At 32.6% G+C, this 288,358-nt stretch overlaps 1 protein-coding gene and 2 pseudogenes across 3 annotated transcripts; 2 read left to right on the top strand and 1 right to left on the bottom strand.

Annotated features, from left to right (window-relative positions):
* The first annotated feature begins 61,050 nt into the window (after positions 1 to 61,050).
* Positions 61,051 to 61,167, top strand: LOC145291657 (5S ribosomal RNA; annotated as a pseudogene).
* Positions 61,168 to 64,268: 3,101 nt separating this feature from the next.
* On the top strand, positions 64,269 to 235,855 carry LOC145291493 (integrin beta-PS-like). 2 transcript variants are annotated; one of them, XM_080137395.1, is made up of 23 exons: positions 64,269 to 64,744; positions 142,612 to 142,688; positions 175,337 to 175,425; positions 180,489 to 180,587; positions 184,939 to 185,020; positions 186,411 to 186,542; positions 189,279 to 189,375; positions 192,039 to 192,123; positions 195,198 to 195,284; positions 196,594 to 196,674; positions 199,183 to 199,260; positions 201,387 to 201,572; positions 204,470 to 204,546; positions 206,331 to 206,382; positions 207,950 to 208,096; positions 210,896 to 211,035; positions 212,028 to 212,185; positions 213,616 to 213,728; positions 222,938 to 223,030; positions 224,940 to 225,066; positions 226,357 to 226,470; positions 228,522 to 228,688; positions 234,197 to 235,855. In XM_080137395.1, the coding sequence occupies exons 2-23, from the start codon at positions 142,613 to 142,615 to the stop codon at positions 234,266 to 234,268; spliced, it is 2,352 nt and encodes a 783-aa protein (XP_079993521.1). In that variant the 5' UTR covers positions 64,269 to 64,744; position 142,612; the 3' UTR covers positions 234,269 to 235,855. The 2 variants fall into 2 exon arrangements, with proteins under 2 accessions (XP_079993521.1, XP_079993522.1); XM_080137396.1 differs by having other exon boundaries at positions 64,377 to 64,748.
* Positions 235,856 to 266,106: 30,251 nt separating this feature from the next.
* On the bottom strand, positions 266,107 to 283,779 carry LOC145291492 (histone-lysine N-methyltransferase SETMAR pseudogene; annotated as a pseudogene). The gene is made up of 2 exons (XR_013869426.1): positions 283,597 to 283,779; positions 266,107 to 266,960 (listed from the first exon to the last, which is right to left on the bottom strand). The product of XR_013869426.1 is annotated as a histone-lysine N-methyltransferase SETMAR pseudogene (transcript).
* Positions 283,780 to 288,358: the final 4,579 nt, after the last annotated feature.

Genomic DNA, 288,358 nt, shown 5'->3' with positions numbered 1-288,358 from the left:
ATTCAAAGCTGGTGACGTTACCACTGTACCCATGTGACACGGATATGAACTGATTAAAAATAAAAAAAATAAACTATGATGAATTTACAAAATGTATAACGATTTTTTTCAGTTTTTACCCATTTTTGACCCCTTAAAAACTATTTTACCCGGCTAAAGACCCATGAAACAACGGTCCGTAAAAAATCCGATCATTTGAGGTTACTAGCGCTGCTCTGCGACTTTTAGTTTTTGTTTTTAATTTTGGAAAAGATAAAATTGAAAATATAGAGACAGACAGGCATACAAATAGCCGTTTATATATTAGAACTTTTAAACATTTTAAGGTTTCTTCATATTCAGCAGAAACAAGCGGACTTTAAACGAACGCAAAAAAGATATATTTTGTTGCTTTTGAATTTTGCTTCTATTATTTTCAGCTCTTTTTTTTCAAGTAAAACTGCCCATCTAATTTCTATTCTGTTAGAGGAACATGATAAATGTGCGTTTTGTTCCTCTGTATATTTCTTGTGCGATTAACTTAAACCATTTTTTTTTTCATGATTGTTACTGACGGAACTTTTAAACTTTGGAAACAAAATCAACTACTTTTATTTCCTTTTAAATAATCTGAACTTTAATTCGTTTCTGGATTCTTTGATTATTTGTTCAATTTTACTATTACTTTAAAACATTTTGCCTTTGCCCCCCCCCTCCCATTTTTTTTATATTTGTCACTCAATGAAATAAGTTTTGGTAACGACCTCGAAATTCCGTTAGATAACATGTGCGTAACTGCGTGACAGACCAACGTAAATGTTGATTCAAGCTTAAGCCTGACAGACTAACGAAAACGTTGTTTTAAATTTAAACATTATCGATCTGAGAAAATACAATTTCAATCTTAATCATGACAGACTAACAAAAATGCTACTTTACACTTAAGTGTTTACACCTTAGCTAAAATGTAATTTGAAACATATGCTTGACAGACCAACGAAAATGCACGTCTCAACTTAAACATGATAGACCAATCAAAGTTTTAGCTTAAACTTAAGCTTGACAGATCAACACAAATGTTATTATATAGAGTTTTATACACATTTTTATTTTAAATAATTTCTATTACACAAATAAGTCTTCGAATATGTGGCTTGGTTTTTTTAATATAATAAAATGTTTTTATTATTAATAATTTAATAATTTCTATTTTAAATCATTTAATAATTTCTATTTTAAATCATTTCTTTTACAGAAATAAAGATTTCACAAAGAGTGTTTGATACTTTTTCGAACATATGGAATAATTTTGTTTCATTTCAATTTTTAATGTATTATTGTAGGAAATAATCTTTCTAACAATTGTAATATATTATATTCTTGATACATGCAAAATGAATGGCCGATGCTCCAAATGTATAAATATTTTTACTCCTCCCTTTACTTAAAAATTCAACAAATATCAGAAAATTAATCAAATTTAATGACATTTTCAGTATTTATCCAATAATGATCACGGAATATAATTAATCCACTATTTTTATTTGAATCTTGGTGGAAATGTATTATTTTGTTTAAACAAAAAAAAACACATTTACTAAAGTGATGGTTTGCACCAGTAAAAAAAAAACGAATGAATTTATTTTTGCTTTTTTACGAAAATAAATCATCGTAAATTGTAACAATAAAAAATAAACTTTTTCAGGAACATTACGAAAAAAGCCCCTAAGATCTGTATTAACGAAATCGATATAACAGGAAGAAAACTTAGTTTCCTGAACTAACGATATTATCATTGAATTAAACATTGTTTATTTCATATTTTCAAACAAACAAAATATATATATATAAGTGCAAAAAATATTTTCTTTTCTTTTTTTTTAGATTAAATTTTTAGCGTAATTTTTATGTATAAGATTTTAATATTTTCCTTGCATTAATAAATCTTCAGCATAACATAATTTTTATATAATCTTGAAAAATAAAAAGAAACTCAAAAATTTATAAAACTTCAAAAAAATTTTAAATCTGGAGTTAATCCAACCAGTTTCAAGTGCATATCCATATATTAATACGATAACGTGTGTGTTATTTTGTGTCACGCTTATGTCTTTTTTTCTTCTGGGTGACTGTCGTTTAATTATTGTGACCGTCTATTTCTTGTAATAAATAATTTTACCAAGAATTTTTCATAAGTTTTGATTTCGATTTCGATTATAACTAATGGCACTCCAACAATCTTTTCTTTTTTCTTTTTTTAATAATTTTATCAAGAATTCTTCATAAGCCTTGGTTTTGTTTCTATTATAGCTGATGACACTCAAGTTATAAATAACTTTACCAATAATTTTCAAAAGTTTTGGTTTCGCTTTCGATTATAGCTGAAGGAATAGATGTACATAAGAATACAAGTATAATAAGTATGTTTTAACTTAAATAGGGATGGTATAATAAAAGTGTGGGGTCTGCGTTCGCGCCTGGCCTCCATAGAATGGAAATAGGAACAAACTTTAATAAAGACTTTTCATATCTATCTGCGTAAGTATACTTTGATAATTATGTTTCAGTTTGAAGAAATATGGTATAATAAAACCTCCAAAGAATGGAAATATGTCACAAAGTTTAACAAGTTTTTTAATATAGATCCACAGAATATTGTGATAAGTGTTTCTGTGTGAACAGGTATGGTATAATAAATTATGGAGTTTATCTATTTTATTTTTACTTTCATCATATTTTGCTTTGGTTTTGATACCCCCAAATTCGAAGCTATCTCTTTACACCCCTTCCTTTTCATAACCTATCATACTTTCATAAATCAGAGTCCATTTTCTGTAGGCTGTTTTTGAACTCAGTCAACGACGGGTACTTTTGCTAGTATATATATATATATATATATATATATATATATATATATATATATATATATATACTCAAGTCATATGAATATGTTGTTTTATTTTGGAAATCACAACTTTACAATATTTAAGAATCGATAGAAAATTGACTCTATAATAATATATACAAAATTTGCATGAATTAAAATATCATATATAAGCGTATTTTACGACCGGGCTACGCCAGGCAACCCTGCTTGCTTAGATAAATACTTTTGCACTGAATTGTTTTTTAAATTAAATAAATAATTTTTTTTTTTTTACATGGACTTATCAAGGCCCAGAGGCCACTCGTGGATAAGGGTTAAGATACAAGAGCTATAATAATATCAGGGCGTATCTATTTACGCTGAACATCCACAAAAATGCCAACATCAATATATTACATATGAAAGAGTCCGCTGTGGAATTTCCACAAATCCCGTTAGTTTATGATTATTATTTTAGACGGAGTAATTTTGATAAGGACTGACAGTGTACTTTTAAAACAGATTTGTAACGCAGATATTTTTTTTAACTCAACGAATAAATAGATAAATAAAAATTTAATACAATGCAAATAAAGTTATAAATACACGTAAAAATGATATAATTACAAATTAAATTAAGACAGAATATTAACACTGACTCTACATTATTACGTTTAAAGAATAATAATGAATTTTAAAACAAAATAAAAATAATAATAATAATTCCAGTTTCATTTCAATTACTACGAAACTGCTTCGGTTTACAAGAGTCCGCTTATGCACGTTTGAATTAAATTAACCGAATTTTTTTTTTTTCGATTATCAATTTTCGATAGTTATCGGGCGCATTCTGATACAAAACCTACGTAAAAACACTCTCAGATACATGAAGTACTTTCGTGTTAAATTTTTTATGTCGGCCCAGCCGTTTCCGAGTCCATAGGGAACGAACTCTCACACACACACACACACACACACACACAAACATACACACACATACACACACACACACACACACACACACAAAGTTCCGTCTATTTTAAAAGCCGTTCATGGGGAGGTTGGGTGTCTATTCTGAAAGCTGTTCAGGAGGTTGGTAGGGCAACGCTAGGTGTATCAGAATTTTGAGGGACTTTTTGACATCCCTAACACAAAACTGCGAATAAAATATTTTTAAAGAACTCGTAATTTCTCTTCTTAAAGTGGGTTGCTTATTTTCTTTATTGGAATATATTTCCCAAATAAGCTATTAAAGTTGTTTAAAAAATAATAGAAATATTATTTTTTATTTTAAAAAAATCAGTGTTTAGAAAGTGCCGGCGCGCCTTCATGCAGCCATTTTTTTACGTAATGAAATCAATTGAATTTTACGAGTTAAATATTTTTCAATTTTTAAACTTTAAAAATCTATCAAAATTTTTCTATTGATTCAATTTTTACGGTATTTTCAGGGGCAATGTGAAATTTTATGCTCTCTCCAATAAACCAAATATAATATTTTAGACAAACGTTTTTTTTTAATTCACCCCCTCCCTTTTTTAAATGTTTATTAAAATTTAAATAAGTAATTTACGTATCAAAGTTTTATATATCACAAATTGAAGATAAAAGATGAATAAATAAAATATTCTAATTTAAAACAAAAAAAGATGTGTTTTTAGAAATTTACCTGTAAAGTCCAAAGTGTAAAACCTTCTTTTTTTTTTTTTTTAAACACGTTGATTTTTTTTTAAGTGGAAGCTTATGTTAAGTAAATATTGTCAAGTAAATATTGGACGCTGATGACAATTTTTCTATTTCATTCAATGGCTTCTTTTTTTAGATATTAAAAAATTCACTCGATAAAGAAGAATTAAATGTATTAAATAAAAAAATTTATGTATTTCTTTGAGAAAAGAAAATTCATCGACTGTTCTTTCTTTTAGGGCAAAAACTTATAAGTAAAATTTGACTATTTTCAACTATGGGGACAAATATTTCTTCACGCATAAGGCTAAACGGCTAACGCGAGCGTGTGGTTTTTACTTCCTTCTGTCGATCCATATTTCAAAACAAGAACAAACATCACTTCCGGTATTTCGCTGACAACGTAAAAATGCTTACGTAATGGCGGCTTTTTCAAATAGTCGTTTAAAAAATTATTTTATTCAAAAATAAATGGAATTTAAAATATAAATATGGATAAATTCTTAACAATGAAGAATGGAAGTACACATGAATAGTATTTTTAAAAGAGTTTTTGGAATTTATATATATTTTTTATAAACGATGTAAGTAAAATTTTGTTGATTTTCTACAAATCTTTTTTAAAGAAAACCGATTTAAAAAACAAATATTGCATAATTTGCTCTTAAACCTGTTATTTTTTTTAATTTTGGTCTTTGATCCTTTAATTGAAAAAAATAGGATTTTAATTACATTTTTCACGTAGTTATAAGCTTGAAAAGATAGGAGATCGTATTATTCATTCTTTTTTTTTTTTTTTTGCGCATTTTTAATGTCGATTTCTGACACACCAAGGGCAACGCCGGTTAACCGGTTCTGCTAGTTTGCTATAATTGGGAAAATAATTGAAGCATGTTAATTATTTTACGGTGTGTTTAACCCAATTTAATCGAACGCTAACTTGTTCAAGCTCCATTAACTTTATCATTTGCTAGTTACTGTGATGAATTCAGATTATTTTCCTGGCGTTGCTCGGGATTCTTTTATTTCGATCTTTGTTACGCTTTTGTAATGTCTTGTACGTTTTTTATTGTTTTTTGTTTCGTTTTGTTTTTTGTTGTTTTTTATTGTTTTTTTTTGTTTGTTTTTGCCATTTTTCCAGAATTACAAAAAAAATAAATAAATAAAAAGAAAGTCTAAACAAGTTCTTGTTGAACCATCCTCTTAAATAATCAAATTCTACCTCATTCTCACCACTACCGATCATTAGAGCGTTGTCTCACCGACGAGCGGACACTCAGTAACTCTTTTTCTTGAGTGGCTTTCAGGCCTTGATAAGTGGTGTCTCTTATGTCAAGTTAAAAAAAAACTACTGTGACGAACGAACAAAGAATTGTTATCATAGATAACTTCAAAACTTTTCAATCCAATTTATTCTTTCAAGAAACCTGAAATGTGACCGACTGAACGAGGGGCAAATAAAAACAAACCATTGCGAAGACGCCGGTTAGGGCTTTAAAGAAAATAATTGGGAAAAGAAAAAAGTAGCCAGTTGGTAGGAAATCATATAAATCTCTTAATTTTAGAATATTACCGACGGCACGTTCCAAAATTAATTTGAAACTGAGGAAAGAAACTTTCAGATATATTCCAGTGAGATACAAATACGGTATAATAATAATAATAATAATAATAATAATAATAATAATAATAATAATAATAATAATTACATATGTCTTAGTATCGAGACAGAAATAATTAAATAATTTTTTATACAAGTGTCTGCCTTGTCCTAGCACACACGCGCGCACACACATATATATCTGTATATCTATGAAAGTGAGAATGTGTGTAAGTGTGAGGACACTTCTCAACCTATATACTCGACGAATTTTTAATCTACAGACTTCAAATTTGGTATATAGGATATTCAGACATGTGGAAAACCTTTTAATAGGTTATCATCCGGAAAAAGGCTGCTAAAGGGTCGAAATTAGTAAATTGGTACGTGGGGGCCGTCGGACTTTTATCTGTTTGCCAACTGTTTCACGACTGCGCATGCGCGGTCGAGAAACATGACAGCTTCTTTATGTTAAGAATATGATTTTTAAAAACACTTTGTAAATGTCGTGTCAAGCTGGTGTAATGGTTATCGTACTTGACTTAATATCTTTAGGTTTTGGCTTCGATCTCAGCTCGAGTATTTTTTTTTTATTTACAATAAGTGAACTGTTTGGAAAACCGTAATACTCGCACGCAAATGCCTCAATTTCTGTATTAATTAAAATATAATATTTATGCGACTTTTACGACCGGGCAACGCCTGAAGAGTCCTGGAGTGGATGAAACCAGTGTAGCTTAATCGCCATTTTTGCAAATATCAAGATAACAAAAAATAAAATAACATCATACGGTGTATTTGTTTATGTGTTAAAATTGTTTCACAGCCATTCGAACAAACTTCAACATTATATCATTTAAATATATTCCAAACATAGCTACTCTTCAGACACCAACATACATTTGTCATGTATTTATATGAGCATATTCATGATTCCTATTTCAAGGGATCTAGCAATTGACTCACCTCGTTTCTTTTCCTTTAATTTTTTAGTTTACCTTCGAATTGACTAAGTATAAAATTTAAATTAAATTGGCAAATAGTAGGTAAAGCTAGAAAATATAAACCTAGTAAATCAAAAAGATGCTATCTATGCTTACTTGCATACCACATAGAGAATTCTAAAAAAAAAAAATTTTTAAACAAAAAACTTGATGTTATACAAAGCTGTTTTCATAGAAATAAATCCCTATTATCACACCTAACACCTGATTAAAATAATATGTATAAAAATAATTAAGGAATATGTTGTGAGTGACATGTAAGGGTAACAAGATAATTTTAAATTTAATACAGGGATTTTAGAATAGTGTAATAAATAAATTAATAGGTCGTTAACTTAACATATAGAAACTAAACTAACTATAATCTAAATAAGGAGAATAGAATTTATTTTAAATTTAATAATTGTTATTGTTAATAAACTAAATCCGAATATAAGTACGAGGTAAACTAAGTGAGAAATTAAACATAGATTACTATGAAGAGACTATGAACGAGAAATATAAGTTTAAAATCAAGCATAGGAGTTTAATAAAGACAAAACTCAAAATATTAGGTTAAGTATATAAAGGAATTTCGATAAAATAATGAGTCGATAAAGTAGGCAAAAATCGAATTGTATCGCTTAAACCGTCTCGATAATATTGAATGATAGAGAAATGGTAAGGAATTGAAAGACAAAGATAACATGTTAATATTAAGAGTGGACTAGAAAAGACAGGTTAAGCAGTTAAATTAATTGCATAATCAGTATGAGGTAAAGATAAATATTAATCAAAATAATTTAAATAAACCTTTTAATTATAGTTTATCTTTAAAAAAAAAAAAAGTAGCATGTAAAATGAAAAGAATCAACAAATATATCGTAATATGCAAATAATAATTTATACGAAACTAAGGCAATTTGAGAAATGAATATATCATGGACATATAAATAGAGACTAAATTTAGAAAATTTAGATTATGATATGGAGACTAAATTAGTAAATTAAATACATTAGAGAAGAAAAAATAATTATAAAAATTAAATATAAATTAAAATATTAAATGGATATAAAAATAGTAAATTGTAGAAATATCATCTAAAAATAAGAAATACGAAAGTGGGATACTTACTTAATTCGATAAAAAAGAAAGAAAGAAGGAAAGAGAAACGAGGTGAGTCAACTGGTTCATTCCTTTAAACTGGGAATTATGAATATGTTCATATATATGACAAATGTATTTTGGTGTCTGAAACGTAGCTGTTGTTGGAATATATTTGAACGACATATTTTTATTTGTCCGAATGGCTACCAGACAATTGTAACACATAAAAAAATACACCGTATGAAGTCATTATTTTATATTTTGTTGTCTTGGTTTTTGAAAAAATATTATATGTATGTTCGATTATGAAAACTGATAACCATGAAGCTTACTTAACTGAGCCAATTAATATTGACTTATTGACTTTGATTGTATTGGTATATGAACTTTTGGTTAAAAAATATTAATAATATATATATATATATATATATATATATATATATATATATATATATATATATATATATATACGGTACAATCACGTTAACACACTGGTTCTCGCCAGATCACCAAAGTTAAGCAACAATGATCCTGGCCAGTACCAGATGGATGACCATTGAGAAGACTAGGCGCTGTATGTACCATGCCGAGACATAGAAATCTCTGGTATCTGGGGGCACGTTTAATTCACTCGGAGAGATGCACCCCCAATCTTCATTCGTCTAGGAGGAGGTAAAACTCTGATGTAAAACTTGAGGTCTACTGTCTGCTCTGTCTTGTGGCAACCATTACACCGACGAAGATTGGCAGTAGTACCAAAAAGTGTGAATGGTTTTGCACAAAACCTTCACCACTATGAACAAATCATCTGTGTGGATTTTGGAATAATTTAGATGTTGTGGAGGAACTCACACTCCGAAATCAACAGGAGGGTCGATCATATGGACTTTAGAGAACTTTGAAATGAAGCTAATTAATATAGTAAAGAACTGGTACTAATTAATATGATATTAAAAAAAAAAAAGAACAATACATGATCACGACTCTTAGCAACTATTTTTAAATAAAATTTTAAAAAATGAAAGAAAAATATAATAAGAAAAATCTGCATACTTACTGTATGCCTTATGAAATCTATAATAATTTATTTAATGTTAAAAGAAATACATAAAAACTACAGAATGATAGAGATCTTCAGGATATATATTTGGCTTCTTGGGAAATATGCTCCAATACTAGTATAATGAAAAACATAGAAATTTACACCCTCAAATCTCCAAGATTTATATTTAAAGCCCATATAATTGACTTTAATAAAAATCCATTAATTAGATTAATATATTAATGCGTGTCAGATATAATTATAATAAGTGAAAGAATATTAGATGGAACAATATCTGCACTTAAATCTAAAACGCAACATGAATTATGGAGTTCATCAGACGAATTTATTTAGGAAAGTTTGAGAATCTAATGATTACTAACAACAGCAAATTTATCATGTTTGATTTAGGTTCATATTACCCGTCATAATCTCCTTCTTTGTTGTATAAAGTACTTAATATGAAACTGGTATACAGGGGTTGGACAAAATAATGGAAACACTTTGTTAATTCTACATCACTTAATAAATGTATTAAACCTATAAAAATTGAAATATTACCAAAATGTTGGTTTTATGTTTTCAGCAAGATGCAAGTCTTTCTGGACACAGGAATGTCTACAGGGTTCTTGAGAGGAGAAAAATGTGCAAGGCCTTTTCTTCCCCCCCCCCTTTCCCAACACTGGTGATATCTAAATAATTCATGTGAACTTTATTATAAGAATCTGGTGCTTATCTAAAATTATACTTGATAAAAAAATAAAAATACAAAAAAATAAATTTTAATTATGTACTCGTCACGGAACGAAGATGTCATATTCTAAAAATTCCATAAATTGATCAAGTTATTTTTTTTTTTTTTTCATGAAGAAAATCAAATGTAACGATTTTTAGCGATTAAAAAGTTGGAATTATTTTGAATACAAACGAAATCTGAATTGAATAGAATTGTCGCCATTGACTTTTGGGAAAATTTAAAACAATATGTCCTATGCCAACTTCCTCATTATTTCCTAATATAGTTTGATTTTCTTAATTAAAAAAAAAACACTACTTGATCAATTTACATGATTTTTTAATATGACATCTTCGTTCCATGACGAGTACATATATCATAAAGATTTTTCTATATTTTTTTGTTTTTTGATCAAACATAATTCTAAATAAGAACAATATTCGTTATTACTCAAAGCATATAATATAATGCAACAGAATTATCTAAATATGACCAGTGTTGAAAAGGGAGCAATAAAGATCTTGAACCTGCATATTTTTCCTCTCAATGGCCCTCTAGATATTCCTGCAACCACACTAGCAAGATTCGTATCGTGCTGAAAACATAAAACCAACATTTTGGTAATTTTTCAATTTTTATAGATTTAATACACCTATTAATTGATGAAAAATTCACAAGATACTTCCATTATTTTGTCCAATACTTGTAACTAAGAAATTTATATCATTAAACTATCTAGAAGGACATTAATTGCATATAAGGATAAGATATGAAGTTAATTTTGATACCACTGTGGGCGCTCCAGACGCAGTTATGGACTGATTTGATAGGACTTTATATATTGCAGGACTTGCAGAAGACATTTTTGAATTGGCAGATGATGCCTTGTTTTTGTAAATTCCAATCTTAAGAACTTTGATGAGGAAAAAGTGAATTCTTCAAACAAACAGATCTTAAAATATATAAAGATATAAATCATAAAATAGTCAATATATTGTATATTACACTAAATTGTGTTAAAAATACATACAAATTCTATTATAAACTGAACCATGCCAGCAGCCTTCACTCTAGGTGGATTGAACCAGCTTCCTCCAAAGGAGAAATTTTCAAGGGAATATTAAATTCACAAGCGATCTCCAATTGCATGTATATCCCGGTCAGGAGATATGACAATGTTAGGTTGTTGCAGTTCTTGCAAGGAGGTGTCGGCGTCCTCCTGCATACTGTGTCTGGTATTCCCAAGTAGTCTCCCATCTGGTAGTGAACAGGCTCAACGTTGCTTAACTAAGCTCTATCATAAACTGAACCATGTTTTATATTTTCTAGATAATAATTATAACCACCCATCTCCAATTAAAAATCCATAATTTCAATAAAATTACTATACAGCATAAGCAACGTTGAACGTGGTCAGTACTAATTTTTTTTTTACAAAGGAATCACCACTTATCAAGGCCCAGAGGCTACTCGAGGATAAGGGTTAAAGAGTGTACAATGGTCAAAAGGACAATATAGTAATCATTAGAAATGTAAATTTGGTAAATTGGATTCCTTAAGGGGAACGGCTCATCAAGAACTTGTTTACATTGGACTTGAAGACGGCCATATTGTAGTCAGCTGGAAAGCAGGTAAATGGAAAAGAGCTCCAGATGTTGTATGTGCTCTCCACTTATCTTGGCATTGTTTTCAGTCGTCCTGGACTTCTCCTTGCCACTGAACCCAGTGCCGATTCAGGGGAGGTGTGGTTAGAGATTGCACAACCCTTGCCTCACAATTACACGCACAGCTGCTCAGGGGGGTAGCCTTTATCTTTCAAGACTGAACGGAAGTATCGAATAGAATAACTAAATTATTTCAGATTGAATAATTGTTTAATGAAAATAAGCTGTGTTAGAATGAAGCTCTATATTAGTTTTGACAAATAAAATTATGAACTAAGTTTGGTTACTGGTGTTAATAAGTATGGCTTGGCATCATACACCACGTGCCAGAATTATATGAAAATCGATTTTTGGTCCCCCGACAAAGGGAGGGTGAACCTGTAAATTCACCTTTGTCCGTTCGTCTGTTCATCTATTCATCTGTCCACACTTTTTTCAATAACTACGCCTTGGAATTTGGTGAAATTTTACGCAAACATTAAACATGATATGAGTAAAAAAGTAACAGAACGGATTTTCCGGGGAAACTCCGGTTGTTTCCCTAGGGGTGCCTTTCAGGTTAAAATGGCTAAAATTGACACTTTTGTGCTTATTAAAAAAAATGATGACTTGTATTTTTATAAAACTCTCTGAAAAGTTGTAACTAACTGATTTCTATATAATTTTGTTTGTCTATACTTTGCGATAACTCTTGGGTGTGCCCCAGGGGCTCTTTTAGGGCTAATAAAACACTCCATATTTGGGACTATTTTACCATATTTGTCCAAAATTTTCTGTGTATATCTATTTAGCAGTTTTGCATGATGCGGAACTCAAATTTAAATATATTAAGGCCTTGGAGACTTTGGGGCTAAATGGGAGGAGGTGGGTGATGGACTTAGTCATTTTTTTTTTTTTGCACGCTGCAGAATTCACATTTACATATGTTAAGGCCTAAAACTGCACTGCTTGTTCATTTCCACCAGGATTTGACATACCCTGAGGACTTTTGGGGCTAAATGGGGAGGAGGCGGCTGAAATTTCTCATTTTTTTTATGCCTTGTTCACTGTTCACCCACGGGGGACCATACATGCTTCACTTGTTTTTTGTTTTAACTTTGATAGTTGTCAATAAAAATCAGTGAAACTTGGCTTGTTAAATGACAACGCTAACACATGCGCAGATCTAAAATTTTAAGCTAATCTGCACAATAGTAAACGGCAGCCATTTTGATGACTTATGACCTGTTTTAGCATGCCAATTTTATATGTAAATCATTGCTAAAGTGTTTAATATGGTGAAATGGTGACAGAAAATTAAAACATTGATTATTTTAGAAATATGTAATTTAAGAAGAACAATAACACAGAGCAAACATCTTTAATATAGTACTATCAATACTGTATAAAATTTCCATTTTTATTAATAAAAGAAAAAACATTTGGTCCATTGAAGATGTCAAACTTTCGATTTCATCTGATGAAATTTCTTTGACAGCGGTCAGAACAACATTCCAGGAGGTATATTGCCTTCCTCCTGTCATGGGAGGACATTTTCCCATTAAAGAACTAAGATATCTTTTTCAATTTCTTATGATAATATTAAAAATATATAATTATTAAAAACATTATATCAAAATTAGACTATAAAAATGTTTAAGAGTTTCTGGTGAGTTCTAAATATAGAATATAAAAATGGTCTTTATCGAGAGCTTCTGGAATCTTCTAAGTTTAGAAGGTTTTTAGAACTTTCCTTTCACCAAAACTATAAAAGAACGCTGATAGCTTCATCTCTTCATTTAGTCAGTTTGAGTTGTTACGCTGCTTCAGGTTGTAAGATGCTGACTAGATTAACTCTGGCCAATATTTCCTGGATCCAAATCCAGTCGAAAGGAATCTCATAGAAAGAAGCAATTATAAGCATCCTCAAAGAAAAAACTGGACATTTAGTAATTATAAAGATTTTCTGACCTTCTCTCTGACCAAAGAAATATTATTAATTCTCAATAACTAAACGTAATCTAGACTGAATTAAGAACTTGCTTATCTTCTTTTTTTTTTTTACATGGAGGACACCACTTATCAAGTCCCGGAAGCCACTCGGGGATAAAGGTTATTGCTTGTACAGTAATCAATGGGATAGTATCGTTGTAATCGTTAGTATTGGAGATTTGATAAGGGGGCGGTTCATCAGGAATTTGTTTATGTTGGACTTGAAGACATCCAGGTTGTAGTCAGGTGGGAAACAGGCAAACGGAAGAGAGTTCCACAGGCATGAACTTCTAAGAAAGAAGCTTTGTTTACGTTTTGATTTTGGCACAGATAAAGAGTGGGGAAAATTATTGACAGTGGTTTCAGCTAGACTGGTGTTTATCATGAAAGATTGGCGAGGGAGGATGAGAGATTCGAGTTCAGACGAGCACTTGCCATGGAAATAATGATAAAACAAGGACAGGCTCGCAACATCTCTTCTGTGGGAAAAAGGTTACAAGGAAGAGAAAAGGGCATCCCCCACTAAGCCACGAAGTCTATTTTGTACTCTGTCAAGGCACGATAAGCTGTTTTTAGCAGCTCTTGCCAGATGTGGCAGCAGTACTCCATCCTTTGACGTACTTGGCTTTTATATAGATAGAGAATTGCATCAGTAGTGAGATATCTTCTGGAGCGGTAGAAGGATCCCACCATCTTTCCAGCGACCTTGGCAACAGACTTGATGTATGTGTTCCATTTCAGATCAGGAGTAAAAGTCAAGCCTAGAAGCTTGTCAAAACATGGAGCCTTTCCTAGACGAGAGCCATCCATTTAAATTGATGTCAGATGGGATTAGAGCGTTGATGATGTAAAGATACGAGCTTGATTTTAGATGCATTAAAAGTAACCAGCCACCTCTTCCCCCACTGTACCACACGCTCAAGATAAGAGGAGAGAGAATTAGAGAGAACTTTGTCATTTATGGCCTTTGATGTGTTGCCATATATGGTCGTGTCATCAGCATAGATGTCAACGAATGATTTAAGTATGTGCTTTGGGAGATCATTGATGTAGATCAGAAAAAGAGTTGGGCTCAGGATGGACCCTGAGGGACTCCAGCATTAATACTGTGGGCCTCTGATTTCTGCCAATCAACCACTACTCTTATGAGCCTATCAGAGAGAAATGATTTAATAATTGAGAAAACATTTCCAGTTATACTGTAGCTGGAAATCTTGTGAAGTAGGCCCTTATGCCATACTTTATCGAAGGCCTTTGATATGTCAAGAACAATTGCCCTAGAGAGGAAGCCTTTGTTGAGAGATTCACAAATCTTATGAGATGTAATAGTTAGCACATCTGCTGTAGATCTAGCAGAGCGGAAACCATATTGTGTGTCACTAAGAAGGTTATTTCTGCTGAGGTGGTTGACTACTTCTTTATTTAATATGGATTCCAACAACTTACTCATGACACACAGGAGACTTATTGGTCTGTACTGAGAGGGAGATGACTTATCACCTGAATTCTTAAATACAGGGCATACTGATGAGGGTTTCCAGAATGTTGGGAAGCAATTCCCCTTAAGGCAACGCTTAAACAGTTTTGTATGGGGGCAAGTTCTGGTTGAAGCTTTTTCAACACTATAATTGGAATGCCGTCAGGGTCAGTTGCTTTACTGGAATCAAGGTTCTTGATTAGCTTGGCGACCTCATGCACAGATATTTGTATGTTTCATATTGTATGTTGCAATATCTTTGCTCACAGCGTGTTGTCTGTTATAGGAGGAAATACGGGGAGTTGATGGCTTTTGTCACATAGGGTAGAATTAGCTGCAAAGTTCTTGACAAATAGTTTGGCCTTGTCTGATGCTGACGAGATGACCTCAGGTCCATTGATGATTGTTGGGATAAAACACTCGTTTCTGTTCAGGGTTCTGTTTGCTATTTTCCAAAACTGGTGGGAACCAAGCCGCTGCTCAGCTACTTTGGATTTAATGGATTGAGCATATAGCTCTCTTGTATTTTTATTACTCTTTTACTTTGGTTGCTTCATTCATCACTTTTTCATTTCAAATTCAAATGTTTTAAGGCGGTGTTGTTTTTAGCTTTATCTTTGTAAAATGCAGGCTTTTCTCATACTCTGATGAGAAGTATTCGCCTTCGAAATACCATGGTCTAGAGATTTTTTTCTTTTTCCCTCTTACTTTCATTCTTATTGACCTGATAATGCAATAAAGTTCCTATGTAACTTTAATTTTTATCTTTTTATATAGAGATAGTGAAAATCTATAGGAAGTCCACTGTTTAAAAAGTACTGTTCAAATTTAAAGTTTTTTAAGACTGGACGAGTGCAATTAAATTACCATATAAACAGCACTTTTTAAACAGTATACTTCCTATTAGTGTTGTGCCGATGAATCGGAATCGGAATCGGGAATCGGTTAAATCGGTAATTTTCGGGGAATCGGAATCGGCATCGGAATCGGAAAAATTTGTGTATAATTTCCGATTCCAAAATCGATTCTTTGAATATTTTTCAAAAGTTAATTTTCAATTGCTTGTACCGATTATAAATATTTATTTCTTTTAAACTATTAGTAAAAATAAACTCTATAGATCTACGTACTCGTTATAGAATGACGTTCTCATAACAAAATCACGTAATTTCATTAAATAGTTTTTGTTTTACGCTCCCTTGACTAATTATCGCAGTTTTTTTAGGAAGATTCCGAATTTCCCAAATCGTTTTTACGGCATAAAATAAAAACTATTTGATGAAATTACGTGATTTTTTTATGAGAACTTCATTCCATAACGAGTACGTAGAATATATATTTTTTTTTATTTTTCGTTTTTTAACATAGTGTAAACTGCACAAGCACCCTTTTTTAATACGTGAAGACAGTTTAGAGCTTCATCCTAGATCTAAAAATAATTTGGTTTTTAGTGGGTTTACAAATATCGTCCAAAAGTAGAATTTCAATGAGGGGGGACTTTTAAATGTAAATATAATTTCTTTTTGAATCTGAAAAATTTCTAAATGTTTTCTCTGTATCTATTTTATCCAGACTTTGATAAATTCATTGTGAGATATTCATGTATATTTTTAACTTTTCCGAAACCCGAGAAAAATGCGACGGTGTCAGACAATGTGGCTCCAGGAAAATAAAATAAAACTCTATTCGTTTGAAATCTTTTCATATTAAACTCCTTGAGAAATTTGGCAAGTGGGTGTGAAAAAGTATGGTTGTCGAAACCAACGGCATCGAAGGTGTTAATTACCCCATAATACTTTCAACTCAACTTTTGAGTGAGATTGGCGGGCTTCAGCGAGGCCTCCGTGATATATATATATATATATATATATATATATATATATATATATATATATATATATATATATATATATATATATAATAGATGGTCAGTTTCACAAATAAATATAACGTAACATGAGCTGTAGTGTGTTACCAATTTAAAATTATGTGCGCTTATTGGGGATAGGGTGTCTACATTTTAAGCGATTACACATGGTTTTACAACGTTGCAAACCAAACTTAATTTAGTGGGAAACACTTTAGTTAATATCCATAAAGAATTAGGATGGCCAGAAATGATGATCATTTTACGTTAAATTTATATTCGAAACTGATCTTACACTCTAAATTCTAAATGATCGCTTTTCTTTCCGCCAATTAAAAAAATGTTCTAACACGTAATCTATAAAAGTAATATTTCATTTTGGAATAGGGATTTAGCTGCGAGAGAAAGCACAGAAAGCTCACGCAATCTCACGTTAAAAATGTTTTTCATAATAGTAATATTATTATTTAGAAATTCGTTCGTAACAATGAGATGTGGCTTTGCTAAGTGGCGTTGTTAAATATATTGTTCTTACATCGTTTTCTTATTTTGCCTACCAATCTTCGAATATTTTCCACTATTCATGTAAGTAGCATGTTATACAGTAAATACGAACTGGTACAATATAGCTTTGTTTTAAAATCAAAATAAATGTTTTGTTGTGTTACAATTTTTAATCAATTACAAGGCAAACATTTGAGATAAAATATACGCGGACATTAACCAGGGGTTTATGTAATAATTTTAAAATTTACGAAAAAAACAAACAAAAAAAATCTCTTATTAAATATGTATGAATTTTACAAGAATCGGACTCGGGAATCGGATCGGAATCGGAAATTTTGAACGGAATCGGAATCGGAATCGGAATCGGGAAAAATTTTGGCATCGTCCCATCACTACTTCCTATATATTTTCACACAAGCGCACTACCAGCGCATACACTGTATTGGACTTTAAAACCTCGAAATCCATCTGGGATGTGCCAAGTATTAACACCAGAATGTCATGAAAGAATTTGATTTTAATGAACAATTATGGTTTTTTTTTTTTTAAATCTTGCATTATCTGGTCTTAAAAAGACCTTTAAATTCAAATTATATGTTTATGGGTTCATAATTTTATTAAACAATGGTTGATTGTCGAGTTATTTTTTCTAGTTTCAATGCCATTATTAATTGTTGAGTTATTTTTTATAGTTTCAACATATATTATCAAAGAATAAAAAGTGTGATAACAAACGGAAACTAAAATATGCTTCAAAAATGTTTTTCTCCTTTACTCAGTTCAATGTTTAAATAAAAAAAAAAAACACACAAAGGGGTGAGTTGAAAAAGGCGAGGAGTAGAGAGGTTAAAAAACTCTACCACAAAAACTGGCTAGGATTCTCTACTCACACAGATGCAGTGGGCAGCAGAACACATAGCTTCTCTATATCTCACTCCCTATCACAAATGGTTACGTTTCCAACCCGTTTTCCTGACCAGTAAGAACAACACGCTTCATTCTAGATCTATTTCTGACCGATGATTGTATAACAAATACTGACAGCCCACTCGGGAACGCTGATCATGCAGTGATAATGGTTGAAATCGCCCTAAACTCTAGACCCAAAACTGAAGAGCCAGTGCTCAAAACAACAAGATATTATAAAAAGGCTGACTGGGAAGCCATCAGAGATCTTAACAGAGATGCCCCATGGAGAAATATTTTTTCTCTTCCTGCTGAACAGTGCGCAAATGAGACCACTGAATGGTTCAAAACGGCAACTGAAGCACATGTTCCCATGCAGAAATTTTATAGCAAGCCCCACTCTCCCCAATGGTTTACTTCTACTTGCGCAATTGCCATTGCTCAAAGGCAGCATGCATACTGCAGATTTAACCGACATAAGTCCAGTTCAAACAAACAGAAGTATATAGAAGCTAGAAGTAACATTAAGAAAGAAATAGCGACAGCTAAGAGAGAATTTACTGAAACCGCTAAAAAACGCATCGAAGCACAAAAATTAGGAACTCAAGACTTCTGGAAAATCTACAACAGTGTAGTAAATAATGGACAATCAACAATTCCCCCACTAACCAACAATATCGAGGTCGTTTGCCTAGCAACCGAGAAGGCTAACATGCTTGCCAGTCGGTTTGCCTCAAATTCCACACTGGACCCTTCCAACCACCCCTACCTGACTTTCCTCTGCGGACAGATGCCACACTAGACGATCTAAAAATCCCCCCTGCTCAGATGCATGCTATCATAAAAAACCTTGACACTTCAAAAGCATGTGGATCTGATCTCATCCCGGCTGTGCTATTAAAAAAAGTGCTCAGCTAAAGTAGCTCCAATTCTCTCCAAACTCTACAACAAATGCCTTAATGAATCTTGCTTTCAAGGCTGTTAGAAAACTGCTTCTGTGGTACCAGTATTCAAGAATTCTGGCGAAAGAACTGACCCATCAAATTATCGCCCCATTAATCTCCTCCCACTTTTCGACAAAATATTTGAGACCATAATTAACTATGCTCTAGTCCATCACCTTACAGATGCTAAACTTCTGACTGACAAACAATATGGATTTAGGCAAGCCTGTTCCACAACAGATATCCTCACTGTAATCTTTGAACGTATATACCATTCACTGGACAAAGTGGGGGAGGGCAGAGCGGTAGCTCTAGATATATCTAAGGCTTTTGACAGGGTATGGCATGAGGGTCTCCTCAGGAAAATTAGATCATACGGTATCACTGCTAGAATACTTAACATAATTAAATCCTTCTTAGAGAAGAGAAAAATACAGGTTTTCCTCGGCGGTCGTACATCTAAACAATATGATATAAATGCCTCAAGGGGCTGTCCTTGGACCTCTATTGTTCCTAATATTCATAAATGACTTCCCTGACAAAATTGCCTCTGAGATGGGTATATATGCTGATAACACCACACTCTATAACAGGCACTACAGGAAAACAAATGAACACATATCTAAAGAAATGGCAAAAACACTAGAGGATGACCTCCAATCTGTAGTGGAATGGGGACATTCAATGCTGCCAAGACTAAACTGGGCTCCTTAAATAATTACAAGAAATCTTCTTTGCCACCAATAGCAATGGCTAGTGACTCTTTATCTGAGATTATATCTTTCAAACTCCTTGGCCTAACGTTCACAGGAAACATGAGTTGGAACAATTACATTGAAAGCATTGCCAGGGCCGCTGCGAAGAAGGTAGGCTCTCTCTACCGTGCTAGAAAGCTACTAACACCCAAAAGTATCCTGTACCTCTATATGGCCACCATTCGCCCATGTATGGAGTATTGCTGTCACATTTGGGCTGGTGCATCGGCTACTAGTCTCTCACTCCTAGACAAGGTTCAAAAGAGAGTCACCAATCTGATAGGCTCTGAACTGGCATCTACGAAATGTTGCATCCCTCTGCCTGTTCTACAAGTATTTTAATCGTGAATGCTCTGACGAACTGCAGACACTTGTGCCCCCACGACGTAAACACCCTCAACAAACCCGACAGGCAGCTAAATCCCACCCCCACACAGTAGAGATCCCTAGATCTAAAAGATCTTTCTACTCCAGTAGTTTCTTCCCCAGAACCGCTAGACTCTGGAATTCCATTCCAGGTCCCTGCTTCCCCAACTGTACTGACATGCAGAAGTTCAAGTGTAACGTGAACCGACATCTTGCTGCCCAAATCCCTACATAGTACCCCAATAGTTTTTGCCCGTTATAGTAGCCCCCTACACCAAAGTCGCAATTTGTCTTGTTTGGGGTGAAAATGTAATAAAAAATTAAAAAAATTTTTTAAAACTCTCAGACGTTTTTTGGCCAACACTTTTCAAAATAATCGTCGGCAACAAGGGACAATATCATTTAAAAACGTTCTCAAAAAATCATAGATTACTAGCGTGAGTAGACAAAGGTAAAAATTAAAATAATATGGAAAAGAAGAACAGCCATAAGTTCCAAATTATGGCTGTGTTCTTTTTGCTTACACAGAAACGGCTAACTTAAATTAATAGAAATCGCCTTGAGAATTTTTAAATAGGTTTTCATACGTGCTCTTTGTAAGATAGAGAAAGTTTCATCTGTGTACCTTCCAGTGGCCGACTTATGAGCTTGTACATGCTCGGATGTTAGCCATTTTTTGTGTCTACATATCGAAAGGGTAACATGTTGGGAAATTCTAACATGCAAACACAGTATGGTATGCCCAATGTAGTCAACCTCGCACTGACCTTTAAAGCAATAAACTACCATCTTGCATTGATACTATCCTTCCAAAAGGAAGAGAAAGGGCTATTTGTCTCAAACAGCATTCGAACCTTAGTTGCAAAATTACAATGTGAAACAGCTGTAGAAATTTTGTGTGGAAACTCTTGGCTTTTAACGCCAATCCAAATGAGCTTCATATATACCGGACATTTTTTGAGGACCCAATAGTTATCCTTTACACACATATTGAGAGTATGTCTACGAGGTAAGGGCTCATATGGACACCGAGCATCCAATAGTCCTTGATGTAGCATACGTCATCCACAACGTAGCCCCGCAATGGCCTAGGGAGAAAAAATGTTTTTCTAGCCATCCTAGTCATGGCGAGAATGGTGGCGTGGGTTTCACATCCGTTATACACTTGTTACTAGAACTCCGCGCACAATCCCGCTGGCTGATTATTCATCATCAGATACTGTAGTTGAGTTCTTCTCCATGGGTGCTTTGATGAATGGCTGATATATCGCTTCTCTCCATGCAGTCTGACCTTGGTCGTAATATCAGGGCTGTAAATAACCGTACTATCAAATCCAAGCAATTCAATGATAACTCAGAGATCAATTTCTTATAAACGAAAATAAGTATTCATATCATATTTCCAGATACAACGGTGAAAGGAAAGTTAAACTATTTGGGTTTTTAACGATTTCAAGATGCAGGATTTTTTTCAACGTGGATTCCTTCAGAAGATTTCTCAGTCAGAGGAGGAAGAGCTTTTCCACAGCTCTTTTAGGGAGTCTCCATGGCTGGATGGGAGCCCAAAGCTATAGTTCACTCTTCCACGGCTAGGAAGCAAGTTTCTATTATCTGCCAAACAAAGGATTTTTATGGAAAAAACCGCCTTCCATCTCTCTGAGATTAGCATTTCCTCATCTATCGTTTGGAGATTACTCCTCCTTTTTCTATCCTCTTTCTATTAATCCATATCTCTTTTTAACTCTTTTTCCTTTTTCTTTCCTTTGAAATCCTTCTCTCTCTCTCTCTCTCTCTCTCTCTCTCTCTCTCTCTCTCTCTCTCTCTCTCTCTTTAATTTTCTTCCCCCCCACTTTCTCCTAAGGTCTTTTCACCTTTCATGTTAATTCTTATTACTTGCAAGGTGGTCTCTTGCTTATATAAAACATGTGGTCTACTGCCGACATCTCCATGCACATTCAGCCACACCCTAGAACGCCAAATGTCCACTTTACTGCATTGAGAAATTAATTTTTTTTCTTACGATTTCTCAATAAAAAGGTATCTTATCCTCCCTCTGGGCATATGGGACATCTTTGACCAAGTGTCAATAACCCCAACTACACTTAACTCTCATGGTTACCAACAAGACAATCTGATGTTGTTTTAGTGCATGAAAATCGTGTTATATCTGTCCCTTCATTTTTCTTGTCATTTACGAGTTAATAACATCTAGGTATCCTACATCAAAAACCGTGACCCAAAAATAGTAAGTCTACAAAGAAAAAAATCAATGTAGGTGTGTCGCATGCTCTTTGAGTGCTCATTTTAAAGTGTAGTTGAAGCGTTCTGATATCACGTTTGAGCTAGGTGATATTGGGGAGTTGTGACATGATTAATTTGGAAAAGTCTCACAGAACTTTTAGAAGTTCGTGGATATAAATTGAGTCCCATTATCATTTACTAAGCAGTCAACAACTCCAAACCAGGAAAATAATTCATGGATGAAAATTAATAACAATCCCTGTAATGGGTCTCTTACATCTTAGCACTTCTGATGATTTGATGTACCTGTCCACCACAATTACGTAATACCAATCCTCCAGTGGCTCCATGAAATCTATATGAATACTAGACCAAAGTTGGTCTGTTTTGAGCCATGGCTTAAAAGTGATTGTGCGTGCATAATCTGTCAGTGTCACGACCCTGTTATCAGGCCATGTCAAGTGTCGGACGGGATAGTTTATAGACTCAATCAGTTCACATTAAAAAACATAATACAACCTTCATTCAAATCCAAGTCACAAATAGGTCACAACCAGAAAGAAAATCCGAACAGTTATCTTTCTGTTCAACCAAGGATGTCAGACACCCACCTATCATATAAAAATTGCCTTCCGCACTGTGTGTGTCATTTGTCAAAAAGAATAGTTGATTAATTCCCATGCTGTAGCCTTCGTTTCAGGTTAATCAATCCCTTCTCGACTGTCCGAGGTTGATGTGCCGCTGTAGAGAGTTTATTAGAGTATTTCCGTTGCAAGAATAAATATAAAAAGACCCGACGCTTCGTGTCTATATTATCAAACATGTATTTTATCATATTTAATAATTTATATGGGTTGTTCAGCTCAAAACTACACACACAAAAAACAATTGAGAAAAGAAATAATGGAAAAAATGTATGTCCATGCAAGATCAAATTGTTCTTCGTTCATTCTTCCTCTCTTACTCACTGTTACGCATTATTATCCGTAGTTCTGCCTTTGGCTTTTTCTTTCTCCTCTTTTTCTTGTTAATTGTAGTCGCTCGCTTGACGTCTATTAATGACGGAGAGAAAAGTTTTTCAAACGGCAATGCGGTGGATGGGTCGGGGGAAGTCTCAAAGAGCCTTCTCAAAAAGTTAAAACCTTTAAAACCGGGAGCAACCAAACTCTATTCAAAATCGCTTTGCACTTCTTTAAATACTGGGGGCGATGAATGGGGTGGGGGTGAGATCTCTGACCAATCATCTGCAGCTATGTTGTCTCACTGCTGAATCTTGTTGGTCGATCTTGACCACCTTGTATATCGATCGGTTTCATGCTACTATTCTCACGATATGGCCGATTGTGGGGAGGTCACAAAAAAGTCACAGCATATGTCAATCTGGGTTGTCAAACTGGCCCAAACCCAGCTGCACCAGATATGTCACTTGTTCAAGGACAAACATTTATGTTGAATCATCTGGTGTTTTAACAGAATATTAAAGGACCATCTTTCTTTGAAGAAATAAATAAAAATCATGGATCTGACTTGCTATAAGCCAACCTGTGACGTTGCTGTCAAAGTACAACCCTTGCATGTATCAACTATGCTTTGATAGCTTTATCCATCATCGGTCAGTATATGTAACTACACATAAGGCTCTTCATTCTGTTTATACCTGGATGAGCCATATGAAAATATTTCATTATTCTATTCTTAAGCTTTTGGGATGACGACCCTCTCGCTGTATAGTAGGACATTATCACATCTAGAAAAACTGTCCTATATTGGCTATTTGTCAGTTTCTGTTTTGTAGCACTAATAAATTCGTCTTTTTGTGTTTCACATTTAATTTCATGTAGTGTGTGTTGTGTTAAGAAAACAACTATAACCTATGGTTAAGCTCAAATGAGCCAACCCCCTCCCACACACACGGAATAGAAACAATAAACAAATGTCAGATGTCTTGCCAAAACATCAATATTAAATAAACACGCAATTTCTCTCTTCTGTGCTAGAAAGCTACTAACGCATGAAAGTATCCTGTACCTCTATAAGGCTACCATTCATCCATGTATGGAGTATTGTTGTCATATTTGGGCTGGTGCATCTGCTACTAGTCTCTCACTCCTAGACAAGGTTAAAAAGAGACTCGCCAACCTGAACTGTCATCTAAGCTTCAGCCTCTGTCCCATCGACGAAATGTAGCATCCCTCTGCCTGTTCTACAAGTATTTTAACGGTGAATGCTCCGACGAACTGCAAGCACTTGTACCCCCTCGATGTAAATACCTTCGACAAACCCGACAAGCAGCAAAATCCCACCCCTTCACAGTTGAGATCCCTAGATGTAAGAAAGCCTTTTACTACAATAGTTTCTTCCCCAGAACTGCTAGACTTTGTAATTCCCCTCCGGGTTCCTGCTTCCCCAACTGTACTGACATGCAGAAGTTCAAGTGTAACATGAACCGACATCTTGCTGCCCATCTCCCTACATAGTAGCTCATGTCCTTGATAGTAGCCCGCTACATCAAAGTGGTAATGTGCCTTGTTTGGGGTGAAAATATAATTTTTAAAAAAATACATCATATTATAAAAACCATATTGACAAATAATAATAGCAAAACCATTCATCATCTTGCAACAACATATCCATAAATCACACTAGAATTTATATTACAGTGTGATCGAATGATTGTATTACATGGTTTTAATTTTACCATCTGTACATAAGGAAGCAATAAATGAATCATCCAGAAGTTCACTCTATCTCGAAATGGAACTTAGTTCGTCTGCATGTCCGATCTGTTTGAAAAAGAGGTATTCTAACTTGATATTGTAATTCAGCAGACAAAAAAGTGTGTCCCACCTCAGCAATCTGTTTGCTGTGTAGACTAGTAACCTTTTCTTCGGCTCAAAGATGATTAACGTCCGTGTAAATATCAGTGAGACTCTGTAACTGTGAATATAATAGTGCAACAGTTAAGGTGTGTGCATAGTAGTCCACGATGGAGTCACCAGTATGATGATAGGTATGTGTGATAACAAAGACATGGCCAATCTTCATCAATGCCAGCATCATATCAGCAACGTGAACATGGATTAAAATCGTTCTCACCCCACCATTAACAAAAATAATAAAAGTGTCAGATTCAACATATTGGTGAAAACGAATTTTAACATTTATAATAAAGTTTTACTTAACAATAAGATAAATCATTTTGTTTTGTTGTTGTGTTTTGATATGCGTGTGTGCAGTGTCGACATGTTAGAGAAAGATCAAGTCATTAAAAGATTTACGAGATATTCGTAGTGCATTTGGAAATAATCTTTTGGAAATAATCTGTTGGAAATAATCTTTTGGAAATAATCTTTTGGAAATAATCTGTTGGAAATAATCTTTTGGAAATAATCTGTTGGAAAGAATCTTTTGGAAATAATCTTTTGGAAATAATCTGTTGGAAATAATCTTTTGGAAATAATCTTTTGGAAATAATCTGTTGGAAAGAATCTTTTGGAAATAATCTTTTGGAAATAATCTTTTGGAAATAATCTTTTGGAAATAATCTGTTGGAAAGAATCTTTTGGAAATAATCTTTTGGAAATAATCTTTTGGAAATAATCTTTTGGAAATAATCTGTTGGAAAGAATCTTTTGGAAATAATCTTTTGGAAATAATCTTTTGGAAAGAATCTTTTGGAAATAATCTTTTGGAAATAATCTTTTGGAAATAATCTTTTGGAAATAATCTTTTGGAAATAATCTGTTGGAAATAATCTGTTGGAAATAATCTTTTGGAAATAATCTTTTGGAAATACTCTTTTGGAAATAATCTGTTGGAAATAATCTTTTGGAAATAATCTTTTGGAAATAATCTTTTGGAAATAATCTGTTGGAAATAATCTTTTGGAAATAATCTTTTGGAAATAATCTTTTGGAAATAATCTGTTGGAAATAATCTTTTGGAAATAATCTTTTGGAAATAATCTTTTGGAAATAATCTCTTGGAAATAATCTCTTGGAAATAATCTCTTGGAAATAATCTCTTGGAAATAATCTCTTGGAAATAATCTGTTGGAAATAAGTTCTTGGAAACAGTTTCTCAAAAGCATGTGGACCAGATCTCATCCCGGCTGTGCTATTAAAAAAATGCTCTGCCGAGGTTGCTCCAGTTCTGTCCAAACTTTACAATAAATGCCTTAACGAATCTTGTTTTCCCGACTGCTGGAAAACCGCCTCTGTGGTGCCAGTCTTCAAGAATTCTGGTGAAAGAACTGACCCACTAAATTATCGCCCCATTAGCCTCCTCCCGCTTTTCGCCAAAATATTTGAGTCCTTAGTTAATCAAGTCCTAGTCCAGCACCTAACAGCTGCTAAACTCCTGACTGACAAACAATATGGATTCAGGCAAGCCCGTTCAGCAGCAGATATCTTAACTGTAGTTTCTGAACGTATATACCGTTCATTGGATAAAACAGGGGAGGGTAGAGCGGTGGCCCTTGATATATCTAAGGCTTTTGACAGGGTATGGCACGATGGTCTTCTAAGGAAAATTAGATCATATGGAATCACTGGAAGAATTCATAATGTAATTAAATCCTTCTTAAGTAATAGAAAAATCAAAGTTGTCCTCGACGGACATACATCCAAACAATATGACATAAATGCGGGAGTGCCTCAGGGGTCTATCCTTGGACCTCTATTGTTCCTGATATTCATAAACGACCTCCCTGATAATATTGTTTCAGAGATGGGTATATTTGCCGATGACACCACTCTCTATAACAGATATGAGGGGAAAACAAATGAACACATATCCAAGAAAATGGCAGAAACACTAGAGGACGACCTCCAATCCGTAGTGGAAAAAAATGGTTGGTCTCATTCAATGCTGCTAAGACTAAGCTTGTTTCCTTCAATAACTACAAGAAACCTTCTCTACCACCAATAGCAATGGCCAAGAACACATTGCCTGAAAGTACTTCTTTTAAACTCCTCGGCCTAACGTTTACAGGGAATATGAACTGGAATAGATACATTGAGAGCATTGCCAAGGCTGCTGCAAGGAAGGTTGGCTCCCTCTACCGTGCTAGAAAACTACTTACGCCTGCCAGTATCCTATACCTCTATAAGGCAACCATTCGCCCATGTATGGAGTACTGTTGTCACATCTGGGCTGGTGCATCTGCTGCTTGTCTCTCGCTCCTGGACAGGGTTCAAAAAAGAGTCGCCAACCTGATAGGTCCTGAACTGTCATCTAGGCTTCAACCTCTGTCCCATCGACGAGATGTTGCATCCCTCTGCCTGTTCTACAAATACTTTAATGGTGAATGCTCTGACGAACTGCAAACACTTGTACCTCCCCGACGTAACTACCCCCGACAAACCCGACAAGCTACTAAGTCTCATCCCTTTACAGTGGAGATCCCTAGGTGCAAGAAAGCCTTTTACTCCAATAGTTTCTTCCCCAGAACTGCGGGTCTTTGGAACTCCCTTCCGGGATTCTGCTTTCCCAACTGCAATGATATGCAGAAGTTCAAGTGTAATGTTAACAAACATCTTTCTACTCTTCTCCCTTCATAATGACCCCGCTAATTAATTCCCTAATAGTAGCCCCCTGCTTCAAAGTGGCACTGTGCCTTGTTTTGGGGTGAAAATTGAATAAAAAAAAATAAAAAAATAAATAAAAATAAATGCTAGATTTTCAGAATCTGTAAAGTCATGAGAGCTTTATATGTATTTCTTACATAGAGTCAGATTAAACTTGAGCAAAAGAACTGTAGCAACAGATGAAAAGAGAAAACCTTCTGCGACTGAGGAAATCATGTTTTTTAAGAGAAAATGGTTTTTTTCTTTTTTTTTTAACAAAAGGAAATAAAATTTGTTATATCAGTTAGTTCCAGTAGTGTGGTAATTTTGCTCCATAAATGTGATCGAGTCAATTGTCCAAGTGGCTATTCTGCTCGGCTCGAAAAACGAGTAATGTTGAGCTGCAAAAACATCTTGTTCCTTTTATGTTTGCACCATGTTGCGTAGCCTGGGACGAAAGCCTCAGGGCGGTTTGCTGCCAGCCAGCAGAGAATAAAGAGGCCAAGTGGAAAAGACGTGCAAAGTCATGCTGGTGGCTTAACGTTGACGAGACAGCGTCAGACGGCGAGTTGCTTACTTGTGGTACTGCATTATGAACTGGTTTGGATTTTGTGCACAGTGCCTTTTATATGTTTCTTGGTAGCTCCCAGCAAAGGCCGTCAAACAGATTCTAAAAAAGCGTTTTCTTTGAGCGTTGATTGGATAGAAAGTGGACACCTGTCACTTGGTATTGTGTTGTCCTACGTCCACGCGCAGAGGCATAGTTTTACTTTTTACTTCGACAGAATTTGCGTGGGTGGATACGAAAAATGTACGCGTAACTGAAATGTTCTTTATCCATCCATTTTAATGTCTCTGCCATATCGCTACAATAGCAAGAGCTTCTTTTTCTATTTGTCAGTAGTGATTTTTTTCTGCTGGGAGCAGCAATCTTGACGCGTGTACAATCGATTTTTTACTTCTGTTCGGCATTTTATATAAGATATAGGACCCTATTCCATACGAGCTCTCATCACTAGCGACTATCATATCTAGTTTTGAGGCATAGATCTGACATTAGGGTTGCTTATTTTATCGAATGCTATCTAGCATTCAGGTATCCATTTCCACACTCTGTCCTTTTTTAGTCGCCCTGTTCAACACCAGTTTTTATTGGTCCAACACTTACCTGTGCATTAATATTTATTAAAAGCAAATAAAGTGTGAAAGATCAACCGACAAACAAAAAACATGTCATAAAGACAAAAACAAAGCAACAAAGTTTCAGTTCATTCATCATTCATTTTTGCATTATTTTGATGTCAGTAAGAATTATCTCCCTTAGATCATAAAAATATGCATAGTATGAGTTATTTCCCTTAGAATATTGGAAAATGTGTGCAATTTTAAGTTTAGTTTGCAAATCCATAATAAAATGCCACACTATACTCGTGTGTATACGCATGTCACCTGTATTGATTTAACAATAAATCGGCGCTGTTTTACACAAGGTCACTGTGCAGAGGGAGACAACTCCATTTTACTAAGAGATGCTAGAAAGGACTTGTCCTGCCTTGATAGAGTTCAAAATAGACTTCGTAGCCTCGTAGGAGATGTCCTTTTCTCCTCCTTGCAACCTCTATCTCACAGAAGAGATGTTGCGAGTTTGTCTCTGATGTATCGTTATTTTCATGGAAAGTGTTCAACTGAGCTTCAATCTATGGTCCCCCCTCGCCAAATTTTCACAAGAAACACTCGTCTAGCTGTAAGCACTATCAATAATTTCCCCCACTCTTTATCTGTGCCTAAACCTAAACGTAGATTCCATGAACAAAGCTTCTTTCTTAGAACTGCACGCCTTTGAAATTGCTTTCCGTCTGACTACAATATAGTTGTGTTCAAGTCTAACGTAAATAACTTCTTGATGAGCCGTTCCATATAAGTTATCAAATTTACCGAATTTTCATTACTAATGATTACTATATTGTCCAATTTCTACTGTACACTCTTTAACCCTTATCCTTGAGTGGCCTCTTGGCTTGATAATGTGGTGATGCCTGTGTAAAAAAAAAATATATATATATAAAAGACTTTAAAACAGTTTAAATCGCAAGCATATTTGTTTTGTTTTTTGTTGCAGACCAGAGTATAAATACCCTAACTCGCTACAAAAGAAAATAATGAAACGAATGGAATTGAAGGAAACAAAAACTCAATTGATGGATAAGATAAACGTGTCATTTATTTACTGTTGAAAGAATGAATGTGTTAGGTGTAACACGTGTTCATGTCCGCGCGGGTATGACCATCGTTTGTTGCGGGATTGGTAGTATAGAAAGAAAAAGGAAATGTGTGTTCATCTCACGTTCGGGTCGCTATCGTTTGTTCGCGCGTGGGAAAAGGAGTGAGTAATGTAGTGGAAATGAGAATGATAGTCCAGCGTGTAGACAAAGACAAAGGATAGAGGGTTGACATCAGTAGTCAGAAGTCAGCTACGCGAAGGTGTTCTCAGGGACAAGTTGTATATATAGAGAGAGAAAGAGTGAGAATGTCAATCCAGTTCATGGAGAGAGAAGTGTATAAAGTGTACGTACTGTTTGTTAGCTTGTGCCCCATACATAGTCGCAGGGGACGTGATGCGCACGAGCGTGCGCCTCCCGAAAGGGAGGCGGCTGATTAGCCAAACCTCTCAGCTCGAGAGCTGGTCCGGAAAAGGCTGGAAACAGCTTGTCTCTTGCTTTTATAGGGGTTTCCGGTGTTCTTTTGCGCATGTGTGGATTTCCTTAGAACTGCACGCCTGTGGAATTGTTTTCCGTTTTCCTGCTTTCCGGCTGACTACAATATGGTTGTGTTCAAGTCTAAAGTAAATAAGTTCTTGATGAGCCGTTCCATATAAGTTATCAAATTTACCAAATTTTCATTACTAATGATTACTATATTGACCAATTTCTACTGTACACTCTTTAACCCTTATCCTTGAGTGGCCTCTGGGCCTTGATAATGTGGTGATGCCAATGTAAAAAAAAAAAAAAAAAAGAAAAAAAAAAGATTCGTTCATTTTTTTTTTCATCTCATAATTTAGGACGCTACTAATAACGATATTTTTATTAAATCAAAACATTAAAAAAAAATTAATAAAACAAAATGTAGTCTTTACGCGACTATTAAGAGAATCGTTTTTGTTTTCATGTCACAATTTTTTTGTTTTTTGGGTTTGTTTTTTTTTTCGATTACATTACAAAAATGAAAATGCAACGATAATTGTAGAGGAATTATTTTTTTCATCTCATAATTTAGGATGAGAAAAACCAACGATATTTTTATTAAGTCAAAACATTAAAAAAAAAAAAAAAAAAAAAAAAAAAGAAAACTGCGGCGTTTTCTTTTTTGTTTTTTTGTTTTTTTTTTTTTGTTTTTATGTAACAAGGTTGATAACATTAATAATACCAAACGTAGTTTTTATGCGACTGTTAAGAGAATCGTTTCTGTTGCGCGGGCCTTTTCTAGTCTCACACAACAACACACGTTCACATTTCAAGCTATATTACTTGTCATATACATACGCGCACACAAACATACGCACCCACGTCCACACATGTACATATATTCACGTTCGCGTATATACAGTCACATTCACGTGTATACACACACACGCTAACGTACGCACATATGGACAACGTCACTTCCCTTCAAAAGAAATCCACACATGCGCAAAAGACCACCGGAAACAAGTATAAAAACAAGAGCAATAAGCAGCATCTTCCTTTTCCATCTCGCCTTCCGAGGTGAGTGGTCGGCACACCAGCCACTGCAGTTTCGGCACGTGCATACCTCACGCCACTTGCTACTATGTGGGACAAAAAGCTAACAGACCGTACGTACACTTTATACACTTTCTCTCTCCATGAACTGGATTGACATTCTCACTCTTTCTCTCTCTATCTACTACTTGTGCCAGAGAACATCACCGCGTAGCTGACGGCTAACATGGCGCACAGTCTAACTGATGTCAACCCACTATCTTCGTCTTTGTCTACACGCTGGACTATCATTCTCATTTCTACTATATTACTCACTTCTCTTCCCACGCGCGAACAAACGATAGTGACCCGAACGTGAGATGAACACACATTTCCTTTTTCCTTCTATACTACCAATCCCGCAACAAACGATGGTTACACCCGCGCGGACATGAACACGTGTTATATCTAAAACATTCATTCTTTCAACAGTAGATAAACGACACGTTTATCTATTCCAGCAATTGAGTTTTTGTTTCCTTCATTCCATTCGTTTCATTATTTTCTTTTGTAACGGGATTAGGATTTATATATACTCTAGTGCTCTACACTGTTTTCATATCACAATTTACGACGCTAAAACCAATGATATGTTTACCAGATGAAAACATTTGAAAAAGAAAGTCATGCCAACTGTTTCTATTTTTTTTTTTTTTTTTTTTTTTACAACTACATTTTTATTAAAAAGTAAATATTGTGGTGAGGTTCTATAAAAAAAAAATAGTCTTTAAGCTTTAACCCATAGAATGAAAACATTACAAAAGAAATGGAATTTTTACAAAACTAGTCCAATATTCCCAAGAATATTAATTTGTATCAGGGAGCAATATCGTGTTTAAATTATTCATGTAAAAAAAATGTTTCATATAAAATAAATCGCAATTTTGTTTAATAAAAATTACAATTCCTCTACAACTTTCGTTGCATTTTAATTTTTTGTAATATTAAAAACTAGATATTAGTGTTATTAATATTATAAGCTTTGTTACAGTAAAAAAAAAAAGTCGCCACAGCTTTAAAAAAAAAAAAACAGTTTCATCTTTGTTTTCTTAGAGTTTTTTTGTTAAAATCACAATTTCATCTTCCAAATTGTTGCATTTCCTTTATTTTCGCAAAAAAAATTTTACCATAACATTTATTTGTTAATTTAAAAAAGTAATATACCCCCCCAAAAAAAAAATGTAGTCGTAAAAATTCCATTTCTTTTGTAATGTTTCCATTCTTTAGGTTTTAAGCTTAAAGACTATTTTTTTTATAGAACCTCACACAATATTTACTTTTTAATAAAAATATAGTTAAAAAAAATTTTTTTTTAATAGAAACAGTTGCTGCAACTTTCTTTTTCAAATGTTTTCATCTGATGAAAATATCATTGGTTTTAGCGTCGTAAATTGTGATTTTTTTTTTTTTTAAATCCAACAAAGTTGATAACATTAATAATACAAAACATAGTTTTTATGCGACTATTAAGAGAATCGTTTCTGTTTTCATATCACAATTTACGACGCTAAAACCAACGATATTTTCATTAGATGAAAACATTTGAAAAAGAAAGTTGCGGCAACTTTTCTACTCTTTTTTCAACTACATTTTTATTAAAAAGTAAATATTATGGTGAGGTTCTATAAAAAAATTAGTCTGGTAGCTTAAAACCCAAAGAATGAAAGAATGAAAAGAAATGGAATTTTTACGACTACGTTTTTTTTTTGGGGGGGGGGTTACTACTTTTAAATTAACAAATAAATGTTATGGTAAGATTTTTTGCAAAAATGAAAGAAAATGCAACAATAGTTGAAGAGGAAATTGTGATTTTAACAAACAAACGCTTTAATAAAACAAGGATGAAACTGCTTTGTTTTTTTTTGTTTTTGTTTTTTTTTTTAAGCTGTGGCGGTTTTTTGTTTGTTTTTTTACTGTAACAAAGCTAATAACACCAACATCTAGTTTTTAGCATTACAAAAATCTTACCGTAACATTTATTTGTTAATTTTAAAAAGTAGTAAAAAGAAACAGTATTTTAGCAATCTCCCCTATGGACATTTTTTTTTTTTCATTGTAATGTTTTTCTTGTATAGATAGCTTTTTTTCAAATATTTGGAGTCAACATTTTGTTAAGTTGTTATTAAAATTGCTAAAGTTTGTATCAATTTTCCGTGTTCCTTAACTATTGGACGCCTGTAATTTAATTCAGTTTATTTATATGTAAAAAACTAATATGTATTCAAAATCAAAAATCAAAAAATTATTTTTTATTTAACTACTATTATAAAACATTGCAAAATTCACCAAAAAATTGTTTTTTCCATTTTTATATATAAAGTTAGAAGTCATTAAAAAAATGATCAACCATTCCTTAACTTTTGTACCCTACTATATACATATAGATAGATAGATAGATAGATAGATAGATAGATAGATACAGATGGATAGATATATATAGACAGATAGATAGATACAGATAGATAGATAGATATAGATATATAGATAGATAGATATAGATATATATATAGATATAGAGAGAGAGATATATATAGAGATATAGATATATATATATAGATATAGATATATATATAACTACTTAATATATATATATATATATATACATATATATATATATATAACTACTTAATTTACTCACATAAAATTAATATACAAAAGTATAGATTTATGCGTAAACTTTAAGTATTTAAAAGTGCTCAATACGTAGGTAGAGCTAGTTAGTAAGTTATAAAATGTATATGACGATTAAGCTACACTGAATATTCCGCGTTTCATTCACTCTAGGATTCTTCAGGCTTATGCGCAAATTCTGTGGTTGTTTGTCGTTTTTATATGTGCATCTTCTATTGAAATTTTAGTTAGCCAATCAGCTTTCTAGTATCCACCGATAAATGCATTCTCATTGGCTGATAGAAAGGGTGCGGTGGATACTAGAAAGCTGATTGGCTAACTAAAATTTCGATAGAAGATGCGCATATAAAAACGACAAACAACCACAGAATTCGCACATGCCTGAAGAATCCGAGAGTGGATGAAACGCGGAATATCCAGTGTAGCTTAATCGCCATATACATTTTATAACGATATATATATATACAAATAGCCACTTGTTTCAATCAAACAACAGATATCATCAGGCAGCGACTTGACTATTCAAATGTTCAATGAATAATGGATTTTTATTTTAGGTAGGAACTCTTTAAAAGTTGGAGTTAAAAAACTTAAAACACAGAACTTTAATTATAAGATATAAAGAGGGAGGGGGCAATTTAAATAAAGTTAAAAGATTATAATGGAGAGAGAGAGTGATTAAGAAGAGAAAAAAAGAGAAATAGAGAAAGAAAATAGAGAGAAAAAAATATAGAGAGAAAAAAATAGAGAGAAAAAAAAAATAAATAAAAAATACATATAATATGGAGAAGAAAAAGAAAAAAAGAAAAAAGATATAAATGGTTATTATAAAGAGAATAAGGACTAGAAGTGAAAAGAAAGAATGTTGAGATATAGTTAAAAAGAGAAAGACAGAAAGTAAGAATTAATAGGAGGGGAATCTTAAAGAAGTTGCCAGTATATAGAAAAAGAAAGAGAAAAAAATCTGCGTGTCAACCAATTTATGAACAATTATACAATTCAGTAATGAGACAAGATTATTACAAATACAATCTAAACGTTAGAAATAAACATGTCAAAAAAAGACAGCGAATGTATCCAACTGACATATTTATCATCTAACATACGTCCACGAGTAATATCAACGCAGTTCAAACATACGTCTACAATTAATTAAGCCTTTTATACTAAATGATGTAAGTTTAAAGTTTTCGCGTTTTTATTAAATGAATATATGAGTAAAAGAGAAAAATAATAATGAAAGAACAATATTAAAATGATTAATAATAATAATAATAATAATAATAATAATAATAATAATAATAAAAATAATAGTAAAAATAATAATAATAATAATAATAATATTAATAATAATAATAATAATAATAATAATAATAATAATAATAATAATAATAATAAAAACAGAATAAAATTAATATTTATTATCTTTTTAATATAACATATTTAGCCATAAGAGGGGATTAAATAAATTAAATAGAACTAATAAATTATAAATAATAATCTACTAATATTTATGTATATAAAAAGAATACAATACATATATATACATACACATACACACACATACAACAAAGTATTATCAGCTCTTTTTATTGAGCACTATCTAACAACCTCGTTGAATTCATTAGTCCATTACTTTTGAATAAAAAAACCCAAGTGTGTGTATATATATATATATATATATATATATATATATGACAGGGTATGGCACGATGATCTTATCAGGAAAATCAGATCATATGGTATTACTAGACGAATACATATAATTATATCCTTCTTAAATAAAAGAAGAATTCAGGTTGTCCTCGATGAACGTATATCAAAAACATGATATAAATGTGGGTATACCTCAGGGGTCGATCCTTGGACCTTTATTATTCCTGATATTCATAAATGACCTTTTTGACTTTTTTTTTTGACTGTTTTGACAGCTTCTGGGTTTGACCTTTACTCCTGATCTGAAATGGAACATGTACATCAAGTCTGTTGCCAAGGTCACTGGAAAGATGGTGGGATCCTTCTACCGCTCCAGAAGATATCTCACTACTGATGCAATTCTCTATCTATATAAAAGCCAAGTACGTCCAAAGATGGAATACTGTTGCCATATCTGGGCAGGAGCTGCTAAAAACAGCCTATCCTGCCTTGACAGAGTACAAAATAGACTTCGTGGCTTAGTGAAGGATGCCCTTTTCTCTACCCTGCAACCTCTCTCCCACAGAAGAGACGTTGCGAGCCTATCTTTGTTTTATCGTTATTTCCATGGCAGGTGCTCGTCTGAACTCCAATATTTGATCCCCCCTCGCCAATCTTTCACGAAAAACACCCGTCTAGCTGAATCCACTGTGAAAAATTTCCCCCACTCTATATCTGTGCCTAAATCAAAACGCGGATTCCATGAACAAAGCTTCTTTCTTAGAACTGCACGCCTGTGGAACTCTGTTCCGTCTGTCTGCTTCCCACCGGACTACAACTTGGATGTGTTCAAGTCCAATGTTAACAAATTCCTAATGAACCGTCCCCTTAAGTAAACACTTCATCAAATTTCCACACTAATGTAATGTACTTGCAATAACCCTTATCCCTGAGTGGCTTCCGGGCCTTGATAAGTGGTGATCACTGTTTAAAAAAAAAAAAAAAAAATGACCTCCCTGATAAAATTGTCTCTGAGATGGGTATATTTGCTGATTACACCACACTCTATGGCAGGCACAAGGGGAAAACGAATGAACACATATCTAAGGCAATAGCGGAAACTCTAGAGGAAGAGCTTCAGTCTGTAGTGGAATGGGGTCAAAAATGGATGATAACATTCAATGCTACCAAGACTAAGCTTCTTTCCTTCTCAACCACAATTAGCTATGTGTGTGTGTGAGAGAGAGAGAGAGAGAGAGAGATTATCTTCATTCGATTTCATATACATAATAAAAAAATTAATTGATGAATGTTTTATTGCTTTGTTTTTTGTTATGATAAGGTGCAGCAAACTAAGTATTATGGTATCTGTTCGATGCACAGTTAGGAATTAATAATTAATTACTCTATAAGTATGGTATAAAGCACTTATCATAAGTCGACGGCTATAACTTTTGTCCGCTTTTTAACAGGCTAAAAAGTATATTGTTTGTATAAATTTCAAAATTTATTAATAAACATTTGCAAGTAATTTTAACGTCTTTAAACTGCCAATTACGAAATCTAATGCAATAAAAGACTTAAGAATAATTTAAATCATAAAAAAACTAAAGTAAATATGTACAAAAATAATTGCTATTGCATTTGGTTACAGTTATAGTAAGAAATTCATTTTGAAAATTAAAGGGATCTGAAATAGGATTTACAGGTTAAATGATTTTAATTTCTTTGTTTTTTTCTTAACCAACCAGTTTACTATGAGATGTAATTTTTATTGCCTTTGGTAACAGTACTATTATACGATTTTTTGTTATGTTTCATTTATAAAAAAGTTAGATGTTATTATGTGTTGATAGTTAAGTAGTTTCTTTTTATTAACACGGTTTTAACGACTGGGCAAGCTGATCTGAGTTATCTATATATATATATATATATATATATATATACACGAGTAATTTCAACGTTAATTACAGAATATATGAATGTTGCCACATCTGGGCAGGAGCTGCTAGAAAGGACTTGTCCTGCCATGATAGAGTTCAAAATAGACTTCGTAGCGACGTAGGAGATGTCCTTTTCTCTTCCCTGCAACCTCTACCTCACAGAAGAGATGTTGCGAGTTTGTCTCTGATGTATCGTTATTTTCATGGAAAGTGTTCAACTGAGCTTCAGTCTATGCCAAACTTTCACAAGAAACGCTCATCTAGCTGAAAACACTATCAATAATTCCCCCCACTCTTTATCTGTGCCTAAACCTAAACGTAGATTCCATGAACAAAGCTTCTTTCTTAGAACTGCACGCCTTTGAAATTGCTTTCCGGCTGACTACAATATAGTTGTGTTCAAGTCTAACGTAAATAACTTCTTGATGAGCCGTTCCATATAAGTTATCAAATTTACCGAATTTTCATTACTAATGATTACTATATTGTCCAATTTCTACTGTACACTCTTTAACCCTTATCCTTGAGTGGCCTCTTGGCCTTGATAATGTGGTGATGCCTTTGTAAAAAAAAAAATATATATAGGGGAAGTCGGGGTAAGTTGAGCATAGGGGTAAGTTGAGCCACCCCCTTTTAACCACAATTGACTAAGCCAATCCAAGTTTGTATGCAATCTATAAACAACTGATCACGTGACTTTAACCTCCACCATTTTGTTTTGCTGAACCAATATCGGAGGTTGATGCAGTAAAAGAAAATCAGATTTCGTGCCAAAAAAGTAAAATAAAGCGTTACAGAGGTGAGTGCATGTTTCTTGTGTGTCGTAATAGTTTGATTAGATATAATATGTGGTAGTTGTTTGTTCAATTACTTGCCTTCATACCTGTAAAAGATTTTTACATTCACCACACATGAGATGCATGCATTTGAACAGACAATTCAATGAGGTCAGACTGGGGTAAGTTGAGCCAATGCTAATGGGGTAAGTAGTGCCACTGGCTCAACTTGCCCCATATGTCTTTTTACACGTTTTCAAGAAATAGGAATTTGCATGCTGTACAGGCGCTTTGTTATTCTAATAATAATAATTATTTTTATTATTACTATTATCATTATTATTTTTAACATTATTATTATCATTATTGTAGAATCAAGAATGCACTTACCTCCCCTCTCCACCATTATGGACTAGCCTACAATTAGTCAGGCATGGTGGGTTATTCCATTTGGAGGCGCCTGATTGGCTAAACATGCCAGGAGAGGCAAAATGTGGCTGCAGAAAGCCTTGAGGCAAATTCTACTGTGGAAGATGCAGGACCATCAGGTGAGGTTCCTGGAGCAGTCTTGCCCGTGCACAGTGATGATGTCCGACCACAAAAACAGCAAGAAGATGATCTTATGCAACCATCCACATCTGGGTCTTGTGTTTCATCTAGCTCACATGATGTCATGCATCGTCCATACATTTCACCATCTGTAATTCAGCCATTTCCAAAAGCAGCACCAAGAAAGGCAAGAAGAGGTGGTCACAAAAAGGGCGGCTCAAAGATTTTGACTGACAGCCCTGAACGATAGAAGCTGATAGCCCTTTCTGAAAATAGAAAGAGGAGCCTATTAACAAAAACTAAGCAGTGTTTGTTCAATGCTGGTGGGAAAAAGTCATGTCCCCCGAGATATAAAACCCCATGTTCAAGTGACACTGATGATTCAGATTTTGAATTTGATGATGTGTCATCAGATAGTGATGGTGATATTGATCTGGATAGCCCAATAATCGAAGGTGACCTTGTGGTTGTCAAATGTGCTGGCAAATCACGAACTGTGAACTATATTGTCCAGGTTGACACTCTCAATGGGGAGGACTTTGAGTTTGAAGGTGTTTTCCTTCAAAAAGTTGCTGGGAAGGTAGGAACGGACAAGCCTGTGTTTGTTCCAAACCCAAAGGACGAAGCGGGGTTCAATGCAGAAGATGTTGTTTACAAGCTGCCACATCCAAATAGTGTTGGCAGTTCTGTCCGTTGTTCTAGCCAGCTCGTTTTCAGCTGTGACTTGTCACAGTGGCAACTTCATTAACTTACTTTCAGATATATGTTTCAAATTTTGTGCTGGTTCATTCGCTGTAATTAACATTTCTACTTCATTATTATAATTTGTTTTATAACCACAGCAACAATTTTGTGCTTGTTCTTTCTTTATTTGCAACACATTTTTGCGTGGCACAACTTACCCCTGTGTGGCACAACTTACCCCAGAGGTTGGATCAACTTGCCCCATGGTCGGGGCAAGTTGAGCCATTTGATATGCATTTTTGTAAAGCACATGGTCGGTTTATGTCTACTAGCAAAAAACTGCAACTTGTTTCAAAATGTTCCCAAATAAAAGACTTTTATAATAATACACTCATCTTTGCAAAATAATTAGTCGTTTGGGTTCTGAAGAGCCAAAATGGAAAATTGGCTCAACTTACCCCGACTTCCCCTATATATATAAAAGACTTTAAAACAGTTTAAATCGCAAGCATATTTGTTTTGTTTTTTGTTGCGGACCAGAGCATAAATACCCTAACACTCTACAAAAGAAAATAATGAAACGAATGGAATTGAAGGAAACAAAAACTCAATTGATGGATAAGATAAACGTGTCGTTTATTTACTGTTGAAAGAATGAATGTGTTAGGTGTAACACGTGTTCATGTCCGTGTGGGTATGACCATCGTTTGTCGCGGGATTGGTAGTATAGAAAGAAAAAGGAAATGTGTGTTCATCTCACGTTCGGGTCGCTATCGTTTGTTTGCGCGTGGGAAAAGGAGTGAGTAATGTAGTGGAAATGAGAATGATAGTCCAGCGTGTAGACAAAGACAAAGGATAGAGGGTTGACATCAGTAGTCAGCTACGCGAAGGTGTTCTCAGGGACAAGTTGTATATATAGAGAGAGAAAGAGTGAGAATGTCAATCCAGTTCATGGAGAGAGAAAGTGTATAAAGTGTACGTACTGTTTGTTAGCTTGTGCCCCATACATAGTCGCAGAGGACGTGATGTGCACGAGCATGCGCCTCCCGAAAGGGAGGCGGCTGATTAGCCGAACCTCTCAGCTCGAGAGCTGGTCCGGAAAAGGCTGGAAACAGCTTGTCTCTTGCTTTTATAGGTGTTTCCGGTGTTCTTTTGCGCATGTGTGGATTTCCTTTGAAAGAGGAAGTGACGATGTCCATGTGTGCGCGTATGTGAGTACATGTGTGTACGTTAGCATGTGTATATACACGTGAATGTGAGTGTATGTACGCAAACGTGAATATATGTACGTGTGTGGACGTGGGCACGTATGTTTGTGTGCGCGTATGTATATAACAAGTAATATGGCTTGAAATGTGAACGCATGTTTTGTGAGACTAGAAAATGCTCGCGCATTTTGTTTGAAAAGGATTCCAACTTGCAAAGAAAAATACAAAGGAAATTTGTAAAATGCTGATGTAAAAAAAAAGGCAAACGACATTTACAGTTGTTTTTTTTTATTTGCTTATTTTAAACGTGAAAAAACTGTTGATTAAAAAAAAAGTTTTCATGGCTTTGTTTTTATTTATTTAGACATGCACACAATTTTTCAAGCCGGAACTCATAAACCAGATAGACGGTTTTAACGGCCAAGCAAGATGATTTGAGTTTTATATTATAATAATAGATAGAGAGAGTTTTTTTTTTTTTCAGCAAATAGTAGTCGAATGATTGGGAGAATTGTCTTTCAAATCTGATTTAAATTGGAATCTCATCAGTACAGGAAGGAACACAGTCTGGTTGAGTGCGATGTAACAGTCTGTGTCCACCATCACCCGATTCTCATTTACGTTCAAGAAGAATTATGATCTGATGATGTCATTTCTTCCGGTAGCACACCATACAGCAGTCACTTTCTCTTGGCTAAGAGAACCATGCAGATGAGGCTGAACCCAGAAGTACATACACTGCTTGTTAATGTACTCACTCAAGTGACAGTGAGCCTCGTCATTAAAGAAAATCAAATCCAAAAAACACGATTATTTTTCAATCCTCTGATTGCTGTTTTCCCAAAACTTTTCTTTATTGCAATTTGTTTGCCTCTGCAAAATCTGAATTTTATTAAGAAAGAAATTAAGGTCATCATGGCGGATCCTCATAATTGCTGTCCTCTAAAATGCCAGTCTCTTGCAAGAGATGGTGTGTTGATTTTCTGAAAGATTCTGTGTGTGTGTGTGTGTGTGTGTGTGTGTGTGTGTGTGTGTGTGTGTGTGTGTGCGTGCCTTTTCCTTAAAACAAAACATACGTTTAATGTATATATTTAATAAGGCTATCTCAAAATTGCAACAGTTGATTAAACTCAATGAAAATGGATTTACACTTTCAGAGCACATGTAACTTTATTAAACATTTCAAAATCACAGGAATATGCACTTAATTCACATTCATATCGTTTAAATTACTGCGTCTTACACGTGTTTCATTGAATGACATAAACCAAAAAAAATCGTCAGAAGTTCATCAAAGATGAAAATGTACAGTTTTTTTTTTTTTTCTTGGTTCACAAAGTAAAGGTAATTTTAAAACGAATATAAAAGACATAAACATCCGAAATCCAATAAAAACAGAAAAGACATCAACTTGTTAAAACCAAAAAACAAAAACTTGCGAGGAAAATGATGGTGTTAAAAGGATGGATGGAAAAGCATAGAGCAATCTTTTTTTTTCTTTTTTTTGTGACAGCTGAGACAGAGAGAAAACGGATGGTCAAGGAGTTCGGACGAATATTTATTATGATTATTATTTTTTTAAATCTTAGTTTCATTCAGTATTACACATAAAATCTGAATAAAAAACATTTTAAATGATTAAATATGCTAGTATTATCACCAGATTTCCCAGATGTAAGCATGCTATGCCTCCATTTTCAGAATATTTGCATATTTACTTATTTGCATATTTACTTATTTAAAAATGGTGTTCTTTTTTAAACGTTCATCATGTCATAATCTTTAAAAAAGAAAAAAGAAAAAAAGAAAAGGCATAAGACCATTTTTCATCACATTCTGTTCAGGTTGCTAAACTGCAGTTTTACCCAGCTTTGTTACTAAGAGAGCAGAGCGGTTTTAAACTGCCTACAACCCTAAACTGAAGAAATATTTTTAAAAAACAAAAAAACAAAAAACAATATTAGTCTAAGAGCGAGTGATTAATTTGAAGTAAGTTTTGCCCGCTCCCCGACTTCTCCAATTTCTAACACAATCTTTATGCTTGCCTTCCGTTTCTTTAAATTAGTTATGGCCGGTTAGAACATTCTCCACCGGAAGTTGAGAGTTAAACAGGTGATGGTGGGCGGTCACATTTTTTCCGCCTTAACTTACAAGCCGAGTAGACAAGTGCACATATTTTCGAATGAAAAGTACAAGAATTTATTTCCTGTCCCCCCTCCCCCAAAAAAAGGTTTTGTTGTGTAGATACGTTTTCTTTTATGGTCTAATATTTTGGGGCTTATTAAATGCTAGCAGGATAACTCGACGTTGCTCAGGATTGAATATGAATTTTTCCTTATCACTTACTTATAACTTCGTATTACTTTCTTCGATTTCACTCGGTCATCATACACCGTTTCACATCGAATATAGTCAGAAGAAGCTAAAATGTTGTAAAATATATATGGGTGTACAAGTGGGGGAAGGGTTTTGCCCGGTCGTAAAATACGCTTAAATATGATATTTTAATTTGTCCAGATTTCGTATATCTTATTACAGAGTCGTGATTTCAAAAGTAAAAAAACAACATGTATCTGGGTGCCATCAGCTAGAATCGAAACTGAAAGCAAAACTGTAACATTCGAAGATGGTGACGTTACCACTATACCGACATGACACGTTTATGAACTGATTAAAAATAAACTAAGATGAATGTACGAAATGTATAACTATTTTTTTTTAATTTTGACTCCCTTAAAACTATTTTAACTGGTTTAAAGACCCATAAAAGAACGGTCCGTAAAAAATCCAATCATTTGAGGCCCCTAGCACCACTCTGCGACTTTTAGTTTCAGAGTACAGAGTACAGAAGAGATAGTTTGAAACTATGGAGACAGACAGACAGAAAGACAGACAGACATAGTGCCTTTTATATATTAGATTACTATCATCAGCGTCATCATCATCATTATTATCGAGAAACACTGTGACCCATTGGGTCAGTATTTGTTATATATGTTATTAAATACTAGCAAGAAAACCCGACGTTGCTCGGGATTGAATGAGGATCATTACTATGTACTTTTAAACTATGCTTACAACACCATATTACTTTGTTTGTGAGCCCCCCCTCCTCCTCCTCACATTTCGCCCCTCCCCCTCAATATTGTAAGAAGAAATCACTGAATTAGTGTCTTATACATATGATTCATTGAAAATCAGAAATATGTATTTGGAATTTTAAGAGGGTTCTGTCCCCATGAGTCACTTAGAAGTGAGGGCACATAGATATTTATTAGGATATATTTGAAGTCTTAAAGGGGTATGCCATCATTGCCCCGTTAGGGGTACACATAAAGATTCGCGGACACTTCCATTGTCTTCCCTGGTAAATATTTTACATAAGAACATACTCTTAGTTTTTCTGTAGATTCTGTAACCTTTCTTTCTATAGGGAACATACTAACATGGAGTTTTATATGCAGAAATTATCTTACTAGTGGGATCCATGGAAATTCCACATTGCTTTCTGTATGAATCCATAAAGTTTACTGTTAATAGGAATATTCTGGGGGTTTTTTTTGTTTTTTTTTTTCATTATGATAGTAAAATTCGAAATATTGAATTTCAAGTAAAACCAGTGGTATCTACTTAATTGTCATATCACAGTAATAAACATATCCAAACATTATGAAAAACGATAAGGTAGAAAAATAATTTTTAATGAAAATAGTTTTCAATGACAATTAGTGAAAATTGAGTTTTACAAAAAAAAACAAAAAAAAACGGAGAGTTTTAAATGGAACAAAAGGGAGGTAAATATTTTCTGAAAACTGAAAATCTTTGACCAATTTAGCAAAACTTAATTTTTACTTATTGTCTTCAAAAACTGTTTTCATTAATAATTAATTTTCTACCTTATCGGTTTTTGTAATTTTTGGATATGTTCATTACTGCGACATAACAATTAAGTAGATACCATTGTTTACATGAAATTCAATATTTCGAATTTCACTATTATAACAAAGAAGAACAGATGTTCCCTGTGAAATAATAAATAAAAGTCTGCCAGGATCGATGTTTTTAGAAAAATATTACTCCATCGTCTGATCATAAAAATAATTGTCATTGTCAACTAAAATTTCTTTGAATAAATAAAATTTATTTATTTATTTATTTAAAATTCTAACAATTTAATTTTTAATTTTTTTATTTATTCAATTTTCACCCCAAACAAGGCACAATGCCACTTTGAAGTAGAGGGCTACTATCGGGGACATAATTTGCATTATGAAGGGAGACGAGTAGAAAGAAATTTGTTCACATTACACTTGAACTTCTGCATATCAGTACAGTTGGGAAAGCAGAATCCCGGAAGGAAGTTCCAAAGACTTGCAGTTCTGGGGAAGAAACTATTGGAGTAAAAGGCTTTCTTACACTTAGGGATCTCTACTGTAGAGGGGTGGGACTTAGTTGCTTGTCGGGTTTGTCAGGAGTAGTCACGTCGAGGAGGTACAAGTGCTTGCAGTTCGTCAGAGCATTCATCATTAAAGTAGTTGTAGAACAGGCAGAGGGATGCAATATTTCGTCAATGGGACAGAGGTTGAAGCCTAGATGACAGTTCAGGACCTATCAGGTTGGCGACTCTCTTTTGAACCCAGTTCAGGAGTGAGAGACAAGCAGCAGATTCACCAGCCCAAATGTGACAACAGTACTCCATACATGGGCGAATGGTAGCCTTATAGAGGTACAGGATACTTTCAGGCGTAAGTAATTTTCTAGCACGGTAGTTAGTAGGTAGTTTTAGGTAGTTAGTAGGTAGGTAGGTAGGTCGGTCGGTAGTAGCACGGAAGTTGGTACGTAATTTTTAAAAAAATAAATTCCTTCATTTTCTTCGGTAAAAATAATTGTCATTGTTAACTAAAATTTCTTTAAATAAATAAAATTTATTATAAAAAAACTTTTCCTTTTTAAATCAATTCTAATTTTTCTTTCTTTTTTTTTTTTTTTTTTGTTTAATTAATATTCAATAAGTTCAGTTTCAGTATAAAACTCGTTTATTTTTCTCTTTTTCAATGCAAGTTTTCAAATTTTCTAATGTTTTAGTAAAACGTTCTCATTCATTATCAACAGTCTGACTGTTTGACAAATCATGTTTGCCAGGACCTCCGGTGTGACATCATTTTTCAGTGACATGGCCTACTATTACAAAGGTTAAACCGTCCTGACATGTATTTAATGTAACACTCCTGAAATTCGTACGAGTTAACCTAATCTTTACTTTCTGGCGTACCACAGATTTACATTGAATTTGATCCATAGTCATTAAACCAGGGTTTTTATGGGGTTTCTTAACAGTTTACCAAGGGTTCCTTTAAGAGATATTGATAAACAGACCGAGATTATTATGCCTTTGCACATATGTGCAAAGGCATTTTTCCTTTTTTTTTTTTTTGTTTTTTTCAAACTTATTTTCTTATACATGTACGAAATTGTGAATAAACGGGAAAAAAAAAAAAGATTCAGTTATTATACGTTTCAACAAGTTGTCAGGAAAATATGTTCATTTCTTTCTTTTTTTTTTTTTCTTTTTTCAAAATCGTCAGTGAATTTGAGAAGGACAATTTTTAAAACACTTAAACAGATTATAAAAAAAATATTGCCGACCCACGTATTTCCTCCTGTATCAGAAAACACGCTATGCGACATACAAATATTCGTGCATGATATTTCCAAGCTAATCAAACACCTTGATTCCAGTAAAGCAACTGGCCCTGACAGCATTCCAATTATAGTGCTGAAAAAGCTTCAACCAGAACTTGCCCCCATACTTACAAAGCTGGTTAAGCGTTGTCTTAGGGAGAATTGCTTCCCATACCCCGCAAAATCTCGTCAGTATGGCCTGTATTTAAGAATTCAGATGACCGGTCATCTCTCTCTCAGTACAGACAAATAAATTTCCTGTGTGTCACGAGTAAGTTCCTGGAATCTGTGTTAAACAGAGAAGCAATCAACCCCCTCAGCAAAAACAACCTTCTTAGTGACATGCAATACGTTTTCCCGTTCTGCTAGATCTACAGCAGGTGCTTACAGTTATATCTCATAGGATTAGCAAATATCTCAACTGAGGCTTCCTTTCTAGGGCAATTGCTCTTGACGTATCAAAGGCCTTTGATAGGGTATGGCATAAAGGTTTACTTCACAAGATCTTCAGCTATGTTATAGCTGGAAATGTCTTCTCAATTATTAAATCATTCCTCTCTGATAGGTTCATAAAAGTAGTGTTACTACTATAAATGCTGGAGTCCGTCAGGGGTCCATCTTGGGCCCAACTCTCTTCCTGATCTACATCAATGATCTTTCAAATCACATCCTGAGATCATTCGTAGACATTTATGCTGACAACACTAACATCTATGGCAGCACATCAAAGGCTGTAAACTACCAAGTCCTCTCTGATTCTCACTACTTTGATCTTGAGCACATGATACAATGGGGAAAGAAGTGGCTGGTGACTTTTAAAGCATCTGAAACCAAGCTTCTATCTTTACATCATCAACACTCTGATCCTCATCTGACATCAATTGAAATGGATGGCTTTCGTTTTGGGGAAGCTCCATGTTTTGACAAGCTTCTGAGCTGGACCTTTACTCCTGATCTAAAATGGAACACATACATCAAATCTGTTGCCAAGGTCGCTGGAAAAATGGTGGGATTCTTCTATTGATCCAGCAGATCTCACTGCTGATGCAATTCTCTAACTATATAAGAGCCAGGTACGCCCAAGGATGGCGTACGTTTGCCACACTGGGCAGGAGCTGCTAGAAAGACCTTATCCTGCCTTGACAGAGTTCAAAATAGACTTTGTAGCCTCGTAAGGAAGGCCCTTTTCTCTTCCCTGCAACCTCTTTCTCACAGAAGAGACGTTGCAAGCATGTCTTTGCTTTATTGTTATTTTCATGATAAGTGCTCATCCGAGCTCCGATCTATGGTCCCCCCTCACCAAACTTACATGAGAAACACTCGTCTAGCGGAAAAACTATCAATAATTTCCCCCACTCTATCTGTGCCTAAACCTAAACGTAGATTCCATTAACAAAGCTTTTTTCTAAGAACTGAACACTTGTGGAATTGTCTTCCATTTGCCTGCTTTCCAGCTGACTATAATATGGTCGTCTTCAAGTCCAACATAAACAACTTCTTGATGAGCCGTTCCTCTTAAGCAATCCAATTTAAAAAATTTACACTACTAACGATTCCTATGATATTTTCCCATTGACTACTGTTCACTCTTTAACCCTTATCCTCGAGTGGCCTCTGGGCCATGACTCCTATGTAAAAAAGAAAATTATGAAGGAGAAATAAATAAGATTATAAAATATTTTCTTACGTAAGGGCAACAGGGTTTTTTGTGACATCACTATTATTTAAAGGGTTCCACAAAGGTACACGGCCCTGTCGGTGGGGCATTAGAATATGCCAACTGCCCCCTTGCAAAGGGTAAAAGTCCCTCAATGGGGGTCCTGGATATGACCTTAAACTATATCCAGTGGTGAGGGCCCCAGCTTGTGGGCTTTGGAGAGTGTGGAGCCACCCTTTAATTACCATTGCTCCGAGGTCCATTCTGTTCCGGAGTGGTAGTACCTGTTAGGGTCCCAACTATGGGTTAAATAGAAACCGGCGTGAAAACAACAAATATATTCTATTTAAAAAAAATTTTCTTCGAAATCTTTGGATTCGGCATTAAATAACCCGAAAAGGGTTGATATGCCGTAAAACAAAAACAACCAACCAACCAACAAAGGTACAAAATACTTTAGTTCTTTCCTGCTGCAAGAACTTAGATACCAAGGTCAGAAAGTGGGATTGAGAAGTCAGCGACCCTAAGAAAGGGACACTCTGACCTGCAAAAGTACCTGGGAACCCCCATCGGTATTTTCCGGTAAGGGCGCCTCAGGTGATTAGCAATAAACTATCTCCTTCTCAGAGAGAGAAGGCAAAGCCTGGGAAGGTGGGCCTCCTAGAACTGTACAGAACTAAACTCCCACCACAAAACCAACAGGGATTGGATCATTACAGGAATGGTTTAATCTGTGTTGATTTTGAGGACCAAAAGCCAAAAAAGTACAAAGATGGGAAACACTCCATTTGACACAAGATTCTCAGAATTTTAATTTCTTCTTAAAGCCCTAAAGGTTAAGCCTTAAATTTTAGACATTTTCTGGGATCATCAGATGGATTTTGCTTAAAATTTGAAGTAGGATTCTAAACATAAGGTTTAGCATGTTGATTTTCATATAAGGAGGCATAAAATTGATGCAAAACTGTTCTGTTTTGTATTCTTTTTCTTCTTTTATAGTCTACAGATTTATCATTGGGTCACTGGGTGACTTTAACCGGTGGTGAAGGGGGTAGGAGTAAAGTAACAATGGAGTTATGAGAAAGGGAAGGAGAAGAAGGAAATAAAAGCTGTTTGACTTCTTTATTATTTTGGTGTACAGCAATAACCTCTATTAGTCATTTTTGTACCAACGAACAACACCTATCCTCTTTTTGATTGTGATTTTGGGAAGGGGGGGGGGCAACATAAAAAATTTTGACATTTAAAATTAATTAGACTGTAACTGATAGTATTAAGTAAGGAGATATCATTGTTTCAAATGGAGGAAATGAAAATGATATATAACATCTAATTAAAACAACAGTTTGTTATCTTTTTAATGAGATTTGATCATAAAAATCAGAGGCTCTACTTAATAATATCATATGGTTAGAGGAAAGGGGGGGAGGGCTACATCCTCTACATACTTTTTATTGAAACAGAGCAAAATATTTAATATTCGAAAACTAATGCATAAATCAATTCAGTTTAATCAAATTTGAACAATGTCTGACCTGAAAGTACTTCCCTCCAGCTCCTAGGCTTAACATTCACAAACAACATGAATTGGAACAAATACATTGAGGTAATTGCCAAGGCTGCTGCAAAGAAGGCAGGCTCTCTCTACCGTTCTAGAAGGTTACTCACACCTGAGAGTATCCTGTATCTCTACAAAGCCACTATTCGTCCATGCATAGAATATTGTTGTCACATCGGAGTTGGTGCATCTGTCACTAGTCTCTTGCTTGTCAGAAATAAAAAAAAGAGTTATCAACCTAACAGCTTAGCCAAATTTCAACCTCTGTCCCCTCGACAAAATGTGGTATCTCTGTGCCTGTTTTACAAGAACTTTATTGGTAAGTGCTTGGACGAACTCAAAGCGCCAGTACCCCCTCTACATAAATACTCAAGCAGCAAAATTCTACTCCTTCACTGTTGTAATGCTGTAAAGACTTCTTCTCCAAAAGCGTCTTCCCTTGAACTGTTAGACTTTGGAATTCCCTCCCAAATCCCTGCTTCCCTGACTGTACTGACATGCAGAAGTTCAAATGTAACATGAGCAAACATTTTGCTACCCAACTATCTTTTCTTTTTTTTTTTTTACACGGTGGTCACCACTTATCAAGGCCCGGAAGCCACTCAGGGGATAAGGGTTATTGCAAGTACAGTACGTTAGTGTGGAGATTTAATGAGGTGTTCACTTAAGGGGACGGTTCATCAAGAATTTGTTTACGTTAGACTTAAGGACATTCAGGTTGTAGTCAGGTGGGAAGCAGACAGACGGAACAGAGTTCCACAGGCGTGCACTTCTAAGAAAGAAGCTTTGTTCATGGAATCTACATAGTATTCCTGCAAATCTGTCCCATATAGTATTCGCTATACTATTTGGAAACAGTTTTACAGGCACAAGCGAATTCTCATGGCTGGAGAGTTTTAAATACACTTCCTTCCTGGCTTGTCCAATCAAAAGCCAGCTCTCAGTCACGTAGCCGAGTTTATAAAACGTTAAACCTGTAACACACTCTCTCTTTCTTTCATTCCAGATCTTGGTTGGATAACAACTCCATGTGGAATGGACCTATTGCCTCCAACTTCTCTCTTGGGACTCAACTGAACTCACCCGACCTTTGAGCCTAGTGTTCGAATATGATGGAATGCCAACATGGCTATCCTCACATGCAGACTCCTATGCAGTACACAGACATACTCTCTTTTTACTATAAGACTCTCTAATCTTTTGCCCCTGTCCATACATAGACATATGCTCCGACTACCAACTTCAACGCGTATCCACTGAACACATCATTCTTTCAACAGGCCTGCATAATTATCAACTGCTTTACACAGAAACTCTTTTAATGACTAGCCTATTTCATTATTCTTACTAACAAAGATAACCAATAAAGTTGCTTTTAAATGTTAGAAAGAGACTTCATGTTCTCATTTTTACAAAGGAGATGTTCGCTGAGAGTTTTCATAAAGTTTTTTTTTTTGAGAGAGAGAGAATTAACTAGTTTAGTTCTTTAGTCAACTTCTTAACCAAAATGCATGGACAGAGACATCAAAGTAACATTCCGCACTTTGCTTATTAAAGTTTTCTACATGATTGGCAATGTCTCCTTCGCACAGCTTCCACAGAGAGATTGATTTAAAAAGCTTTTGTTTCTCCCAGATCGAAAAACACGATGCTATTCATAATCTCAAACTCATACTTTTGTTTTGTCTACGCCGTTTAGCTTTGACCTTACACGTCACCCATCTTTCATTCAACCATGAGAACGGTTTCACTTTGCAGATTTTGGTTATCATGCACTCATTGCGACCCTTGTCAAAATCTACACTAGCTAACTTAATCACGGGGTCTTAAATGTAGGGTCCCTAATATGTAGCATAACTATGAGAATAGAAAACTCCATCCAGATACAAATTTCGGTCTTCAATACAAATAGACCATGAGTTTGGTTTCGTCCACTACAGGCCATTTTCAAACAGAGAGAGAGAGAGAGAGAGAAAGAGAGAGAGAAGGAGAGAAATGAGAGAGTTCCATATGAACTCCAAAACAGCTGGACCGATTTTTTTGAAATTTCACAAAAATGTTCTTTGTGGGTCTGCCAGTGTTCTTAAATAGGTTTTCTATCGGAATTTCACTGATAAGTATAAAAAGCAAGGTAATAGTCAGTTAACTTACATCCTAAGTTCCAGCGTGGCTACTACTGGAAGCGGTGACGAGACAAATCAGTTCCTTCTCACGCCTGTATCTCTCCTGTGCATGTACTCTTCTTTTATTATGTTGTTCTGATATTTTTTTTTTATTTAATAATCATTGAAAAGTTTTTTTCAGTGTTATTTTAATTAAGAATTATTGAAATTAGTTTTATATTTTCAAAGAATTATTGAAATTAGTTTTATATTTTCAAAGAATTATTGATAACACTTTTTGCGCTTTTATTTTTAAAGAATTATTGATAACACTTTTTGCGCTTTTATTTTTAAAGAATTATTGATAACACTTTTTGCGCTTTTATTTTTAAAGAATTATTGATAGCACTTTTTGCGCTTTTATTTTTAAAGAATTACTAGCATTTCATCCTGGCATTGCCCGGGTGTTTGGAGGTGTATGTTGAGCCAAAAAAAAAAAAAAAAGAAAAAAAAACAAAGTGGTAGTAGGAAGGCAGGCTCAAACCCATACCGTGAAGGAGGAAAAGAATGTGAAAAAAACGTGACGTCTTTGCTGTTACGACCACCACCAAACCGGAAGTGACGTAGGTTTAAATTAAGGCTAGACAATCGAAAAGAGGGGATGACTTTCGACAATATCGGCGAAAAATTCGACCCCTCCCTGTAGAAAAGTACCCAGTTGAAGGCGAAGAAATTAATTTTTTTAGCCACATTTTTTTTATATTTGTCGTCTGAAAGGTCGAGCTTAAAAGCGATACTGATCTTGTGAAAATCTGTCGCCTCTGTCGAAAGTTTTAGGCAGACATGCAAACATACATGCATACATACATTTATATATTGGTAGCTCAAATTTTCGACCAATACCGATTAAAAGGCTTATCCTATCTCTGAATACCCTTTATGTAAAATTTCAAATTTTTAGACCAGAAATTGTCTGAGTAATTTGGTAGAGACCGCAGTGGTCAATTTTTTTTTTTGACCCCTATTATGACCCATTAACATTTATTGTTTTGGGCTCAAATCAAGTTATTAAGTTAGATTCATGTCCAAGGAACCTATATCTAACATTCCAATATTTTATACCCAAAATTGCCGGAGGAGTTTTTGTAGAGTTCTCAAATTTCAAATCGTTGAATTTTGACCCCTTAACAGACAAATTTCTGGCCGAAAACCGATTACAAAGATTTACCGAAATCTCAGTATCCTGTATATCAAATTTCAAGTCTGTAGATTTAAAATTGATAGAGATATTGTGTAGAGAAATGTACACAGACAGACAGATAGACAGACAGACATTTTCATTTTTATAGATATATAGATTGATAACATTTTTTTAAATCTTTTAAAACTATTTTAGGAATAATATATATTTGATACGTTTTTTTTTTTTTTAATTTTGTTATTTTGATTTTAATAATTTCATTTGCAATTTTGATTTCAATACTAATTATATTATTGAAATACCTTCATAAACGTATAATTTATTATATAAATTCAAATAAAAAACATTTATTTAAAAATAAGAAAAATATTTTTATAATTTCATTAAACATATTTCTCATGAAATTTCAAATAAAATAAAAAATTTTATTTGTAATTAAAAGTGCAAAAAAAGACTAATTGTGTTATTTTTATCTGTATAATTTGTTAATTTTTATTATATATTTTCCAATAATGTCCTTTTCTCAGCTTCACAATAGAAATACTGAAGAACAATAAAAGTGAAGGAACTGATTTGCCTTGTCACCGCTCCCAGTAGCAGCTACACTGGAAATTAGGAAGTACATTATCTGACTATAACCGAAAACGATAATTGTAATAATTCGATTAAGAGGAACAGTCCGATTATCAGTAGTAAAGTTAACATTTAGGGATGAGTCCCTCAACAGTTTTAGGGTTTCTGAAATTTTAGAGAGTTTTTATTTTTTTTAATGTTTTGATTTGGGGTTTAAGCTTGGGCAAACTATTTTTTAAAAGAAATTGTAGCAGCTGACACTTGCAACATACAGACAGTAGCCATTTCTCACGACTTTGAGATTTGAAATCCATTTCCTCCTGGCTTGTCCAAGTGCTTGACTGAGCTCCAATCTATGGTCCCCCCCCCTCGCCAAATTTTCATAAGGAATACCCGTCTAGCAGAAAACACTATCAATAATTTCCCCCACTCTTTATCTGTGCCTAAACCTAAACGTAGATTCCATGAACAGAGCTTCTTTCTTAGAACTGCACGCCTATGGAATTGTCTTCCGTTTTCCTGCTTTCCAGCTGACTACAATATGGTTGTCTTCAAGTCTAACGTAAACAAGTTTTTGATGAGCCGTTCCATATAAGTTAACAAATTTATCAAATTTATTTATAAGTTAACAAATTTATCAAATTTCCATTACTAACGATTACTTTATTGTCCAATTATCTACTGTACACGCTTTAACCTTTATCCTCGAGTGGCCTCTTGGCCTTGATAAGTGGTGATGCCTTTGTAAAAAAAAAAAAAAAAAGAAATCACAAGTCAGCTCTTTATCACATGACAGAGTATATAAAAGGCGAAATCTGAAACTCTCCACTCTCTTTGATCCTGACCCTGGCTGGGAGCAGACTTCGCCTGGTACTTCGGTGAGTACAACAAGCTAGCTATGGCTCTCTTCTAAATATCATTTATTTCCACGTGCTGTACCTACGCAAACTTTATTTATCATTCTACAGGACTACTCTCGTCAATACAACTCACATTCACCCACGACAACACGCAAACACACTGAAGACTTTGCCCTTTCTTTCTCCTGTAATCGGCTTCCTTTGCTCCAGCGACTACTAGCAATAAACACGTGTGGACTGAACTATTCTCTCCTTCAACAAGCCGGCAATATATGAATTCTATCTCTACACAAGAACACTTCAACCTACTAACTCGTTTCTCTCTTGTACTCTTCTACTAACGCTACTAACGAAGATGACAAATCAAGTTGTTTATTAATATAGAATGAAACTCTATTGTGTTGTCTCATTTTCTATATTTTGGTGAACCCGACATGATATGAACATGCAACCATTCCGTTGTCTCTTCATTTCTATAAAATATTTTCAGTAAAAAAGTTTTTTTTGTGTTTATAATTAGATGTGAGACAACAAGAGACATGTTATGTTGTAAACAAAATAAAATAATGAGTTCAGAAGGCACACATTCACAAAAGAGATATTTTATATACGTTTAAAATGAAAAACATAGAATGTTTTTAAATAGTTTTAGAGCTCTCATAAAAAATAAGGGAGGATTCATTAGCTGAGATATCAAAGAAGTCTGAATCGATTAATTAAGAGCCGTCAGTTACAGGGGTCAGGAAAATCGAAATCAAAACTTATCTGCTCATTTATAGAAATTGTATAATTATTGAAAGTTGTTTATAAGAATCAATGTTTATTTGATTTCATATTAGGAAGAGAGTTCAGTGAGAAAAATTGGAAATATTTTGATGAATAAAGTTTATACAGATTGGCAGACGATAATGAATCAATGAATTGTGTGTGTATGTATGTTCGCTAATGTTTGTGTGCATATGAGTGGAGAGAGATGTTGCAGAGATGAGCACCCTACAGAGAGGCACTCAGTGACACCGATCTGTGATCTCAGATTAACTGGGCTCCACTGGTTTATTGAAGAAAAATCTGGCTTTTTAAAGTACAAGTACATTTTAGAAGTTTTAACAGCAAACAGAAGAACAGTAGGTTCTTTGATATGAAATGGGGGCATTTGAAATGAATGTTTCTGTTTAGAGCACAAGTGAACCATAAAACTTAACTTTGCATTTTAAACTTTAATTCAAGCCATTATATAAAGCAATTTTATAAAATCAACTGTGGGTTCTCTACAGTGCAATGTAGACTACAATGTATTATGGATTAAGTTACTGCGAGGATGCATGTGAAGTTTCCTCTCGGTTCATCGTAGTGGGTCCCCGATTAGAGCCGGCAATCAATCGATTTATTGAAAAATAGGCAGTTTCACCGATGAGGTATTAGAAGTGTGGAACATTTGTTGATCTTAATTCAATCCTAGATAACGTCGGGTCTCCTTGCTAGTTTTAATTTAAGATAAAAAAATCAGTTTTCACGTTTAGCCTATCTGCCATTCATTTTTATCTGGTTAAATGACAGACTACGTTATTTCCCTCTGATTTATAGAATTTCTGCTTTTATTAATGGCGAATCAGCAAAATAAGATAAAAATGTTTTTCATTTTTAATTTAAAATTCTACTTGTTAATTTTTCCAAATTTTTGGTGTAGATATTTAATTTTGCCTGATACATAATGTATATCAAAGAGTTTTTCTGATAATTTATTTGGAACTGCAATTTTCACTTGTGCCCCTAATTGTAAGTTTAAAAAATCTTTCAGTGTAAAACATATATGAACAGTTCTGAACTTATGGAAAAGGATTACATTTTACAATGGGGTTTTGTTGTTAGCATTTTGCCAGATGACTGAATAAATATGGGAAACGTAACACCCACTTTTCTTATTATTTGGCACTTGGCCTGAATAAGGGATTGTTTACCTGAGCATTCTTTGAAAGACGGCTTTCGGCTTTTGTACAAATATCCATTCATCAAGTTGTTTAATCTCTTTTGACTGGATCAAAGAAAATTTTTACAAAAGTGGATGAATGACTCTCTCTAATAATCCCGTGACCTGCTTGGTTATAATGAACCCGGTGCCATTTCAACCAGTGGGGTTTCTACATCTCTAAAATTGTGTGGTTGGGGGAAGGAAATGGAGAAGGGGGTACATTTGAAACGCACGGGAAGAGAATATTTTTATTTGGTGCATATTCAGAATTGCACTTATGGTGACAATTAAAAGTAAAGAGAATATAGAAAAGTCTGTATGATGTATGTACCTATCATGGAATGCAGATGAAATATTCCAAAAATCACGTAATTTGATCAAGCAATTTTTTTTATTCAAGAAAATCATATTTTATGACTAAACGAGTCATAGTGTTTTCATCGGCCATGATAGAAATCTAATAAAATAAGTAATGGGGAGACAACTTAATTTACAGTGTCCAAGTCAAAATCAACCTAATAGTACCATCTCTAAAAATCGTAAATTTTGATTTCTAGTAAAAAAAAAAAATACTTGATCAATTTACGTGATTTTTTGAATATGCATGTACATTGTAAAGATTTCCCTCCTCCCTTTATTAAGCCATGATCATAAACCCATTAGCAATAGACAGAAGCTACTAAGCTCATTAGGGAATGCATCAAACTTAGGAATATCACGATGGTTAGAAAATACAGAACTTTGAAAATTTGACAGTGATACATGTTCATTCACACAATCATGAGGCAGCATGTTCAGGACTGCAGAACACAATGCAAAAGAAGATTGCCGGTACATCTCTGAGCAAACACCAGTGTGATTATGCTAATGATCTAATGTGAATGTATATCATTACAAATTTGGTTTATTAGCTGCAACACAGGACGATATTTAAACATTGCAGTGGACTATGAAATAATCTGTAGGGAACAGAAGCAACTGTTACATTCCGGTGAGTAGACAGCAGATCCAATCTAAGCAGATTATATACTCCAGAGAGAATAGGATCATAACAGTGAATAAGTAGTATATATCTGATGGCATGACACCGTAGACGCTCAAGAGAATCAGAGAACACCCTGTCAACTCCAGCAGAGACGAGATACTCATATTCCAGGTGAGAACGAATCATTACCTTGTAAAGCCTAGTTAGAAAGTATCATTTGGTAGCTCAAGAGATGCAGCACATAAAGTAATAAGTCCTCAGACATACCCGTTCACCGTACTGTATACCGATACTTCATGGCTGACTGGGATAGCTTCCGTACATTTATATCAGATCTACCTCTGCATTCCATGTTTAAAAAGGATGTGCCTTCTATAGTATCAGACCTGACCGAATGGTTAATTGTAGGCATAGACCGAGTCATACCATCTAAAAAATTCCAACAAAAACCTAACAGCCAGCGATGGTTCTCCCCAGAATGTGCTGCTACTATCGCGCACAGAAATCACTTTTTCCATAGCTACCAACGTAATAGATGCACTGAGACTAAAGCTGCTTTCAGGAACGCCAGCAACCACTGTAAAAGAGTAATAAAAAATGCAAGAGAGCTATATGCCCAGTCTGTTAAATCCAAAGTAGCTGATCAGCGGCTTGGTTCCCACCAGTTTTGGCAAATAACAAATAGGATCCTGAACAGAAGTGTGCATTCTATCCCAACCATTATCAACGGACCAGAGGTCATCTCATCAGCTTCAGACAAAGCCAAACTATTTGCAAAGAACTTTGCAGCTAATTCTACCCTATGCGACGAAGGCCATCAACTCCCCATATTTCCTCCTATAACACAGAACAAGCTAGGTAACATACAAATATCTGTACATGAGGTCGCCAAGCTAATCAAGAACCTTGATTCCAGTAAAGCAACTGGCCCTGACGGCATTCCAATTATAGTGTTAAAAAAGCTTCAACCAGAACTTGTTCCCATACTTATGAAACTGTTTAAACGTTGCCTTAAGGAGAAGTGCTTTCCAACACCCTGGAAGACCTCATCAGTATGCCCTGTATTTAAGAACTCAGGTGATAAGTCATCTCCCTCTCAGTAAAGACCAATAAGTCTCCTGTGTGTCATGAGTAAGTTGCTGGAATCCATATTAAATAGAGAAATAGTCAACCACCTCAGCAGAAATAACCTTCTTAGTGACATGCAATATAGTTTCCGTTCTGCATGATCTACCGCAGATGTGCTAAGGGTTATATCTGATAGGATTAATGAATTTCTTGACAAAGGCTTCCTTTCTAGGGCAATTGCTCTTGACATATCAAAGGCCTTTGACAAGGTATGGCATAAAGGCCTACTTCACAAGATTTCCAGCTACGGTATAACTGGAAATATTCTCTCTATCATTAAATCATTTCTCTCTAATAGGCTCATAAGAGTAGTGGTTGATGGACAAAAATCAGAGGCCTGCAGTATTAATGCTGGAGTCCCTCAAGGGTCCATCCTGGGCCCAACTCTCTTCCTGATCTACATCAATGATCTCCCTAAACACATACTTAAATCATTCGTTGACATCTATGCTGATGACACGACCATCTATGGCAACACATCAAAGGCTGTAAATGACAAAGCTCTCTCTGATTCTCTCTCCTCTGATCTCGAATGAGTGGTTCAGTGGGGGAAGACGTGGCTGGTTACCTTTAATACATCTAAAACCAAACTCCTATCTTTACATCATCAATGCTCTGATCCCCATCTGGCATCAATTGAAATGGATGGCTCTCATCTAGGAGAAGCCCATTGTTTTGACAAGCTTCTGGGCTTGACCTTTACTCCTGATCTGAAATGGAACACGTACATCAAGTCTGTTGCCAAGGTCGCTGGAAAGATGGTGGGATCCTTCTACCGCTCTAGAAGATATCTCACTACTGATGCAATTCTCTATCTATATAAAAGCCAAGTACGTCAAAGGATAGAGTACTGCTGCCACATCTGGCAGGAGCTGCTAAAAACAGCCTATCGTGCCTTGACAGAGTACAAAATAGACTTCGTGGCTTAGTGGGGGATGCACTTTTCTCTTCCTTGTAACCTCTCTCCCACAGAAGAGACGTTGCGAGCCTGTCCTTGTTTTATCATTATTTCCATGGTAGGTGCTCGTCTGAACTCCAATCTCTCGTCCTCCCTCGCCAATCTTTCACGAAAAACACCCGTCTAGCTGAATCCACTGTGAAAAACTTTCCCCACTCTTTATCTATGCCTAAATCGAAATGTAGATTCCATGAACAAAGCTTCTTTCTTAGAAGTGCACGCCTGTGGAACTCTGTTCCGTCTGCCTGCTTCCCACCTGACTACAACTTGGATGTCTTCAAGTCCAATGTAAACAAATTCCTGATGAACCGCCCCCTTAAGTAGACACTTTATTAAATATCCACACTAATGTACTGTACTTACAATAACCTTTATCTCTGAATGGCTTCCGGGCCTTGATAAGTGGTGACCACCTTGTAAAAAAAAAAAAGTTACTGTAGAAGTCACAAATGATCTATTTTTTCTTGTGAATCAACGACCCCACACACTGGCCAATCAACTGGTGGAGCGCATTGATTCATCCGTTCCCTAGAGAACTTCTTTAGCCCCTTTTGCGAACTATGGTCAGCAAGCAGAGAGAAGTCAACTGGTGAGCCAGGTAGATGTCTCTCTCTCCTGTCAATGCCACCAGACACAACAGCTCTTCCACTCTCACCATAGAAGCAGATACCCACTGGGCTCTTTAGCACATCAGCCCTCATTGAAGAAATGGCTTACTTCTAACTGGCAGACTAACATTTTAAACTGAATAAACCTTTTTGTTGTTTTATTTTAAAGAGGTTTTAGTTATTTGTTCTTTGGTGTTCATAAATTTTTAATTAGGATGAAAAACACTAATATTCTCCTTTTCTAAACTCCCTATTAACCCTGTATAATTTCTGTATATTTTTTATAAGTGTAATTTTGAACATACGGCATAATCGCATTGACACACTGATTCTCGTTAGATCACCGAAGTTAAGCAACGTTGAGCCTGGTTAGTACCAGATTGGTGACTATTTGGGAATTCTAGGTGCTGTATGTACTCTCCGCTTATCTCTGCATTTGTTTTCAGTTGTTCTGAACAAACACTTCACTTTCCACTGGTATTTAACAATGTCGACTCAGGAGACGTGTGGTCGGAGATTGCACACCTCCTGCCACAAAAATTTCACACGCAGGCACCCTTATGGTGGGGATCCATAATCTGCCAAAGACTGAAGGAGCCTTTTTTTTAATTCTGAATAAGCATATTTTATTTTTATACTTCTGCATAACCACACCTAGCTCTTGATGATTGCCGACCCCCAAAACGCATGTGCTGTGGGCTTCTTCAGCCGTGTTGATTCACATATTTCTCACTACAAATGATAGCGTAAGCACCATTTTATACTTTAATAATTATTATGTACATTGTCAAATTTAACTTGTTGAATACGGGTTTTGTTATTGTTGTAGTTGAGAATCATTCAATTGCCCTATATATATATATATATATATATATATATATATATATATATTACATAGGCATAACCACTTATCACAGCCCAGAGACCACTCGAGGATAAGGGTTAAGAGTTTACAGTAGACAATTGGACAATATAGTAATCGTTAGTAATGGAAATTCAGTAAATTTGTTAACTTAAGTGGAACGGCTTATCAAGAACTTGTTTACGTTGGACTTGAAGACAACTATATTGTAGTCAGCTGGAAAATTGAAGACAATTCCACAGGCGTGCAGTTCTAAGAAAAAAACTTTGTTCATGGAATCTATGTTTAGGTTTAGGCACAGATAAAGAGTAGGGGGAATTATTGATAGTGTTTTCAGCTAGATGAGTGTTTCTTGTGATAGTTTGGTGAAGGAGGACCATAGATTGAAGCTCAGTCAAACACTTTCCATGAAAATAACGATAAAGCAGAGACAAACTCGCAACATCTCTTCTGTGAGATAGAGGTTGCAGGGAAGAGAAAAGGACATCTCCTATGAGGCTACAAAGTCTATTTTGAACTCTATCAAGGTAGGACAAGTCTGATAAGGATTCTTTCTAGAAAAACACAGAGTACTTATGGAAAGTGCCATGTGAGAGTTACCAATATCATTAAGTGAAAGTGTTTCTGTGGAATGTGTAGTAATGAAAGACAAAAAATATCATTCTAACATTTAAAAACTGCTTTGTTTGTTATCTTCGCTAGTAAGAATAAGGAAATGGATTAGTTGTGGAGAGAGTTTCTGTGTGGAGACACAGATTAAAGATTAGGCAGGCTTGTTAAAAGAGTTAGAGTTCATATATGTTTGTGTCTAAAGTAGTAGTATAAACGTGCATCATGAAAGATTAGAGATAATACTGTAGGATGAGAAAGAGTGTTTGTGTGTGTATCGCATTGAATTCCATGTGTGGAGGTAGCCATGTTGGCTTGTTTGTATTCACATTTTAGCCGAACCTCGAGCCCAAAGGCTGGGTAAGTTCTGTTGAGTGCCAACAGAGAAGTTGGGAGTGACAGGTCCGTTCCACATGGAATTGTTGTCAGTCTACAGAGAAAGAGAAATAGTGTGTTGCCAGTTCAACCTTTTATAAACTCAGTCACGTGACTGAGAGCTGGCCTCTGATTGGACAAACTAGGAAGAAAGTTATTAAAAATCTCCAGCCGCGAGAATTTGCTCCTGCTTGTGTTTTTTGCTATTTCGTCTACTACAAATGAAGTGGATTCGAAATTGGCACACCCAGGGTATCAATCCATGTTGTTAATCAATTAGCTACAATCATTGCTAACCTGGTCAAGATCAAAGTGTAGTATCTGTTCTTCAGATGCTGCATTTCATTTTCTTGTTCTCTTTCGGTGGAGGAGAAATCCTTCACGACTGAGACAATTTTTATTTTTGTACCTTTTCTCCACGTTAAAAAACGACCCTGGTGTCTAACTCTGTCCCGTGGGGAGGCATAGTAAATAGGTACAATCATTGCTAACATGTATATCTGGGATAAATTCCCATATTTCAAATTCAAAATTTTAATTAAGAATAACTTTGTTATACAATTTCTTTAAACTCTGAGTTTGCTTTTCCTCAAGCCTATTTTTGCAATTTGCTCAAACCGATTTGCTTGTCAACATCTAGTGTCCCCCAACATTCAGTATTGACCGAAAATCCTGGATATTCATTCATCCCTTGGCTTACCACCAATTATTGGTTATTGATAAATGTGTAGATTAACACTCTCAGTTAAATCATCTTCCCTCTCCCCAAAATGAGATCCTACATTTTTTTAAGTGAACACCCTGACAAAATTTCTGGAAAGAAAAAAAGAAATGGTGAGAAGAAGAAGAAGAAGAAGAAGAAGAAGAAGAAGAAGAAGAAGAAGAAGAAGAAGAAGAAGAAGAAGAAGAAGAAGAAAAATGAAAACTAATTATTTTCGAATTTAGATGAGGGATCAATTTCGTATATATATATTTAATGTAAAATGATTCCCCCATTTACAGACCATTCTAAACATTTAAGGCAGTTAACTAATTTTTTACCACTAACCCTAAGTCCTAGTAGCAGGATAGTAAAACCACATGTACTTGCAAAAATTAATTTTAAAAACACATAGATGTTATCTCCCATAGTTCTAAAATGCTAGAAATTATTCGGAAATTAGGAGGTGGGGTGGGGGGATTTTGGGTTAAAGTTATGCGAAACTGCTTCTCCGATCTAAATTCTGAAATAATTGGTTTTATTTCTTTCCAACAAGTTGTTCAGTTTCACACGTAATCTCCTAAAAAATAGAATCTCACTTTTTTTTTCTTTCTTTTTTTTTTTTTTTTTTCGGAAGAGTGATTTATCTGAGAATGCTAATATAGAATAATACTGGTTTGGTTTATTGCCGGCCGCCCGAGGTGTCCCCATCGAGTAATGTCGGTCATTGAAGCTTTTGCGCCCATCCAGAATCCCCTCTTTGGGGAGCAGGTTGGGGGGGGGGCTCTCCCTCGTTAAATTGGCCTTGCCTGACTTTATAGTGGTTTTAAATATATACTTATTTATTTATTTATATACATATATGTGTGTGTGTGTGTGTGTGTGTGTGTGTGTGTGTGTGTGTGTGTGTGTGTGTGCGCGCGCGCTTTCTTTAACATTTATCAGTTTCCTGTTCCTTTCTTAAGTATCATGAAAAATTACAGAAAGAAAAGTCTGCGAAGGAGTGAACCTTCTTGCAGGAGAAATGCCAAAAGAAAAGAAGAAAGAAAGAAAATACGCTCGCGCGGACGAGCGTACCCGGTCGATGACGTCACTGCGATCGCCATATTTAGTTCTGTTTACTTTGCTGTGAAAAAAAGAAAAAAAAAGACGTCACCCACTTCTCCATCTTATTCCTTTTTCTCTTCCCCTCTTTTCTTTTGTTGCATACTTTTGATATTATCCTCACAAAAAACTGTATTTCTATTCCATCCATGCGACCATAATCTATATAATAATCAGCATCCGGGAGGAGTGATTCAAAAACAGAAAGTCTTTCATTTTTCGGGACTTAATTTTCCATCATCTTCATCAACAAAAATTCAAGCCGATGATTTCTTCCTAAAATTACGAGTTTTCATCTTTTTTTAACAAGGGACAGTAAAACAAAAACACTAGCGAAAAAAAAGTAAGTCAATTTATTTTATTTTAAAAATGAACAGTTTTTTGTTTTGTTTTAACTGTCCGTATCTTTTTGTTACTTAACAGTTGAAAGCGTTACCATTTTGTTGTTCTTTCATGCAACAGGGGCGCCGTAGGGAATTCACGTTTTCTATTTTGATTTCGGAGCACAAATGAACCGTAATACTCGACTTAAACTTAAAGATGCCCCATAACTTTATTCACCAGTTTAAAGGCTTCCATACCACTTTTGGAATCTCGAATGAGTTACACGCTGCCGTAAAACGAATAAACCAAAGTTTTATTTATTTAAATGAAAGTGCAGAATAGTTACAAAATGCTTCCCCCTCCCCATGTTAAGAATGGGTTTCTAAATAATGTTATTGTTACAGCACGATTCATATTCTGCGTAGGTATCAAATTTAAAGTAATAAACACACGTAAATACTAATAATTACGTTCTTTATGAACAAACAAAATAAAAGCATCAAAGTTTGATTTTAAAGTCAAATTCTGTATATATATATATATATATATATATATATATATATTCGTTAATTTTACTGTCGAGTGTTTATTAAGTAAACGTCGAAACAACATTTTAGATTGTGTACGGTTTCAGCGTCCCAAACTTTCGTTCTTCAAAAGACTATGAAGATTATTATTTTAATTTAAAGCTGTAAATGTGCAATGATGTAAGAAAGTAAATATATCCATAAAGATTTAATTTAATATCGGATTAAAAAGATTTTTTAAAGAAAGCTTAATGTTCTGTTTTGTTAACTTACTCTTAGAAAAGGACTCTTAGGTACGCGAGAGGACAATACATCCAAATTAAAAACTTGGTGCATGTAAGTTATATATTTATATGCATATTTACATTATATGCAAAACAAAGACTTTAAAAGATTCAGTATTAATTTAAATATTTATGAATATCTTAAATTGCAGTGTGATTTTAAAACTACTCTTTTGAAAGACCAATTTTGGACGCTGACGACGTACACAACTGAGGGAGGAATCCGAAGTTTTTACCAAAGATGATATGTGTGTGTGTGTGTGTGTGTGTATATATATATATATGCACAAATAATGTTTCGTTTAAATTCTTTATTGACAAACGAAAATCTGTTGTCTGTTTTTATTTTATTTATAGACGAGTGTTGTTTAAATGTCTAACGCACATTATTGGCACTCCTTGCTAATTACAACAAATCACAATCATTGAGTCACATTAATTTGTTTCGCTAAAGCGTTTATAGTCATTACTTTGATTTTTTTTTTTTTTTAATCCTGATTGCTTTTATTCGAAATACAACGAAAAATAAAGCCTGTACACAAATAAAAGCATTCAATTCATAATTTTTAACCAACATTCTTTATATTTTATTCATTTCATACTGTGATATCCACAAGGATTCGGCCGATGTAATCTTCGAGTTTTTTCAGATGCTCCTCTTCAAACTTTCAAATATTTATGTTCAAATCTGAAACAGAGGATGTTGTTTCACAACCTTTGACTCTTCAACCTCTAGAAGATGGTTCGTTAGAATGGATTGTTAATCAACCATTTTGTTAACCGGGTAGTCCATGATGACCCATGAGTCCGTGTGGGTAATTAGGTAGAGTGTCTATTGGCGCCATGAAACCAAATGTGGAATAGATAACACAACACGTAATCCTAACTCACATGCACACTGAAAAATGATTCCGAAGTTTTTAATTTATTTATCGGTGCTAATGCACTTATTGATCCGCGCTATGTTTTAAATACTATTTTCAAGTTTAATTAAAGTTTTATTATGTCTTTTTTTTATTATTATATTGTGAAGTTAAAGTACAGAATAGCTACAAAACACCCTGCCCTCCCATGTTAAGAATGGCTTTCTAAATAATAACGTTATTTCAGCACGGATCAATAAGTGCACTAGTACCTGTTTATTTATTAGCAGAAAAAATGCATTTCATTAACGCCAATATGGGTTATCGTATTACCATCCGAACTTAGGGTTAGTAGTTTGGCTAATGAAGGACAGTAAATGATTACATACTCGATTTTGTGGTGGTAACAGACTTGCCAAGTTAGGCAAAACTTGCGGAGAGAATGCTGATTTACGGTTGTTGTAAAAATGGAACGGAAATTTAAATTTCGTTCCGTTTTAATCTTTTATTTTTTTAATTATTATTGTGCTCTGCTCCTCAAAAACGAAAGTAATCGAAAGAATAACATTCAATAATCGTACTTTTTATATAAAAAATACAAAAAACACCCGTAACCTCCAGATGTTAAGAACGGCTTTTGGAATAGACACCCCCAACCTTGTCAGCATACCCGAAAACCTACAAAAGTTGGTAAAACTATACAAACACCGTGACAGCGAATTAACCCTAACCCCTAACCCTAACCCTAACCCTAAACCCTAAACCTAACCCTAAACCCTAACCCTAACCCTAACCCTAACGCTGTCACGGTGTTTGTATAATAATACCCAAAAGTTGACATATCGAATGTGAACGATGAGTTGGACGTAATGTAAAAATGTACCGAATTTAAAAAGGAACAAAATTTAAATTTCCGTTCCATTTTTATAACCATAAAATAGCGTTCTCCGCAAGTTTTACCTCATTTTATATGCATAAATATCTTTTTGTACTAGTGACTTTAAGGGTTCAGTTCGAAATTCTATCCAAGTCTCCTAGTTCTAAAACACGCGCCCAAACAAAATTGGAAGTTACATCAACGGAAACGTAATAAATATAACCACCAAGATGAGAATGGCAGTCCACCACCAGTCCAGTCCAAATGATACAATCAATCTTTATATAAAAATACCAAAATCAATATTTTTTTATTAACAGCAAAAAAGACAAATAAAAACAAAACAACTTCACGTGTTTTTATTTAAACACACACACACACACATACACACACACACACACAAGTGAACGTGTTTCTGTGTACATTTCCCTACGCAATAACTCTGTCGATTTTTAGTCTACAGACTCGAAATTTGATATACCGGGTACTGAAATTTGGGAAAATCTATGTGATCAGTTTTCGGCCAGAAATTTGGCTGTTAAGGGGTCAAAGTTCAACGATTTGACCTTTGATAACTCTACCAAACTCCTCCGACAATTTGGGGTCTAAACACTTGAAATTTTAGATATAGGTTCCTTGGGTATGGGTCTAACTTAATAACTTGATTTGAGCCCAAAACAATAAATGTTAATGGGTCATAATAGGGGTCAAAGTTAAAAAAATTGACTTTTTTTTTGCTCAGCATACGCCTCTATATATATATATATATATATATATATATATATATACACACACTCCTTATTTGTTTTATACATAAACAGTAATATGTTGCTACGCTACACAGTCATGAGCATATTTCGGTCAGCTAGTTACCAGTAACTAGAGACCTCTTCAGCCGACACAACTTACACGAAAGCAAAGTTTGCAGTGAAAATATCAGGTCTCCCTCGTCACATGGAGTTAATATCATGAGATTTCGTTAGATGTTGTGAGAAATAAGATTTGGTTGTATGTAAATAAGACCCGATAGGGGTGCAGATTTGAGTTTGTTTAGGAATGAATGGGAAAGCGTGAGGTGGGGGTTAAAGGTCGCGATAGAGGTAATGGAAAACTTCGTGTGCATGTTTGATGGCCGCCCTAAATCTTACACATACTAGTGTGTATAGGTTCAAACAAGGGTAATGTAGATTCCACATATCTATGCTCAAAGAGGTTGCAGATTTAATCGGGTTTATTCAGTTATAAAATGCTTTTAATTTGACTAGAATTTGTATGTGGTCAGAAAATGTACGACTTACGTTGCCCCCTCTTGTATATTCTCACGCCGCGCCACCACTTTCATTTCTACCTATATCAGTGAAGAGGAAGAAAAGGAAAAGACGCAGGGAAGAAAAGAAAAAAGAATGAAAAGAGGAAACTATAAATGATTTATTGGTGGCGATTCTAAGACATGTCTTTTTTCCTTTCCATTTCCCCACAAAAACCTTATATATAACTACTTAATTTACTCACATAAAATTAATATATGAAAGTATAGATTTATGCGTAAACTTTAAGTATTTACTTCAAAAGTGCTCAATACGTAGGTAGAGCTAGTTAGTAATTTATAAAATAGATATGGCGATTAAGCTCCACTGAATATTCTGCGTTTCATCCACTCTAGGACTCTTCTTAAGCAGTGTAGCTTAATCGCCATATATATTTTATAAATTAAAGCTGAATGTGTGTGTCTGGTTTTTCTCTTTTTTTTTTTTTTCATTTTTCTTAAACTTTTTCTTCAAGGGATGGGACATCCAACCAGATGTCTGACATTTACCCCTATTTTAGTGAGTCCAACCAAGAGATCTTTCTGGTCACGAATAGGCTCCTATATGGTTGAATATTTTAAAAAACTGATTACATATAATGATAGAAGATGTATCGAGACACAGGAATGGGTATTTTGATCTGGCAGAACAGTGGTTCATTAAAATTGTGGGGTCTGCGTTCGAGCCTGGTCCACAAAGTTTGTAAATAAAAAATTCAAAAATTCAAAAAAAAAAAATTTACAAGTGTTTTTGATATAGATGTACATAAGAATACTTTGATAAGTATGTTTTAACTTAAATAGGGATTGTATAATAAAATTGTGGGGTCTGCATTCGCGCCTAGCCTCCATAGAATGGAAATAGGCACAAACTTTAAAGACTTTTCATATCTATCTGTGCAAGTATACTTTGATAATTATGTTTCAGTTTGAAGAAATATGGTATAATAAAATGATTGGGTGTTCGTTCGCACCTGACCTCCATAGAATGGAAATATGTCACAAAGTTTAACAAGGTTTTTTAATATAGATCCACAGAATATTTCGATAAGTGTTTCGTTTCAGTGTGAACAGGTATGGTATAATAAATTATGAGGTTTATCTATTTTATTTTTACTTTCATCATATTTTGCTTTGGTTTTGATACTCCCAAATTCAACCCAAATTTACAACCCTTCCTTTTCATAACCTATCATACTTTCATAAATCAGAGTCCATTTTCTGTAGGCTGTTTTTGAACCCAGTCAACGACGGGTACTTTTGCTAATATATATATATATATATATATATATATGTTTTTTGTTTTAAATAGTATGCGAGATAATGAAAACCTTGATTTAAGAGCTTTTAATCATATAAGTTGTCTTTATTTATTTATTTATTTATTATGTAGATGTTAAACAAAGAAATGTTTTCTTTACACCAAAAATAAATTTAAAACCTTAATTTTGAATGATTTTAGGTTTTAATTTCAAATTTATTTAAATAATTATGCAATTTTGTGTGCTTTTTCGATTAACTGAAATCCTTTGCCCCCCCCCCCTCACGATATTAATGGAAAAATAACATTTTATTTTAGTTTATAATAATTATTATTATAAACTAAAATAAAATGCTTTAGAGTGGTGATCCACTTGTTATATAAAATTAAGGTAAATTGTTCACGCACTTCTGACCGCATAACGTTACCATTTTGAAAATTCACGAAAAATGGTTACTTGTTCTGTCCTGTACAATGTGCTCAAGGAGTGTGATCATTTTACGTTTAATTTAAAGTTAAAAAAAATATTTTTTCTTAAATGTTAAGTATTTCCACGGTGTTCAGTCGTATAAAAAAACTTATTTTTTTCTGTTAACAGCGTTGGGGGGCAAAGGGTAAAATATAACCTTTTTTCTTTGTAATACGCATTCTTTCGGTCTTATTTTTTGACTCATAATATTTGTAAGTTTTTAGGGAATGGTAATACATTGTTTTGTTTTTAGTTTTTATCGCCTTATTATGGTTAGTACAAGTAATAAACGCGTAGTAATATATTATTTTTTAATAATAATAAATTTAAACCTAGATCTTAGCTTCAAAGCTAAGCAAAGTGACACTTTGAAAATGTTATATATATATATATATATATATATATATATATATATATATAACCAAAATAGTGGGGGCGAAAACAAAAATCATGCTTTTTTTTTTTTTTTTTTTTTCTTATCTAACCTACTTTTCTTCCAAGAAAATAGATATTCCTGTCTCTGATGTTTTTGGCAAATCTACAGAACCCACAAATAACTTTTTCTTTGTATGAATTTATATTCAAATTTAGATAACTTGTGGTGTTTAACGCAAAAAAAAAAAAAAAAAAAGTCGCTCGATATTGTAAAATCATTTTATTGAAATACTTTAGTTGCTAATTTTGTTAACTTGGAATTGCCAATATTAGTTAGAAAGTTGCAACATATCTGGGAGCGGTGGAACTTTGGTTGAAAAGAAGTACTCGTTTTAACTCAACCTCTAAGAAAGGTGTAACCTGGCAACAAGAAAGCGGAATCATTACAAGTACAGTCATAGTGATTCATTGATTATTAGAATAAGTCAAATTATGACGGTGGCTTTTGGTTCCTGTCCAGAATTCTCCCTGTATTAAAAAAAATATCCTATGATGAACCTATCCTTGACGAAATGAAAATATCATATTCCAAAAATCATGTAAATTGATCAAGTAGTTTTATTTTTAAAAAAGAAAATCAAATTTTATGAGTATACGAGGAGTGACTTTCCCATCCACCATTTTGAAATAAAAATGTCAAAAAACACGAGGAGATAATTCAACAATAATTAATACTAGATTTGTTGTAATGCCTTCGAATTCCCATTAATCGCTTTAAAATGATTTTCTAAAATTCAACTACTTCATCAATTTACATGATTTTAGGGATATGATATTTTCGTTTTGTCACGGTTACGTGCATCATACAGACTTTTCTTTATCTTTGTTTTTCTAATATAGGTGTAATTCTAGGCAATGACCCCCTTCCCCCCCTCTCCTTTTTCTGTATGTACCCCCCTCCCCAATAATATTTACTTCCTTGTTAAAGCAAAAGATCGAGAGAAGGTGGGGAAACAACACATCAGAAAGAAAGTTCACTCTGTAAAAATAGCCTATGCAACTCAGTATGGGCACTCAGGCAATAACATCTCTTGAAGGAAAATGTCTTGGTGAACAGCCACCTAGGACAGAACTGAATTATACTTCATTTAGACAAGTGTCTCCCCAACCCCACTCTGGTTATGAATAAGAGTCAAAGCACTTTGAATTGTGTAGCATGAGCCATGGTATGGATAGAAGATAGGTGTCTTTGTGTACTATGACCAGCACTAACAAGTAAAACTAAAAAGGAAGTGTGTGAAAAGAAAAAAAGGTATCAAGAGAAGTAACGAAGATAAACATTTTTTTTTTAATAATTTTTTTTTTTTTTTTTTATGGAAATTGCTCCAGATGTAAGGAGCTAAAAAAATGCTATTTCAAGGTAAAAAACAAAAAACAAAACAAACTAGCCAATGGTAAATGTTAGATAGAGTAAAAACTGGAACTTGGGTTTACCAATCTGCAAAGTATGTGAGTGAGTGAGGGAGAGAGAGAGATGCTATGGACTGTCCACACTCCACCCTAAGAGCCATGACTCCCTGAGAATGTGTAGAAAATGATTCACAAAAAGGAAAAGCAATCGGAAGTGTGATGAGTCGAATGATGATGGGAGGCTGCCAAAATCTATTAAACCTTGCCAGATGAATGGTGCTTGACAGGCTATTTGATAGTTTCCGGATAATCAGTTGAGAAGGTGAATCATTTTCATTGATCAACCTGAAATTTCATGTGATTGAGACAAAAAAACAGATTGAGGATTTCCAGTCAAAATTAGATATATTTAGGAGTCGGAGATTGGGTTGAATAGACGGAGTTAAGTTGACGAGTGAATGGTAATGATGACCTCTATAAATTATCTCGGTTAGATCTTACCTGATATATTGGAACCTAAGTTGTGGACACTAGCGTTTGGTGGCTTTTTTCTGCAACAGTGTCTGACGCATCCAGAGCACAACCTACTTACGCATAATGTATCTGAGGATTTTTTTTTTTTTTTCATATTTGTAAATCAGTACTCGCATCCTCAGTTATCGATGACATTGTTAAAACGAGAAGATGGAGCAAAAAAACAATGTCATGAATGTTAAGGTTAACAATTATTGTTGAGAATGAGTGGCACATGGTCTTGTATGTGTATAAGTTCAGACAGTTACTTTTTTTTTTTTTTTTTTTTTTTAAATATCTATAAGATGTATTTATGTACGACATTTTAAGTTCATGATAGTTTAATTCTGCTCCCTCTCTCCAGTAAGTAACTGGAGGAGGCTTTAATCAAAAGTGTTTCAGCCTTTTTAACTGGCCTGTCAAATTGGTTTTATAGAAAATATAAGGACCTAGAAGAGTGTGTTTATTGGTTAAAGACTATCACATGACTTGTTATTTTCAGAATGTTAGCCTTTTGGGTTGAAGCCTCTTTTTGTACAAAATTGTGATTTTAGATTTTGAGGTGTGTGTTATTTGTTTGTGTTTGCACTATTGGCTCATAATATAGCTCTTAATGACATCTTAATAGGTGGAATATTATTTTCTTGTATTTAAAGTCAAAGGTTTTCTTATCTATATTAATAAAACTATGAAGTCTGTTTTGAACTCTGTTAAGGCAGGATAGGTTGCTTCAAGCAGCTCCTGCTCAAATGTAGCAACAGTACTCCATCCTAGGACATACTTGGCTCGTATGCAGGTAAAGAATTGCATCAGCAGTGAGATATCTACTGGAGTGGTAGAATGATCCAACCATTTTTCCAGCAGCCTTGACAACAGATTTGATGTATGTATTCCATTTCAGATCAGGAGTAAAAGTCAGACCAAGAAGTTTGTCAAAACATGAAGCTTCCTCAAAACGAGAGCCATTCTTTTCAATAGGGGCCGACAGGTCAAAAGTGTTGATGATGTAAAGATAGAAGCTTGGTTTTAGATGCATTACAATTAACCAGCTACCTTTTTTCCCCATTGCCCCATGTGCTCAAAATCAGAGGAGAGAGAATTAGAGATCTTAGTCATTTACAGCCTTTGAAGTGTTGTCAGCATAAATGATCTAAGAATGTGATTTGGGAGATTATTGCTGAAGATCAGGAAGAGAATTAGGCCCAGGAAGAACCCCTGAGGGACACCGGCATTAATATTGTGAGTTTCTGATTTCTGTCCATTCATCACTACTCTTATAAACCTATCAGAGCGGAATGACTTAATGATTGAGAAGACATTTCCAGCTATACCGTAACTGAAGATCTTATGAAATAGACCTTTATGCCATACCGTATTTGATATGTCGAGAGCAATTGCCCTAAAAACAAAGCCTCTGTCGAGAAATTTGCTAATCCAAACAGCAGATATGCTGTTCATCTCGCAGAACAGAAACCATATTGCATGTCATTAAGGCGGGGTTATTTTTGCTGAGGTGGTTCACTACTTTTCTATTTAGCACGGATTCCAGTAACTTAATCATGACACACAGGAGACTGATTGGTCTGTACATAGGGGGAGATGACCGATCACCTGAATTTTTAAATATGGAGCAGATTGATGAAGTTTTCCAGGGTGTTGGGAAGCATTTTCCTTTAAGACAATGTTCAAACAACTTTGTAAGTATGGGAGCTAGTTCCGGTTAAAGCTTTTTTGAGCATTATGATTGGAATGCCATCAGGGCCAGATGCTTTACTGGAATTAAGGTTTTTGATTAGTTTGGCAACATCATGCACACATATTTGTATGTAATGTACTGTGTTCAGGAGGAAATATGGGGGATTGGCGAGCCTGATCTCATAAGGTAGAATTAGCTGCAAAGAGTTTGGCTTTGTCTGATGCTGACGAGATTACCTCAAGTCCATTGATGATGGTTGGGATAGAGCACATGCTTCTGTTTAGGACCATGTTATTTGTTAAAACTGGTGAGAATCGAGCCACTGCTCAGCTGCTTTGGACTTGACGGATTCAGAGTACAACTCTCGCATTCTTTATTACTCTTTTACAGTGGTTGCTAGCAGTTCTGAAGGCAGCTTTAAGTCTCAGTATACGTATTTCGTGGAAAGCTATGTTTTACTGACTTCTTTCTTTGAAAAACCACTGTATGCAAAATCACTAAGAGTTTCTTTCTCACACTGTTACTGTTACATATAGGGGTTTCATTGAGAGAGTCTTATTATAAGTGATGCTCAGAGAGTCTTAGAGTTTTATTAAGAGGGATGTTGTTGAGAGATTGTTCGTGTTATGATGAATGTCGTTAGTTCTGTTATGAAAGCCCTTATCATGTAACATTACAATAATGATTGAATATTACGAGATTTGAAAAATAATTCTTCATCAAAGGGAGATCACTTTCATATTTTTGTCCAGGGTTGTCAGATTGGCCCTTTTGAAAGCCAAATTTCATGAATTTGTCTTTTTTTCAAAGTGTAACATATGGCCCAAGGAAGGAAAAAGCAGAATATTATATACATAACAATTTGGTTCAATTGATTAATTATACCACAATCATTAAATTTAACTTTCAGACCACTAAAAAAAAACAAATAAGTAAAAATATTACCAGAAATTTTTTTGATAGAACTAGAAGCTGAAATACCAAAAAAATATTTCCCCATCCTTCCTTCCTCTCTCTCTCACACATTATATATATATATATACTGAAAAAGCAAAATCAAGATTTCAAAAAAGGTGTTGATAGCAACAAAGTGTATTTCATTTTGTTACAATTGTTTCCATGCCAGATCGACAATTTCAAACATTATGGCGTTTGAAATTTTTCACAAAACCAGCATTTCTTCAGACATTATGAATAAAAACACTCTTGACAATAGAACATTGTTTAAAGAAAAATTCCCTTAACAGAAGAAAAACCATGTGAAAAAACATTTACTCTGGAGGTAACCTCCGTGAAAAGCCCATTTAAATATTAATATATCACCTAATTTTCGTATCCTTATTTTAAAACAAAGTCATAAGAAGTTGACCCCTTTTCCAACAGAATTAACTATTAGCAATTAACAACGTAATTGGATTATCTTCCTTTGCAATTGTTTTTTAGTAATGATATGGAAACATTTAATTAGAATGATAATGAATTTTAAAGTATTAAATAATGATAAATAGATTAGAATCTTTTACTCGAAATGTTGCATGAGGATTGATATATATAATGCAGTCTTTTTCTTTATTCTAATATTCAATTAAACATTAAATCTAAAATGGTCTTATATCTAAGTATTAAAACAATCGATAATTTGTAAACATTACTTGCCACTAATGAGCAAATGCGAAACTAAAATTAATCATAACGTTAATGCAAGGTTGTTATGGCTATATTATAAATATAGAAATAAAAAATAAAAAAAATTCTTTTTAAAAATTAATTATGCGAAATAAAGAAATAGAGAAACCTAATTCAGGAATTCAACTAATTTTTTTAAGTCATCTCTTTTTGGCTTAAAATTTATTGGTATATAAAAATTTACTGGATTACATGAACTCGGTATATTACATACAAGTCATATATATATATATATATATATATATATATATATATATTGAAAATGTATAACAAATATAATTAAAGAAGAACCTGTGGCTTATTATCCATCAGTACATGCCTTCATTACTTTGTAGTTGATGACGTTGATATTTTTGAAAATAGTGCTTGAATTTAATAGTCATGCTTAGTTTCAGAAGAGTTTCTGATGCATAGTTATTCTATACAAATCCTGGTGATGAAGAATTTTCAATGGGCAGCTGTTCCGTACAGGTTCTGGATTTTATAATTTTGCAGTCAAAGAGCAAAAAATCATCCTTATTGACAGAAAAAATTATGTGCTAGGATGCTAAAAGGTTTTATTCTTATGGAACAATTCTGGTTTCTGATTGGTTAATAGCAGAATGTGAATTTGATTCGTTGTTTCTAGCAGCAGCATTTATAAATAGAATCAGCAGCATTTATAAATAGAATCTCCCAACTTTGAAGGAGCATACGCCATTAATTATCAAAAATATTACAACATACATCGTTTGTATTCATTTGATTCCTGAACTCCTGTTTAGATGAAGAAAAAGGGGTCATTAGAGTTCCAGTTAAAGACAAACATCGTAACGCTTTATTTAATTCATATTGTGTTGTCTGCAATGACTCCTTGTGTAGTGAATAAAGTACTTGGTAAAATTCAGTTGTATGTTAAACTTTTCTGGAAGTTGAAGCTTCAATCCTCAGTGTGAACAACACTCCAAATAGAATTATGAATTACTTAGGACTTCTACCCAATGAGGGCATACTACTCCTGTAGATTAAATAAAGTGTTCCATTCAAAATGCTGTGTAGATTCCGAAGTTCAACAGAAAAATTTCAGAGTTCAATAAGATGCACCTGAAGATCGGAAGTTACATCAACTGAAACGTTGTCTGAATTACACTCAAGATGAGAACAGTAGTCTGAATAATCCAAATAATACGAATTATCAATTCTCATCTCCAAAAATTTAGATACATATATAATTTTAATATAATTGGGTTTGGACATGTCTGCGTAAACCAATCGAACCACATTCTAATCTCTACACACAAGTAATTACATGTAAATGTAAAAGGAAGTAGATCCCATGTAATTGTTAAAACTTATGAAAATCTAAAAGTTAATGAGATTTTTAATACAATTTTCGACTTTTCATTACGCATTAACTAGTTTGTTAAAGATGATTTAATTGAAATTTAAAAAATAATGGCATTTCTTTCTAATTAGAGCGTACATTTTTATTATTTATTTATTTATTAAGCTATTTTCAAAAACTAGATTTTATTAACCTTTTTTTGTTTTAATTGAGTAATATATTTTATTTGAGCAAAAGTTGCCAGATTAAGAACATCAATAACGTGAAATATTTTAAGACTGCCTGGGTGCCCGGGTGTTTGGAAGTGTGTCGAGCAAAAAAAGACTTTAAAAGTGGGTAGGCAGGCAGGCAGGCTCGAACAAAGGAGGAAAAGAATGTGAAAAAAATGTGATGTCTTTGCTATTGCACCCATTGCCAAACCGGAAGTGGCAAATGTTTAAATAAAGGCTAGTCAATTGAAAAGACTTCCGAAAATATTGACGAAAAAAGCGACTCCTCCCTGTAGAAAAGTGCCGAGTTGAGAGTGAAGGAATTGATGTTTTTGGCAAAGTTTTCAATATTTGTCATCCGAAGGGTTGAGCTTCAAAAGGATACCGATCTTGTGAAAATCCATCACCTCTGTCAAGTTTTAGGCAGACATACATTTAAACAGACAGGTGAGATTTATATCATAGACTAGCAGGGGTACCCGGCGTTGCCTGGGTTGTTTAGAGGTGTGGTTGGTGGGGAGGGGGGTGGAAAATTAAAAAAAAGCGAAGTAATAACCCTGTTTGAATATTATTAAAAAAAAAAAACAATCTTAAAACTTCTAAAAAATATCGGGGTGGGGGGACAATTAAAAAAACGAACGTGATGCAATAAATACAGTCCGGCGGTGCCCGGGTATTTGAAAAAAAAAAAAGTTTGGGTGAGGGAGGTATGCTCGAACCCGAATCCTTGAGGCGAAAGTGAAAAAAAGCGTGATGATTTAACTAAAAAGTGAATTAGGTCAAACATCAATCCCGCAGTCAAGTTTGTTTTGGTTTTGTTTCACCAAGATGTTGGGTTGAAAACCAGCTCCCCATAAAAAAATGGGGGGGGGGGGTCTAAATGAAAACAATAGTCTGATATGACGGTTTCTACCGCATTGATCAAAAGCTGATTGCTTTCTGGACGTTCCAGCATGAAAGCCGAGAGCACGTACCGTTTGAATTTAGTTTCACTTTATTTATACTAAAAAGGCGAACAAACAGGCGACACAGCGAAATAGTGCGATTTTTATAAAAGTTAATGTAAATAAATCTCGACGCGACGCGTGTTTGCAAATCCTTGATATTATCATTCAGACGGTATATAAAAAGTTCTAAGAAATAGTACCCCCCTCCCCCGAGAAGCCCAGCAAAAAAAGCCTTTGCCAGACATACATAAAATGTGCACACACATTTTGCCTTTTATATATATATATATATATATAGATGGAATTTTTTTTTTTTTACATAGGCATCATCACATTATCAAGGCCAAGAGGCCACGCAAGATAAGGGTTAAAGAGTGTACAGTAGAAATTGGACAATATAGTAATCATTAGTAATGAAAATTTGGTAAATTTGATAACTTATATGGAACGGCTCATCAAGAACTTATTTATGTTAGACTTGAAGACAACCATATTGTAGTCAGCCGGAAAGCAGGAAAACCGAAGACAATTCCACAGGCGTGCAGTTCTAAGAAAGAAGCTTTGTTCATGGAATCTACGTTTAGGTTTAGGCACAGATAAAGAGTGGGGGGAATTATTGATAGTGTTTACAGCTAGACGAGTGTTTCTTGTGAAAGTTTGGCGAGGGGGGGACCATAGATTGAAGCTCAGTCAAACACTTTCCATGAAAATAACGAAGAACTCATAAATAATGAAGGAGGCACTTTTGAATAACCATGAAATGATTACGTTGACACACTGGTTCCCATTAGATCACCAAAGTTAAGCAACGTCGGGTTTAATCAGTACTAAATGGATGACCATTTGGGAATACCAGATGCTGTATTGTCTCGCCATTTAGTTTGGCATTGTTCCCAATCGTCCTAAATTTTTCCTTACTCCGGAATTATACAATGCCAACTCTGGTTGGAGATTGCCCAACCCTTGCTTCACAATTACATGTGTAGCTACTTACAGAAGTATCCCTTGTCGGTCGAGACTGAACAGAGACCATGATTGGATGAAATATTTAACATAATTGGATCTGTATATTAATGGTGTGAGTGGTTGCGCCAAAAACCAGGTTTACTTGAGAAAATAGCTAAAAAGGGAAATGGCTAGTTAACAAATATGATTAATTTGAAATGTTGAGCAGAGGCAATCCTACAAATATACATATATCTAACTTTAAGTATGGAAAAGGATGTAAACATGTAATTTGTTCTTGAAATATTTAAATTGGCACAGAAAATAATTGGTACGTTTTTAGTCATCTTTAAACTCTTGTTAGCTATCATGAGTTTCCTGTTTAATGAGTTGAGATTGTCGGACTGACTTCCTCATCTTGGTTGTTATCGTCACAACGTTTCGGCCGTTTTGCCCTCCGGCCTTCATCAGGTGTTTTGTATCGAACTGGGGAACCGTTTGTTAGGAGTCTCAAACACAACCCTTTATTATTATTACGGGGGTACCATGTTCGGACTCCAGCTAGGCTCTGGGACATAGTTGCTGATTCTCTGTTTTGAATGTTACTTTTCACTGCCTTCGTTCAGGATTGAACTCAGCACCTTTGGGTAACTGTAAACTTTGATACAACGTCTAGGACCACTCGGCCATATGTCACATGATATAGATGAAACGGTTCCCCAGTTCGATACAAAACACCTGATGAAGGCCGGAGGGCAAAACGGCCGAAACGTTGTGGCGATAACAACCAAGATGAGGAAGTCAGTCCGACAATCTCAATCAATGAAAACACCTCATCTCAAAAATACAGACAATTACTATCTAAATGGGATAGTTAGTTGGTTAATGAGGTTGGAAAATAAAGCTGAGAAGAATGTAGTATTTTGAACATTTCCTAAAACCAAGGAAATAGCCATTCATTTCCTTCAGACAGAATTTGGAAACAATGGGCATTATATATCGTTGAGTGTAAATGTCTCCTGTTGTGGGAATTTGGTAAGAGCTACAAGTTTGATGTCTGGACGATTCTGTTAGAAATGTATCTCTTTTCAGATAAAATTAACTTTCAGATGTAACTGCTGAAATAAAAATGTAGGGGTGGGGGTAAAATAGGATTAAGAAATAAAATGGTTTTGTTTGAAAATAAATTTTATTTTATATAAAACTTACCAAAGTGTTTAAAGTTGAACACTATATTTAAGACAAATTTGACATTTTTGGGAAAGGATAGAAAAAAAAAATGTCATAACCTGGCAAATAATTCTTAAAAATGCAAGATACATCTCTTAAAGGATCTTTTGTTAGCTACAATTCACTCAATGAAGCCGCTCTGACCCTTCACAACATTCAGGCAGGACCTGAACCTAAAGCATGCTATTTTCATGCTGTCTTTTGGCAATCAACTCTTCCTTTCTCCATTTCCTCAGTATCTTTCCAGTTAGAATTCTTTTTAGAAAAACATCAGGTACCTGTAGAAGGAACTGCATGAATATTGTCAACATCCTAAATGAAAGTGTTTCTGTGAAATGAACTGCATTCGAACAAGGTACACCCAGGCTGGCAGTTTGTTGTGTCATCATCACTTCCCTGGTGTTGCAGGTGGCACAGTTTTCTCAGATTTTCTTAACTGCACTCCACACAAAATAGTTTATGGGGGTTGCAATTGGGCAAGTTTAGATGTTGGAACTCGCAAAGTCATGGAAGTTCTCAAACGGCTATTTCTGGGTTTCCCAAAAGTGTGACAGTCAAGTCTTGTCGCATGTATGACCATCCCGCAGCCATCCTCTCCACTTAGCGCTTGACAACAATAGACAGCAACTTGATAATGATATAGCCATTTGAATTGATTCAGAGTCCTTTTCTGAGGTATGACATGGTCTTTGCTAGAAACACACCAAAAAACATCTGTTTGAACTTGGTCTTCATGATGCAGAGGACTTTGTGAACTGTAGGCTCTCCTACTGTTCTGGGCATTGTGCAACTGGTCCTGAGGAGAACAAAAGCATCCCTGGCTTGATTGGGTATTGACGAGTTTCTTGGTTTTTGTAAGGTAATCATTTTGGGTGAATAGTTGGCCCTTGTGATTTCTGCACAAGGGATACTGAAGAAGTGTATTCAGCACCTTTTTCATAGTCACCACTAGGGCTATGACAACAGCATATTCTTTTCATTGTTTTGACTCGAGTGTGTATCCGTTGATATCTTATATGCTTTTATATAGACGGATGTGGTTCTTAGTTGATTAACTGTGTCGGATATATACTCGAGAGTCAAAACAATAAGAATATGCTGTTGTCATAGCCCTAGTCATCACTCTTTCACTGCCTTTCCTGTATTTTTTTTGCATCTTGCCCCTATTTACTTGTCTCCACACAAGAGCAGTTAGACATAAGGTCAGTTTTTATTGTGTGGAAAATCCAGTTTCCGAGCAAATGGCACTGAATTAAGGTAAAAGTAAAAATTGCCCCAGTTTAGAACTTCTTCACTAACTAAAAACATAACAGATAAAAGTGTAGCATCTGAATAGGTACTACACTATGATCTACACCTTGTTTTTGTAGTTTTTCAACAAGTTTACCTTGATCCAATTTTATTTACTACAATATTACTGCTAAGTAATATGTAATCATTTTAGTTAATTAATGTTTTATTTAAAAAAATAAAGCACTTGCTCAGAATCTCCTATGAAAACAAAGAAAAGTCTGTATGATGTCCATATCTGCGACAGAAAGAAAAAATATATAAAAGAACAAATTTAGCAAATAGTTTTATTTTTATAAAGAAAACCATTTCTAAGCGAATTCGAGCTTTTCTAATCCTACCCTTCTTATGTTAAGAATGGCCTTCTAAAATCTCGATTTGGTGTTGTCTGTCTTGTTCCTTCAGAATATTTTCAAAATAGCATCACAAATAAATAAAATGATAAATTAATACGTTTGAAGTTTTGCCTTTAAGAAAAATGTTATTTGTGCGAATTTAAATCTAATAGTAGCAGTTGATTTGTTATTTTTATCAACATGATAAGTATTACGTTAATAAAAAAAAAAAAGTCAATACAAAGTCATTACCTTAAAAAAAAAAAAAAAGTCAATACAAAGTCATTACCTATTTAACCCATAGTTGGGACCCTAACAGGTGCTACCACTCCGGGTCAGAGTGGACCTGGGAGCAATGGCAATTAAAGGGTGGCTCCACACTCCCTAAGGTCTGCAAGCTGGGGCCCTCACCATCGGATATAGTTTTAGGTCATATCCAGGACCACAAACTTTGGATGATTTCGTTTTTTTTTGTTTTTTTTTTTTTTGCCACATCTGGGTTGTAGCATCTACCACTAGTCTCTCATTTGTAGACAGGACCCAAAAAAGAGTTTCCAATCTAATAGTTTCTTCACTATTGGCCAAACTCGAACCCTTGTCTCATCACTATGTTGCATTCCTGTGCCTGTTTTATAAGTACTTTAATGGAATGTGCGCTGATGAACACAGAGTACTTATGCCTCCTTTTGCTGTACATACTCTTGAATAACCAGCAGCAAAATCTCACCCCTTTCACTGTGAGGTCCCTAGATGCTGGAAAGTAATAGTTTCTTCCAATTAATTGCTAGACTTTAGAATCCCCTTGTTCTGTTTCTTGCTTCCTGGACTGTACTAACATGTAACATGAAGGAACATCTTGCTACATAACTCTCTGTAGACATGATCCCAATTAGTAGCCCCTCATGTCCAAGGTGCAATATGCCTTGTTTGGGGGTGAAAAAGAGTTATATATATATTTTATTACCATTTTTAATTTGCTTAGTTATGAATGTAGAATGTGGAAACCTGTGTAGCTAAGCAGATTAAAAACGGTAATAAAAAAAAAATATTTTGCTCTACACTAGTATTGAGTACTTTTTCAGGTTTTTACCATTTACTCATATATATATATATATATATATATATATGGCAAAAAGAAAGTCTGCACTTGTAATTTTTTCAAAAACTGCAAATTTAAGCTAAATTTAATGTAACTGTTTAAACAAACTATACCTCATTTGATTGGCCTTTTATTCCTCAATAATTTTACCTGTTCATATCTGACTTTTAATTGAAATATTCTAGTGTTCACGTCAATTTTAAAAAAATAACGTCAAATTGAGGAGGCAAAAAGAAAGTCCGCACAATGGAAAATTGTTATTTTAAATGTAACTTTAGGACATTAATGCAACACAAATACAACAGAAACACAATGAACTAGTTAATATTTAGTAGCATAGCCCTTCTGCAGTTTGACAGCCTGAAATCTTTTGGGAATTCCTTGAATTATAGTGCAGCAATACTCCAGGGACAGAGCATCCCACTTTTAAGTTTTGTCCAAAGTTCTTCCAAATTTGAAATTTTATCATTGCGTAGCTGTTGCTTGATGTAATGCCATACGTTTTCGATAGGATTGAGGTCTGGAGATTGTGCACATCAATCCAAACACGGAATATCATGCTCTTCCAGCTGTATGAATGGGAGCATTATCCTGCTTGAAGATGGGATTATTATCCAAATTCCGACCAAAGTAGGGTAGAAAATGCTCAGTCAACATATTAATGTACTTGGTCGAATTAATTCGACTTTGCAAGCGAACTATAAGCCCTGGACCATTGGTCCTAATAATGCCCCACACCAAAACTGAACCTCCACCACTTTGCAGCGTTGAAACTGAGCAACTACGATTAAATTCTTTGTCTTTCCTCCAATGGAGGTACTGCCTATCATCACGGTCTAGCCTATTCAACTTGCTTTTGTCATTAAAAAGCACTTTTGATCAATATGAAGAGTCATGATCTTCATTGCATCTGACGAAGTCCAGACGGCGCTTTCTGTTCTTAACAGAAATCATTGGCTTGTGTTTTGCAACATTTCCTCGCAAATTAAATTCCTTTGATCTGTTCTTGACAGTAGAAAGAGAGCACTTTTTAACAAAATAGCACTGTTGGATTTGGGGAGCTGTTTCAAATCTGTTTCTTAGGCTGCGGATCTTGATAGCATTGTCTTCCCTGTTAGAAATAACTCTAGTACAAACAGATTTAGGGGCATCACGAACACTGCCAGTGTTTTGGTGCTTTTGACTGTCTTTCGTACCGTTTTCTCATCACATTTCAATCTGCAGCCGATTTTTCGATTGGATAAACCAGAAAGGTGGAGATTAATGAGCTCCTGACGATCACTAAGAGAAAATCGTGGCATATGGACTAAAATGTTACGTTGTATAACTTGGAACAACAACAATTACGATTAGAGATGCTTTGTTGCCTGTTAGTGGATATTTTAAACTGTAGTGGAATGGGGACATAAATGGATGGTCACATTCAATGCTGCTAAGACTAAATTGGTTTCCTTCAATAATTACAAGAAACCTTCTCTGCCACCAATAGCAATGGCCAGTGATTCCCTGTCTGAGAGTACATCTTTCAAACTGCTTGGCCTAACGTTCACGGGAAACATGAGTTGGAACAATTATATTGAAAACATTGCCAGGGTCGCTGTGAAAAAGGTAGGTTCTCTCTACCGTGCTACAAAGCAACTGACACCTGAAAGTATCCTGTACCTCTATAAGGCCACCATTCGCCCATGTATGGAGTATTGTCACATTTGGGCTGGTGCATCTGCTACTAGTCTCTCGCTCCTAACAAGGTTAAAAAAAGAGTCGCCAATCTGATAGGCTCTGAACTGGCATCTAAGCTTCAGCCTCTATCCCATCAACGAAACGTTGCATCCCTCTGCCTGTTCTACAAGTATTTTAATGGTGAATGCTCTGACGAACTGCAGGCACTTGTGCCCCCACAACGTAGACACCCTCGACAAACCCGACAGGCAGCTAAATCCCACCCCCACACAGTAGAGATTCCTAGATGTAAAAGATCTTTCTACTCCAGTAGTTTCTTCCCCAGAACCGCTAGACTCTGTAATTCCATTCCAGGTTCCTGCTTCCCTAACTGTACTGACATGCAGAAGTTCAAGTGCAACGTGAACCGACATCTTGCTGCCCAAATCCCAACATAGTGCCACAGTAGTTGCTGCTCCTGATAGCCCCTACACCAAAGTGGCAATGCGCCTTGTTTGGGGTGAAAATGTAATACAAAAATTTTTTTTTAATTTAGGGGCAATAATTTAAGCTGATTTTAAGCAAATTTGTTGCTGCAGACTTTCTTTTTGCCTCCTCAATGTGAAGTTATTTTTTTTAAATTAACGTGAACACTAGAATATTTCAATTAAAAGTCAGATATGGACAGGTAAAATTATTGAGGAATAAAAGGCCAATCAAATGAGGTATAGTTTTTTATAAACAGTTACATTAAATTTAGCTTAAATTTGCAGTTTTTGAAAAAATTACAAGTGCGGACTTTCTTTTTGCCGGCACTGCTGATCAAAAATTTAAGACCACTTAAAAATCTTTAAAAAGAAACCTTTTTTTAAGGATAGATTTTAAACTCTTCCGACTTAAGAATCCGACTACAATCTAAAAGCTTATGGAAACAAAAAGGTATATTCCAAAAATTTTATTTAAAAATTTGCATTTTTATTAAATTGGGCTTTTTACACATGATCAAAATTATAAGACCAACGGTATAAATTGTTAGATTTATGGTAATTCTAATGTTTTTAGTTCGGTTAGAGATTAGTAATCACTGTGTAAAGGTGTTACCATGCATAGAGCAAGAAAACTTACCGAAGTTGAGCGCTCTCGAATTCTAGGATTCCATAAGCAAGGTTTGCCACAGAGAGCGATAACAGCTAAGGTAAATCGCAGTAAAAACTGTTATTTGCAACTTTCTAAAGAACACTGAGAATTATGAAAAAACAAAATCCTTTGGTAGCCCCCCCCCCCCCCCAAAAAAAAAATTTCTCTTGCATTGAGTAGGAGAATCAGACGGGTTGTTATGAATGACATTCTTCTAGTCACATTAAGGTTGTTACAGATGCTGATTGCAGTCCAATAACCATCAGACGACACTTACAACAAAAAGGCATGATAAATAAAAAGTGTAAACAAATTCCTCGATTGCTTCCACATCACAAAGTGGACCACTTAAGATTTGGTCGTGAATAGCAAACCTGGGACATTGAGAAGTGGAAGGAAGTCCTGTTTTCTGATGAGAAAAAATTCAATTTAGATGGTCCTGATGGCTTCCAGCAATTATTGGCATGACAAAAACATGCCCCTTGAAATTTTTTCCACACGTCATAGTGGTGGAAGGTTTGTAATGGTATGGGGTGCCTTTTCTTACAGAGGGACAATGGAGCTCCAGGTGGTGCAGGGTCGTCAGACAGCATGCTACAAAAAGCGTCTTTGATGATGGAGGGTCATCGTTTGTGTGGGAATGGGTGGTTATTACAACAGGATAATGCTGCAATCCACACTGCAAGACAGACCTTAAGCTTTCTATAAGAAAATGGAGTCCATCTCTTGGGACATCCTGCATGCTCACCGGACTTGAAACCAATTGAAATGTTTGGGGGTGGATGACGAGAGAGGTTTATCGAAATGGCAAAAAACCTTCAACAAAAAATGAACTTCGTGAAGCCATCTTCAGAAACTGGAGCAGGATCCCCTGCACCTTAATGGAAACCCTTATTTCTAGCATGCCCCAAAGAATTTTTGAAGTCGTCAAAAGCAGTGAAGGTAGAACTCATTATTAAGTTTGATTGTTGAATGTTTTCATACAATTTAATAAAATTTTTGTCTCTGGTTTTATAATTTTGATTGTGTGTAAAAAGCCTAATTTACTAAAAATGTAAATTTTAAAAATAAATCTTTGGAATATAGCTTTTTGTTTCCATAACCTTTTAAACTGTAGTATTAGATTGTAACCTTAAGTTGGAAGAATTTAAAATCTATCCTTAAAAAAAAAAAAAAAAGTTTTTTGTTAAGATTTTTAAGTGGTCTTAAATTTTTGATCAGCAGTTTATATTAATACCAATAAAAGTAATTGTTTAAATGTTTTGGACCCTGTAACAAATTAAGCAATAATTAGCCAAAAAGACAATATGCGATTAGCAAAATTATTTGGTAACGTATTATTAGAAGGCTGAATTAGCTATATTGTTAGTGCCGATTTATCGGTCGTGCAGGGTTGGAAGGGTTAAATACATTCTTCATTGAAATACTTTAATTTTATTTTGCTTTTATGAAACAAACCAAATTTATATTTAAAAAAAAAAAAAAAAATGAATTAATTTCTTTACATTCTATATTTCAATTATTTCATGGACCTAAGTGATAATTGCCCATAGTGACCCCAGATATAACCAAAGGAAAATTTCAATGGTATCTTTTAGATTTGGTGAAAACTTGAAACTTATTTGAATGTGCTACTTGATTAACATATCAATAGCCCAAAAGAGTTGTTAAAAATGCGCCAAGATTTTCCATTGCAGAAAATTATAAGAATTGGCCAATCAACAGCATGCCAAGTATTTTCTCGATGAACTATACTAGCAATATATAGATAAGGAAGGCTCTACAGACTGACTGATAAAAATAATCGCTTCACTACGATCAGGAGAGGACAATTATGGCTGCCCAAGATAAGAACTTGATGACCAATGCTTATGTGGTCTCTGCAATGGCAAGTGTAAGTTCTGCCACACAGAAGTAGTGTGAGCAACCTTACATCCAGTATTAAAATTCCGCTGAGAGGCGGCTTCTATATAATACAACATACTAAAATGTGTAAATATCTCCACTGGACAATTTGTAAAAAGTTGAATATCCAGTGTAGCAGCAAGTCGTGGGAACATGTACTAGAAAGAACAATTGGAAATAAGTCATACATCATCCACTGTAACTATGCAATTCCTACAGCTATGTACCTAAAAAAAAACTGAGCAGCCCTGGTTGAAATGAGTGTACTTAGTGGTGCTGGCTTAAACAGGGCCCAGAAAGAAAAGATAACAAAATACTAAGGTCTTATGTATTACATAAAAAAGAAATTAGAATCTTAGGAAGATCTCCATCATTTCTAGTAATTATAGAAGCAACCGAACTCAAGAAAAAGAATTCAAAAACTATCTGAATGTAGTCTGTGAACCAAGTGCAAGACAATTGCACTTAAAGGGACCGTTAAAATCTTTTAAAAATTGGAGGGTCAGTGTCTCAGCAAAAATAAAATTTAAATTTAAAAAAATTTTTTTTTCGTCGCACAAACGTTTCAAGCAGGGTTACCCAGCGTTACCCGAGGACATAAAAAATTAAATAGATGTTTAATATTATGTTTCTCAAATAAAACATTTCTTCCCCAAGTGAGGAGTGAAAAAGTAAAACTTCAGAGTGTTACTGAAAGTGCTAAATACAATTAAGAATGGTTCCTGAGCACTACTTAAACTAAGTTTCTTCCACACCTTTTCTTTGTAGAGAAATGACAATGGTTTAGAAATGACAAAATTTAATCCAAAGTAAGCGTCTTTCATTGAAAAAAAAAAAAAATGATGACTCATTTCCTGAGCTGTATTAATGTTAGATACAATAAAATGTATTAGCGTTAAAAGCCTGCTTGTTTCTTAATTACATTAAATAATATAAATGACCATTTGACCTATAAAAAAAAAATGAATCTTTTTCTAAATTTTAAATATTTTTTCAGGGTTACAGTAAATTTTTTTTTTTTTTTTTTTTTTTTTACCAACTTTGTAGGGGTTTGTGTATTTTGAGTTTTAGCTGGTCATAAAAACATAGACAACTGCTCTTTATTATAGATTAACCAAATATTTATTGAAATAAAATGCAATTTTTAGAATCCATGACTTTTTCTGTTTAATTGTATATATGACTATAGTTTGAATTATTTTTCTCAAAGCTTCTTACCTGGGTAGTTTTTAATATTTTTAGAGTGTGTGTGCTTTTTTAAATTTTGTGAGTCATATTTTTTTTATCAGATTTATAACCCAAATTACTAACAGCTGTAAGTTTCGGTGTTGCTTTGTTCAATCTTCCAAAGTTAAATGTGTTGGGTGTAAACTTGTTAAGGAATTTTTATTTTTAGCTGATGTTACATCTGTAAATGATGTCTTTATACTGTATGAACAGGCTATCAGAATTTTCACTTGGAGAAAAATTATTTTCTATGAAGGCTAATGAAAAATGGAACCATTGGTTCTTGTTCACAATTTCTCCATATTAAAATAAATAAATAAAATAAAGACAAATGTCTATGGTGTATATACCCTTGATGAAACGAAAATATCATATTCCAAAAATTATGTTAATTAATGAAATATATTTTTTATTAAGAACATCAAATTTTATGAGTATTCAAGGAGTGACTGTGTCTCTCTTGCCATTTTGAAAAAAATTCAAGAAACATAGATAATTCAACACTAATTAAAACTTGAGATTTATGTTGTAATGCCTATGAATTCCCATTAATCATTTTAAAATGATTTTCTTTATAAAAATAAAATTACTTCATCAATATACATATATTTGGAATATTATTTTTCGTTTAGTCACAGGTAGGTACACCATACAGATTTTATTTTATTTTTTTATTTTTTTTTAATATGGGGGAATTCTGGACAAGAACTAAACCATTTTATTTCAATAAACTTTATCAAAAGCTGGTGAGTCTCTTAGTCATTTGTCATGAAATGTTTGCTAGAAATATTTTTATTTTATTTTATTTAGCACTGTTACTCACTTGTGATATGTAAGTGAACTACAAATTCAGAAGAAAAAAAATTAGATTGTTTCTTGAAATTCACCTAAAGATTAGACACAGGAGAATCAACAAAAAACAGACACAAGACGGAATATTTTTAGACCAATTAGATTTTAGGCATCCCAAAACAAGCAAATACGAAAAGGATGGATTTTTATTTTTTATTCACTTCTGGCTACCACACAAATTGATAGTGTATTTTTTTTTTTTTTTTTTTTTTTTTAAGCTAATGAATCACTGCTTCTCAAAGCTAAAAAAAAAAAGTCAAGGGAAAGTGTTAAAGATGAATAAATTGAAAATTGAATACTATGAGAGGATTGAAAATCTGTATATGCCATTTGCTGAAAATAATAGTTGATTCAGAAAACAGAAATTCTTTTCCCCATGTCAGAAAATCTCGTTCATAGAATTGTATTTAGTAAAAGACAAAATAAGAAAGTGAGTAACAAGATCTACGAAAGTTTGCATCTATTTCAGTTTCTTGTGAATTACATTTAATTTCTATTGCAAATTGTTTCTGTGTGTCACGTCCCCATGCGTTGATGTTTGTCTTCCGTTTTTATTTATTTTTATTTTTTTTTTCCTATTCTGTTTATCGAATATCTTGCCATTACAGAATTTATATTACGTTTTTTTATTTTTTTAATGGTAATCGCTTGAGACGAAGCATGAAGCCACTTTCTGTAAGGAGCTAACAAGAATGAAAGATGATTATCGTAAAGACGAGTTACCTACTAACTTTGTCTTGAAAAGATCAAGAGTATAGATAGAAGGAAAAAGGTGAGCAAGAAGAGATCTACAACCTTGCAGTTCGTGGAAAGAAGCTATTGGAATAAGCTGTGTTTAGAAAAATGCAAATCTTTTTAAAAAAATTTTTTAATTTTTTTTTATTACATTTTCACCCTAAACACCACTTTGATGTAGGGGGTTACTATCAGGGGAATAAGTTAGAGGGGTACTATGTAGGGAGTTGGGCAGCAAGATGTTGGTTCATGTTACACTTGAACTTCTGCATGTCAGTACAGTTGGGGAAGCAGGGACCCAGAAGGGAATTCCAAAGTCTAGCGGTTCTGAGGAAGAAACTACTGGAGTAGAAGGTTCTCTTACATCTTGGGATCTCTACTGTGAAGGTGTGGGATTTAGCTGCTTGTCGGGTTTATTTATGTCGAGGGTGTACAAGTGCTTGCAATTCGGGAGAGCATTCACCGTTAAAGTATTTGTAGAACAGACAGAGGGATGCAACATCTCGTCAATGGGACAGAGGCTGAAGCTTAAATGACAGTTCAGGACCTATCAGGTTGGCGACTCTCTTTTGAACCTTGTCTAGGAGCAAGAGACTAGTAGCAGATGCACCACCCCAATTATGACAACAATACTCCATACATGGGCGAATGATGGCCTTATAGAGGTATAGGATACTTTTGGGCATTAGTAGCTTTGTAGCACGGTAGAGAGAACCTACCTTCTTTGAAGTGGTCCTGGGAATGCTCTCAATGTCATTGTTCCAACTCATGTTTCCTGTGAACGTTAGGCCGAGGAGTTTAAAAGATGTATTTTTAGATAAAGAGTCTTTGGCCATTGCTATTAATGGTAGAGAAGGTTTCTTGTAATTATTGAAGGAAACAAGTTTAGTCTTAGCAGCATTGAATGTGACCATCCATAACATGTTAGACCTGGAAACCTTTTAGTCTTGTCCATAAAAATGAGTTTAGAATTTCTGAAATCTTTTTTTTTTTTTTTTTGTTCATTAGAATCTTTTAGTCTCTCCATTTGCAACTTGAATGACATTTTACATCAAAAGTCCAGTAATCAATAGAACAGATTAAGTAAACAATAAAGAGCCAATTAGTTCATATGATACGAAATGATAAACAAATGTAACTTGTTAAGCATTCTCACATTTCATTGACAACATGTGTGATCATTTTTATTATTTTTTTTTATGTAATTCCTAGAACAGAATAAAATCAAGATTTATTACATTTTTTCAGTTCTTGTCCAGAATATCTCCTATATTTAAAAATCTGAAATAAAAGAAAAAACATCTGATGTACGTATCTGCAACGAAAATTGTGTAAGTTGATCAAGTAGTTTTCTTTTTAAATAAGAAAATCAAATTTTGTAATTATCTGAGGAGTTACTCTTGCTCGCCATTTTGAAAAAAAAATTTCAAGAAATAGAAATAATTGAGCAATAGCAAAATTTATGTTGTAATGCCTACGAATTCCCATTTAAAATATTTTTAATAAATATAAAATTACTGATCAATGTACATAATTTTTGGAATATAGTTTTTTCGTCATTATACAAATTTTTCTTTATTTTTGATTTTTTAATATAGGGCCATTTTTTGGTGTAGATACTTACCTGGCACAGGCCAGGATCAGAGTGTAGTATCTGTTCTGATGCTATACTCAAGTTAATTTGTCCTTAGTCAATAGAGAGGGAAACCTTTCTATACTAAGGCAACTTTATCTTTGCCTACTTCCAGAGTGCCTCTTTTTTGGGAGAGGTGGGGGTTGGTTTTCCTCCACATTAAAAACGACCTTGTGTCACACTGCTTTCGTAGGGAAGCAAATAAATACCTGACACTTCCCAGTAGCTACAAATAAATACCTATGACACATCAGTATCCCCTTATGCTCTGATGGGGATATGTCTTGTTTTGGATGAACAAAATTATTTAAAAAAAAAAAAAAAAAAAAAAAAAAAACATCCTTTAAAATCACAAGTTCTTGTGTTTGTGAAATAGTTTACTTGTTACATAATACGATTCCACATGTCATTGTGTTATCATGGTTCATAGAGTGGCAAGCAGCCATTATTTTCTTTCCATTTTGGAGATTATATCAACTAATTCATTTCACATGAGCCATGCACAATTCTCTGAATTGGAACATTTGAAAAAAAAAAAAAATCACTGTTTAAGACCACACGGACTTTGTATTTTTTCTTTCCATGTTTCATGGTGTCAGTAAAAAGGCAAACTATTTCTATGCCTGATGAAGATGGGTATCGTTGAGACCAAGTTGATTTTAAAATTTTAAATAAATGTTTATCTTTTGAAAAAGTTCTACGTTGTATTGGCTTTTTAATTCACAAATTCTAATTTTGTATCAACTTGTCTTCCAGACATGAGAAAGATTTTCCAGAACATGTTTTAATTATACTAATTTTGTTGAACTCTTCATCTGTTGAACTTTTGGGACTACAGGGTGGAGCGATAAAGAAAACAACACTACAACTTTATTTTAAAACTTGTTGAAAAAATCAATTCAGGTAACTTGATTATGTAGATGAGCTGACATTTATTCAATGTAGCCGCATTCAACCTCAATCACTGCCTCAATACAGGTCTGAAACTGGGAGCATACCTTTTCCACAAGTGCTGACAGGAGCTTAGCAAATACTCGTTGGATGGCGACGATCAGGCTGACTTTGATTTTGTGGGAGGTCATGTTGGTGATGTTCTTAACGTATGACCAAACGAAGTAGTCCAGCAATTTCTGGTCAGGAGAGGAGGGTAGCTAGTGAGAGAAGGGTACAAAGTTGTAGCACTCCTTCTGAAGCCAAGCCTGGGTCTCTTTGGGCTTGTGGACCAGTGCTGAGTCCTGCTGCCACACTTAGCGTCTGCCAGCAGCCACCTGATTGCACCAGGAGTTCACTATACTCTTCAGCACATCCAGGTATACTTTAGTGTTGACTTTCAAGTCAACTTTGAAGATGTGAGATGGCATGGTGTGGCCCTCACTTGAAACCACATCAAAGACTATAATCGTGGCGAGAAACTTTGTTTTCATCATCACTTTGGGCTCATCCCTGTCATTTGTGGCAATCCAGCAAAGCATTATCAGGATGCTGGCAATGGTCCTATTGATCGGTAGAGAGCATGAGTTGTACAACAGACCACCTCTGATCTCACTTGTTGAACATTGTGTCACTTTCAGACGTGATAGAAGGCTCCTATCATTCTTGGGATTTGTACACAACTGGCTAACTAGTAGATAGTCTGCACCACAAAAAAGAAAACACTTTTCATCAAATGGAAATGGAATCATGTCGTCTTTTCTATGGCGACAATTTTATCGTTCCACCCTGTATTTTCTTTAAGCTCACTTTGGACTGACATTTGTTGTTTGAGTGAAATGAATTTGTTGCCAAATACAAGTGCCTAAAAAGTAAGAAATCGTTGATTCTCCTGGAAAGAGCTAAAACATCAACTAAAAGGCTTTTATGTTTCCTTATTTTTGAGATGAGGATTGATAATCCATATTATTTGCATTATTTAGACTATTGTTTCCATCTTGAGTGTTATTTTCAACATGTTTTAGTAAATGTAATTGCTAACCTTTTTTAGGTGTATCTTATCGAACACTGCACAAAATTTTGAACAAAACCCTTTATTTAATCTATGAGAGTAGCATGCTCTCATTCCATCAGCCATGGCAAGGCAGAAGCCCCAAGTAATTCACAATTATATTCTGAGTATCACCTGCACTGAGGATTGAACCGTCAACCTTCAAAGGAGTGTCACTTACAACTGAATTTTACCAAATATTTTATCCTACACCATGGGTCTTTGAGTTCGATAAAATATACCTGAAGAAGGCTGGAGGTTACATCAGCTGAAATGTTGTGAAAAAAAGCACTCAAAATGAGAACAGTAGTCCGAATAATATAAAGAGTTTTCATGTTTATTTTTGTTCTGAGTGTATATATATATATATATATATATATATATATATATATATATATATCTGTATAATTTTCAAATAACAATTGAAAATTATTTTAGTAAATTTAGATGGACTATTAATCTATCTATATATCTATAAAAGTGAAAATGTCTGTGTCTACATTTCCCTACCAAATAACTCTGCCAATTTTCGGTCTACAGACTCGAAATTTGATATAAGGGGTATTGAGAGTTGGGAAAATCTTGTTGATTGTTTTTTGGCCAGAAATCTGGCTGTTAAGGGGTCAAAGTTCAACAATATGACCTTTGAGAACTCTACCAAACTCCTCCAATAATTTTGGGTCTAAACACTTGACATTTTAGATATAGGTTCTTTGGACATGGATCAAACTTTATAATTTGATTTGATCCCAAAACAAATATTAAGGAGTCAAAATTGGGGTCAAATTTAAAAAAAAAATTACCTCTGCGGTCTCTATCAAATTACTCAGCCAATTTTTGGTCTAAATATTTGAAATTTTATATAAAGTTTATTCAGACATGGGGCAAACTTTTTAATCGGTTTTTGGCCAAAAATTTGGCTGACATGGGGTCAAAGTTCAAAAGATTTTACATTTGCGGTCTCTAGCAAACTATTAAGCCAATTTTAGGTCTAAACATTTGAAATTATACATAAAGGGTATTCAGACATGCAGCACACTTTTTAATCAGTTTTGAGGCGAATGCTTCACTACCAAGAAGTTAATGTTGAAAGAGTTGACCTTTGCAGATTCTAACAAACTCCTCCTCCAGTTTTGGGACTAAACACTTGAGATTTTAAATGTATTATGTATTGGACATGGGTCAAACATTTTAACTTGATTTGTGCCCCAAAAATTAAATGTTAAAGGGTCAAAATTGGTGTCAAAGTTAAAAAAAATTTACCTCTGCAGTCCTTACCAAATTTTCTCCATGGTAGTTAAGGAAGCCTATTATATAGAAAAGAATTACCGTACATAGGCACACTTTTTATTATATACATATGCACATAAAGTTATGAACAGTACATAAGGTCCGAGCAAAGCCAGGCGGAACTACTAGTATGTTTAGAAATGTGTGTGTGTATTTCCCTACCAAATTACTCAGTCAATTTTCAGTCTACACACTTGAGATTTGACAAAAGGGGTAGCAAGATTTGAGAAAATCTTTTTAATCGGTTTTTGGACAGAAATTTGGCTGTCAAAATTTAACAATTTGATCTTTGAAAACTCTACCAAACTCCTCCGCCAATTTTGGGTCTAAAAACTTGAAAATTAGATGTAGATTACTTGGACATGGATCAAACTTTTTGATTTGAGCCCAAAACAAATGTTAAGGAGTCAAAAGTTTTTTTTAATTTGATCTCTGCGGTCTCTACCAAAGTACTCAGCCAATTTTTGGTCTAAACATTTGAAATTTTACATAAAAGGTATTCAGACATAGGCCAAGCTTTTTAATTGGTTTTTGGCTGAAAATTTGGCTGCCACGGAGGCAAAGTTCAAAAGATTTGACCTTTGCAGTCTCTAGCAAACTATTCAGCGAATTTTGTGTCTAAACATTTGAAATTTTACATAAAGGATAGTCAGACATGCAACAAGCTTTTTAATCAGTTTTGGGGGGAGATTTGGCTGCCAAGAGGTCAAAGTTGAAAGAGTTAACCTTTGCAGACTCTACCAAACTCCTCTGCCAATTTTGGGTCTAAACACTTGAAATTTTAGATGTAGATTACCCGGACATGAGTCAAACTTTTTGATATATATATATGCACATAAAGTTATGAACAGTACACAGGGCCCGAGCAAAGCTGGGCTGAACTGCTAGTAATTAATAAGAATTTGATCTTCTGGTGAAAAAAGTTATTCAGAAATTTCCAGTAATAAGTAAATAAGACACAACTTAAAGTATTTGCAGATTGGAAAGAAAATGTACCAGGCCAGGAGAACGAAAGACAGATCTTATGAGAAATTGTTGAATAAAATATTTCCACATGCAGCATCGTGTGTGTGTGTGTGTGTGTGTGTGTGTGATTGATAACTAAAAATAAGTGTTTCGGTGGTGTAGAGGAGTGAGGAGAAATTCATAACTGTGTGGGTGGCAGTGTATGTACACACAAATACGTTTATTAAATCTAAAGCGTTTTAAATTGTACGTTGCCTACTTTCTTGTCTCATGGCTGGATCCTTTGATAGCAGCAAAAAAAAGTGTGTGTGTGTGAGAGAGAACCGAGATGAGGAAAATTAAAGTGAATAATGGGAAGACGTTATTCAAGTTGCCTTCGAGTCTTGAACTAATAAACCGAAACAAGTTTAACTGTTCTCAAGAGCAGGATGTGGTCCAAATCTTTTAGCAGCAGAAGCTCTCGGTGACATAACAATTTCTGATAAGCACTGTTGGTTGGTGGTAAATGAGTGGGAGCTTTTTAAGGACAAGAGTTCATATGTGTACATACATATATATGTATCTGTATATAAAGGTTTGTATGATGACAGATGTGTATGGAGGCACTCGCATATTTATTTTAATACTAAGTTTAAAATCACCTACTGTCAATAAACACGTTGGATTTACTTAAAGGCAAGTGGAATGTTCATGCGTTGGAACTGTTGACTTTCTAGTGTTGGTTGCATGCGTCCTTGAGAGACTTTGTCAATCTATACATCTGTCACACTTCAGTTTGAAATAGCATTGGAGGCGGGGTAGGGGGGGGGGGGGCGAGGGCTAAACATAGATTAAATGGGTATCTCTTATTTCTAGTCGCGTCCAACCAGCTCTAGTATAAGCGACTCTGTGGGTTTTTAACAGAAATTTTTGTTGGTCTGTCACTTTTTGTTCCCATTGGATCACAGAGGAGCAGGTGTCCTAGTGTGGTTGCAAGAAGTAGAAGTGGATGGAGAAAGTTTAAAAAAAAAAAAAAATCTTCTGCAATTACTAATCAACAGAGCATTACTACTATCAACCAAGGGAAGAATCTGTCAGGTATTTGCATGCGGTGTGATGATGTATGGAAGTGAAAAATGACCCATAAAAGGTTGAGGACATGCATTGCATGAATAGAAATGATATGAGAATGATACGATGGATGTGTAATACAAGTATTAAGGAAAGGCTTAGATCTGATGACCTGAGGGAAAGATTAAATGTGGACCGTATAGGAAGAAGTGTGCAGACCAGGAGACTTTGATGGTATGACCATGTTAAAAGAATTGATAAGAGTTCTTTGGTTAGTGGATGCAGAACAACTGAGGAAGTAAGGTCAGTTCACAGGAGAAGTTCAAAGAAAACATGAGAAAGTCTTTGCCAGAGATTAGTTTAGAAGTCAATTTCTAAAAGCTGTCCAACACATGCCAGCATGTAAAACTGCTGTTAAACTGAATATGATGATGTCACATTTATAAGATGTGTCCATCAATCTACAAATGGAAATCTTTGCATCTTATAAACGGATCAGTACTTGTTAACTACGTTAACTTTTCTTGTTTTTTTTTTTTTCCTTTAATAGTTGCATGTAACTACTAGAGTTGTTTACTATTTTTATCTATTAATGAATCGCACAAAACCCTCTTGAGGATAAGAGTTAATAGACTGTTGGATAATGAACAATACTATGAGATGATTGGGAACAATGAATGGAATGGACAAAGTTTCACTAGTTAGGAGGATGGTATGTTTCTGAATTTTTTAGATGAGGATTGGTTATTTGTATTATTTGGATTCTTTGGACTATTGTTCTCATCTTTAGTGTGATTTTCACAACATTTTGGTCGATGTAACTTCCAACCTTCTTCAGCTGTATCTTGACAAACTCTGAAATGTTTCTATTGAACTCTGGGAATCTGAGTGTAATTTCAAATGGAACCCTTCATTTACTCCGTGGAGGTAGCATGCTCTTGTTCCATTAGTAAATAATTCACAACTGTATTTTTTAGTTGCCCACACTGAGAATTGAACCTTCAATCTTCAGAATAATATTACTTTTACAATTGATTTTTTTTTCCGAGTACTCTAACCACTGCACCACAGGTCCTTGCAGAGAATGGCTCTACAAGTATTTGTTGACTTAAGACACCCATGTTGTAGTCTGCAGGCAAACAGTTTCGTGACAATGTGCTCCAATAATGAAAAGTTCTTGGAAATAAATTCTGTTTATAGAAATTCTTATTTTATCATTAAAAAAAAAATGTAAAACAGTTTTTTTGTTTTTTTTTATTTCTTTTTAATCTTTTGTACTTATGAGCCATGTCACGTCACGCCACGCCACGTCAAATAACTTTTAGCCTTGATAAAGGTCAATGTGATGCATGGATTGTTAGTTGAATGATGAAGAATACCATGTGAGGATTGAAAACGATGAATAACAAAATTTGATTATTTGCAGACTTTTATCCTCATCTTCATAGTTAATGTTTCACAACGTTTCAACCAACTATTTCTCTGGCCTTTGTCAGGTGGTTAACTGCAATGGGATGAAAATGCTGACTCTCTACAGTGTACTCTTAGTAATTACTCCTTCCATGGTTGTCGTCTCACCATGTTTTGGTCAACTAATCATCTGGTCGGCTTTGGGTAGGATTGAAACCGTTATCTTCACACAATGCTCACCAGAGGATTAGTTGTGCAAAATGTGGTGAGATGACAACAACAATGGAATGCAGTAATTACTGAAGATACAGTTGACTCTTATCCCGTTATGGTTAACCACCTGACGAAGGCCAGAGGAATAGTTGGCCGAAACATTGTGAAACAATAACTGAAGATGAGTCTGCAAATAAATATACAAATTACTCGTCTCAAGATTCCAACAATAAAATAAAATTTGATTACTTATGAGCATTGTTTATGATGAGCATTTGTTGACATTGGATTTGAAAATGACCATGTTGTAATCTACAGGGAAGCAATCTTGTGGAAATGTTTGATAAATGAGAAATTCTTGGAAATTTTGTCTCGCTGATGTCTTCACATCAGTGTTACATATTACTTTGCAGTAATCTGCTTTCAAAGTCAAGTATAAATCTGATTTGTCAAACTCAGAGGGATGCCTCTTCGATCAGCTTTGCTCTTCTCATGTAGGTATAGGCATTACTTGGTTTGGGCATGTGATAAAAAAAAAATTGAATTGAGAGATCAGTCTTGAGTTTTAATGAATATACAAACACTGATATAAATGCCTGTTAGACAGACCACCGTGTGAATGGTCCAGTTAGAATCGATTCATGGTTTGAGAAAATAAATTACCTCAACCAATCCAATAACATCTCACTGAATCATGCATGGATTTATTGCTTCCTCTCTCTCTCTCTCTCTCTCTCTCTCTCTCTCTCTCTCTCTCTCTCTGATATTAGTATTCTTCTTTGTGGGCGATCTTGATTCAAAGTCCGATGCTTTGTAATTTGACCCTTCAGAAGAAGTTTGATCAGTTATTGATTCTTCTGACATTATTTCATAATGGAGAGGAATAATCTGTAGCATCAACACTTTCTTCATATTATTGATTACTACTTGAATATACCCGGTGTTACCCGGAAAATTTTTCTTTTTTCTTTCCTTTCTTTTTTCTTTCCTTTTTTCTTTCTTTTTTCTTTCCTTTCTTTTTTCTTTCTTTTTTCTTTCCTTTCTTTTTTCTTTCCTTTTTTCTTTCCTGTTTTTCTTTTTTTGTTTTTCTTTTCCTGTTTTTCTTTTCCATGCTGTTTTTTTGTATTTTTTTTTAATAGGTTTTTGAAAGTTAAATTTAATAATTACGGTATTATTTTTGGTCATTAAATTATTAATTGAACCAAATTGTTATAAAATTATAATTAAGATAATATTTAAATCTCTAAAAAACATTAGATATAAACAACTTCCAAACGTTTTTTAATCTTCCAATACATGAACATTTTTACTAAGAATTTTAATGTTAGATTTAAATGTTTTCCTATTCGACAGTTTAAATACTTACAAATTCCTTTCAAATTTCGAAGTGCCACAAAATAATTCATTATTTTTCTCTACTATTAACAATGTCTGACACGAAATGCATTTCGGTGGAATTAATTTTGTAAATAAATTACTTTAGTTGGATTAAAAAAAAATGTTTTATTAAATGCTGTTGCATTTTTTCTGGATTGCAATTAAATATTCTATTATTTACAATCTTCTCTTGCTAAGAAGAAAATGCTTTAAATACTTTTTCTATAATTCATACCATCCGTTCTACAATTCCGTTTGATTACAGTGGTATGGAGTTATTTCTTATGAAATACGTGCCGAGTATTCCTTGAACACAAACATAAACTTTTGTAACATAATTCCAGAGCATTATCAAACACTAACGTTTTGGTATACTATTCTTGCAAATATTCTTAATGTTTTATTGTATTTTTTCTGCCTTGTCTTCGGAGAAATAACCTCGTTTCTTTAACATGTGTCTGATGACTCTAACCCCTGTTTCTGTATTCTTAGGCTATTTGCATAATTTTTATTCTGATGAAAATTCTTTATCTCTGCACATTTGATAAGTATATACATGATTCTCTATATTGCAGACTAGTTTACCAACTTTCATGCTTTAAGCTTTTCTGTGTAGTTATTATCTGACAATGTACATTGAAAACTACACAAGACACACTCACAACACTGATATTTTTTTTTGCTGAATTTCCTTGGACAAAACTCCTTTAAAAAGTATTTTTATCTTGTAGTCGTTGTTTTCGGGGTCAGCAGGAATAGAACTAGTCAGAGGGAGGGTCAATATTTAGAGCAATTTTTTTTTGATTTTGTTGCACAAATAAATGATACTTAAACATCTAGCAACTGGCTTGGTAAATATCCAACGAAATGATTAACCATTTTGCCAACAACAATTTGGAGCACCTTTCTAGTCGCTATGTATCTAATCCACATGAACATGCCTAAAAAGTCAAGAAACGACACAGATTTTTCATGCTCAGAATTGCATCAAACAAACTGTATTTCGACGGCCGGCTTTTAAAACTGCAACTGTTAAAACCTACGTGATTTCCAAAAATGGAAGTAAAGACTCCTGGACAACGTCGAGTAGATACAACTAGTCATTTACAAAAAGGGTGGTGGGTATTGTTTCAACATTAAATAACCCAAAAGAATTCATATCCTGTAAAAACACAAAAAAAAAAACAGCACATTTTTATTATTTATTTATGTACACTTGATAAGATAATTCCAGTTTACATAGAGACATGTTATAAGAATAGATTGTTGTCTTGCATGTCTACATTTAACCAAATCTGCCTTTTATAATAATTCGAGATCAAGTTTCATTTTGTTTTTTTACTTGGTTATATGAAAACTTATGTACATTTTTATCTATTTTACAAGCTGTAGCTAAACGGTGTTGCTTGGGATGCAGCAAAGTCATTTTAGTTTTTTAATTTGTATTGGTCCCTCGAAAAAGGTGAGATTGGATCTAGTAATTCACTTCCATTTGTTCATTTTCGCTTTTCTAAATAACCACACCTTGAATTAAAAAAAAAAAAAAAAAAAAAATTTGCACAAACATTAGTCATAGTGGAAGTAAATTCTTCACTCGGCTTGTTTGCATATTTTTCTTTTTAACTTATTCAGAAAAGGAAAGACGATTTTAGTTGTTATGGAGAAGCTTTCATATTCTTCAATTAAAAATGAGTTATTTCCCTAACTGATTTCGATTTTTCAGTCATAATTAAAAAATGTTATTGCCTGGGAAGGACTATGTAATATCAAAAAAGAAAAATAAACTGTAGCAAAATACTTTATTATAGTGTCAATAACATAGTACAACACTAACAAATACAAATTTGCTAGTAAAAAATATTTTATGTCCGTTTAAATGCTATTTTGATCCAAGTTTTAAAATTCCACAAGATAATTTTATGTTATATTTCTACAACAAATATTATGCAACAAACTGCAGATATACAGGGTGAAACAATAAATTTCTTGCCCTAAAGAAGACAACTCTCCAGCTTTATTTTAAAACTTATTGAAAAAAGTCAATTCAGGTAACTTGATTATATAGTAGAGCTGACATCTATACAATGTAGCCGCCTTCAGCTTCAATCACTGCCTCGATATAGATCTGGAACTGGGAGCATGCCTTTTCCACAAGCGCCGGTGGGAGCTCAGCGAATACTTGGATGGTGGCGATCAGTCTGGCTTTGGTATTTGGAAGGACATGTTGGCGATGTTATCGATGTATGACCAAATGAAGTAGTCCTACAAGTTCTGGTCGAGAGAGGAGGATACAAAGTCCAGTCATACTGCCACACTCAGGGTCTGCCAGCAGCCACCTGATTGCACCAGGGTATCCCCACACTCTTCAGCACATCTTTGGTGTTGACTTTCAAGCTAACTTTGAAGATGTGAGGTGGCATTATGTGGCCCTCACTTGAAACCACACCAAAGACCATAACCCTGACTGGAAACTTCGTTGAGCTGTACCCTCATACGTTGAACCGTCCCGATTTACATTTTGAAGGTGCTGGCAATCTTAGATTGGTAGAGAGCATGAGTTGTATAGCAGTGCATCTCCGATCTCGCTAGTTAAACAGTGTCTCCATTTCAGACATGATAGAAAGTTCCTATTGCTCTTGAGATTTGTAGACAACTGTCCCACTAGTAGATGGTCTGCGACAAAAAAAGAAAACAGTTTTCATCAAACAAAAATGGTATAAATTTTAGAGCGACAATTTTATCGTTCCACCCTGTATTACAGTAATACATAATTAAGAATTTCTTTTATATACATAATTAAGAATAAAATCCACTTAATGCCAAAAATACATTCAAAACAATATTTTTATATTTATTGTGGAGTCTGCATTCACCACCCACTTCAGATTCCTTTGCTTGACAGAGGATCAATTTCATGGACAAAGAAGCAGTGTTTTTTTTTTTTTGTTTTTTTTAATTCTGTCCACACTTTGATCTCGACTATTAAATAACCCCCCTCCCGAATTGTCAACCGTTATTGATTGACATAGTAGTCTGTGAGCGCATCTGTAGGAGAATATGGAGTGTGAGGGAAAATTCCATTCTTTGTTGCTTACGAGTCCGACCGTTCAGAAATGATAAAATTTTAAAAGATAAACTTGCAATAATTATGCATCCAGTAAAGTAGATGACCTTTTTATAAGTTGTTAACTATTTACAACTAGTGTAACAATGCTATAGAAACTGAAGGCATATACAGGATACTAAGGATAAATTTTATCCTTTTTAAATTTCATTTTAGAACTATTTGAAGTATTTTTCGAATTTCTCCTTATTTAGCCTTATGTGTAAAAATAAAATTTTTGACATTTTCAGACACCCACATCAACCTTGCTACAGCTGGTTATAACAAGGCTTCAATAATAGTTAAGGCTTCAATAATAGTTAAGGCTTAAGGCTTCTAGATCCTTGTCTTGCATTGATGTTACCCTTTTGAGGATTTTGTTTTGTTTGTTTTTTGTTTGTTTTTTTGTCATTTTCTTGATAATAACTATTGTAAAAATTATTAATAATAACAGTATTCAACAATGTTTTCAGGGTGTTTCTTTTCTACTACTGCATACATACATAATACCTTGTGGGTCTTTTCCAGCCTCTCCTGCTTAGATTGGAGGAAATGGCTGTCTCTCCTTGACCGCTCTCCATTGTAGTTCAGGCCAGGAGTTTTTACAATCAATGGTTGTAAAAAAAAAAAAAAAAAGAAAAAAAAAAAATCTGGCTAGAGGACACCGCTTCCCTAAAAGAATTGCAGCTAAAAGATGTATCCACATACGTAGCCAATGTTTGTGTGTGTGTGTGTGTATATATATATATATATATATATATATATATATATATATATATATATATATATATATATATATTTCTTATAAGAATGAACAGATTTACCTTCATAAAAAATGCTTCAAATTATTGATATAATGAATTTTTTTTTTAAATTCAAACTAATATATTCGAACAGTTTTTTATTATTATTATTGCATAGGCGTCACCACTTAAGCTCAGACACCACTCGAGGATAAGGATTAAAGAGTGTACAGTAGTCAATTGGACAATATAGTAATCGTTAGTAATGGAAATTCGGTAAATTTGTTAACTTAAGTGGAATGGCTCATCAAGAACTTGTTTACGTTGGACTTGAAGACAACCATATTTTAGTCAGCTGGAAAGCAGGCAAACAAAAGACAGTTCCACAGGCATGCAGTTCTAAGAAAGAAACTTTGTTCGTGGAATCTACATTTAGGTTTAGGCACAGATAAAGAGTGAGGGGAAATTATTGATAGTGTTTTCAGCTAGACGAGTGTTTTTCGTGAAAGTTTGGCGAGGGGAGGGCTCCAAAGATTGGAGCTCAGACAAGCACTTGCCATGAAAATAATGATAAAGTAGAGACAGGCGCACAACATCTCTACTGTGAAAAAGAGATTGAAGGGAAGAGAAAAGAGTTGGTATATTTATAAATATGTCTCTTCCAGAGTTGGATTTTATGCTTTTGACTAGATGAATTATTTATCCTATGCAAAACAAATATATAGCAAGGTTCTTTATATATATAAAAAAAAAAGTATGTCAATCTACTTAGCAATTTTAATATAGGCCTTAATTGTAAACTAATTGTAATTAGATGTAAAAATAAATGCTATTTTTGCATATATTAAGGTACTTCAATTATATTAAACATTTTGTAAATCTTCTACAATTTTTTTTTTTTTTTTTAATCCATAAATTAGTAAAATCGGAAGCAAAGAGATTAAAAATTTACTCTGGATGCAGTGAAATCATTTTAGTTTTTAAAGTTTTTTAAAAATTTTCTTGCACATTTTTTGATTTATACAGAAAAGCAAAGAAAAAATTTAGTTGTAAAGAGACAATTCTTTCTATATTCTTCAATTAAAACTATGATTTATTTTTTTTTTTTTTGCTGGTTTTGATTCTTCAATCTGGTGGTACCATATCAGGTTGTCTGAAGATATCGGTTTTCTAACATAAATGCACCAAACATTGATGTTATTCTTAAATGTTGAGACATTATGCTGAACAAAGATGGCGGTAGTAAATCAAATTGGTGAAGAATCAATTCAGTCAGGATCTTCAGTGTTGAGTAATTCTTTGTAACAAAGATGGCTGCTCAGAATCAATGTAGTCACGATTTAATTGTTTCAAGACGGAGGTTAACAGCGAAGTGACTTGAATCCAAAATTCGATATTTTCATAATGAGGTCGGAAGCTTCTCATTGGTTGATTGTCCTAACGGTAGTTATAAATAAGATTGTCAAAATCATTTGGGTCATACCCTCATTAATAATCCAAAACATTTTAAGATTCTTTCCTTTTGCAACAAAACATGATTCTGTAAATCTAAGAACAAAAACAATTTTTTTCTACAACAAAACCAAATTCCATGAAAAATATTTGAAATTGTGAACAACTTGAAAAGCATAAAAACTTTTCACAAATTTTAAAATTTGGCATTAAATAACCCGAAAAAAGTTGCTTTGCTGTAAAACAAAACAAAACGACCAAATTTGATACTTTGATCATAGTTAAAAAAAAAAAAAAATGTTTCCATATTATTAGTAGTCTGGATAGAACTAAAATAATAAATAATAAACTATAGCAAAGTAATGCGAATAACATCGTACAACAATAATAAATGGAAACTTGTTAATCAGAATCAAAGTTTGATATGCCAACTTTACAAACTTTTTCAATCTTACAAGATAACAGTATATGTGAGAAGTATTGTCCTTTCTTTGCTATTTCAATGCCGTTTTAGAAATACTTGAAAAAAAACAAAAAACTTAAAAATAAAGTTTGCAAAGGGTTTACAGATGTTGAGTGCTTAAAAGAAGGGAAAACAAAGCAAATGTTCAACTCAGCAAACAATTTCCCTCTTGTTCTGTTGACTCCAACAAAGACATTTGTGTCACATATTCACTTGTTCTTTGCTTACTTGTGTGCGTTTCAAACCTGAGAACACGTTCATATATTCAAGCAACATTTTCTTCATGCATTTTATGAGAATCTAAAATCTCCTAGTAAGACATTCCTGATGCTACCAAATCTGGTTGTCTGAAGATGCTGGCTTCCTGACCTAAAATGCACCAAGCATAGATATTGTTTTGTTTTTTTCCTTTCCCCTTTGAAAAACTTAATCATATTTTGCAAAAACAAAAACAATTTTCCTTTACAAAACAATCAAACCAACCACCATCAATAAATATTTGAAGATACTAAGAGCTTGAAGCATAAAAACTTTCTTCCAAAATTACTGGATATGGCATTAAACCCAAAAAATATCTAAGATAGTTATCTTGTCGGATTTTCGAAGTCGGACCCAAAACAAATCAACAGCTGAAATTTATATGCATGTATGTATAGACTTATATACATTTTAAAGTTCAATTCACAACTTTTGAAAACACATTCTTTTACAAAGATATTGTAGGTTTTAAAAAACAATAATTTAAATTGAAAATACGATATAATAATTAATAAATGGAGAAAATAAATTTCAGAAGGTAAATTATACTAAATAACATGAATAATTATAATTACGAAAATACGGTTGAAGGGGAGAAAAATAAATAAATGAATAAACAATGAGAATTACACTGTCAACATCAGAGGTATGATTTTGACTGATTGTAACATGTAAACATTGTGTTTGAATGTTTTTTTTCTCCATAGCATTGAAGAGTTTGCTTCATTCAAAAATACAGGGATAACATATTTGTACTATTTGTTGAAGATTGCTAACGAAACAGATTTGTAACGAAAAAAAAAAAAAAAAAAAAAGAACCTGTGTTTTCCAAAATTATGAATTGAACTTTAAAAAAATATATGTATATATATATATATATATATGTACTGAATATCATTGAGCATCAGACAAATGTAGTATATTTGGTGTTGTACTATTGTCTATCCTACTATAACTGGAAAAACACTATTCTTGAAATATTTACAAGAAAACCATAAGTGTGTATGTATGTATGTATATGTGTGTGTGTATATATATATATATATATATATATATATATATATATATATATGGGCTATATTTAGTTTAATTTAGTTTTATGCCGAGAGGATAAAAAGGGGAATCCCTAATAATTTTTTGTAAGATTTTAACAATAGGTATTAAATTTCAATTAATATTCTCCAAATTTCAGTTTCTTTGAAGTATTTTAAAAGGCTTTTAAGGAGAAAAATTCAAATGTTTAAGATTTGCTTTAAATTTGATCCATAATTGTTAGACACCAGTTACGCGAGGTTCCTTGGATTTCAATTTCTTAAGACTGTCTTGGAAACATTTTCTTGAATCAAAATTATCTGATGGATTTGGTTCAAAATTGAACCAAGAATTGTAGACATAAGATTTGGACTCATGCTTTTAATCTTTGTAAGGGGATAAAACTGTTCTGGGAATGAATTTTACCTGTCTTGGGACAAGTGTGTGTGATATATCTATACATATAATAAAATAATCTGTTTTTTCCTCTTATATAAACAGTTTCTAAAGGAAAATAAACACTTTCGAAACAAAACTTTCACTCTCACGACTGTATGCAATTTCTAAAGTGTGTTTCAATAAATTGTGTACAATTTATTCCGGTTTAAAAATTACATTTCTTCCACGGAAAGAGCTACTCTAAAAAATATATAGTCTCATAAAAACGTTCACTCTATAGCTATCAAGTCCTAGCACATCACCGTATTCTATCTTTAGAGGGTATAATTATTTTCAAACAACTGCTTCTTTATTTAATGTTTTTTATTATAATGATTACAACATGCTACACTATATTTTAAGAAAACATAATTAATGCTCCCTCACTTTTAAAATGGCATCCCAATTGTATTCCGAGAACAAATGAATATCAGAGTGCTTCATTTTCCCAAATGTCTCTTGTCTATTAAAAATAATTATAATCACTTATCTGAATACTAGAATAATTAAACAGACGCCTCAAACTATATTCATAATGGCGACTTTGACTGACAGCTACAATCGGCACAAATAAATCCTCCTTAAACATTTTGTAAGTATTTTGAATTTATATATATATATATATATATATATATATATATATATTATATAACTTGAAAGTCACCACTTATAAAGGCCAGGAGGCCACTCAAGGATAAGGGTTAGTGTTAGGTAGTTGATGAGACAACTCGATGATGATCAACTTGTGGCTGAACTTAGGTACGGCTTAGTTATTTAGGAAAACCGATCAACAAAAACTTGTTTACATTGTACTTCAATTCAACTATTTCCTTTTTTTATTTACACAAACTATAAGATATGAGATATCTTCCTGAAAGAAAATCTCTTAATGTTTATTGATTTAAAATTTATTGATAAAAAAACGAAATTAATACTTTTTGTAATAATGCTTTTTTTTTCTTTTTCTACCGAGGATCATGAACAAATCTCCTTTACTGTATTACATTGATAACATTAACTATCAGGTTGACAAGAAAGTTCTTGCAGTTTTTAACTTTTAAATTCAGATGAACATATCTCGGTTCAAAAAAAAAAATTTATTGACCGAAATAAGCACCATCAGAATCAACACACTTTTGTCAACACAAAACAAGTGAATTTATGCCAGTAATGTAAAAATCTTACATTTTGGTGGCAATGAAGTCACTGAGGGCATTTTTGATATCACTTAGGTTTTTGGAGCATTTCTTAATGCACAAAATTGTCGAAGCTTGAAAAAGTGGTAGTTGGTAGGTGAGAGATCTGGAGAGTATAGCAGATGAGTTTCATAGTTTAATTTGTTCAATTTCTGCAGGATTGGTTTAGCAACGTGCAGTTGGGCATTGTCGTGGAGGAGAATTGGGCCTTTTCTATTGACTGATGCTTGGCTGTTGTTTAAGTTTCTGATGCACTTCATCCATTTTTCGACAGTACTTCACCGTCTGCATTAAAATAACTAATGATGGATGAGACTGTTCACAGACCACCAAACAGTCAGCATGACCTTCTTTTAGTGCAACTCTGGCTTTGAGAAATGTTGTGGAGCTTTGTCAGCATCTAAACACCAAGCTGAACATCGCCGGTTGTTGTGAAGAACCTACTTTTCATCACAAGTCACAACACGGTCAAGAAACGGGTCGTTCTTGTTGCGTAAAAAAAAGGAAGATGACGCTTCATAACGGCATTTCTTTTGGTTGCCGTTCAATTCGTAAGACAACTATTTATCAGTTTACTTTGTCTTTCCAATCTTTCAAGTGTTTGAAAAATGTTGTATACATTATGTCTAATTCAGAAGCAAATTCTCAAACAGTTGTGTGTGGATTGGCTTCGACTAAGGCTCTTAATTGATCATTGTCAACATCTGATGACCGATCACTATGCTTATCATTAAGACTAGTCGCCACCACGAAATTTCTTAAACCATCAATGTGCTGTGCGTTCAGTAGTGGTTCTTGAGCCAAACGCTTTGTTGATATCGCGTGCTGTTTCAGCAGCTTTTTGGCCTGGCTTGAATTGAAATAAGAAAATTGAGTGAATTGGCTTTTTTGCATCTTATATTCAACATTCTCAAGGTGACTACTTATAACCATTTATTGGATGATCCCTCTTATCCCTTTGCCCCCCCCCCAATCAACAAAATTAGAATATTCCTGTAAAGATCTGGTTCCTGTTGATTGCAATGTAATGCTGGTTCTGTGCAGTTCTAGGTCCACCCTCCCAGACTTTGAGAAAAGATTAGTTTATTGTTAATCAACTGAGGTGCCCTTACTGGGGAATGCTGACGTAGCTGCCCACACACTTTGTGCATGTCAAAATGCCCCTCCTTGGGTTGGGGTGCCGGCTTCTCAATCCCACTTTCCAGCCCTAATATCACAGTTCCTGCAGTGGGAAAGAACTAAATACTCCTCCTCCTCCTATTTCCCTAACTAAACATTTTCTACTTGCAGATCTGCTGTAGTATGCATCTTTGCACATTCACTAAACATCTAGGATTGTGCATATATACGATTTTCTAAATCATGATTTTGTTTTTCCATGTAGAAATCTATTCGTCTATTACAACTTATCACAAATGACATTTCTTGTCTACTTGTGTATCCCATGAAAGGGATATATTGTTTTGAAGTAGCTGACTGGTCTCAGGGCTCTATGGACAAATTTATCTTTAGTTGGTCTTTGACAACTAAATATTTTCGTTTACTAAATAGAAAACGTTACTAACTAAACCCAAGTGATTTTTGGAATATGACCTCTTCATTCCATGACTAGTACATATATCAAGGATTTTTTTAAATAAGTGGAATTCTAAATATGCACAGAATTTGATGTTGAGAGTTGAAGGTTTAAACATTCAAATTTCTTTGGATGTTTTTAAAACAGCCTTCGTTAAAAAAAAAAAAAGAAGTTTATTGTTTGGTCAAACTTTTATTGTTTAAATAATTTGATTTTCCTCGTTTTATTAAAAAAAATAAAGATTGAAAAGACATTTTTCATTCAGTAATAAACTGTGGAAGAAGCACAATCACCAAATGATAAGCATTTTATTATTTCTAACAATCACTTGGAAAAATCACTTGCGAATGCGACTATTTCACTCAAAATAATCTAATTTGAGCTAATAAATCACATTATTGAACGAGTGTTCAGGGTCAGAGCTGGTATATCTTTATGCGTGAGGCTTACAGCATATCTTTTGATGTCCCACCAGCAACTCTACCAGTCGGTATTTATGGCTTAACCAACCAGTCATATTCTTGTGAGGAGGACGAACCCGGATGTACTCGTATTCATGGCATTATGTATTTACATAAATATGCTCAAGAATAAAAGAAGACCCCCCCCTTCCGGTCGTACATTGTACCAGTTGTTAAACTACATATTTGACCAGTTGTAGTGGAGAAAGATTTTCTTTTTAATTTGAAAAAAAGAAAAAAAAATCAAGAACTAACAATGGGACGAGGCATTAATGATCATCAAACGGGAACACCTGTGAGAGATTCCTATTATCATAAACCAGTTCTCCCATACGAAATTTAGAAATCGTCTTTTTTTATAAGGTTTCCCATTTAAAAGAAAATGTCTGCTTTCTGTCTCTTGTCTCTTAAAGTGCTTTTATGATGTTAAAAGACGAATATCTTTTACCATTTGAATAAATGCAAACTGTTTAATTCCTTTTTCATGTCAAAACTAAAGTTGTCCATTGTCGGCATAATGTTCCGACATGTGCTAATCTCACGCTAATGTGTCTACATAAAGTTTGCTATGTTTTATATATTTGTAGGTACAGGATTCAGACCTAAACTAATTAACTGATCATTTTCAATTTTGGAACACAGCTGTTAGGTGTAAGTGATCAAAATGTGGGCTATATTTGGTTTAATTTATTTATGCAAAATAGGAAAAATGTGGATAGAAGTCCTTTGTGAAATCTCAGATATTTGATTTTTATGAAATTTTAACAATAATTATTAGATATCAATTAATAAATATACCCTAGATTTTAGTTTATTTGGGGTATTTTAAAGGGTCACAATAGACATTTATATAAGCGCAAGGTCTCAAATTTCAATAGTTCAGATGTAAATAGAATTTGATACATAATTATTAGACATCAATTCAGAAAGATTCATTGAATTTCAATTTTTAAGACCCCCCCCCTTAAGCTTATGCCTTAAAGTTTAGAATTTTTAGAATCAAAATCATGTACTTGAGTTTAATCGAACCTGGCCACGAAGCCATCTCTGATTCCGATAGCAAAGAACAAACCTCACTGTCAATCTCAACCACGAGAAATATTGTTGAAATTTAAACATTTATTGTTAAATGTTATATCATTTGGCCATAGTGATCTAACGATTATAACATGATCTGTGTATGCAAGCTTAAGTGACCGACTTTCATTTCAATTTTAAAGTGCTCAACAATAAGAACAGTTACTTAAAGGGGCTTACATAATCATTACAATAATAATTTTTCAATTTAAAATTTTTTAATATATATATATATATATACTAGCAGACCGCCCGGCATTGCCAAGTCATAAAATACGCTTAAATATGATATTTTGATTAATGCAGATTTCGTATTTATTATATTATATTGGATTCAATATATAATAATGATTTAAAAAGTTTTAAAAAAAATAAAAATGACTCGTGTGTCACCACCGAGAATTGAAACCAAAATGTTTAGCTTAGGATTTACTTTTTCCTTTGATGTTAATGCCTAAGCTGTGAAGACATGTTACGCTAAAAATTAAAACATGAACCAATAGCTATTATGTTATGCATGCATAATTGTGATGCCGTCATTCGACCTTTACCTGGAAAATTCCATTTCTTTAATTTTCACACTTTTGCACCGATTTTCTCCAGCTAAAACTCAAATATAAAGTTTCGCGTGGGTTCAAATACCCTTTATATTAAATTTCATGTCTGTAGACCAAAAACTGACAGGAGTTTGGTAGGCAAAATTTTTTAAAGAAATATATAAACGCATACATAAATATATATAGAAAGAGGTTTGTGCTTAATATAACCTTTTTACGCAAATAATTCAAGTATAAATCATGTAGAATATCTGCATGAATATAATTACATGTAATTGTTAACTAAAGATGATCATCCCATACGAAAACCGAAAAAACTAATAGGGAATTAATTAAAATGAATGTTTAAAAGAATATGCAAATTAGCTAAATCTTTTGCAGATGAATGCAATTCCACGACCCATATAAAACAAAGTTGTATTTTGTTTTTAAATAAATAGAAAAAACGGTATTTAATATGAATATCAATACACCAAAAAAAAAAAAATAGGAGTGTGTGTGTGTAATGCACGTGTGATTTTAATCCTACTAAAGAAAATTTCAGGACAAAAACTGTCGCAATCATGAGTGATATTATATCCACCCAAAATTGAGATAAATCTTGTTATTGCACAATGGTTCTTTTTGTTTTGTTTATTCCTCTTCCTTTTCCGTTCTCTTAAGTTTTCAAGTGTCACTCATGTTGGAAGAATTTGGGGCGTATACAACACTTTTCACATATTGAAAAAGAACATTTTTTTTTTTTAATTGAAAAAAAAAAAAAGAAAACTTTTTTTTCTTCAGACACCAAGTAAAATATAAAGATCAAATTTTCAGATTCTAAAAAAGAAAAAAATTTTAAACTTACCTGTTCAATTTTTAAACAAAGGGAGTTAAAGTCATTTAGGAATTTTGACTGAAAAGGAGAGGGATGTATCATTTCTACATCGAATTTACATATCAAACTAAACGTTCCTTTTTTTAAAAAATTGAATAAGTATAGTTTTCAAAAATAAATTTAATCTGAGTATTCGGTGTTCAATTGTGAGATTAATCTAAATATATTTTTTCCAACAAGAAGTCTAAATCTCACCGAAAAATTTATTTAAAAAAAAAAAAAAAAAAATGACTAAAGGAACCATTTATAATCTGAAAATTCAGTATTTAATCCATGGCATGCTAAAGATAAGGCATGAATACATTATTTATAGTCGTGTTGGGATGATTCTGATAGTTTCCTGATTCCAATACAATTACCGATTTCATATTAAATTCCTGATCCCAATACACTTACTGATTCTGATCCTTTATAAATCTCTAAATATTTAATTATAAAATGGTTATTTTATCTTGATTACCATAAAAATACATGTTAAATCTGCATATATTTCCCCAAACATGAAAACCCACTTGTGAGGAGGTGATCTATAGATTTTAGTTTTACTCATAGTTTAAAATCCAATATTTATTTCATTATTACTACCAGCAGTGGAAAATTTTGTTTTTAAACAAATTCAAATAAAAAAGATAATTAAAAGAATCGTTTTTGGCATCGGAAAATTTCCGATACCGATTCCAATATCCTAAAAGATTCTGATTTTTCCGATTCCAATGAGTCATTCTAACACAAAATAAAATTTTGTTATATGGGATATATTTAGTATCTTTTATGTGAAATAAATACCAGATATTTTGGCATATAAGGTGACTTTCAGATAAGACGAGATACAAAATTGGAGCAAATTATAATAAATTTATCATAAATCGGTTGTATAAGACGACTGCTAAATCATGAAAACATGTTTGTTTAGCTTAGGCTAGAGATTGCAGTATCTTATGAAATATTGGTCTTGTAAAGATGATTTTTTTTAATTTTAAGAGGCGTCTTATATGCAGAAATATATGGTATTTGATTTTGTCAATATTACTTTTTTTTTTTTTTCTTTTTTTTTCACATGAATCACCACTTATCATGGCCGAAAGACCATTTAAGGATAAGGGTTAATGAGTCTATGGTGGCCACTGAAATAACAGCATAGTCACGAAATGTGATGTTATACCATATCCTCATATCATTTAACTCCTGCTTTGTCTACAGAGTTTGATTTCTTGTCACCCATCTTTCGTTCAACCATGAACGGTTTGTTTTACAGATCTGAGTTATCCTGATATGCAAAACTCATACTAGCTAACTTAATTGCTACTTACTGGTATAGGATCACTACTATGTAACACTGTTAAAAAGAGGAAATGATTGGAACAAAAAGACTAAGATGACCACTGTGACAGCTATAACGAATTACTATTGCTGTTACATGTCATCAACTTCTGCCAACAAACCGAAGCTCAGCAATCTGTTTGAGTGAAAAGAATTTCCCAGCCATAACTTGCCAAGAGAAAGGTTATTACTTCAGAGACCACATTGCAAATGAATGAGGTAAAAAAAAAATGCAAAAGGAATCTTTTGGGTGTAAGAGAATGATTATATATGCAAACTGGAAATTGATTTGATTAATTTTTCGCCAGGCTAGAAAATTCCATCATTGTTGCAGTGTTATGAAAAAAAAAAAAAGCACCAACAATTGCATGTTTTGGTTGGCAAATAAGCAGGAGGCAAAATGAAAAGCTGTCTAATGTGTTTCGTTCTCAAAAAACAAGTTGAGAAAATATTTGCAATTTGGCTTTTGAAGTTTTATATATAGCAAAAGTTTTCAAATCGTTTTCCATTTTATCACTTGATTTTACTAGTAATTTGTCTTTCACATTTTTTTTTTTTTTAAACTTTTATTTGAGTGAATGAAATCTTTAAAAATATATATTCACATTCATAAAGCTTTCTTATATGGCTTATAGCTAATGTTTTTGTCATTGAGATCATCTTCAAGCAATTCTATCCTGAATATTGTGAAACAAATTTATTGTAAATGAAAAATATTCTCTAGATAATCTAATGCCCAAACAATAAATTTACTTTTTCACATTCTTATATTTTAAGTAGGTGCGTACCGATTAATTGGCAGGTAATCAGTAATCTTCCTAATCAGCCACTCTGCTGATTAATCGGCAAATAATCCAATTACCGATTAATCGGCTGATTAATTACTTTTCTCTTTCCTATTAAATTTAAATCATTTCATTACTGCCAACTGACTCATCAATAGCGTTGACACATTAACATAGTAACTGTTAATTTAATTTCACATTTAAATGTCTGGCCACTATTATGGCTTTTTGGCTTCATTAAATAAACTCACAAAGTACAATTTCCAATTTTTAAATAAATATAATTAAAAAAGTAGATAAGAAAAAAAAGAAATTACAAACCAACTACAAAGTACTAATTGTAATTCTGTAAGCCGAAGTTCAGCACCTGCTACTACTCTACTTCCTCTTCTATTCTTGCTGTTTGCCTCCACTGCTCTCATAATCTCATCAGTATTTAAAGTTGAATACTTTTAAGTTGTAATGTACAAACAGTTTTTTTCATTCTCAGGACACAGCCTGTCCCTCGTAGGTTCATACACATTACTACCTGTACTAATAAGTCTCTTACTCTTCACAGATGAAAGTGGTGCGCTTAAATATTTTGGAGCCAGTTTACTCAGCAGTGGTAGGGTGTCTTGTTTCTTTTTCCACCACTGAAATGGATCATCACCTCTTGCGAGTAGTTGTAAAGCTATGTAATCATAAAGTTCTTTTGTGTACTTAAGCGTTATAGATTTACCCCTGAATTTATATTGTGATTCTTGTATTTCTGTTGTAGTTGCAGTCTTCAGGCTTAACCCAACTTCTACCTGTTCTTAGTTTTGATTTGTTACTGTAGGTTTATTTGAAGCTAATTCATCAGTCTTGAAGGAGATACAGTTTTACTTTCACTTTGATTTTCTTGACCTTGAAGAAGTGTATCCTGCTGATTCTGCTTCATTATCATCAGTAGAAGATGTAGAATCTAATTCTTAGTGTTTTCCATGTCATTCTTTTGAAATTTAAATGTGAATCTTGGATCTAGGAAAGTAGATACAAGTTTTTATCATTTAGATAAGATGAAAATCTTGTTTCCATTAATTCATTGAATTGTTCAGTGGTAATGATGTCACTAAAGTCAGAAATATTAGAATTAGATTGAACAGTTTCTGAAAGAAATAAACTCAAAGCTAAAATTGTAGGTATTCTTATTGATATGGTTGAAGTTCTGTGACTTGCTTATTTGATGATTTCTTCAAATGGAGTCAGTAACTGGACAATTTTTAAAAATCATCATTGGTAAGTTGTTAAGATGGAAATGTTATCAACAGCATACATTACAAGAGCTTTTTGTTGTTTTAAATTTCTTTTTAACATATATGTTGAATTCTACCATGCGGTCACATCTTGAATGAGTTTGTTTTTCCAAATTAAACTGATCCTGTATTTCGGTTGTGAGAGACTATATTTCTGTGAGTTGTAATGATTGTCTTAAGTCTATTGAGAAACCACATTCCCTGACACCAGTAACCGCATTTGTTTGTGAATCCTACAAGACTAAGAAAACTGAGTATTTTATACTCATTCAGAACATTGTGCAATTCTTCACTTATTCTTGCATCTGTGTGTGTACCAGGGAATGGAACAACTCTTAAACACACCTCTGCACTGTTCAGTCATTTGAAAGCCAATGACCTGTCGAACTCAGAAAGGGAGCATTATTTGTAACAGCTGTCCAAATGTCTAGTCAAAGAAATGCTGTTAATCTCATCAAAACATGAATGAATTCTTGTTTTTACTTTTGTAAATATTGACAATTATTTTTACAGTGAAGTACTTTTTTGATTGAATATTGTAATTTGGTTTTGCAATAAGCCTTTTAAATCCACTGTCAGATGTTACAGAATATAGTTGAATATCAACAACAATCAGTTCTTCTATCAAATAAATCTCTTGTGACCTGTGGTCATTATTATCCCAAATTTTCTTCTTGGCCAATATTGATTCCATAGTAGTTGGGTGTTTTCCTGGAGGCTCATAGTTGCTATCACTTGTTCCTGGAATGTCTGTCCTTGAACATTCATTGTTTCCTTTTCTTATCTGTAACTTTTGCTTCTTCTGAACGAACATTTCTAAGATGGTTTAACATATTAGTCATTGTGAAAGCTTTTGCTGATTTGCCACCATTTGATATCGTGGTTTGAAATAACTTGCAGGCAGCTGTATTCTTATTCTTGGGATTGACATCAAAATACTTCCAGCAGAAACTGGTTGCCATAATGGTTGAAGATTGTTGTCAATAGTTAGTTAATTTTTTTACATATTTAAATTACTAATTTCTGATATCTAATTAGTAATCTATCTCGATAAAATATACATTATCTAAACCAGAAAATAAAAATATGTAACTAGCTGGACACCCGGCATTGCTCGATCATACAATATGCTTAAAGATAATATTTTAGTTTATGCAGATTGCGTATGTATTATTATAGAATCAATCCTCTATTGAATGTTATATATTACGAGGAATAATTTACCCAGTGGAATAATTCGCTCAAAAAAAAAAAAATAAATAAAAATAATAATGATAATGTAGTTCATCAAATTGTGTCCGTTTCTTTGCAATATCACGTCAGCTAATATTTGGGCTTGATAATGAATGCCCTGGAAATTCACTTCTGATTAATGTTTAGTTTTAAAAATGTGCAATGATTTTAAATGGTACCTCTTCTTTTATCATAAATTGAATTCATGCACATCGGCGCAATTTACTGTACAATTCCTCAACATGAAAACTAAAAGATGAAGTAATAATTTTCTTTGATAATGATTTAAAGTGCAAAAATAATGTTAATTCGATAGGAAGAGGAAGGAGGAAAATTTTCCATATACATGCATCTATTTGCTTAAAAATTCAGTGCAGTTGTAAAAATCTACATATTAACAGTGCGTCATGCCTGTTATTTGATAATATTGTGTAGACCAGGCGTGCCTAATATGTCGGTTGCGATCTGCCGGTTGATGGACCAGTCGCACAGCATTACAACCAGAGTTGTATTCGTTTCTTTTCGTCGTTCAATTCGTTCTATAATTTTTTTAATTCGGAGGAAAAAAAAATGAATCAATGTCTCGTTTTCATTCAGTCTACCGAAAATGTTATTAAATGATGGAAAAAAATAAGTTAGTGGTTGTTATAAAAAAAATATGATAACCTTGAATTAATTTAAAATGAAATTTGTTCATATTAATTCGCAAATTCAAAAGAAATGTAAATTTCAAATTCGGACCAAACAAAAAAAAAAAAGAAAAAAAATTGAACGAAACAAAATTTGTTTGTAGCCGCTTGAAAATTTAAATAAATATAAATTTAAAACCAGACGCAACCAAACTGAATGAAACAAATGCAACCCGGATTAAAACGTAGATTCTTATCTTTTTTTTTAATTCATCATTTGGTCAACGTAGTGGGTTGATCAGGCTAATCTAACCTTTTCTATTAAAGAAGCCATTGCATTTTTATTTTATTTTATTTTTTTCTTTTTACATAGGAGTCACCACTCATCAAGGCCCAGGGGCCACTCGAGGACAAGGGTTAAAGAGTGTACAGTAGTCAATAGAATATTGTAATCGTTAGTAATGGAAATTTTGTAAATTGGATTAGTTAAGGGGAACGGCTCATCAAGAACTTGTTTACATTGAACTTGAAAGTGACCATACTGTAGTCAGCTTGAAAGCAGGTAAACGGAAGAGTTCCACAAGTGTGCAGTTCTAAGAAAGAAGCTTAGCTCATGGAATCTACATTTAGGTTTAGGCACAGATAAAGAGTGGGGGAAATTATTGATAGTGTTTTCAGCTAGACGAGTGTTTCTCATGAAAGTTTGACAAGGGGGACCATTGATTGGAGCTCAGACGAGTATTTGCCATGAAAATAACGATAAAGCAGAGACAGGCTTGCAACGTCTCTTTTGTGAGAAAGGTATTGCAAGGAAGAGACAAGGGTATCCCCCACTAGGCTACGAAGTCTATTTTGAACTCTGTCAAGGTAGGATAAGGTCTTTCTAGCAGCCCAGATGCACAAAGCGGTGCACTCTAGCAAGCTAGTAGGTAGGCCTCTGATTTATATTTCTAAATTTAAGATTATAAAAGTAAAGTAACGGAAATCTCAGTTGTCCAAACAAGTCATTTTTCAAACAGCTAACTTCAAAAGCAAGTGCAGCCACCGAAGCTTCGTTCCTGGTGATTCGTTTAATTGTTAAGAACAAGACGGAGAAATGGTAAAAGAGGTATTTTTTTTAAAGCTGCTGAGTTGTCATTCAAAGATTTAAAAAATAAAACAGAAATACTATCATTGATAAGAGCTCTCCAGCTATCAAGAACTACAGTTACAAGACGCAGTGAAGCCATGGCACAGAAATTAACCAAGCAACTTTGGAAAGACATTTTAGTATGTGAGTGTTTTTCTCTGCAGCTGGATGAGTCTGCTGATGTGAGTGACACAGCCCAGGTGTGCATTTTTATTTGGATGGTGCTTATTGATATGAGCACAAAAGAGGAGCTGTTAACAATTCTTCCCATCAAAGAACAAGGAATGCTTTTGGTAGTACTTAAGAAAAATTAGTTTGAGTCTCTTTTAACAGTAAAAACGGGTATGTTTTACTGTCCACAGTTCTTCAAAAAAGTGGTAAAAAAATCAAATATATAATAAATAAATGTTACCAAAGGCAAGATAAGTTACTCTTCCATCTAACTGGGTATTTTTTTAGTGTTTTTACTTAATGTAAAATGTTTATTCAGTTAAAAAAAACAAGCGTTTTCAAAGGGTACACACATGCAAACAGAAGACATATTTCTGTCTTTGGAAACTTCTCAATAAAGTTTCCAATGTACAAAATGGTATCCATCACCACTGATGGAGCACCTGTGATGGTTGGTCACCTGAATGGGTTTATTGCCAAGTGCATGGAGGACGATTCTTTCCCAGGCTTCCTTAATTACCACTGTATAATACACCAACAAGCTTTGTTCTAAAAATGCCCAACTTGAAAGAAATAATGGATGCAGCAATGAAGATCATCTGTTCTATTTGCGCCAAATTTCTTAAAAGACTGTTATTCAATTCACATCTAAGTTATTGTTGCACACTGATGTCAGATGGCTTGGTCGAGGAAAATTCCTACAAAGATTTTGAGATTTCTGCATGGATATCAAGGTTTTCTTCCGAGAAGCCTAAAGTGCCGAATATAACCAACTAAGTGATGATTAGTGGCTGCTACACTTGGCATTCTTGAACTGATCTGACCAACATATTGAATAAACTTAATCTAGAGCTGCAAGGAAAAGACAAAACTGTGATTAATATGATAAGCTCAGTTAATGTTTTCAAGCGTAAAATGCATCATCTTTCCTCAAAGCTCCAACACCATGATTTGCAAACTTCTAAAACCTGACATCAGAGTTGAAGATGCAAGGAAAGTCATGTCTGCAGCTTGATAATGTATGCTACACAAATCGGATTGATAATTGCCTGTATAAGTTTGATAAAATATGTATAAAAGCTTCTTTCTTAGAACTGCATGCCTGTGGAACTCTGTTCCGTCTGCCTGCTTCCCTCCTGACTACAACTTGGATGTCTTCAAGTCCAACGTAAACAAATTCCTGATGAACCGCCCCCTTAAGTAGACACAACACTCTAAAATATCCACACTAACGTACTGTACTTACAATAACCCTTATCCATGAGTGGCTTCCGGGCCTTGATAACTGGTGACCACCTTGTAAAAAAAAAAAAAAAAAAATATTCCAAGACTTTGCTTTACTCAAACCTATTGCTACATTCATGTGTTATCCTTTTCAGGAAGATATTGTGATTACTCCACCTGCATCAAAAATCGCAATACTGTTCCACCTGAACTGATCTAGAGAAAGGATGAAATTTTGATACTTCAAGCTGACGTTGAGTTGAAGTCTAGAGCGCATGGACAGTTTTGAAGCTTATTTACAAATGAAAAAGTGTCATAACATTAGAAAACGTGCAACTTCATTGACTGCATTATTTGGCTCCACCTATCTATGTGAGTCAGCCTTTTCCCACATGATGATTATTAAACCCAAGTACCGTTCTACCATGACTGATGATCATTTAGACTATGTTTGAGGCTGGTTGTCAGTAGTTACTGTCCGGACTATGCATTCCCAGAACTATGCATTCACTTCAGTCCAAATCATCAGAGTAAGACAATGTCAAAAAAAAGCAATGTTGTATTGAGCAATTTGATTCATATAATTTTGCAAGGTACACCAATATTTATGGATCTTAAAAATTTTTCAATATATTTTTAAATAAATACATTACAAATTTAAATTAGTTATATTCTACTTGGTAAATCATTTTGACATGATTATTTTTGAAGTAGTTCACAAATTGCAAAAGTGTACGCACCCTAGTGTAGAGGATGCATGTCTCTTTGATAAATTTTCACTGGAAAGCAAAAAAGGGAGTTAACTTGTCTTCATTTACAATGTATTTTAATTAATATTAGTATCGTTTATGACTACAAAATTTGCCGATAAATTGGTGTTAGAAAACCTATTAATCCGTAATCGGCCAATTTGCTAATTGGTACATCCCTAAATTTAAGTAACTATTCATCCAGAGTTAATTGCCTTTAATTGAAACAATGGGGGGGGGGGTATTTATTTTTCTAAATATTTTCTCTTCCAATCAAAGGAAAGTAATTCTGTATGGCTGAATACACAGTTAGACTCCCCCTTTATTTTTTTTAAACATGGCAATCATTTGAAAATAATTCACTCTGACAAAATATTTTTTTAAGAGTAAACAAAAATACTAAACAAATTGCAAATAAATACACTATCAAGTAATACTTAGCAGGTACAACTAGTTACATATGCTTGTTTTTAAGCATATATCACATTGTTTTTTTTTTTTTTTTTTACATGCATCCTTGCAACTTTTCAGAAGCTTTTGTTAGCTTGGCTTAACAATATCTGCATGTATTTTTCTTTGTTTTTCTGGAGATGGGGCATTCTACTGGATGTCAGACATTCACCTGCTATTTCAGACACTCAAATTGAAAGCTCTTTAAGATTCTAACCATCCTTTTAACCACAATTTCTTTTTACTTTGTTCACCGGGTATATTCACAAATTAAACTCTTTTTCATAAATTCAGTTACTCCTATAACGAATGAAATGATGGAGGTCTTCCTAAGATTCTATTTTTTTTTTTTTTTCATGTTTTACATAAGACCTTGGTATTTCGTCATCACCTTCCTTTTAGCTTTGTTTAAACCATCATTAAGGCAACCGACTTCAATTAGAATTGCTACTTTTCCCCTCTCATTCCATATCACTATTCCAACTTTCTACTTAATTTAATGTGAATTATCACTTCATTTTCATTGAAACCTGATGTTCGTAGATAACTCTTCTCTACTCAAAATAACATGTTTGCTTTCACTGTTTTGTGTAGCTATAACAGTCTTTTTTCTGTGGCACTCACCTCTGCCATATGGTCTTTCTAAGCATTTGTGTTGCCTTGATTTTCTAAACTCTGACAAAAGATCAAGTTTACTAGATGCAGGCGAAATTCATTGTCACTATCAGTTGCTTATATGACAAGCGGATATTTTACTACTCAACTATCACAGAATAACCTTGCTAATCTTTCATTTAGCTGTGAGTTAGGAAATCTAAAGAAACTCTTGATTTTGAGGGGGGGGGGTGAAATCTGTAGATTTTCGCACACCAAAAGCCAATGTGTCTCTCTGGAAACTACAAAAAAAAAAGTTCCTCTTTCTCTGAAAGGGATGTTTTTGGTAGTACTTTGGAGGCCTCATATGTTTAAAATGTAAGAAAAAATTAGTTTGAGTCTCTTTTAACAGTAAAAACTGATATGTTTTACTGTCCACAGTTCTTCAAAAAAGTGGTAAAAAAATTCAAATATATAATAAGTGTTACCAAAGGCAAGATAAGTTACTCTTCCATCTAACTGGGTATATTTTTAGTATTTTTACTTGATGTAAAATGTTTATTCAGCTCAAAAAGAAGTGTTTTCAAAGGGTACACAATCACAAGAGAAAATGGCAACATAACAAATACATTGTGCCACTTTTTCTTGTGATTGCATACCCTTTGAACTTGCGTGTTTTTCGAGCTGATTAAACATTTTACATTTTAGTAAAAACACTAAAAACCTACTTAGTTGGGTAGAAGAGTAACGTATCTTGCCTTTGGTAGCACTTATTTGTTATATATTTCACTTTTTACCACTTTTTCGAAGGACTGTGGACAGTAAAACATACCCATAAAACATGTAAAAAAAAAAAAAAAAATGCAAAGCAAAAATGCAACGTTTCTACTAAAGAGTAAAAACAATTTTATGTCTAAGTGTCTAAATATACATACAAAGCAGTGAAGTGCTGGTTAGAGCTATCACGAAGACCTTCTGTTCTATGTTGAATTCAATTGAACAGGTAGTGATAAAAGTGAAATACTGTGTACATTTTTAAGTATTTTAAGCTATGTTTTTAATTTCTGCTTGAGATTATTAAGTACATACTGTTTGTGTTGCTTGAAATCTAATGACGTCATTTTAATTTGTATTTTTTGGTTAGTTTTTAAGCTTATACAGGAAAAGAAATAAAAAAAAATTTGTAAGGGAGACAACCCTTTTTATATTCCATTACAAATAAGTTATTCTCTCTTGTTAATTCTAAGATTGAAACGTGTTGTTCAGGCAGAACCAGGTAATTTTTTAAGCTGTAGTGAATTAACTAGTTAGAATTCAAGTGTTTTATGTAAACTTAAATGCTATTTATAAGTTTCAAAATTTCACTAGATAACTTGTACATTGGATTATGACATGATCTCTACAACTTAACATGTTTTTATATTAAAAAACAGTTCTTAAATTTAACACGTCCCTCCCCCCCGGGCTGCCTCGTTGTTTGACCCCCCCCCTCTCCCACCCGCTATTATCACATTTTTTAACACCCCTCTCCACGGGGGCTGAACTGCTGGTTTGATTCCCACTCCCCCGACTTCTCGACACCCAAGCAATGCCGGGTACCCCCGCTAGTATATCAATAAAGCCTTAATTAATATTTATATAGGGTAAAATGCTCTTCCTGTCATGAAACTTTCAAATAGTTTTGAGTTGGTACCAGTATAGTCTTTTATTTATTCCTGCTGGTTATGAGGGCGGGCAGGTGAGATTTTATCTAAGACATGTTTTGGGAGGAGACCGAAGGGGGTATTTTAAGCTTAAAACAAGAACTCTTCTCCAGTCTTCGGCACGTTTTTAACCTATTTCTTTTCCCTTTTCTACAATCTGTTCATATGAATTAGATTTCTAAAAGTGTTTATTTTAAGGCAATTCTTGGTGCAACTTTACTAGTGTGTCTTCGGAAAAATGCATTTCAGAGAAAAACATTATTACGTACGTGTCATGTTGAAATTAGTATAAATTCTAAAAATTACGAAAAATGGTCCAGTAGAAAAATAATTATAAGTAAAAACAGAATTTCTTGAAGTTGCTGTTATTCACTGTAAATTGCCCCTTTAGAACATCAAAATCGGGGGAAGATAACTGCATTCTACTGTCTGAGTTGCATTGCACAGAATCCAATGATACTATCTTTTAGGTCAGCCATCTTGCTTTTTATCGATATGCTGCACGCTTTTTTCCCCCGAAAATCAACTCTAGCACATCTACTAGACCATTATTGATATTTTTGGGAATTTATACAAATTTCGATATTGCACGTAAATATGTAATGTTTTCCCCCGAAATTCCTTTGTTTGAAAGTACATAATTTGGTCGGATAACACACTATATTAAAGTTCCACAGAATTCTTTTTTAAAATGCGTTTCTAAATTGAAACTGGTCTTTCGCATGACAATAGGTGTATGGTTTTCATTTCAGAAGTTCAAAATGGAAACCTATTTCTGTCATCAACCGGCGTTAAGAGTTCTTGGGCACTCACTGAATCTGATCTGAGGGGGGGGGGGGGCACTAAAAACATCTTCGTAATTCAGACGATAATTTTTATCATCAAATTTAATGGAATCTCTAGGGTCTATTCAGTAATTTATATATTTTATAAGGAATTTTTTTTTTTATTTTAGCATCAAACAAATGAAAGTTTGACAGAAGTTTTGGCTATATTGATCCACAGTAATTTCTAAAAAAAAAAAAAAAAAAAAAAAAAACGTTTTAATAGAATAAGTAATTGTGATAAAAGAATTAATAAAAAAATAAATAAAAAATTGAATGGATAAATGTCCAAAATAATGGAAATGAAACAAATGCTCTCATCTTGGAGTAAGGATTCTAGACATAATGTCCAGTATCATATTTTAATTTTCATAAAGAAATACAGGTGATACAAAACTGTTCTGTTGAGGGAATTAATTTTTACCATCATGGGACAAGTATTCTAGTGTGTGTATATAAATTGTTATGGTGTAACTTAGTTACAAAAAACTATTGAGCTATGTATATTAGTCGGCTATTAGTTGGCGTTTGAGATTTTAGTTTATTCTTTGATTTGGACTTATTTTACTAAACTTTTCCAGGCTAGTTTTTCCAAGCTTGTGTGTGTGTGTGTGTGTGTGTGTGTTGCTTTTGTACAACTGGATCAACTGCTGCTATAAATTGGAAGTTTTGAGATAGATATTGATATTTTTTATTCTTTGAACTACCGCTTCCATCTTGTTATTCTCACTATTTTATCCTTTAATCTTCAAATGAGCGATATTTTTTGACAACGGAAGAATTGCTATTTTCATTTTATTTTACCCATGTAATACTTTTCATTGGCTAGTTTTTGACCTTGAAATTTTTTTATAACTCCTTGCATCAAGTGGTTTCATGCTTTGTCTGAAACGATTTTCATACAATTTTTTTTTTTTAATTTGGCCAATCTAATTGCCAGTTGAAGACGGAAGGAGAACAATCTATGCCCATGTATTAATTAAAAAGTTCCATTTCAAATTCCACTTATATTCCCGAGGTCAACAATACCCACTCGAAGAAGGTCAGATTACATCATCCGAAACGTTGAGAACAACGTCCAAAGTAAGCACTATACTCTAAATAATAGAAACAATTAAATGCTTATATCATGAAACAAAACAGTTAATTTTATGAATGGATGACTTTATTGTTGTCTACATTACATACACATATGCAATATTGTTTTTGTTGATTGAGAATTGTATGTAGAGTTGAATGTAATAATCAAAGAAGAAAGCGCCCGCGCGAGTGTATGGTTATACAACTTACCTTCGGATGGGATCTGTGTGTGAGAGAGAGGCAGGCCATGGATTTATAAGGTGTAGTCTCGTGGAATCTCACGAGATCTCATATTCCACTGCACACGTATGCATGCCTGTTGGCAGAGGTGGTTGGCGGAACACGTGCTGGAAGTTGAGAAAGTTAACAGTGACGAATTCTAGCTGAACTTTTGCTTATTATATTTATTTTATTTTGTTTTGCTGTTTACCAGCCCATTTAACTGCATTGTACGAGGCCGACAAACATTTTCATTTACTTATAACCTTGTTTGAAAATTGAAATAGATTTTTTATCGTAATCTCTCTAACACCTTCATTGATATATGCCACATACGGGTCACCAAGGGAATCGACACTCACCAGAGATGTGAATTCCCCCACCCCTTTTTTTTAAGTAACTTTAACCGTTACTTGATTGGATTTTATTTCTTCCTATCTTTCTTTTGTTTCTCTCTCTCTCTCTCTCTCTCTCTCTCTCTCTCTCTCTCTCTCTCTCTCTCTCTCTCTCTCTCTCTGTTCGTCTTCCTGTTTTCATCTTTTCCTTTGCTTTTTTTCATCATCTTATGACGATTCTTATAAAAAAATATGAAGGCTGAAGTTAGATGACTTTTATTTCAACAAAGAATACCCCCCCCCCATACACATGCATTTCGTGTTTTTTATCATTATAATTATTATTATTAGAACTTTTTTCAGTGGTAACTGATTAGAGGTGTTTAGGAAGAAGTAATTAAATTGTTTGTGGGCATCTCTCTCTCTCTCTCTCTCTCTCTCTCTCTCTCTCTCTCTCTCTCTCTCTCCAAACGTGTGGAAGTTGTTTCAGCGTTTTTTTGTTTTGTTTTGTTTTGTTTTTTTCTACATTGGCTACTGACTCATCAAGTGCGATTGTCTTTCTAACTGTTCTTCATCTAACCAACTAACTATCCCATTTAGATAGTAATTGTCTGTATTTTTTGAGATGAGGTGTTTTCATTTATTGAGATTGTCGGACTGACTTCCTCATCTTGGTTGTTATAGCCACAACGTTTTGGCCGTTTTGCCCTCCGGCCTTCGTCAGGTGTTTTGTGGAACTGGGGAACCGTTTGTTAGGAGTCTCCTAGTGACATATGGCCGAGTGGTCCTAGACGTTGTATCAAAGTTTACAGTTACTCAAAGGTGCTGAGTTCAATCCTGAACGAAGGCAGTGAAAAGTAACATTCAAAACAGAATCAGCAACTATGTCCCAGAGCCTAGCTGGAGTCCGAACACGGTACCCCCGTAATAATAATAATAATAATAATAATAATAATAATAATAAAGGGTTGGGTTCGAGACTCCTAACAAACGGTTCCCCAGTTCGATACAAAACACCTGATGAAGGCCGGAGGGCAAAACGGCCGAAACGTTGTGACTATAACAACCAAGATGAGGAAGTCAGTCCGACAGTCTCAATCAATGAACCTATTTAGAATTTGGATATTTTTTTTGTTGGGGAAGGGGATCTAATTGTTGGCATGATTTTTAGTTTCTGACGTAACTCATCAAATCTCAAGATCAAACTACACTTAAGCATACTCGTTCTTATGATTGCCATGCAAATTTAAAAAGTAGGGAAATATGGAATCTCGTTTAGAATTTAATTTGGGGGCGGGGGGTCACTTCAGTTAAGTCAATTGATGTCACTTGATGTTGAAAACGAAAGAGGATCATCAAAAAGACAGGAGATGCCTTTTGACCCAGTTTTGAAAAAATGAAATAAGATTATAGGTAAGAGAAAAGTGGTCAGCAGGAAGAGTTCCAAAAGCCTTCAGTTCTTGGAAAGAAGCTACTGGACTAGGAAACTGTATTAGAATGCGGTATCAAAACGGCAAATTGATGGAGATCACTAATCAAATGAGCAATTGATGGAGACCACTAATCAAATGTTGGTTTTATAAGATTATAAAAATATCTGACAATTCTGAAAAACGCTTACCATAATAATATTTATAGAAAAGACGTCTGTGAGAGAGTTGCAGAGAAGAGTTGGGCCAATCGCATACAGATACGTTTCTGCACCTTATCAAGAACCTTCAAATCTGACAGAGATATACCAGTCCAAATATGACAACAGTACTCTATACATAGGCCACACTAAATAATTTGATGTCAGCAATTTTAAATTATGCTTACAAAAGAAGATTATACCTGCAGGTATATAAAGTATCAGTTTTATTATCTTAATTTCCAGGAAGTCATTGTTATACAATTCGGTCCACAAGATATCTTTTATAAATTGATGTTGTCTTATAAAAGCTTGGAAATAAATAAACTAATGTATTTTATTTATCTTCTTTACAGAAGGTTAGATGCAAGATCTAGTGTGATTTTGAAAAGGCATGTACTAGAATAAGCACACTCTGGCTTTAAAAAGAATGCCTGAGCAGCTCCGTCTGCATTTCCCCTGTAGGAGCATTTACCGAACTTCCATTACTATTGATTACTATACTGTCCTTTTGACTACTCTACACTCTTTAACCCTTATCCTTGAGTGGCCGATCGGCCTTGGTAAGTGGTGACGCCTATGTAAAAAAAAAAAAAAAAAATCTTGGGAAATTAGTAATAAACTAACCCCTTCTCAAAAAGAAAATAAAACCTTGAAGATTGGACTTTTTACAATAGAACTATGATTCAGTTCGACAGCAACAAAGTCACTGTTAGACATATTGTCAAGGACATATCCCTGACTAGTTTGAACACCTACTCAAATTTTGGATGTTGCCTTTAGAATTCAACCACACCCCGCCAACATTATGAAGTGACTGATTCTTTCAATGTTTAAATTAATATCTGCAACTTTGTGTACGAATGCAAGTCATTCATAATTGTTGCTTTTATCTATCCATTATTCTTACTATGAATTTGCTTAATCAGATTAAAAAGATCGTCTGTTTTAGACATTAACTGCTTTCTATTTTAGTTTTATCTTGGCAACAAAAATGTAGACGCATTATTCCGTGTCATTTCATTATAGTATGACTGATATAATGATTATTTCCTTTTTGGTACAGATTTCATCAAACTCGAATATCCGTTTTTAATCATAAGCGACAATTCAACTAAGTTGCATTTGAATTTTTTCCAAGAAAAAATAATTTATTGATATCAATTATTTAAAGCCATTCAACACATGCCAGCCTGTAAAATTGACAGTAATCTGAATATAATGATGATGATGACCGCCAATAAAAAATGCACCTATCTCTTTTCCAGTTGCTGTGATGGTAAAAGTATTACCTTACACCACCACCATCAGTAAGAAATATTTTAACAGCCACTCCATTTGGCAAGACGCCACAATAAACTAAGATGTAATTCAATCAAACAACTAATTGACTATGCTTGAAAATATTTGAGAGGGGGTGGATGGTACCCTATTCAAAATTTAATTTTTGCAATCATGTTCTTTTCATTTAGTTTTTTTAAGAGGTCAATGAAGTGCCGCATTTGACTTTTAAAAGTTTGGTCATGATCGAAATTAACGGAATTTCAATTTCCGTTTTCTTTTTTTAATGTATAAACCTGATGCTCTTTATCAAGAGTAACCAAATGCAAAATTTCAGCTAAAATGCAAAATCTCAGATAAACAGTTTTTGACTTAGCGATGTTTTGACAGCATAACTTTGGAAACACTTCAGACAATATGGAGAAGTAAGGGCCGGATAAGATTTTGGTTAATCCTTACGTTGACAAGCAGAAATATCCTGTCTCACAATTGACTTATGTTATTATTTATACTCGTTATGTTTTTTAATAATTTTAATAATTTTAATCAAGATTCTATTACTTTCAATAAAAAAAAAGTACAAATATTTACAATCTCATAGAATATATAATTGCAGTATATAGATCAAGTTACCTTAAATATTTCATCAGATAGGCCCTATAAATGTCCTTAAGTTAATTCTTTTCTTAATTCATCTAATTTATTCAAATTTTCTATGCTAGTTCTACTAACTTGATTAGGTCATTTGTTTAAAAAATATTATTCTATTAGAAAAAATCAAATAGTGTTTGTTCTAATGGTAGTTTTGGGGCATTTTTTGTACTAATAAATTTTACATGCAAGGAGATATATAAAGAAATACAAACTGTTTCATATTTAGAAATCCATTGATTTTTTTTTTTTTTTTTTTCAAATTTCTCGGTTATCCCTTCCTCTACATTTTTCCTTAGTAAAGTAGATAATCCTAAAGATTCAAACTTATTTTGATATATTTTATTCCTTTGTGTTTAGTCATTTTTCTTTGTATGCCTTTTTTAAATGTAATCTTATCTCAGTTCCAATGTTCTTTCTTGGCTCTCAATTATTAATATGACTTCCAAAGAAAATCTCATTTCAGGATATGTAGTTTAAATGAGAGTAGAAAGGGAAATTTTGGTTAACTTTTGACAGCCTCCTAACTCTCACTTTCCTTATTTTGTCTTATAGTTCTCACATTCCATGAGCGATGTTTCTGACAAAGGACGAAGAATTACTGTCTTTTTGAACGGATCTATCCATCTTACACTTGCCACTGGCCAGTTTTTATCTTGAAGTAGTAGTTTTGGCTTTTTTTTTTTTTTTTTTTTTTTTTACATCAAGTAGCTTCATGCCTTGTGTGGAGCGATTTCTTTAAAAAATAAATAAATAAAATAGTTATTTGTGGAAATCAGTGGTGACTCGAAAGAAAAAAAAATAGCAATGAAAATTCTATTTTAAACTAAAATAACAATTGGAACCCTTCAGATGTGTCGCAGAAGTATCTAGTATCAATACATATTTTAAAACTATTTTGTTTATCTTACAGAATCTGATTTAAATGAGATGTTCTCTTCACCTTGCAAGTTGCACAAAGTAATTTTACATGGGATAAACTTTCAAATTGCAGCTCTCTGCCTTCACAAATATTTCTTCTTTCCTGATTCAGATCTGTTAAGTTATTAATAGAACAGTTATTTGTGGAAAATCAGCACTCCTTTAACTGAGATAAGTGACTTAACTCAGCTTTGCTTCATATTAAACATGTTTTATACTCAAACCTCCTCGAGACACTTGAGTAGTTTTATATCAGGAACCTTGCAGGAAACATCTCAGATAATTTTGGTGAAATGACTCCAATATTTTGCCATTTCTAAAGGATACAGACAAGTGTTGAATAATATTTCGCTCTTCATAAACACTCGTGTACACATAGATAAGTGATTTGCTTATATATCCATACAATGTTCATAATACATATTTATCTACTTGAGATAGTTTGTATTAAAATTAACTTTAGAGGTCAAATAGCAAATTATTTATTTCTTTGTACGTCTTATTAAAAATTGAGCTTATTAAAAATAAACTCATTTTTACTTTTAACTCGCTAGGAGATCGGACGTTGCCCGGGATTGAATGATGATCAACAAATGTTCCACTCTCCTATACTTTTTTATTATTTCTATTTTTTTTCAATCAAATAGATTAATTGCCTGCTCTAGTAGTGGACCCGCTGTAGTGCACCAGGAGGAAGTTCAGGTGCCTCTCCACAGTGAATCTGTTCACACTACATTATAGTTTATATTGCATTGTAAAGAACCTATTGTTGGTTTTATAAGATTATAAAAATACATATTCACACTACATTGTAGTCTATATTGCATTGTAAAGAACCTATTGTTGGTTTTATAAGATTATAAAAATACATATTCACACTACATTGTAGTCTATATTGCATTGTAAAGAACCTATTGTTGGTTTTATAAGATTATAAAAATACATATTCACACTACATTGTAGTCTATATTGCATTGTAAAGAACCTATTGTTGGTTTTATAAGATTATAAAAATACATATTCACGCTACATTGTAGTCTATATTGCATTGTAAAGAACCTATTGTTGTTTTTATAAGATTATAAAAATACATATTCACACTACATTGTAGTCTATATTGCATTGTAAAGAACCTATTGTTGTTTTATAAGATTATAAAAATACATATTCACACTACATTGTAGTCTATATTGCATTGTAAAGAACCTATTGTTGTTTTATAAGATTATAAAAATACATATTCACACTACATTGTAGTCTATATTGCATTGTAAAGAACCTATTGTTGGTTTTATAAGATTATAAAAATACATATTCACACTACATTGTAGTCTATATTGCATTGTAAAGAACCTATTGTTGGTTTTATAAGATTATAAAAATACATATTCACACTACATTGTAGTCTATATTGCATTGTAAAGAACCTATTGTTGGTTTTATAAGATTATAAAAATACATATTCACACTACATTGTAGTCTATATTGCATTGTAAAGAACCTATTGTTGTTTTATAAGATTATAAAAATACATATTCACACTACATTGTAGTCTATATTGCATTGTAAAGAACCTATTGTTGTTTTTATAAGATTATAAAAATACATATTCACACTACATTGTAGTCTATATTGCATTGTAAAGAACCTATTGTTGTTTTATAAGATTATAAAAATACATATTCACACTACATTGTAGTCTATATTGCATTGTAAAGAACCTATTGTTGGTTTTATAAGATTATAAAAATACATATTCACACTACATTGTAGTCTATATTGCATTGTAAAGAACCTATTGTTGGTTTTATAAGATTATAAAAATACATATTCACGCTACATTGTAGTCTATATTGCATTGTAAAGAACCTATTGTTGTTTTTATAAGATTATAAAAATACATATTCACACTACATTGTAGTCTATATTGCATTGTAAAGAACCTATTGTTGTTTTATAAGATTATAAAAATACATATTCACACTACATTGTAGTCTATATTGCATTGTAAAGAACCTATTGTTGTTTTATAAGATTATAAAAATACATATTCACACTACATTGTAGTCTATATTGCATTGTAAAGAACCTATTGTTGTTTTATAAGATTATAAAAATACATATTCACACTACATTGTAGTCTATATTGCATTGTAAAGAACCTATTGTTGGTTTTATAAGATTATAAAAATACATATTCACACTACATTGTAGTCTATATTGCATTGTAAAGAACCTATTGTTGGTTTTATAAGATTATAAAAATACATATTCACACTACATTGTAGTCTATATTGCATTGTAAAGAACCTATTGTTGGTTTTATAAGATTATAAAAATACATATTCACGCTACATTGTAGTCTATATTGCATTGTAAAGAACCTATTGTTGTTTTATAAGATTATAAAAATACATATTCACACTACATTGTAGTCTATATTGCATTGTAAAGAACCTATTGTTGGTTTTATAAGATTATAAAAATACATATTCACACTACATTGTAGTCTATATTGCATTGTAAAGAACCTATTGTTGGTTTATAAGATTATAAAAATACATATTCACACTACATTGTAGTCTATATTGCATTGTAAAGAACCTATTGTTGGTTTTATAAGATTATAAAAATACATATTCACACTACATTGTAGTCTATATTGCATTGTAAAGAACCTATTGTTGTTTTATAAGATTATAAAAATACATATTCACGCTACATTGTAGTCTATATTGCATTGTAAAGAACCTATTGTTGGTTTTATAAGATTATAAAAATACATATTCACACTACATTGTAGTCTATATTGCATTGTAAAGAACCTATTGTTGTTTTATAAGATTATAAAAATACATATTCACACTACATTGTAGTCTATATTGCATTGTAAAGAACCTATTGTTGTTTTATAAGATTATAAAAATACATATTCACACTACATTGTAGTCTATATTGCATTGTAAAGAACCTATTGTTGTTTTATAAGATTATAAAAATACATATCCACGCTACATTGTAGTCTATATTGCATTGTAAAGAACCTATTGTTGTTTTATAAGATTATAAAAATACATATTCACACTACATTGTAGTCTATATTGCATTGTAAAGAACCTATTGTTGTTTTATAAGATTATAAAAATACATATTCACACTACATTGTAGTCTATATTGCATTGTAAAGAACCTATTGTTGTTTTATAAGATTATAAAAATACATATTCACACTACATTGTAGTCTATATTGCATTGTAAAGAACCTATTGTTAGTTTTATAAGATTATAAAAATACATATTCACACTACATTGTAGTCTATATTGCATTGTAAAGAACCTATTGTTGTTTTATAAGATTATAAAAATACATATTCACACTACATTGTAGTCTATATTGCATTGTAAAGAACCTATTGTTGGTTTTATAAGATTATAAAAATACATATTCACACTACATTGTAGTCTATATTGCATTGTAAAGAACCTATTGTTGTTTTATAAGATTATAAAAATACATATTCACACTACATTGTAGTCTATATTGCATTGTAAAGAACCTATTGTTGGTTTTATAAGATTATAAAAATACATATTCACACTACATTGTAGTCTATATTGCATTGTAAAGAACCTATTGTTGTTTTATAAGATTATAAAAATACATATTCACACTACATTGTAGTCTATATTGCATTGTAAAGAACCTATTGTTGTTTTATAAGATTATAAAAATACATATTCACACTACATTGTAGTCTATATTGCATTGTAAAGAACCTATTGTTGTTTTATAAGATTATAAAAATACATATTCACACTACATTGTAGTCTATATTGCATTGTAAAGAACCTATTGTTGGTTTTATAAGATTATAAAAATACATATTCACACTACATTGTAGTCTATATTGCATTGTAAAGAACCTATTGTTGTTTTATAAGATTATAAAAATACATATTCACACTACATTGTAGTCTATATTGCATTGTAAAGAACCTATTGTTGGTTTTATAAGATTATAAAAATACATATTCACACTACATTGTAGTCTATATTGCATTGTAAAGAACCTATTGTTGTTTTATAAGATTATAAAAATACATATTCACACTACATTGTAGTCTATATTGCATTGTAAAGAACCTATTGTTGGTTTTATAAGATTATAAAAATACATATTCACACTACATTGTAGTCTATATTGCATTGTAAAGAACCTATTGTTGTTTTATAAGATTATAAAAATACATATTCACACTACATTGTAGTCTATATTGCATTGTAAAGAACCTATTGTTGGTTTTATAAGATTATAAAAATACATATTCACACTACATTGTAGTCTATATTGCATTGTAAAGAACCTATTGTTTTATAAGATTATAAAAATACATATTCACACTACATTGTAGTCTATATTGCATTGTAAAGAACCTATTGTTGGTTTTATAAGATTATAAAAATACATATTCACACTACATTGTAGTCTATATTGCATTGTAAAGAACCTATTGTTGGTTTTATAAGATTATAAAAATACATATTCACACTACATTGTAGTCTATATTGCATTGTAAAGAACCTATTGTTGGTTTTATAAGATTATAAAAATACATATTCACACTACATTGTAGTCTATATTGCATTGTAAAGAACCTATTGTTGTTTTATAAGATTATAAAAATACATATTCACACTACATTGTAGTCTATATTGCATTGTAAAGAACCTATTGTTGTTTTATAAGATTATAAAAATACATATTCACACTACATTGTAGTCTATATTGCATTGTAAAGAACCTATTGTTAGTTTTATAAGATTATAAAAATACATATTCACACTACATTGTAGTCTATATTGCATTGTAAAGAACCTATTGTTGTTTTATAAGATTATAAAAATACATATTCACACTACATTGTAGTCTATATTGCATTGTAAAGAACCTATTGTTGGTTTTATAAGATTATAAAAATACATATTCACACTACATTGTAGTCTATATTGCATTGTAAAGAACCTATTGTTGTTTTATAAGATTATAAAAATACATATTCACACTACATTGTAGTCTATATTGCATTGTAAAGAACCTATTGTTGGTTTTATAAGATTATAAAAATACATATTCACACTACATTGTAGTCTATATTGCATTGTAAAGAACCTATTGTTGTTTTATAAGATTATAAAAATACATATTCACACTACATTGTAGTCTATATTGCATTGTAAAGAACCTATTGTTGTTTTATAAGATTATAAAAATACATATTCACACTACATTGTAGTCTATATTGCATTGTAAAGAACCTATTGTTGTTTTATAAGATTATAAAAATACATATTCACACTACATTGTAGTCTATATTGCATTGTAAAGAACCTATTGTTGGTTTTATAAGATTATAAAAATACATATTCACACTACATTGTAGTCTATATTGCATTGTAAAGAACCTATTGTTGTTTTATAAGATTATAAAAATACATATTCACACTACATTGTAGTCTATATTGCATTGTAAAGAACCTATTGTTGGTTTTATAAGATTATAAAAATACATATTCACACTACATTGTAGTCTATATTGCATTGTAAAGAACCTATTGTTGTTTTATAAGATTATAAAAATACATATTCACACTACATTGTAGTCTATATTGCATTGTAAAGAACCTATTGTTGGTTTTATAAGATTATAAAAATACATATTCACACTACATTGTAGTCTATATTGCATTGTAAAGAACCTATTGTTGTTTTATAAGATTATAAAAATACATATTCACACTACATTGTAGTCTATATTGCATTGTAAAGAACCTATTGTTGGTTTTATAAGATTATAAAAATACATATTCACACTACATTGTAGTCTATATTGCATTGTAAAGAACCTATTGTTTTATAAGATTATAAAAATACATATTCACACTACATTGTAGTCTATATTGCATTGTAAAGAACCTATTGTTGGTTTTATAAGATTATAAAAATACATATTCACACTACATTGTAGTCTATATTGCATTGTAAAGAACCTATTGTTGGTTTTATAAGATTATAAAAATACATATTCACACTACATTGTAGTCTATATTGCATTGTAAAGAACCTATTGTTGGTTTTATAAGATTATAAAAATACATATTCACACTACATTGTAGTCTATATTGCATTGTAAAGAACCTATTGTTGGTTTTATAAGATTATAAAAATACATATTCACACTACATTGTAGTCTATATTGCATTGTAAAGAACCTATTGTTGTTTTATAAGATTATAAAAATACATATTCACACTACATTGTAGTCTATATTGCATTGTAAAGAACCTATTGTTGGTTTTATAAGATTATAAAAATACATATTCACACTACATTGTAGTCTATATTGCATTGTAAAGAACCTATTGTTGGTTTTATAAGATTATAAAAATACATATTCACACTACATTGTAGTCTATATTGCATTGTAAAGAACCTATTGTTGGTTTTATAAGATTATAAAAATACATATTCACACTACATTGTAGTCTATATTGCATTGTAAAGAACCTATTGTTGTTTTATAAGATTATAAAAATACATATTCACACTACATTGTAGTCTATATTGCATTGTAAAGAACCTATTGTTGGTTTTATAAGATTATAAAAATACATATTCACACTACATTGTAGTCTATATTGCATTGTAAAGAACCTATTGTTGGTTTTATAAGATTATAAAAATACATATTCACACTACATTGTAGTCTATATTGCATTGTAAAGAACCTATTGTTGGTTTTATAAGATTATAAAAATACATATTCACACTACATTGTAGTCTATATTGTATTGTAAAGAACCTATTGTTGTTTTTATAAGATTATAAAAATACATATTCACACTACATTGTAGTCTATATTGCATTGTAAAGAACCTATTGTTGGTTTTATAAGATTATAAAAATACATATTCACACTACATTGTAGTCTATATTGCATTGTAAAGAACCTATTGTTGGTTTTATAAGATTATAAAAATACATATTCCCACTACATTGTAGTCTATATTGCATTGTAAATAACCTATTGTTGGTTTTATAAGATTATAAAAATACATATTCACACTACATTGTAGTCTATATTGCATTGTAAAGAACCTATTGTTGGTTTTATAAGATTATAAAAATACATATTCACACTACATTGTAGTCTATATTGCATTGTAAAGAACCTATTGTTGGTTTTATAAGATTATAAAAATACATATTCACACTACATTGTAGTCTATATTGCATTGTAAAGAACCTATTGTTGGTTTTATAAGATTATAAAAATACATATTCACACTACATTGTAGTCTATATTGCATTGTAAAGAACCTATTGTTGGTTTTATAAGATTATAAAAATACATATTCACACTACATTGTAGTCTATATTGCATTGTAAAGAACCTATTGTTGGTTTTATAAGATTATAAAAATACATATTCACACTACATTGTAGTCTATATTGCATTGTAAAGAACCTAATGTTGTTTTATAAGATTATAAAAATACATATTCCCACTACATTGTAGTCTATATTGCATTGTAAATAACCTATTGTTGGTTTTATAAGATTATAAAAATACATATTCACACTACATTGTAGTCTATATTGCATTGTAAAGAACCTATTGTTGGTTTTATAAGATTATAAAAATACATATTCACACTACATTGTAGTCTATATTGCATTGTAAAGAACCTATTGTTGGTTTTATAAGATTATAAAAATACATATTCACACTACATTGTAGTCTATATTGCATTGTAAAGAACCTATTGTTAGTTTTATAAGATTATAAAAATACATATTCACACTACATTGTAGTCTATATTGCATTGTAAAGAACCTATTGTTGGTTTTATAAGATTATAAAAATACATATTCACACTACATTGTAGTCTATATTGCATTGTAAAGAACCTATTGTTGTTTTATAAGATTATAAAAATACATATTCACACTACATTGTAGTCTATATTGCATTGTAAAGAACCTATTGTTGGTTTTATAAGATTATAAAAATACATATTCACACTACATTGTAGTCTATATTGCATTGTAAAGAACCTATTGTTGGTTTTATAAGATTATAAAAATACATATTCACACTACATTGTAGTCTATATTGCATTGTAAAGAACCTTTTGTTGTTTTATAAGATTATAAAAATACATATTCCCACTACATTGTAGTCTATATTGCATTGTAAATAACCTATTGTTGGTTTTATAAGATTATAAAAATACATATTCACACTACATTGTAGTCTATATTGCATTGTAAATAACCTATTGTTGGTTTTATAAGATTATAAAAATACATGTTCACACTACATTGTAGTCTATATTGCATTGTAAAGAACCTATTGTTGGTTTTATAAGATTATAAAAATACATATTCACACTACATTGTAGTCTATATTTCATTGTAAAGAACCTATTGTTGGTTTTATAAGATTATAAAAATACATATTCACACTACATTGTAGTCTATATTGCATTGTAAAGAACCTATTGTTGGTTTTATAAGATTATAAAAATACATATTCACACTACATTGTAGTCTATATTGCATTGTAAAGAACCTATTGTTGTTTTATAAGATTATAAAAATACATATTCACACTACATTGTAGTCTATATTGCATTGTAAAGAACCTATTGTTGTTTTATAAGATTATAAAAATACATATTCACACTACATTGTAGTCTATATTGCATTGTAAAGAACCTATTGTTGGTTTTATAAGATTATAAAAATACATATTCACACTACATTGTAGTCTATATTGCATTGTAAAGAACCTATTGTTGTTTTATAAGATTATAAAAATACATATTCACACTACATTGTAGTCTATATTGCATTGTAAAGAACCTATTGTTGGTTTTATAAGATTATAAAAATACATATTCACACTACATTGTAGTCTATATTGCATTGTAAAGAACCTATTGTTGGTTTTATAAGATTATAAAAATACATATTCACACTACATTGTAGTCTATATTGCATTGTAAAGAACCTATTGTTGGTTTTATAAGATTATAAAAATACATATTCACACTACATTGTAGTCTATATTGCATTGTAAAGAACCTATTGTTGGTTTTATAAGATTATAAAAATACATATTCACACTACATTGTAGTCTATATTGCATTGTAAAGAACCTATTGTTGTTTTATAAGATTATAAAAATACATATTCACACTACATTGTAGTCTATATTGCATTGTAAAGAACCTATTGTTGGTTTTATAAGTTTATAAAAGTATTTATTTTTAATTCAAGCCATTGCTTGAATTAAAGTTTAAAATGCAAAAGTCAAGTATCATGGTTCAATTATGCTGTAAACAGAAACATTAATTTTGAATGTGCCATTATCTTATTAAAACCCCTACTGTTGATTCTATACGCTGGGCCCTTATGTTAGTGCGGTAATAAAACTTTTGAAATGCACTTGTGATGTTCGGCTGCATAAGGGTTTGACCAAAATCGGACTGTTACTTTTTTTAAATAGATTTTTTTAATTATCTATTTCCGATGCAAAACTTATCTAAGAACACTCCCAGACACATAAACTACATTCGTGTGAAATTTAAAAAAAATATCACCCTAGCTGTTTCGGAATCTATATGGAATGAACTCATGCAGACAAAGTGTCTTTTATATACAAGTACAGACAATAAAATAAACGCCTACCACCTAATAATATTATGAAAATAAACAAGTATTTACTTGTTTAAAATTTATATATATGAAAGTTATACTCCTTTGGCAGAATTTTATATATTTTCTTTTTTCTTCGCCATAATAAGTTGAAGAAAAAAAAGTTAATGAAAAGTTCGCATGCTGTTATCTGCAGTGTTGGTTTTGAAATGTCGGAAGAATGTGTTTGGCAACGCGATTTGAAATTCAGTGTAATGTTTTCTGTGTTAGAACTATCTATAAATTTCTATCTTTTTTTTTTTGTATAAAAAAGATAAAAGAAAATTTTTTTTTTTTTTTTTTTTTTTTCAGTGTATAATTTCGGAATTTTGAGATTTTTAATTCTGACCACTGTTTTGTTCTGTTTCGGAGGTTCCAACTAATTAGTTAACCTTTTCAGTCTTTTTATTTTTTAAGTCCTCATGTTTAAAAATAAATATGGTCTTTATATACCCGTAATAAAACTTTGTATGTGTGTGTGTGTGTGTGTATATATATATATATATATATATATATATATAATGCATATGCAAAAAAAAAAAAAAAAAAAAAATTAAAGTGATGAATACATAAGTAAGTCTTTATTTTATTTCTTTTTATTTTCAGAATGTTTCTCCAAAGGATTTTTATACTATGTATAATTTCAATATGTTATACGTGGATACTTTTGAATTCAGTTCAAGGTAAGTTAATAGTTTAACTTTGTTAAATTCTCTTTTAATTTTTCATGTTCAACTACTTCATAAATTAGATAAATAAGACTAAAATTCCTTTAAAACCATATTTTCTTATATCTGATGTTATTTTAAATTAAAGTAATGCTCCAGTGCATCTTTTCACATTTATTAAATTCGGTATTTGAGATTGAATGTAGCCTACACGCACATGCTAAGAGTGGCTTTTACAGTAACTTGAAAAGATTATCTTGTTATATCACTAGCAGGGTTACCTCGTGTTGTCCAGGGAGGGATTTGGGGATGCGAGTAATGATAGTGAGGTGTGCGGGGGGAGGGGGGCTCTACCTCTTTGCTCTCCTTAAAAATTAATCAAATAAAGCTCATTAGACCCCACCCCCCACCCTCATGATGTTTACTCTTTATATTCCAAAATTCATAAAAATATGTCCAGTAGTTTTTCAATTTGTAGGTACGTTTATTTTTCAGGGGTGGGGGGGGGGGTATTCTACCTTCTGCATAAAACCAAATTAAATATAGCTTAAATTAACAAATATATCAATGTGGATGGATGTTCATCCATTGGAACGACAATGATCATCTGATGATCCTGGAGGGATGATGGATGACATGTGCTGAATTGTGAAGCAAGAGTTGCACAATCTCTAACCACTCCTCTCCTGAATGAGCACTGCTTGATTCCAGTGGCAAGAAAAAGTCCAGAATGACTTGAAACAATGCCAAGATAAGCAGAGAACATATACACATCACCTGGTATTCCTAAATTGTTACCCATTTTAATATTGACCAGGCTCTATGATGCTTAACTTCGGTGATATAACGAAAACTGATTTATCAACATGATGCTATATATTAATGTACTACTTTAAAAAAAAGAATCAATGTTATCAAACCAAATCTGTATACCACCTTATAGATCTGTACTTAAAGGTATGAACCCATCTGATCTCCCTCCTACTATGAGTCAAATGGTAAGATAGACTAGATCTGAAGCTTTGGTAGAATAACTAGTCCAGGAGTCTGAAAATTCTCAAATAGAACAAGTAATGGTAATTCAGTAAACCGATCACTCTTATCGGGCCCCTTGAAAAACAATAGAATCATTTGGAGAGAGAGACCTGGTTGAAAAGCTTCAGTTGTGAAGAGGGCACTTGAAAGAATAAAAGACTTAAAATTCTACTTTTAAACTAAGTGTGTGTGAAACGGTGAAATTGTTGATTCTGTTGGTTCGTGAATGATAAGCTAAATGTTTTTATAGCTCATTTGAAAAAAAGTCAAGAAAAACAAAGACTCATTCATTTCATATGAATCTGCTGATTCTATTGTTGGCATTCGTTTCCTTGTATCTTTCTAGTTAGAATTCTTTTTAGAAAGACACCAAGTATTTTATGAGAGGAACCATGTGAAAGTTGTCAATATTCTAAGTGAAAGTGTTTTTGTGAAAAGAACTGGATTCTAACATAACACACCCAGGTTGTTAGCTCGTGTCATCAATCACTGTGACCTCCCCAAAACAAAGAATACAATTTCCTATTTATATCTGATAGGTGGGGTATAGACAAAAGACATTCTTTACTTTTAAAGGGAAAGATTTATTTTATGTACTGTTAGCATGAATGTTTTCAAATAATCTCAAGATATTCATGAAAGAATGGAGATTGTTATTTTATTGACCTGGGATTGGGGTAAAGGAGAGGACTCGCCTACATGATTACTATGTTTCTGAATTTTTGAGATGAAGATTGATCATTTGGATTATTTGGACTACTATTTTCATGAGTTTTATTCTCGCAATGTTTTGGATGATATAGCCTCTAACCTTCTTTAGGTGTATCTTGTTGAACTCTGGGAATTTGCATGGAATATTTAATCCATGGGATGAGCATGCTCTCATTCTGTTAGCTATGATCAAGTAAAAGTTTTTAGCAATTCACAATTTCATTCCTAGCATCTTCCACTGCACTGAGGATTCGCCCTTCAATCTTCCAAAAAAGTCTTCATGACGAGAGTATGCTAACCCCCCCGGATTAAATAAAGGATTTTGTTTTAAATTCTGGACAGATTTCCAAGTTCAAAAGGTACACCTAAAGGTCTGAGATTATGATGTTTCTGAATTTTTTAGATGAGGATTGGTTATTCATATTATTTGGATTCATCGGACTATTGTTCTCATTTTTACAACGTTTCAATGGATGTAACCGCACCAACCTTCTTCAGGTGTATCTTGTCACACTCTGTATTGTTTCTGTAAAACTGGGAAATCTGGATGGAATTTTGAGTGGAACCCTTTATTTGTTTCACGGGGGTAATATGCTCTTGTTCCGTCAGCCATGACTGAATAGAGGCCCTAAGTAATTTGCAATTGTATTTTTTTTTTTTTTTTTTTTTTTTTTTGTCGCCCACACTGAGGACTGAAGGTCACTTTTTACAATTGATTTTTCCAAGTACTCTAACCACTGCACCACGAGTCCATGCGGACAATTCTAGTACGAATTTTAGGAGCCTTAAACCTATTTTTTATTTCTGGCTGTAAATATCACTAATTATTACTATATATTACTCTGTGTGTGTGTGTGTGTATATATATATCTATTATATGTATGTATGTGTGTTTTTACTTATTCCTTGTATATATTATCTATTATTTATAATTAACAGTTTCTATACACTATTATTTATAACAGTTAATATGATATGGGAACTGTTAATTATAAATAATAGATAATAAATACAAGTGATAAGTAAAAAAACATATATATATATATATATATATATATATATATATATATATATATATAGTAATAGTGATATTCACAACCAGAAATAAAAATAGGTTTAAGGCTCCTAAAATTCCTATTAGAACTCTTTATTTACTTGGGAGTAGCATGCTCTTGTTCCTAACGGAAGAGCGTGCTACCCCCGTGAAGTAAATAAAGGGTTCTGCTTGAAATTCTGTCCAAATTCACAAGTTCAATAGAAACATTCCTGAGTTTGACAAGATACACCTAAAGAAGGTCTGAGGTTACATCAACAGAAACATGAAAATCACACTAAAGATAAGAACAGTAGTCCGATGAATCCAAATAATACGTCTGAGATTACAACGGCTGAAATGTTATGAAAACTCAAACCAAAGATGAGAACCATAATTCAAATAATCTAAATAATAAAGGATTACGGTCTAGAAAGAAATAAGACCGTAATTTCAACAATTTAGATTCACTCATTGAATTCAAGTTGGTTTATCTTCATGACGTACTCATTTGGTTTATCTTCATGACGTACTCATTTGGTTTATCTTCATGACGTACTCATTTGGTTTATCTTCATGACATACGCCATCATTTTTACTTGATGAATCCACATTTGCCTTAAATGACAGTCTCAACGCGACCTTAAAAGCAACCTGCCCCCTAACTCAGAACTCTCATGGTTATCGTTCTGAGCAAGATAGTGAAACCTAGATCAACCTAGTAGCTGCAGGTAGGCTTATGCCTCACAACAAAACTCGGCACCCTGCCATACTAGCCAAAGGACCCAAACCTGGACACTAGAACTTTGTAAACTTCCTGTTATGCCTGACTACAACCTTTTCTACTTTGCACGTGGAATGAGAAAGCAACAGATCCAGTTAAAACGTGAAAGACAAGCTAAAGGGTATATCAACAGGTTTAAATATGACTTTTTTGAGAAGGTGGGGTCTGGACATTTTGCATTAAACTGACCCTGCATTATATGCAATTTTGGTGTGAACACAGGTAAATCTGACATAATTTCTACTCTATCAGCAGTCTCTCATCGATTGTGTTGTGCATTGTTTTTATCAGGTTCAGTATTTTTTATCGTCTCGCTTGTTATCTTTGTGCATGTTGTTGTTCCAACAATGCTTTTCATTTCTTTTTTTTTTTTTTGTGTTTAAGTTTTTCTGTACATATGAATAAAAGAATACTTGACTTTCCTTTAGTTAATAATTCATAAAGTTCACACTATATTTCATATTAAAGTCGATAAATATATTTCATATTTTTTTCTTTAAACAAGGGGTCTCCAAAGTTTTCAAAAGGTGGGAGAGGGGTATATTGCTGTTTTTTTTTTTTTTTTTTTTTTTTGAGTTACGCGGGTCAAAATAACTTTTTTTTTTAATTATCTGAAGGTGTTTTATACCGTTTTGCTCATTAGCTTTGCTTTTTTAATGAAACCTTTTCTCCAAAACCTCATTCTTTTAATTATTTTCTGAACAAAAAAAAAAAAAACACCACACTATTTTTACACATTTCCATTTTTACAAATATTTCCTGAATATTTTTGTTTTATATAAGAGCTCCATGGGCCAGATTAAAGATTTTGGCGGGTAGTTTAGAAACCCCTGGTTCAAACAAAAAGATGTAAAATATATTTACCTTGTCTCTTCCCCACCCCCTCGCTCAACCTGATTTCGTATTTAAAAAAAAAAAAGATTCAATATAACGAAATGTACTGAGAACAAACGTGCTTTGGTACCAGTGCGTGACAATACTTGCATTAAGGATCGCCTTGTACCAGTGGCATTGGGTCGGACTGGTACATTTGTAAAGTGAGAAATTAAATGAGATTTAATAAATAAAAAATAAAATAAATAAAAAAAAAACGGATGGAGGTCACAGAATTTGGGTGGAGAGGATTTAAAAAGGTCACGTGTTAATTTGAGAAAAGGCAAGAGGGAGGAGGGGGGGGGCTTTTCCTTCTCCAATCAGACAGGGTGGATCATAAACAACAAACATTAAGTGGATTTACTTTATTTTGAACCAGAACAGGATGCATTAAATATATATCGGTCTTTTTTTTTTCTTTTTTTTTTTTTTTTTTTTTTTTTTAGTCTACATCTTCATCAATAAAGCTGAGAAAAAATACCTTTACACCAGTGATCGCACTAATGTTCATATTCATATAAGATATTGTTGAACTAGGTGGAGGTGGAAATGCTGTAAAAATAACATTCAAGATGAGAACAATAGTCTGAATAATGCAAATAATCAATTCTCATCTCAGAAGATTCTGAAATGCAACATAAAACTTAGTTAAACCATATGTTATGACTCAAGTTTAGAGATCAAATAAATCACGGTTGATTCATTAAAAGCAAAAAATACAAGTTGACACAGGATTATCAAAGTAGCCCCAATTTATGGTATAATATAAAGTAAGAGTTCCCACGTTTGTTAAGGACTGCAGTAAAACAGTTCTGGGTGATAAGCTTTTTCAACTTTACTTTTATTTAGCTTGGCAATCGAGATAAGAAATACTTGAAGACTTGAATGTTAAATATGTACAACCTTTAGACCCAGTGTGTTTATTTTGATGTTAGTTCTCAACTCCTTCTTAATGTGCTTTAAAGGCAGCTTTGATATTTAAGAGGAAGAATGGAGTAAGAATGGGTGGATTCCTTTTGGAATGAAAGAGTTTAGTTATTTTAATCTCTTATTCTTCCATTACTGCCTTTGTTCATTTAGCCTATATTAGTTTAGCTGCTGCTACTACTACTACTACTACTACTACTACTACTATTACTACTACTGCTACACATGTGAATTTTCCACTTTTTAGTGGAATTCTACTTTTTTTTAATCCAGAAAAAGGAGATTTCCACTTAAATCACTAGCGCTTCTCATGGATGTGAGTTCTCTCCATTGTGTGGTCAGAATCCCCCATTTTTTTCTTCTTTTAAAATAATAATAAAAAAAAAACTGATTACCTTCTTGTGATAATTCCCTTTGGAAATGGTAATTTTGCAGTGAAAGACCTAAAACAATTTTCAACGGGAGTAGGGGAGTTAGATGACCTTTGTTTCTCCTCACGTGTACTCAATGGTTTTCTATTAATTTTTACTTTCTTATTTGAAACTGATTGGAGTTGTTTAGGAAGAAGTCTTTTGTGCTGCCGTCACAGAGGGTCGTTGATCCCAGGTTTGGAAATTCATCTTGAATTCAGCTTCTTTTTGTCATTGATTATTCACATTTCTGTGCTATTCACGAAAAGTATTGTTTGGATTTTATTTAGGGAAAGGTCTCAAATCTTGAACTAGCAACATCCTATTTGCCATAGATTCTTCATAAATGCAGTTACAAAACTAACAGAGATTGCCGGTTGCCAGAACAGTCACCTCCAGCCCCTTTTAGCCGGGTTGAGTCTTTTTTTTTTTTTTTTTTTTTTTTTTTTTTTTAAGGCATCATCACTTATCAAGGCCAAGAGGTCATTCGAGGATAAGGGTTAAAGAGTGTACAGTAGAAATTCGACAATATAGTAATCGTTAGTAATGGAAATTCAGTAAATTTGTTAACAAGTGGGACAGCTCATCAAAAACTTGTTTACGTTAGACTTGAAGACAACCATATTATAGTCAGCTGGAAAGCAGGGAAACGGAAGACAATTCCACAGGCGTGCAGTTCTAAGAAAGAAGCTTTGTTCATGGAATCTAGATGTGGCAACAGTATTCCATCCTTGGATGTACCTGGCTCTTATATAGATAGAGAATAGCATCAGCAGTGAGATATCTACTGAATCGATAGAGGGATCCCACCATTTTTCCAGTGGCCTTGGCAACAGATTTGATGTACCTGTTCCATTTAAGATCAGGAGTAAAGGTCAAACCCAGAAGCTTGTCAAAACTTGAGGCCTCCTGAAGACGAGAGCCATTCATTTCAACTGATGCCAGATGGGGATCAGAACGTTGATGATGTAAAGAGAGAAGCTTAGTTTTAGATGCATTAAAAGTAACCAGCCACTCCTTTCCCCATTGTACAATGTGCTCAAGATCAGAGGAGAGAGAATCGGAGAGAACTTGGTCGTTTACTGACTTAGATGTGCTACCATGGATGGTAGTGTCATCAGCATAAATGTCTACAAATGATGTAAGGATGTGATTTGGAAGATCATTAATGTAGATCAGGAAAAAAGTTGGGCCCAGGATGGACCCCCTGAGAGACTCCAGCATTAATACTGTGAGCTTCTGATTTTTGCCCATCAGCTACTACTCTTATGAACCTGTCAGAAAGAATTGATTTAATAATTGAGAAGACATTTCCAGCTATACCATAGCTAGAGATTTTGTGGAGTAAACCTTCATGCCATACCCTATTAAAGGCCTTGGATATATCAAGACATTGGGTGCCAGTTCAATCAGCCTTGGGTAATAAGTTTCCAATAACATAGCTTTGACATTATCATGTTGTCACAGTGAAGAGTGGTTGGGCTTTAAGGCAGTTAATGCAATCAGAAATGATCTGGTAGAATTATCGTTTGACCTAGCTCAAGATATGAAGACAAGCTGCAATTGTCAGAGATGCTGTATTTGTTCAAAAGAAGGGTGATAGCTGTTACACGTGCACTACTACTAGTAGTATTAAGGGAAAAGAATGTTCTTGTCCAGAATTCCCCCTATAAAAAATGTATGATGTATGTATCCATAACAAAACAAAAACATCATATTTCAAAAAATTACATAAATTGATCAAGTAGTTTTATTTTGATAAAAAGTTAATTTCAATGCGATTAATGGGAATTTGTTGACATTGCAACATAAATCTTGTAAGTTTGAATTATTGAGTTATCTCCCTTTTTATTGTTTTTAAAATGATGGACACTATTTTGTTACTCATAAATTTGATTTTCTTATTTAAAAATAAAACTACTCTATCAATTTGCATGAATTTTTAATATATTTTTGTTTGTCACACGTACGCATGTAGAGTGTTCTTTATTTTTGTTGTTCAATATAGGGGGAATTCTGAACTAGACTCCCCCCCCCCCCAAAAAAAAAAAAAATTATTAAATTTCATGATCAGTAACATTAGTTGGTTACTGTTTTGATCAGATTGGTGTGTGTATATATATATGTAGAAATAAAAATAAATTTATTAATATAGAAATGGATAAATTTTTATGGTTAATAAAACGTCCTTTTAAAAAAATTTTTTTATTTATTTTATTTATTTATTTATTATTTATTTATTTATTTTTAAACCAACATGCAAATATCAGAAAGTTTCATTAGATCTTTTGCTGGCTTGGCAGGCTGAAAGAAGACTGAAGGAGAGATGTTTGTAAAGCAAGTCATTTCACAATGATCACCATCTAGCACATTAACAAACCAAGGCTGCTGAAGAAATCGTTTGTGGCCGGATCTATCACCCCACTCCTCACTACGGTGATCGATCAGTTGAAATACAAACCTGTCGAAGACCGGAATAATTTGTTTGGTTTTCTGCACAAGACTATGACTTTACGTTTACCAGTTCACGTATATCCATTAACGATTTTTTAAATTTTGACCCATTTTTGCCCCCTTAAAAACAATTTTAACTGACCCATAAAATAACGGCCGTAAAAATCCAATCATTTGAGGGGGCTAGCATCGCTCCGCGACTTTTAGTTTCAGGAGAGATAAAGTTTTAAAATATGGAGACACAGACAGAAATATAGCCGTTTATATATTAGATTAAGTTTTTTTACACAGGCATCAGCACATTATCAAGGCCAAGAGGCCACTCAAGGATAAGGGTTAAAGAGTGTACAGTAGAAATTGGACAATATAGTAATCATTAGTAATGAAAATTCGGTAAATTTGATAACTTATATGGAACGGCTCATCAAGAACTTATTTACGTTAGACTTGAACACAACCATATTGTAGTCAGCCGGAAAGCAGAAGACAATTCCACAGGCGTGCACTTCTCTGAAAGAAGCTTTGTTCATGGAATCTACGTTTAGGTTTAGGCACAGATAAAGAGTGGGGGGGAATTATTGATAGTGTTTTCAGCTAGACGACCAGATATTTTTTTCCTGTTACCACACTGATTTAGAGTTAATAAAAGACCTGTATTATATATACTTATGAAAAAATGTATTGCCACTGTTTAAATGCATTTGAAAAAAGGTAACTGTTTAGAGACCAGTCAAACGTGCAGATATATTTTTTAACAAACATATTTATTTAAATTCTAATTTTTGATCCATATAAGAGTCTCCATCAAGAAAATACAGACAATATTTTTTTCTTTATCCAGCATATTGCTATTTAGCCATAGTCTTCCATTATTATCCAAGATTGAGTAATATATGTCCGATTCCAATGGTTTCTTGCTCTGGTATGCACGTGTGAGTTATGAATAAAATTATTTCTACTGTGTGAATGTATTTTAAAGAACAAAAAATATTGTCTGTAATTTCTTGGTGATGATTCTTATATAAGCTGAAAATTAGAATTTAACCGTCGTTTCTAAAAATAAAATTTTTTTTTTAAAAAACCCCATCTGCATTGTGACTGGTCTTTAAAACATATATATATTTGCATCCATATCAAATATTTCCTTCTTTCTAGTGTTTGTATAGACATCATTACTTAATACCGTCACGTTTTTCTATCACAACTTTCTCTTCTCAACCACAGTATGTGGTTGTGTGAACGCTGTTTTGTAATTATGAAGTAATATGAACACTTGAATGCTATTAATAAATGTATTACTTACTGAACACTGCAATTATTATTTTATACTTAAGTAAAAAAAAAAGGGGGGGGTAAATAAATATGAAGATTCACAGGTGGGAGCAGGAGTTTCTTGGGTTTTTCTTTATAAATACAACCGTGCACGAGTTCAACTATTTAATATAGTTGTTATTTGTAGAGGAGAGTGCTCAACATCTTTGATAAAGTTTATGATCTTTACTTTGTTGTAGGATCAGATATCCAATTTTAGCTAGTTAGTTAATTTATTTACATTCAAGAATATAGTGTGCATGTAGGAGTAAATCACGTGGTCTGAAAAACAAAAGGCAAGAAACTACTAACCATCATATAGGGTTTATCCCTACACACCCACACACACACATGCCATGTCTTCAAATGTGAAATGGCAAAGTTGAATTATTACTCTAATACAACCTATGTGATCCGGGTTTTTATTTATCACCCACTCAAAAATAGCTACGAATATGTACTTAAAAGAGAAACTCGGTACATTGAGTGCCGTCTATGTTAAAACAAGATTTGCAGTCAGCCGTTGACATTATTCCACCATAGTAATTAAGTTGGCCTCAAGACTGTGGGACAGTTTCTAAAAGTCAATGAAACGGCTTGGTGTACCACTTACTATCAAACGCGCATAACATATCTGAAATAACAATCAACATAATTGGATTCATTTGGGCATGAAAAACTGTTGAGATCTGAAATACATATGACGCTTCAATATAATTTATACCTTCTTCAGATATGCAAAAGCCAAGAACAAAAAAATGTATTAGACATTACAAATGAATAAGGTGAAATTAGCAAAGAGAGTTAAATTGAATCCTTGTATATGACTCTTTAATACTGTTATCTACAAGGATAGCATGAAAGGACCCCAACTAAATGGCTACTGTAAAATATATATATATATATATATATATATATATATGTGTGTGTGTGTGTGTATAAGTGAAAATGTACGTGTCTGTGTGTACACTTCTCTGTCAATTAACTCTGTCAATTGTTTGGGTGCAGGCTCGAGATTTGACATAAGGAGTATTGAGATTTGGGAAAATCTTTTTAATCAATTTTCGGTCAGAAATTTGGCTGTTAAAAAGTCAGTTCAACGATTTGATCTTTAAGAACTCTACCAAACTCCTCCGCTAATTTTGGGTCTAAACACTTGAAATTTTAGATATAGGTTCCTTGGACATGGATCTAACTTTATAATTTGATTTGAGCCCAAAACAAATGTTAAGGAGTCAAAATTTGGGTCATTTTTTTTTTAAATTTGACCTCTGCGGTCTCTACCAAATTACTCAGCCAATTTCTGGTCTAAACATTTGAAATTTTACATAAAGGGTATTCAGAGATAAAGCTTTTTAATTGGTTTGGGTCGAAAATTTGAGCTGCCAAGGGGTCAAAGTTCAAAAGATTTGACCTTTGCAGTGTCTAGCAAACTACTCGGCCAATTTTGGGTCTAAACATTTGAAATTTATACATCACGGGTATTCAGATGTGCGGGGCAAAAATTTGGCTGCCAAAAGGACAAAGTTGAAAGAGTTGACCTTTGCAGATTCTATCAAATTCCTCCGCCAATTTTAGGTCTAACGACTTGAAATTTTAGATGTAGGTAACTTGAACATGGGTAAAGCTTTGTATTTTGATTTGAGACCAAAATAATAAATGTTAAATGGTCAAAATTGGGGTCAAAGTTAAAAAAAATTGACCTTAACTCAGACATATTTTGGTCGGAACTTTTGAAATCTTACATAAAGTGTATTCACACATAGGGCAAGTTATGAACAGTACATAGGGTCCGAGCAAAGCTGGGTTGAACTGCTAGTTATTAATAAAATGGATATGTTATTTAAAATGAAATGGATGGAGTGACATTATTATTATTATTGTAAATGGATGGGGCAACATTATTATTATTATTGTAAATGGATGGGCTAACATCATTATTATTGTAAATGGATGGGCTAACATTATTATTATTGTAAATGGATGGGGCAACATTATTATTATTATTATTATTATTATTATTGTTGTAAATTGATGGGGCAACATTATTATTATTATTGTAAATGGATGGGGCAACATTATTATTATTATTATTGTAAATGGATGGGGCAACATTTTTATTATTGTAAATGAATGGGGCAACATTTCAGAGTTGAACCATAAATTTGTCACCCTAAAGAAAACAACACTACAACTTTATTTTAAAACTTTTACTGAAAAGCTCAATTCAAGTAACTTGATAATGTAGTAGAGCTGACATCTATTCAATGTAGCCGCCTTCAGCCTCAATCACCACCTTAATACAGATCTGGGATTGGTAGCATGCCTTTTCCACAAATGCCATCAGAAGCTTGGCAGATAGTGGCGATCAGGCTGGTTTTCGTGTTGTGGGAAGTCATGTTCGTAATTTTCTTAACATATGACCAAACGAAGTAATCCAGTTGGTTCGAATTGGGAGGACGGTGAGGGGAGGGCAGTGAGAGAAGGGTATATAGTCGTAGCACCCCTTCTGAAGCCAAGCCTGGGTCTCTTTGAACTTGTTTATTATTATTGTAAATGGGTAGGGTAATATTATTTAAATGTATCGGATTATTAGGTAGGATTGGATATGACATTTGGAGTCAACTATGGGCTCGATATGAAAGTAAATAACTGATTCGTTAGCTTGACCATGTGATACTGGAGAATTCTCTTGTTCCATTTCCACTTTTTTTCTATCTTGTTAGTCTTAACGTTTTGCAATCGTATTGTTTTTAACATATTGTTTTCATCTTTACTCTTTTCCAATTTTAACATCAACACTATTTTGCTATTGTCTATGTTCACTTTGAAAGTGGTCTGTAAGGCTGCAGTTTCTTAAATGTGTTTTAAATTAAAAATAGTTTAACTAAGATTTTTATTCTAAAAATTGATTACTGTTATGTATGTTAAAAAAATGTAGAAGTTTTCATTAACTTAAATCTTGTTTTTTTTGTTTATGTGAAACAAATAGAAAACATTTGATTTTTTTTTTTATTCTGAAAAAATATCAAGTGAAAAATTTGTCCTCTCGTTCCTATGATATACAATACTATTATCTTAAATAATTTGGACATTATTACAAGATTCGTTTTTTTTTTTTTTTTTTTTTTTTTAAGACAAAAGAAAGGACATTTTTATAAGAATTTCTTGTATTTTTGGAGACCACAAAATTGTTATGAATTTAGAAATAATAGTAAATGTATAAATTTACAAGGATTTTTTGTCTGAAATATTTAAAAGAATTTGGTCTCGATTTTATATTCTGTGAAATTGTGTATACGTAAACATATGTCTATATAGGTATATAACTGTAATATCTTTAAAATAAATATTAACAATTATTTTTATATCTAGACACTAGTACTTCGTGCTTATGCAATCATCAGTGTAGAAGGTGATAATTACTGCTGTTTACGAGATTCAAACTTAGTCACAAAGCCACTCTTGACTATAGGCTAGCATTTTACCTCAAAGCCACCGGCAATTAACACTATAATTGGAAGAAATTAAGTGCCCACAAGGCTCATGTCAGTGGACATTCATAGTAAACAGTTGTTGAGTATTCAACGACCGGAAGTCGGAATGTGGTATTCATGCTAAATAGAGATATAGATAATCATTTGTGTGTGTGTGTGTGTGTGTGTGTATATATATATATATATATATATATATATATATATAAAGTTGAAAAAGGATTATTGATAAAATAATAAATACACAAAGAGACTTAATCTGTGTATTAAGAAAACTAGCAGACAATATCTGTGTTTCTCACATATATACGGTATATATGTAACTTTGATAAATGCATATTGATTAATTTATTGAAATTAAGAAAAACGCAGGGGAGAGCTAAAACGAATTATAATCCGATTTTCAAAAAAAGATTGTAAACCTAAAGTTAATTTCATATAGACTATCTCAAGTGGGTAAATATGTATTACTGTGAACATTGCATGAATATATAAACAAATTACTTATCTATGTGTACAAGAGCCTTTATAAAGAGCCTAATGTCATTGAACACTTGCCTGTATCCTTTAGAAATGGCAAAATTATCCGAGATGTTTCCTGCAAGGTTCCTGATATAAAACTACTCGTGTCTCGATGAGGTTTGAGTATAAAACATGTTTAATATGAAGCAAAGCTGAGTCACTTATCTCAGTTAAAGGGGTGCTGATTTTCCGCAAATAACGGTTCTATTAATAACTTAACAGATCTTGAATCAGGAAGGAAGAAATATTTGTGAAGGCAGAGAGCTGCAATTTGAAAGTTTATCCCATGTAAAATTACTTTGTGCAACTTGCAAGGTGAAGAGGACATCTCATTTAAATCAGATTCTGTAAGATAAACAAAATAATAATTCTTAATGCTTCTGCACTTCAGTTGGAAATAGAATTTTCATCACTATTTTTTTTATTTTCATAGTCGCTATTAATAAAGCCTCTAGCCACTCCATGATAAAGGTTAACAATATGGATGGATTGTCGGTTAAGTGATGAAGAATATTATGGAAGGATTAAAAATGATGAATGGAATGAATAACATTTGATTACTTGATAAATATTTGTTGACATTTAAAGATGACCCTGCTGTAGCTCATAGAGAAGCAGTCTTGTGGTTATGTATTCTACAAATAGGAAGTTCTTAGAAAGAAACTCTGTTCATGGAAATTTCGTTATGATTTTATGCACACAAGAAAGTTGTTTGCAGTAGAAGGAAGAGTTCTTGCCGTGAATGTTATACAACAGGGCTCTACAGACATGTTTATCTTCAGCTGGCCTTTGACAACTAAATATTTTCGTTTACTAGCCAAATAGAAAAGTTACTAGCCAAACTCATATGATTTTTGGAATATGGCATGTTCGTTCCGTGACGAGTACTACATGATAAAGATTTGTCTGTATTTTTTTCAGATAAGCGTAATTCTAAATATGCACTGAATTTTATGTTGAGACTTGAAGATATAAACATTCAAATTTATTCAGATGTTTTTTAAACAGCCTTTGTTATAAAAGAGTATATTCTATTAAACCTTTTATTGTTTAAATAATTTGACTTTGCTCGTTTTATTTAAAAAAAGAAAATAAAGATTGAAAAGACACTTTTCACTCAGTAATGAGCCTTGGAATATTGTCAGTGAAAAAAAAAAAAAAAACACAATCGCCAAAATGTAAGTGTTTTATTATTTCTAGTCACCACTTTGAAAAATCGCTCACAACAAGAAAGAGCATAGCTTGAAGTTTAGTCAAGCTCCTACCATGAAAATAACGATGGAGTAAGGAAAGACTAGTAACGTCTCTTCTATTAAAAGGGCTGTAGAAAAGAGAAGTCTACTTTATATTTTGTGTGGATTGAATAGAACTGACGATGAGATAAAGTAGTTTGATACACTCGTATCTCAAGCATTGAAGGACAACTGAAGTTTTTTCTCTATATGTGTTTGACTGGGGAAAGGGTTGAGGAAACCACCTGAAATGGACGAATGTGATCAGTGCCAACTGAAGAATTCAACAGAATCGCAAAGAAATACCAAGTGTATGAAGAACTCTATCGTCGATAACTTGCAGTTCTTACTTTTATTAAAATTAAATTCATGTTGAACATGTACGTTTACTTAATTACATCACCAAACAAAGTGAAAAATACTACATAAAATTACTACAGTTTCTTGAGGATACTATTTAAAAAGTGCTTGGTGTAAAGAGCTGATATTTGGATATAGCATTCTACAATATGTATTGATTAGGCATACAAAATTCCAAATCTTTTAATAGTCTTTGTAATATATGATTTGGAAATTAGTACATGTTTATGACATTTGGTACTTTATTTCCGCCACCAAAATTGAACTTATCAGCATTTTTATCGACTTACAATGAATTAAGTTGCAGCTGGCATTGTTTAAAAAAAAAGTAGGTATAACAATCATTATGTATAGAATTATATTGAATGTTCATATTTACTGTCATTTAATTCAGTTTTATTTAATGATACTTGAAAAATTGTCCGTCAGTGCAATTTTTCTATTATAAATGATGCAATGTTCACTTTTCACACCTCAAAAATGAAGGCCAAAATTGAATTAGAAATAATTGTATTTTTCTTATTTCCTATTGTCTTATATTAAGAGTGATGAAAACGTCTTTTGTGGCATTTTTACTGTTGCTTTTTTGTCAGTTGGTTTCAAATTGCCATTTTGTAATTTACACATGTTCATCAGGATAGTGTATACTGCTGATCATCAGTGAAAAATAGGTGGAGAATCCAATTAATATTTGAATCGTGGATCTAGAAAAGTAGACATACACAAGTTTTTATCATCTAGATAATATGAAAATCTTGTTTCCATTGATAACCTGAATTGTTCAACAATGGTAAAAACGATTCCACTAAAGTCTAGAAATTGGACAGGGCTAAATTTGTAGGTATTATCATTGATATGGTTGATGTTCTGTAATTAACTTCTTTGGTGATTTCTTCAAATGGACTCAAAAACTGTATATTTTTTCAAATATGTCCCCATTAGAAAGTTGTTAAAGTAGGAATCTTATCAATAGCGCACATTACAAGAGCTTTTTGTTGTTCTTAATTTATTTTCAGGATATAATATGTTGAATTCCACCATGTGGTTACACCTTGAATGAGTTTATTTTTCCAAATTAAGCTGATCATGTATTTCAGTTAATTTACTAATAGAAAGTGATTAAAGTGAGAAACTGTATTTCTGTTCAATGTAATGGTTGTCTTCACAGTACGAGTTACAATTTATAATAGTGATTCTAAATCACATTCTGACATTAGCAACCATATTTGTTCCTGAATCCCACAAGACTAAGAAAATGTTATCAAAGATTTTATACTCGTCCAGAACATTGTGAAATTTTTCACTTATTATTGCACCTGTGTGTGCAACAGAGAATGGAACAACTCTAAGTACAGCTCTGCACTGTTCAAAATCATTTGAAAGCCAATGACCTGTCAAACTCAGAAAGGGAGCATTATCTGTTGTAGCTGCCCAAATGTCTGTAGTTCATGAAATGCAAGAAACAGTTGAATTTTTGTTTTACTTTTGTAAATATATCAAAAATTATTTTGCAGTGAAGTACGTTTTTGATGGAATGCTGTAATTTGGACAAAGTTTTGCAACAAGCCTATTAAATCCAATGTCAGATGTTACAGAATATGGTTTAATATCAACATCATTTCTCTTATCAGATGATGGATCTCTTGTGACCTATGATCATTAATATCCCAAATGTTCTTTTTGGCCAATATTAATTCTATAGTAGTTTGGTGTTTCACTGAAGGCTCATAGTTGCTGCCACTTGTTCTCGAAATGTCTGCCCCTGAATATTCATTGTGCTTTTTCTTATTTGCAACTTTTGCTTCTTTTGAACGAACCTTTCTAAGATGGTTTCACATATTAGTCATTGTAAAAGTTTTTGCTGATTTGCCACCTTTTGATCTGATGGGTTGACATAACTTGCAAGCAGCTGTATTCTTATTCTTGGGATTGCCATCAAAATATTTTCAGCAGAAATTGGTTGCCATAATAGTTCAAGGTTGTTGTTAATAGTTATTATAATATGCCCCTGTAATATTAGAGAACCTACTGTTGATTTTATATGTCGAGCTTTTCAGCTTATGTGGTAATAAAATTTCTCAAGTGCTCTTGTGATGTTAGGCTGTGTAAAATCGCCTGTTTCTTCTTTCATTGGATTATTTTTATTATTATCAAGCCTTATTGAAGACATTCTCATACAAAACCTATCTAAAAACACCGCTAGACACATGAAGTTCTTTCGTGTGAAATTTCATAAAAATCAACCCAGCCGTTTTAGAGTTTATAGGGAACGAACTCATAGGCACACAAAGTTCCTTTCATATAATAGTGTGTATATTTACACACACACACACACACACACTGCTCTTTACTATAGAGTATAGGATTGTTAATATACTTTTAAGAATATTAAATTATTTAAAATTTAATGAACACCATGACACCAGAGTTTCTATGAGTATCAAAATCACACACTAGTCAGTGATATACATGTCCCCTCCCTTTTCTAATGTATGTTCAATGCTCAAAGAATTTATCTTTGAGAAAATTTGGGGAAAAAAGGTTGAGATTCTCCAAAATGCTTCCTATCAAAGAAACAGGCAGACTTGTCATGCTGGACATGGTTTGCATAAGCAGTAAAGTTGTTGACATGTGGTATGATAACGAACTAGTGTACCTCTTATCAACTATGCATCCCTTATTGCTGCTTGTGATAAGGGACCAGGTGGAAGATGGCAAAAAAAATAAGGGGGACCCTCTGACCCTCTTGTACTGTTACATAGTTTGATGTGGTGGTGAGGGGGGGATATCATTTGCCTCTCGAGATCATGCTGACATTGTGTCCTGGATTCCTTTTTCTTAAACAGGTCGTTGGAGAACTTGGAAAGTGTCGGTTTATAGAGTGGAAAACATGCTTTCAAGTCACCATCAAGAAGTTTGTGTTGAGAAACACATTCTTAACTCTGAATCCCTCTTGAAATTCTTACAATTCTTGAACTACTCAAGATCATTTTCTAACCAATATCCATATTATATTTCTCTTTTCTATCTGATTGAAATTTTCTTTTGGACCTTTGGTATAAGGTGTAACGAACAAAGTATTATGGCATCCATTCGATGCATAATTAGTGATTAATGGATTAGTTGCCACAATACCATATTTATTCTAAAAGTTTCGTATAAAGCACTAATTGTAAATCAACGTTTATAATATTTGGCCGCTTTTAAATGAACTAAAAAGACTTTTGACTGCAATCATTTGTAGAAGTATATGCAAAGGAAGAATTGCTGGCAACGAAGCCATTGATCACAGCAAATTCTAAAATATGCCCCGCCCTTTCTAGATTAGACAATTTTCGTTTTTTTACACTCGTTTTCCCCACCTCGTACCCCCTCGTTTCCCCTCTTTTCCCTCGTTTCCTCTCTTTTCCCTCGTTTCCTCTCTTTTCCCTCGTTTCCTCTCTTTTCCCTCGTTTCCCCTCTTTTCCCTCGTTTCCCCTCTTTTCCCTCGTTTTTTTTCTTTTCCCTCGTTTTTTTTCTTTTCCCTCGTTTTTTTTCTTTTCCCTCTTTTTTTTTCTTTTCCCTCATTTTTTTTCTTTTCCCTCATTTTTTTCTTTTCCCTCATTTTTTTCTTTTCCCTCATTTTTTTCTTTTCCCTCATTTTTTTTCTTTTCCCTCATTTTTTTTCTTTTCCCTCATTTTTTTTTCTTTTCCCTCATTTTTTTCTTTTCCCTCGTTTTTTTTTCTTTTCCCTCGTTTTTTTTTCTTTTCCCTCGTTTTTTTTCTTTTCCCTCGTTTTTTTCTTTTCCCTCATTTTTTTTCTTTTCCCTCATTTTTTTTTCTTTTCCCTCATTTTTTTCTTTTCCCTCATTTTTTTCTTTTCCCTCATTTTTTTCTTTTCCCTCATTTTTTTTCTTTTCCCTCATTTTTTTTCTTTTCCCTCATTTTTTTTTCTTTTCCCTCATTTTTTTCTTTTCCCTCATTTTTTTCTTTTCCCTCATTTTTTTCTTTTCCCTCGTTTTTTTTCTTTTCTCTCGTTTTTTTTTTCTCTCATTTTTTCTTTTCCCTTGTTTTTTCTCCCTCGTTTTTTTCTTCTTTTTTTTTCCCTCGTTTTTTTTTCTTCTTTTTCTCCCTCGTTTTTTTTCCCCCTTTTTTCCCTCGTTTTTTTTCTTTTCCCTCGTTTTTTTTCTTTTCCCTCATTTTTTTTTTCTTTTCCCTCGTTTTTTTTCTTTTCCCTCGTTTTTTTCTTTTCCCTCGTTTTTTTTCTTTTCCCTCGTTTTTTTTTCTTTTCCCTCGTTTTTTTTTCTTTTCCCTCGTTTTTTTTCTTTTCCCTCGTTTTTTTCTTTTCCCTCATTTTTTTTCTTTTCCCTCATTTTTTTTCTTTTCCCTCATTTTTTTTCTTTTCCCTCATTTTTTTTTCTTTTCCCTCATTTTTTTCTTTTCCCTCATTTTTTTCTTTTCCCTCATTTTTTTCTTTTCCCTCATTTTTTTCTTTTCCCTCATTTTTTTCTTTTCCCTCATTTTTTTCTTTTCCCTCATTTTTTTTTCTTTTCCCTCATTTTTTTTTCTTTTCCCTCATTTTTTTTTCTTTTCCCTCATTTTTTTCTTTTCCCTCATTTTTTTCTTTTCCCTCATTTTTTCTTTTCCCTCGTTTTTTTTCTTTTCTCTCGTTTTTTTTTTCTCTCATTTTTTCTTTTCCCTTGTTTTTTCTCCCTCGTTTTTTTCTTCTTTTTTTTTCCCTCGTTTTTTTTTTCTTCTTTTTCTCCCTCGTTTTTTTTTTCTTCTTTTTCTCCCTCGTTTTTTTTTTTCTTCTTTTTCTCCCTCGTTTTTCTTCTTTTTTCTCCCTCGTTTTTTTTCTTTTTTCTCCCTCGTTTTTTTTCTTCTTTTTCTCCCTCGTTTTTTTCTTCTTCTTTTTCTCCCTCGTTTTTTTTTCTTCTTTTTCTCCCTCGTTTTTTTTTCTTCTTTTTCTCCCTCGTTTTTTTTTCTTCTTTTTCTCCCTCGTTTTTTTTTCTTCTTTTTCTCCCTCGTTTTTTTTTCTTCTTTTTCTCCCTCGTTTTTTTTTCTTCTTTTTCTCCCTCGTTTTTTTTTCTTCTTTTTCTCCCTCGTTTTTTTTTCTTCTTTTTCTCCCTCGTTTTTTTTTTCTTCTTTTTCTCCCTCGTTTTTTTTTCTTCTTTTTCTCCCTCGTTTTTTCTGGAGGGGTGTGGGTCCCTTGTCATATTTCCATTTCATATTTTCTGGGACCAGGACAGAATAATAACTAGGGCTAGGACAGCAACAGCATATTCTTTTCATTGTTTTGACTCTCTTGTGTGTATCCGTTGATATATTATATGCTTTTATACAGAGTAAAGTGGTTCTCGGTTGATTAACTGTGTGTAACTGTGTCGGATATATACTCGAGTCAAAACAATAAGAATATTCTGTTGTGATAGTTCTAATTAGTATATATATTATTTACATATATATTATTATTATAGAAAAGGAACTTTGTGTGAGTTCGTTCCCTTTATACTCGGAAACGGCTGGACAGTTTTTATGAAATTTCACACAAATATATTTTATGTATCTGGCAGTGTTATTTGATAGGTTTTGTATCAGAATGTCTTCAATAAGTATTGATAATGAAAAAGAAGGAACAAGCAATTTTGATCAAAGTTGGCATATTATGCAGTCTAATATCACAAGTGCATTTAAAAGATTTCTTACCACAGAAGCAGAAAGTTCAGGCATATAAAATCGACAATAGGTTCTTTGATATGACAGGGGCGCAGCTGAAATGAATGTTTCTGTTTAGAGCACAATTGAACCATGATACATAACTTTTGCCTTTTTAAGCTTTAATTCAAGCCATTTTATAAAAGTAATTTTATAAAATCAACAGAAGGTTCTCTACAGTGCAATGTAGACTACAATGTATTGTAGACTGTCACAATACTGGGGCATGTAAAGCTTCCTCCCGATGCGAACCACGATGGGTCCCCAACGAGAGGAGGCAATTAACTGATTTGATTGAAAAGTGGGCAATTTCACTGATTTTGATGCCAATAAAGATATAGGCATGTGAAACATTCATTGATCATCATTCTATCCTGGCCCACGTCGGGTCTCCCTGCTAGTGTATGTATGTATGATAGACACAAATTAATATAGATTGATAAGAAAATATAAATGAATCAATATAGATATGCAAACAATGTAATATGAACATTAAAATCTATTAGAAAAATACAATTCTATGGTATATTTATTTTTTGTTTTAATATTTCTTGCGTGTCTAGTGTGATAAGAAATATTTACAAAAAAATCTCATTAATTATTTTGAAGGTTTTGATTAAGTCTTATTCTTTTAGTAAAGTAGTTAAACATAAGGTTCCAACTTATCATATAATTAATGTCCTTTTGATTAGTTTAGTCGCTTTCCTTTGATGACAGTAATTTCTGTAATTTTCTACTTTTAATTTTAAATAAATTAACTCTAACAAAACGATAACTATTTCTGGCCAGCTTTAGATTTTGACAAAATTTTGTTGAAAATTATTTTTAAAAAGTTTTTTAAAAATGGCATTAGTATCCTAATAGTGGTAGCAATTAATATAAAAAAAAGAACTAATTAACTAAATTGCTTTGAATAATTTTACATTACTTGAAATTTAAAAGAAACAAATCATCTTTTTAACTTTAATATAATTGTTGTTTATGTCACATGTCATCTTTATATAGCAAGAAGTTTACATTTAAATAATAAATTAGGAAAATATTTCTTTAAGTGCCGGAAATGCCTATTAAGAACTTTTGACATTAATAAGTATATTCTTAGACTAGCAGAGATACCCGGCGTTGCCTGGGACAAAAGTATATATTTCTCTTAAAATTTTTGTCTTGCCTCCATTTTTCCTGTATTCTTCTTTCTTCTCCACTCAGCCTATACCTCTCTCTCTCTCTCTCTCTCTCTCTCTCTCTCTCTCTCTCTCTCTCTCTGTACATCTACATACACAGACAACTCTAGGAATGAGTCGGCATAAGGGGATTAACTTTATGAAAAACATCAATTACTTCCCGTTAGTTAATGAATGGAAAACAGATCCCCCACCCCCGTTCAGTTGATCAGATCTGCACTTAGTTTAAGGTCAAAGAATAATTTTTTTCTAAATTTTGAATATTATTCATCCGGGGCAACACTGAACAAAAAAATATCAAGTTTATGAGCGTTTGTTTGTATTATTTGGATTAATCAGACAATTGTTCTCATCTTGGGTGTTATTGGCACAACGTTTTGGTCGCTGAACCCCACGACCTTCTTCAGGTGTTGAATACGTTTCCTTTTTCTCTACTAAGTAAAAGAGGGGTTAGCTCTGCATTGCAAGAATTCGAGCTGTGGGTTTGAGGGTGGGTCTGTAGATCATAAAGAAAGTGCAATCTTCAGGGGTCACTAAGATATTTTTTTTAGGGCTTTCCTATGACTAAATTTTTCAGGATATCTATGCTAATTGTGAATATTAGTGAAAAAAATGTTTTACAAAACAGGATTGATACCCATGCATATTGGGGGGGAGGGGTAATAAAAAAACACAATGCAAGGGAGACAACTCCCAGGAAGAAGGTTTTTTTTGTTGTTGTTTTTTTGTGAAGTTACCTTCCTTGGACATATGTTTTGTTATTTCTTTTTTTTTTCTCCTGTGAATTTGTAATGGGGGGGGGGGGTCCAAATGCGATTAAGTTCTATACTAGGACGACTAATATTATTTTCTACCATATGTGCTGCCTCTAAATTTTCTGATCCACCATCCGTCTTCCCTTGGAGTTATCTCCTTTGCATTGTTTTTATAAAAAAAATATGCGTGGGTATTGATCCTGTTTCGTAAAACTTTTTTTTTTTTTTTTACTAATATTAACAATTAGCATAGATATCCCGAAAAATTGAGTCATAAGAAAGCCTTAAAAAAATATCTTAGTGACCCCTGAAGATTGAACTTTCTCCTCAAACCCACTGTTCGAATTCTTGCAATGCAAGGCTATCCCCTGTTTCTCTTAGAGAAAATATTCATTCAACTAAGTATCTATACATCTTAACCATTGAGTGGCTTTTAGCCTTAATAAATAGGGACTCATTAGTAAAAAAAAAAAAAAAAAATTAGAAAGCAATGGCTATAGGTCAATTTGATTTGAAAGACATATGGTCTCAACACAGCTGTTATAAACTGAATGTAATACTTTTACTTGGGCAATAGACTGAAAGTAGAGCAGATGCTTAGGGACACTTGTGTCTAAGTAGATTGCTTGTGTAACCCTAACAAATCAAGGTAAATGCCCCCCCCCCCCGCCGCCTTGATATCCTAAAGCTGGAGTGTGTGTGGTGGAGGAAGCATGAGCAATGGAAAAAAAATTGAATTTCATACGATAAAGAATTCAAGAGAGTAAAGCCAGACACAGATTCTAATGAAGAATCCAATAACGACTTTGCCAGATTCTTAGTCATAGAATCGTTGGAAGAACAACTTCTTCCTAAACTAGAATTATGCGTAATAGAAAAGGTAATCTCCGTTTTAAAAAGAAAAGAAAAAAGACTACTCCAAAATCAGTAAAAAAAAAAAAAAAATTCTCCAACAGCATCTTGTTTATCAAGAAAGAAAAGAGGAACCAAGCAAAAACAGCACAAAGCACAAGTCAGTCATGAAATAGCATAGCTCAATCGACAATGTAAGGATGGCCAGAAATTTTGGACCTTACAACTTCTATATTGTATGTAGTATTCCAAAACTTATCTCATGAAAACTAACTCTAAAACGATTAATCTGATCCAATTGCAATTTTGCATAATAATTATTTATTAAAAAAGTATCGAATCCATGGATCAAATTTAGGAAAATCAAAAGTTGAAAATATTTCCAAATTTTAACCTGGAACGAACTGGTCATTGTCAAAGGTTAAGGTCATATATGAATACGGAACTTCAATGGCTAAAAAATATGTGCAAAGTAATGAATCTATTATGAATAAAACTAAAGTTATTGTTAAAAGCAAGACCTTCATCTTTATATGTGACCTTGACCTTTGATCTAGATATGCCAAAATTAAATCAGTTCTAAATTAGACCATGACCGATCTTTTGACTAAGTTTTATGACGATTAGTTAAGCAACGTGTATGCTCAACTATACAAACATGCTTGCGGACATGATTAAAAACATAACATCCATGGTAGAAGTAAAAAGAGTTACTATTATGAAATTAAAATATTAAAAACAAACTTATATCGAAAGAAAGGAAATCCATTTCCGGTAAAACTAAAAAAGAATAGCAGATAACGATTCGACTATGAATATGCTAGACCAAATTAACATTTTTCATCCTGAAAGAAAAACATCAACAAAAATATTCAGATGAGATACCATCTTCCACTATGTTATAAAGAGTACCATGTACTTATTGGTGTGTATGTATGTATATATGTATGTGTGTGTGTGTGTATATATATATATATATATATATAACTTTGAATGAACAAACGTAACTGTTTTTTGGAACACGTTAGGATGCAAAAATTTTATTAAAAGAAAAAAAAATCATTCAAATTCCTTTTTCCTTTTCTTTTTTAAAATTGAAACATTTTTTATTCATTTCGGACAATATCAGATCCATCACCAGAGAACAAAAAAATTCTCTTGCTCGTTTTTTTTTTTTTTTTTTTTTTTTTTTTTCTTGAAATAAACAAAGTCCATCAAAAGAAGGCAGCAAGGTGCGAGGAGTTCTATGCCACCAGACAACCAGGACACACTCCAGCTCTTCATGCACTGAACACATCTGAGGGACATCCTCCACCCATCCTCCCATCGGAAGTTAAAGCAGCTATTAAGCGACTGAAGTCAGGCAATGCTGCAGGGGAGGATGGTGTTACTGCAGAAATACTACAGAGTGGTGGTAAACCGATTGTTGAGATGTTTACAAGATTGTTTAATAAGTGCCTCTCCAGTGGAAAGGTTCCAGATAGATGGAGGAATGCATCAGTGGTCATCATTGGGTTTTACTAAAAATGTACGATCAAAAATTATGCCCGATCAATGTACGACTGACTGCTCCTACTGTTTGTCAGAAGCAACGTATAAAGTTGCTTGAATCAGCAGGAGCCAAATCAGTCAATTTAGTCATGCCTGATTTTGGTCGGACATAAGGGGGTTTACTAAAATTGTACGACTAAATAATGTACGATTATTTGCTCCTGCTGCTATTTTGCTATTGAAGCAACTTTGTCATGAACGAACTACTGGATTTATTAGCACAAAATATTGTAAAAATCTGTTGTGGTATTTTTAAAATAAACAATAAAATGAATTTACTCACAAGTTTAAGTTGATATGTTTTTTTTTTTGTTTTTTTGCAAACATATTTTCAGATTCATGTAAAAAGTATTTATTAAAATAAATTATTTTATTCTCTCTTAAAGCAGATTGCATAATGAACTCCTTAAAAACTGAAACAATTATTTTTTTTCCAATTCTGTGTGCCACTTTTTTCGCTTTTTTTTTTTTTTTTTCGTTAAAAAATTTTGTAAAAAAATAAACAAGTTTATTTTTCTTGGATTAGCCGTGCCTTAATTTTACTAATTATGCACAATTAAAAATTAAGCACAATTTTATGTAATTAAATCTTAAAAGAACTGAGACAATTATTTGGCACACTGTATTGGGAAAAAATAATTCTTGGTCGTTAAAGGTTTAATTAGTCAACGCAACTTCGACCGTTTCAAGTTTAATTTAAAAAAATAAAACAAACCAAAACAAGCAATAGTCGATAATAATGATTAGATGATAAGAAAGATTTCTGCTTTTTACAAAGATTTTTTAGTGTTACATTGTTATACAAAATTCAAATATTAAAGAAAAAGGTCACTTGTAAAATTTAATTTGCCCCCCAAAAAAACTCTTTGCTGAAAGTTGTGATTGTGACTAAATTCGTTTTGTTTTTTATTTCATTAAAAAAAAAAAATAAACTTGTTTATTTATTTTTTTTTTATTTACAAAGATTGAAAAATAAAAACGTGACACACTGGGTTGAAAAAAGTATCTTTGTGAATTTGCCAAAAATAATCGCGACTAAGTCGTTTTATTGTTTATTTTAATAACAACATTTTTTTGCGCTAATGAACTCTGTAGATTGACCATGTAAGAGGGAATATTTAATAAAAATCGGCAGTTTTCTTTAGTAAATATCTTTTTAGGTATGGACTTAAAAAGATATTTGCCAAAAAATAACCTCTCGAAACTTCAGAGTAAATTCGTTTTATTGTTTATTACAAGATTGTTTTACGATATTTTACGCTTGCCTGTGTCGAAGTTGCTTTAATCAGCAGCAATGGCAATTAGTCGTACATTGATCGTACATAATTTTTAGTTGTACATATTTAGTAAAACCAGTCATCATTCATATGAAAGGAAACACTGCTGATATTAAGAACTATCGGCCAATCAGCCTTCTGTCACTGACATACAAGGTATTCTCTCAGGTCTTGCTAAAACATGCTAGACACACTAGACAGTCGTCAACCACGAGAACAAGCAGGTTTCAGAGCAGGTAACTCCACCATCGACCATATCCAGGCTGTTGGTCAACTGCGAGAGAAAGCCAATAAATGCAAGATCCCACTGTGCTTTACCTTTGTGGATTACGAAAAGGTTTTTGACTTTAGAGTTTGATCCGGGGTTCCTCATTGAGTGATAAAACCCTTATTGATTGATTGAAGAAAGCAAATAGAAAGTCAGATCTGCCCCTTCATCTTTCCAATTTGAGTTTTCATTTTTTTTTTTTTTTTTTTTTTTTTTTTTTTAACCCTTAACCGCCAGATTTTTTTATGTAATGAATAAATTTTTGATCACGTGACGGAAGTGTAACTGATGCACGGACATAAACAAACCCTTCATTCACTTATTGAACCATGCATTTGAAGACCAGTTGAGTTGACAAGCCATAAGAGTGAGAAATATTGTTTTTTTATTGGGGGAGGGGATGAAAGGCGACTTGAAAGTACGATTTGGTGGTAATGGGTTAAGTTCTCTGATTGAGACGTTATTTTATATGACTATCAGTGCAAATATATATATATATATATATATATATATATATATATATATATATATATTTTCTTTTCTTAGTTTTTACACATAATGTATACTTATTATATAGATATGTGCTGATGAAATGTAGAAATCTCATCTAAATATGATGTTAGGAAACAAAAAACAATCTTCAATCAAATTTATAGGTTCAGACCAAAAATTTCATCCACAAAATACACACACACTCAGACGTGCAAATAATTTATAGAATTGCTGACTTCACAAACTATTTATACAACTATACTGAATGCTTAACACATCACCTGAAATAACATAGAACTGGAAAATAGTAAAATCATCTTTATTTTCGTTTGATATCCGTTTTACATGTTCATATGTGTCTGACGATTTTTAGTGATTAACTTCCAAACTAATCTATCTCTGACCAAGTCTTTATTCATCCCTCTTTCTCTCATGTTCATTCTTATCACTTATATTTTCCTTGGCATTTCCATGTGAACTGACACTACTACTTCAATTTTTCTACATTGATTGGCCAAAGAATTCTCACCCATTCTTTCAATGTAGTCATACCTTTTCTCGACACATCTGCCTATACTGTCCAGATTTAATCTTCCTCAGTGGTCATCAGTTCTAAGCCTGCTTTTAAGACTCCCATGACACACCCATTGTATCATTTTTACTGCCTGGCAAATTCTATTTTTTGAATTTTCACACATGTGCACCGACTCAGCTAAAACCTAAATATAAATTTTGCATGGGTTCAAATACCCTATATATTAAGTTTTATGTCTGTAGACCAAAAACTGACATAGGAGTTTGGTAGGCATAATTTTTAAACAAATATATATATGCATACATAAATATATATAGAAAGATGTTTATTATAACCTTTTTACACAAATATTACACAAGCATAAATCCTGTAGAATATAATTACACGTAAGAAATAACTAAAGATGATCATCACATAAGAAAACCAAAAAAAAACTAATAGGCAATTAATTAAAACGAATATTTAAAAGAATATGCAAATTAGCTAGATCTTTTGCTAGTGAATGCAATTCTACAACCCATATATAACAAAGTAGTATTTTCTTTTTAAATAAATAGAAAAAAGGGTTTTTAATATGAAGAGAAAAAAAAACAAATTTATAGTAGTATAGATTTTGTAATTCATAGGGAAAACTAGGAAAACAAATGACTATGATCGAAACCTTGGTAAAAGTGCAGTATTTTTCTACCCTCAAGAAATCCTTTAAAATTACCACTATTACAGGTTTTCAAGGGTGCTGAAAAAACGAAAATAATGTTTAAAATTCCAGGAAACGAGTAGTTTCCAAGATATGAAGAAATTATAGTTTCAAAAGTGGGGGATCACTTTTCTATATTAATCCAACATATAATGAACACCCACTTCATAGTCATCTTTGAGGAGGAGGGGCGCCTGTTATTTTTATTTGTTTATTTTTTTTTTGTTAGGGTTGGTGTTTATTTGGTAATTGTGGCCTGGTAGACCAACACAAAACCTACCTTAAAAAAACTTGTTTTCTATAGGTTTTAAGGTTTGTTGAAAACGAATTTCGCATTTAAATTTTCCACAAATAACTTATTTTCTGGGTATTAAGCAATGTAATTCTTTGTTATAAATTGTGGCCAGTGTACGTACAAGCATGCATATTTTTGCTTAATACCTGGAAAAATATTTATTTGCAGAAAATTTAAATACAATATTCATTTTCAGTACATCTGAAAACCTATAGAAAACAAGTTTAAGGTAGGTTTTGTGTTGGTCTACCAGGCCACAATAAACACCGTCCCTACCCCCCCCCCCCCAAAAAAAAAGAAAACAGGTGCCCATAAAGTGGGTGCTCATTTTGCATTAAATTAATACAGAAAAGTGATCTCCCACTTTTTGATACTGTAATTTCATCATATCTTGAAAACTACTCGTTTTCTGGAATTTTCAACATTATTTTTGTTTTCAGCACCCTCGAAAACCTATAATAGTGGTAATTTTAAAGAATTTTTTGAGGGTGGAAAGATACTGCATTTTTACCCAAACATTTTATGGCAGTAAAAAAGTGCCAAAAATAGGCTTTGGATAATTGATGATCCCCTTTACGTGTGACTTTAAGAGAAAATGTCACATATAGCATGGATGCACAGTGTTTTGCCCCTTTCGAGTGGGGGGGGTGACAATTTTCATCTTAGTTTGCAAGACAAAAATAAACAAATATACATAACTTAAACAAATAGAAAGACAAAAACTGAAGAGCCACTGCTCAAAACAACGAGATATTATAAAAAGGCTGACTGGGAAGCCATCAGGGACGCTCCATGGCAAAATATCTTTTCACTTCCTGCTGAACATTACGCAAATGAGACCACTGAATGGTTCAAAGCGGCAATTAAAGCACATGTTCCCACACGCAAATTCTATAGCAAACCCCACTCTCCCCAATGGTTCACTTCAACTTGTGCAGCTGCCATAGCGCAGAGGCAGCATGCGTACCGCAAATTTAACCGACATAAGTCCAGTTCAAACAGACAGAAGTACATAGAAGCCAGAAATAACTGTAAGAAAGAAATAGCGACAGCTAAGAGAGAATTTACTGAAACCACCCAAAAACGCATCAAAGCACAGAAATTAGGAACCCGAGACTTCTGGAAAAATCTACAACTGTGTAGTAAATAATGGGCAATCAACAATTCCCCCACTATCCAACAATCATGAGGTTTGCTCAGCAACTGAGAAGGCTAACATGCTTGCCAGATGGTTTGCTTATAACTCCACACTGGACTCTGCTAACCACCCCCTCCCTGACTTTCCTTTGCAGACAGACGCCACACTAGACGATCTGAAAATCACCCCTGCTCAGGTGCATGCTATCATAAGAAATCCTGACACTGCAAAAGCATGTGCACCTAATCTCATCCCGGCTGTGCGATTAAAAAAAGTGCGCCGCCGAAGTAGCTCCAGTTCTCTCCAGACTTTACAACAAATGCCTTAATGAATCTTGCTTTCCTACCTGCTGGAAAACTGCTTCTGTAGTGCCAGTTTTCAAGAATTCTGGTGAAAGAACCAACCCAGTAAATTATCGCCCCATTAGCCTCCTCCCACTTTTCGCCAAAATATTTGAGACCATAATTAACCAAGCTCTAGTCCATCACCTTACAGATGCTAAACTTCTGACTGACTAACAATATGGATTTAGACAAGCCCGTTCCACAGCAGACATTCTAACTGTAATCTCAGAACGTATATACCAGTCACTGGACAAAGCGGAGGAGGGTAGAGCGTTAGCTCTTGATATTTTAAGGCTTTTGACAGGGTATGGCATGAGGGTCTTAAGAAAATCAGATCATACAGCATCACTGGAAGAATACATAACATAATTAGATCCTTCTTGGATTACAGTATCACTGGACGAATACTTAACATAGTTAAATCCTTTCTTAAGAGAAAAATCCAGGTTGTCCTTAACAGTCGTACATCTAAACAATATGATATAAATGCGGGAATGCCTCAGGGGTCTATCCTTGGACCTCTGTTATTCCTAATATTCATAAATGACCTCCTTGACAAAATTGTCTGTGAGATAGGTATGTATGCTGACGACACCACGCTCTATAACAGACACGACAGGAAAACAAATGAACGCATATCTAAAGAAATAGTAGAAACACTAGAGGAAGACCTCCAATTCGTAGTGGAATGGGGACAAAAATGGATGGTCACCTTCAATGCTGCCAAGACTAAACTTGTTTCCTTCAATAATTGCAAGAAACCTTCCCTACCACCAATAGCAATGGCCAATGACTCTTTATCTGAAAGTACATCTTTTAAACTCCTCGGTTTAATGTTCACAGGAAACATGAGTTGGAACAATTACATTGCCAGGACCGCTGCGAAAAAGGTTGGTTCTCTCTACCGTGCTAGAAAGCTATTAACGCCTGAAAGTATCCTATACCTCTATAAGGCCACCATTCGCCCATGTATGGAGTATTGTTGTCATATTTGGGCTGGTGCATCTGCCACTAGTCGCTCCTAGACAAGGTTCAAAAGAGTCGCTAATCTGATAGGTCCTGAACTGTCAGCTAAAATTCAGCCTCTGTCCCATCGACAAAATGTTGCATCCCTCTGCCTGTTCTACAAGTACTTTAACGGTGAATGCTCTAACGAACTGCAAGCACTTGTGCCCCCTCGACGTAAATACCCCCAACAAACCCGACAAGCAGCTAAATCCCACCCCTTCACAGTAGAGATCCCTAGATGCAAGAGAGCCTTCTACTCCAGTAGTTTCTTCCCCAGAACAGCTAGACTTTGGAACTCCCTTCCGGGTCCCTGCTGCTCCGACTGTACTGACATGCAGAAGCTCAAGTGCAACATGAACCGACATCTTGCTGCCCAACTCCCTACACAGTACCCCTGGTGCTTATGTCCCTGATAGTAACCCCCACAACAAAGTTGCAATGTGTCTTGTTTGGGGTGAAAATGTAATTAAAAAATGAAATAATAAAATATCTCACTACACAATTCAGGTCATTACCTTTCCAATGAGCCTTCATTTGTTAAATTTTGATCAATAGTCACTGAGATTTCGAACTTATAAAATTGCCAAAAAAGGTGGTATATTTATATATACTGGTAGCCAAATTGAATATTGAAATGCTCATATCTTTGATTCTATGAGACGAAATTACATGAAAATTTGCAGACTTTTTAAAGATTATAATACTATTCTATTGTTCAAATTTTATGACAATTGGAAAAAAGAACCTATATTTTCAAACCAGTAAGATATGCTCAAATTTGCCCATGTTTATATATATATATATATATATATATATATATATATAGTGTCCTGGCAGGCTAGCTTCAGTTTTGCTGTTTTGGGATGAATTTTGCTTGGGGTTTTTCTTTGCTTGGTTGTCTCCCCTGTGGCCTGGACAGACCACTAATATAATATTATAAAGGGTCCTAACGAAACATGAAAATGTTGAAACGTTGATCGATCTGCGCAGATTCCTTACAATGTTATATAATTTTATTTATTTGTATAAAAGCTCTGCACTCGTATTTAGCATGTTTGACAAAATATTAGTTTTTAGTTTGTTAACAATATACCTGAACTTAATCAATTAATATATATATATATATATATATATATATATATATATAATCAAAAATATGCAACCAGAGAGAATATATTGCTAGTTACTTTAATTTTAATTAATATGAATGTTATGTTGTTTAAAACTTGTAACTTCATTCTTAAAACATAATTTCTTCTCCTAAGCTCCAAAACAATTGTTTATTATCGAGGATATTTCATTTTTTTTAGTCTTGGATGTAGCTAAGAATCAAGTTATGTTACTTGTTTTTATATTATTTGCTCTTTATTATAAAACTCTTTTTTTATCTATTAATAAAAACATTTTATCTTTATTTTTCTATATTCCAGCCAAAGTTGATTCTGAGATATGTTCCGATCAAGCCACATGTGGGGCATGCATAACTGCCGGGGGAGAATGCAGTTGGTGCAGCAAAGAGGTAAGTTCCCCCCTTCCACACACACACACACACACTTTGAAAGTAATTACTGGTAATTACTGAAAGAATACTTGGATATGTCTTCCATTTTTTAGTGGAATTCTGTATTGTTTGTTTTTTTGTTTTTGTTTTTTTGTTTTTGTTTTGGTTCATCAAGAAAAGATGGGCTTCTATCTTAAATTGCAATAGTTTCCCATACATTTTGGAGTTATCTGCTTTTTGTTTGAAATCCGCTTTTTTTTTCTGTTTCTTTTTTTTTTATTTTATATAAGAAGTTGGTTTCTGCCGAATTGCTAGAACCTTACCTCTTTTATTTCATTTAACCTCCTTTATTTCGCTATTTAACTGGATTTTATTTCTCTTTCTTCCTCTCTCTCATTTTATCTTTCTTTTTTTGTTGTTTTCTTTTTCTCTCTTCCTCTTTCTCTTTCTCGCTTAGTCTTGCCTTGATTTTTCCTCTTATGACAATTCTCTCTGAAACCTGAAAATGTTTATTTTGCAATGAAGGTTAAGACTTAGTGATTTATGGAGGGTGTAGGGGTGTTAGATGATTTTAGTTTCATCCAAAAAATAGAATGATCCCCACATGCACACTCAGACTTAATTTTTATTTTTTTGTTTACCAATATTGATATTTAACCAATATTGATATTTAACCGATATTGATATTTAACTAATTGAACATTTTTCCAAGTATTTGAAATATGCTTTCACTAGTACATATTTTAAAGCGTTTTTAGCTTTGTGTGATGTCCTCTTTCTACACACATACACGGGCCATGCATACCTGCTTCCTCTAATTGGAAAATCCATCCTGATTTCAATGGGTTTTTTTTTACCATTGGCTACTCGTATGTTATATAAAATTGGATCTAACAGGAAGATGTTTTGTCGATATTTTACGTTCTCATAAAGTAATGGGGTTATCCAGCATTGCTTAAAGCCAAAGTGTAACATACTTCTATTGACTTCTACCTCTTTATTTTTATCTCCCTTCCTAGTTTCCCTTTCCCTCCCTTCAACTCAGTCTTTCTTCTCTGTTCATTCCATTCTTTTCTTTCTGAACACACACGCATGCACACAACTCGTTTTTTTATAGAAGAGGAAGGAGTCAGCATAAGAAAATTAACTCCTTGATTAAAGAAAAATGGGAGTTACTTCCCTTTAGTAATCTGGCTGAAAAAAATAACCTCTTCCCCTTACGAAATCTGCATCAGTCTAAGGACAAGGAATGAATAATTTTTTTTCTAAATTTTTGATATTATTCATCTGGAGCAACACTGATCAAGAATATACTAACAGTGTGGTTGTTTTTTGTAGTTTTTTAAATTTTAGCCAGACATTCAAACACACATACACAGAGACAACTGTTCTTTATCTAATAGATTGTTCTTTGATTGGACAGATTGTATTGAACTAATCTTCCAAGTGTAGAGGGGGTATAGGTAGGTAGCTCACCTAAAAAGCCAGCCCTTGAAACCTTACAGCTTAACTGAACATGTGTATTGCTGTTAACATCAGTTTTAGTTTTAATGTGTACGTTCTTATTGACACAAACGAATAATTACTGCTTCCAGCTGATTATTTTTTCCTTCTCTGGAGCAATTTGTTGTCCGTTGTTGGCAAACTTGCCAATTCTAGCTGTTACTGTGTGCTACAAATAGCTTACTTCAACATAATTTCACATATGAGAAATACTTAGATTTAAATTTAAAATTTTTTATTTCCTAAACATTACATTTAAGAAAAAAATAATAAATTAAAACGGCACACTTACTTTACACTTTATAATTTTATATTTATGAATGTATTAGTACATGTTTTTAATTAGTCATAATTATGTTTCATGTTGTAATCAATTCATCAGATGACCCTAACAATGTTTTTTCTTTTTTTTTATTATTTAGGGCATCATGCTTTGTTTCTACATAATCGTTCTGTACTGAATTGCTGCAGTCACCTAATTTCGTAGTCAAAACTTAATCTTCTTTCATATAAATTTCTTTTCATTTTTGATCTTAGATTTTTGGCTTTTATGTAATGCCATTTTTTTACCATTTGGATTTTGTGTGTGTGTGTGTGTGTGTGTGTGTGTGTGTGTGTGTGTGTGTGTGTGTGTGTGTGTGTGTGTGTTTTTTTTTTTTTTGGCTCCATCGATCTTGAAAGACCATGAAATTCCGCATCCTGATTCAGTCCGGGAGGAGGAGCAGCTTGTAGTGTGGCTGTGCAGGCCAATGTGAGAGTCACAGGACCTGCTGCAGTTGTAGCTTTTCTGTTTCTCTCCCTAGGCCAGGGTCGAAGCTGGGTCTGTCCTCTCCTTTCTATGGGCCCGCTTTTCCCACCAATGTGTGGTTCTCCTCCTCTCAGATGTCTCAGCCACATGCCGGATGGTGATCCACCAGCCCTCACGGTCTGAGGCAGCAATCTCAAGCTTCAAAGGGCTGAAACTGCCCGCCCTCAGGTCACGCTTGCAGACATCCTTGTAGTGGAGGGCTGGTCAGCTGGTAGGTCTTGTGCCAGAGGCAAGTTTCCCAAACAAAAGGTCTTTAGGGATTTGTCCATCATCCATCTGGCTTACATGGCTCAGCCAACACAGACATCTGGTCATCAAGATGGTATATATGCTGAGCATCCGCGCCTTGGCTAGGACATTGATGTTGGTGACACAGTCCTGCCAGGTCAGGCCAATCAGTCTGCGGATGCAGCGAAAGTGGAAGGTGGAAAGCATTTAGCCTAGCTTCTTGGTAGGAGTAGAAGGTTCATGCTTCACTATCGTATAGGAGAGTGCTCAGCACAACTGCCTGATAGACTCTCATCTTGGTGTTTAGTGTCAGCATATCATTTTCCCACACTCGCTTGATGAGGTGGACCATTACTGTTGCTGCTTCACCGATTCATGTATTCAGTCCAGAATCGAGGGAGAGGTTGCTAGAGATGGTCGAACCAAGATATGTGAACCTGTCCACCACCACAAGGGTATGTTCATCAATTGAGATGGTTGGCACATTGTGTGTGTCTTAGCACATGATCTCAGTTTTCTTTAGGCTGATGGTTAGGCCGAACTCCTTGCATAGTGCTGCAAAGCGGTCCATGAGTCGCTACAGCGCTTCCTCTGAATGTGCAGCAAGGCAGCATCATCAGCAAATTAGCAGTTCTCTGATGAGAACCCTCAACACCTTTCTCTTTGCATGAAAGCATGCTAGGTTGAAAAGTCCCCCACTGCTCCTTGTGTGTGTATATATATATGCCATCATCAGAATCTTTAAAGGCGTATCAAAGAAGTAGGGAGAAGATTCCAAAGCATGTAGGAGCGTGTGTGTATATATTTTATATAAAAGGAACTTTGTGTGAGTTTGGAACCTATGGATTCAAAAATGGTTGAGTCGATTTTTATGAAATTTCACACAAAGATACTTTATATATCTCACACAAAGATACTTTATGTACCTGGCAGTGTTCTTGCATAGGTTTTGTATCAGAATGTCTTCAATAAGATCATCTAAACTGCCAGAAGAAGGGATTATCAGCTGTTCCTTTCACCTACTTGTCTGCATACTCTGTGTCTTTTCCTGTCCCAGAGAAGCGCGGACAGAAGGTGCTGGAAGACTTGAGTGCTTTGCTAACAATGGATGTATGGCCAGTCACTGAATGATATATTACACTTTGAAATATTTAAGAAAGAAGCTTTGTTCATGGAACCCACGTTTTGATTTAGGCACAGATAAAGAGTGGGGGAAATTTTTCACAGTGGATTCAGCTAGACGGGTGTTTTTCGCAAAAGATTGGCGAGGGGGGACCAGAGATTGGAGTTCAGACGAGCACCTACCATGGAAATAATGATAAAACAAGGATAGGCTCGCAACGTCTCTTCTGTGGGAGAGAGGTTGCAGGGTAGAAAAAAGGGCATCCCCCACTAAGCCACAAAGTCTATTTTGTACTCTATCAAGGCAGGATAGGCTGTTTTTAGCAGCTCCTGTCCAGATGTGGCAGCAGTATTCCATCCTTGGACGTACTTGGCTTTTATATAGATAGAGAATTGCATCAGTAGTGAGATATCTTCTGGAGCGGTAGAAGGATCCCACTATCTTTCCAGCGACCTTGGCAACAGACTTGATGTACATGTTCCATTTCAGATCAGGAGTAAAGGTCAAACCCAGAAGCTTGTCAAAACACGGGGCCTCTCCCAGACAAGAGCCATCCATCCCAATTGACGCCAGATGGGGATCAGAGCGTTGATGATGTAAGGATAGGAGTTTGGTTTTGGATGCATTAAAGGTAACCAGCCACGACTTCCCCCACTGAACCACGTGCTCAAGATCAGAGGAGAGAGAATCAGAGAGAACTTTGTCATTTACAGCCTTTGATGTGTTGCCGTAGATGGTCGTGTCATCAGCATAGATGTCAACGAATGATTTAAGTATGTGTTTTGGGAGATCATTGATATAGATCCCTTACCACAATATCACATTTACTCCAAAGCCTTTCCTACTTAAAATAAACTCAAATTTGAAAATATTTTATTGAATTATTTTCAGTAATTACATTTCATTACACTTTGATCTTAGCCAAGACTCTAGCCTGAATGCTTAAAAAGTTTGTTTTTTTTGTTTATTGTTTTTTTTGTTTTGTTTTTTATTAGTTTCATGATCAACACAACATCAGATGGTATTTTTTTAAATTACTTTCATCACATTGCATCTTTAGTGTCTTTTTAAGAAGCATTGAGTTAATTTCAAGTTAAGTGTGTGAAGCTGTATCACGTCTTCCTTCCATGTGCTGTCATTTTCAGGTTTTAATTAATAATGTACTCCACCAATGCCATCTTTGATTAAGCAGCATGGTGACAAATAATCTTGAATATCTTAGTATCTTTGAATGTGGCCAGCAGAACCAAATAATCATTCATAATAATGGCTTTGATATCGGTTTTACAGCATGCGATGCTATTTGGTTTTGCTGGTTACTGATAATCTATTCCATATAAGTTATTTTCAGATGTAAAGTTTTGAGATTAAACACTTAATATTTTTTTTTTTATTTATTTACTTTTTATTTACTTTCAGGATTTTATTCATAAACGCTGTGGTAAATATGAAGATTTAGTTAAAAATGGCTGTGGTGACTATATTGACAACCCTGATCACACAACTCAGTCTGCTAGGGTAAGCTGCTTTCAAGGAACTACTATTTTCTTTTTTTTTGGAAATGAAATATAGCATTTGATAGTCATAGTAAAAAAAAAATATATATATATATATATATATATATATATATATATATATATATAATGTGTGTATGTATAATCCTTTAATATTTTTAAAATTATTATCCATATTTGTATATATTTCATCATAATGGAATCATCAGTTTGAAAGATAACTGTTCAACCGGTCACATGATTCAAACCCCTGAACACGAGTTACTTTTAACTCAAATCCGAACGCTCCAAACAAGAAATCAACTTCAGCAACCATGCGACAATCCAAGAAATAAAGTGGACAATATAGCCAACCATGTTAAGTGTGCAGTAGATCACATCAACAGCAACTTTGCATTTAGCTTAGATAGAACAGCTTATTTCATTTTTCTTAAAGGTGCTATCCAAAAAGGAGGGGTTATAAATAATTATTTAATAATTGATGTGGTTTCATTATTATCCACATATGTATGTTTCAATATCACTTTGCTATTTGAAAGACTTGAAACATTCATTTAAACTAATAAAATAATAAACATTTCATTCATAACTTATTTGTAAACTCGAAACAAAATCTCTCATTTCTTCATATAAGCACTAACATCTTAGTAATTTCAGTACAAATTTATCTTTTAAATGTGACCATAAAGAAAGGAAAAGAAAGAAATTAATCTGCCTTTTCACTTGCAATTTAGAAATAGATCGAAATTTGTTGAAAATAAAGTTGATCTTTCAAAGCAACATGATGCTAAATATTTGTCCATGAAATAAAGCAATATTGTGAAACAGAACGACTTGCTATATTATAATCATTGAATTTAAAAAAGCAATAACAATAGTTGATTAATAAAATGTCCTTTTTAAAAAATCAATATGCAAATTAGTTAATTTTGCAGTTGATATCGCATATATGTAAGCAGCATATAAAAAACCTTGATACTTAAAATAGTTGAAACAATCATGTGAAGTAATAAACATTTCGTTTATAACTTTGCTTACAATATGGAACAAAATCTTTCTCCTTTATTTATAGAGATTACATTTTAGTAATTTCAAAGCAAATTTATCTGTTAAATAACTGAAAAAAAAAAAAGAAAAATAATAATTTGCTGTTTTACTTGCAATTTAGAACTAGATCACAACTTTATTTTTTTTTTTTCTTCTCATCCTTTGAGATGAGTAATTTGTGTATTTATTTTATTTGTGGACTGTTATCCTCATCTTTGTACTTGTTATTTCACCACGTTTCGGTCAATTCATCTTCTGGCCTTCTTTAGGTGATTAATCGTGATGTGATAGTCTCATAACTGTATCCCTAGTAATTAATCACCTGGAGAAGGCCAGATAATGAGTTGGCCAAAATATGGTGAAACAACAACAAAGACGAGGATAACAGTTCACAAATAAAATAAAGGTCACAAATTGCTGAAAATAAAGTTTGGTCCCTCTAGAAAAAGGAATATTTAAACACAAATGATTAACGTTTCTGAATTTTTGAGATGAGGATTGGTTATTTGTATTATTTATCGGACTACTGTTCTCATCTTGAGTGTGATTTTCACAACATTTCGATCGATATAACCTCCGACCTTCTTCAGGTGTATCTTGTCGAACTCGGGAATTTGGACGGAATTTCGAGCGGAACCCTTTATTTACTTCATGGGGGCAGCGTGCTCTTGTTCCGTCAGCCATGACTAGATAGAGGTCCTAAGTAATTCGCAAATGTAGATAATTATATACAAGTAATAATTAAAAACATTAATATATACAAGTAATAAGTAAAAATATTAATATATACAAGTAATAAGTATAGAGATAGATATACATTAATATTTAGTAATAATTAGTAATAAATGGTGATATTTACACCTAGAAATAAAAAGTAGGTTTAAGGCTCCTAAAATTCGTACTAGAATTGTCCGCAAGGACCCGTAGTGCAGTGGTTAGATTACTGGGGAGAAATCAATTGTAAAAGTGATTCTCCTGAAGGTTGAAGGTTCAATCCTCAGTATGAGCAACCAAAATACACATTTACGAATTACTTAGAACCTCTATTCAGTCATGGCTGACGGAACAAGAGCACCCCCCCTCCCCCGTGAAGTAAATAAAGGGTTCCACTCGAAATTCCGTCCAAATTTCCGAGTTCAGCAGAAACATTCCCGAGTTTGACAAGATACATCTGAAGAAGGTCGGGGGTTATATCGACCAAAACATTGTGAAAATTACACTCAAGATGAAAACAGTAATCCGATGAATAATAACAATTTCTGTAGGAAATAAAAAAAAAAAAATAAAACATTACAAAACAGCACTATTTGTTGTATTCAATTCAAAACGATTGTTGAATAAAAAAAGAAACAAGAAACAATAATGAATAATGATTAATAAAATGTCCCTTTTCAAAACCAACAAGCAAATGTAAATAGACATCTCGCTGCTCAACTTCCCGATTGTCCCCTGTCCCAAATAGTAGCCCCTTACATTTTGAGTGGCAATATGCCTTGTTCGGAGTGAAAACGAGTAAAAACAAGAGACTAAAACAAATTAACCTTGTAACTGATATTGCATATACATAAACAGTACATTCATTTAGACTAGTACCATATGTCTACCTACGAATCTGTGTTATGCTCTATGATACAACTGAATAAAGAATTTAGAGCTTCTTCAGGATTATCAAAAAAAAACAAGAATTGATCAAGTACTTTTATTTGTATAAAAGAAATTAAATCATTTTTAAGCAAATTCAAGTTTTTCCAATGCGTCCTCCCTCCCCTTGTTTAAAAATGGCTTTCTAAAATCTTGCAAAAGTTTGAATTATTTCAAGTTATCTTTCGTTTCTTCAGACTGTTATTTTCTTATTAAACAATAAGACTACTTAATCAATTTGATTTTTGGTGTATAGTGTTTTCTTTCTGTCATCATCATACAATTTTTTTTTTTTTTTTTTTTTTTTTTCATGGGTGGGCGTACTTTTGGGCAAGCACCAAGAATTTTTTCCCCATGTTTATAATGTCAACAGCTTAGAACGTTGTTTTTAAAACTGTGCATTTCAATCTTTAATGTTGAGTTAAAATATTAAATTAGTTATGTCAAACCAGCTTAAATAATTGAATTCAGTATTAAATAACCTGAAAAGGGTTGATATACCGTAAAACAACCAAACCAAATCAAACCAGCTTGGTTTAGAGTACAAAAACAGACAATATAGTGACATATAAATTTGAACTTGCGTTATCTCATTTATTTCATTTTTTATTTTGATGTAAACAAAATTTTGTCTTTTCTTTTCATACAATTTCTTTTTTCATTGCTAATTTTTATTCCAGGTTAGTTCAAGTTCTATTACTATGAATATCCCGTACTGCTTTCTATTTCTACATAAATCTCTATTATATGCTTTTAATAATAATATTCCTTTTGAAATAATCTGTCAAGATCAATAAAAATAATAGAAAATGACTTTTTTTCATTTTCTTACATAAAAATGTTCTTTAAATAAAATAAAACAAATATGAATGTCAGTTTTTGAAACATATTTATTCGAAATTGTACAGTTTTTTAGTCGAAGGAATGGCATGATTTAATTTTGGAATAGCTTATTTTAAAATTGAAAAGGCCTGAATTTTTTTTTACCTAATGAAACTAGATCAATCACAATCTTTGCTAATTGGATGATTTAATATATAATGGCTTGCATTAAAGTTTAAAATGCAAAAGTCAAGTATCATACTTCAATTGTGCACTAAACAAAAACATTTATTTTGAATGCGCCCTTGTCATATCAAAGAGCCTACTGTTGATTTTATATGCCTGGCATTACTGGTTGTGCGATGATAATATTTTGAAATTAAGTTAAAATAAGTCAAGTATTATGATGCAATTGTGCTTTCAACAGAAACATTCATTCCCAATGTGTCCTTGTCATATCAAAGAACCTACTGTTGATTTGATTTTATGACAGGTCTTTCGACTTGTGTGGTAATAAAACTTTTCAAAGGCACTCGTGATGTTAGGCTGTATAAGGTGTTAACTTTGGTCAAAATTGCCTGTTCCTTCTTTCATCGGATTATTTCGGTTATTGATTATCAATACTTATTGAAGACATTTCGATACAAAACATAAGAACACTCCCAAGCACATAAAGTACCTTTGTGTGAAATTTCATAAAAATCGGCCCAGCCGTTTTCAAGTCCATAGGTAATGACTCACACACACAGAACAAAGTTCCTTTTATAGAATAGTAGATAGATTTTACATTTAAAGAATGTTCCAAAGTGAGTTTAAATTTGAAATTGCTGTGATTTGTTTTTCAGAATGAATCATTGAAAAATGCTGACAAAGATTCTGAAGCGATTCAGATTCAACCTCAGCATCTCAAGATAAAAATTCGTCCCAGTAAGTATGTTGTTTCTAATATAAGAATGTATTATATCGACACCTTATCTTGTACACATTTTTAATTTTGTATTTTTTATGTTTTCTTTTTTTTTAAATATTTATATAAAATATATAATGTAAAATTTTTATGCCTTGTTTTGTTGGGAATCTTTACCTTTTTTCTCTCTCTCTTCCTCTCGACTTTATTTGTCGCCTTATGACAGTTCTTTCTGAAAACTGAAAGTGTTAAGTTTGATGGGAAAACTTCAAACGATTTATGTTAGGGATAGGAAAGATTTTTGTTTCACCAAAGAATGCCTTGCCATCCCTTCCCTACACATAAACACTCTGTTTCTTTTAATTTTGACTCGTTTATTATGATTGATATTTCACTAATTTAACATTTTTCAAATTATTTTAAATGTGTTTTTACTAATTATCACAAGCAATCATACAAGTTGCTTTTCATTTTTTGTTTTGTCTTTCTCACTACACACACACACACACACACACAGGAGGGGTCCATAGACCCCAGGTTGCGAAATTTATTTAGATTTCAGCTATTTTCTCCATTGGCTACTGGCATCTCTGGTTATTGGAGAACATCTTGTTGCTTTGTTAACAAAGCTAATATTCTGTTAAAGATTAATTTTTTTTTTTTTTAATTTATTTGCAAAAATTTTACACAAAATTAAATCAAAAATAATTGTAAAATTGTGTTATTTTCTTTGTGTCATCTTTGACATGTTTATCAAAAATTGAAGGAAAATATCATGGCAATTTGAGAAATTACCTTGTTGGCTCCAGAATTATTGGTGATTTCTCTTTGATTGTACTGGCCAACAAGAGAATGCACTTGCCTGTACTGAAAGGCAAATAGCTAATTCCATCCATTTGACTTCTACAGTGGAGAGCACTGATCTTTCTATGGATTAGGGATGTTTACAGTGCTGTAAATTCTTGGAAGTAGCTACAAAACAAACACAGTAATTTAACACCACAGCAATGTAATGGGGATTGGAGCTTGACAGACAATGTGGGATATATTAGGTTAGAGACTTTTTTTCTTTTTTTTTTTTTTTTTTTCTTTTTTTTTTTTTTTTTACACCTTATTCAAGAAGGTTAGTGCAACAGTATTCTATGTATTAGTGATAGTGGCTTCATAGAGATTTAGAATACTGGTAGATATGAGAAGTTTCTTAACATACTTCCAGTTGTAGATTTGGTTGCTAGATCTGCTATGTGTCATCTTGGTTAGAATTCTTTCATTTGTTTGTTTTAAATTGTCATGTAAATTTTAATAATTAAGAAATAGTCATATTTGCTCAGTTAAAAAAAAATTATTTCAACAAACTTTCCATCTTTCTAAATTTCTTTCATTCTTTTTGTTTTTTTTTCTTTCTTATAGATAAGCCTTACAAATTCAAGTTGGTATTTCGTCAAGCAGAAGACTATCCTGTTGACTTATACTACCTAATGGACTTATCAAATTCCATGGATGATGACAAAGCGAAGCTAGCAAGTCTGGGAAACCTTATAGGTAAACTTTAAAATGAAAACTAAATTAGAATTGCCTTTTATATGCAGAGTTAATTTAAAAAAAAAAAAAGGATTAAAACTTATTTCTACTTGACAACTTTTTATGATTTAATAAAAAAAAAACCCAAAAAACAACCCTTGCCAAAAGCCTGTGCAAATTCTTAGTTAAGTGTTGTGATCTATGACAAGGTTTGCTTTTAGAATTAAGATTGGCAAGCCAACCAATAAGTGAAGTCTATCTATTATAGGTTTGCTAACCAGATATTTTGTTGGTCTCCAATTCTTAAGAAAAATGTTATCAGTGATCAAGGAGGCCTTCCTCCCTGAGTGCTTCAGTGACGAGATGTCTGAAATTATAATATAGAATGTAGGTTTTATATATATCAGTTTCTTCCTATTAGATAAATTAGATAAATTATCTGACAAAATCTACAGGTCCAGTGGGGGTGTAATTTTGTACTTAGGTAGTATACCAGGTATTTCTATGCCTCACTTGATTGAAAAAAAAAAAAAAAAAAACTATCTGAAATACTAATTCTTTGAAAATCTTCATTAGTGGATTAATAACAAAAAAATTTGAACAATAGATGAAGTTCAGTTGTTAGTCTGAACTTGAGAATGTCTTTTTACTTTATTTCTTTTTAGTCTGTTACATAAAATTTTAAAACTTTATGCTGACCTTGTTTCAAAAAAAATTGTTTCTATTAAAGTTGCTCAGCTGACTGGTTTTCTTCAAATGGAACTCTTTGATTTCACTTAAACATATTTTTTTTGCTATTTCAAATTATTCTAACATATTTCTTAGAAAATTTGTTAGATGAAAATACCTATTCAGAAATGTATTTTTATTATTTGTTATATTATTGTTTTTATCATTGTATTTATATTTTGATGATTTAACTCTTATAATTGCATATAAAGAAATTTTTTATATTTTTTGGTCCCCTGACAAAGAAGGGGATCAGACCTAGTAATTCACTCCCATTTGTCTGTTTGCACTTTTCTCAATAACCACTACTTGAATTTTTTTTTAGATTTTGCACAAACATTAGTCATGGTGAAAGTAAATTTTTGCTAGAACAGATTTTCTCAGATAACTCTGCCCCTCTCCCTACGGGGAATTATAGGAGTAAAATTACCCCCAAATCTTTCTAAATAACTAATCCTTGAATTTTTGTAAAATTTTTCACAAACATGCCATGGTAAAAATAAATTTTTCTTCTATGGAAGAGGACCCTTACATGCTTGGCATGTTCTCTACTAACTAAAATAAAAAAATAACTTGAAAATCAAGTGTTAATCACAACCTCTTTGTTCTTTTTATAATGTTAAGCTGTTTGCATTTTGGTACAAAATCTAAAATGCTATGATATATATTTATTCCCAATCATAATTATTGTAATTGTCTTAAAAAAAATCAATTGCTATGCATTTATTTGTTTTGCTTATTTGCTTTTTATACTTGATTTTGATTCTTGTTGTATTTATGATTCTAATAGACGTACAGAATTTGAAATTGTTTATATTATACATTCGTTTTTATTGTACAATTTATTATATTTTTTCCTTGTAAAAAGAAGATCCTATCATTTTTCAACATAATTTGCTTCCTTAGCAATTTACTTAACATTAATTATTTATCTGTTAAGCTATGGATATTTTGGTTTGTATGCTTGCACTTTTTCCTCCTCTCTTTCTTTTGTGTTCACTTTCTCTTTTACACACACGCACGCACACACACACACACACACACACACACACACACACACACACACACACACACACACACACACACACAAGGGAAAGAAAAAATCCACATATTAGTTTGTAAATGCTATATTTTGACATTTTCTATCAAATATAAATTTCATCCTCCATTGACTTTTAACTAAGTTGCATTGTGTTTGTGGCCTTGAGAAATATAATACGAAATTTGTTTGGTTTTTATGGATGATCTTATTGAATGTTTATTTAATAGAAACTTTACTTTGACTGGATTTGATTCTTTCTCTTTTAAATACCATTTTCTTCTGAAGTGAATGACAGGAGCTTGATCCTCCCATGAATAATATCTACAGTCATTGTAAACAATCTTCCTTTTTTTCCTCTGTATACCTGAAACTAAACGGAACTTCCATGAGCAAAGTTAATTTCTAAGAACTATCTCTCTGTGGAACATAATAACATGGGGTTGCTTCCCAGCTGACTATAACATGATTGTTTTTGAGTCCAATGTTAACAAATTCTTGTTTAACCATACTCTTAAATAATCAAATTCTGATTACTTTTAACCATTGTTACCAATCCTCATGGTGTTGTCTCACCGTTCACCTGACAAACTTCTTAATCTTTACTCTCGAGTAGCCTTTAGGCCTTGAGAAGTGGTGACTCATTAGTGCATAACAAAAAAATTTCAATGTTTCCATCTAGACAATTATTGGCATCGAAATATGACATTGAGATACAGATTTTTATTAGATCATACTAGTTAAACGACGTCGAACCTGGTCAATACCAGATGGGTGACTATTTGGGAATACCAGGCGCTGTATGTGGAACAAATGTGAGATAGTGTTTATCCTCGATATAATGTCTATATTCTCAATGTGAGAAACGAGAAGTTGTGCAAATCTTGATCTTTTTCTATGATTTAGAAAATATATAATTGTAATATATAATTAAATAATTTTATGATATATAGTTTTTTCAAATATTATTTATTTATTTTTTTTTTCAGCTGCTGATATGTCATCAATTACCAAAAATTTCCGACTTGGTTTTGGGTCATTTGTGGATAAGACTGTATCACCCTATGTTAGTGTTGCTCCTCGAAAGTAGGTTGATTTAAAACAAATTTTTGAATAGTGTAATCAATTGTATCAATTAAGATAAAAATGAAAGGCAATAAGTCTTCAGACGTACCTCTCCACCGTACTGTATATCGATACTCTATGGCTGACTGGGACAGCTTCCGTACATTCATATCTGATCTACCTCTGCATTCCATGTTTAAAAAGGATGTGTCCTCTATAGTATCAGACCTGACTGAATGGTTAATTGTAGGCATAGACCAGTTCATACCATCCAAAAAATTCCAACAAAAACCTAACAGCCCTCCATGGTTCTCTCCAGAATGTGCTGCTGCCATCGTGCACAGAAATCACTTTTTCCATAGCTACCAACATAATAGATGCACTGAGACTAAAGCTGCTTTCAGGACTGCCAGCAACCACTGTAAAGACATAATAAAAAATGCAAGAGAGTTATATGCTCAGTCTGTTAAATCCAAAGTAGCTGAGCAGCGGCTTGGTTCCCACCAGTTTTGGCAAATAACAAAAAGGATCCTGAACAGATCTTGGTCATAAAATACGCTAAAATATGATATTTTGATTTATCCAGATTTCATATATAAAGTTTTGATTTCAAAAGTAAAAAAAAAAAAAAAGTATTTGGGTGCCATCAGCTAGAATTAAAACTGGTGATGTTACTGCTGTACCGTGGCACATATATGAACTGATTAACGTACAAAATGTATGATTTTTTTTTTCAATTTTGACCCCTTAAAAACTATTTTAACCGGTTAAAGACCCATAAAAGAACGGTCCGAAAAAATCCAATCATTTGAGGCCCCTAGCACCACTCTGCGACTTTTAGTTTCAGAAGAAATAGTTTGAAAATATGAAAACAGACGGACATATAGCCTTTTATATATTGGATTTACTTAGTTGACTAGAATCTTTGAATCATTGTACAGCCCATCTTTTATGTTTTTAATTCTGTTATTAACAACTGCTTGTAATTTCCAATGACTACATCTATGTAAATGAATTTCCAGGTCTTGAGCTAATACAAGATGACCCCTAATAAAATCTTTCGAGAGCTCACATTTCTTAATTTTCTGTAAGAATTGAATGAAACTTTGGTGATATCTAATTTATTGTGTTTAATCATATTAAAACATGAACTTCATTTAGTTCTGTCTATTTCTTGAGGTACAACACAAATTTGTCCTTGCCATTGTTAAAAACTGACACTGGTATGGATCTGACCTGGCTCCTTATGACTTTTTTTCTGTTCAGTGATAGTCATGGGTTTTCATGCATAGCTCTGTTTTTAAGGCAGCCTCAGAGAAAGTAATCTGTTCTACAAGTATTTTAATGGTGAATGTTCTGATGAACTGCAAGTACTTGTGCCCCCACGACGTGAACACCCTTGACAGACCCGACAGGCTGCAAAATCCCACCCCCACACTGTAGAGATCCCTAGATGTAAAAGATCTTTCTACTCCAGTAGTTTCTTCCCCAGAACCGCTAGACTGTGGAATTCCATTCCAGGTTCCTGCTTCCCCAACTGTACTGACGTGTAGAAGTTAAAGTGCAACGTGAACCAACATCTTGCTGCCCAAATCCCTACATTGTACCCCAGTAGTTGTTGCCCCTGATAGTAGCCCCCTACACCAAAGTGGCAATGTGCCTTGTTTGGGGTGAAAATGTAATTAAAAAAAAAAATTTTAAAAAAAATAAAAAAAAAAAAAAATCTGAGGGGGCAAGTTTAAATTGTGAGAAGCCTACTAAAAACCACTTTTTGAAACTGATCACACCAATTTTCATATTCTCTGCCAATCCTTAGACAGGTTTGAAGTGTGAAGGCTTACTTCATCTGGCTGTACCTAGAACTTTACAATAAGTGATCAGTACAGGGTTTTCAGCTCATCCTTGCACACAGTGTTTTAAGCTCTACTGAACTGACTTTTACGCTATCGATCAGCTTCAATGTACATTTATTCTCTTCATTGTTTTGACTCTCAAGTATATATCTGACACAGACACAATTAATCAATCGAGAACTACATCACTCTACATAAAAACATACAAGATATCAAGGATATATACCTGAGAATCAAAACAAAGAATAGAATATGCTGTTGTCATAACCCTAATTATCACTTTCATTGCCACTTTCCTCTATTCTTTCACACAAAAAAAAAATTCCCATCAAAAGCCTTGAAAACACAATGAAATCAAAACTGATGTTATTGCAACAGAAAGCTAAATGTTGGCAGAAATATAAGAAAATCTCTGATTGGCTGAGATTAGCCAATTAGAACCATAGTATTAGAAGGCCATGGCAGGTGGCAGGCCAAAATATTGGCCATTTTGTCTTTTTAGCTATGTTGCTAGGGGGCCGATATATCAGCCTTACAGGTTTGGAAAGATTAAACAAGCAAGTCTTATAATGTTCGATGCAGAATATTTGATGGAGCTTCCATTGAAATCTATTTTTGTCCACAGGTGTTTTTTTTATGTTCTGCAAAATGAGGTTCATTGATGGATTACTAAAATATATGACAAAATATTGTATCAAGTGATTTCCATTAAAAAAAAATATATGTATATAATGAATTTTGTGTGTGAGCGAAAATGGCCTGCCTAATTAATAAAACCATTTCTCATATCTTTAAATATTTCACCAACGTTTTTCTTTTTACTCTAAACAGAAAGCAGTCTCCTTGCAAAGGTTGCTCAGCCCCTTATGGTTTCAAACATCAGTTAACACTTGATCTTAACACTTCCCTTTTTGCTGTAAGTATCCTTTTTTTAAAAAGTCCAAGCTATTCTTTTTTCAATTTGTAACTGTCAGTAATATTTTATGCTACAAACAAATGAACACCTGTTGAATTCATCCTTTAACATGCATGTTTTATTTTATTTTTTATTTCTGTTTTTGTGGTGACTTTGCTAGGAGACCGAGGGATAAGTGATCAGGATTCGCATGCATCCATTTTGCTGAGTGCACATGGGTGTAAACTTAGAACCATTTGATTTTGAGACCAGGGTCATGATTAGGGCTATGACAACAGCATATTTCATTGTTTTGACTCTCGAGTATATATCCAGCACAGTTAATCAACTGAGAACCACATCACTCTATATAAAAGCGTATAAGATATCAACGGATACACACTCGAAAGTCAAAACATGAAAAGAATATGCTGTTGTCCTAGCCCTAGTCATGATTATCTTAAATAGGTGAATTGAGATTTTTGCTAAAAGGTTCATTTTTCGATACCACATCAGTCAGTTTATCATATTTTTAGACTGCTGTTAATGAGAATAGAGAACTACTGCTACTGTTAATACTAAAAATGAAAATTAAGAGAAGAAAGAATTACTGCTGATGTTAAAAGCAAACGTCTTCCTTGTGTTGAAAAGCAAGAAAATAATGCAGTTCTCTGCATGAATACAGAGATCTGGCATTTGTGTGTGTTCTTTCAACTCTAAATACTTTATGGGAATTAATTGACCAAATATATCTTTCAGTTTTGCTTTACAGTGTAAACTTGTGTGTGCGCATTCACTTCATACATACATCATGATCATTCGTTTGTCCTCAGTGTTTAACTTAAACAACAGCAATAGTGTCAATCATATGGTCTCAGTCACCTCTATAACAAAACAGATTTGTCATTCAAATAAAATCATAATCGTTTTTTTTTTGTTTTTTTTTTTTTTCAAATCTGTTTTCATTTCTAAAAAAACATTTTTTCTATTTTTTTTTAAATCTTTTTCATTAAATCTTTTTGAATGTTTGTTTGTTTTTTTTGTTTTTTTTTTCATTTATTCAAAACTTTTTAAAATTGCAAATTATTACTGCCTATATATCTCAAAATTTAGTAATTTAAATTTTATGACATTGAAAACTTATAGGTTAAGGCGATATACTAATTGAAATGTTTTCTTTTGTCTTACATATAATAATTTCTAGATTTGAAATTTAACCATTTCATGTCATAAAATTGAAAGTGCTAAATTTTGATTTCTTTGGTCTATCTGGTATATTCAGCAATTTGTATTTAGCAGGGATTGTCTTTATAAAATATTACAGCCAATAATATTTTGTAAGACCAATAATCACTGGATTTCCATACCAGTAGATCTATTGTATTAGTTTAGCCTGAAGTGTGTGCATATATATATATATATATATATATATATATATATATATATATATATTGCACTAGATGCACAAAGGGTAATTAGGTGGGGGAAACAGGCTGAGAGTTCCGCTTACATTTCAACAACCACAAACAAACAATTAGGGACAAATCTACACAGCACACAATAGCAATGCACTAAACCCTCCCAGACCACAGCATAGACAATATGCAATGCATACTTACAGCCTCCAACTTTCGAACACAGAGACAAAGAAGATAACATGAAAAGAAACTCATTCTGAAACTTAACACCCACATCTCCAGTCTAAATAAAGATTTGGGACCTCTAAATGAGTACTCTTTTCATAAAAAATAGAAACCTACCAAAGACATTTCCCCACGGGGCACAGGGCAGAGTGAGTTTGCACGGTGGAAGAACGGCTTAGCATCCCCCACTAGAAGTTAGTTTTTGTTTACGTAAGGCCTTTTCTTCCATTTTATTTTATTTTTCAGATTCCACACATTTTAATGCACAAATGCACAGGTGTAGACACGGGTGCGCCCTCCATCCCCCCTCACAAACCCTATATATTATAGTACCCTTCTATGAAGATATACAGGATTAGGTTTACTATTATTATTATTATTATTATTATTATTATTATCAGCGTTATTATGACTTATTATTATCACTAATATATATATGTATTATTATTATTATTAATATTATTGCTATTGTTGTTGTTATTTGTACTATTATTCAACTCCTCATTTAAGCATTGCAATACATCTTTCAGTTTCATTTCCAACATTAAACGTTATTAACCTCTGATTTCTCTAACCGGCATATGGAGCTCCCAATTTTTTTGATGGCTTCTAATTAAAAAACAATGCTTTCACCCTATACCTTGCACTTACTGTATGTATGTATGTATGTATGTATGTATGTATGAGTATACATGTGCATATAGGAGTATACGTGGGTGTGGGAGAAGAAAGAACAAAGAAAAATCCGAATACTTTAATAAATTTTAATGTTTGAACAAAAATAGAAAAAATTAAGTAAATGATCAAAAGAATATTCTCCGTTTATTTAGTTATTTCACTTTATTTTTCCAACATTATATGTTTGTATATATCAATTAATGAAATCTACAGTAGTGTTTTAAAAAAATAAACGTGTGTGTGTATGTATTAGTATGTGAAAAAGCATATGTGGTAGTGCGTGAGTGTATATAAATGTATGTTCATATTTACGAGTATGTTTGTGGGATGCGTAGGTGTCCAATTCAAATTTTTATGAAAGACTTAGTTTTGAATAGAAGCCACACAAGTTGCTGACCATTCCAAGTCGAAAATGCTGGAAGGGTCATATTCAAATAGATCTTTACCTTAATCTTAATGGTTATACCCGTGCCCCTCCTCCCGCTGCTTACTCTGCCTGCTCACTCATGTTTTCTATCATTCACACTGAGGAAGATCGAAGGATCGGTCGAAAATTATGTGCTTTTGAAGGAAACATTCTTGTTTTTTTTTTGTTTTTTTTCAAAAGACTTTTTGTATTCCTACACGTCAACACACAGGAAATAAATACAGAAAAGATATAAACATTTATATTTTTTCGTATTGATTTTTTATTCATACATATATAGTAATCTACAGACATGCATAATTTGAAATCCTACTTCTTGTCAGCATATATATAATTTTTCCTTGTAGGCTAAAGTAAGAGAAGTTCCTGTATCTGGAAATCTTGATTCCCCCGAAGGTGGATTTGATGCTATTATGCAAGCCGTTGTTTGTGCTGTAAGTAAATAAATCAAAAAAATTTTTTTTTTTTTTTTTTTTTTACAAGGTGATCACCACTTATCAAGGCCCGGAAGCCACTCAGGGATAAGGGTTATTGCATGTACAGTACATTAGTGTGGGGGTTTAATAAAAATGTCTACTTAAGGGGGCGGTTCATCAGGAATAATCTTCTACTCTTTATTCTTCTGAAATAATTTTTGTTTATGCTGTTTTTTTTTTTGTTTTCAATCTCTACATTTTGTTTTATCACCCTTGCTAACTTTAATGTTTGTTAAAGATGTTGGATAGTCATACATGGGGACTATGTTGTCCATTTTCATGAGCCAGGGAAAGAAAATAAACTTTTTTTTTTTTTTTTTTTTTCCATGTTTGCATCTTATTGTCATTTCCTTACTTAGCATTGCTCTTTTCACTTCATCAACATCATTTCTGATACAGTTCTCCTTTTCTTAACTTTACCATATTTTGACTAATTTAACCTTATTGCTCTATCAGACAGAACCTCTAACACAACAGACTTGAACAAAGAATACTAGTACTTCATTCAGTTACTGCTTATTCTAGCATTAGCTTGAATTTATATTAAATTCATATTTAGCATTAGCTTGAATTTATATTAAATTCATATTTAGTTTAAAGCCTGTTTTACATGTTGGAATGTGTTGCTAAGCTTTTAGAAATGGACTTCCAAATTAATCTGTCTGGCCCATCTTTATTTCTTCTTCTTTATTTCTCTCTCAAGTCCACCCTTATCACTTCCTCCCACATTTTCCTCATCCTACCTCTCTCAACCAAACCTGCTACCTCAACTGTTCTACATCAACAAACCCCAAAATTCACAAACATTCTTTCAACATGACTATACCATCAAAGTCTCCTGTTCTGCATACACCTTCCTATACTGTCTAAATTCAATCTTTCTCTGAGATCATCAAATCTAAGTTTGTCTTTAAATCCTGTTATACATTCATTGTATCATTCTCGTATTTCTATTCATGCAACACATACCTTCAACCCTCATTGACTAATTTTCGCTTCCATACATCATCATACTGTTTACATATGCCTGATAGACTCTTTCCTGTTGTAATGCTCTGTTAACAATGGCAGAAGTTCCCTGAACTGATGCCATCCAATCCTAACTCTTGCAATCACAACTTCAGTAAAAGCAAATTGGTGGGATTGTATTGCATGTATCCGACCAATTTTAATGAATGGATAAAAATAAAAGAATTCTAACATATTTAATTTCTTTCTCTTTTATCATCACAAGACGAATGACATGTTGAATTATTTCTAATGCTAGGATATTGGTTGGCGTCAGATTTCTCGTCGTATGTTGGTGTTTTCTACTGATGCTGCATTCCATTATGCTGGTGATGGTAAGGTAAGCACAACAACTGGAAAATCAGTAACAATTTTTCTTTATCTTTATGTCTATAATATTTTTTTTTTTTTTTTTTTTTTTTTTTTTTTTTTTTTTTTTTTTAAGCATCAAACACACAAACATGTCTTTATCTTTATAAATATACTAGCAGGGAGACCCGACATTGCACAGGACTGAATGATCAATGAATGTTTCGCATTCTCATTTTTTATTGTCATCAAAATCTGTAAAATCGACCATTTTTCAATCAAATCGATTGATTGCCTGCTCTAGTCGGGGACCTATTAAAGTGGACTGAAAGAAAGCTTCACCTGCCTCTATGCAGTGACGTGTAGTCTACATTGCACTGTAGAGAATCTACTGTTGATTTTATTAAATTATTTTCCTTGAGTATTGAATTAAAGTTTAAAATACAATACTCAAGTATCATGTTCTAGTTGAGCTTTAAACAGAAACATTCATTTCGAATGCGCCCCTGTCTTATCAAAGAACCTATTGTTGATTTTATATGCCTGACCTTTCTGCTTGTGTGGTGATAATGGATTAAATTTAAGTTTAAAATGAAAAAGTCAAGTATTATAGTTCAATTGTGCTTTAAAAATTTACATTCATTTCAAACACTCCTGTCATATCAAAAAACCTACTGTTGATTTTATATGATGCGTCTTTCTGCTCATGTGGTAATAAAACTTCTCCAATGCACTTGTAATGTTAGACTGTATAAGGTGTTAACCTTATTCAAAATTGTGTTTGTTTTCATCGGATTTTTTTCGATTATCAATACTTATTGAAGACATTCTGATACAAAACCTATCTAAGAACACTGCCAGATACATAAAGTATGTTTGTGAAATTTCGTAGAAATCAGCCCAGCTGTTTTTGGTGTCTATAGGGAACTCTCTCTCTCTCTCTCTCTCTCTCTCTCTCTCTCTCTCTCTCTCTCTCTCTCTCTCTCTCTCTCTCTCCCTCTCACACAGAGTTCCTTTTATATAAGAGATTTTTTTATATGTACAGGATTTAATACTAAACTTATTAACCGTGCATTATGAATTTTTAAAGCACAATTGTTGTTTTGTTTAGTTTTATCCAAAGGAGGTAAAAAGTTGGTGGAAGCCCTTTGTGAAAATTCAAATTCAATTTGTTTTTTAATGCTAGTAAATTGAACTAGAATTTACCAGATACATGATGAGCCTACAAGAAAAGGTAATGGTAGTTAAATAAATATAGCTATTAACTGTTTTTTGTCATGAAGATGATTTGATTAACAATTGAAAATGCTTGAAATACTTATGGAGTATTTAGTTTTGATTTTGACACAAAAATATTCTTAGAAAATTTTTTAAAAATGAAAATAGTATAATCAAACAAAAGATTTATGTTTACCAATGTTTGCTTGAATGAAAGACTGCTGCCTTTCTTGGGTAAACACTATCATTAATGATATTGCTTGCTACTATTTAGCATGATGCAAAGCTCTTTGTAAATAAAAACAATTAAACACTATTAAGTAACAGTGAAGGTTATATATATATAGATATATAGTGAATAACTGACAAAAGACTATATTCCAAAGTTCATGATGTTGACCATCTTATAATTTATTCCTTTAATTCAGTTGACATTTACAATTCTTGACAGTAAAATCAATCACTTAATTATTATATCAATCAGTGAATCTATTTTGCCCTTAACTCATCAGAAGAAATAGCAGCAATCAATCCGTCAAAAGGAAATAAAGTGCTTTTTGACATGATTAAAATCTGAAAATTGGAAGAGAAGCTGTAAATACCTTATGTTTCCATTATGCCACTTTTTACCTTTGCATAAAACTAAACAAAACAACATATAAATTTTTTAAATAAGTGTATTTCAAAATATACACTGAATTATATGTTATGGCTTGAAGATATAAACATTTAAATTTCTTTAGATGTTTTTTAAACAGCCTTCGTTTAAACAAAAAAAAAAAGAATCTATTGTTCTATTAAACTGTTTATTGTTTAAATAATTTGACTTTGCTCGTTTTATCAAAAAAAAATAACGGTTGAAGACATTTGGCACTCAGCAATGAGCTTTGGAAGATTGTAGCTGAAAAAATAAACGCAATCATCAAAAGATACACTTTTATTAATTTTAGTCACCACTTGGAAAAATCACTCGCAAATATGACTGTTTCACTCGCAACGTAAAGCCCTGAGTATCTACTTTTTGCTTCTTTTACTAGAGGAAATGAAAAATTTAAGAAAACTGCAACTGTTTTGTTTATTAATCTTAATCATTGCTTTTATTTTCTTTAGTAAGTTCTAATAGATTCTAATAAGTGATGACAAACACAAAAAAAATGGCTTAAAGTACTGCCAAAGTACACACTAATTCATTATAATGTTTTGTCATACATGTATACAGATGACTCGGAGTAAAATTTACCTGATGCAATATATGCATGCAGATAAATTTGAGCATCAAATATTTGGATTCTAGTAAATATTGTTTTCTTTAAATTTTCAGCTTGGAGGCCTTGTTAAACCAAATGATGGATCCTGTCACTTGGATTGGAAGGGTGAATATACAATGTCCAATAAACTGGTTTGTAATTTTATACTTTTCATTTTGTTTTTTTTTTTGTTTTTTTTTTTTAAAGAATGTATTTATTTTTATTTTTTTTTAAACGTTTTTCATTTTTATGAAGTTACAAATTTTAAACAATTCACATTTTTCCTATTTATTTATTAACTTTAAAAAGATTCTTCTTGAATAATAATTACATATGGAATAAAAAAAATTACTTCAGATTCTGAAAACCCATATTCCTTTCTTTGTGTAACAAAATATAAAGCCTGGGGGTAAATTGAATATCTATTTGGGTGCAACCAAACAAAATCATCAATACATATATGTATTCTATTTCCAGTACATACAGCTGATATATATACATAAGAGGTGAATTGTAGTTTGAAGCATTATCTAGTGCTTATATAAAAGTAATTTATAGAAGACAATACAATGCAGAGGTGTAACAGATCGACATGAACTGAAGTAAATAAATATGTATAATAGTGGAATATGCTATGCAGATTCACCTTTTATCAATACAATTTATACAATTTTTTTAAATTCTAACATTGTGTCGTGTTTTTACTTGCACCAATACGGCCTGATAGAAGTTCAGTATCATAATATTTCAGGAAATTTTCTTTCCTCAGATATATGTTCGACTTTTATTCAAATGTGCATATGCAGACTATTCTAAATCTGAGCAGTTTTGCAGAAATTACAACGGACCTGAAATTTATTTTTTGTTTTTAAAATCTATTATCTTTTAAAGTTAATAATGTAAGACTTGTGTTAATATTCAATATTATTTCATTTATTTTTCTATGTATTTATAACTTGATTTGCATTTTAAGTTTTAATTTATTTGCTACATTCTTGTTATATTTACTTTTCTTGTCGCTTGTTTAGTTCGGGATACGGTGTAATCATATTGATACACCGGTTCTCACCTGATCACTGAAGTTAAACAACAATGAGCCTGGCTAATACCAGATGGGTGACCATTTGGGAATACTAGGTGCTGTGTAGGGTTGCGGGACAGCACTACTATCAAAGGAGAAAGGTGCCTTCTTTCCTCCGCTAGTCTGTGGGAGACCCATGGGCAAGGTCGAGAATCCACTTCAGCCCCCCCCCCTCCCCCGATCAGGGTAACACGAGTTCATGTAAATCGGGTGACTGATGTAATACGGAAGCAATCAGAAATAATTCTGTTCATGGTTTCGTATCTCGTTGTGCTGGGCAGAAGATCCCTTTGGGTACAATGGTCAGGACAATTTCCCAGTATGGGCACTGCTCGGACAGAAAGAAACTGCAACCTACTGTCTGTCCAATCACAAAGAAAACTATGGCAATATTCTTTATTATCACCTGTTGTAAGGATTGAACCTTCAACCTCCAGAAAACTGTCGCTTAGAACTGATTAATTAATTAATGCCTTTATTGCCTCCTAGCTAACAGAACGAGAACAATGTGGATTAAATAAAGGGTACAGTTCAGAATTCTGTATCAATTACCATTTTCTATACTCACCTGAAGGTCAGAGGGTTTCATCAGACGAAATGTTGCAAGTATGATATCCAAGATGAGAATAGTAATACGAATATTCCAAATAAATGGTAGTCCTTAATTGCTAAACGATTAAGTTTGGATAGCTGAAAACAATCTTATTTTTATAGAATCCCTCTTACTAAGATGGTGCTACTAGATTAGGCTGTCTGAAGATACTTTCTGGCCTAAAATTCATCAAATATTGATGTTATTGTGTTTATCCTTTTCTTTTGCAAAAGTCAGTCATGTTCTACAATGTCAAAAACAAAAACAATTTTTCTCTACAAAACAACCAAATGTTTAAGATATAAAGAACTTAAAATTGAAAAGGTTTTACCAAAATGACAATCCAAAAAGGGTTGATAGGCTGTAAAACAAACCAACCAAACCAAATACCATGAATAAATATTTGAAGCCAAAAATTTTTTTCCAAAATTACATGATTACATTAAATAACCCAAAAAGTGTGTTGCTATGCTATAATACAAAACAACAAAACCAAATAAAATAAATTGATGATTATCTCAAAAACTTTTAAATCTGCTATGATTTTGTATTCTTCACTCACAAGACATGACTGTGACTAATGGGAAAAAAACATTTTCTTCCAGGATTATCCATCTATCGGCCAGTTGGCTACAAAGATTAGTGAAAACAAAGTGAATGTGATATTTGCAGTAACAGCGGATCTTCTTCCGATTTATGAGAGTTTAAGTAAGTTTATCGAAGGCTCTACATCGGGTAAATTGGAAGGAGATTCCAGTAATGTTGTAACACTCATCAGGGAAAATTATGAAGTAAGTTTGCATTCAGCATTTTCTTTTTATTACTTTTATTATTATTTGTTTTACAAAGTACAGAATAGTTAACATTCAATAACTATGTTTTTACATTTATCACATATTTCACATTTTTTCTTCTATAAAATGTTTTTTTTTGTTGTTTGTTTTTTTAATAGTGGCCACAACATGCTTACAGATCTTATCTATATATATATATATATATATATATATATATATATATATATTTATTAAATCTCAAGTGTCAAAAAATTTCATAGAAAAAAAATTGAGTGCTATATATTATAAAACTAGATGAGTTACGTGGAGAATTTAATTCTAATGAATTTGATACAATTTGTTTTTATTACAAGTTGTTATAAAGTGTTAACTATTCTATATTTTTACCTTGTTTGTTTTTATTATTTCATATTTTAATAAAGTTAAAATTAACATTTTTTTTTAATAATTTTTGCTAATTTTTTTAATGTTTATTTTATTCAATTTTTTTATTTTTTATTTATTTATTTTTATTTCAGTCAAAATTGTCTTTATTCCAACTGTTATGACTGAAATGATTTGGAAACTTTTTTTTTTTTTGCTTTCTTCGGGTTTTGTTGCATATTACTAGGTGTGGTAAATCAATTTAGTTTAGAATGCAAAAATGCGTAATATACTGAAATCCCTTAAATTTTAACTTGTGATATTTCATTTATTTTGGGAGTTATTGATCAGTATTAAGTATTTTTTTTATTTTTTTTTGTTTGTTTTTTTTTAACATGAAAAAAATGTTGTTTTTCAAATTTGGTGTGAACAGTATTGCGTGTCTATGCATATAAAGGTAGTCACACAAAGAAAAATGATTTACATGAAAAAATATGGTGGATTTAATATAAGATTTTAACTGATCTTTCACCAAAAAATCAGTTAAAACCTTTAATACTAAAGAAATATTTGCTCTATTGTGTTCCTGTCTATTTTTCCATTGTCCAAATTTATTTATTTTTGTTGATTTACTATTAAAAGAATTTTAGCTAGATCTTTACTATGCTATGAATCATTAAGATTGATTGTGTTAGCTGTTAAAATCCATTATATATGAACAAAGTTAGCTTCTTTTTTTTTTTTTAGGGAGAGGGGAATAATGGAGTTATTACTACCATTATGATTAATTGTAATTTGATTTTAATGGGATTATGTAAGAATTTTTCATTTGTTAGAAACCTGTATTTTTAACTGAAAATTGTCTTTTGAACCAATAGCATATAAGACAGCAAATTTTCTAATTATCAGCAATCTTTGAGCAGTCATAATTTTATGACTAACTAAAAATGAATTTCGTATGTATTTTTCTTTTCTTTTTTTTTTTTTTTTTGTAAATATCTGTGCACCAACATACGTTTCTAGATATACTGAAAATAAAATCTTAGTATGCATTATCTAGCATAACTTTAAAACAATATGCTCTTTTAAAATTAAGAGTAGATATGATTTGTCCCTTGTAAAAAGATTATTTAGGTATAGCAAACAAGTATTAATTCATCTGTCATTCAATATGAGGGTAGATGTTTGATCTGTTCGTTTAATATGTGACATAGAAAGATTTGAAGTGATATTTCAGTTATAGTTTCCAATGTCGTGAGATTTTAGAAAACCATGTGGAGATTGAGGTGCATTGCAAAAATTAAAACTCATCACTATTTAACTCCCTCTTAAAACGCTCTTTAGAGAATAGAATTTAAAAATGAGATTTGTACTGAATCATCGTAATGCCTATGAATTCCTATTAATCGCTTCAAAATTATTTTCTTTATAAAAATAAAACTACTTCATCAATGTACATGATTTTGAGTTTACAATATTTTCTTTCCATCATGGGTATGTACATCAAAGATTTTTTTTGTTTTTGTTGAGAGGGAATTAAGGACTAGCACCAATTCAATTTTAAGTAATAAAAAAAAAGTTGTCTTATTCATATATGTATGTGTTTTAGATACTTGTTCAAGAGAATACACGGGAGAGCAACATTATCCTTGGCCACAAAGAAAAAAAGGAGTGAAAAACGTCTATAGCCCCCTATAGTTTGTAGCAGATCTGGATTGGTGGAAAATAGTATTCAGTCATTTTTTATCAGAAAAGGTGTGAGGTTGCAGTTTCAGGTTTTTTTTTTTTTGTTTTTCAAAAGGATTACTGAAGGCCTAAGACTACAGCAACTGAAATGTGTTGACAAAAATAACTAAAGTAAAAGCATCATTTTGATTGTAAATAATACTAATTCCAATTCTGAATTTCAAAAATACTTGGTACTTGAACAGTTTAATCAAGACATTAAAAAAATCAAAATATCCGGGGGGGGGGGGTAGATTGTACATATCTATTTTGGACTGAAGTTCTCTGAAAAAAAAAATTCACTTAATTTGATCAAGTAGTTTTTTTGCTTTTTTTTACAGCAGAAAAACAAGTTTTTATGACAGTGCACTGGGGGCAACCATGTTTGGATTTTTAGAGCGTGCCATGGGGAGATAACTCTGTCTAAAGCACTGACCCCCCCCCCCTCCCCATCTTTGATACTGGCTTTTCTTCCTAAAAGTCGAAAAATGGCTACCTTTTGATCGGCATCATGACACATTGTTTTTTCACTGTAAAATAAAAATTACTTGATCAAATTAAGTGATTTTTTTTCTTTTCGGAGAACTTCATTCCATAACGGATACATACCATATAACTTTTTTTGATATTTCCATTTTTTAATGTCTTGATTAAACTGTACAAGTACCAAATACTTATATATAATTTGTATTCTACATTTGAAAATTTAATTTGTAAACTGATTTAAAAGTTTTTCTAATTTTTGTTATTTAGAAACTCCTTTGATAATTTTCATTATTTTTTCCCATATATTTTTTTTTCTCCAGAAAATAACATCTAAAGTTGCCTTAAACACAAGGGACACTGAAAATGTAACTGTTAAATTTTTTTCATCATGCATCGGGTAAGTTTTTTTTTTTCAGTTAAATTTAAGCATAATTTCAATTTTGAATTTCTATTCTAGTATTAAATATGAATGAATGTTCTGATATGATAAACTGTCTTGATCTGGATTGCCCAGAATTTTTTTTATTTTCATTTGTTTATTTTTAACGATGCTTTTTTTTTTTTTTTTTTTTTTTTTTTTTTATATATTTAAATTTTTGTGGAAAGCCAAAACAATATAGTCTTCTTTAAATAGATATTCAGATATTAAGCAAGCTTTCAATTCGAATGAGGTCTTTTGGAGCTATTTCTTTTTCTATTTCTTATATATTTTAATTTCAATACTATTCGGTCATTAATCATTGACCCCAATTGTTATGAAACTAATTTTGTAAATCTATGGTCGTCTTACTTACCCATTAATAAATTCTTCTTTTTTTTTAATATACATTGATTTTGAGCGATGATGAGGTCTACATATCTGTTAATAAAATTATTGGATGTAAATAGCTTCAAAAACATTCAATGTTAATACATGTGGATTTGTTAAAGAAAAATTGCAAAGTCAGAAATGATATTTTAATCAACATGTCAAATGCTTCTGAATTACTTACAGATTTTTAATAGCCACAAAGTAATAAAAAAAAACAAAGAATTTCTTAAACTGTTGACAAAAGATTAATGTCTGAAAATTTTTGTTACAGAGATACTGAAATGCATTTTTATTTAAAAGAAAATTTAAATATTTTGGCAGTGTTTCATTTTATGCTGATTGACACTTTTCAAAAGTTTATGCCCCACCCTAACAACTTTCTTAGCTTGAATAAGTATTTACAAAATAATAATAAAAAAAAAAGAATCAAAATAAAATATAATTGTGCCAATAATATAGTGGGGAAAACTAACAAATGAATAAGTCAATAAGGATATGTCAGACAGATTACTATATGGGTCTAACTTTAAAGATTTGACTGACACATAAAATACCCATCTCGGAGGGATAAAATTAACTCTAATATAATGGGTCTGCACCACATTTATGTCCCTTTATGAAAATAAAAATCAAGATATAATGATAATAAACCTTATGTTTAGAATCCTTATTCCAATTTTTGATCAAAATTCATTATATGATTTTGATTCTACAAAATATCTAGAGTTTCAAGCTTAAAGGATCTTAAGAAATTGAAATGCAAGGAATCATATTTAATTGTTGTCTAATTACAAATCTAAATGATTTGTTATATTTGCATTTGAAATGGGAAGATTGTGCCCATTTTATTCCCTCTAAGACTCCTTTAAAATACTCCCAAGAAACTAAAATCTAGAGAATATTAATTGATGCCTAATATCTATTGTTAAAATTTGACAGAAATCAGATGTATATGAATTTTCATGGTGCTTCCACTTACTTTTTGTCCCCCCCCTGTGAATTAAAGTAGCTCACATTACGACCTAACAGCAATGTTCCAAAATTCATAATGATTGATTAATTTAAGAATGAATTTTGTACATACTAATAAAAATATGCACACTGTAAAAAAAAATTTTTTAAATTGGGGCTTGAAGTCTTGCTTTTTAAAGTTATGACTGAAACATGCCTTCACATGTGTAGCCAAATTATATTTGTATAAATAAAAAAATTATTACCATACATAGCTTTATATAGATAAATAAGTAGATGTTACATTTCTTAAAATGAAGATTGGATAATTCATTAATCTTTACAGATACAAGTCATTATTTCAATTTTTAAATATCTTTGTAAAATATCTTTTTCATGAATCTTTTGTTTCTTTTCAGGGATGAATATAAAGAAACCAGTGAATGTAGTGGATTAAGAATTGGTGATAAGGTATTTACAGCTTCTTTGTTCATTGTCAATTCTCATACAGACATAGTGACACGGATTTTACAACTAAACTAGTCAAACTTTTGATGAAAGCACAGAAACAAATTAAAATCTAATAAAAGAATAATAGTTTCACAAAACTTATATGAAATGATTGGCTCTTGTCTAGAATTATTCCTGTATTAAAAAAAAAATAAAGAAAAATCTGGAAAGAAAATATATTCCAAAAATTATGTAAATTGATCATTACTTTTATATTTTTTTAAAAAGAAAATCAAATTTTATGCGCACCTGAGAATGACTGTTTAACCTGCCATTTTGAAAAAAAAAAATCTCAAAAAGCAAGGGAGATAACTGAACAATAATTCATACTTATTAGATTTGTTGTAATACCTATGAATTCTCATTAATCACTTAAAATTATTTTCCTTATTAAAATAAAACTATTTGATCAATTTATGTGATGTTTGGAATATGATATTTTCATTTTGTCACAGGTAAGTACATCATGCAGATTTTTCTTTTTGTTTTTGTTAATATAAAGGAATCTCTGAACAAGAATTAAAGGATTAACAATCTCATGAAACCGTGTGTGGTTAAATTTAATCGAATTACAAAACCACATAATATTGTGCTGAGATTTTAAACGCTTTTAAATTCATCATTTCAAGTTCAAATACTATTACTGAAAATATGACATAAATTGGTCTTTTATGTAAAAAAAAAAAAAAATTGTAGCCTTTCATATTAACAATGATGTCTGAGTTTCATGTTTCATCAAAATGTTATTAAAGAAAAAAATGTATATTTATAAATATTGTGCTTATCATGATATAAGATTAATATCATCTTATATAACTTATCGCAGTAAACAAAAATGAAAAAAAAAATTTATATTGTACCTATTTGTTATGGAATGAAGATTGTATATTCCAAAAATCACAAAAGTTAATCAAGCAGTTTTTTTTTTTTATTATTTACAAATAACAAATATACCGTTTTTTACCAATGAGTGATAGCCGAGGCCATTTTTTGTTTTCTAGAGAAGGAGGTAATCGATGATTATTTTGACACTTTCCACATGTATAAGGGTTGTCTGCCCTCGTCCACCGATTTGTTGGTTGTAACATGGAATTTTTTTTTTTTTTTTCACTCATCAAAATAGTAAAATTTGATTTTCTTGAATACAAAAAATACTTCATTAAATTATGTAATCTTTTTGAATTTTTCATTTTTATCCCTTTATCTTGACTGATACATCATATGAACATTTTTGTATTTTTTTTAATTTTAAATGCTGCTATAAGTGCCAATTTAAATAAGTACCTTTCTTTTTTCTTTTTTTCAATTCATTTGTTTAGCTTTTTCCATGTCGTGAATGTAAAATGAACACTGATTTTTCTTTTGGTGAATACGACTGAAACTCTAGAAAAAAATTTCCATGTCGTGAATGTAAAATGAACACTGATTTTTCTTTTGGTGAATACGACTGAAACTCTAGAAAAAAATTTCACGTTTTCCTCTGCCATTTGACATCTATATTAGAGAATGTTTTCTTTTTTTTTCTAAGGTTACATTTGATGTAAGTGTTGAAGTCCATTCTTGTTCAGCTCAGAAACAACGATCCATCACAATTTATCCTGTTGGTTTGAATGAGAAACTCGTTCTCGATCTCGAATTAATATGTGAATGTGAATGCGAAAAACCACAATTTGATGTAAGTATTTTTTCATATTTCATATACGACTTCATCTTTTCATATTTTGTATACAACTTTTTCATGTTCATCCTTTTTTTTTTTTAATTTTTTGTAACTATTTTAAATGTAAGGTTTGGAAACCATAAAACACACAGCATATGTTTTATCTATATTTTGCTTGTTTCTTCCATAGTTAGTCCATACGTTACATTTTGAAAAAGGTCAAATATAATTCAAAACAGGCTAAATTTGCAAAATAAAATTTCAAAAATGCTAATCTTGCAGCCCTGGATAAGAACATGAGTGAACTTCCTTTGATGTAGCTTCGTTTACGAATACATCATCTATATAATACATACGATTTTATCAACAAAGCTTCTTTCCTAGAACTGCTCATCCATGGAACTCTGTTCCGCTGGTCTACTTTCCAGCTGACTACAATATTGTCAAGTCCAACATAAACCAGTTCTTATTGAACCGTCCTTGCAAATAATCTGATTATACCAAATTTCCACCACAAACGATTACTTCACTACTATCCCAATGATTATAATGCAAACATTAACCCTAATCCTCAAGTTGCCTCTGTAACTACTTTATAAAAAAAAAAACTTGTCTTGTTCCTTCCTTAGTTAGCTCATATGTTACGCTTTGAAAAAGGCCAAATACAATTTTTGAAGGCCAAACTGCTTTAAAAAAAGGGGGGGGGGGCAAATTCATGAAATTTGGCTTTTAAAAATGTCAATCTGGCAACCTTGAGCAAGAATATGATTGATCTCCGTTTGATGTCTTGCTTTTGAATATCTAAAAAAATATTTGTTGATTAAATATACTTCTCATTCCATGGAATTTCCACAAGTCTTACTAGTTTCCTTATTCATTCTAGAACAACGCTAATTATTCTGCTAGTTATATAGACTCGTAAAACTGACCATTGCTTGTTATCTTGTACATTTGTGAACATCTAAAAGCAAAAATATACTTAAAGCTCCCAAAATTCATTCTATAATTGTCCACAAGGATCCGTGGCATAAAGAATATAGAACTAGGTAAATGACCTGCTTCTGGAGGTTGAAAGTTCAGTCTTAAGTGCAGGTGATACAAAGAATATAATGGTAAACTACAGAAAGTCTGACACAATACACTTAATGAAAGTCAGATATTACATTGAATGAATAACACTCAAGATGATAACAACAGTTCGAATAAGCCAAATTATCAATCTTCATCTGAACAATTCAGAAATTTTTCTACAATGATATTTAGATATTATAAACCTTACGTCTAGGATTATTTCTTTTTTTTTTTTTTAATTTTACTTCTCACATTGCATGTTCTAAAACACTCCCTCCTAAAAAAAAAAAAAAAAATGAAAGAAAAAAAAATGAAATTAATAAAATTCACAATGCTTTCTGAAATCCAACCACATTTATCTTTGAGAAAACCCTACAGATAAAAAATCTGGGAAGAGGTGATTTGGTTAGTGCGAACCCAGTTGAGGATCATGCCTGTTACTGGTCCTGGATATGACCTAAAACTATATCCGATGGTGAGGCCCCACCTTGCGGGCCTTGGGGAGTGTGGAGTCACCCTTTAATTGCCATTGCTCCCAGGTCCACTCTGACCAAAACCTGAAAAAGGTTGATATGCCGTAAAACAAAAACAACCAACCAACCAAGCCTGTTCCTGATGAGACGATCACCAAAGTGTCCCCTCATATTATTGAACACCGATAAAATAAAGTGTAAGACATTCATGACTAAAACTTGGTAAAGTAGTCAAGCATAGACTGAAGTTTATTTGCACCTAATCGTTGGATTGCTGAAAGGACTGTGAATGTTATGAACACTTTTATGAGTGGCATGGGGGCGAGGTATACTATATAATTAGTTGTTATTCTTGCCATCATTCATTCTAATTCCATTTGTCGAGCTATACTAAGGAAATTAAAAAAAGAACCAACTAAAGAAAATCTCAATAAATTTCAAATCAGTTGAGCTAAAGCTAATAAAACCATTAAAGAATCAAAGTGAACATCATGTAAAAACTATGTATCTAAAATAAATACAAAAAGTAAATAGGTTTGGGACATAATCAGAAAAATTTCAGGGAAAAATAACCAACTCTACTAAACACCTGACATATAATAACAAAAAAATTACTAGCAAGAAAGAAATGATAGATTGTCTTGCTGAAATTTTGCAAAAAAAACTCCTCCCTCCAAAATCCAAACAAAAAATTTCAAATTATTAAAGAAAAAACAGAAAGGGGAAAAAAACTCCAGTTTCAGAGAAATAATACAGAAAAATACAACCAGCCATTCTCTAAAATCGAATTGAAAATATCCCTAAGCAAAATTTATGACTCTGCTGTTGGCCCTGACTAAATCTACTATCAATTTATAAAGCAACTTTCTGATATATCTAGACTACCTACTGCAAATATTCAATGATATTTGAGAAAGTGGCAACCTCCCTGAAATATGGAAGCACAACAAAAACAAAATCCAGATTATGGAACTCTGCATTAAATAACTTAAAAAGAAAAAATAGGTTGATATCCCATAAAACCAAACCAAATCAATACTTGGCCTACTTAAGTGGTTGATGTAGTCTAACATATGCACTGATTCCTTGGGTTATCTCCCTTTTTAGTGTTCTTCATTTATTTTATCCTTATTCCAATTAAGATGAGAAAAACCATCCAAAACATGGAAGTAAATAATGCTTAAACTATTAATGCATTTTTCCTTCGTAAAATTTTTCTAATATTTAAACAAAGTTTGAAGATAAATAAAAACTGTTTTTGTACATTCAGATGGAAAACAGTCCGCGCTGTAATAACAGTGGAACGTATGAATGCGGTGCCTGCACTTGCGATAAAGATCATTATGGTAAATTCTGCGAGTGTGATGGTTCGGAAGCAAGTGACGAAGAAGCATTGTCTAAATGTATTCAGTAAGTGCCTTTTCTGTATAACTCCTCAAAGTACACAATGTTTTTTAGCTCTATTTTCACAATAACAAAAACTTTTTAATCTCTAATAAATTATATCAAAGTGTTTTGTTTTGTGCTTAGCCATGATGCAACAGTACCGTTGTAATAAGTGAATTATGACATTGCATGGAGATTTCTTGTAAACCCTCTCCCCCTTTGTGAATGACTTGATAAGTGGGGATTCTTTAGCAAAAACAAAAAAATGGCCAGTAAGTTAATTGTGAAACTGCATACCATCCTCTGACAATGTAAGGATAAGAACATTTTTATCTGGCTCTTTTCCATGCTGCGTGTGAAGTATTCCTGAACTTATGCAATGAAAATATTGATGACTCCAACTATTTATCTGACCAAGTTAAAATTTTCCGTGGTGATTATCAAATTGGATAAAAAAAAAAATTTAAAAAAAAATCAAATTGTTTCAAAATTTCAACCCTGAGCACATGTGTCAAAATCATATAAGATGTAAGATTTTATTGGCTACAACATCGTGAATCTCTGATCAACAGAACCAAATTTATCACCAAAGTCTGACTTTCCTCTTTTTCTTGGGCTTGATATCTCAAAATTAAATGTTATAAGTTTGGCTGTGACCAATATTTTGACCAAATTTGGTGACAGTTGATCAAGTGATATAAACATTAGACTATACACAGTGACAAACCAACAACTTTTACTGAAAATGTAATCTCTTTGACGGAGGTAATTATAAAAAAAACGTGTATAGTGGGTTTGATAATAATCCAATTGATGTATGTGTACAAAAATTTTAAGCTAAACAGTGAGATCCGGATGTAATAATCAAATGTCCGAAGGAATTGGTGATGGTGTTTTTCTTTCAACTTTGATGTACTTAAGGTACTTAAAAATAGTGCAGTTGTGAATATACACATTTCTGGTTGGTAAGATTGACTATTATGGGATATTAAGAGTTAACTGATTTGATTCTTCAGGCCTGGTACTACAGCAATATGTTCTGGTCGTGGACAGTGTAGGTGCGGAGTTTGTGAATGTGCATCACGAACAAGCAGCTCCAAAGAAACATACAGTGGAGATTTCTGTGAATGTGACAATTATGCTTGTGATTATCATCATGGTGAACTATGTGGAGGTGAGTTTTTCATTTGGAATTTCGTTTTTTTTTGTTTTTTTTTTAATTACCACTTTTTACACCAATTTTCAAAAATGAGGTCATCCAATCACCAAAGATAAAATGCAAAAAGTAATTAATGATTATCTGATGCTGTTGTCTCTTAAAAAAAAAAATTTAGATTCTACCCATTTTAAAATGAATTGTTCCAAAATCGAATATGTCATAATAGAATTCTATCACTGTGGATTTAAATAGTTTTAAAAACTTTATTTGCCTTCTTACACACACACACACACACACACACACACACACACACACACACACACACACACACACACACCATTTCAAATAAATTCATATTATAACTAGCCTACCTGTGTCTTGGTGCTGTCTGAGGATTTAGATTAACTCCAGAAATTCCGTTTTGCAAATTAAGATTGTTTTTAGCAATAAAAAAAACATATTTTCATTTACATCACCCTTTAGTCATATAATTAGTTATGAATATGACCCCAAATATGGTGGTAGTAAGTTTTTGTTTGTGAAAAGTTAGGTGGACCTCTTCTATGTATAACTTTCATGAGTCAGTCATGTCAGAATTAATGTAGGAAATTATTAGATTGATTAAAAACTGACCTATTATTTCCAAAAGCAAGCTTCAATAATAGGCATAAAGCGTGACCATATTTGAATTGTATAACATGCTTGTGTTCAAGTAGATATTTTGTCTGGAAATGGACATGAAAATTAAAATTACTTTATTATATAGATTACATTAATATTTATTTAACAGTGATGGCTGATTATACTTTTAAATATTGAGATTTGCAGCTGTTATAAAATTATTTTGAGATCAAATTCAATCTAAAAAAATAACTGAAACTGAAATTATATCTGTAAATGATGTTTTTAATCTTTGCATGGCTTTTTAAGATGACGATTTGTAGCTTTAGAATAATTGTAAAGAATGGTTGTAATGCAGAAACAATTTAATGATGACAACTAAGATGAGTTTGTTTTTAAATGTATGTATGTTAATCCAGATGAAGCATTGACACTATTGTTGCTTTAACAAATGACAATTATGTCTCAGGGTTTATGAGTATTTCTTTTTTTTTTTTTAATCTAGTTAAATAGTATTTTATATGAGTATATTACTCAATTGAATTATTTTTATATATTTATTTTGGGGGCCTTTTTCTATTTAATAAAAAGTATGATGTGGTGTCCAACTTTTCTATTTAAAAAAAAAATCTTAAGATCTCCCTCTGTTCTGCTTCTACTAATATTGCATCAATAAGAATTGAACTCTTTAAGTCATTTATTTTATTGTGTTTGTAGCATTTACTCATCTTGTCTTCAATTCATTTTTTATGCCAAGAAAAAAAATTGTTGATATGATGCTATGTCTAAGGTATTTTTTTTTTTTTTTTTTTTTTTTTTAACAGGTGAAGACCGTGGTGAATGTGTTTGTGGAAAATGTATATGCAATGAGGGTTACAAAAACTCAGATTGTGGATGTGCTACAACAAATACGTCTTGCATTGCTGTTTCTAGTGGTGTATGTATAGGTTTTCTTGTTTGATATTCTCCCTCCTTCCTCCCTCTTCTCTCCTCCCTTCACTCTCTTCTTTTTTACCTTCCTTCCCTCTCTCCTCTTTCCATCCCTCTCTTCTTCCTTTCTTTCCTCTCTTCTCTCTCCTTTCCTCTCTTCTCTCTCCTTCCTTCCCTCCTTTCCTCTCTTCTCTCTCCTTCCTTCCCTCCTTTCCTCTCTTCTCTCTCCTTCCTTCCTTCTCTCTCCTTCCTTCTCTCTCCTTCCTTCCTTCTCTCTCCTTCCTTCCTTCTCTCTCCTTTCCTCTCTTCTCTCTCCTTCCTTCCTTCTTCATCTGCCCCTCCACTCTCTCTCCCCTCTCAACTCTGTCATCTCTCCCCTCTTCCTCATCTCTCTCCTCCCCCTTCATCTCTTCTTTGCCCTCCTACCTCTCCTTTTTTTTCTCTCTCCCTACCAAATAAGAGCTCAACATTGCTCAGATTAATTTTGGTAATCTCCATAAAGATTAGTATTTCAACATAATAAAACGGTGCTCAAATAAATGATTTCAACTGTAAAATGCACTCATTATTTCAATATACACATCTTTTCATCATTAGCAATCTCATAGGATCATATACATACAAAGGTTTAACTGGCAATTTTTAACCTTTCAATTTTCCCAATTTATGGGTTTCTTTATAGTTATAGAAATAATACGATTATTTTACATCACTTGTGTGAAAGAAAAACATTTGTTCTATAATATTTAAAATATTAAAAAAAGGATGCATAGCATAAGATATTTACACTTACACAAAAATAACTTTTATAAGACAAATTATCCAGTATTAAAAATTACTTTCAAATGCTGTTTTTCCATAGAAATGTGAAAATGATGTTTACTCAAAATTTTGATAATCTTTTATTATAGCTGGCTCATCAATATATGTGGTCTCCTTTAAAAATGAAAGATATTTCTTACTAGGGTGTCACTACTTATCAAGGCTCAAAAGCCACTCAAGTATAAGGATTAGCTGATTATCAGGTGAAGGGTGAGACAACACTTTGAAAATGGTGGTGGTGATTGGGCAGAATTTGTTTACATTGAACTTAAAAACAACCATATTGTAGTCAGTATTGTGTTCTACAGTTCTGGGAAAGGAACTTTGCTTATGGAAGTTTCGTTTAGTTTTAGGTAAAAAGAGAAATGGAAACTATTGACAGTGGTTGTAGCTAGACATGTTTTTTGTGAATTTTTTTTTTTTTTTTTTTTTTTTTTTACAATATGCCTTTAACAAAAAAATGCTATTATTATGTTTATAGGTGAAAAAAAAAAAAAAGTAAACTTCATGTGACACCAGACACAAGCCAGTGTAATTTTGAAATTATTCACTACAGGTATCCTTAGATAACCAGAACATTTAGTGATCCAAGTTGACTATCACAAGATGAATTCATACATAGAGTTAGCTGATGTGGTGGAACTTGTCATAGTTAATCATTTTGTAGTAGTATCGTTGCTTTTATTCATCTAATTGGGTTTTTGGTCCCTCTGACAAAGGAGAAATTAGACATAGTAATTCATTCTTGCTCATTTATTTGCACTTTTCTCAATAATCATGCCTTGGATTTTTTTTAAAAATTTGCACAAACATTAGTCATGGTGAAAGTAAATTTTTGCCAGAACTGATTTTCCGGGATAATTCTGGTTGTCTCCCTAGAGGGCATTATAAGGGTAAAATTGTCCCCCAAATCATTCATCCGTTCATTTGTTTGCACTTTTCTCAATAACCACACCTTGGATTTTTTTTTAAATTTTGCACAAGCATTAGTCATGGTGAAAATAAATTTTTCACTTCTGGATGGGGACTCTGTATGCTCGGCTTGTTTTTTTTTTTTTGTTTTTTTTTTGTTTTTTTTATCTTAAATGAAGAAGAAAAGAGTCATTAGGCTTCAGGTAAAATGACACTTCCTTTCTACAATTTCAATTGAACAGTTTCAATACCTCTAGGATTCAAAAGGAATCAGAAACATAAGCAGATTGGTTTGGTCCGAATGTATTTACTATAGAAATAAGCTTGAATCCTGTTTCTTTCCTCAGACTGCTAGATTTTGGAATTTCCTCCCTGTTATCTGCTTCCTTAAATGTACTGACATGCAGAACTTTAAAATGTAAAATAAACTAACATCTCGCTCATCTCCCCTAAATATGATAGTCCCAAATAGTAGTTCCTTAAGGCCCACTGGCAATATGTCTGGTTTGGGGTGAATATGACTTAAAAGAAAAAAAAACGGGGTTTTTAGCCTCGTCTCTTGTCAAAGTCCTGATGAGAGGCATGCCACGGTTCAGTTTGGCATCAAGACTCGAATTGTTTTGTTTTTTTCTAAATGGTTTCGGCAGAAATGAAAAAAGGTACACACATGCAGTATTTTAATTGCTCAAATTACCACTATGCAAATTTAAATAATCCAGTGTGTTCTTACAAAATCCTATAGTATCACTTTGCGTGAGTAATAAGTTATGTTGCCAGAAATATATAACATAAGAGAACTACAAGGAGAAATTTTAAATATAACATTTTATAACAAAAACATTTCATACAAAAAAAAACAAGACATTTCTGATTTTCACATGTACACACATAACATTGTACCTCTAAACAAACAATTTACACAAAACAAACCACAACAATTAATATAAATAAATAAAATAGAATTATAATAACTTTAGACAGCACCTAAGACTCATTGAATTCAAAACTCATATTCTGGAAACTGAGCCAGCAAATATGTGAGCCTGTTTGACTGCAAGACTGGCATCCAACATTTAGTTCCAGTGCCAGCATAAACAAATGTAGCCACATTAAAAAGCTACTTACATTTCCTATTCTCTCCTGAAGAATAGATAGTTTCAAAATTTTGGGGAAATTTGAACACTTACCATCTGACTTGACTTGTTCAGAAATAAATGTGTTACTTAAAATTCCTTCAATATTGTAGTCATCATTTATTTTACTACATAGACCGTTTCCATACACTGCATTGTCATAGCCTTCAAATACTTTGCACAATTTTTTTTTAATAATTTTTTTTTTACTTAGGTTGGTAACAATTTAGCTAAGAAAGATGGAAGAAAAGTAGGCCGGTGTATGCTGATGAGAAATGAGTGTGCTTAGCTGTTAACTATTCACAAAAAGAAATCTCAAATATTAAATTTTAATTAACTTTGGTCAGAGAAAAATTTCAAAAGTAATTACCATTTTGTACCAGGAGGTTCTTCCATAGATTCCTTCAAGTGGATCAGCTTAAATCACGCCGGAGTTGAAGTTAGACTTTTCGCGTCAACATAACAACTGCCTAGATAATGCAAAAACTTTTTTTGTGGAGGGTGCTAACTAGTAATAGAACATTCTAGAACCTTTTGGATTTTTCTTGAAACTTCGAGAACCTTCTTGAACTTTCTAAAACATTTTATTCCTTTTTTTTTTCTTGATTATTATGGACTTTAGTGAAAGAATGTTTTTCTGAATTGATATAAGATTATAGGGAAGATAAGCCTTCATAATGGTAAAAAAGAAAATAGATATTAACTAGACTTTCTTAACCCATTAAAAGCAAGCAAAAGTTTTAACCATTGACTTAGAATGAATGCTTTACGCCAAACTTCTAGAGTAAATGTGGTATTATGGTAACTAATCCCTGTTAATCCCTTACTGTGCATCGAACAGATACCATAATATTTAGTTGGCTGCACCTTTATATAATAAAGGTTCAGACAAAAGTTCAGCCAGATAGTCAGGGACCCAAACCTTGGATTAACCACTAAGGAGGCTGTCCTATTAGCAGGTGCAAAGTACTGGGGCTGCTGTATTGCCATTTGGTGAATGGATTCTGGACCATGCAGTAGTTTCTGGTAGGGCCTCTTGATGCCATACTAGTGGGTAATTCTTACGACTTTACCTTATCATGTGATACAAAAAAAAAAAATTCCTGTCTTTTTCTCTCTTACTTTCGCTCTCTGTCCTGCTCCAACCAAGTCTATCGACCTGATCCACAAATCCCAAACCTCAACATGACAAATCTCCAGAAAAAAAAAAAAACATGAATAAACCTAGAATCCCATCCTTCAATATAGACCCCTACTACCATGTCTCCTTCTCCAACATCAGGGGGTCTACGTTCCAACCTTCCAGAGGTTGAAACACAATTACAGGAGACAAAACCGGACATATTCTTTCTAAGTGAAACTGGTAAAGGGTTGACCACTTCCCTAGACGAATTCATAATTAAAGGATACTCTAACTTAACATCTAAATCTGACCCCCAAGATCGCCATGGGCATGGAGTGTGTGCCTACATTAAAGATGGCTTTCCATGTGGTAGGGATATCTCCAGAGAAGACCCTAATTTACCTTATATGTGCTTCCGGGTTGCACTAGCTTACACTACTGCATTTATATTTGCCGTCTATCGCCCCCATAACAGTGGGGTTACAATCTTTAAGAGTATATCTGAGAAAATTGACCACATACTGTCTGCTCATCCTTCGGCTAACATTCACATTTGCGGTGACTTCCATGTCCATAATGTGGAATGGCTGACCCACTCAAATAAGACCGATGACGAGGGGAAGTTCTGTCATGATTTTGTCATTGCCGATGACCTCAGTCAGATTGTTCATGGACCCACGCAGGTCAGTATGCAAGCCTTCTAGACTTTTTTCTCACAACTTCCCCTGAGCTATGTTCATGTTCTATTCTATCTCCTCTAGGATTCTCCGACCACTCCGTTGTAGCAGTTAGGATAAAAAATGAAATGTAATAAGTCTTCAGACGTACTTCTCTACCGTATCATACAATACTCTATGGCTGATTGGGATAGCTTCCGTACATTCATATCTGATCTACCTCTGCATTCCATGTTTAAAAAGGATGTGTCCTTTATAGTATCAGACCTGACCGAATGATTAATTGCAGGCATAGACCAATTTATACCATCAAAAAAATTCCAACAAAAACCAGCCATGGTTCTACCCAGAATGTGCAGCTGCCATCACGCACAGAAATCACTTTTTCCATAGTTACCAACATAATAGATGTACTGAGACTAAAGCTGCTTTCAGGACTGCCGGCAACCACTGTAAAAGAGTAATAAAAAATGCAAGAGAGCTATATGCTCAGTCTGTTAAATCGAAAGTAGCTGAGCAGCGGCTTGGTTCCCACCAGTTTTGTCAAATAGCAAATAGGATCCTGAACAGAAGCGAGTGTTCTATCCCAACCATAATCAATGGACCTGAGGTCATCTCGTCAGCATCAGACAAGGCCAAACTATTTGCCAAGAATTTTGCAGCTAATTCTACCCTAAGCGACGAAGGCCATTGACTCCCCATATTTTCTCCTATAATTGATAACATGCTATGCAACATACAAGTATCTGTGCGTGAGGTCGCCAAACTAATCAAGAACCTTGATTCCAATAAAGCAACTGGCCCTGACAGCATTCCAGTTATAGTGCTGAAAAAGCTCCAACCAGAAATTGCCCCCATACTTACAAAACTGTTTAAGCATTGCCTTAAGGAGAAGTGCTTTCCAACACCCTGGAAAACCTCATCAGTATGCCCTGTATTTAAGAATTCAGGTGATAAGTCATCTCCCTCTCAGTACAGACCAATAAGTCTCCTGTATGTCAGTAAGTTGTTGGAATCCATATTAAATAAAGAAGTAGTCAACCACCTCAGCAGAAACAACCTTCTTAGTGACAGGCAATATGGTTTCTGCTCAGCAAGATCTACAGCAGATGTGCTAACAGTTATATCTCCTAGGATTAGTGAATCTCTTGACAAAGGTTTCCTTTCCAGGGCAATTGTCTTGACATATCGAAGGCCTTCGAGAAGGTATGGCATAAGGGCTTACTTCACAAGATTTCCAGCTACGGTATTACTGGAAATGTTTTCTCAATTATTAAATCATTTCTCTCTGATAGGTTCATAAGAGTAGTGGTTGATGAGCAGAAATCAGAGGCCCACAGTATTAATGCTAGAGTCCCTCAGGGGTCCATCCTGGGCCCAACTCTCTTCCTGATCTACATCAATGATCTCCTAAAACATATACTTAAATCATTCGTTGACATCTATGCTGATGACACGACCATCTATGGCAACACATCAAAGGCCGTAAATGACAAAGTTCTCTCTAATTCTCTCTCCTCTGATCTTAAGTGCGTGGTACAATGGGGGAAAAGGTGGCTGGTCACTTTTAATGCATCCAAAACCAAGCTTTTATCTTTACATCATAAACGCTCTGATCCCCATCTGGCATCAATTGAAATGGATGGCTCTCGTCTTGGGAAGGCTCCATGTTTTGACAAGCTTCTAGGTTTGACCTTTACTCCTGATCTGAAATGGAACACCTACATCAAATCTGTTGCCAGAGACGCTGGGAAAATGGTGGGATCCTTCTACCGCTCCAGAAGATATCTCACTACTGATGCAATTCTCTATCTGTATAAAAGCCAAGTACGTCCAAGGATGGAGTACTGCTGCCACATCTGGGCAGGAGCTGCTAAAACCAGCCTATCCTGCCTTGACAGAGTACAAAATAGACTTTGTGGCTTAGTGGGGGATGCCCTTTTGTCTTCCCTGCAGCCTCTCTCCCACAGAAGAGACGTTGCAAGCCTGTCTTTGTTTTATTGTTATTTCCATGGCAAGTGCTCGTCTGAGCTCCAATCTCTGGTCCCCCCCTCGCCAATCTTTCACGAAAAACACCCGTCTAGCTGAAACTACTGTCATTAATTTTCCCCACTCTTTATCTGTGCCTAAATCCAAATGTAGATTCCATGACAGAGCTTCTTTCTTAGAAGTGCACGACTGTGGAACTCTCTTTTGTTTGCCTGTTTCCCACCTAACTACAACTTGGATGCCTTCAAATCCAACATAAACAAATTCCTGACAAACCACTCTCTTAAGACACCCTATCAAATATCCAATACTAATGATTCCTACGATACTATCTCATTAATTACTGTACATGCAATAACCCTTATCCCCGAGTGGCTTCCGGGCCTTGATAAGTGGTAACCTCCATGTAAAAAAAAAAAAAGATTGGTTCAATAGTTTCTGAGAAAAAGTGGAATGGACAGAAATACTAAGGGAAATATAATATTATGCGACACATGTATAATAAATTTGAGTAACATGCCACCAAGCATTTCTCGAGTAGACAATATGTGGTTTACTAATCAAATGACTAAGGTGGTCACAAGATGAATCCACATATAATGAATTTAGATCACAAAATTGTTTTACTAGCGGAGGGGGGGGGGGGACCGGCGTTGCCCGGGTGTTTAGGTGTGTGTGTGTGTGTTAAAAAGAGGTGTAAAAGAAAAAAAAAGTTTTTGGTCGGAAGGTCAGATTGAACCCCGAAGCCTTAACCTGAAGGTGGAATTGAAAGGGGAAAAAAGCCAGTCACCTAACCATCTGTGTCACGATGGAGAGGAACTGATAAGGGTATTATATGAAGGTTTATAAAGTGCAATGAACAGGTGCGAGGAAGTCTGACATGCAAGCCAAAGCATTCGCGGACATACACAAGAAGCGAACACACATACACACACATTTTCGCTTTTATATTTATAGATGCTCCAACCCCCTGGTTTGGCTAATATATGACGGGAGTATCCCTGGTAAGCAAAAGGACCCAAATATGTATAATGTTATTTTTATGTGTTTTATGCGTGTAAAATTAAAAGAATTAATGGCAAAAACTGGGAGAAAAGAAATGTAAGAAAGGGTGTTAAGAAATCATTTGTTTAGGGCCCAAGAAAAAATGGAAAAGAAAAAAATGAAGGTAGTCCTGCATAATTTGACCCTAATTATTGTGAATTCCCGTCAAGCATTGATCGGGCGAGACCGGCAGTCATTGGCGTCAGCCGCAGACTACAGGAAAAAGAAAACAAACAAACAATGAAACAAACAAACAAAGAAACCAACAAAACGAAGTGGAATGAATACAAAGGGAAAAAAATTTAAAAAAAAAAAAAAAAAAAAAAAAAAAGCTCCCAGAAAACTTATTGTGTAAAATGCAATTATGTTTATTTTATTTTGTTTTTTTATTTTTATTTTTTTTGTTGGTTTGTTTTCTTCAATAAAATCGAAGGAATAAAACAAACCGGAAAAAAGTACAAATGGGAAAAAAAAGAAAGAAATAAATGAAACCAGAAAACTGACCGTGTATAACGAATAAATGTTTAATAGATTTTATTCATAATTTTTTTTTATTGTTGGTTTGTTTTATGCAAGAAAAGTATTTTTTAACCGTATAATTGTTAGGTGTAAGTATAACAGTTTATGTGTTTTGTTTGGTTTTCTTTTTTGTATTGTTTTCTTTGTTGTCGTGTTTTACCAATTGGAATGTCGTCTGGTTCCATATTGATAGCATGATAGTAATTGGGCTTATGAAACTACCATAAATTCAATGTATAGAAATAAATAATGAATGAGTAACTAATCTGAAAATAAGAAGTCAACTCTCCCCCCGTAGTATCACGTATAAAATCACTGTAAACATAATAGAAGGAAAAATATAGTAAATAAAATATATAAATCGAGTAATCGTTTGAACATTTGAAGAACGCTAGCGGCTGACTGTCATAGCTTGTTGTAAAACCTTTAATCCAAGGTTAGTTCATTTTGTTTAAGTAACTGTTCGAATCGCAGCCCCCCCCCCCAAAAAAAAAGGCAAAAAAAAAAAAAACTGTATAAGTAACCCATGTAATAGATATAATCGAAAGTTGGGTTTGACCCAATGGTAAAATGCCATTCCATTTTTTTGAGCAACTAAGAACTCCAACCGGTGTTGCCTCACAAATTCTCCTGTGGACCTATCCGTAATGGTGTTATGTGGTCGCCGGGGGGGGGGGGTGTATGAACGTAATAGAGAGAAAAGATTTTACCACTTCCATTGATTTATACAGGTTTTGACAGTGAACTCTCACCGGGAAAAATATAGGAATGTATGGTTATGGAGGAAGTGTAAGGGTAATAGGCCTATAGCACACCTCAGATTCTGTGCTGCAGTTTATGCACATTACATTTGCATAAAATGTCTTGATTCTATTCTATTACGGTCAAACTCACACGGAAAAAATGACTTCATTTTATTTATATAGAGAAAAGATAAGAATATTTTTAATGATTTATTTTTCATAATTATTTTTTTTCTCATTCTTTTCTGTTTTAGTTGCTATGTAACGGTCAAGGAAGCTGTGTCTGTGGCAATTGTAAATGTAATGAAAACACTTTATATCGAGGACCTACTTGTGAAGAGTGTCCGGTAAGATTTTTTGTTTTTAAATTTCTTTGGTTCTTATCAAGAATTCAACCTAAGCTTAAAAAAAAAAAAACAGAAAAATCTTTATACTGTATGTACCCATCATGGAACATTAAATTCATATTCCAAAAACCATATAAATTTATCTAGTAACTTTATATATATATATATATATATATATATATATATATATATATATATTTTTTTTTTTTTACATGGGGGTCACCACTTATCAAGGCCCGGAAGCCACTCAGGGATAAGGGTTGTTGCGTGTACAGTAATCAATGAGATAGTATTGTAGTAATCATTAGTATTGGGGATTTTATAGAGTGTCTTACTTAAGGGAGCGGTTTGTCAGGAATTTGTTTATGTTGAACTTGAAGACATCCAAGTTGTAGTAAGGTGGAAAACAGGCAAACGGAAGAGAGTTCCACAGTCGTGCACTTCTGAAAAATTAGCTCTGCTCATGGAATCTACGTTTGGATTTAGGCACCGATAAAGAGTGGGGAAAATTATTGACAGTAGTTTCAGCCAGACGGGTGTTTCTCGTGAAAGATTGGCGAGGGGAAACGAGAGATTGGAGCTCAGACGAGCACTTGCCATGGAAATAACAATAAAACAAAGACAGGCTCGCAACGTCTCTTCTGCGGGAGAGAGGCTGCAGGGAAGACAAAAGGGCATCCCCCACCAAACCGCAAAGTCTATTTTGTACTCTGTCAAGGCAGGATAGGCTGGTTTTTAGCAGCTCCTGCCCAGATTTGGCAGCAGTACTCCATCCTTGGACGTACTTGGCTTTTATACAGATAGAGAATTGTATCAGTAGTGAGATATCTTCTGGAGCGGTAGAAGGATCCCACCATTTTCCCAGCGTCCCTGGCAACAGATTTGATGTACGTGTTCCATTTCAGATCAGGAGTAAAGGTCAAACCCAGAAGCTTATCAAAACATGGAGCCTCCCCAAGACGAGAGCCATCCATTTCAATTGATGCCAGATGGGGATCAGAGCATTGATGATGTAAAGATAGAAGCTTGGTTTTGGATGCATTAAAAGTGACCAGCCACCTCTTCCCCCATTGTACCACGCGCTTAAGATGAGAGGAGAGAGAATTAGAGAGAACTTTGTCATTTACGCCCTTTGATGTGTTGCCATAGATGGTCGTGTCATCAGCATAGATGTCAACAAATGATTTAAGTATATGTTTTGGGAGATCATTGATGTAGATCAGGAAGAGAGTTGGGCCCAGGATGGACCCCTGAAGGACTCCAGCATTAATACTGTGGGCCTCTGATTTCTGCTCATCAACCACTACTCTTATGAACCTATCAGAGAGAAATGATTTAATAATTGAGAAAACATTTCCAGTAATACCGTAGCTGGAAATCTTGCGAAGTAGGCCCTTATGCCATACCTTCTCGAAGGCCTTCGATATGTCAAGACAATTGCCCTGGAAAGGAAACCTTTGTCAAGAGATTCACTAATCCTAGGAGATATAACCGTTAGCACATCTGCTGTAGATCTAGCAGAGCGGAAACCATATTGCATGTCACTAAGAAGGTTGTTTCTGCTGAGGTGGTTGACTACTTCTTTATTTAATATGGATTCCAACAACTTACTACTGACATACAGGAGACTTATTGGTCTGTACTGAGAGGGAGATGACTTATCACCTGAATTCTTAAATACAGGGCGTACTGATGAGGTTTTCCAGGGTGTTGGAAAGCACTTCTCCTTAAGGCAATGCTTAAACAGTTTTGTAAGTATGGGGGCAATTTCTGGTTGGAGGTTTTTCAGCACTATAACTGGAATGCTGTCATATATATATATATATATATATATATATATATATTAAAAGAAAAATTGCTTAGCAGTATGCATGTTCACTATAAGTATCATTTGCACCTTTTCTTGCAGACATGTCCAGGAAAATGCAATGAAACCAAAGCTTGTGTCCAGTGCACAGTTTTCAAGACTGGCAAACTCAGTGAAGAAGAATGTTTGGCTGATTGCCATAATATACACTCTGTTCATGAATTAAGAGGTAAGTGAATTTGGCAACGTATCGCATATTTCAACATCCTCATTGGACAGCTTTAAAAAATTGACTTCCAAACTAGCTTCTGGCTAGGATTTTATTGGTCCCACTTTCCTTTGGATTCATTTTTATCATTCACTCCCATGTTTCACTCGGCTTTTATCTATAAACTAAATCGGCTACCAGAAAATACTAGCTTCCTGATAAAAAAATGCATTTAACATTAATGTTATTCAGTTTTTTTGTTTTTTTTTTCCTTTTACTTTGCAAAACTCAATTCTGTTCTACAAAGCTAAAAACAAAATAACAATTTTCCTCTACAAAATCACTAAACTTCATGAATAAATATTTGAAAATGCAAAGAACTTGAAGCACCAAATTAGATGGATTCAGCATTAATTCAAAAGGGGTTGATATGCTGTAAAACAAAACAACTAAACCAATCGTCTGTGAATTGAATCTGCTACACCAATTGTTCTGTATCTACTAACACAAAAATTCTCTTCCATTCTTTCAACGTAGTCATATCATTGTAGTCTATCTACTCTTTTGCACACATCTGCCTATAATGTACAGATTTTATCTTCCTCTGAGGTTATCAGAACTAAGCCTGCCTTTAAGTTTTGCATTATGCATCAATTGTATCATTTTAACCAGCCCATTTGACTAATGGGCAGGGAGACCAGGGTTCAATCCTCAGAGTTGTACCAAAGACTTAAAAAAAAAAAAAATAGTACTTGATGCACCTTTTCTAAACATTTAGTATTATAAGGTTAAGATCAAGTAATTCTGGAAATGGAGTGGTGCTCTTCCTTATGCCTTTGTATGGAAGCTAATGAAAAGGGAATCTTCAAGTCGCCCTTGATTTAGTCAAACACTTAGCTTTAGCATAATATCATTTTTATGTCATTTTTTCTTTCCATGCAACTTCCGTATATCACCATACCTGAGTGCTGTAAAAGAAAAAGTTAAGGAGTATGATGCCCTTTATTCAATATGTTGACGTTTTCTTTGTTACATTATTATAGTTACAAGAAAAAAGAAACACAAATTTTGTTTGCCACATCACCACTATAACTACCTTTATTACCATTGAGCTTACTACTTACGTGTCAATGAGAGATGGCTCTTTTCTACCAATAAGATTACTGGCCATCTAGTGAGCTTGAAATGATTCCTCTATTAAATGTCGCAAAGAGTTTAGTGCTATGTTACATTTAGAGCTACTAATTTTGCTATAATTTTTTTTTTTTTTTTTTTGTAATGTTCATTTTTTTTTTTTTTTTTCTGTTGTAGAAGGTGAACATATCAGCAACTGTCGTTTAGTAGATGTGGATGACTGCGTTGTTTTCTACACGTATGAATATGTCAATAGGAATGAATTGTATATTGAAGTTCAAAAGAAGAAAGGTAACGTATCTTTTAATTTTCTAATTTTGCCTTTTTGTCTTAGATTTTTCATTTTTATATGACAATATTCTTTCTTTGTCGGGAAGAGTTTTTTAAAATTGAGAAAATTAACGAATTTCATTCTCTCAACAGAGACCTTTGCCACATGATTAAGTACAGAATTTCCACCCCCGGGGTGGGTGGAGCTGGAATTCGATGTATCAATGCATGTGTGGATTTTTACACATTTGTAAAACGTTTGTCATAACAATAGAGTAATTGGACTCCTATAACTGTGACTGAAATATGTTTTTGCAAATGTGAAGCCAAATAATCTATGTATATAAAAGGCAAAATGGCCATGCGTGTTTTTGTATGTCCAAGTAAGACTTGAGGGGGGGGGGTCTCGACTATGTTGCATTTATTTAGAACTTTCCTTATACTTTCTAGATTATAATATCTACGATTTGCGAATGGACATTGTCTCTATATTTATTTTGCCCGACTTTTAAAAAATTCCCTCTATCTCGTCCTTTCGCATGTTTGTTCATTTTTTTCGTATAAATAAAACAAAACTAATCGAAGCAAAGTAGGCTGCCTGGCTTTCCTGCTAGGAACGTCTTGAAAGCAAATAGCTTTGATCAATGTGGGGAAAACCTTTCATATCAGACAATTGCTATTCATTTAAGAGTTCCCCTTTTTCGGGGGAGTTTGGTTTCCCCAACATCGTAGGGAAACAAATAAATGAAACAGCGGAAAGCTGAACTGGCCTTCAGCCAACGTTCATTTCTGCACCTGCGTATTCACTTAGCAAGTCAACTTTTTGATTGACATCAATAAATTTTAACACTTTTCACTTCCTCTCCCATCATAGTGTAGCGGTAAGATGTCAGCTTTTCTTTCACTTTTTTTTCCTCCTTCGCGTCACGGGTTCGAGCCTGCCTGCCTACCTACTAACACTTTTTTTTTTCCAAACACTTGGGCAATGCCGGGCAACCCCACTAGTGTTTATATAAATAAAAATCTTTGTGCATATTAAATAACTCTGTTTATTATTGACCACTCTTTTATAAACACAAAGATTCTCTGGATTTTTATCCTCGAACTTACATAATTATAATGTATGCATTTATTTTCTCACTAAGAAGGTATGTCAAAGACAAACAAGGGGAACATGATAGTGTGCACATTCGTATAAAATGTCTGTTAAAAGTTCCTATAAGTAATCAAAATAAACATGGATTGCTAAGGTAAACACAGAATGTGGCAGGTCATGTAAAATAATTACGACTTTGTAATGTTTGCGGACTGTTCTCTGCACAAATATTATGATCAGTAGAAAAAGTACTATGGCTAACTATCTGAGAGTTGTCTTAACTACCCAGAAGCTAAATCTGATGTCACAGCATTATCAGTGTAAAAGCATATAAAATGAAGAGTTGCCATGGAAACATCCACCCAGCATCCAATCCAAGCTGAAATGAGATCAAGTTTTGATTTCAAATCTTGTACTATGAATGTGCGAGTCTTTGTACTTCAAAATCAAAGGATCCCTATTTACTTGTCTTCTAATGAGGGCAGAGTTAGACACAAGACCAGTTTTTAAAGTGAGGACAATCTAGCTTCCCAAAATGGAGCATTCTGGATTAGGACAAAATTAAAAATTACCTTAGTGTAAACAGATTTCTCCTTCATTGACTGTAGACAGAACTGACAAAGTGTAGTATCAAGAACAGAAAAGTTAATTCTCACTTGTTGTCAGTATAATTCAGTAGAGATAATTTGAATATGATTTGTTACTCTGAATACATTGAGCTAATAGTAATAAAACATGTTCTCACATTGACCAATTATTGAAAAGGGACATAACTCTTGATGAAGATAGTTAAAAGGCAATCCATCTTCCAAGTTTACTAACTGATAAAATAAACTTCTCAGTCTTTTTACATTCTGGTTTATTTCTCCACTACTTAATAATCCAGCAAAACCTTGGCAATTATATTAGCAAAATTAATTTTCATATTTAAACTCCATTCTTTCAAATTACTATTTTTTTTTTTTTTTTTTGTCAGTGTGTCCCACATCGGTTAATGTAATGACAATAGTTGTTGGTGTGATCATTGGCATCGTGGCTGTTGGACTTGCACTGCTACTCATCTGGAAACTTATCACCACAATCCAAGACCACAGGGAACTTGCCAAATTCGAAAACGAACGGAATAAAGCACAGTGGAATGCTGTAAGTAAAGTCGAAAACATTGATTTTATTTTTTATATGAATGATGATCGTCAATAAAGTCAATCTTGTTCTTCTTCGTCATTTAACATATCTTTTTCAAATCTGATGTTGGGTGCAAATTGGACAGCAGTACAAAGTAACTTTCTGTAGCAGCCATCGTGCAGGTTCACAGGGGAAAAGAATGGGGATCATTCAGTCTGTCATTCATTGAAAATTGAACCCAGTTTTCTGGTTACTTTTGTGTGGTAACAAGAGTTTACTTATGTAAATGAGCATTGCTTTGTATGGGCAAATTCTTTTGAGATAAAAAAAAGAGTAGGAACTTTCCTCCTGGTGCAAAAATGTAAAATTGACATGATGAGTTGAAACCATGTTGAGTGTACAAGCAAGAGAGAAAGATTATTATTATCTCGTTGATGAGATTCATGTGTTTTGGAGAATTGTTAATACAATCCAAAAGTCAGGCTTTCTTTTTTCTTTTTTTTCTTTTTTAACTTTCACTATTACACCTCTACAAAATTCTTCTGCTTACGTTAGTTTTGAGGTGTTATTGCTTGAGATCATCTTTGACTGAGTTACTTTAAGTTTTCTCCTACTTGCCTTGTTTTTGTTTTTTCTTACTCTCAAGAAATGTGTGTACATCTATTTATCTAATTAGAGCATTGTTTAACATGGCCATACCACTGTAGGTGGTTGCAATGCAGAACTGACTAGTCTGAGCATCAGTCTCAATAGCAGGGAGTCGGAAGTAACTCTGCCATCAAGACACACACCAAAAATCCACTAAAACGTAGCCATGTCATTCTTCTGCACCCTCAGAAATACTAAATTAATCAGAACCAGAATTCAATTGCACATAACATTGCACTATAGATATAGAAAATATTTTCTAATTGATGTTTGCACCTTTCTATGATTTATTATCTGCATTTCAACATTCCAAATCATATATTAAAGGTTGGCCAATTAATTTTTAGTCAAATAACTTAAACTATGCAATAATATATGTAATTTAAACTTTAAATATAAAGATGTTCTTCTATAATATATTAAATAAAGCAAAACCATGTAGATAAACATGTTTACAAAAATGAGGCAGATTAGTGTATAATTTTTATCCAAAAAAGTTTTGCATATAATGTAAAAAAAAAAAATAATTTTAAAATAATTTTGCTCGTATTGTCTCATACCTTTCCATTTTATTCAGTTGTGATAAATATAAACCTGTTTATCTACTAGAAACAGAAATACAGCATTTAAAAAAATAAAATTTAAATTTGATAATCTTAGAACACCTAGTAATGCTGTTTAATTTTTTTAATGAAATATTTTTTAAAGTTTTTTTTTTTTTTCTCTCCCTCTGAAACTTTCGGTGACAATCACCCTTATAAAAAAAAACTTATTATTTTTATTTTTTTTTCTTATTTAGTTAGGGTGGGGGCTAAAAATTATATAACATGACTTGATTTCTAAAATTTTCAAATTAATCCATATGAAATAATGTTTTCAAAAGATGTGACTAACTCCTAAAATAAAATTCATTTAGTGTTATCTATTTTTATGAAAATTGGAATCTAATATTAAAATGAGAAAGAAAAGCAACGCGACTAATAAAATATCTAAATTATGAAAATAGATTGGAATCCACGGGATTAACTACTTTATTAGGGAAAAGAATAAAAAGGAAAGGTAATTGAGACTTTCAAAATAATTAATGGTGTTTCTAAATATGAAACAGTTTTTTTATGTTACTCTTTGTATTGGGCATTAATTGGTAAGTTTTGTTTTTTTAAATAAACTCGAACACACAGATTTTTTTTCTATTTTAATATTAACTAGCGGGGGTACCCGGCGTTGCCCGAGTGTTTGTTTCCGGGACGGGGGGGGGGGGGGGAGTTTTAAAAAATGTTATGGTAGGTAAGTAGGAAGGATCAAACCCGAAGTCATGAGTAAAAGTAGGAAAATAAAGTGTGAAAAAAAAACCAAAAAAAAACAAAACATCTGCAACCTTAACAGTTCGGCCACCAAGAAAAGTCCATTCCAGTTGTTTAGGAAAAAAAAAAAAAAAAAAAAAAACGACTACGGTAGGTCGGCGCGAACGTGAAAATATCATGTGAATTGTCCAGCACGCTAACCACTACGCCACAGAGCACTGCAGCTTAGTTTAGTGATTTTAAATAACTTCACATGAAAGAACTACGAAGCCAAACCGGTGTTCTCTTCTCAACTGTTCCTTGTGAACGATCCCCAAACAGTGTTAAGTGGTGGCAGGGGGAGGAGGAATTTTTTAGAGAGAAAATATTTTACCACTTCCATTGATCTTAACCGATTTTGGCCGTGACTTCTCAGCAGAAAAAGTATAGAGGAATTTGAGAAATAATAAGCCTATAACACACCTCAGATATTGTTCTGCCGTTTGTGCATATTATATTTGCATGAAATATCTTGATTTTTAATCCTATTAATGTCAAAATCAGACGGGAAAAAATGAGTTCATTTTATTTATATAGAGATAAAATTATGTTACTGTTTCTGATGTGTCTGTGTTTTTTAACTCTGTGTAATTTGTGCATCATTATTTTTTTTTTTTTTTTTCTTAGAGAAAAATATTAAATTAACTGTAAGTGAAAAATTTTAAAACTTCCAAGTGACAAGACCAGGATTGCAAATTTACATTTTGTGAAATTTGCATTAAAAATTTTTGTTACAGTAAGCCTAAACTAATCTAGAAAGTATGAAAAATATTTTTTAAAAACTGTTATACTTCAATTAAATAAAGTTATTCCAAATGTAAAAACCAGTTTCTGTGAACTTCTAAAGCCAGCTGCAGTGGAAAATTAAGACTGAATGAATACTAAAATGTGTTGCAATATAATATGGATCTTTTGAGATAGACCTGCTGCTTCATTATAATTATAAGGATTTTAATATTTGATGTGACTGAAAACCTGGTTTGTTTTATTTAAATAATGAAAATCTAACCAAACATATTTTACGAAGAATTATTACTTTGTAGCTAATCTACCTGGCTATCTTTTTTGTATAAATTACTATTTACCTAATATATATATAGATATATACATCCACTTATTTTGTGCTTCCTTTTTAAAATTAAATATGTTTTTAACTCTCTTTTCAAAGCGTTTTTTAACATGTTTTATTAACTACTTGTTCTTATATATGTATGTATTATTTATTTTCATACCTTATTTATTTTTATTAGTCCTCGCGCGAAAGAGCAGGACACAAAATGTTTTAAATAATAATAATAATAGAACAACAATAACAAAGACTTTCATTGGCGAGGACTACTATTGACCGTAACCAATTATACATTCTTTTTGAAATTTTCATCTCTATTTTTCTCGTTATGTACTGAATATTTATTAATGAAACCTATATGAAATATGTTCCTTATTAAATTTTAAAGATTTTCTATTCTGAAAGAAGTTTAAAAAAAATTAATCTAAAAAAGTTATTTTAAAGTTTTTGTTAAAAAAAAATTCAGATTTTCTCATTATTTAGACCTGTATTACAAAGAGGAGGTTGCTAAAAATGAGTTGTGGTGTGAGGAGAAATACAAACTGAAACAGAATATTCAGACCTGTAATAATACAAAGAGGGGGTTGCAAAAATGAGTTGTGGTGTGAGGAGAAATACAAACTGAAATAGAGATAAGGAGTTTTAAAATACAATTTTAAAAAGATAAGATACAAGTTAAAAAAGCATTTCATCCAAGGCATGAAAATTGTTAAAACAAAATGTTTTTACTATAGGCTTTAAAAATAAAGGTACAAGATGCAATTTGAAATTTATTTATCTTCAAAGTGCACTTTTATAAATTTTACAAAGTAAGGTATAAAAATTTAATTTAAATTGAATCAAAAAATTACCTTGGATTTATTTTATGTAATGTACATTATGTTGCAATTTAAAAACATTATCTTTCAGCTAGCAATTAATGATATAGATATAAAATTTTCAATGATTTTTTTTTTAAAAAGTACATTACATAAAATAAATCCATTCAAAATGAAAATATCAAGAAAGGTTATATTGTACATATACATTTTGGACTGAAGATCTCCGAAAAAAAATTTCATTCAATTTGATCAAGTAGTTTTTTGTTTACAGCGGAAAAACACATTCTTATGAGAGCGCGTTGAAGTTAGCCATTATGAAATTTGCTGAACACGCCATGGGGAGATAACTCCACCTAAAGCGTCGATACTCCCTCCCCATCTTTATTACTAGCTTTTCTTCCTAAAAATCGAACCTTTTGCTCGGTATCATAACAAATTGTTTTTTCGCTGTAAAAAAACTACTTGATGAAATTAAGTTCCATAACGGATACGTGCAATATAACCTTTTTTTGATATTTTCATTTTTTAATGTCTTGATTAAACTGTAGAAGTACCAAAAATGGTTTCATAATAAGAAATCCCATTAATCATTTTGAAGGTCTTAATTAATCATTTTCTCTAATAAAGTAGTTAAATTTATGAATTCTAACCTATTATTATTACTCAGATGCGTAATAAGTTGAGTCACATTTCTTTCGGATCTTAATATTAGATTCCAATGTGCAAATCTATTGATTTTTATTATTTTTATTTTGCTTTTCACATCAGTCTGCATAATTTACTGTTAATAATATTCATTTTGAAATAATTGTCTATCAGGGACAATTTTTAAGGAAAAAAAAAAAACTTTTGTAAAAATAATTCTAAGCTAAATATTCTTTAAATAAGTAAACTAAATATGTCTATTTATTTATTTAAAATTGTAGCAATTTAATTCTTTTTAAAACAAATATCCTTTTTACCACAAAAATGATTGTCAGTTAAAATTCATTCAAATTAATAAAACAAATGTCATGTTTCGAAATGCATTTATTTAAATTTGGGTTCCTGTTCAGAATTCCCTTTTTATTTAAAAACAAAAGAAAAATCCGTATGATGTATGTACTCATGACAAAATGAAAATATATTCCAAAAGTTACGCTAATTATTCAAGTAGTTTTATTTCTAAAGAAGAAAATCAAATATGAATAACTTAAGAGCAACTGTCTTGTGTCACCATTTTGAAAACAATCTAAAAAAATAAAGGAAGATAATTCAACAATAATTCAAACTTGTAAGATTTTTGTTGTAATGCATAGGAATTCTCATTAATTGCTTAAATATTATTTTCTTATTAAAAAAAACTAATCAATTTATGTGATTTACAAATGTGATATTTTTGTTTCATCATGGGTACATACGTTATGCAAAAAAATTTTATTTTCGTTTTTTAATATAGAGGAAACTTAAATTTGCACTATTTTAGTCAGCAGAACAACATAATTTGATTTTGGAATAATTCATTTTAAAATGGATAAAGTCAAATCACTATCTTTACTGATTGGATTATATTTTAAATGTGTGTGATAATATTAAAACATGTAATGCTTTAACGTATTATTATATTAACAATTGTTTTGTTTTTTTCTTTCTTTTTATTTTTCAGGGAGAAAATCCAATCTACAAACCGTGCACAACTGTGTTTAAAAATCCTCAATATGCTGGTGGAAACCATTAATGGCTACCCTCCTTTCTCTAACTGGCAGCATGTTTCTTTCTTTTTTTTTTTTTATAGAAAACATGCTATATTGTTTTCACCTCGATGTGTTGCCACCATGACATGCTTTCATGACACACTCAAATTCATACGTTAGCCAAAGAAGCCAGCTCTCCCCCTCTTCCTCACGTCATGTTTTACTCTGAATTCAATCTACCTTTTTGTTTGTAGATTAGTCTCAAATGAATTGCCTAGATTTTATTTCTTTTAATGAGGAAATAAAAAAAAAAAATTTTTTTTTTTAAATACTATATAGCTAAACATCTACACCTGCAATGTATATATTGTTTCCACTTATATTATCCATCATAATTTTTACGTAAATACAATACCGTTTTAATTTTTCATTACCAAAAATATTTATAATTTACAATATTGCACACCAGCCAACCTTTGACGTACAAAGAAATCTGGAGACACAAGTGTGAGACTAGATCAAAAACATATACAATATTTATCCTCAAGTGATTTTAGCCTTGATAAGTGATAATTCATCATTTTAAAAAAAAAACAACGATTTTAATTAAATTCAAAGTATCAATTTTTATTAGGCATTAATTTAACTACTCAGATTTAGAAAAAGAAATTTCAACTGTGATGTTATTTGGAGGAACTTTATGAAGTAGAAATATTGAGTTTGAACAAGAAAAGCAAACTATGTAAAAGGGGGTCATGTTTAATGGAAGTGCTGTTTCTGCACTTTATTGAAACATTTTATTAAAAAATAATATCTACTCCTCTATCACATAGTTGTCCAATTTGTTTCCACTTCGCTTTCAACTTTAAAACAATATACTAATATTGTATGAATAACATTAATATGTATTCAATCAGAAAGCATTCACATTTTATTAAATAAATTTTAAACCTGAAAAATGGATGATGAATGCTGAGATCTGGATATTTAAGTAAAAGTTGTGAGCATTAGCAAGTTTGCATTAAATAATTCTTGTTATTTTCATCTTTGGATTTTCTGTCAAATTCTCTGGATATTTTTTTTTTTTTCAATCTGAGAAATTAAAAAAAAAAAAAAAATTTTTATTTTAAACCTAAAGTCATATTTGTTTAAAATTTTTTAGACAAATTTTTGATATTATTTACAACTTGGTTATGAATAGTCACAGCGTCACAACCACCACTTTACTCTCTAGTCTTCTTTGGATATCTTGTCATCAGCAACATTCTTGCATGTTGGCAAATATGTGCATGAAATGGTTTTTGAAAAACATATTTTTAAAAAGCCAACATGAACAAAAAACAAAAAAAAACAATTATTTGATTGAGATCTATAAAATCTCACCCCCCAAAAAATGGCCAAATATTGTCCAATGCGTACATCAAGCTAAATTCACAAATGGCAACGAAACACACTAGTCTATCATCCTTCTACTAATATGCTAGATACATGTCCTTGTGTGTCTGCTGACTATTTTCAAACTATTTGCTATCTATGCAGATTGTTTTGAGATTTTTTTCTGGAATACCTACTGATTTTTATTTTTTAAACCTCTGTTTGTTTGTTTGTTTTTTCTTTTTTTTTTTTTTCTTTTTCAAAAAATATACAAAAGTAAATCTTTGATTTGATAATTTTTTTATATTTACATTTGCTTCATGAAATTTATTTTTTAAAACTTTGTGCAAAGATTGGATGCATTTTAATTTATTTAGCAATAAATTGGATTAAATTTAGAAGAAATTGCATCAGTTTGTTTCTTAAAACGAATCAAAATCAATGAAAATGGCAGGAAGATAATCTATTTGATATTGAATTAGTGTTGAATTACTTTACACATATCCAAACCAGTTTTTTTGTTATTATTCAATATTATTTGTTTTAGTTTTTCTTCTTTTTTTTATTCTTTAACTACATTAGATTTTGCAAATTTTCATTCATAGCTAATATACTTTGTAACTTCCAGTGTAACGCTACTGGAAACGATGACAAGGAAAATCAATTTCTGCACTTTTATTGTTCGTCAGTATTTCTATTGTGAAGCGATTTATTGAAATAGAATATAAGAAAAGGACATTATTGAAAAATATACAATAGAAATTAACAAAATTATTCAGATAAAAATGATGCAATTAGTCTTTATTTGCACTTTTAATAACAAAATTAGAAAAATGTTTTATATTATTTGAAATTCTATAAGAACTATGTTTATGAAATTATAAAAATAAGTTTGGTTTTTTTTTTTCGTTTTTTTTCTTTTCAATTTTAAAAATAAATTTTTTATTTGAATTTGTAATATGTTTATGAAAGTATAAAAATAAACTTATTGAAATCAAAATAACAAAATTTCAGACATCATAAAAAATACATTATATTCCCCAAATAATTTTAAAAGATTTTTAAGTGTTTTCAATAATTTTTTTTTTTTTTTTTTTAATAAGATGTGCAAAAGGTGTTTTGAATAAATTTTTTTAAGACTATAAACCTGATTTCAAAAATTCTTAATTAAAATAAGACTGAAAAATCTCTTCAAAAATTATTAAATAAAAACAAAGAACGGTCGGAAAAACTTATACAAAAAGAGTACATGCTCATGGCAGATATAGGTGTGAGAGAAAAAAAGCGAAGGAACTGATATGCATTGTCACCGCTTCTGGTAGTGCTACGCCGGAAATTAGGAAGTGCATTAGCTGACTATAACCAAATTTTCCTCTTCTGCACATCAACTTGCATATAAAGTGTTTTTACTTGAAATTTATAAAAAATAAAAACAAATAATTAGTCACCAAACTTTTATTAAAATAATTTATACTTGTTTTTAATTTATCATAATAAATAAAATTTATCAATACCAAATACATGATCATTAGCTAAATTATCCATCCATGTCAGCTTTCCAATATTTTTCTCTTCTGCACGTCAATAGAAAGAAATGTTTTACACTTGAAAATAGTAAAAATGTGTGAAGTTTAAATTGAGACACTGATCTTCCTTCTGCTCAATTGTTCCTAAAGTGAGTATACAGTATTTAGATTGGAAGTTGATCAATCCCGTGATAGGAAGCATATTCGTCTCAATGTTTGTTTTTGTTTTTTGCAGAAACAAACATCAACTTGATTTAAAATTTGCATTTCATTTCCTTCCCCAAATAACTAATAGATTTTGAAGCCTTTAAACTGTCATTCCTGGCAAAAATTAGTTTATCCTCAAAAGTCAATAATTATGCTCATAAAATGAGACATAAAATTATTTCAAAAAAGAAAAGGAAATTTAAGATATGTACTCCCAAGAAATATGTTTATTAATACAATTGTAAAATTTGTAATTTTTTTATCTACAAACTTAAGTGCAATTAACAATTAAAAATTTGATTTGAAACTTTACTCAGTGATTGATCGTAAAATGTTTTCCAGGTCTTTTTATTTATTTTATTTTTTTTTCTATTATATTTTTCGGCATCCTAAGAAAGTATTTTTACATCGACTTAAGATACCAAATTTTAAATTGATCAAACCAAAATAGTTTTTGACTATGGGCAGGAAAATGTTATATATTCACTACAGTTGATCGTCAAAGGTGTTTTTCAGTCTATATAATTTGTAAAAAAATAAACCTTAGTCATTGTTTCAATATATACACTTGGCAGCAAAATAAAACGCACGCAGTTGGTTATAAAATATTTTGTTTATTCAGAATCACCTTTTTGTTTTCAGAATGACAATTATATTAGTGACGGTGCGCATGGTAGGTGCTATAGTAAAGAAAAATGTGTCCTTTCACTCATCTGCTGTCGCCACTTTTTCTTTTGTTGTCTGCTCCTCTATTATATTGGCACAGATGACATCACACATTCCCCCATGCATTGTCTTGAAATGTTGGTTAGTCTCGCTGACCTAATCTCTGGGGATTCTATGTTCCCCATTTTGACTTCTTTGATGTCATTCTCGTGAGCACTTGCATCAAGGATCTGACTGACTTCCTTTAACATCATTCCCAGGCACCTGGATTATCCAACAAATACACTTTTCTTAGAATGGGCAGGTGTTGATCCGTTTTGTGCACTGGGGATAAAACAACAAAAAATGAATAAAAATGATAATTTAATTCTATATTAATAAATATAAATGCAAGCACCTATAAATAATTTCTCTTTTTATGTTCATTAGGAAAATCGCTTCAAGTAGCACTAGCAGACATCTATTGGTAGATGAAGATAAGGCATCGGTGAATGGTAAAATACATGTTAATACATATAGGAGTTTATTAGTTTAAAGTAATCTTCATATGTGTGTCCAGCTAAAAATAAAAACTATACAATGCACACCTATAAAGTATATTTTTTTTTTTCGGTATTGTCTCTTACAAATTATGGGCATTTCTTTTTTTATATATTCATCCTTTTGGGTGTAGATAATCGACAGAATTTGTCAATGGGGCATGTAGTGTTTATGTAGTGATTTTTTTTTTCTTTTTAATTGTCAGAAATTGAGAGATATGGGAAAGGATAGATAGAGAGCAAAATTTTAAAAGAAAGATGTTACACATACTGATTAACTTTGCTATTTTGTCATCCATATCCTGGGCAGCAAAGTAACTCTAATATATACAGAACAAGTTGTACCTAGTGTTATCAAAAAGTCTTTTCAATTTTTTGGTCCCTTTTTGGTTTTCTTATCAACTAAAACTTTGATTTAAAAATTTACTGTGACTTATGTTTTCTAGGTCTTTCTTTTTTTTTTTTTATTAGAATTAACATTCTTCTAAGAAACTATTTTTTTTACAAGTTTTTTCTTTCTTTTTAATTGTTTTGTTTTTTTACTCTTAAATTTATAAGTAATAGCTAAAGCTAAAAGTCAAAGGTGCCATATTAACAAGCAAGCCAATAAATGAAGTGTTGTGGAGAGAATAAAATTGGCTCCATTGTGTCAACCTTGTGTGTGAGCAAAGAGAAGAGTAAATATCAATGAAGGTTGAGGTAGGATAATTTTTTTTTAAATTTTAGTTTCTAGTATTGTATTTTGAGTTGGACAAATATTTGATTAAAAATAAATTAAAAGGAATAATTGAATGTGTAGTTACGTTGAATCAAGAAAAACACACATGTGGCATGTGAAATCCACTCAATACAGATGAAAAAAATAAAACTTGCATTCTTTAATTAACTGTCAAATTTCACGGGTCCTGTTTGTATAAAAATCTAAAGCAAGATTAAAATACATTTATCAAATGAGAATATCATGTCAGATTTTGAGATTACTTTTTTTTTTTTTCAAGAAACTTAAAAGCATTCATTTTATAATCTGCACTAAAAAAAATTGTTACTCTAAACATAACATGCGTCGAGCCACAAAAGATTGAAAAAAAAATTTTTTTTCACCAACATAATGGCCAATTAATAGACCTGCCTTTTTCCTCCAAATCCTATCAACAGAGGTTTTTATATTATTTATTTTATTTTTCTTTGTCAGTAACTCCCAATGGATTGCATCTGCAGAATAAGTTAATTCTTAATTACAGTGGATGACTGTTGATTCTGACTAAGCTTTTCCGACCTTTCTACATGTCTTAATTTTTAATCCTACAGAGTGTCCATGCACCATCCTAATCAGGTGGAGCCAGTTTAAGTCACAGACCACTCCACTTGTACTGAACAAATTTTTTGTTTGTTTTCTGTTGACTCCTCTGTTTTTATTTCTTCCAAATGAAGAAAACTGTATGTTTTCCTTATAATTTTGATGCTTTCTTACATTTATATAAAAAAAACAACAAAAAAAGTAAATGGGTAAAATTCAATACAAGTATTTGTTAGGCAAAACACTTTTTTTTTGTTTTGAAGACTTTGATGATCAAGTTTTTTTTTTTTCTAACTCAATATATTTAATGGGAAGTATTACCCACAAATTGTTTTTAATTTTTATAAAGATTGCATTTTTTTTTTTTTTTTTTTTTTTTTTTGCTTTTTAAACATCAAGTGCCTTGCTACTATGTCAAAGCTTTATTCATCAGATGAAGAAATATTTTTTATTTAATGAAAACCAAATGATCGGAATCTCATTAAGACTTGAAATACGTTCATATATATATATATATATATATATATATATATATATATTTTTTTTTTTTTTTTAATATAATTTTTTTCAGTCAATGTTTTATGCTAATAGAATTTAATAGATTTTTTTTATTATGCATTTTGTGAGAAATTTGGAAACTTAAAATTTTATTAACTTTTAATTGTAAAACGTCAAGCATTTTTTTTTTTGTTTTCTCAACATTTATTTTTTTTTTGTTTTCTCTGTTATATTTAATATTATTTTTTTTATAAACTGTCATAGGAATAAAAAAAAAAAATATGCATACACACATAAAAGAAGTAAATAGATACCCACAAAAATAATTTGTTCATGTATAAAGTTTCTGCTTCATTCACTGATGGCTAGCACCCGGAGCCATACAAAGCAATATCAAGAGTTTGAAACCTCAACAGTTTACACTACTTGATATTTTTGTGTTTCAGCTATAAATATATCTATCACATATCGCCACTTAAGTATGACATTAACCAAAAAGACATCAGGATTCTTGGTTTCAGAGGAGTCCTATGAAAGTGGACTTGATCAGTGTCTAATCGCTGCAAACCTTGGGATCTCGCTTTCTACTGTTAACAGTGATTGTCGAATTCATCAGCAAGGGATAATAATAGATGTTATCTAGCTAGTGTCCATTAGGTCTTTCTGATACCAGTCTTCATTTTAAATGTTAATAAACGGTGTCTATTTACTTATTTCATGTCTGTGTATGTAATTTAAATTTTGTTTTTGTTTTGTTTAATAAAATAAATAAATTAAACTGGACGTGTTCTCATCGATCTCTTCCACCTAATAGATTTTTTTTTACTGGTGAAACCTGCTTCTTTCCTTCAGTTAAGCTAATGACATCAGTCAATTGTTTGTTCAAAATGTAAGTGCCACAAGGTCTCGTATTTTGTACTTCAGTTTACAACCAAAGATGTTTTTTGATATTGTGCATTTTTTTGTTGCTCATTTGTGCATATGTAAATACTTTGATGACTTGTTCCTTATTTATTCATGGTCAAAAGTGCTGCTGTATTTCATATTTCAAAACATATTTTTGCAAAAAAAAAAAAAGCTTTTTATGTTAAATTTCCATCACAGATGCCAAGAACAAAGTTTATAATTTTTGCTATCCTATTATTTCTCCTGCCTTTTTTTTTTTTTTTTTATAATAGATGACACACTTTTTTTTCTTCTTTTTTCATTCGTGTAAATTGTCTACAAAGATCGTCTTCCAACATACGTTTATCAGCGGAGTGGTGTTAGAATCAGTGCAGCAATATAGATGAAAACGAACACTTACCAGTTTCCAAATTTATTAGATGCTTCACGTATAGGACAATACTTTCCCCAGAAGAAAAAGAATATTTGGCAGATTTTTATAGTTGGAACTAATTTGCATGGGTAAAAATCGACTGATTTAAAAAAAAGTTAAAAGCAGATGGTAAGTCGAATTATGAATTGCCGAGAGAAAATATTAGTATTGAAAATTTGTCCATGTTTATTATGCTGTTTGAAGAGGAATTCTTTCTTAAGTTTAGACCATCATTGTCAGCTTATTATGGTTACCTTTTTTCCTACAATCTGCAAGTTTAGTAAAATGATACATCCAACGGAATTCTTGAAATGTTCATAAAAGATGGAGGTGAGGGAAAATTGCTTTCGTTAACCTTTTATATGATGCACGTCAATGAAAAACGAATCAAGTTGCATGCTCCATCATGTCTGTGTAAATGCAGTCATTTTTTTTCTCAATAGAGGATTCAGATTCTATGTTTATTCTGCATTTTCTCTATGGGAAAGTTTGCACAACATAATCGACTCTTTAACATCTATTACCTTTTGGCTAGAAGCAAAGTGATACTATACTGCAACTATCCTGTCCTTGGTGATTGACAGAGAAATCCTTCTAGACTGAGACTATTTTAATTTTATGCCCCAATGCAAAGTGACTCATTTCAGGTAGCTGAATTTTTCCCATATTAAAAAAACGACCTTGTGTCTACCTTGTCTCTTGTAGGGAGGCAAGTAGATAGGGACCACTTTAAACTCTTAAATAATGTTCAATCACCTTTCCATTTAAAGGTGATTTACATTTCCTCACAATGACATTATGTGAACAGGACATTGTTTCTTCTCTAAATATTTTACGGACATTGTAATGTATAAGATTGTTTCAAATTCTAATGTTACTCCTGATGAACGCTAGTTGAAAGCCGGCCTTCTAGAGAGATGAATGAATGTTAGTTGTGTAGTAGAAGCTACTTACAAAAAATGGCAATGCACCTGTCTGGCATGTCTAGTGCGGCTATTTTAGAAAGAAAAAGAAAAAATGGCTGCCTCAACGCAATGTTTTAAAAAATACTCACGGTAACAAACTCTCAAGTGTGGGCAAGATTTGGCATGTATATGTGCAATGCTCTAAGCCAATAAAAAGATGAATGAGCAAGAGGAAAGATTAAGAAAGGTAATGATGCAAGTTGAGGCCTTCTTGGGAGACGTATGAATGCTAATTGAAAGCAGGTCTTCTTGGGAGACTGAATAAATGTTAGTTGAAAGCAGATCACTTGTGACAACAATTGACTAAAAATAAACAGCCTCCCCACCCCCCGGGTTTTTATCAGCTTTACAAAAAATGTTATGACTGTCAGAATTTACTTAAGTCTTTCTAGTTAAAGTTATTTCATCATCTCCTGCCAATGTATACGTTTTTTATCATGATGTAAAGTCAATTATTATTTTGTTAAAATTGACATTAAAACAACACATGCCAACTAATTATTTTTTCCTTTTTTTTTTTTTTTTTTTTTTTTTTTTTTTTAAAATAATTCTGAAGCAGATTTTAAATCTCAATTTTATTTTTTTATGGTGGTATTTTAATTATTCAGTTTGCTTTGATTGCTGAGAATTACAAAAACTTTTATTTGAACAACAACTTACGAATTACCCATGAAATTTCTGAGGTCACTGATGACACGGGATTAACATTATTTCTGTGCAAGACAATTCTAAACCTGATATAATAAAAATTAATGTTATAAAATGCAGAAACTGTAAATCATATAGTTTATCATATTTTATATATATATATATATATATATATATATATATATATAATTGCAACTTCTCTCTCAATTTTCGGATTTTGTAATCATGCCCAAATACATTCTTTTTATGCATTTTCTTTTAATGAATTGATAGGTGCTTTTTCTTCTGATGAGTTAAGGGCAAAATAAATTCATTGGTTGATATAATATTTAAATGAGTGATTTTGCGCTATGAAACAGGTGCTGTCAAGAATTGTGCATGTCAACGTACTTAAACCAACCGAGAGCTCTTTTTAGTATCCTCGCTGTTCCCTTAAGTGCAATTGTCTGAATCTCTTTTGCACTTGGTTCACCAGGAATATTAGTGTAGTCTACTGTATGCTCTGTCTTGTGGCAGACATTAGCACCGACAAAGATTAGCAGTAATGCTAAAAAGTGTGGTTGAATCTGCACAAAACCTTTACCACTATAAATCAAATTATCTGTGTATCTCTGAACAACTTGGGTGTTGTGGCGAAACCTCATACGTCGAAATCGATGGGAGAGAGTTCATATTGTATCCAAACTTGTTTTATCTCTGTTACTAATCAGTTTGGGTAAACCTAACAAAATTCAAAACTGGGATCTCAGTGATCGACATCTACTAACCAGGCCACAAATCTGTTAATGGTAAGAGAAATTGTATTATTATAAATGATGCCATTCATTTGTTTATATTTTTAGTTTATTTACAATACTGACAACTGAAACTGTTCTATTAATTAAACAGAAAAGCATTACTTCAATGCTATGGCTGATTTTTTTTTTTGGGGGGGGGGGGGGTAATGCGTTGTAGAGGACTAAAAATGTGTGCAACTTTTGTCCCATGTCAAAAATACTGATTGAATTGTCTTAGCACGGAATTGTGAAGTCATGGATAAAATAATGTTATATTGTAATTCTTAGTTTCGACAGTCAGTGCAACAGCCTATGCATGAGTTCGTAAAATAATAAAATTCAAATATTTTTTCCTTCCTCTTTTCCAATGGTGCCTATTAAAAAGTTGAATCTAGATGATACAATTTCTTGTACTGCCTTTTTTGAAATAACATATATCGCCCTTCTGTCCAAAATGGGAGGAATTTTTTTTAATTGCTATTGGATTTAACTTTTTCCTTTCTTTCTTTCTTTTTTTTTTTTTTTTTTTTTTAGCTTTTTGTAAAAAAAAAACTCCATTTTTTTTTTCTTTTTTTTTTTTTTTTAATAAAATTATTTGCTACGATTTGTTAGTAGTTATTCTTTTAAATACAATTTCTACAAAGCATCTATAATATAAATCTTACCTGTCTGTTTAAATGTATTTGTATGTCTGCCTAAAACTTCCTACAGAGGTGACGGATTTTCACAAGATCGGTATCGTTTTGAAGCTCGGGCGACAAATATTGAAAAATTGGCTAAAAACATTAATTCCTTCACCTTCAGTCGCTTCTTTCACCAATATTTTCAAAAGTTATTGATTGACTAGCCTTAATTTAAACCTTCGTCACTTCAGGTTTGGCGATTGGACGCAATGGCAACGATGTCACTTTTTTTTTTTTCACATTCTTTTCCTCCTACAGGTTCGAGCCTGTCTGCCTACTACCACTTTTTTTTTTGGTTCAAGAAATTTTGCAATGGTAATAAAAGCCTCGAAGATGAAGACAGTCGCTGCCAGCCGACTGTGGTTGATAAATATTTGAAAGCCTTAATTGAAGCCGATCCTCACAAAACCACACGAGAAGTTGCTGTTGAACTTGAGGTCAACCACTCAACAGTCGTTCACCATTTAATGCAAATAGGGAAGTCAAAAAAGTTGGCTAAATGGGTTCCACATGAATTGAATGATACTACAAAAAAAAAAACCCCGTTGTTTTGAGGTGTCTTCTAACACTCCTTCTGCACAATAAAAACGACCCATTTCTCAAGTGGATTGTGACGTGTGGTGAGAAGTGGATCCTCTATGACAACCCACGACGTTCAGCACAGTGGTTGGATGCCAGAGAAGCTCCACAACACTTCCTGAAGCCGAAACTGCACCAAAAAAAAGGTTATGGTGACTGTTTGGTGGTCTGCAGCTGGTCTCATCACTTACAGCTTTTTGAATCCGAGTGAAATGATTACGGCGGAGAAGTACTGCTGCGCGAGCCTTTTCTAGTCTCACACAAAAACTCGCATTCACATCTCAAGCTATATTACTTGTCACATACATACGCACACACAAACATATGTGCGTACATATATTCACGTTCGCGTATATACACTCACATTCACGTGTATACACACACACGCTAACGTATGCACATGTAAGCACAGATGGACGACGTCACTTTCTTTTCAAATGGAAATCCACACATGCGCAAAAGACCACCGGAAACAAGTATAAAAGCAAGAGACAATCTGTTTCCAGCCCTTTTTAGACCAGCTTCCGAGCTGGTCGGTCTACGGACCGACAGCGTGCCTTTTCGGCAGGCATGCGCACGCGCGTACCTCACGCCACTTGCTACTATGTGGGACAAAAAGCTAACAAACAGTACGTACACTTTATACGCTTTCTCTCACAATGAACTGGATTGACATTCTCACTCTTTCTCTCTCCATATATACAACTTGTCCCTGAGAATACCTTCACGTAGCTGACTGCTAACTGATGTCAACCCTCTATCCTTTGTCTTTGTCTACACGCTGGACTATCATTCTCATTTCTATTATATTACTCATTTCTCTTCCCACGCGGGAACAAACGATAGTAAGATGAACACACATTTCCTTTTCTTTCTACACCACCAGTCCTGCAACAAACGATGGTTACACCCGCGCGGACATGAACACATGTTATATCTAAAACATTCATTCTTTCAACAGTAAATAAACGACACGTTTATCTTACCCATCAATTGAGTTTTTGTTTCCTTCAATTCCATTCGTTTCATTATTTTCTTTTGTACCAGGATTAGGATTTATATATCCTAGTCCTCTACACTGCCGACAAATTGACAAAATGCACCAGAAATTCCAATGTATGTGCTCAAGATTGGTCAATATGAAGAGACCGATTCTCCTCCATGACAACGCTGAATGAATTGGATTATGAGACTCCGCCTCATCCGCCATATTCACCAGACCTCTCGCCCACCGATTATCACTTTTTCAAGCATCTCGACAACTTCCTGCGTGAAAAATGCTTCAAAAGCCGAGATGATGCCGAATCGACCTTCAATGACTTCATTGCTTCCAGAATTCCAGATTTTTATGCTAATGGGATAAATAAACTTGTTATTCGTTGGCAAAAATGTGCCGATTCTAATGGTTTTTAATTTTTCAAACTCCTTGGCCTAACGTTCACAGGAAACATGAGTTGGAACAATTACATTGAAGGCATTGCCAGGGCCGCTGCAAGAAAGGTAGGCTCTCTCTACCATGCTAGAAAACTACTAACACCCGAAAGTATCCTGTACCTCTATAAGGCCACCATTCGCCCATGTATGGAGTATTGCTGCCACATCTGGGCTGGTGCATCTGCTACTAGTCTCTCGCTCCTTGACAAGGTTCAAAAGAGAGTCGCAAACCTGATAGGCCCTGAACTGGCATCTAAGCTTCAGCCTCTGTCCCATCGACGAAATGTTGCATCCCTCTGCCTTTTCTACAAGTATTTTAGTGGTGAATGCTCTGACGAACTGCAATCACTTGTGCCCCCACGACGCGAGCACCCTCGACAAACCCGACAGGCTACTAGATCCCCCCCCCACACACTGTAGAGGTCCCTAGATGTAAAAGATCTTTTTACTCCAATAGTTTCTTCCCCAGAACCGCTAGACTTTGGAATTCCATTCCAGGTCCCTGCTTCCCCAACAGTACTGACGTGCAGAAGTTCAAGTGTAACGTGAACTGACATCTTGCTGCCCAAATCCCTACATAGTACCCCAGTAGTTGTTGCCCCTGATAGTAGCCCCCTACACCAAAGTGGCAATTTGCCTTGTTTGGGGTGAAAATGTAATAAAAAAAAAAAAAAAAAAAAGAACATCAAAAAACCATATTATTTTTGCAACAACCTAATATATTACAGAACGACTGCTCGAGACTTTTTTGTAATTTCGTGTTTGAAAGCCTCAGTCATATGATTTTTTCCCCTCGGCAGCAAAATCAGTATGTTGCTGATCCTGTCCACCCTCATAGACTTTGCCTTCTCTCTAAAAAAGAGGTTATTTCTAATCGCCTGAGGTGTCTCTACCTTGGAATGCCAATGGGACTGACCAGGCACTTTTTGCAGGCCAGAGTTCTTCTCCTCTATGGTTCTAGCTCTTCAATCCCACTATCCGACCCTTGTGTCACATTTTCTCACCGTTGGGAGAGAAATAAATACCTGGTGTCTGAAAGAGTTCATATATTCCCACAACAGGTTAGATCACCACCACCACTAAAACTCTTTAATTAAGATATGTGTGTGTAGGGGGGGGTAGCTGCATGTGTATATGCGTTTAAGTATACATCACTGTGAACATGTGGGTATGACAGGGAGGGGGATGGATCAATATAGATGGACTCTAGCAAATTTACACCTACGTGTGTAGTACTATCGCTCCCCGGGAGGGTTACTTGGTTGATGAACGTCTTGGGAATGCAACCAGTTCCACGGAGAATGAACGATATCCAACGATATCTAAACGATAGGCACATGCTGCAAACACAACGAAAACGGCTCGATCCGTTGTCGGCTATAACTGTTTGGTACGGGTCGCATTATGTGTGGTCATTGCAGGCATCTTCCCATCGTCGCTTGTTGCGTGTTCATTGCAGCTCTCTGTCGTCGGCATTAATGGTATGCTGAAATCGAACACTTGTATGAAAACAGCGACAAAATACATTTTTATAAAAATATAATTTATTAAACAGTTAACAAGTTAGGAAACATATTTAGTCGACCCATCGCGTACAGCGAGCAAATCTCAACTGTCTTTACAACAATCAAATTATATTTAATTTCTCTCTTTCTTCATTGAAAGAGTGAGAAAGGAAGTCAATGAGAGAAATAGAGAAAGAAAGAGTGAGAGAATGAGAGAGAGAAATATGTTTTTCACACAATGTTTTAGTTTTCAACTTCAGATATCCGTGTGTAAATCTGACCTTTAAAATTTTCATAACACCTGTCACTCAAACCCAACCGACATGATCTAACGTTCCCAAACCCAAAAAAACACCTGCATGAAACGTTTATAACTGCATCAGTGCATCACAAAGTCAGGCACAAGGTTAGAAGCTAGATATAGGGGTTATTAATGTAGCAGCCCCCAGCTCCCTTAAAAGGGGCTACGTCATTGTGCCACATCTCGCCCCCCCCCCTTTTTGTGACCTTTGGGCTTTGCTCTGACTGGCAAATGTCATATCATCGGGTCATTGGCACAATGATTATTTTAAAATCTTTTTCTCTTCTCTCAATTATTCTCAAGTATTAATGACCTTTTTTCTTTAAGCATTAATTCTTTAGATCATTTTTTATTTTTAATAAAATATTATTATTTTATTTATTTTGAAACCCCTTTATCTTCCCCTGTTAAATTTGTTTCTCATTCAATTTTATGGACATTTTTCTCCCGAAACATTCAATCTTTTGATCATTTTTTTTTTTTTTTTTAATATAATATTTGATCAATTTATTGTATCTTCTTTTTCGAAAAACCTTAGTCGTTCGGCTGTTTCGTTTTATAGTCATTTGATTTTTCATGGACTTTTTGTGAAGCTTTGCTTGTTTTGAATTTTTAAACATTTTTCTTTGTGCGCGCACGCGCGTGTGTGTGTGTGTGTGTGTGTGTGTGTGTATGTGTTGGTGACAATTTCTCTTTGCTCCTCTGTATATATACTTTCTTTCTTTTTATTTTTAAATTTCTTGGCCGTTTTCAAAAGTTTTTTTGTTTTGTAGTCGGCTTCTAGTAATAATGTTGGACAGGGGTGAATTCGGGAATTCTGTAAGTTATGGGTTATCCAGATATTTTCTACGCGTTTGAGAGTTCTTGGATTTTTGTGTGAAGGAATTAGTCATTAAAAACTCATTGTTTTTCCGAAAGGAAAAGTCCTGTGAAAAGCCGGCAGTTTTTCTGAGGCTTTTACGATTCACAGGTACCTGCGGTGTGGATAGGTGGGGGCATGCTTTAATTGCCTCTGATACAGGTTTCCTTTTTCGGACTGGAGATCGATGTTGACGGGGTGGATTCTTGTTTTGTTTTGTCGAAATTACTCTAACAGTGCTCGTCGATGCAGTACATGGCGGTAACTTGACTCTATCACTGGTATTATTAATAAGTGGTATGTTCATCCCTTTAACCGTTAGTTGGTTAGGGTAGAAGGTTATTTGGGCGTGGTTCCTTTGTAACCAATCTGCACCTAATATCAACTCCCGATCTAAGTCTGGGGTGATATAAAACCTAGATGAAGTTTGCGCCTTCTTAATTTTAATAGGCAAATGGACCATGCTTTTCAGTGGCATCCTTTGCCCGTTTGCAAGAGTAACTGTTAGGTTAGAATCCCTTAACTCTCCTTTATGCGTTTGTAACTCTTCAAAAACTGATGTTTTGAGGAGCGAGACTTACGATCCAGTGTCGATCAGTGCCTCTATCGGTCTACCTCTTATTTTAACTATACACTCCATTCCAGAGCTCTGGTTGGGGATTTTATTTCTTCGGGTCTCTTTATTTTCCCAAGTTTTCTTGACCGATTCATTCTTTTGGTGGGCCCGTTTAGGTCTGCTCTCACGGCTTTCCAGACATCCATGACCTCTGGTGTTTATTCTTCCCAGGGTTAGTCCTTTCTTTGAGGGTGTGTCATGGTTGCATGTCCGTGTGTTTGACCTCTGTGGCGGTCGGTGGTGAGTGGGTTTCGAGTATAACTTGACCTTGCTTTTTCCTGAAGTGAAGTTATTTAATCTTTCTTCAGGTGTGCATTGCCAGTCTCGTTCTAGTCTATTATAGCTGGAACACCCTCGCTGCAGTCTTGCTGAAGCACACCCACAAAACTTATATCTTACAGCGTTACAGCTACTGTAAGGTTCGGTTTTGGGTACCCTAAATTTAATTGGAGCCCCCCTTGGTCCCTGATACCTGTTAAAGCTATTATTTAAGAAAGCCTGCTCCTTCTTGTGGCCACTTTGGAGTCGCTCATAAAGCATTTCGCTTTGTCTAGCAGCAGACAAGGCCTCCGATAATGTCGTCGGATTCGATCTGTCACATCCTCCTTGATAAAGGAGTTATTTAACGCATCTATGAAGAATTCAGCTAAGTGCACTTGCACAGCTGGACCTTCCCTCATCTCTGCGTCCCTATAGGCTAACTTAGCAATTTTATTCATCCTACTTGCTAAATCGGCGAGTACCTCACCTCGATCTTGCTTTATTCTTATTAAAGCCCGAGCTGGGCTGCTACTTGATCGAGCAGATCCTTACCGGTGCAGTTCGGATGATCATCGAGAAATTCTCCGATCATTTCCGATACTAGTCCGTCCGTAAAATCATACGCTAGGTTTACTAGCTCTGGGTCTGTAAGCTGGTAGATCCGCTCTTTCTTTTTCAGAGCTGCTAGCCATGGCCCAAAGTCGGATGGTTTTCCAGTAAAGATTGGGATCTTCGATCCACCTGTGAGGATTCTGTTAAATGGGGCTTGGTTAGTTTTAGCCATTTTGTCTAAATGTATATTTTTAAATAGCCGACATTCAAACAAAAAGCTCTATCCACAAAATAATTTTTACAAATTATTAAAACCAAAAAATTTGCAGAGTAACAAAAAGAGCAGAGAAAATAGTCACCTACCTTAGTTTTTCTTAAGAGTTCTGGTGTCTTTTTTTTTCTCTGTAGATGCTGGGTTGAAGTGGCTGTTTTGGAGTTGAGTTCTTCGTCGTTGTGTTTCTGTGGACTTTGACTAATCTTCTGTTTTTTTCTTTAGTTTTTGTGTCCGTGGATTTTTATTTGTCTAGTGGTTGATTTTTTTTTCCTTGTGTCCGTGGATTTTCCCATAGGGTCGTGCTTGTTCCTATGCGAGAAACAATCCTGGTCACGGCACCAATGTAGTACTATCGCTCCCCGGGAGGGTTACTTGGTTGATGAACGTCTTGGGAATGCAACCAGTTCCACGGAGAATGAACGATATCCAACAATATCTAAACGATAGACACATGCTGGAAACACAACGAAAACGACTCAATCCGTTGGCGGCTATAACTGTTTGGTACGGGTCGCATTATGTGTGGTCATTGCAGGCATCTTCCCATCGTCGCTTGTTGCGTGTTCATTGCAGCTCTCTGTCGTCGGCATTAATGGTATGCTGAAATCGAACACTTGTATGAAAACAGCGACAAAATACATTTTTATAAAAATATAATTTATTAAACAGTTAACAAGTTAGGAAACATATTTAGTCGACCCATCGCGTACAGCGAGCAAATCTCAACTGTCTTTACAACAATCAAATTATATTTAATTCTCTCTTTCAATGAAGAAAGAGAGAGAAAGTAAGTCAATGATAGAAATAGAGAAAGGAAGAGTGAGAGAATGAGAGAGGGAAATATGCGTTTCACACGATGTTTTTAGTTTTCAACTTCAGATATCCGTGTGTAAATCTGACCTTTAAAATTTTCATAACACCTGTCACTCAAACCCAACCGACATGATCTAACGTTCCCAAACCCAAAAAACACCTGCATGAAACGTTTATAACTGCATCACAAAGTCAGGCACAAGGTTAGAAGCTAGATATAGGGGTTATTAATGTAGCAGCCCCCAGCTCCCTTAAAAGGGGCTACGTCATTGTGCCACACGTGTAAATTCTTTAATCTGTAGTTGAACTGACTATTTTCATTGAGATAAAAATTGAATATTAAAAGAAGAAATATATCGAACGATTATAAAAAAGACAAACTTTTCTTCTTTTTCTCTCTCAAATCACTAGAAGAAAAAGTTTTTCGAAACCCAGATTCGGCTTTGCGTTCTTGGTAATGATGGAAGCTTCCCTACACATAATTGAACCTCAAGTAAACTCCATATTGTATATTTACAGCCGTTTCATCTCCAATAGCTGTACAATCAGATCAAAACTGAATCTTCGTTTTTGGAAACGAGAAGATAATGACTCCAGTCTCTATATGTTTGGTGCTCATCTTTTCTTAATTAATGACATTTTTTTTTTTTTTTTGTGAATTTTACAATGTTAAAATTTTATTTTCGAAACAGTTGTAATATATTACACTAGTGCACCCCTTTTTCAAAAGTGACAGAAAAAAAAATTATGTTTCGCCAGTGTTTGCATTAATATTCATATAAAGTAATGTCTCACTTGGTGAAGTTAAAAGAAATAAAAAGAAGAAAACGTCTCAAACTGGAAAGTTTCAAAAAGAAAAACATTTTATCTTGATTATTAGTACAAACACTAGCGAAGCATAATTTTTGGTAGTAGGTGTGCATTAGTATAACATATTACATATACATATTTTCTGTGTTTACTTCAACAGTATAAATACATAAGTAGAGTTTAGTAGAGTTTGGAGGTTCCTCTGTTGAGGGGGTCACCACTTTGGGGGAAGAGGGCTTTCTTTTAGGGGTTTGATTTGGGCGAAGTATTTAGGCGAAATATTTTGGAGATGAGCCGGTTTCAAAGAAAAATTATCAATGAAAAAGGTTTTTAGATTTATAATTAAATATGAGAAAAACGAGAGACATGCTATACAATAAAGACAAGCAGAATAACGAATTCAAAGGCATAAACTCACAAAAGGGATATTTTATATATGTTTAAAATGGAAGATTACAGCAATAAGAAAAACAGAATGGTCATCAATATTTTTAGAATCCTTATAAAACAAGAGAAATTCATTAGCTGAGATATTAAAGAAGTCAGAGTCGATAATTTAAGGGTTGTGCGTTACGTGGGTCTGAATATCCTAATCAAAACTTCTCCGCTCAATTATACAAATTATATGTCATTAAAAGTTATTATTAAGAGTAAATGTTCATTTGTTTTCATATTAGAAAGAAAGTTCAATGAAAAAGGTTGGGAATATTTCAACGACTAAGTTTATACACATTGGCAGACGATAATGAAAGAGTTAAATATTATATGTCCGTGTTTTCATTAATGTTTGTGTGTGTATGTTATGATTTATGCATGACTGAGACATGGCAGCAGGCACAAAATCAAACAGAGGGGCACCAAGGGGACACCGATCCATGGACTTTGGCTCAACTGGTTATTGAAGATAAAATCTGGCCTTATATGGGGTTGAAGTGACTCCAGAAAGGCTATTTCGAACAAATTCAAAAAATGCTCTGATTGGTACAAAATATAATTATTTGTTTCCATTAATTCAGGTGGATGTACGAATCTAGCTGTGCAGAAGCATTTTTATTTTGGATATCGAATGGTAAACTTTGTTGCTACAAGAACAATTCATTTTATTTTCTCTTGAGAATAAAACATAAACGTTAAACGTTTCTGTGCAGTTTACTTGCCATAAGTATATTTTCATACTATATGTGTGTGTGTGAGATAGACATCAAAAAAGATTACACAAGATTAAAAAGCCATTGACGAAAGATAAAGAAAATATAAAAAACGAATAAAACAAGTTATCAATTCGTATGGAAGACAGAAATAATAAAAAGAAAGAAAATGCCTCATGGAAATAGAATAATGGCAGGAGAGGTGGGAGAGTTGTCTGACTTCTTTTCTCTTATTCATGGGACAGTTTTTTACTCATTGACTTTTGTATGACGAAATTGTGTGTGTGTGTGTGTGTGTGTGTGTGTGTGTGTGCGTGTATATATTTATATATATAATTATGTTTTTGGTTTCCCCCTCCCCGACAAAAGGAGGATGGACCTGTGAATTCACCCTTGTCCGTTCGTCTATCCGCATTTTACTCAATAACTACATCTTGAAATTTTTTGAAATTTTGCACAAACATTAAACATGATATGAGTAAAAAAAGTAACTGAATAGATTTTCTGGGAAAACTCCGGTTGCCCCCCTAGGGGTGCCTTTCGGGTTAAAATGACTAAAATTGACACTTTTGTGTTTATTAAAAAAAAAATTGATGCCTTGGATTTTTATAAAACTTTCTGAAAAGTTGTTACTAACTGATTTCTATATAATTTTGTTTGTCTATACTTCGCGATAACTCTTGAGTGTGCCTCGGGGGCTCTTTTAGGGCTAATAAAAACACTCCATTTTTGGGACTATTTTACCATACTTGTCCAAAATTTTCTGTGTATGTCTATTTAGCAGTTTTGCATGGTGCTGAACTCAAATTTAAATATGTTTAGACCTTGAGAACTTTTGGGGCTAAATGAGGTGGGGTAGCAAATTATGGACTTCATTCTTTGCATGGTGCAGAACTCAAATCATGCCTAAAACTGCACCGTTTGTTCATTTTCACTAGGATTTGATGTTCCCTGAGGACTTTGGGGCTAAATGGTGGTGGTGGTGGGGAGGGGGGGGAACTGCTGAACATTTTTTTATGCCTCACTCACTTGTTATTTTTTTATTTTGTTTTACCTTGGAGCAGGTTCTAAATTCTTGTGAAGAATTCTTTTTCCAGCATGTGAAGCAGTGTAACAGTGTGGATGCATGTATGTAAATGCATGCAAAATGACGTCACTGGTAGGGAAAAATTAAGACTTTATAAAAGAGATCATATTAGAGACAACAATAATGTTGAAGATCATGTGAGAAGTGTGAAGAATATTTGAGGTCACATGGGTGACATTAACGGTCGTAACAATGAGGAAATAGATGTTGTTGTTACAAAAAAAAAAAAAAGAAGCCAGTTGAAGGTTTTTACTATTTCTTGTCCACTTTGTGACTGAGATAATGTGTTGGTTCCTGGAAAATGTTACACCTTATCTGGATCCTTGTAACACTTTTCTGGGGGTTGAAGGTTCAATCGTTAGTACGAGCGACACTCAAAATACAATTGCAAATTACTTAAGGATTCTACCTGGTCATGGCTGATGGGACAGTGAGGATGCTAACCCTGTGGATTGAATAAAAGGCTCTGTACAGATTCCCGAGTTCAGCAAGATACACTTGAAGAAGGTTGGAGATTACATTTGCCAGAACATGAGAATAACATTCAAGATGAGAACAGTAGTCTGAATAAACCAAATAATCCAAACATTGTCATGTTTTAAATAAAGTTTCTTATAAAGAATAATTTCCCTTTCTGGAATTATTAGCATTTGCTTTCTGGAATCATGCAACCCCACTTCATCTATTTACATACAACAGTACTTCCGGTCTGTTAGACTCCATTTTGTAGCCAATTAGACTTGATACCTTTCAAACGTGTTTTTCTTCTAATTAAATGAACTAGCAGAACTCATGGAAATTCAACAGTAGTTGAAAACTTTTAAGGCACATTATAAATAAAATTAATAAAAAAAAATAAAATAAATCAAATAACAACGAATTTAAAACAAATTTTAGGAAATTCTTTTTTAATCTTTTAAAGCTAAAAAGAATTGATTTAAAAAATTTAATATTTTTTTTCAATGAAAATTCAACACATAACGCATTGTTTTGTTTTGCTTTTTTTTTTCTGAATAATTTTTTATATAAATTATCAAGGAACAGATGTTAATTCACTTGCACATATTTTTAAATTTTAAAAAGAATTCATTAACAAAAAAACTTAATCTCCTCTCAACATGATTTTATTTTTTAAATTATAAAATAAAATTATAATATAAAATTATAAAATAAAATTATAATATAAAATTATAATATAAAATTATAAAATAAAACAGCCAATTTGAAACAGTAAACAGACATTTTTTTTTTAAATTTTGGGAGGGGAAATGGTTTTAATGATTTTTAACTAATAAAGCGCTACTATAAAGGGAGGTAATTTGTTTCTAATTAATTAATGTTTACGATGATGATGGTTTTTTGTGACACTGGACGTACGGACAAGTAAATTAATATTTAGATAATACTGAATAGATTTTAACTCAAAATGATTCCTCATTTAATAATATAAAAAATAACAACACAAAATTATTTTTATGGTCTACTAGCAGGCCGCCTGGCATTGCCCGGTTGTAAAATACGCTTAAATATGATATTTTGATTAATGCAGATTTCGTATTTATTATATTATATTGGGGCCAATATATAGTAATGATTTAAAAAGCTAAAAAAAAAAAAAAACGACTTGTGCGCCACCACCGAGAATCGAAACCAAAACGTTTAACTTACAATTTACTTTTTCCTTTGACATTAGTGAATGTACTATGAAGACATGTTTACTGTAAAGCTAAAAATTAAAACAAATATAAAGTTTTGCATGTGTTCAAATACACTATGCATGAAGTTTCATGCATGCAGACCAAAAATTGATGGAGAAGTTTGGTAGATAAAATTTTTTAAACAAATAAATATGCACACATACATAAATATATATAGAAAGAGGTGTGTGTTTACTATAAGCTTTTTATGCAAAGAATATGCAAATATAAATCATGTAGAATATTGCATGAATATAATTACACATAATAGTTAACTAAAGACCGAAAAAAAAAAAAAACGAAAAAAACTAACATGAAATTAATTAAAATGAATGTTTAAAAGTTTCTGCAAATTAGCTAGATCTTTTGCAGATAGATGCAATTCCATGACCCATATATAACAAAGTTGCATTTTCATTTTAAATAAATAGAAAAAAGTGTTTTTAATATGCATATCAATATACACACACACACACAAAAATTTATAGGTGTATAGATACACAATTTTTTTTTTACTTGTCACATTATGTTTTCTGATGTCAACCTATATGATTACTCAATTGAATAAAAAATTTCGGCCGATTTATGTCAGTTAATGGTGAAACATAATATTTTAATTGAGTGTGGCTATAAGACGCTTAAACACCCCCCCCCCAATTATTTTTTAAATAAAAACTTAAACTACTTTACTTATTAGATACTTATGTTACAATGGGAATTTTTTTTTGCTTTTTTGTGACACATTCTTTCAAGTTATTTTTTCCACTTAAATTTAACACACACCTCTCAAAATAATAATTGCCACAATTTGAATATTTTCGTTTCCATATATATAAAAAAAAAATTGAATAACATTAAAACAAATCTATACTCCTATAAATTCGTATTTCTTTTGTATGTATTGATATTCATATTCATATTAAAAGAAAATACAATTTTGTAATATATGGGTTGTGGAATTGCATTCACTAGCATAAGATCTAGCTAATTTGCATATTCTTTTAAACATTCATTTTAATTAATTCCCTATTAGTTTTTTTGGTTTTCTGATGGGATGATCATCTTTAGTTAACTATTACATGTATTTATATTCATGCAGATATTCTACATGATTTATACTTGCATAATATTTGCTTAAAAAGTTTACATTAAAATCAAAATTGTTGCCATATATATTTATGTATACATATACGGGGTGTATTTATTTGCTTCCCCACTGAGCAAATTAGGCACAAGGCCGTTTTTTAATGTGGAGAGAGAGGGAGGGGGGGGGGAAAGGGGACTAGCTCCCAATGGGTGGGAAATGGGAGCTGGATAGTGACAATTGGTATGAAGGGTTGCCCCTACATTGACCAAGGTATGATATGTGGGGTTACCCCCATATATGGTCTTCCCGGGCCGTGAAGGACCCGGGCCAGGGAAGTATGTATATACACAAAGTCTGGCTGCATAATCTACACGGTGCCTACAAAGTCTGGCTGCATAATCTACACGGTGCCCACAAAGTCTGGCTGCATAATCTACACGGTACCCACTAAATCTGACTACATAATCTACACGGTACCCACAAAGTCTGGCTACATAATCTACACGGTGCCCACAAAGTCTGGCTGCATAATCTACACGGTGCCCACAAAGTCTGGCTGCATAATCTACACGGTGCCCACAAAGTCTGGCTGCATAATCTACACGGTGTCCACTAAGTCTGACTACATAATCTACAAGGTGTCCACAAAGTCTGGCTACATAATGTAGCCAGACTTTGTGAACACCCTGTATATTTTTGTTTAATCTATATATATATATGCGTATATATTTTTGTTTATACTATTAGTCTATCTATCTATCTATCTATCTATAAAAGTGAACGTGTCTATGTGTCTGTCTGTGTGTATTTCCCTATGTAATAACTCTGTCAATTTTTAGTCTACAGACTCGAAATTTGGTATACAGGGTACTGAGATTTGGGAAAATCTATGTGATCAGTTTTCGGCCAGAAATTTGGCTATTAAAAGGTCAACGCTCACGGATTTGACCTTTGAGAACTCTACCAAACTCCTCTGACAATTTTGGGTCTAAACACTTGAAATTTTAGATATAGGTTCCTTGGACATGGATCTAAATTAATAACTTAATTTGAGCCCAAAAGAATAAACATTAAGGAGTCATAATAGGGGTCAAAGTTAAAAAAATTGACAGCTTTTTTTTTTTTTTTGCTCAGCAGATACCTCCAAACACCCGGGCAACACCAAGCACCCATGCTAGTATATCTATAAAAGTGAACGTGTCTGTGTGTCTGTCTGTGCACATTTCCCTATGCAATAACTCTGTCAATTTTTAGTCTACAGACTCGAAATTTGATATACAGGGTACTGAGATTTGAGAAAATCTTTGTGATCCGTTTTCAGCCAGAAATTTGGCTGTTAAGGGGTCAAAGTTCAACGATTTGACCTTTGAGAACTCTACCAAACTCCTTCAACAATTTTGGGTCTAAACACTTGAAATTTTAGATATAGGTTCCTTGGACATGGATCTAACTTTATAATTTGATTTGATCTCAAAACAATAAATGTTAAGGGGTCATAATAGGGGTCAAAGTTAAAAAAATTGACAGCTTTTTTTTTTTTTGCTCAACATACACCTTCAAACACCTGGGCAACGCCGGGCTGAAATGCTAGTTAGAAATAAATGAATAAAGTGAATATACAAAAATATTAAATTCAATCAAATGATGGGATTTTTTTTTGATTTTTATAAAGACGTAATATTAATATTTCCTGCAGAAGTCTTTAAAATAATAGATTAAATATTAAAAATTTTGATTGTATTATTTTGGCATATCCACTTTTTCTACACATTTTGGTGTATTTTACCCAAAGATATATATATATATTAATGTGAGTGAGGACACTTCTCAACCTATACACTCAACAAATTTTTTATCTATAAACTTGAAATTTGGTATATAGAATATTTAGAACTGTGAAAAACTTTTATTCAGTTTTCATCCGAAAACAAAGGCTGCTAAAAGGTCAAAGTTTAAAAATTGGTATGTGAGCGTCATTGGATTTTTATATTTGCTAACTATTTCACGACTGCGCATGCATGAATAGTTCACATTACATATTACTTATGTAATAATAAGTAGTTTGAAACACCTTTTGAAAATTATGTCATGCTGGTCTTATTGTTATCATATGTGACTCACTATCTAAGTTTTGGTTTCGATCTCAGCTCAAGTAATTTTTCTTATTTTTACTTACAAGAAGTGAATGGTTTAGAAAAAAACATAGCACTCGCATGCACATATCTCAGTTTCTGCATTAATTAAAATATAATATTTATGTGTATTTTACGACCAGGCAACTCCGGGCAGCCTGCTAGTATATATATAAAAACATTGCTGAAATGGCTTGTTTCTTCTTGAGAAGGGGTTAATTCATTGCGAATTGTCTGAGGAGCACCTACTGGAGAATGCTGATAGGACTGGCCAAGCTTTTTTTCCAGGCCGGAGTGCTCTTCGAATCCCACTTTGCAACTTAATTCGATTTTGTTTTTCAATTTCGTTTAAATAAGATTTATAAAAAAATAAAAAAAGGAATAAAATACTTAATGATAATAATGTATATATATATCAACACTTGTAATTTGTAAACAAAGTTTCCCAATTTTCTGCAGTATAACATTTTTTTAAGTAAAAATCTTTTTGTTGCATAAAAATTAAAAGCTGTGGCCGCCAGCGATTAAATCATTGAAATAAGTTTCCATTTTCAAGACTTAATAAATTAAACTGAATGGTAAATATTGGCTTTAGCGACAACAGAACACTGAGCACTCAAATTTGTTTTTTTAGGGGTATACGAGGTTTTTTTTTTTTTTTTTTTTTACATTTTCACCCCAAACAAGGCACATTGCCACTTTGGTGTAGGGGGCTACTATCAGGGGAAACATCTACTGGGGTACTATGTAGGGATTAGGGCAGCGAGATGTTGGTTCACGCTGCACTTGAACTTATGCATGTCAGTACAGTTGGGGAAGCAGTGACCTGGAATGGAATTCCAAAGTCTAGCAGTTCTGGGGAAGAAACTACTGGAGTAGAAAGATCTTTTACATCTAGGGATCTCTACAGTGTGGGGGTGGGATTTTGCAGCTTGTCGGGTCTGTCGGGGGTGTTCACGTCGTGGGCGCACAAGTGCTTGCAGTTCTTCAGAGCATTCACCATTATAATACTTGTAGAACAGGCAGAGGGATGCAACGTTTCGATGATGGGACAGAGGCTGAAGTTTAGATGCCAGTTTAGGGCCTATCAGATTTGCGACTCTCTTTTGAACCCTGTCAAGGAGCGAGAGACTAGTAGCCGATGCACCGGCCCAAATATGACAGCAATACTCCATACATGGGCGAATAGTGGCCTTATAGAGGTACAGGATACTTTCGGGTGTTAGAAGTTTTCTAGCACGGTAGAGAGAGCCCACCTTTCTTGCAGCGACCCTGGCGATGCCCTCGATGTAATTGTTCCAACTCATGTTTCCTGTGAATGTTAGGCCAAGGAGCTTGAGAGATGTACTCTCAGATAAAGAGTCGTTGGCCATTGCTATAGGTGGTAGAGAAGGTTTCTTGTAATTATTGAATGAAACCAGTTTTGTCTTGGTGGCATTGAACGTTACCATCCATTTTTGTCCCCATTCCACTACTGATTGGAGGTCATCCTCTAGTGTTTCTGCCATTACTTTAGATATATGTTCATTTGTTTTCCTGTCGTGCCTGTTATAGAGTGTGGTGTCATCAGCATATATACCCATCTTAGAGGCAATTTTGTCGGGGAGGTCATTTATGAATATCAGGAATAACAGAGGTCCAAGGATAGATCTCTGGGGCACTCCCGCATTTATATCATATTGTTTAGATGTACGACCGTCGAGGACAACCTGGATTTTTCTCTTATCTAAGAAGGATTTAATTATGTTAAGTATTCTACCAGTGATACCGTAAGATCTAATCTTCCTGAGGAGACCCTCATGCCATACCCTGTCAAAAGCCTTAGATATATCTAGAGCTACCGCTCTGCCCTCTCCCGCTTTGTCCAGTGAATGGTATATGCGTTCAGAGATTACAGTGAGGATGTCTGCCATGGAACGGGTTTGTCTAAATCCATATTGATGGTCGGTCAGAAGTTTAGCATCTGTAAGGTGATGGACTAGAGCATGGTTAATTAAGGTCTCAAATATTTTGGCAAAAAGTGGGAGGAGGCTAATAGGGCGATAATTTAATGGGTCAGTTCTTTCGCCAGGTTGCTGACAATGAATCTAATGATAAAATAGGGTAAAATAAACAAATTTACACTAGGTCCACTTGCACAATTTTCTTTAAAATGATGATTTTTATAGGTTTTCGGCTATGCAGAAAACGAATATCACTGTTAACTTTATAGTAAATATTTACATTAGGTTCATCTCCACAATTTTTCTTTAAAATGATGACTTGTATGGGTATTTGACCATGCTGAATCAGAAAACAAATTATCAATAAATGGTTAATTTTCTTTTTAATATTCATTCAAAAAGTTAAGTAAATAATTAAAAAAAATGTTATGCTTTAACCTTTTTAAAGGAGCAACTAATAAACAAATTGAAGTCAATGCTCAAGAGTACCAAAAATTGTAAGAATACCACTTTTGTTTAGGATAATTTTTCTGAAGACTTATTTAAAAAAAGATATTATTATTATTATTATAATTATAATAATAATAATAAGTTGTAGTAGTAGTTTTATATAGTAAAAATATCTACTTAAATTCTACATTTACATGAAAATATAACTTACATGTATATGGTGCCTGGAAAAATTTCAATCTTGAATTTGTTTCTTATCAGTTCCAAGACAGACTCAATTGTGAAAGTGGTTTCAATAATATTAATTTTTTTATAATCTTTTATTGCTTTTTATTTTTACCCATCCCCTACTATATATTTAGAACTTGTTTTTATAACCAGTAAACAGACTTCAAAAATCAAAGGAACGTTGCCACCAAAGCTTGTCTAGCATAGAGGTGATAAAACTTTCACTTAGTCCACTAACTTATTGAAAAACCAAAGTATTTTTATTACCTTTTAGCACTTTATTGTCAGATTTGTCAATTCCTAAGGACTAGAAAAAACCCAAAGGTCATATTTTATGGGGTTTTTTTTTTACACAGCTAAAATAAATCCACATCACATTTTTATGTTATTAGATTTTACTTTTACTGGCAGCTAAAAAAATAAAAAATTCTTCATTTTATCTTTTACTATCAGCAATAGAAAAGAGTAACATTTTTTTGGAATGGCATATTAACCTAAAAGTTTTCTGATTCTGATACCTCCAAAAGTTCCGATTTCCAGATTCGGATTAACTGCCCCAACACTAATTATATGACTTTTTTTTTCATAACAAAATTTGTGTTGCATTAAAAAACAACAAAAAAAATGAAGACAATTCAGTTTCATCAATATAAATTTTTTATATGGATTTTATGACCATGGCCTTTATGTATACATTAATCAGCATTAAAATAGCTTTACAAAGATATCAGACATGACCATATTGTGAAATATCAAAATGTTTTTATATGAAGTAGCAGGTACTACATTCCATTTTGAATTTAGCCCATTTCTTTAAAACGATTGTAGAAATAGTTCTAGTGGAAACCCCATCATGAAATTTGGAATATATACTGTCATAAGATAGACAAATCTTTTTTCAAAATTACAAAAAAATTAAAATAACCTTTTTTGAGATAATTCAGGTAAAAGGTTATGGGTCAAGGTCAACTTTTTAATTTAACCTTGAAAAAAAATATCCTCAGATAAAATTGTAGATCTATCATAGTACTTTAGAATGATATATGAATGAACTTTTTAGGCCAGTAAATAACAGAGATATCGTCATAAAAAAGTTGGTCACCCCTCCATAAAAATTCACATTTTTGTAAAAAGATCAAGGTCATATTTCAGAAACCCCTTGACCTTGAGATGTGTAACAGGTGTCATTCAATTCCTTTCATGGATATCTATAAGTGTAGCAAATTTGAAAAATATCCGTGTCAGACACGGTTTGTGCCCCCCCCCCCCCCAATTTGTTGATTTGACATGGAATGAGCCATATATATATTATATAATTTGGATTATTCTGACCACTGTTCTCATATTGGATGTTATTCTTACAATGTTTCAGACAATCTTTTGATTTGTTTAACTTGGGAACCTTTTTATGTCAAACTTAATAATCTGTAAAGAATTTTGAATAGAACATTTTATTTAATCTACAGAGGTAGTTTGTTCTCCTCCCATCAGTCATAGAGTAAGCTAAACCGTTTTGAGAATAACATCCAAGATGAAAACACTAGTCCAAATACTCCATCTTCATCATCATCGTTTAACATCCGTTTCCATATTAGCATGGGTTGGATGGTTTTACCTGATGTCTCTTCTCCAGGTCTCTCAGTCTTGTGCAAGGCTTGGTCATACCCTCAACTTTGTAACTTCATCCTTAACTGACTCCATGTCTTACATAATCTAGCCCTCCCTGTAAATCCATCAACCTCAATAAATAATAATGCTGACTGGATCTGCATTATCCATTCTTTCGACATGTTCATACCACTTCAATATATTCTGTTGCGAATGGGTAATCTATTCCTCAACTCTTCTGATGACTTCCTATCCCTGAGACTTACACCACACATCCACCTCATTATCTTCATCTCAAAAAACAATCTCATTTGTGTCTACATGTTTACACATCGTGTAGATGACTAAACTCGGCTGAAATCTCAAAGAATTTAGGGAAAATAAAATTTAAGACAACAAAAAGGACTTTACAAATTTTTATTTTCTTATATAAGTTGGTTAGAATTTGGGAAAAGATGATCAACATATCAAATAGATACAAAAAGTCTATCTTATTTGATGGATTTTTTTTTTTTGCTAGCGAGTCACTTCTCATCATGGCCAAAAGCCATTCAAGGATAAAAGTTAACCCTTTATGACCTGGTTGAGCGAATTCATTCGATCGTAAATAAATGAATATAACGGCATAAATAACATGGGAATTGATTCAAACACGCCTTGTACATATTAGCTTTTGGTATCTGGGTGGATGCTAGATACCGTCAGATTGCAACTGCCCATTGTTTACATTTAGTATGCCCCCATCTGTCTCAGAGAGTGGAAGATTCTGTTTGTTATCGTTAGCACACTTTTCTGAAGCACTATGGATAATAATCAAGGTGAGTTTATGAAATGCAAAAATTCTCAGTGGTAGTTTAACTATTGAACTTCATAATGAAAGATTGTTACAGTGAAAAAGTTTTAAATGCATAGCATCCTTACCCTTTAATTAATTAAATTTTGTAATCATCTACATCATAATTCAGATCATAAAGGGCTAACGAGATGGCTGAATTATTAGTTGAATGATGAAGAATATGATGGAAAATGATGAGTGAGACGAACAATGTTTTAATGTTTGAGTTCTTGCTGCGAATGTCTTACAAAGAGGAACCAGGGATTGAAGCTCAGTCGGGCACCTTTCATGGAAATAATGATAGAGCAGAGAAAGGCTAGCAAAGTCTCTCTATAAAAACTAGAAGAGATGATCTCCACTAGATAGCAAAGTCGATTTTTGACCATCAAAGCAAGAAAGAGCAAACAGCACCTTCCCAGATGTGGCCTCAGTACTAAATCTTAGGGTGCATCTTCTATAAAGATGGAGTATTGCATCAGGAGTCGAATGCTTTTTAAAGATGCTGAGATTAAGAAATACTGATCCACTACACAATACATCGAGTTGTGATGACAATTTTGTCCTTTTTAAGGTCAAATAAAACTATATATATATATATATATATATATATGGCACAATCACATTGACACACCGATTCTCGAGAGATTACCGAAGTTAAGCAACATTGAGCCTGGCCAGTACCATTTGGGAAGGCTAGGTGCTGTATGTACCATGCCGAGTCGTAGAAATTTCCAGATTGGTATCTGGGGGTGCATTAATTCACTGGGAGTGATGCACCCTCAGTCTTTATTAAGACATGTATCTAGGAGAAGGAAAACTCTGATGTAAAAACCTGCGGTCTACTGCATATTAGCCCCTACAAAGATTAGCAGTAATACCAAAAAGTGTGGTTGGTTCTACACAAAAAATCCATCTGTGTGGATTTCTGAACAACTTAGTTGCTGTGGTGCAACTTCCTATATCAAAATCGATGGGAGAGTCCATTATATATATATATATATATATATATATATATATATATATATATCAGACGTATATAATTATTACTCTACTTGGTTTTATTTAGTTGTTTTATATTATAACCACCTTTTTTGAGTTATTTAATGCAAAATCTGGTTATTTTTGTCTAGATTTTTTATGCTTCAAGTTTTTTATATCTTCAAATATTTATTTATGATGCTTGGTTTGGTTGCTTTGTACAGAAAAATGTTTTTGCTCTTGGTTTTGCGGAACATGATTGAGTTTTGCAAAGGTAAAGGACAAAAAACACCAACATCAGTGTCTGGTACATTTCAGATCAGGAAGCCAGTATCTTCAGACAGTTTGATATGGTATCGCCAGTCTTCTCTCTGGCCTTTCATCTGTCAATAAGCTTTTTAGTGCCACTTTCATAACATTCTGTAATATTCAATGAAATAAAAACAAAACTGACTCAATGTCGCCTTCTCCAGATGTCTTGAATCTCTCAAATTATTTGAAAACTTCTAATCTGTTGGCAAGAAGCCCAAGGAATATGGTGGATGATGCATAAATTCCTAGACAGGTTTTTCTGAAACTATGGTCTTTTTTGCTGTATGATGTATTGCATTATCATGAGGAAAGATGAGAGATCATTCATGCGGAACCCATCTTCCAACCTTCGACACTTTACCGATCCTTATCAATTCACGATGGACGGTGGTGTGGCTCACATTGAAGTCCTTACCCAGTTCCCGAATTGTAACAGTTGGGTTTGCATCAACAGCAGCTTTCAATTTATCTGAATCCAACCCCCTTGGGCGGCCGACTCGAGATTCATCCTGCAAGTTGTAGTTCCCGTTTTTAAATCGTGAAAACCATCTCCTGCACGTCCTTTCTGTCACAACGCCATCACCGTACGTTTTTTGGATTGATTTAGCTGTTGCACTTGCACTGCTCCGTTTTAGAAATTCATAGAGAATTACATGACGGATGTGTTCTTTGCTTGGAATGAACATGGGGCCTCAATACAACAACTTCAATCGAGATCAAATCGACAAACCTGAAAGAAAATGAAATATATTACTGTTTATGGTATATCTATACATTTCATGAAATTATCTCGATTTTTCCCCTCCTAAATTCAGACATCATGGGACTATAAGCACATATATTGCATAAAATTCCAATATAGTCATCCCTCCCGCCATTACCTAATGGATGTTGCTAGAACTTAAGTCATTTCATAATTTCCTACATTAGTTCTGACAATTATGACTCTTACAAATCAGTCATACTTAGTGGAAATGGGCATAACTTTCATTCACTCCAAAGTATCTCCTTCCACTCTCCTAATAAAGATCAAATTGAAAAAACTTGAACGGAAATAAACATATTATTGACTAGTAGAGCTATTCCTTGTTGTTTATGGTTGTAAAAACTAAAAGGAATGGATGCTAAATAGTGTTAAGTTTCTGACCCGCTCACCAGAAGAAAAATTCTTATTTTTATGCAAGAAGTGAAAAAAGAACACTTAAAAAAGAAAGTACTAAATAAAATTAAGGAGTTCTCAAGAGCATTACTATAACTAATTTTCTCTCACACCCTTTTCTTTGTTAATGAATGACAATCGTTAAGAAATATTAAATCAAATCTTTAAAATAATGCCAACTTATTTCCTGGACTGTATTAATACATGATTACATTAAAAATAATGTATTAATACATGATAACATTAAAAATCATGTATTAATACGTAATTATATTAAAAACTATGTATTAAGACAGGATAACATAAAAAAATCATGTATCAATACATGATTACATAAAATTAAAGGATTAATACATAATTATATTAAAAATCGAGTATTAATACATGATAACATTAAAAATACATGTATTAATACATCATTATATTAAATATCATGTATTAATACATAATAACATTAAAAATCATGTATTAATACATAATTACATTAAAAATCATGTATTAATACATGATAACATTAAAAATCATATACTAATACATAACATAAAAAATCCTGTATTAATACATGATAACATTAAAAAGCATGTATTAATACATTGTAACATTAAAAATCATATTGTAATATATGATAACATTAAAAATCATGAATTAAAGAATGATGAAATTAAAATCATGTATTAATGCATGATAACATTAAAAACCATGTATTAATACATGATAACATTAAAAACCATGTATTAATACATGATAACATTAAAAATCATGTATTAATACATGATAACATTAAAAATTATGTATTAATATATGATAACATTAAAAATGATATATTAATACATAATAACATCAAAAATCATGTATTAATACATGATAACATTAAAAACCATGTACTAATACATGATAACATTAAAAATCATGTACTAATACATGATAACATTAAAAATCATGTAATAATATATGATAACATTAAAAAACATGTATTAATAAATGATAACATTAAAAAACATGTATTATTACATTATAAAATTTAAATCATGTCTTACAACATAATAACATTAAAAATAATGTATTAATACATAATAACATTAAAATCATGTATTAATACATGATAACATTAAAAATCATATATTAATACATGATAACATTAAAAATCATGCATTAATACATGATAACATTAAAAATCATGTATTAATACATGATATCATTAAAAATCATGTATTAATACATGATATCATTAAAAATCATGTATTAATACATGATAACATTAAAAAATATGTATTAATACATGATAACATTAAAAATCATGTATTAATACATGATATCATTAAAAATCATGTATTAATACATGATAACATTAAAAATCATGTATTAATACATAATAACATTAAAATTATGTATTAATGCATAATAACATTAAAAATCATATATTATTACATTATAAAATTTAAATCATGTATTAATACATAATATCATTAAAAATTCTGTATTAATACATAATAACATTAAAAATCATGTATTAATACATAATAACATTAAAAATCATGTATTAATACATAACATTAAAAAGTATGTATTAATACATAATAACATTATAAATCGTGTATTAATACATGATAACATTAAAAATGATGAATTAATACATGATAAGATTAAAAAACATGTATTAATACATGATAACATTAAAAATGATGTATTAGTACATGATAAGATTAAAAATCATGTATTAATACATGATAACATTAAAAATCATGTATTAATACATCATAACATTAAAAATCATGTATTAATACATCATAACATTAAAAATCATGTATTAATACATCATAACATTAAAAATCATGTACTAATACATGATAACATTAAAAATCATATATTAATACATGATAACATTAAAAATCATGCATTAATACATAACATTAAAAATCATGTACTAATACATGATAACATTAAAAATCATGTAATAATATATGATAACATTAAAAAACATGTATTAATAAATGATAACATTAAAAAACATGTATTATTACATTATAAAATTTAAATCATGTCTTACAACATAATAACATTAAAAATAATGTATTAATACATAATAACATTAAAAATCATGTATTAATACATGATAACATTAAAAATCATATATTAATACATGATAACATTAAAAATCATGCATTAATACATGATAACATTAAAAATCATGTATTAATACATGATATCATTAAAAATCATGTATTAATACATGATATCATTAAAAATCATGTATTAATACAATATAACATTAAAAAATATGTATTAATACATGATAACATTAAAAATCATGTATTAATACATGATAACATTAAAAATCATGTATTAATACATGATAACATTAAAAATCATGTATTAATACATAATAACATTAAAATTATGTATTAATGCATAATAACATTAAAAATCATATATTATTACATTATAAAATTTAAATCATGTATTAATACATAATATCATTAAAAATTCTGTATTAATACATAATAACATTAAAAATCATGTATTAATACATAATAACATTAAAAATCATGTATTAATACATAATAACATTAAAAAGTATGTATTAATACATAATAACATTATAAATCGTGTATTAATACATGATAACATAAAAACTGATGAATTAATACATGATAAGATTAAAAAACATGTATTAATACATGATAACATTAAAAATGATGTATTAGTACATGATAAGATTAAAAATCATGTATTAATACATGATAACATTAAAAATCATGTATTAATACATCATAACATTAAAAATCATGTATTAATACATCATAACATTAAAAATCATGTATTAATACATCATAACATTAAAAATCATGTACTAATACATGATAACATTAAAAATCATATATTAATACATGATAACATTAAAAATCATGCATTAATACATAACATTAAAAATCATGTATTAATACATGATAACATTAAAAATCATGTATTAATACATGATAACATTAAAATCATATATTAATACATGATAACATACAAAACCATGTATTAATACATGATAACATTAAAAATCATGTATTAATACATGATAACATTAAAAATTATGTATTAATACATGATAACATTAAAAATCATGTATTAATAAGAACATTAAAATTATGTATTAATGCATAACATTAAAAAACATATATTATTACATTATAAAATTTAAACCATGTATTTTTTTTTTTTTACACAGTGATCACCACTTATCAAGGCCCGGAAGCCACTCAGGGATAAGGGTTATTGCAAGTACATTACGTTAGTGAGGAGATTTTATGAAGTGTTTAATTAGGGGGGGCGGTTCATTAGGAATTTGTTAACATTAGACTTGAAGACATCCAAGTTGTAGTCCGGAGGGAAGCAGGCAGACGGAACAGAGTTCCACAGGCGTGCAGTTCTAAGAAAGAAGCTTTGCTCATGAAATCCGCGTTTTGATTTAGGCACAGATATAGAGTGGGGGAAATTTTTCACAGTGGATTCAGCTAGACGGGTGATTTTCGTGAAAGTTTGGCGAGGGGGGACCAGGGATTGGAGTTCAGACGAGCACCTGCCATGAAAATAACGATAAAACAAGGATAGGCTCGCAACGTCTCTTCTGTGGGAGAGGGGTTGCAGGGTAGAGAAAAGGGCATCCCCCACTAAACCACGAAGTCTATTTTGTACTCTGTCAAGGCATGATAGGCTGTTTTTTGCAGCTCCTGCCCAGATATGGCAACAGTATTCCATCCTTGGCCGTACTTGGCTTTTATATAGATAGAGAATTGCATCAGTAGTGAGATATCTTCTGGAGCGGTAGAAGGATCCCACCATCTTTCCTGCCACCTTGGCAACAGACTTGATGTACGTGTTCCATTTCAGATCAGGAGTAAAGGTCAAACCCAGAAGCTTGTCAAAACGGGCCTCACCCAGACGAGAGCCATCCATCACAATTGATGCCAGCTGGGGATCAGAGCGTTGATGATGTAAGGATAGGAGTTTGGTTTTAAATGCATTAAAGGTAACTAGCCACATCTTCCCCCACTGAACCACGCGCTCGAGATCAGAGGAGAGAGAATCCGAGAGAACTTCGTCATTTACAGCCTTTGATGTGTTGCCGTAGATGGTCGTGTCATCAGCATAGATGTCAACGAATGATTTAAGTATGTGTTTAGGGAGGTCATTGATGTAGATCAGGAAGAGAGTTGGGCCGAGGATTGACCCCTGAGGGACTCCAGCATTTATATTGCAGGCCTCCGATTTTTGTCCATCTACCACTACTCTTATGAGCCTATCAGAGATGTATACTACATAACTACATAATAACATTAAAAATTTTGTATTAATACATAATAACATTAAAAATCATGTATTAATACATAATAACATTAAAAAGTATGTATTAATACATAATTACATTAAAAACCATGTATTAATACACGATAACATTAAAAATGATGTATTAATACATGCTAACATTAAAAATCATGTATTTATATATAACATTCAAAACTATTTAATAATACATTATAACATTAAAAATCGTGTATTAATACATAACATTAACATCGTGTATTAATAAATAATTACATTAAAAATCATGTATTAATGCATGATAACATGAAAAATCATGTATTAATACATAATTACATTAAAAATCATGTATTAATACATGATAACATTAAAAATCATGTATTAATACATAATTACATTAGAAATCATGTATTAATACATAATTACATTAAAAATCATGTATTAATACATGATAACATTAAAAATCATGTATTAATACATAATAACATTCAAAATTATGTATTAATACATAATAACATTAAAAATCATGTATTAATACATCATAACATCAAAAATCATGTATTAATACATCATAACATTAAAAATCATGTATTTTTACATAATAATATTCAAAATTATGTATTAATACATGATATCATTAAAAATCATGTATTAATACAGAATTACATTAAAAATCATGTATTAATGCATGATAACATAAAAAATCATGTATTAATGCATGATAACATTAAAAATAATGTATTAATACATGATAACATTAAAAATCATGTATTAATACATAATTGCATTAAAAATCATGTATTAATGCATGATAACATTAAAAATCATGTATTAGTGCATATTAACATTAAAAATCATGTATTAATACATGATAACATTAAAAATCATATATTAATACATTAAAAATCATGTATTAATACATAATAAAATTAAGAATCACGTATTAATACATAATAATATTAAAAATCATGAATTAATACTTAATCCATTAAAAATCATGTTGTAATAAATGATAACAGTAAAAATCATGTATTAATACATAATTACATTCAAAATCATGTATTAATACATAATTACATTAAAAATCATGTATTAATACATAATTACATTAAAAATCATGTAGTAATAAATGATAACATAAAAGATCATTCATTAATGCATGATAACATTAAAAATCATGTATTAATACATGATAACATTAAAAATCATATATTAATACATGATAACATTAAAAATCATATAATAACACATAATAACATTAAAAATCATGCATTAATACATGATAACATTAAAAATCATGTATTGATACATGATAACATTAAAAATCATATAATAACACATAATAACATAAAAAATCATGCATTAATACATGATAACATTAAAAATCCTGTATTAATACATCATAACATTAAAAATCATGTATTAATGCATGATAACATTAAAAACATGTATTAATACATAATAACATTAAAAATCATGTATTAATGCATGATAACATTAAAAATCATGTATTAATACATTATAACATTACAAATCATATATTAATACATGATAACATTAAAAATCATGTATTTATATATGATAACATTAAAAATCATATAATAACATAATAACATAAAAAATCATGCATTAATACATGATAACATCAAAAATTATGTATTAATGCATAATAACATTTAAAAATCATGTATTAATACATGATAACATTAAAAATCATGTATTAATACATTATAACATTAAAAATCATATATTAATACATGATAACATTTAAAAACTATGTCTTAATACATGATGGCATTAAAAAACCATGTATTAATACATGATAATATTTAAAAACCATGTATTAATACATGATTTTTAATGTTATCATGTATTAATATATGATTTTTAATGTTATCATGCATTAATACATGGTTTTTAATGTTATGTATGAATACAGTCCAGGAAATAAGTTAGTATTTTTTTAATTACTATGTCTTAATGATTGTCATTCATGAACCAAGAAAAAGAGGTGAGAGAAAATTAGTCTTAGTAATGCTCTTGAGACCTCCTTAATTTTATTTAGTACTTTCAGTATCTCTTTTAAGTTTTCTTTTTTCACTTCTTGCATAAAAATAAGAATTGGGTTTGTATTACTGTACACATAGATTCGAAAAAGTTGTCAAAAAACAAATATATAACAAATAAATGTTATCAAAGGCAAGATAAGTTACTTTTCTACCAAACTGGATATATTTTTTGTGTTTTTATTCAGTGTAACATGTTTATTCAGCTCGAAAAACATGCAGTGTTTACCGATGTATTGGAAAATTCAAAATGGCAGCCGACTCTCTCTCCGAGAAGGTACGTTTGGGAAAAGGTATTATAAATAATAAACTAGACAAAATACTGTTAGAAATTCGCTCAATATATGTTACCGTGACATAAGTTGACATGTATTCGGTTGTTTTCTAACAGTATTTTGTCTAGTTTATTATTTATAATACCTTTTCCCAAACGTACCCTCTCCGAGAGAGAGTCGGCTGCCATTTTGAATTTTCCAATACATCGGTAAACTCTAGCTGAATAAACATGTTACATTGAATAAAAACACAAAAAATATATCCAGTTAGGTAGAAAAGTAACTTATTTTGCCTTTGATAACATTTATTTGTTCTATATTTGTTTTTTGACAACTTTTTCGAATCTATGTGTACAGTAATACAAACCCTAAGAATTTTTCTTCTGGTGAGTGGGTGATAAGATTAACACTATTCCTTTTAGTATTTGTTTTTTTTTAATTATATTTCACCTTTGATTTATACCAAACCTTAATTTATGAAGCTCAATGTAAATACACAATATATAACAAATAAATGAAAAGTTTATATTCCAAATTTCATTATGTTGACCATCTTACAATTTATTCCTTTAAGTATGTTGACATTCACAATTCTTGACAGCATCTGTTTTATAGAGGAAAATCATTCATTTAATTATCATATGAATCAATGAATCTATTCTGCCCTTAACTTTTCAGAAGCGTAATAAAAGAAAAAAATAGAAGGCAATTGCAACTTCTCTCCCTATTTTCAGATTTTGTAATCATGCCCATATGCATTTTATTTTCTTTTAATGGATTGATAGGTGCTATTTCTTCTGAAGAGTTAAGGGCAGAATAGATTCACTGATTGATATAATTAAATGAATGATTTTGTGATACGAATCAGGTGCTGTCAAGAAACGTGAATGTCAATGTAATTGAAGGAATAAATTGTAAGACGGTCAACATCATGAAATTTGGAATATAGATTTTTGTTATTTATTTGTTTATGTGTGTGTGTGTGTGTGTGTGTGTGTGTGTGTGTGTGTGTGTGCACGCGTGTGTGTAAGAAGGCCGTTTACAATGTAGAATACCAGGACATTGAAGTGACGTTAAGTATGATCAAAAAACAGACAAACGAACGAAGGTTGTATTTAGGTTATAAATCTTATAAATTTACCATAGTGGTTATATTAAATAGTAAGTCCATATTTATTTATATATGAACGATTTTAAAAAATAAGTATACAAAAATTTATAATCTAAATACGACCTTTGTTTGTTTGTTTGTTTGTTTGTTTGTTTTTGTTCATATGTCATGTCACTTCAACATTCTGGTTTCCTACATTGCTAACAGCCTTTTTATATACTTATATATTTGTTTATCAGCAATGCTTCAAGCAAACTACCTTTTGATTTATACACACACACACACACACACACACACATATATATATACAGGGTGATCCGAAAGTAATTCCCTATTCTAAAATAACTATAATTTATTCAAATGCTGTAACATGTTTCTCAATTTGTCTGCAGGTTACTTAACATGTGGTTTTAAATCTATACTTTTGTTTTCTTTTCAGATCTGTTATATGAATCTGGGTTTTAATCATGAAGGGAGAATACATTATTAGTTTCATCTCGCAAGAGTTACTAGTGAAATCAGTTGATGCGGTTCATGGTCGACTTGAAAAGCTGGTGGCGAATGGTGGTACCCATATTGAATTTTAAATAAAAGTTCATGTAATGTCTTTTCTTCTCATGTTCATTAATTGAAGAAATTATGCTTAAAAAATGTATTATAGTTATTTCAGAATAAAGAGTTACTTTCGGATCACCCTATACATATATATAAGGATAACTGGTTATTTTGTCAGTGAATTTTATTATAAACGTTGCAAGTATTTAATCATTTAACAAGCTTTAATAGCATTATACATTTTCTTTACTAGTTTTCTGAAAGTCCAAGCTTAACTCTGTATTAATTAGTCATACGATTATTTTAAATTTGCAAGTACACACACACAATGCATGACCTGATATATATATATATACAGGATGTCTCAAAATGATCTGACACATTTGTTCATCAAAAAAGAAATTAAATAACAATTAAATAAAGAAAATGTTTTGTTTTTTTTATATTATTGAAATGTATGTAGAAAACCATTTTATTTCACGCAGTCTTAAATATCAAATCGGCCAAATGTTTCCCATCATTGCTAACACACGATTGTAGACGTTCACGAAAGGTTTCAATAACTTGATGGATCATTTTCAGTGGAATAGCAGCAGTTTCAGAACGAATAGCTCGTTTTAATTCTTCAACAGATCGAGGGTGTTGGCGGAATACTTTTGACTTCAAATATCCCCACAAGAAAAATATCGCAGGGGTTTAGATCAGGCAATCTTGTGAGCCAACCAATATCACCATGCAAAGAAATCAAATGATTTGGGAAAATTTAAAAAAATAAAAAAAATGCCTCAATACAGATATAAATGGATTTTTACATCATTAAAATAACATAGTATTCTGTGTACATTTAAAAAATAAAAACAATATTTTCTTTATTTAATTGTTATTTAATTTTTTGATTCACAAATGTATCAAATCATTTTGGTACAACCTATGTGCAATGCATATATGTATATACTTGCTGGACGCCCAGTATTGCTCGATCGTACAATACGCTTAAACATCATATCTTAATTTATGCAGACTGCATATGTATTATTAATGATGGGACGATTCCAATATAATTAGCGATTCCTTACTAAATTTCTGAATCTGATCCTTTATAAATCTCTAAATATTTACTATAAAGTTGTTATTTCTTTCCGATTACCGTAAAACATATTTTAAGTTTGCAAATATTTTCTAAAACATGAAAATACACTTGTGGGGATGATCTATAGATTTTACTTTTACTGGTAGTTTAAAATCAATAAATATTTGTTGTTTTATTTACAATATCACGTTAGCTGATATTTGATTTTGACAATGAATGCCCTGGAAAAGTCACTTCTGATTAATGTTTAGTTTTAAAAGATGCAAACGAAGAAATGATTTGCAGTGACTTTAAATGGTACTTTTTCTTTTATCGTAAATTGAATTCATTATTTAAAAAAAATTAAAAAAGAATGGTGAGGTACCCCCAGGCTTGAACAGGGAATCAGTCGGTCTGGAGTCAAATGCTCTACCACTGAGCTATATCTCCAGATGACAAGAAATCTATATTATTTAATTAGAATTCATTATTGAGATGAGTAATATTTATTAATTTATTTTATTGTGGACTATTATCCTCATCTTTCTTCGATGTTGTTTCACAACGTTTCGGCCAACTATTCCTCTGGCCTTCGTCAGGTGGCCAAAACGTGGTGAGACAACAACAACTATAGTTGGCAGTAATTGCTGAGAATGCAGTTAGGAGATTCTGAGTTCCTATCCCGTCGCGGTTACCACCTGACGAAGGTCAGAGAAATAGTTGGCTGAAACGTCATGAAACAACATCTAAGAAAAATGAGGATAATAGTCCGCAATAAAATAAATGGACAAGAAATCTGTTTTTTTAAGAAATGGTTTGCTAAGATTTTATTATTTCCCTTGGCCGGTGTAACATAAAATATCCCCCTGTAAAAATTCTTCTTTTTTATCTATAAGCGAGAAAGACTATTTTTTAAGATCGGATTTTTTTGATTTTTGATACTTATCAGATTAATTTCTGTACAAAACATATCTAAGAACACTACCAGACATATAAATTAACTTTGTGTGAAATTTGCAAAACATAGGCTCAGCCGTTTCAGAACCTATAAGGAAGGAACTCACACACACACACACACACACACACACACAATGTGACTTTTATATAAAAAGAGTGGAGATATTACATAACCAAAACATAAGTCAATTTGGTGACGATAAAAAATTGTATAATAATCATAACAAACTAATCTAATGCAATGTATGTGTGTGTGTGGGGGGGGATAATAAAAAATCAACAATTATCTTCAGATCGATTCTTATGGATATCAGATTTCAGAGCAAAAGTTAAACTCAATATTAAAACCTTTAAATAATTATTTCAAACTCTGTAATAACAGAAATAATTAGGTGAAAATAGTATTTTGGGGGGAGGGGATAAATATGAAATATATTAGGTCAATACGTAAGTAAATCAGGAATTTTTTCAATTAAATATGTTAATTTATGGGAATAATTAATACTGAATTTTTTTTATATTAAAATGAATATTTTTGCATATTTATTAAAGAAAATCTACATAAAAAATATGATTTTTTTAATTACAAATTTAGTATCAGATCAGTGCAAAAGTTTTTACTGGTTTGTAGAAGTGATATTTTAAGCCATTGTAATTTATTTTATGCATATTGATATACTTAAACATATTGTTGTTACGCAAACATATTGTTGTTGTTACTTAAACATATTGTTGTTACTTAAACATATTGTTGTTACTTAAACATATTATTGTTACTTAAACATATTATTGTTACTTAAACATATTATTGTTACTTAAACATATTGTTATTACGTAAACATATTAATGTTACTTAAACATATTGTTACTTAAACATATTATTGTTACTTAAACATATTGATGTTACTTAAACATATTGTTGTTACTTAAACATATTGATGTTACTTAAACATATTGTTGTTACTTAAACATATTGTTGTTACTTAAACATATTGTTGTTACTTAAACATATTGATGTTACTTAAACATATTGTTGTTACTTAAACATATTGTTGTTACTTAAACATATTGTTGTTACTTAAACAGATTGATGTTACTTAAACATATTGATGTTACTTAAACATATTGTTGTTACTTAAACATATTGTTGTTACTTAAACATATTGATGTTACTTAAACATATTGTTGTTACTTAAATATATTGTTGTTACTTAAACATATTGTTGTTACTTAAACATATTGTTGTTACTTAAACATATTGATGTTACTTAAACATATTGATGTTACTTAAATATATTATTGTTACTTAAACATATTGATGTTACTTAAACATATTGTTGTTACTTAAACATATTGTTGTTACTTAAATATATTATTGTTACTTAAACATATTATTGTTACTTAAACATATTGTTGTTACTTAAACATATTGTTGTTACTTAAATATATTATTGTTACTTAAACATATTGATGTTACTTAAACATATTGTTGTTACTTAAACATATTGATGTTACTTAAACATATTGTTGTTACTTAAATATATTGTTGTTACTTAAACATATTGTTGTTACTTAAACATATCATCATGATTAATTTATAACCTTTTCTATCGGACTATTAAAGCATTTCATATTCTTCTTCAATATTCTCACCCATGTTGATCTGAAGATGATCTTCTTTAATCAACAGAAAAAGAATAATCTTCCATCATGATAATGCTCATCTTTACACAGCACTATTGGTCAAAGATCTAGGAGAGTATGGTTGGGAAATCTTGATTCTGCATATTTCCCTGGCCTAGCTCCTTTGGATTATCACTAGGACTATGACAACAGCATATTCTTTTCATTGTTTTGACTCTTAAGTATATATCCAACACAGTTACAGTTAATTAACCGAGAACCACATCACTCTTTAAAAAAAGCATATAAAATATTAACGGATACACACTCGAGAGCCAAAACAATGAAAAGAATATGCTGTTGTCCTAGCCCTAATTATCACTTATTTTGAGGATTACAAAACCATGCAGATAGTCTTAGGTTAACATTGGACCTAGATCAAAGTGTAGTATATGTTGTAATACTGCACTTCAAATTTTTGTTCTCGGTTAGTGAAGGATGAAAGCCTTCACAACTGAGAAATTTTTTTTTATTTTTGTTCCTTTCCTCCACATTAAAAAACGACCTTGGTGTCTAATTCTGCCCTCGTGGGGAGGCAAAGCAAATAGAAACATCACATGAGGACAGTGAACATGGATTGAATTCATATTTCACATAAAAACCACAAGAATTTTACAAGTGAAGCATTTATAAGCTTGCTGACAGATGGAATCAAGTTATAGAGAGCAAAGGTCGCTCGTGTTAAGAATAAAGACTTTTAAAAAACAGTTTTTCTTTCTTTTTTCAGATTAAATTTCAAATCAGTAGAAAACTTTTGCACAGATCTAATATTTTTTAATAAATTAAAATAAACATCATTGGATGTTTGTTTGTTTTTAAATACTCAAATGAATGTTTTTTCAACATACATATTTATTAAAGAAAATGTGTATTTGTCCAAGAAATATGAATTTATTGGAAATTTAGCTGCTTATTAAGAATGCAACTAAAAGTAAAAGACTACATAAAATTATCTTGTGAAATTTTCAAAGTCAGACTCAAATAGCAATCGGTGTGACATATTGATACTTTGGTGTTTTTTTAGAATCGAACCTATTTTTAAAAACTAAATTGCAAAAGATTCTTTATGATGTATACACTCGTGAGCAAAAAAAAAAAAAAAAATGGGCCAAACAAATTTTATTAGTTTTATTGCACTAAAAGCTATATTGAACAAAGAACAATTGAACAAAGAAACTTAAATGAGACTAATAACACAGAACAAGATATTTACTTTAATAAATGCTTAGGATGGAATCGCATTCCCTTTTGATTTCTTTAAAAGATCAATCCTTTTAGACATGCTCTCAACCAAAGTTGAACACTGTGAAGAGGAGATGCTATTCCATTCGCTTTGCACAGCTTCCCACAGTTTGTCATTGTTCTCAAAAGTTCTTCCAACCAATGCACAAGATGTTATGGACCAACTATTATCGATTGGGTTTAAATTGGGGCTTTGACCTGGCCAAAATATCACATCAATTGAATTATCAGAAAACCATTTTTTGTGACTAAAGCAGTGTATGCAGGGGCATTATCATTTTGAAAAATAATGTTCTGGGATATTCCCAGCTTCTGGATACTTAGTAACAGTTCTGTTTCTAATATTCGAGTGTATTGCTTTGCATTGATTGACTTCTCACATCTAAGTTCCTCAACTCCTGCTGCAGTAAAAGTTCCCCATACCATTATTGCTACATTCCCGTGTTTAACTGTCGTTTTTATGCAACTTGGCGAAAATCTTTCTCCAGTTCTTTGATTGCACCGTTCGGGAGCATCACTAACAAGACAAAATTTTTATACATCTAAACAGAAAACATTCCTGAACCAGTCTGTATCTTTCTTGCCATAACACAGAAAAATCTCTTTCTATCATTGATGTTCTTCTTAGATAAAATGGCATATTTGCACGTCTTTTAGAGGAAAATCACATTTCTTTCATTCATCTAGATATTGTATATCTAGAAAGAGAATTTCCAGCCCCCATTATGAATTCTTTGCTATGGTCAACATAAGTTTTCTTTCGATTCTTCAAAGCAGTTAATTTAAGCCTGTGGTCGTCCTTCAAAGTGGATGCTCTAGGGCAACCAGATCCAGATTTCCCTTTTACCAAGCGTTTGACTTCGAACCTTTGACCAATTCGCTTCACTACAGAAAAAGATGTTTTCACTTTTTCTTTTCTTAAAATATCAAAAATCTGCTTGTAAGTCATTTTGAACTGCCTTAATCCTGCGATTCGGTTTTTTATATTTTCGCCAAGATTAATTTTATTTTAGGATTAATTTTTCCACTTATTATTATATGCTATAATAATAATGATCTGCAAATAGAAATTTTCAGTTAAAATTAATAAAAATTCATGGAAAAAAATCGATTTCTTCCTTCTTTCACTCTTCGTCCATTTTTTTTTTTTTTTTTTGCTCATGAGTGTATACTTGTTATGGAATGAAGATGACATATTCCAAAAGTTAGGTAAATTAGTCAAGTATTTTTTTAAATATAAAAAATCATTTTTTTTTTTTACAATTTTTAGTGAAAAGAAATGGGAAATTGTAGCCATTACAAGGCTAATTTTGATCTGGATAGTTCAAATTAAGCCGTTTCCTTCTTATGTATGGCATCAAAACATAACATCTCGCTTCGTCATAAAATTTTATTTTCTTAGTTTCAACAACAACAAAAAAACACTTGATCAAATTACGTCATTTTTGGAATATGACATCTTTTTTCCATCACGAGTACGTACATCATAAAGTATTTAAAAGAATTTTCTGCATTTTTATGTCAAGGCTGTTAAGTCCGATGGACAGTATTCAAGTAATGTTTACACATTTTAATCCTGCATTTCATGAATTTAAATGGATAAATTAAAATAAATTTAAACTTGGAATGACCCCCTCTGAGTTAAAATCTATTGATAAGTACACATTTTGTATTGAAAAATACATACTTTAAATACGTAAACACTGAGTAAAATATGCCAAAATGAAACAGCCATTTTGGATAACTCGTTATTCTTTATGAAGTACGTGTTTCTCAATACAAAATGTGTATTTATTAATAGATTTTAACTAAAAAAAAATATCCACGTATAAATATTTAACAAAATCTACATTGAATTTGTTTTTCGAAATAAACCTGACACCGTGATTTATTTAGTGGCTTTGCCATAATAAATTGGTCATTTTTAACAATAGTCAATGAAACAAAACAGAAAAAAAAAAGTTGAAAAAATGTATATGTTACAAATAAATGTTACCAAAGGCAAGATAAGTTACTTTGCTGCAGAACTAAATAAGTTTTGGCGCTTATGCATTTTTGTTACCGCGCTATTTTTAAATAGTTTTTTCAGGTTAAATTCAAGTTTCACGATATCTTTTATTATTATTATTATTATTTAATTGTTAAGCACAGAATAGTTACAAAACACCCTCCCCTCTCTATGTTAAGAATGGCTTTCAACGTTATTATTTCAGCACGGTAACAAAAGTGCATAAATACCCAAGTTTTTTTTTGGGGGGGGGGTAATTTACAACGATCGCTATCATGAAAGAACGCGAGGAAAAAAATCTATTTAAGCATTAAAAAAAGTTTTATGTTATTGTTTTCATTGTATATTACTAAATGCGAAATCATTTACATTAAAAATCCAGTTAGCATCTAAGATTGAGAAAAGCAGTTTTCATTTAGTCTCGTTACTAGATAAACACCACATCAGGTAAAATTCGGACGCCATTTTGTTTTGTTTTGTTTCGACTTGTGTTAATGTTGACACTTTTTAAACGTGTTTTTTTTTTTTTTTTTTTTAATTTTTAGATCCATGATACTAACTGGATTTTTAAAGGAAATGATTCCTTATTTAGTACATAACGAAAAGAACATAAAATTACTTTTAATGCCTAACTAATTTGTTCTCGCGTTCTTCCATGACCGCGATCTTTAACAATTACAGTTTTAGGAATTAGAAATTCAGTTCGTTGTCAAGCCTCCGCCGTAAAATAGACACTGATATTGTAGCCGGTGGAAGATTTTTGCAAAATCCATAATTAGTAAAATTCGAGTGAGATATATATATATATATATATGACACTTTTTCTTACATCAGAAATGAAAATGTTCAGTGTGAAACAACATTTTTAAAATGTGAATACATTTTTAAAAATTAAAATCGAAAACTAGCGATACAAAAATAAAGACTTACACAACACTAGCTGTTCAGTATTTATTATTATTGTTGTCATTAATCGGAATTGTTTAACAATACGTTATCAAACCTGATCACAAAATTATAAACTCTTAAGAAACATTATTTTTGTATCCTTTATGAGAAGTAGATGGTGTTCAACATCCGTGAGGAAACACAAGAAATTCGCCATTAACATACGATACACGTGTTTTTATTGTCACTTATATTATCTATGGAAACCTATACGGATAAAATGTTCTTATTTTCACAAGGTTTTAGTAAAATTGCTGACTTTATTTATTTATTTATTATTTATTTTTTTTTTTTTCAGGATTAAACCGGATGATATTTATTTTAAAAGAAAAAAATGTGAAAAATATATTTATAACTAGATATACCTACTCGACGTTGCCCGAAAGTTGTTTTTATTTTCATTTTTGTTTTGCTAAAAAAAAAAAAAAAAAAAAGGAACGTACTTATCCAGTTTAGGACCCACTCTCTGACAACTCCACATTGGCAAGTTACATAAGTTGCCGGAAGATGTCAAAGCAAAAACTGTCAGATGATTAATTCAAAACGTGGTCTCCTATGCCTCCTATACATGTTAAGTATGGCTTCCTATTTAGAAAGAAAGTTCTTACTTTAATGAATTTCACACTGTCATTGAAATTTATCGCAGTGGGTTGAAAAGTGTGAAGATGCCAATCAACCGTACGACTAATCAAGTAAACACAAGGCAAGGAAGGTGAGAGTGCTAACCAAGAGAGATGACAAACCCAGATGATCAGTTAAAGATGATAGGATATCGTGTTTTATTTTTATCAAGGAAAAAGGTAAAATGAATGACAATGGATATCAAAATCAGCCGGAGCAAAAACGGGCGACTCGCGGGGTTGATATTCTTGCATCCAAGTGGATCTGAGTCATATGGAAAGGATCTGATGCTGGAAACTGGCAGACAGACGTCGATAGAGTATTGGACATCGATAAGTGCTAGGACTAGTAGGTGGATGCCAGTAGGAACTGGAAAGAGTAGCTGGATGTCGACATGAATTGAAGCTGATAACCAGATGTCAAAGGCTGCACTGGAGCTGCAAGAGTGAGCTTAGGGTTGCACAAGCAAGATGGAATTGCTGGAAGCTGTAGGAATAAACTGGAGTCACTGGAAAATGCTGGAGACACTGCTAGAGTTGCTGAAAACTGCAGGAGTGATCTGGAGTTGCTGGAGAAGTAAGCTGGAGTCACTGGAAGTTGCAAGAGTAAGCTGGGGGTCACTGGAGGCACTGCAGGAGTAAGCTGGAATTGCTGGAAGCTGCAGGAAATGGAATGGCAGTCTGTGAGGTGGAGTTCCAGGGGGGCAGGCAGCGGTAGAGAGTAGAATGTGTATCACACGCAGGTAGTTTGTGACTTGCATCAGTAGTTTGCTGAAAAGGGCTATTTGGATACGGCTACTGTTACCCCTAGTTCCTATGGTGGCTGGGTCTGCCAACTTGACATGGGTAAAGTCAGAATGAGAGTGCTCCTAACTCCTGAGCCGAGTTGAAAACATTTGCCATGAAGCTGTTGACTTTATGAAGAGCCATTCATACTACAGGCTCCATGGCCAGTGATGATGACGCTAAACAAACTAATGACTATCATTAATTTTAGGCTGGTCAGTTTTATGAAAATATTCAATTAATTGCCCATATTGGACTAAAACTTTAAATCGACAAAAGACTTTTGCACTAACCTAAGAATTATGCATGGATTTTCTCATTGCTTTTAAATATATTTTATTATTGGAATCCTTTGAGATGAGTAATTTGTATATTTTTTTATTTGTGGATTGTTATCCTCATCTTTCATAGCTGTTGTTTCACAACGTTTTGACCAACTATTCCTCTGACCTTCGTCAGGTGGGTTAACCGTGACGGGACAGGAATGCCGAGTCTCCCAACTGTATCCTCAACAATTACTGCCTTCCATAGTTGTTGTCGTCTCACCACGTTTTGGCCAACTAATCCGCTGGCCAGCTTTGGGTAGGATTGAAACCGCTATCTTCAGACAATGCTCACCTGGAACTGTAGAGACTCAACACCTCTATCCACTGCCCCATGGACCTGAAGGACGATCAAGGTTGGATTTTTTGTTCTTATAAATTCAAGTTTTTTGTTCTTATCTGGTCTTCCATTGTCAGGTCTGAAGCGAAGGGTATATTATTTTTATTATTGGAATCCTTTGAGACGATTAATTTGTATATTTTTTATTTATTTATTTGTGAACAGTTATCCTCATCTTTATTAGTTGTTGTTTCACAACGTTTCAGCCAACTATTCCTCTGGTCTTCGTCAGGTGGTTACTTTTGAATATTTTTATCTTTTACAAGTTAATTTTAATTTTTATTCATAAAATTATTGGATGTAAATAGTTTTCAAAACTTTCAATCTGTTAATGGATGAGAATTTGAAAACCTGAAATACGAGATGTCTTCAATAAGTTTCCAGAATTTTTTCATATGAACACTTTTATTGACACTACACGCATGAACCTCTAGTTCCCTTCGAAATAATCTCCTCTGGCTGCAATGCTCTTGTTGCACCGTTCAAACAACTTCTGGAAAGACCCATGGAAGACCTGTTGAAATTTGTCAATGACCCCCGTCACAGCCTTTTTCATCTCCACAATTGTCTCATGACAACAGCCTCTAAGGTTTTCTTTCAGTTTAGGGAATAACAAAAGGTCACACAGAGCAAGGTCTGGACTATACAGCGAGTGAGTAACTGTCTTGATGCCCATCTTGGTCAAGTAGTCTGTGACAAGGGTGGAGCTATGGACAGCACCCTTGGGACAAACTTCGCATGAATCTTCTGCATCTCTAGTTCCTCATGAATAATTGTGTGTACAGTTCCTACACTGACATCAAACTGTGCACTTATTTTCTCTATAAACACACAACGGTTCTTATCTATGAAATTCTTTATTTGGCCAATCAACTCTGGTGTTCTGACTTCTTTACTCCTCCCACACTTCTCATCATTCTTCACAGAATCCCTGCCTTCCTTGAATCTCTTATGCCATTCAAAAACTCACTTTATGCAAGATGGCCCAAAAGCAGTCTGAAGCATTCCGTACGTTTCTGGCTTTTTTCCAAGTTTAAAACAGAATTTTATTGCATATCGTTCTTCTAAAGTGTCCTCACGTCCAGATTGCATTTTTGAAATTCACCAGCTGTGACAATCAGGCTGTAGTAGGGTGTATTCCAATTACTTCTGTAGCTGTTCATTTGAACCTGAAATCATAAAAATTGGTCAGTCTAGATGTATAGCAATAACATATTGAATTTTCAAGAATCTATGACTATTTTAAATGCTTGTACAAAAAAAGTCTGGAAACTTATTGAATGTACCTCGTAACTTCCTATTCAACACTTTAAAGTCTTTTTTCGTTCTTTATTATAGTGGAATCACCACTCATCAATACCTAAAGGCCACTCGAGGACAACGGTTAGCATGTGCGTTCCCTGAGGAGAAGCACTCTAACTTACAAAAAATGCCTGAGTAGCCACGTTGGCATTCCCCAATAGGGGCGCCTCAGGCCAATAGTAATAAACTAACCCCTGAAAAAGCAAAACTCGAAAGGGTGGATCTCCTAGAACTACACAGAGCCTGCAGCACTACACAGAAGTCAACAGGGAGAAGGTCATTGCAAGATTAACCTGGACTCTGTTGGCTTTAGGACAGCCCACGGCAGCATTATGGTTGGACTCTGGTTAATGTACATTTTTAATTGTGCTGTGTGTAGTATTAGTAATGCCATATATCGTTTTATTTTTTTGTATCTTTTTTAGTGTTCTTTTGGTTCTTTAAACCATGCCATTTTCTTTTTTTTTTTACAGGAGAGTCACCACTTATCAAGGCCCGAAGGTCACTCAAGGATAAGGGTTTATGCATGTATTGTGATGGAAATTGTGTAGAAATTGACTATTGAAGGAGACGGCTCAGGAAGAATTTGATTGACATCGGACTTGAAGACGACCATGTTGTAGTCAGCTAGAAAGCAGGTTAGTAGAACAGAGTTCCACAACCGAGTAGTTCTAGGAAAGAAGTTTTGTTCATAGAATTTGGGTTTAGATTTAGGCACAGATAGAGAGTGGGAGTAAAATGTTTTTCAAGCTCCTTATAAATATATAAAATATAAAAGGGTCACAAAGTAATTCTTTTTTTTTTTTCTTTTTTAACAAAAAAAAAATAAATAAATAATGCCCGAATTGTTTATAAATAAGCCAAAATGTATTTCAGGAGATTTAATTTTGTAATTAAATTATTTAAGAACAAAATGATGCAAGTTCAGAGTTCCATCTAATTTTAAAAAAATAAAAATACAGAAAGATCTTCATGATGTATGTACTGTGGCCTTCGTAATTATTACGAAGGCCACGGTTCGTACCCATCAAGAAATGAAAATATCATATTCTAAAAATCACCTAAATTGATCAAATAGTTTTTTTTTTATTCATAGAAAATCATTTATTTTTTACGATTTTTAACAATTTTAACACTAAATCGTGATTTTGATTTCGGTATTTCAAATTGAATTGTCTCCCTTTATTTATTAAATATGGCGAATCAAGATACCACACTCTCACTTCCTCAAAAAATTTATTTTTTTACTTAAAAAGAAAAACTTGATGTGAGTTTTTCTTTATTTTTTATTTTTTTTTTTTTGTTTTTTTAATTAGGTTGAACACTGGACTTACGCCAATAAATTTTACAGTTATTTTTAGTACTTTACAGCA

The sequence above is a fragment of the Euprymna scolopes genome, chromosome 12, assembly GCF_053919585.1.
Source record: "Euprymna scolopes isolate OS-2025 chromosome 12, ASM5391958v1, whole genome shotgun sequence".
Lineage (NCBI taxonomy): Eukaryota > Metazoa > Mollusca > Cephalopoda > Sepiida > Sepiolidae > Euprymna > Euprymna scolopes.
The sequence above is the reverse complement of the archived record's forward strand: the minus strand, read 5'-3'. Positions and strand labels throughout refer to the sequence as shown.

Excerpts from the sequence above, each read along its gene's own strand:
- LOC145291493 (XM_080137395.1), top strand. The coding sequence starts at position 142,613 with ATGTTTCTCCAAAGGATTTTTATACTATGTATAATTTCAATATGTTAT. Across the intron at positions 192,124-195,197 it reads TTAACACTTCCCTTTTTGCT|GCTAAAGTAAGAGAAGTTCC; the intron begins GTAAGTATCCTT and ends TTTTCCTTGTAG. Across the intron at positions 228,689-234,196 it reads ATAAAGCACAGTGGAATGCT|GGAGAAAATCCAATCTACAA; the intron begins GTAAGTAAAGTC and ends TTTATTTTTCAG.